Source organism: Sphaeramia orbicularis, chromosome 6, assembly GCF_902148855.1.
Source record: "Sphaeramia orbicularis chromosome 6, fSphaOr1.1, whole genome shotgun sequence".
Taxonomy (NCBI): Eukaryota; Metazoa; Chordata; class Actinopteri; order Kurtiformes; family Apogonidae; genus Sphaeramia; species Sphaeramia orbicularis.
Genome location: NC_043962.1, coordinates 35,209,669 through 35,495,592, shown reverse-complemented (window position 1 = coordinate 35,495,592; position 285,924 = coordinate 35,209,669). Strand labels below are relative to the sequence as shown.

General features: G+C 37.3%; 21 protein-coding genes across 29 annotated transcripts; 7 read left to right on the top strand and 14 right to left on the bottom strand.

Moving 5' to 3' along the window:
- Positions 1 to 2,461: 2,461 nt before the first annotated feature.
- On the top strand, positions 2,462 to 3,585 carry fibina (fin bud initiation factor a). Its single transcript, XM_030137015.1, has one exon. The coding sequence runs from the start codon at positions 2,549 to 2,551 to the stop codon at positions 3,194 to 3,196; it is 648 nt and encodes a 215-aa protein (XP_029992875.1). The 5' UTR covers positions 2,462 to 2,548; the 3' UTR covers positions 3,197 to 3,585.
- A 4,686-nt stretch (positions 3,586 to 8,271) lies between these two features.
- Positions 8,272 to 10,575, bottom strand: tmem276a (transmembrane protein 276a). Its single transcript, XM_030137014.1, has 4 exons — positions 10,173 to 10,575; positions 9,570 to 9,683; positions 9,286 to 9,423; positions 8,272 to 9,124 (listed from the first exon to the last, which is right to left on the bottom strand). Exons 1-4 carry the CDS (start codon positions 10,573 to 10,575, stop codon positions 8,877 to 8,879), a joined length of 903 nt encoding a protein of 300 aa, XP_029992874.1. The 3' UTR covers positions 8,272 to 8,876.
- A 1,463-nt stretch (positions 10,576 to 12,038) lies between these two features.
- Positions 12,039 to 15,386, top strand: spi1a (Spi-1 proto-oncogene a). The gene is made up of 5 exons (XM_030135714.1): positions 12,039 to 12,190; positions 12,398 to 12,488; positions 13,503 to 13,690; positions 14,450 to 14,615; positions 14,709 to 15,386. The coding sequence occupies exons 1-5, from the start codon at positions 12,167 to 12,169 to the stop codon at positions 15,017 to 15,019; spliced, it is 780 nt and encodes a 259-aa protein (XP_029991574.1). The 5' UTR covers positions 12,039 to 12,166; the 3' UTR covers positions 15,020 to 15,386.
- Positions 15,387 to 16,881: 1,495 nt separating this feature from the next.
- On the top strand, positions 16,882 to 25,442 carry LOC115420432 (protein regulator of cytokinesis 1-like). The gene is made up of 14 exons (XM_030135668.1): positions 16,882 to 17,034; positions 17,383 to 17,515; positions 17,594 to 17,716; positions 17,799 to 18,035; positions 18,110 to 18,280; positions 18,427 to 18,576; positions 18,706 to 18,853; positions 18,940 to 19,076; positions 19,354 to 19,449; positions 21,325 to 21,471; positions 21,553 to 21,663; positions 21,760 to 21,867; positions 23,250 to 23,423; positions 24,937 to 25,442. The coding sequence occupies exons 1-14, from the start codon at positions 17,024 to 17,026 to the stop codon at positions 25,006 to 25,008; spliced, it is 1,818 nt and encodes a 605-aa protein (XP_029991528.1). The 5' UTR covers positions 16,882 to 17,023; the 3' UTR covers positions 25,009 to 25,442.
- Positions 24,704 to 31,223, bottom strand: LOC115420433 (ubiquitin-associated protein 1-like). The gene is made up of 6 exons (XM_030135669.1): positions 31,061 to 31,223; positions 30,844 to 30,982; positions 28,165 to 28,791; positions 27,277 to 27,447; positions 25,776 to 25,877; positions 24,704 to 25,698 (listed from the first exon to the last, which is right to left on the bottom strand). The coding sequence occupies exons 2-6, from the start codon at positions 30,967 to 30,969 to the stop codon at positions 25,564 to 25,566; spliced, it is 1,161 nt and encodes a 386-aa protein (XP_029991529.1). The 5' UTR covers positions 30,970 to 30,982; positions 31,061 to 31,223; the 3' UTR covers positions 24,704 to 25,563.
- A 484-nt stretch (positions 31,224 to 31,707) lies between these two features.
- Positions 31,708 to 43,481, bottom strand: clpxb (caseinolytic mitochondrial matrix peptidase chaperone subunit Xb). 2 transcript variants are annotated; one of them, XM_030135666.1, is made up of 15 exons: positions 43,217 to 43,481; positions 42,634 to 42,712; positions 40,978 to 41,138; positions 40,758 to 40,872; positions 40,279 to 40,433; positions 40,005 to 40,164; positions 39,279 to 39,320; positions 38,454 to 38,630; positions 38,189 to 38,353; positions 35,894 to 35,982; positions 35,572 to 35,736; positions 35,192 to 35,491; positions 34,975 to 35,067; positions 34,463 to 34,569; positions 31,708 to 33,210 (listed from the first exon to the last, which is right to left on the bottom strand). In XM_030135666.1, the coding sequence occupies exons 2-15, from the start codon at positions 42,686 to 42,688 to the stop codon at positions 33,120 to 33,122; spliced, it is 1,875 nt and encodes a 624-aa protein (XP_029991526.1). In that variant the 5' UTR covers positions 42,689 to 42,712; positions 43,217 to 43,481; the 3' UTR covers positions 31,708 to 33,119. The 2 variants fall into 2 exon arrangements, with proteins under 2 accessions (XP_029991526.1, XP_029991527.1); XM_030135667.1 differs by lacking the exon at positions 39,279 to 39,320.
- A 2,143-nt stretch (positions 43,482 to 45,624) lies between these two features.
- LOC115420444 (gliomedin-like) lies at positions 45,625 to 61,091 on the bottom strand. 3 transcript variants are annotated; one of them, XM_030135682.1, is made up of 25 exons: positions 60,651 to 61,091; positions 59,955 to 60,006; positions 59,851 to 59,868; positions 58,486 to 58,548; positions 56,731 to 56,826; positions 55,052 to 55,168; positions 54,034 to 54,117; positions 53,821 to 53,910; positions 53,651 to 53,743; positions 52,767 to 52,853; positions 52,596 to 52,685; positions 51,491 to 51,580; positions 51,320 to 51,403; positions 49,923 to 49,985; positions 49,674 to 49,760; positions 49,487 to 49,573; positions 49,321 to 49,401; positions 48,930 to 48,998; positions 48,757 to 48,837; positions 48,460 to 48,543; positions 48,272 to 48,352; positions 47,710 to 47,775; positions 46,656 to 46,781; positions 46,399 to 46,549; positions 45,625 to 46,321 (listed from the first exon to the last, which is right to left on the bottom strand). In XM_030135682.1, the coding sequence occupies exons 1-25, from the start codon at positions 60,975 to 60,977 to the stop codon at positions 45,859 to 45,861; spliced, it is 2,730 nt and encodes a 909-aa protein (XP_029991542.1). In that variant the 5' UTR covers positions 60,978 to 61,091; the 3' UTR covers positions 45,625 to 45,858. The 3 variants fall into 3 exon arrangements, with proteins under 3 accessions (XP_029991542.1, XP_029991543.1, XP_029991544.1); XM_030135683.1 differs by having other exon boundaries at positions 51,320 to 51,397; XM_030135684.1 differs by lacking the exon at positions 51,320 to 51,403.
- Positions 61,092 to 66,945: 5,854 nt separating this feature from the next.
- cyp19a1b (cytochrome P450, family 19, subfamily A, polypeptide 1b) lies at positions 66,946 to 77,374 on the top strand. The gene is made up of 9 exons (XM_030136546.1): positions 66,946 to 67,108; positions 69,068 to 69,218; positions 71,471 to 71,625; positions 71,716 to 71,892; positions 73,889 to 74,003; positions 74,087 to 74,201; positions 74,291 to 74,453; positions 75,219 to 75,460; positions 75,543 to 77,374. Exons 1-9 carry the CDS (start codon positions 66,973 to 66,975, stop codon positions 75,825 to 75,827), a joined length of 1,539 nt encoding a protein of 512 aa, XP_029992406.1. The 5' UTR covers positions 66,946 to 66,972; the 3' UTR covers positions 75,828 to 77,374.
- Positions 77,375 to 78,480: 1,106 nt separating this feature from the next.
- ap4e1 (adaptor related protein complex 4 subunit epsilon 1) lies at positions 78,481 to 91,582 on the bottom strand. Its single transcript, XM_030136545.1, has 21 exons — positions 91,270 to 91,582; positions 89,926 to 89,997; positions 89,684 to 89,807; positions 89,509 to 89,582; positions 89,307 to 89,428; positions 89,043 to 89,202; positions 88,400 to 88,566; positions 88,214 to 88,287; positions 88,008 to 88,130; positions 87,817 to 87,926; positions 87,595 to 87,734; positions 86,862 to 86,974; positions 86,638 to 86,756; positions 85,707 to 86,009; positions 84,557 to 84,668; positions 84,337 to 84,475; positions 83,991 to 84,246; positions 82,180 to 82,683; positions 81,906 to 82,096; positions 81,656 to 81,816; positions 78,481 to 79,369 (listed from the first exon to the last, which is right to left on the bottom strand). Exons 1-21 carry the CDS (start codon positions 91,408 to 91,410, stop codon positions 79,209 to 79,211), a joined length of 3,366 nt encoding a protein of 1,121 aa, XP_029992405.1. The 5' UTR covers positions 91,411 to 91,582; the 3' UTR covers positions 78,481 to 79,208.
- Positions 91,583 to 93,059: 1,477 nt separating this feature from the next.
- gnb5a (guanine nucleotide binding protein (G protein), beta 5a) lies at positions 93,060 to 100,491 on the bottom strand. The gene is made up of 11 exons (XM_030136976.1): positions 100,244 to 100,491; positions 98,565 to 98,701; positions 98,198 to 98,239; positions 96,924 to 97,000; positions 96,697 to 96,829; positions 95,665 to 95,808; positions 95,473 to 95,564; positions 94,687 to 94,735; positions 94,478 to 94,574; positions 94,233 to 94,399; positions 93,060 to 94,139 (listed from the first exon to the last, which is right to left on the bottom strand). Exons 1-11 carry the CDS (start codon positions 100,377 to 100,379, stop codon positions 94,128 to 94,130), a joined length of 1,086 nt encoding a protein of 361 aa, XP_029992836.1. The 5' UTR covers positions 100,380 to 100,491; the 3' UTR covers positions 93,060 to 94,127.
- Positions 100,492 to 103,289: 2,798 nt separating this feature from the next.
- myo5c (myosin VC) lies at positions 103,290 to 124,442 on the bottom strand. The gene is made up of 40 exons (XM_030137576.1): positions 124,319 to 124,442; positions 123,972 to 124,082; positions 123,701 to 123,872; positions 123,468 to 123,612; positions 122,268 to 122,424; positions 121,937 to 122,080; positions 121,773 to 121,854; positions 121,492 to 121,599; positions 121,306 to 121,412; positions 120,944 to 121,209; positions 120,775 to 120,856; positions 120,535 to 120,675; positions 120,322 to 120,444; positions 120,089 to 120,172; positions 119,442 to 119,573; positions 119,191 to 119,288; positions 118,593 to 118,679; positions 118,395 to 118,506; positions 117,217 to 117,428; positions 116,959 to 117,124; positions 116,716 to 116,862; positions 116,475 to 116,639; positions 116,286 to 116,379; positions 115,332 to 115,395; positions 114,983 to 115,257; positions 114,002 to 114,065; positions 113,832 to 113,912; positions 113,547 to 113,727; positions 113,359 to 113,452; positions 112,454 to 112,517; positions 112,212 to 112,380; positions 111,726 to 111,810; positions 111,549 to 111,647; positions 111,208 to 111,362; positions 110,259 to 110,348; positions 110,007 to 110,157; positions 108,441 to 108,726; positions 108,194 to 108,368; positions 103,891 to 103,971; positions 103,290 to 103,801 (listed from the first exon to the last, which is right to left on the bottom strand). Exons 1-40 carry the CDS (start codon positions 124,343 to 124,345, stop codon positions 103,649 to 103,651), a joined length of 5,229 nt encoding a protein of 1,742 aa, XP_029993436.1. The 5' UTR covers positions 124,346 to 124,442; the 3' UTR covers positions 103,290 to 103,648.
- A 667-nt stretch (positions 124,443 to 125,109) lies between these two features.
- Positions 125,110 to 144,451, bottom strand: LOC115421537 (unconventional myosin-Va-like). Its single transcript, XM_030137461.1, has 40 exons — positions 144,318 to 144,451; positions 142,082 to 142,192; positions 140,943 to 141,114; positions 140,546 to 140,690; positions 140,285 to 140,441; positions 140,059 to 140,202; positions 139,397 to 139,478; positions 139,125 to 139,232; positions 138,917 to 139,023; positions 138,508 to 138,773; positions 138,341 to 138,422; positions 138,113 to 138,253; positions 137,870 to 137,995; positions 137,301 to 137,384; positions 136,920 to 137,036; positions 136,653 to 136,750; positions 136,471 to 136,557; positions 136,228 to 136,336; positions 135,919 to 136,130; positions 135,673 to 135,829; positions 134,353 to 134,592; positions 133,936 to 134,184; positions 133,102 to 133,195; positions 132,877 to 133,019; positions 132,669 to 132,782; positions 132,334 to 132,468; positions 132,164 to 132,220; positions 131,855 to 132,082; positions 131,677 to 131,744; positions 131,511 to 131,585; positions 131,231 to 131,429; positions 130,725 to 130,818; positions 130,485 to 130,628; positions 130,234 to 130,388; positions 130,056 to 130,145; positions 128,839 to 128,989; positions 128,456 to 128,738; positions 126,679 to 126,853; positions 126,131 to 126,211; positions 125,110 to 126,039 (listed from the first exon to the last, which is right to left on the bottom strand). Exons 1-40 carry the CDS (start codon positions 144,342 to 144,344, stop codon positions 125,887 to 125,889), a joined length of 5,460 nt encoding a protein of 1,819 aa, XP_029993321.1. The 5' UTR covers positions 144,345 to 144,451; the 3' UTR covers positions 125,110 to 125,886.
- Positions 144,452 to 146,095: 1,644 nt separating this feature from the next.
- LOC115421375 (cAMP-regulated phosphoprotein 19-like) lies at positions 146,096 to 148,132 on the bottom strand. The gene is made up of 3 exons (XM_030137256.1): positions 147,954 to 148,132; positions 147,331 to 147,453; positions 146,096 to 147,246 (listed from the first exon to the last, which is right to left on the bottom strand). The coding sequence occupies exons 1-3, from the start codon at positions 147,996 to 147,998 to the stop codon at positions 147,079 to 147,081; spliced, it is 336 nt and encodes a 111-aa protein (XP_029993116.1). The 5' UTR covers positions 147,999 to 148,132; the 3' UTR covers positions 146,096 to 147,078.
- An 813-nt stretch (positions 148,133 to 148,945) lies between these two features.
- On the bottom strand, positions 148,946 to 150,916 carry rsl24d1 (ribosomal L24 domain containing 1). Its single transcript, XM_030137498.1, has 6 exons — positions 150,774 to 150,916; positions 150,015 to 150,128; positions 149,862 to 149,934; positions 149,703 to 149,766; positions 149,503 to 149,588; positions 148,946 to 149,348 (listed from the first exon to the last, which is right to left on the bottom strand). Exons 1-6 carry the CDS (start codon positions 150,852 to 150,854, stop codon positions 149,272 to 149,274), a joined length of 495 nt encoding a protein of 164 aa, XP_029993358.1. The 5' UTR covers positions 150,855 to 150,916; the 3' UTR covers positions 148,946 to 149,271.
- Positions 150,917 to 152,540: 1,624 nt separating this feature from the next.
- Positions 152,541 to 168,331, bottom strand: LOC115421087 (protogenin B-like). The gene is made up of 19 exons (XM_030136798.1): positions 168,256 to 168,331; positions 167,216 to 167,515; positions 164,041 to 164,185; positions 163,812 to 163,945; positions 163,410 to 163,706; positions 163,133 to 163,292; positions 162,798 to 163,045; positions 162,031 to 162,195; positions 161,468 to 161,773; positions 160,221 to 160,406; positions 157,931 to 158,026; positions 157,632 to 157,818; positions 157,380 to 157,507; positions 157,067 to 157,237; positions 155,997 to 156,179; positions 155,596 to 155,719; positions 155,349 to 155,487; positions 155,108 to 155,215; positions 152,541 to 154,770 (listed from the first exon to the last, which is right to left on the bottom strand). The coding sequence occupies exons 1-19, from the start codon at positions 168,320 to 168,322 to the stop codon at positions 154,357 to 154,359; spliced, it is 3,558 nt and encodes a 1,185-aa protein (XP_029992658.1). The 5' UTR covers positions 168,323 to 168,331; the 3' UTR covers positions 152,541 to 154,356.
- A 4,996-nt stretch (positions 168,332 to 173,327) lies between these two features.
- Positions 173,328 to 192,009, bottom strand: rfx7b (regulatory factor X7b). Its single transcript, XM_030135931.1, is given in 11 exon segments — positions 173,328 to 179,291; positions 179,294 to 179,549; positions 180,286 to 180,581; positions 181,125 to 181,332; positions 181,423 to 181,507; positions 182,187 to 182,303; positions 184,422 to 184,544; positions 184,637 to 184,675; positions 185,091 to 185,176; positions 186,921 to 186,954; positions 191,613 to 192,009. Coding segments are annotated over 11 exon segments (4,533 nt in total). The 5' UTR covers positions 191,741 to 192,009; the 3' UTR covers positions 173,328 to 176,130.
- An 11,719-nt stretch (positions 192,010 to 203,728) lies between these two features.
- LOC115421147 (transcription factor 12-like) lies at positions 203,729 to 221,459 on the top strand. Of its 5 annotated transcripts, none has more exons than XR_003935639.1 (13): positions 203,734 to 204,174; positions 206,479 to 206,578; positions 208,807 to 208,946; positions 209,036 to 209,159; positions 210,449 to 210,519; positions 210,886 to 211,143; positions 212,065 to 212,241; positions 213,014 to 213,131; positions 213,842 to 213,995; positions 216,853 to 217,082; positions 219,593 to 219,747; positions 220,406 to 220,825; positions 220,894 to 221,459. XR_003935639.1 is itself a non-coding variant. In XM_030136873.1 (13 exons), the coding sequence occupies exons 1-12, from the start codon at positions 204,106 to 204,108 to the stop codon at positions 219,733 to 219,735; spliced, it is 1,497 nt and encodes a 498-aa protein (XP_029992733.1). In that variant the 5' UTR covers positions 203,741 to 204,105; the 3' UTR covers positions 219,736 to 219,747; positions 220,406 to 220,887. The 5 variants fall into 5 exon arrangements, 3 of the variants coding, with proteins under 3 accessions (XP_029992732.1, XP_029992731.1, XP_029992733.1); XR_003935638.1 differs by having other exon boundaries at positions 220,406 to 220,831; XM_030136873.1 differs by lacking the exon at positions 220,894 to 221,459 and having other exon boundaries at positions 203,741 to 204,174; positions 210,886 to 210,982; positions 211,070 to 211,143; positions 220,406 to 220,887.
- A 1,382-nt stretch (positions 221,460 to 222,841) lies between these two features.
- On the top strand, positions 222,842 to 242,334 carry LOC115421003 (cingulin-like protein 1). 2 transcript variants are annotated; one of them, XM_030136655.1, is made up of 19 exons: positions 222,842 to 222,942; positions 226,975 to 227,937; positions 228,038 to 228,105; positions 231,296 to 231,401; positions 231,498 to 231,593; positions 231,696 to 231,844; positions 234,227 to 234,368; positions 234,464 to 234,676; positions 234,762 to 234,968; positions 236,073 to 236,177; positions 236,346 to 236,498; positions 237,067 to 237,237; positions 237,462 to 237,614; positions 238,405 to 238,494; positions 240,863 to 240,946; positions 241,053 to 241,177; positions 241,377 to 241,485; positions 241,586 to 241,749; positions 241,865 to 242,334. In XM_030136655.1, exons 2-19 carry the CDS (start codon positions 227,017 to 227,019, stop codon positions 241,932 to 241,934), a joined length of 3,126 nt encoding a protein of 1,041 aa, XP_029992515.1. In that variant the 5' UTR covers positions 222,842 to 222,942; positions 226,975 to 227,016; the 3' UTR covers positions 241,935 to 242,334. The 2 variants fall into 2 exon arrangements, with proteins under 2 accessions (XP_029992515.1, XP_029992514.1); XM_030136654.1 differs by having other exon boundaries at positions 228,011 to 228,105.
- Positions 242,335 to 242,461: 127 nt separating this feature from the next.
- Positions 242,462 to 248,039, top strand: aqp9a (aquaporin 9a). Its single transcript, XM_030136656.1, has 6 exons — positions 242,462 to 242,701; positions 243,119 to 243,245; positions 244,282 to 244,419; positions 244,536 to 244,654; positions 245,639 to 245,856; positions 247,433 to 248,039. Exons 1-6 carry the CDS (start codon positions 242,600 to 242,602, stop codon positions 247,638 to 247,640), a joined length of 912 nt encoding a protein of 303 aa, XP_029992516.1. The 5' UTR covers positions 242,462 to 242,599; the 3' UTR covers positions 247,641 to 248,039.
- A 9,599-nt stretch (positions 248,040 to 257,638) lies between these two features.
- LOC115420446 (disintegrin and metalloproteinase domain-containing protein 10-like) lies at positions 257,639 to 275,344 on the bottom strand. The gene is made up of 16 exons (XM_030135686.1): positions 275,176 to 275,344; positions 272,219 to 272,369; positions 270,780 to 270,898; positions 269,533 to 269,691; positions 268,886 to 268,986; positions 267,094 to 267,243; positions 265,646 to 265,738; positions 265,382 to 265,565; positions 264,306 to 264,469; positions 264,019 to 264,202; positions 263,212 to 263,362; positions 262,919 to 263,102; positions 262,700 to 262,808; positions 261,981 to 262,201; positions 261,764 to 261,890; positions 257,639 to 260,539 (listed from the first exon to the last, which is right to left on the bottom strand). Exons 1-16 carry the CDS (start codon positions 275,240 to 275,242, stop codon positions 260,322 to 260,324), a joined length of 2,382 nt encoding a protein of 793 aa, XP_029991546.1. The 5' UTR covers positions 275,243 to 275,344; the 3' UTR covers positions 257,639 to 260,321.
- Positions 275,345 to 275,494: 150 nt separating this feature from the next.
- Positions 275,495 to 285,456, bottom strand: fan1 (FANCD2 and FANCI associated nuclease 1). The gene is made up of 13 exons (XM_030135685.1): positions 283,999 to 285,456; positions 283,774 to 283,914; positions 281,811 to 282,012; positions 281,490 to 281,723; positions 281,263 to 281,394; positions 281,079 to 281,187; positions 278,913 to 279,032; positions 278,650 to 278,814; positions 278,411 to 278,573; positions 278,230 to 278,333; positions 277,954 to 278,148; positions 276,918 to 277,046; positions 275,495 to 276,816 (listed from the first exon to the last, which is right to left on the bottom strand). Exons 1-13 carry the CDS (start codon positions 285,164 to 285,166, stop codon positions 276,679 to 276,681), a joined length of 3,000 nt encoding a protein of 999 aa, XP_029991545.1. The 5' UTR covers positions 285,167 to 285,456; the 3' UTR covers positions 275,495 to 276,678.
- Positions 285,457 to 285,924: the final 468 nt, after the last annotated feature.

Here is a 285,924-nt window from a genome sequence, read left to right as displayed (position 1 = left end):
ATGGATGGATGGATGGATGGATGGATGGATGGATGGATGGATAGATAGATAGATAGATAGATAGATAGATAGATAGATAGATAGATAGATAGATAGATAGATAGATAGATAGATAGATAGATAGATAGATAGATAGATAGATAGATAGATAGATAGATAGATAGATAGATAGATAGATAGATAGATAGATAGATAGATAGATAGATAGATAGATAGATGCTATTTGTTTCATTTATGTATTTTAATGTTGATCATTAAAAACTATTTAAAACCAGCAAAAATTTTCAATCATTACAACGAGAGGAAACACAACAGGATGTAACTTCAGCTGCTGATTAGTCATTTATATGCACAAATACTAAAATGACGTCTATAACAACTCTGTATTCGGTGATGTGAGTACTGTGTCTGCAAGGTAATAATCACTGAAGTAATCAGTGGAGTAAAACCTGTGTGTTTTCTATAGTTTTACCAGGATTAGAATGAGAAATGTTCTACTTAAAAAAAAAAAAAAAAATCCCTCTTCAACAGTAAAACTCTAAAACATAACTTGGACAAATGTAGTAATTACTGGCAAAAATGGACATCTATCCCAGAAGATGTGAACACCTTGTTTTTTTCATGAGAAATACACATATATGTCAACATCTGTGTGTTTTACTATCAACATGTGTAAATATGCATTCCAGGAAAATGTGCACAAATGTTTATGAAAATGATGGATGTAATTATGTCAGCAGGTGTAAGGGACATGATCTGATGCAACGTGAGAATATATGTGAATGATCTGATGTGGACTGAAACAGGACAATACCCAAACTAACTCAACCCTCTTATTATGATGGGATAACATTGTGACTCATTGACCCACTTTTTTATTGTTGTACTTTAAGTTTTTGATACTGCCCTGTCTGTGCTTGTTGACTTCTCTTGTTTCGTATGTCTTTACTTTTTTGTTTTACACTGTAACAAGTTTCTGTAGTTTTCACAGCATTGTTACTGTATAATGACCAAATGCTTACTGTAGAACCTGTATACAGTATGTTGCTGTAGATCTGCAAAGCATCATGGGCAAAATTAATTGGCGGGTGAATTGTACAGTAAATTATATTTTACTGTAAATCAAAATACAGTAATTTTTAGCGGGATTTTTTTTTTAACTGCCCTCTTTGGGTCATACTCCGTGTTCAACACTGAATATCCAGAGGAGGCAGCCACATCACTGGAATTTCTCCAGAGGTAAGCGTGTATTTGTTCTTAATATTCTTCACTAGGGATGGGAGCAAGTATTTGTTATGTGACCACCTACTCCACAAGTCAAATACTACTCAAAATGTATCCGGTTTTCACAGATTTTCACCGTTCAAACTTTAAAATGTTCAGCTTCTTCAGGACATTACTGCTTGTATTTATATTTTTAAACTTTTTTAAAATATTCAGCTTTTTATAACAAAAAGTTTTAATGGTTTCTTATGGAGAAATCAGCACTTCTTTTAATACCTGATGGCAGCGCCTGCGGCCAATCAAACTTGAAGCACTTTTTGCACTGACTAAGGGTTTTTCCTTCAAGTCTAAATTCTTGCTTATGTTGTACGTCGCTTTGGACAAAAGCATCTGCTAAATGAAATTGTAAAGTTGTAGAAATCTTCAACAAGCCACACTTTCAACTTTTTCAGCTGTATTTTCAACCTTTCTTTTCAGCTCAAAGTGAATTTTAACCACCTAAAACAAAGCCTACCTAAATAAATCAATACTGGTTCAAGAGTGCGCTAAATGAAGGATATTCCCATTTTTTACATCGCCATCAGACAGCCCATTCCTTTGCCATAACATTTTCTCAACTGTATTACTTCAAAAAATCCAAACTATCACCTCAAACAGCAGTTCTTTATTTTTACTCACCATGCAAAAGATAGAAAAGCAAGAATGGCTTTTATTGGTTCCATGAGAAATGTAAGTCTAAAATTTATGTGCTTATCACATACAAAAAGTTGAGTGCTTGTTTTTGTTTTGGAGTATTCAGTAAAATACCCCAAATTCCCATTTCACAGTAGTCCACTATTTCCTGTGATACATCACCATATTAAAGTACTGTAATAGCAATCACAGTACTGTAATAGCAATTACAGTACTGTGATTGGTACTGTAATGACAATTACAGTATTTTACAGGTACTGTAATTTAATATACAGTAAGTATGCTGTAGAATGTAATACAGCAACTTACTTGCTAATTGCTGCCAGCAAGTTACTGTACATTCACAGTGTCCTTGTTACAGTGTACTGTCTGTTTGTTATAAAACGTAAAATCTGTTAAAAAAAATTAAAGTATATAAAAAAAACTCTCTAAAACAGGAGGAGGGGGTGAACTCCAAACCCAGCTGAGTTGTATTTGTGGGCTCTGTCAGTGTGGGGTTGAGGGGACACCAGGGGCCCCTCCGTCTGGAATAGGCAGACTCTGCGCCTTTTAGGTGACGGGGGGACTGTAACATGAGTCGGGATGAAAACTGTGCGCCGGATCCGACTGCCAGTGCAGATGCTTTTGGCCAATGACAGAGAGGAGGTGCATGATGGATCCCGTCCCACTGCTGCTCATCATACTCACCTCTTTGCCCCTGTGCTCGGCAGTCTACACCGGGCCCCTACAACCGGAGATCACCAACGGCACTTTCCATCACTTCTTTGTCCCGGATGGGGATTACGAGGAGACAGAAGACCCGGAGAAGTGCCAGATGCTGTTTAAATTCTCCGACGTGTATCCATGTGGGGCCACGGAGGATGAGGACTCTGTGGTGCGGGAGGACTTTGTTATCACCAAGCTGCAGGCGGAGGACACGGCGCGCCTTTTGGAGAGCATCGGCCGGACCGTGGCGCACGACCTGGACGGAGAGGACAGCTACGGGAAGTTCCTCCAGAGGGAAATCTCCCAGATCAGTGAGGCTTTTTCAAGCGTGGACAAATCTCTGCTGGAGTTGGAGGTGAAGTTTAAGCAAAGTCAGGAAACTGAACTGAGAGAGGAGCAACAGCTGAACGGTTATGTGGTCAAACAAGTGAGTGATATTAGGGACACGCTGAGGGAAACCACGGACATCTCTGTGGGACTTAAAGATAAGCATGAGCTGCTGTCTCTCATCATCCGCAGTCATGGCACCAGACTGAGCCGCCTGAAAACGGAGTATCTGAATGTGGGATCCTAGTGGAGTTATGGATGTATGTGTGAGACTGACCGGACCATCCAGTTCAACAAACCACTGAAAGTTCATTGTGGCTTACAAATATCCTCCCTAAGTATCTTGAATATATTAGACCTTTGGTTATCCTCTTTCCTTGGATCTGTTTGACTAAAGGGAGCTCTAGCAGAAACATCAACACATTCCTCTGAGTCAGAAGGGGAAAAAGAAATGTGAACATAAATTATGTCTGCATGGAGCCCTCTGTCTGTGCCACCTCAGAGGAAATGTTTTATAAAAGCAAAAACTGGATTTATTGCTTTGTAAATCAGTGAAACTGCCATCTTCCTGTTAAAGTATGTTTTAAATTATGTATGTTTATAGTTGCAGGTCATTAAATAAATCTTGGATATTCATTACATCTATTTTTCCTATTTCTTTCAAGTACCAGTCATAATTTCTCATCCTGTCATCATCATTAAGACTACGTTTTTAAGCATTTTAGGTCCTCTTTTCCTTTCTTTTGCATTATCTTCAGATGTCATACAGTGGTTTGTTGTAAAACCTACACCCTTTGAGGCATGAGGTTTGCATAAACAGTAAAAACCTTTGAAACTTGAACTTTTGATTGTCAGCCATGGAAAGTGATCCTCCCCCTTGTTGTGTCTTTACGTCATCGTGCTTGTCGTTGGTACTACAAGTGGCAAACTCCACTGTCCCTTCAAGTGGCCATGGTTAATTGGCGTCTGAAGTCTGTCACTGCCTCCCACTTCCATCTGGAAGTCATCCCCTCAAGTATGAAAAATGTTTGTCCAACTGCAGCCACTGTCGTCATGTTCCTTTCTTTTGTCCATCAAAATCTTTCAAAGTTCATTTCTGATTGAAAGAGTTTTTTTGTAAAATTCTCAGCAGTGCAAGATGATATTATACTGGAAATAAGACCTGTAAATGCTGTGTAGTCTGTTTAAATCTTCTCCAGGCCTCTATTTGTGTGTCAGCATTAAACAACTTATTTCAGAAACACTGTTTATGGGACAAAAGTTGTTTTGGATTCCTGAACGGCATTAACTCTGCCCTGCGGGCCCACACATACACAATGATCTACTGTCAGACTGTTTTAATTTGCCGTGCCTTGACTTTAATATTGTGAATAGCTTTAGTAGTATCTGCTGTTTTTTTCCATACTACTACTGTTTAAAATGCTCTTGTTCTATCCAGCATCTGCAACAACCACAGAGTAACTGCCATAAGTGTGCCCAGTTTTTACAGAGATAATGTCTGTGCAGATGTGAAGGAGCCAGATGGGCTGCCATGGGCGCAACTGGGTGTGATTTCCTCTGTCTGGTTTTCCTCACCGTCCAGCTTCCCCTGAGGGACCCCATTTTAAAAACAGCTCTCTGTAGCAGAGCACAGTGTGGGCCAGCCCCGTCAAAAACCATAGCTGCAGCAGCTCCATATGCAGAGAAATTCTATATGTCTGTATGGCTCTTAATTTCCAGGGGCGCTGAACAGGGCTTGCAAGATTTGATTTAAAAATTTGGTTAAAATCTCTGCTGAGTGTAAAGCTTGAGCAGCTCATAAAGCTCCCAAAAGTGATTCCCCCGACTCACTTAAATTGTCTATATAAGCTCAGATCCTTCATGGTATCTTCTGTGGATTGATTTCAAGTACCTGACGCTTCAGGGGCCGAGAGGCCTGAACATGCCACTAGAAGAATGCATTCTCTCCACTGACTTATTCTAAGGACAAACAAAGAAAGGTCAGGAATGCAGAGCAGAGTTGACCTGAGAACACACTGATCCCTCGCTGTGCTGAGCACAAAACCCCAAAACCAAATGCCTCTGCAGCAGACATATTATTATTAGAAAGATGAAACCAGCTAGAAGACCACAACTGCTACTATATTGTTATTATCATTGCAATAAATTTTACTACCACCACTAGTGTAGAGCTATAACCATCAGTCAGATACACACAACGCCAGTAAAGCTTTTTTTAGTTTAGGGAAAAAGACAGAGGCTGAGCATAGTTTGTTGGCTAAATTTGCTGAAGGAGACTGTTCAGAAAGTTGAATAGAGAAAAGACTCTTACTTTAAGATTTATTATGTGTAATGTCTTGATTTAAGAAGAATCAAATGAAATAACTATTTTATAAGTAAACAGTTTCCTGCCAAAAAACAGAACATGTTCTACAAATGCACAAATACTGATCTGCTGACCAACACTATGACGTTTGCAAATACCAAACATGGTTAACAAACTAATGTGTTTTTGTTTTTCAAATACAAAAAATACCTATCACACAAATACACAACATATTTGAAAAAAAAAAAATCATCTTTCAGAAACAAATACAAGGACAAATAAAATGCAGGACTTTTGGCACAATCTTTCCATCATACTAATGCTGACAACTTCCTCCCAAACCCTGAGTAAGTCTCCTCTCATAACAGCATGCGGTGTTATGAGTCAAATTAAAAGCACCAGTGGTGAGTTGAATTCTGCCAAAATCTGCTCTGCCAGATAATGGACGCCCTTCATATTTATTTTCAGACATTATAAGGATCAAATTATCTTACCCACATTATAACAGCCCCAAATATAATGGGGATAACATCATTTAAGATTTCATGTCAAAAATAATATTTGTGAGTAAATTGTCTCCACAAATACACAATTACATTTCATTTGCAACACTAATGCATTAGTTTGTTAGTCATGTTTTACATTTACAAACCACACTGTTTTCTATTGATTCACAAAACAGAAAATGCAGTGTTTAAAAAAATGTTGTGTTAGTTTGTAAGGTTTCATCAGAAGATTAGTTCCATTTTAAATGTTAATCTCACAAAATTCCAACAAATAAATGCAAATGTTGACATTATGGATGGAGGGAAAATGAGGAACGCTGATACAGCTGTTGTTACATGTCACTTTGCAGATATAATGCAAAACATACATGAACTTCATAAAATTTAGTGTTCACTTCCAGCTAACTAGGACCATATGGAGTAATTGGACCACCTACAACATTAAAATCCTGTTAGGGACTGTGACCGCATGTGACATATTGGATTTTCTCCTGATTAAACACACACTGTACAGGTGTTTAGTGTCAGAAGTACCACAAAGAGTTCAGCAATGATGGTAGAAGTACTCAAGTCCTAGTAAGTCAGTAAAAGTACCAGTTCAGCAAAGTGAAATATATTGATAAAATATCTACACAAGATAAAGCCTTCTTATAAAAAGAAATAGGAGCAAGCAGAAAAAATGTTAAAGTATTGAAGTTTAAGTACTACTTGGTGGATACATTATTATATTATTTCATAATTAAGTGTGAGGCCTCATTCTTGTGTTTGTACGTTGCTGTTGTTTCTGCCAGAACTGGACTTGGTTTGACCTGCTCTCCAGTTCTATAAGTAGATACACCAGATAAATACAAGAGCTCATCAAATAATTAATGGGAGAAGAAAGAAGAAAAATGAAGTTCTGGCACACACCTGTTTTTAGTTTTTGACCTGTTTTCTCTAATCATTGATTTTTGGGAGATTCTGGACCAACTGAACCTTTCTTGAAATGAAACCATGTGAGAAATTTGAGAGAAAAAAATAAACTTGTACCCATCTGAAATGTGAGTCAACTACATGCTGGTTTATGAAAGATGTTAGCATACCAAACGGCTGGAAACCACTGGTTTAATCGATAATAATGTGTTGTGTGTTATGCTATGTTATGTTATCCATTGTGTAAAATTTTCAATTTAAAGGTAATTAAAGCTGTGGAGTAGAACTATAAGGTAGCAGAAAATTGAAGTAGTAGTATTAACTGAAGTATGTACAAGCATTATTATTATTGTTGTTGTTGTTTTTATGTATTTTTTTGTATGAATGCATTTAGTTACTTTCCACCATTGATTCAATGCAACCAGCCATATAATAAATGGTTCTTCACACTGTGTCAGTGCATTTTTCTGCGCAATTTACAGACAAGTGTGAAATTCCAGCTGTGTCAAATACATTTACTCATTTATCTTATACTATAAGTTACTATTATACAGCTTTTGTAGTATCTCACACAACCCAACTTAAAATACCTCAACCTATCACTTCAGTTCACAGTGTTTCCTACTCCTTCAGTTTGTGTAAGTCCTCCTACAAGTGACTATTTTAATGTAAAGATAGTATGAGTCAATTACTGCTGTACATTACTCAAACAAGTGTATTTTATTATTTGGTTCAGAAATTACTCTAAGTATTTATCAGAGAGTGCGAATGATGTGCTATTATAAAATTGAATTTCCTGCTTTTGTAAAATAAAGCTTTTTAAAAATTATTTTATGAACCTATCTTACTTACATTAACATTGTCTCTGCATAGTTTGAAACAACGGTGTAGATTCTTTTGAGACTACAACTGCATATAACTGAATGGACATTTTAAATATATTTGAACAAAAAAAAAAAAGTCAGGATATGATTTACATGTCAGAGGCAAAAGTATTTCCTCTAAATAATGCAAGAAAGTAATTTGATCTCAAGTGGCATGTAGGCATTTCATCAATGAAAAACAACTCTCTAATGTAATTAAAAATTATAAGGTTGTAAATGTATCAGTTGAGATCAGTTTGTGATACTGCCTTTAACATAATGATATATTTTGTAATTTATTCTAAAGTATCATTGGAAAGATTTACTCTGACATGCGACTCTGTCCTTGGATTATGTGAATGGTCTAATTTGTGTAAGTTTTGTGTCTCACTTTGAACATTTTAAAGGAGAAATGGCTGAAGAAACACAGACAGAAAATAACATTCTATATCATAATACTGGAAGGGCTCAGAACATAAAGAATGACTGACCAAACCATTTTTATGTCACTACTCATAAAATATAGAATAACATCTTTTCCCAAAAGTCAACTCTCCCGAGCATAAAAACTACCACATCTAGAACCTGTGGTTCCCCACGGGTCACATACTAACAGTGTACTATATTGTACAAGCTCTCTGCCTGCGGACACAGTGAACATATGTTTTATCATCACAGGGAAAAAAGACAACAGAGATTGAAAGGATTTTTGTTGGATGTGTAACACATGGAAGAATAGTTTTGCATGGCTGTTTTATTTTTCAAAAATATTTCAATGGGTAAGACCTCGAGAACAACAAAACATTTCCCTCAAACACAGTTTGGTCATAATGCTCATGTTTTTTCTTAAATAAACACAAATGCATCTGCATACATACGATTCAAAAAGTACATGTACATATTTGATCTGAATGGGTACATAATGATACACAGTTGCCCTTTGAAATGTGACAGTACACATCCATGGTTTCATCTTCAATACAGAATTCAGATTGTGCTATTGATCTTCTGCCAGTGCCTCTTTTTCTCTTTTTTTCAAACTAGCAGGTTTTACAGGAAGAAAATTTGTATAACTATTCTCCTCTTGATGAGCAGGCAATAACACTGAACAGTTCATTCGTAAAGAGGGACAGAAAAAAGCACCAGAGGAACTGAAATCATCTTCAGTCAAATGTCACCTCCTTTCATTTTCATGTGAGCCACAGCCAGTGTCTTGTGCTTTCTCTGTGCCAAGCTGTGTGAAGGCTCTCTCTGCCGAGTCCCTGGGTAAAACTGTGCTTGGAACAGGGCTCGTCACCGTTTCAGAATGAGACAGGTGTCTGTTAGATGTGCGGTGGCCTGTCACACACAGCCATTCTCCTGCCTGGGCTTGTGCGCCACAGGGGTGTGTGGAGGGTAGAGGGATGGGGCAAGTGTGCACAGGAAGCCAGCAAGCAACGTGAGGCCCAGTCCACCCCATGCACAAAACATGGACCAGCCGTAACCATGACTGATGTCTTCTGGTATTCCAAACATGTAGCGAGGATAGCGGGATAGTTCAAAGTTGATCCCAGCCACACATGTGCAAAGCGAGATTATGCAGCATGTCCCTGAAAAAAAAAAAAAAAAAAAAACACAAGTCAGACCCAACCTAATTTCATCTCCTCTGATGCATCATTACACAGGCTGCATCCACTTGTTTCTCATTCACAAAGACCTTACTGCCCCTCTGTGGTGAGTTTAGGTAGTGCTTTTTATGTAAAACACTTACCTCCCATGAGAAAGAGAAGTCCAGCGACATACTGCATCAGATCATGCTCCTTACAGCATCCCAGCACCCCAATGATCCAGCCGAAAAGGATGATGGATATGGCCATGCCTACGAAACTGGCAGTCATCCTCTGGAGGTCTGCAAAGCGCACAGGAGAGGCTGACAGTGTTGTTTGGTGCCATGCCAAGTTGCACAACATTCAATCTAGGAAGATTACATGAATAAAAAAAAGGTGTGTTGTTTTTTTTTTTTTGGGGGGGGGGGGGGGGGGGGGGACGACTCACGGAGCGCATGCCACTCATCCTGCCGTATTGTCTTCGTCAGATTGATTGGCAGATTTCTGGGGAGCACAGATGATGAGTAGTAGTATTTTATTGGCGTGCAGCGCGGAACCAATCCTGTGGATGTAAACAACACAAAGATGTCACATAAGCACTGAAATTAAACGAACAGGGTATCACAAAGCTCTCTGCTGCTCCCCTCCCCTCTCCTCCCAAAAAGCACCCAACCCCCCTCCTCCTCTCCTCCTCCTCCTCTCCATCACCACCCACCCACCCATCCACCCACACCATTGTGGAGTAGCTTATTGTACGCATATCGAGGCTTCTGTTACTACACTTGCCCTTTTGTGCTGGAAAAACACAGCACGTCGAATGTATTGTAACTGTACTCCGTGTTACACTGCGTAGGCCTTGAAGGTCTGTGCGCAGCAGCATCACCTTGGATAGCGCATTCGTGCGAAGTATTGCATGATAGCTCCTCACACACGCGCGCTCGCGCAAGCACGCACATATAGAGACGCGCACAGACACAATACTGTCAACACAAATGTCCAATAGAGCGCATGAGGGTACAGTGAAACAAAAGCATTAGCCTGCAAACCAAACCTTTGAAGATCGAATCCTCCATCTCCAAGTCAAACCCCTGCCGATGACACTTTCTCCACAGTCCGGTGATGGTGGAGTTAAACTGCCGACTGCAGAGGGACTCCATGGCCGGGGCAGGAGGCAAGAAGTGCCGCTTAGCCCGCAGCAGCATCTCGCCGCTGACACTGGAGCCTTTCCTCTCCACATTTTTCTCCTTTGGCAACATGCGTAATGGAAGGTTGTTGTTGGAGATGTAAATGTATCCAGGGTCGTTTCTTTTGTTGGAATAATTCTTGCAGCGTTCCCGGTGCCTCCTGGCGTCAGTCTCGTACCAGTTGTCAGTGCTGATCGCTATCGCTATCAGCCCTAAAGCACAAAATGCCAAAAAGAGACCTGCTACGGTTAAAGTCCTCATAGCAGCCATGTTCCATGCGTATCTGCCGTGATATTTCCACGGGACAGCAGGATTCCGCTCCTGGCTGGTGCTGTCAGTGTCTGAGGTGGCAAGGAAATTCAGCAATACGTGCAAATTTTAAATGGAGATAAATCCCCACAGTCTTCATTTCTCTGATGTGTCAAGCATTGCCGAAAAGAGGCATGTTCGGAGGCAGAGGATAAATACATTTGGGCCTCGCTGAGCTATTTTGGTTGTCTCCTCTCTGCCTCTGAACTCAGTCTAGCCTAGATACTGGTCACTCCAACATTTCCATCCAGTAGATGGAGACAGAGCAAACAACATGTCATCTCCTCTGATGCACCTACAGAAAATCGTGGTAAAAACACAATCACACAAAGTTCCTCCACTCAGTTTTTGTGTATTTAGTGGGTCATCAGTGCAGCTATTGTCTGCAGGCTTCAGTTATGAGACTCCATAAGGGCAGATCACAATAAACCCCAGAAAGGGCCTCATTTTCTCTGTTTGTGGACAGGAAACGGTTTCATCACATCCAGCAGATGTTCTCTGGTAATTTTCCATCCCAACATTGGCCAAACAAATCACAATATAAATATATCTTGCAATAGTGGTTGGTTCATTGTATCACTTACAGATAAATGCGATAAACATATAGACGTTGTTGTAAGTATAAGACAGGATTTAAGAAGGGGTCATGACTGTTTATTAGAACTGTCAAAAGTGTTACTGTCACAAGTAAATAACACAACTAAATATTTTATAGGGACAAAGTGGCTCCTGTCAGGTTTTCACGGTTTCATTCTCATGGTCAGTACTTCCCCAAATGAAACCATGATGCCAAACAAAAAGAGGAACAAGCCCTAATCCATACTTCACTTTTGGTTTCATCTCCTCTGTGCAGTAACTCTTAAAAATTCCTATGAATACATCTTTGCTGGGTGTTTGTTTTGTTTGATAAATGGCAGATTTAATATGTGAAAGTCAACGTTCCTCTTCTAACAGTCTGTGCACCAAAGAAGAGATAAAATATGTAAAATATCCTTTACAACACAAATGTGAGAGGTAACACGTAATTGATTTTTTAATGATCTGACTTTTCCAGAATTGGCTTTAGAAGTTTATCATGCTCCTTAAAATCATCCACAGTGAATCAAATATAATATTGTTGTGGGTGTATTGTGTAATTTAATAAAGCTTTTTGATGATAAACAGAATTTTAAAATATATATATATATATATGTATATGTACATATATATATATATATATATATATATATATATATATATATATATATATATATATATATATATATATATATATACTGTGATCACTTCACTTGGAAAGAAAAAGTACAAATAATAGGCTTACGTGCGCATCTGTTTATCTCACACATTACACTTGGCCATCAGGAACTAACTGATCATATAAATTCGACATTAGGATGTCATTAATGTAGACTGTTAGGGTCCAGTTTACAGCTCACTTTCAGTTCCTACTTGTCTGGTGAAGTCAGCGACATTGCATGTCTCTCGGTTAAGCAATAAATAATTCACATTCATCACCAGCTTTAGGAACAGAGATTCATGCTGCCTTGTTTACATGATGGATGGATATATTGTATCTGTAAGTACTAATACTACTGTTCTGTCACATATTCAACTTTTACAAAACAGAGCTGGAAATGTGAACATAGCTTTTTACAGTGAGAGGATATTTTACTGTTGGGTTTCTATGGTTTGTACTTCTGATGTTAATAGTATTGCATTATCTGTTGGCTATGTTTTACATTTTTAACTTCTTTGTGACAAATCCTATTTTTCACTTCTGAAGGTCTCAGAGGAAATTGTTCCAAATGAGCCAGAGAATTACAGACCACCAGCAGAACTGTACCCTTACCTTAATGTCGGAGATATTTATGACGGTGAGTACACTCAAATTAACTGTACTTTTTTAAAAACTTACTTTTGTTTTAACCTCTATTTTACCAGGGACATTTTCTTTTCACAATGTCACAATGTCAGACAAGTGCCAGGAAGGGAAGGGAGGAGTAAAAACCAACAATATACAATAATCAACAAACAAAACAAAGGCTCAAAAAGGGGTCAAACAGTTGCACCAGTCTTTTCTCTAAAGGCGCACCTTCACATCTTTTGTTCATCTACTTGTTAGACATTTAATATAACTCGAGTGTAAATGTCCGACACTTCCTCCACATACTCCTTTATTATGGGAAGTTCTTCATTTTATCAAACTAGAGAGAATGAGGTACATGTTGAACAACATCCTAAGATAATTTCATAAAGTGTTCTTATAAAGGAAAGTTGGACATAACAGATATCTCTGAATGATTAAAAAATAATAATAATCATGCCCAGCAGAATGACTGACAACTTTGCCATGTGTCTGTTTTTTTTTTTGTTTTTTTTTTACTGTACTTTATAATTGTGTAAAATGAAAGATTTTATTTTAGGTTTGGTTTTTGAGTTGTAATATTTATTCTGTTTCATGTGATTCGACCTTATTGACCAAATAAGGTAGAATCACTGCTCATTCGTTGGAACTCAGGAAAACTACCATAAACATATTCAGGAAGAAAAAGGAGCAAAATATTTGTGATAGTCATAAAAGATGACCATAAGTAGAGATAAATAATGTACTGATGTAATTAAAATATCCTCAAATATCCTTTAAAGCAGAGACTGAGATAAATATATTGAGTCTAAATGTTTTTTGTAACAGCATCATGGGCAGTAGCATGTCTCATGTCAATTCAGTCACCTGTTGATAATTATAGGAATCTGTTACCAAAAACTTTAAGTGTATCCCTGTTTCTGCTTTTAGCATCCAATGTTTTTAAGGATATTTTTAATGCTACCTGTAAATGTAAACATAAATGTGTAATTTTACCTTTGCCCCAACATTTTTCACTTTTCAGAGCACAGATGGACCTCGTATCATTCTGACCGGGCCCCCACATCAGATTTTGAGAACTCACCAGTCAATCATCTGACAGAGCTTCAGTCTGTGTCACCTCAACAGCTGATACCACCCTACCGTTACAACAGTGACTCTTTGCCCCTTCACCTGGACCCCCCACTCGGATCCCTCTCTGTGTCTCCACAAGTAAGTGAAGGGATGCAAAATTATTATGTAACATCCCTCTGGAGTAAAGGTTATTGGTCCAAGTAGATCACAAAATGTTAAGCATAAAGATATAGTCACAATTACACTCTAGGACAGAGAAATACTTAATATAACTGTGATATGAGTCGTTGTTTTTTCTCGTATAACTCTGTACTGTGGTTTACAGTCTGTTCATTATATTTCCCCTGAATGAAATTATGGTTAGTCACTGCAACCTTTACAACAATGAGAAGCTGGGGCATAAAAATATGAAATTTGATTTTAATGTTGATAGATTCAAGCTTGGTCTTAACCAATTAATCTGGCCTTTATTATCTTAATTACATGTTCAGACTTTAACCCATGAAAATTCACTTTTATGATAACAGACAAAAATATTCACATTTAATGTATTGCCTTTTCTTATTCTGCTGACTGAATAAATGAAATGGTATGAAAAGTGAATACTTTATACTCAAGAAAACATCAGGCTTTGGCTCAATTGTATCCATCAATGAAGATTTTCTATCTTTACAAACACAGCACATGATGTTGAGAGCTGGGGATATTTTTTTTGACGCCATATGTTCATACTGAACATTAAATTCTATTTTTCTATTTTGGCAGACCTACTTCCCCTTTTATTACAATGGCTGTGTTTAAATGAAAATGTCAAACAGTGAATAATCTCCAACAAAAAAAATACTGATACTGACACTATTTGATCGTGAACTATTACATATTGAATATTTCTCCTAGATCCCGTACTATCCCCCATCCCTGTGCTTCCCATACCAGCCCTCTGCCTCGCCTGCCCATTATTATTCTGAAGAAGAGCAAAGAGGAATGAGTCCCCCTTTGGAGGTATCAGAAGGGGAGGATGAATTTGAACACCACAACCACTCCACCTTAAAGAGGGACACTAGTGAGTATTTGCAAAGCGAATTTGATCTTACTGGTATTAAAACCTAAAGTGATGACTGCCAAAACAGCTTTAATGTGACATTTTGTAATCTAGGTAACAAGAAGAAAATCCGCTTGTACCAGTTCCTCCTGGACTTGCTCCAAAACGGTGACATGAGTGACAGTATCTGGTGGGTGGACCAGGACAAAGGCATTTTCCAGTTCTCCACAAAACACAAAGAAGCTCTGGCCAGCCACTGGGGTATTCAGAAGGGAAACCGCAAGAAAATGACGTACCAAAAAATGGCTCGAGCTTTGAGGAACTATGGTAAAACAGGAGAGATTAAAAAAATAAAGAAGAAACTTACCTACCAGTTCAGTGAGGAGGTGCTGAGGAACCTTTATATACGTCAATATCCTCACTGAGGTTGAAACAAAGGCTGTCTTTATGCTGAAAAGCACTGACTTAGGCCAAACTATATTTTGCCTGTATATTTGCAATTTCATTTCTACCAAGTTTTTCTCTTATTTATTTGTAACACCAATTTCTTTATTTCATCTGCAGGCTTTTGTATGAATACTTACTTTTTTTTTTTTTTAGCAATTCAAGTATTTCAAAAGCAATACAGTCAACGAAACCTTGAATTCTTCACTGGTTCCTAAGCAATGCTGTTTTTCATCCTAATTTCCAATTACATGTATCAGGCCAAATCTGTACTTTCATTTTTCATCTCATTTGCATTTTTATTCATTCAGTGTTTTACAAAATAAAGAATAAACCTGTTTGCCACAACCTGAAGTTGCCTTGACACATTGCCTGTAACAACATGTATTGTGCTGTAGGCACTGATGTTGGTGTTAATTACTCATTATGGATTGATACCTGGTATCAAACAATGCTAAATTACTAAATAGTATCTAAGTGAAATAGTACTGAAGCTCAGTACCTAGTCCTGTAAACAGTTTATACAAGGGTTGGACAAAATAATGGAAACAGCTAACATTGTGTCATCATAGAAGGTGTTTCCATTATTTTGTCCAACTCCTGTATGCACAGGGTTGTAATGTTAAAGTGAGGCCAAACCAGAGAATCTCTGCACTTATGGGGAAAATGGAAAAGGACAAACCTACCAGTGGTAGGTGGAAATTGTGAAGAGAGCTATAGATGTGCAGAATTTGTGCTACAGGTCAGATTTTTTATGGACAACACATTCTAATAGATAGATTAACTTTATTTATCCCAATAACTAGGAAGAAAGGAAGAGGATGACCCAGACCAGATTCATCTGGAAATATACACAGATGCTGGACTGGTTGTTTTATAATACACATTTAAGTCATCAACAATTAAAAATTGTCAAAAGTCTCTGTTATAAAAAGTAGAACTCAACAATAGACCTATAAAATAGCATGCTGTTTAACTGTTAAAAAAGCAGTGACCCATTCATACTCAGAAATACACTGAAAGTATTTACTTATTAGTGTGTCACCTATTCACCCCTTTCAAGGATAGACTGTAAAAGTGCTATTAGTGAATCTGCACTGATAACACAACACTGGAAGCTGGTAATGACAGACCATAATTGCAAAATCTCCATTCTCATAAAACTGAGAAAAAGGACAGATTAGTGGCAAAATTCAACACATTCTCACAAAGGGAGACTAAAGGTATAAATAGGCCTATGTGCAGAATTTGTGCTGCAGGCCAATGGACAATCATATATGAATGACATTTCCCTACGAGGCACCTAACTCAACAGAACACCTTACATGAATGCAAATGAAAATGATGTGATCAGATCTTGAAGTACATAAAGAAACTGGATAGATAGTGTAACTACACAAAAACCCAGTATAGTCGTTGTCTGCCCTTTCTTTGGAAACACAATGATATCCTGTGGTGCTAATATTAAAAAAAAAATCACTAGTCAACTCACACCAGTGTTTATAAATAATAATTTTGGTACTGCATTCCTGATAAACAAAAACAGAAAGGCTATTTCTTTGAAGGGAGATAATCTGTTGCTCCTTTATGTGATTAAAATCAATTAAGTTACCTCGAATAATCAGCAATAAATACATATTTTGATACTGTTCTGTTGGTAATTATTTTACTTTGTAAACATTTGCATGATTTAATCGTTAAAATAATTTAATTTAAGTAGTATTTTTAGTCAGGCAGTGTGTGTCAGCGGAGGACGGCCCCTCTAAATACTCCAAGATTGCGTCACACCAATCAGCCAATCAGAGCCCAGATGGTGTTTCGGTGCAAATTTCAAACGTTGGCCAACGCAGGAGTTGACAAACGTACGGACAGACGCACAACGGCAGCCGCACTGATATTAGCTGTTTGTTTTTTTGTTTTTGAAGTCGACTTTTCGCGTTAAGGGAAATTGTTATTTTAAAACTTCAGTTTTCTGAGGTCGCAACATGAGAGGGAGGTTGGTAACTTTTTTCTTTCAGTTTTTGTGGCGTAATTATTTACTCTTTAAACTTGCTAATCAGCTAGCAGATCTACACCTGGGCTACTGAATAAACTGGCTTTATGTTGGCTTGTATCGCGGTCTTCGTGCCTCATATTGAGTAATATAGGATTTGTTAGAATTAAAGTTTACCCGTTAAATGGTATGATATGTCGTAACATATATTTGTCGACAGCTAGCTATCTTGACCTATTTGCCACCGTTAATGTTTTTTAGCTTCCTGCTAGCTTAGTGAATGGTTTTGCTAATGAACTGGTTTGGCCGGTAACATTCAGCTGACCAACACGAGCATTTCTCCTCTTTCAGCGAAGTCCATGCAGCAGAATCTGTTGCCTACCTTAACAGAGCAATGGTTAGGCTGCAGGAAATTTGGGACGAGATTGGGATCCTAGAGGAGCAGCGTCTGGAAAGAACCAACGAGGTCCACAAGCACATCAAAGTGAGTTTCACAGTAGCTGCTTGAGAATACTGAGTTTGAACTTCTAGACAGAGTTTAAAAAGTTTTATTTGCTTGCAGGGTTTGCTGGATTTAATGATTGCTGAGGAAGAAGCACATAAACCCAGACTAGTAAAAAGCATTGAGTCCTGCCGCAAAGAACTTAGTGATCTATGCAGTGAACTTCAGCTGCCCCCCTTTGAGGTACAGTTGCATTTATGTTATATGTAGTGTTTTTACTATGGCTGGAAATCTGCTCATACATTTAAACTGACTTTCCCTGAAGGATGAGGAAGATGGTTGCACCATGCTGCAGATGGAGAAGAACTATCGCACAAAACTAGAAGTCATGAAGGAGCATAAGAGGCAAAGATTGGAGGAGCTTAAACGGCTGACAGCTAAAGACTGCGAGCTGTGTGACATTATGTGCACCACACCTTTTTCCATCAACAAGAACTCCCTCCCATCACTGACGCAGCTGGAAGCATACCGTGCCTACCTTGACGAGCTGACAAAAGAGAAGGTATTTCTTAATTTCCCTCTGTCCTGATTAGTTTCTGTTTATTTGTGTTGTAACCTGTCACCTGTCATTTTCAGGAGCGTCGCCATCTCGAATTTGTGAGCTTGAAAAAGGAGATTGCATTATGCATGAATGATTTGGAGCAGCAACCAGAGACCAGTTTTGAAACAGATGTGATGTGTGAGGACGATGAAGCATTTTGTCTGTCAAATGACAACATGGATGCTCTTAAACTGCTCCTTGGCCAGGTGATTTATTTATTTATTTATTTTTTAAATTTTTTACATTTGTATTTAAATATTTAGTAAGAAGAGGCTACATTAACAGTGTATATTTTATTTTATGTTGACAGTGCATTTTGCCATAATGGTATTAATGGATGTGTCTCTTTCAGTTAAAAGAACGCAAGAATGAGATTCAACTCCACTGTTCTGCTCTACGCACTAAGATACAACAATTGTGGGAAAGACTTCAGGTTCCTCAAGAGGAAAGGGAAGGATTCTCTGAGCATATGGTCAAGTCAAAAAAGAAAAACATTGAAGCAGTAAGGGAGTCATTAAGTTAATCTTGAACAGCACAAGTACTGATTGCACAAAATCTATTGGTATGTTTTTCCCATAACCTGTAATCCATCCATGACAAAGATGTAATGATGTGTGTTCACTGTATTCAGCTTCAGATTGAGTTCCAGCGACTGGAGGTTTTGAAAATTCAGAGCATGAAAAGTGTAACTGAGGCCATCAGAGCTGAGATTGCCCTCCTTTGGGAGAGATGCTTCTATAGTCAAGAGCAGTGCCAGGCTTTTGTTCCATATCATGAAGGTTAGTAGCAGTTTTTGTTTCATTTATCATTTGCTGTTGGTAATGATTTAAAAAGAGTGGATCTTAACACATGTATCTTGTTACAGATAATTTCACTGAAGAGCTTCTCAACCTCCATGAGGCTGAAGTTAAAGCCTTAAAAAAGTACTATGAGGATCATAAAGAGCTCTTTGATGGAGTCACGAAATGGCAGGAGAACTGGTCCTTGTACTTGGAACTTGACGTGAGTATAAATATACTGGTCTTGGTGCAGTTTTAGGCCAGTAACTATTAATTTTCATAGCCAGTTTTTTTTTTTTACTGTTACTTGCTTGGTCTGTGTATCAGAAAATGGTGGGGAAAATTATAACTGTTTCATAGGCATAAAGAAAAGGGAAAACAAAGGACTTTGAAATTACCCACAGATTATCACAGACTATCAAAACAGATGGTAATTAATTTCACCGATCAAATAAGTGCAAAATCATTGCAGTTCTAATAGTAGATGCTTCTCATCACAGAAAAAGGCAAATGATCCAGGAAGGTTCAACAACAGAGGTGGAAATCTTCTGAAAGAGGAGAAACAAAGAAGTGACCTGCAGAAAAGTTTGCCTAAGGTAAGGAAATTATTAAAAATGATTGTTTAAGAAATGCTTTGCTAAGTCAAACCAGACCTGCTGTCATGAGAAGTCCTGAACATACACACCTCATCATCAAAATTTTAAGACCAGTTGAAAAATTACATGAATCTACATTTTGCACTGTTGGATCTTAAGAAGGTTCTAAGTAGAGTTTCAAAATGCATAAAGAAGAAATGGGAGTGAGACAAAAAAAAACTGTGTAGGCAATTTATTGAAAACAACAATTAAACTGAAATAGGCTCTTCATCAGCCGATCAAAAGTTTAAGACCACAGCCTTTAACTGTCAAAATCTGCACAAAAGTGTGGATTCAATGTCATTTTGTGTCAAGTATTCATACTCATGACCTCCTGATGGCAAAAAGCAAAAAAAACTTTCTCTCTTTGAATGTGGTCAGATTGTTGAGCTGCATAAGCAAGGCTTCTGGGAACACGCCATCGCTGCTGAGGTTGGACGCAGTAAGACAGTCATTCTGAATTCCATAAAAGATCCTGAGGGTTATGGAGCAAAAAAGTCAAGTGGTAGACCCAAAAAAATTTCACTGGCACTGAGCCGGAGGATCTGATTGGCTGTCCGTCAACACGGAACGATCCTCGACCCAAATGAAGGCAGTTACTGGTGCCGACTGCAGCCCAATAGCCATCAAATGGCATCTGCCAGAGAAGGGCTTTAAGAACAAAAAACATCTTCAAAGGCCTTGTCTCCTTCAACACTGCAAAATTACCCGTTTGGACTTTGCAAGAGAGTACCAAGCATTAGACATTGAAAGGTGAAAGAAAGTTTTACACTCTGATGAGGAAAAAATGTAACCTTGACGGTCCTGATGGCTTCAATGTTACTGGCATGACAAGGAGATCCCACTGGAGATGTTTTCTAGGCAGTGGCACTGTGGAGGGGGCATTGCCATAATGATCTGGGGTGTTTTTTCCTTCAGTGGAACAATGGAGCTTCAGGTTGGGCAGGGGTGTCAAACAGCGGCTGGCTATGTGGAGATGTTGTAGGGAGCATTCCTCATGACTGAGGGTCCTCATCTGTGTGGTAGTGACTGGGTTTAAAAACAGGACAATGCTGCAGTTCACAATGCCCGCCTGACAAAGGACTTCTAACAGAGGACGAACGTCACTCTTTTGGACCATCCCGCATGTTCCCCTTATCTAAATCCAATTGAGAACATCTGGGGATGGATGGAAAGGGAAGTTTACAAAAATGGACATCAGTTCCAGACAGTGGATTCAAAATGACTGTCTAACTGCGTCCAACTTCAGCAGTGATGGCGCGTTGCCAAAGGCCTTGTTTATGCAGCTCAATAATCCAACTACGTTCAAAGAGATTTTTTTTTTTTTTCCTTTGCCATCAGGAGGTCATGACAGAGTGAATACCTGACAGAAAATGACATTGAATCCACATTTTTACACAGATTTTGGCTTTTCAAGGCTGTGGTCTCAAACTTTGATTGGCTGATGAACAGCCTATTTCAGTTTGTTTTCAATAAGTTGCTTACTCAGAATTTTTTGTCTCACTCCCATTTCTTCTTTTTGCATTTTGAAACTCTACTTGGGACCTTCTTAAGATCCAACGGTGCAAAATGTAAATCCATGCAAGTTTTCAACTGGTCTTAAAATTCTGATCAGGAGTGTATTAAGAAGAGAAGCCTGTTGATGATTGAGGTAGTGTTGCATTATCTTGCTTAGCCAACAGATGGGGCTAAACTACTTATTCTGTATTCTCTCATTCCACATACCCCAGATTTTTAAGTAAGATATTATAGAAAGATGACAGCTGTAAAACAATAGTTGACTGGCTGAACAGTTACCATTACAACCATGCAAAAACATCCTCCTGTTTGTTCCAGCTGGAGAAGATTCTCAAGGCCCAAATTGATTTGTGGGAGCAGGAGCAGGGCAAGGAGTTCCTTGTGGGTGGACAGAAATTCATGGAGTATGTTCAGAAGCAGTGGGATGAGCACCAGTCTGAAAAAGAGAAGGAGAAACTGGAGAGGGTACTTGTAATCAAAGCAAAATGTTGAATTTTGTTGTTAAAGTTGTTTGCCATTATTGACATAATAATTTCCCTGAAATAGCAACTGAAGAAAACTAAGCAGACTCAGGAGGACATGTTGTATGGAACGACTGTTAGGACACCATCCAAGAGGCGGATGGCAGGGAATCCCACACCAGTCAAACTCAGAAAGGTAAAATGCTGCTGTGGTTTTATCAAAGTCATTGTCTAGAATCTTACTGTGGCTGTGTACGTGAATAATGAGGAGCTATTTGTGTCCCACTTGTAGCTCAATGGAACCTCAACCATGTCCACACCCACCAGCTTCCTCAGCTCTGGCTTCGGTGGAACCATGTGTCAGTCATCATTCCAGAAACCGCCTCTGTCCACTACCAAGGTGTGTTCACTGTCACCTAACTGGTCTGAATGTTGTCTACATGACATCATATTAACAATAAATCTAAAGTTTCAGACATAATGTACCACAACCACAGTGGTGAATGATGTCTGGGCTCACTTTCAGACTACTGTGGTCTGGTTGGCTTTAGCTTTTAATTCTTTACAACTGAATAAGATTTGCAAAGTTACCAGCACTGCGTATTTCAGTACTACAAAGCCTGACATAGAGGTGGACATGTTTATTTCAATGACTACAATTTTTTTCCTGAAAGAAAATATGTACGTAAGGTTTTTAATTATCACTCATCTATGTGGAACCACTGCAGCTTTGTATTCCTGAGTGCAGGGTGCAGCAGTAACAGGTCATCAATATTCATTTTGGTGCTTTGATACAGCTTGAGTGCACAGCGTGCAGATGGTGCGGCTGTTTACAAAACATTAACATTCATCTGTGTGGATGCACAAATGGTTGTTAATATGTAAGCCTTTTAGTGACTTTGAGTGAGTTCAAAGTTGCAGCAGAAGTATCTGACTTTAGGAAGACATAAAGACGGCTTAGAAATGAAGCATCGATGGTGTGGAAGGCTGCATATTACTTAAGAGGCAAGGCAACACTGTTGTACAAGTCACTGTCTTTTTTTTTTTTTTTTTTTTTAATTTAATGGTTATTATCTTTCATTCTACACAGTCTAAAGCAGGGGTGTCAAACTCATTTTAGTTCAGGGGCCCTGCACAGCCCAAAATGATCTGAAGTTGGCTGGACAAGTAAAATAAAAACAGTAAAAAGTAAAAGTACATTATGACAATGTTTACATCTACAGTTTCCTTAAAAATATGAATAGCATAAACAACCTGAAATTTCTTTAGAGAAATAAGTGCAATTTTAACAATATTATACCTCATCTTATTACTTACACATGTATATTACAACTTGCCGATTACAGTTAATCTACAAATACATTTAGTAACAGGCATTTCTCTTAACATATTTCAAGTTGTTCCTATTTGTTCAGGTTATACACATTTTTTGTGAAAGGACAGTTTGCAAATGTAAACATTTTCATCTAATTTTACTTTCACACTAAAACAAAAAGAAAAATTGGGGTTGTCACTATTTATAGGTTATAATCTTATTTTATCTTATCTTGTCCAACCCACTTGAGATTAAATTGTTTTGCATGTGACCCCTAAACTAAAATGAGTTTAACATCTTTGATTGTTAATATCTTGAAAGGAATTTTTGCATTTCACAAATTCAACACAGCGGCCGCACTGGACCCTTTGGGGGGCTAGTTTTGGCCCACAGGCCGCATGTTTTACACCTGTGTTCTGAAGTCAAAAGAAAGCTTTGAAACACTCATAATTTTTGTTCTGTGGTAGGGTTTTGGCATTCGAACCCCTGGACAAGGACGGACTCCCCGTGTACTAGATCGAAACAAGGAAAACATCTCCCATCTTAGAAACACTCCAACAAGTGGCACATTAAGGTCTCAGGATACTCAAGATCACACCTTCACCATAAACTCTATCGCTGGCTCCTATTCGGAATTTGCGGTAAATGCGTCTTCACATCTGTTTAGTCTTTCATCACCAAGAATCCACTGAAGAACAGTTTGATGAAGGAAAATGCAATTCTCCAGTGATATTCTTCCACAATCATCCCAAACAGAGCAGTTTGTTGGTTTGTACAATTAATGAAAATCTGATGCTCGTCAAATTTTACTGTCATTAGTCTGTGCCCCATTTGGTGTCACTGCTGATGTAAAACCATATTTTTATACTACCCTTTTAAAATACTGGACTGGTGTGTAGTAACGCAAGCATTTTCAGAGACAAAGCTTTGTTAAACAATTTTAGATGAATCATGAAAGGACACAATAATTGCCGTCATGTTGACAGTGCAAATTTAGCTGTGTATTAATGGTTAGAATATCAAGAACAGGGTTCCCGCAGGGTTTTAAAAAGTCTGGAACTCACAAATCTGCGTTTAATACCTTAAAAGTCTTTAAGAGGTATTAAATTTGACATGGTAGGTCTTAAGTTATGTTACCATAAACTTGTTTACTGTATTGTTTAAATGTGAAAGTAACATTAGTCGACTCAGTTCCAACCCAACAATGTATATTGAAACTAGAAGCACTCGGAGAGCACAGACCTCCGCCAAGGCTGATCAGTGCCCGCCCCCCCATGCCAAGGAGGTTATGTTTTTGCCAGGGTTTGTTTGTCTGTCTGTCTGTTTGTCTGTCCGTTAGTGTGCAACATAACTCAAAAAGTTATGGACAGATTTTGATGAAATTTTCTGGTCTGCCCCACCCCCCACCACCCCACCACCCCCGTGGGCCCCCCCACCCCCGATCACCACCAAAATTTAATAATTTCTTCCTTATCCCATTTCCAACAAACCCTGAAAATTTCATCAAAGTCTGTCCATAACTTTTTGAGTTATGTTGCACACTAACGGACAGACAGACAGACAAACAAACCCTGGCAAAAACATAACCTCCTTGGCGGAGGTAATTAGGAGCTAATTATCGCTAATTTTGGAGCCCCCGGTGAGAAATGACGCAGAACGGTGGGAATCGAGGCACTGGAGTAAATGCATTTCCCTGAATTCTAGGAGTCACAAATTTTTGCCAGTATGGCCACGAAATGGGCGTTAAACTTTATTCTAAGTAGTCTTAAATGTAACTTGTAGAAACGCTGAAGAAGTAAATGTGTATTTTATAAGAATGTTACCAAACAGTACAGCTTTTGCACATCATAGAAGCTGAATTTAATAAAATTAAATATGTTTAGAAATGGTTAATGGGTATTAAAATGCATTGAGACCACTGTGAGATACATCGACCATATTTATTAAAATCAGTGCACTACTCCCAGATGGTGAAAAAGAACCAATCTTCAACTATAAACACTTCTCACATTTTAAACAATCACTATAACTTTACAAAGTGAATACAAAGCATTTCAGATATACATACTCACACAACCTGTATTAATTCTGTCATAAATCTGATGACAATGATGATAAAGTACACAGATACTGAGTTTTCATTCTTGTTCACAGAGGGACCTCACGAAGGCTTCTAAGTCGAACGTGAAGACGGGAATTATGAACTCCACCGTCCAGAATCACTGATGGTTCAATGGAGCTGCTTCAGCACTGGGGGTCATCCAGCTCAGCGGTGGTCTGGTCTAGTACTGATGTCACTGAACAAGAAGCTTCTAATGTAAACGTCCTCACAAAAACTATATTGTATATATTTATGAAAAGTGAACATTCTGAGACTCAAGCAGTTTTAAACTTTATTTCAGGATTCTAGTGCCGAGTCTGTATGTGTGTGTTTGTAATATGGCTGCTGTGGCTGTTGTATTTTTATTTTTTGCATTACAGCTTTTTCATATGAAACAATATTCAGCACTACTTGATTTCAGTACTGTAGCGTTAAGCCAGTGCACTATAAATTTGCTCCTCCAGCTGGGATGACAGCTACATTTTCTCTTGATCTAATTATTTTGAGGGCTTTTTTTCTCTTTTTTTCTTTTTTAAATCAAGCTGTAAATAAACATTCTGGAAAACGTTAACTGTTAATTGACTCGTGTCTTTTTTTTTTTCTAATTTGTATAACATATTGTGGCTTCATATTGGAGCATAACAGGTTTTGTGACAAAAAAAGTGAAGTGGGTGTTGAATTCAAGCCATGCGTGTCATAAGTTCTTCTAGTGCTTTCTCACGGTGATTTTCATGAACAAGCAACACTTCTTTGATTGCACTTTGCTGGAATCCCATCTCATTAAACTGAGCCAGCAGCCGTAGGAACTCAGCCGCCTGAAATCAGATTTCGAGGGAACATTAGTAACACAAAACAGGCTCAAAACTCTGACGCTGCTGCTGTCTTGAATTACCTTGGTCTCACAGTTCTGGAACATCTCCAAAGCCTCTTCCACCTGCCCTTCATCGTAACCCAGCTGAACCAGACGCTCACAGGCAACCAGGTACTTCAGGATCTGTCAATAAGAGCAGACATGGTACATCTGACTTACAATGAATGGACTTGCATCATTAATCCATAAAGATTCAAACATCCACCATCAAACAAAATCATCTATTGATCTAAAATGTTTAATAACTGTTGATCCATTAATCCTATCAATACATGTAAATAATTAAAGTAAAATGCAGTTCATTATCCTCTCATAGTCATCAGATATGACCCATTTGGATGTTCAGTGGGTCCGTAGTGAACGTAGCAACAGTCATTTTCTGCAACTTTGATTCACCAGTAAAACCCATGGAGTTGGATTAATAGCAGTGGATGGACACACTTGATTTATATTCAGTTATTGAAATATTTGCTGAAAAAAGTTCCCTTCAGTTTTTTTCTTTCTGATATAATAATCATCAACTTTAATCTGAGCTTTTATGAACATCTACATGATCAATAAATATAGGGAAGTACCTGAGTTTCACTGAAAAAAACACAAAATGCAAAGGATAATATAATAAATGGTGATAAATAATTTAAGAAAGGTTAAATAGAGAGAAAAATTCATTTGGGAACTGCCACAGAAGTAGTGCTGGGTCTTTATGGATTAAGCATCAGGACTTCAGAGGGTACTTTATAAGGAGTTCATTTCCATGCACTGTTAGAAAAGGAGCACTACATGATGGGTCTTACTAGGGAAAACAGGATTTACCTGGCAATAAATGTAAATCATTATTGATATGTGTGTGTTCTCCTAGACATGGTAGACAGTTTTAATAATCTGATTTTAACAAGGTTCTTTGAGATTCTGTTTTGTTTTTTTTTCTTTTTATGGTCATTTAACCATATATAAACCCGTGTAACACCACTATAGCATACTTACATATTGTCATAGCCTAGCATGTCCTATAAAAGACAATACACACGACTTGACTGTGTCTTAACAGTTCAGGTTATACAAATATTTTACACAAGTAAACCAGGCAAACCGAAAAAATGGAAAACACGTCTCAGTCTTATTGATTCCTCATCTCTGTATGTGGAGTTTTCTCACTGAAACAATTTGTGTCAGTTTGGTGGAGGCTGAATTTTGAAATGTTTTCCAGTACATTCTTTATACCCAGTATGGACATAAGGAACAATTACCAGATTTTGTATTACATTAACATTAATCTGTAAAATGCGAGCTTTTTTTTAACCTTTAAACTTAACATGTGATTGACATAATTGTATTTATAATTTTTTAAGCTGAAGTAACTTAAAGAATTGTAGTGTTTTCCCCTGGAGGTTTCTGTTGGGTGTCTGTAAATTGGCTTAAGAGTCTGGTTTTGACCAGCTCTATACATAAAGTGTCATGAGATAACTTTTGTTATGATTTGTCACTATATTAATAAAATGTGATTGATTGAAGTATTCTCTACCTTCTCTGGGCTTCTGTAGCCGGTCTTTTGCAGGGCTAAAATAGCTGTGCGTAACGGGTAGCCCTTCTCAGTGATGGTTTCAAGCAGCTCCCTCTCCTCCTGGGTCAGAGCTGACAGAAGCTCTGCTGCCGAGTCGAAGAAAACTCCATGAGAACCATTGGTCCTCATGACCTGGTCAGAAAACAGGATAAGTCATTGTAAATATTACCTGTGGAACGTCAATATTTAAATACTCTGTAAGTAAAACTGTGATTTTATACAATTATACCTCTGCTGCACTTGTCTTAGAGGTAAATGCTTGTTATCACTTGTCATTGGTTTCTTGTCATACATTTGGACAGATTTAGTTACTTTCAGGTGACCATTTTTCAGCCCCTGTCAGTTCAGTATATCCCTAAATGTGCTGATTTTGAATCTTTGTGATGAACTTCAGGATCAAGTGTTCATTTATGGGTTGAAAGGACTCTCCTTGTTCTTAAACTAAATAAAGTCTTTAAAACCCATTTTAAATTAACTCTTAAATGCTTTGTGACAAACATAAAAACAGGACTGATTTCTGACATCTAATATATTATGGTTCTGAAAGGACAGTGTGTATACATATCCTCCTGAAGAAAAAAAATTCTGTTTCCAATCAAGGCAATCATTTAATTATTTATAAAAGCCAAAGCTTTTATTTTCCTGGGTCTCATATGAAGATCTGAATGTGATGCATTGCTGTAGATTAAATTACACAACAGTAGGTTATATTAAATAGGTCAAATGGTAAAACACAGAAAGGAACTGTTTTACTGCATATTATTTTTCATATTTTAACTATGCCAGTACTTAAGTACAGACTCTGAATACTTAATCCACTAGTGAATATTGCACAGATGGAAAGCTGACCTTCTGCCTGCGGTGTTTCACAGCAGGCCCTGCAGAGGAGGGCCTCTGCCGCAGTAGTCTGGATGGAGAGCGAACAGCAGGTGGTGTGTTTTGGGAGTATTTTCTGCCCACAGAACCCAGGGAGCGGTTCCTCTTCTTGCAGTTCTTCTGCAGTGGGGGGGCCTGCTGTGTCCTCTGCTGCTCCAGTGCTTGCAGAGGCTGTCTGCTGTCTTGAAGACAGGGTAAGGAGTTTCTGTGTCCTCTGAGACACTGAGGTGAGTCCTGCTTACAGCAGTGAGCTGAGGAACCATAGTGCATGTCTTTAACTCTGGATATGGGGTCTCTGGGTGAAGCAGTCCAGGGCCGCTCCACATCCTTAACGGGGGACACTGCATCTTCATTATCCTCGTAGTAACCATCGTCATCCTCTGAGTCAGATATGATGAACTTGACAGAGCGATGGTGCATCCAGGCATCTGCAGAGGTCAGGCTGTGACTGCGGGGCCGCAACCTGGGGTCAGCGCTCCTGGAGCTGCCTCTGCGGGGGTCCTGAGGACTGCTGAACATTAGCCAGTACGGAGGACAAGAAGGGGCCTGAGAAACTGGCTGGTGCCCAGTTAAAATCCATTTCTCCAGGTTGAATACGTACTGCAAAAAATAAAAACAAAAGGTTTGAGATAGTGAGGAAAAACTTCCTTATTCAATTTAAGGGGTGTCAAACATACGGCCCACCGGCCAAAAGCAGCCCACCAAAGGTTCCAATCCCCTAGGATGACTTTATGAAATGCAAAAATTACCCTGAAGATGTTAACAATCACAGATTACACAATCATTTTAGTTCAGGTTCCACATACAGACCATTTTGACCAGTAAAATACTATCATAACAACCTATAAATAATGACAACTCCAAATTTTTCTCTTTGTTTTAGTGGAAAAAAAGGAAAATTACATGAAAATGTTTACAAACTATACTTTCACAAACAAATATGAATATCCTGAACAACATGAAATGCTTTAACAGAAGTGCAATTTTAACAATATTCAGCCTGTTATTAAATATTTTGTGTCTTTGTAGATCCACTTTGATCTGTAATTTTTAATGCACATATGTAAATGATAAACTGAGGCATAATATTGTTAAAATTGCACTTATTTTCAGATTGTTCTTGTAATTCACATTTTTAAAGACTAGTTTATAGATCTAAACATTTTCATAATGTAACTTTACTTTTTTCACTCTAAAATATAACACAGAGGAATTTGTAGATGACATTATTTATAGGTTATTATGTTATTTTACTGGTCCAGCCCCCTGGATATCACATTGGGCTGAATGGGGCCCCTGAATTAAAATGAGTTTGCCACCCCTGATGGAGAGGTTTAAAGGTCAGTGCAGCTGTTACCGGACCTGTTATTGTAGATATAAAATGTAAAAATTATAATCTAGAATAACAACATTTTAAACTGAATATGTTCATTGAAATGTGTCCTGACAATCAGCTGCTATACTTAAATATTTAAGTAAAATGGACCCAGATGCTGCTCCTCATGGTATAAAATAGGAGACTACTGGTTTTACCCAATACATATGATTGAGTAAAACAGTTGTGTGAATTCTGGAAGTTATTAACATTTCCAAATAAAATACTCTCACACTGAACATTTATTCGACAAATAAATGTAGTGTTTTTCTGGCTCAAATCATGCAACAAAAACAAGCCTATGTTCATTTTCTGTATTCTTATCTATTACTGTAGTCATAAAGAAATCAGCATTTGGTAGAATGAATGATTCCATTTTCCTTTTCATTCAGACTCAAATCTGGAAATGTGAATCTCTTAATTTTTTTCCAGACCTGGACATTTTTTCAATAAATTAACTGAAGAATAACGAATAATACCCAGGTGTAAAACATACGGCCCAGGGGGCAAATCTGGCCCACCAAAGAGTCCAATCTGGCCCGTAAGATGAATTTGTGAAATGCAAAAATTACACTGAAGATATTAACAATCAATAGTGTAAAAATCATTTTATTTCATGTTCTATACATACACATATAAACCAATTACATCTCAATTGGGTCAGACCAGAAAAAACCTGTCATGTTAACCTATAAATAATGACAACTGCAGATTTTTATCTTTGCTTTAGTGTAAAAAAGTAAAATTACATGAAAATGTTTACATTAACAAACTATTCTTTTACAAAAAAATGTGAATAACCTGAGGAAATATGAACAATGTGAAATGTTTTGAGAAAAGTAAATGCAATTTTATCAATATTATGTGTATTTGTAATTGTAATGTAAGTTGTAATGCACGTGTAAATGATAAACTGATAAACTGATGCAGAATATTGTTAAAACTGCACTTGTTTTTCTTAAGATATTTCAAGTTGTTCATGTTATTCAGATTTTTAAAGAAAACGATGTAGATATAAACATTATCATAATGTAATTTTACTTTTTTCACTGGTGTTATTTTACTTGTCCGGCCCATTTGAGATCATATTAGGGTAAATGTGGCCCCTGAACTAAAATGAGTTTGACACCCCTGGAATTATAAGTCATAAAAACTTACTGAATGCAAGCTGCATAACAAAGAAACATGTAATATCTATAAACTGTGGAGTCAAACTAATCACTGCTAATGAACAGATGGAAAAAAATAAAATGTGGCTGTTTATTTGTATGTGTGACCTCGGTTTCTTGTAGAATCTGCTTGCAGTCCGGTATGATGATTCCTGGATCTGTGACCAGCTGCACTTCCTCCTGCAGTGCACCCAGTGGAGTCTGAAACGGGACGTCCTCCAGTGTGTTCATCATCGCAACAAATAATCTGCAACAGAGAAAAGATGCTGAGATTTCCAGTTTCCAGCCCAATATTTTGTTTCCATTTAGCTGCTCGGTCACTTACGCCTGTCAGGTCGTCTTCTCCAGGTCTGCAGTTTCGTGAGGGACTGACAGGTGTGTGGAGTAAAGTACAGACATCATTATCGTATCGTACGTGACAAATCTTCTCATCACTAAGCCTCTGACATCATCTGTGGAGTTGTTTACCAATAATACCTCAGACATCTTTTGCAATCTTAACACCACACATATAAAAACATAAATAGTAAATATAAAAAAACCACAATAAATGTCTACATATAATAATAAAACAATTCAAAAATCCATTAATGCTGTTTTCCCTTTTTTTCATATTTTACAGTGAATACATAATCAGTATAATATATTGGATAATTTTCCACAGGTTTGTATAACCATCATAACTGCAGAAGCATCTTTTTCATTCAAAGTTAAAGCCTCATTTCAGACTGTGTGACTTTCACAGTGGACATGAAGGAGGATTAGGGAAATGCTGAGGTATTGGGAAACAACGGCACAATGCTTTCCACAGATTAGCTGATGATTACATAAAGGTGACAGTGTATTAATTTCTTGTTGCACTGATTCCTCAAGTTAAATGTCTCACCCACACTGGCCATTTACTAGATACTGATTTTGGTAAAGACAGTAACTTTTGTGTTGTTTTAGAGGCAATAAAGGATTAGAATTCTGTACAGAGATATACATTTTATTTATATATTTTAAACAATTACAATAAACTGATTCACAAACTTGAGGGTTTTACAAGTTCTGTAACAGACCTCTGAAAACAGAAGAAGAAAAGAAGCAGGTTTGAAAATTTACTGAAAGAAAAGGAAACTTAAAGCAAAAGGAGAACAGATCTGGTTTAATCTCATTTTGTAGCACAAACAGCATTTTGAGGGTACAGCAGCGTGGTTCAGTTAAGAGAGCATTTAGGTAAAGGCTTGATTACAGACGTGTGAATTCAGGTACCATTTAGTAACATGTTACTACATCACTAAAGGTGAGGCAAGTTTCCAATGCTGGGGAACATACAAAGAAAATAAAAATACCCGAGGGTGGTATCTCCCTAAACAGACATAGAGCGGCAGTCATCTCACTGAAACAAGATTATCCATCTGACACTGATCTGAATCTGCACATCCAACACCTGCTTCGATTCAGTCATGATCGTTGGGATGTAAGTAACGAAACAAAACTCCAAAAGGTACAGTATTTTATTAACACTTAAAAGTCACTTTTCTAACCTGTTAATCCTGCTTTGTGAAGAAGCCATTTGACCGACTCCTGTGATTGAGGTTTGATGGTAAACACATATACATTCCCTAAAGATTGGGCTGGAAGGAGCAAAACACTGAAAAAATAACCATTGTGGCTGTTTTAAAAAGGACACTATTTATTTTACCTGCTCTGTTTAGTGTGCTGGTGCATTACGCTTCACAACATGTTCTCCTAATTAAAGTCGTGTCATACAAACTGCTTACAAATGCTACCCAAGCAGTGTAGCTCAACATTTACAGCCCATTTTTCATGTGGACACCATTATTACAATGGTGATAAAGAAGAAAACATCAAAATATTGATGTGCTCATGGAATATCATGCCCTTATGATATAAGGCATTAATTGACTTGGTAACATCACGTCATCATATCTACACTTTCTCAACTTCCCCCGTTTTCAAGTGTACAGTATGATCCCATTATGTTCTTTGCTTCCCTCACTGCCAGAGCCCATCACCACAAAAAGAGCAAACAAAAAAGTCTAGCTACAAATCTTTTTATGAATAAAATTGCATTATCTTTATATAGATAAAATGTTAACAATCCCCAGAGATTGAATATTTTAGAAAGGTCCACCTTGCGAGTGCACCGCTAGAAAATTAACATCAGATGCACAGGACCAAAGGTTGTTACACTCTCATAACTTGTTCAATAAAAAAAAAACACTCTTGAGTGACATCCAGGAGCCTTCATTACCTTAACTACATTTGCCACAGCTTATCTGTCAGGGGTTAGAATGAAAACCCAGAGATGCTGTCACGATAATCCAATGATTTCAGACAGTACTGCTCTCAGGACTTTGTGAAATGAGTGACAAGATTCAGTTGTTAGCAGCGTCCGCCTGCCGTGGCCAGTTCTCCTCTTCGATGCCTGAGTCGTATTCCTCCTCTGCAGACTCCTTGGCTGGAGCTCTGAAAAGCAAATGGACACCACAGCTCAGGTTTCACAGCAAACATCAGACACTCAAGGCTTCACGTTTATTCATCTGGGTCTGACTTCAGGACACGATATTTATGTCTGTTATTAGTCACCATGTTATATTGGGCTTATTGTAGAGGCAAATCCTTTCTGTGTTGTGGATGATGGGACACGACAGACGACACAGTGACACATCATCACTTGCCTTCTTTCATAACGCGTGTGTCATTGGGAGGGAGGGTTTAGTGACTAAGTTTGTCAAGCAAGAATCCAAGTGAACAATGGCATGTTAAGCAGTGTGTATGAAACTGTCTGTCTTATTTTCGGAAGAGACAAGTGTCAAGGGAAGAGGACATTGTGATATGGCCAAAACCTATTACATAATAGAGTAATACGTTTTTGCCCTCTGTACGGGACAGGAGTTTCACGGGTTTATTTAGAGGGGAAAAAAGGAACGGAAAAATATATATATATAAAAATATATAATATAGCTGATAAAATGTTTTCACTTGTGACAATTATTTAACGCAAAAAAGCAGAAACTTTTACTATGCTGTGTGTCAGGAGCATAAATCCCTATCAAGTAACTGCTTATTGCTCTTAATTACTAGGCCTATAACGGTACACAAAATTTTCGGTTCGGTACGTTTTCGGTTTTGAAAGCCACGGTTCGGTTTTTTTCGGTTTGGTACGGGAAGAAAGAAAACCCCCTCAAATGTCTGTCATGCATTTATGAATTTTTGAGCATTCTTCCACAAATTTTTGGAGACAATAGAATATAGAAAAACAGGAATAATATAATTCTGCTGCTATAAATCAAATAGAAAATAAAATATTACTAAATGTATTTTAAACATTAGTATTGCACTTTTCCCTGAAAGGGAGTTTTGAACAAACAACAAAAATCAAATCACAGTTCTGTCAGTTCACATTCTGCATAAAAATAACAAAAAAATTCCATATGAAGTGCAACATTAAGAAGAGGGCAGTACAGCAGATAACCCTGTTCTGAGGGGTCAACGTAACTGAAGCATCCAAATCATTCATGGAAGGACCAAAGAAAATGATAAAAAAAAAAAAAAAAATTACAACACACTTGTTTTTCTGTCTGATGTTGTTCCAGATGTGCTGTTAACCATTATCCACAATGAGATAGAAAATCAGATAAAATTCCCATCATTCTTCCCATCTGTCACATGGAACAATCATCTGGCTGACATGGAGTCTTGACACTTTGGTGCTCACCTGATGTATCTGGGCTCTGATTTTCCATGGACAACATCTTTGTTCAGCTCAACAGCCATGATGTCTGAGTGAGGCACCTCGAACATGGGCTCCAGTAGAAGTTTTTCCTGTACAACATAGAAGATATAGTCATTGTATTAATTATTATGTTCTATATATGAACAACAGATATATAAACAAAATGTTCTTATTTTTAATATGAGCACAGATTCTGTTTATTGTATATTTTTCATTTTATATCCTCACATTCTCTCTTGTAAATAACTCTATGCTCTATACATTTTGTAATTAACATCACAAATCTTGCTTTTTCTTTTTTACTCATGCATTTTTAATTAGTATTATTATTATTATGTGCATGTGAATACTTTTTCTCATCTCTTCTATCTGATGGCACCTACATACCAGAACAAAGGCCTTATATTGTGAAAACTACACCTTGCAGTAAAACCGATTCTTATAACAATTCTTTTTCTTAATAAAATGAAATATTTGACAGCAAATTCACATACCATAATAGATCTGAGGCCACGAGCACCAGTTTTTCTCTCCAGGGCCATCCTAGCTATGGCCCTCAAGGCATCTTGAGTCATATTGAGTTCACACTGAAAGAAAAAATACAAATACATCTAAAAATCTATTTGGTGTTGCTGAAACATGATATATGTACATTTGATGGAAATAAGTTCTGTGTGTATTCTTCTGAAGTCTACAAATCAGAGTACATACTTTGTCCATGCTGAACAGCGCCTGGTACTGAGGCACCACAGCATTACGTGGTTCAGTCAAGATTCGGACTAGCGTGTCTTCATCCAGACTGTGCAGAGGAACGACGACAGGAAGACGACCCACAAACTCTGGGATCATTCCAAACTCAATCAGGTCTCTGGCTTCAACGTGTTTCAGAAGCCGGTCTTTCTCCTCAATCTCTGCCACCGTGTCAGTCTCTCCGCTGGTGTTTGCCAGGTCTGCAGCAGCCGCTGCACGTCGCCCTTTGCCCAGGTTAGAGGGTGTTCCAAAACCCAAATACTGAAGAATCATGAAACAAGTTAGAAGCAGGAATGATAAGAGACTGTGATCATGTGCACATAATCTGTGTTAAAAATCACCTTTTCATTCTTTCTTCTGCTGATGATTCTGTCCAGTCCATTGAAGGCACCAGATGCAACAAAGAGGATATTTGTGGTGTCTACTTGCACTGTTTCTCCTCTGAGTTTCCTGGAGTTTTTCTCAGGAACGTTGACAATTGTCCCCTCCAAGAGTTTAAGCAGCCCCTAAGAGAGACACAATCGGTCAAACATTCTGGGACAAAAGAACAAATGCAGCTGGATACAGGTGACACCTACAGCTGTGTGTTTTCACATCAGAATCTGTCAGTGTAATGCCTGTAAAACAAATGGTTAAGAGTTTCATCCAAGGTCAAACACGTACCTGTTGGACTCCTTCTCCTCCTACATCCCTCAGCTGATGAATTCCAGGCACACTGCCAATCTTATCCACTTCATCCAGAAACACAATGCCTGTGCAAGAAGCAAAGGAACAAGAACAGCAACAGATTAAATTTGGCTACTGACCATTATCTGAAACGGTCTGTGTCAGGAAAAAGCTGTAGTGTGTAAATATGCAAAACTGGTTAAAAAGTGTCAGAGCAATAATAACGATTTTAGACTAACAAGGATTAATCCACTGTTTATTTCTACCAATACAAGTCTGGAACTGTTTTTTTACTTTTCTGCTGCTTTCAGTAATCTGGTCGTGCCATAAACACATTCCTAAAGAAAATTAAGTCAGGACATAATTCATTCTGAAAATTCAAACAACCAAATAATACTATAATTTATGTTAAAGAAAGGTTTTCCACACTTTCAACACAATTTGACACACTTTAGATAACTACTGTTGTTTCACTGTTTATTTGCATGGTAACTTGGACCATTTTCACTATTGTGTGGTTTTACCAATACTAAACTTAAAGGTGCTGGAGACTTTCGTGACGAATTTTTCATCAAAACTGTAAAACCTCAGCCATAGCCGAAGTATCACGAATCTGTAAGTCTTTCTTTGATTACTCACCTGAATCTCTTGCATTACGGTAAACAATTTCGAAGTGCCACCCACCATAAACAAACCGTGTGTTTACAAATGAGCCGGGAGGTCACTCGGGCATCTTCGGAATTTTGTCGCGATGTGCACTGTGGGAAACGGAGGTTCGCGCAGCCACCTGATAGCGGCAGCACGACCATATAGCATAATATGGATGAAACAAACACGCAGAAATGGCTGGAGGAATATACATAGAAGGAAGAAAGTTCCTGCCATTTCCGATCGTGTCTGTTCTAGCTGCCGCTGTCAGGTGGCTGCGCGAGCCTTCGCTTCCCACAATGCACGTCGCGACAAAATTCCAAAGATGCCCGAGTGACCTCCCGGCTCGTTTGTAAACACACGGTTTGTTTATGGTGGATGGCACTTTGAAATTGTTCACCGTAATGTAAGAGATTCAGGTGAGTAATCACAGAAAGATTTACAGATTCGTGATACTTAGGCTATGACTGAGGTTTTACAGATTTGATGAAAAATTGGTCACGAAAGTCTCCAGCACCTTTAAGTCATTACATTCAGACAGACATACTCGAGCCATTCAAAGATAACTAATGTATTGTGTTTACAACTGTACAATGTTATTTCTGACAGCTTTATCTTTTTACAAAATCAACTTAACATAATCCTCAGTTTTAGCCACTTACCAGTTCATATTTTGTCAATATAAATGTTTGCAAAATGTTTGTTATATTATGTAAATATTTGTATAGATAACATGAAAAAATCTATGGCATAACGATGGTGATAACTGGCATTCATTGTTAGGCTTTTCACAATCAAAACATAATGGCCTTTCATGCAATAATTGGGGCTAAATGCAATCATTTTGCATAATCGTGATAATCATCCCCATTCACAGGTATAAAAAGTTTTAAGGAAATTAACAGAAATGTCAATCCATCTCTAATTCCACTGTTTTAGATTTGATTTTTAAGTTATTGCACTTATTTCATCTTTAATACTTATACTTCAAACATCAGTAAAGTCTTTATAGTTTTCGGTAATTGTCCTTACATAATAAAGCTATGTTAAAACTGTCCACTGCTGTTTTTTTTATACAAGGCTTAGAAGACAAATAGAAAAGCAATTTGTATTTATACTTTCAATCAATGCCAGTAAATGTTTTCTTATGAATATCTATCCATCTATCTATCAATCAATCTATCCAATATAATTAATGCCAGACTTTTACAATAATGGTGGCATGAAATTAACAGGTAAAAGTAAATTATTTGTTTGTATAACAATTACATAATTTTTCATCCACATTCATAATTGACGCACCCTTATTTGTGGTAATTATTACCTCCGCCAGGAGGTATTGTGATCGCTTTGCTTTGTCTGTTTGCGTGTTTGTTTGTTGGCAAGATAACTCAAAAAGTTATGGGCGGATTTTCATGAAATTTTCGGGAAATGTTGACTCAGGCACAAGGAAGAAATGATTAAATTTTGGTGGTGATCGGGGGAAGGGGGGGCAGATCTGTCTTGGCGGAGTTCTGCGCTCTCCAAGTGCTTTTCTTGTTGACATTGCACTTCGCATTCTTGTATTAGTCAATAAACCAGATATGCAACATGCATGTTCAACCTGGAGGCTCCTCTACTGTTACATTCAGTCTGTCTGCCCACCTTGTTGAGCCTTTTCCACTGAGTAGTTTGCATCTTGCAGCAGTTTAGCGATAACTGACTCGATGTCTTCTCCCACATATCCAGCTTGAGTTAGTGTTGTGCAATCACAAATAGCAAATGGGACATCCAGACATCGTGCCAGCGTCTGCGCCAACAGTGTTTTTCCTGAAACAAATGAGAACAACCAGGATAAAGTCAGCCACAACAGATCTAATCAAATAAAGTCCTATCAGATGTAATAAACACATTTGGACAGAACACTTACCAGAACCAGTTGGGCCCAGAAGTATGATGTTACTTTTCTCCAGTTTAATGTCAGCATGTGTGGAGTCCAGAACCTCGCCACCCCTCCTCTCCTGAGGTGCCTGCTGGCTCGCCTGCTGTTGCATGGATGCTCCCAGTGCATTTCCATGAGGACTGATCCCTGCGATCTGCAGAAGCTCTGAAACAGCAAACCACCTGCACAGTTAGCTTTGTCACTGATAAGGAAGAACAGCAGGGTGTGAATTCAACAATGCGACTTGGAGAAGTAACTGTGTACTTTAATATGAGTCACTAGGTCTGAATTCTGTGGCTTCACAATGATGGTGTATTTGTCAAAATTTCCAGGGGGAAGGGAGTAAACAGTCCAGCCTAAAAATAGGCCTGACTTAATCAGTAGCAATGAGGAGAGCTGGACTACATATGCATGTGGGTCAGTGGGGCATCGTGTCCTGTTGTCTGTTTACACAAGGATTTCAAATTTATAATTTACTTCCTGAGTTTGTCTGGCTCACCTCAACAAGTGGTGAAGAAAATAACCAAGCACTGATATAGAAATGGTGTGTTTCTTTAAATATACTCTGCACCATCTGGTATCCATCACAAGCTTTATCCGATTAATGAGCCTTTGTAATTTACAAGCATCGCTATAATACTGTAATAAAACTATTTCTGGGACATTTAAACAAGGTGTCACTGACAAACCACAGTAGTCTGTACATTTTGGCATTTGTGCAACTTTAAGAAAAGTCAGAAAATACTGTTTACATCTTGTGACGTCAAAGGTCACCACTTATAAAGGAAACAGTGAGGAGAACCAATCACTTACTTGTGAATCTGTATTCATCCTCTCGTCTTCTCATCTCTAGCTCTACAGGAAGAGGATGAAATTACTCAAATCAATATAATCATTACCTTTATTATATTATCAATACAGTCCTGCAAAAAACTATAGACAACTGTGTGAGATCATTATTGAACAAATGCCAAATAATACAGATTATTTAAGACCAGGTATGATTCAAGGCTACAGCTGAAATCTCAATGCTCAGTTGATTATGTTTTGCTGAACAGATGGCTCTTGATTCTGGAAACCTCTACTCAACCATAAATGACTTTGTAAAACAGACTTAATGTTCCAGTCACTCTTACTCTAAATCCTGCATTTTCAGGCCGTTTTATTTTAAAAATTGTCCAAGATATAAATATATATTTAAAAAGCATAAAAATATGTTTATGACTCCACTGCAAACATTATACACACAGAGTACAGTCTAATTCTTAACTGACATGACTGTAAATGGTACATCTAAGTTTGACTAAATCACTGGATTGCAAAACTGATACAGCCGTTGAAGTTACACATTACCACACGAACCTGTCTCTTTATTTTCTCTGCTGTACAGTATAACTTGTCATTGCTCTTGTTTGGGTTAACTTTAGACAAAGTGGAAACTGATTAACCCAAATGACTGATGGGAATCAAATTATACCCTTAAAGTAATTACAATAAATCTCATCATTAGAGACTGAAGTCACTTGATGTAAAACTGACCTCGCGGTGTTAAAGAGGGCTGTTTCTCCACCTCCACCTGCTGTCGGCTGCCAGCAGGGATGTTGTTATAGATGCGCTTGTAGTGATTGTACACTGCAACTGCTAACACCTTCTTTGCATACGACTGTCCAACAACATACTTGTCGAGGTAAGCATATATCTGAAACAAAAACATTCAAGTTAAACTTAACAAAAGACAAACATATGACAAAATCACCAAATGTAAGAAGGACATTTAATATCATATTGGGACAGCTGTGTTTTTTGTTCTCACCTTCTTAGGGGGAGGGGGAGGTTTCTGTGCAAATGCCAGTTTCACAGCCTCTGCAGCTGATTCTGGCTCTTTGTTTAGCCCCTTCTTAGAGTCAGTTTCAGACAGAACCACAAAAAAGTGATGGCACTTTTCACATTTGACAAATCGTGTTGATGCTGTTGGGAAAAAATAAGACATAATAATTAAATATTTGAATTACAATAAATATACAGTTTTAATAGATTAATTACAAAACAAGTTTGCCGTTCACTTCTGGGCATTCAGGTCTGAAAGATATCCTTCTAGATCATTTTAATGGTATCACATATTTAGTGTCTTATGGGGTAGACAAACTCTCCTTGTGTTCCAATCTAATTTTCTGATTTGTGAGAGATCTGTTCTTTAACTCAGACACTTATTATTTCACTTAACCAGCACTCTTCATGTTCAGTTTCTATTACTACAACCCCAGTCAATGTTACCTTTTTATGTATACTCACATACAAATGTCTCTACATGTGTACAGGGATCTCCACATTTAGGGCAGCGGAGTTGGCTTCCTCCTTTGCCAGATCCTCCAGATCCAGAGAGTCTCTTCCCCTCACTGATGCTTTTCTGTATAAATACAATAAGTCAGCACTTGTTAAACTACAACCCTAAAATTCAAGTCACTGAAGGATACAACAAGGGTAAATCAAGCTTTACCACAAAAGAGATTACCTTTCCACCATCACTGCCACTGTCCTTTGTCGTCCCATCTTTAGAGGCATAGCAAATAGCTGTTTCTGAAAACGACCTCACCCGCACCCGAGGAATTAAATGGGCTTCTCGAGATCCCTGACGACTCAGGGAATACAACTGAATGCGGGAGCATGACAATCCTGTAAAAATAACAGCAAATACCATGACCTTTTGAACTCTGTAAAAAAACACTGTAATTTATGACAGGGTTAAACCAAGGTCACTACTCTGGTTGACAAATAAAGCAATTCAAGAGTCTCTAAAAAACTAACAGAATCAGTTCATATGATGACCTCCTTCAGTTCTTGGTCACAAATGTTAGTGAAGCAAATATCTGAGTTTAACTATTAATTGAACAAAAAAAATCAGAAGATATCACCATGAGCTTTTAGAAATGAATTGTTTTTAATCAATAGTTAAGGATATTAATTATTAAATGGTAACTACTACAAATCCTAGATTAACAGATAGTGAAAATGTTGTTAGTTAGACATTATTAGTTTCTAACAGATCAGAGAAAAAAGCAAAAACAAAACAATTTTATAATCAGAGCAAACAGTCTGTGGTAAACAATACGCCTGTTCATATTATTCTCCATAATATATTCTGTCAATTCCTAATCATACTTGGTACAAGAAAATATTTTCTCTCCTTGTGTTTGTCTACTTGGCATGAATGCAGGCATAAATTTGTATGAAGGCCACATAAACAAATGTGGAGAACAGGATATGGCCTTCAACCAGCCATGGAAAAATGAGAAGCTCAGACCTAGAAGATGGCCTACTTGTGTCGCATGGACTTGTCTGATATGAGGAGGCTGACACAGACCAGAAAATAAGGCGGTATAACAAAGTCCAGTCCTCAAAACAAACACCACTTACAATTATTATTTTGAAGGCTGAATTCATTTATATTTGTTGTGCCATTTCAACCAGTTGTGCTTTTAAATCTTTTAATCAAAAGTTTTGTATTGAAGTGTTAATTTGTGACGTTTTATACATTTCCTATTTTTACAAGCTTATGTAAAAACTTAAATGGCTTTACCTAAAAGAAGAAAATACTCAAATATGAATAAGCAACTGGTGTGTGTTCAGTTTGTAATTCAGCTAGGACCACTTTTAACTAAATAATGACATGCATATAGTGTTACATATTCTTATTTTGATATGCAATTGAATAAATTTGGTGATGGAGTTTTGGTGTTACCACACAGCTCTGGTATATAATGTGGGCGTGGGGCGTTTGTTTCGCGTGGTGTTATGTATCGTTTAGCTGTTATATAATTTGTTTCCAAACCTAGCTGACTGCTATGCAGTTTACAGACAGCCTGTGTCAAAAAATAGCTCAGCCAAATGAGACATAATCTGTTTTTTAGCATTATAGTTGTCGTAGTGTTTACATTGTAAAACTACAAATGTACTAGTTTATAACTGCAATTTAGAATAAACATATATATTATGTTAACTAATGTAACGACCCAGTAAACGCAATTTCCACCTGCTGCTGACACTACATTACTGTCAAAACAAACACCGGTGATCTAGGTTAAGTGAAGACCTACTTTACGAACCAAAGCACAATGTCATGTAACCTAGCTTTAGCCAGCTGGCAAGGAATCCACTTTTCCTTTCTTACCTCTGTTGGCAGTATTTAGCAACAACCTGGCAGCCGAGGTGCATGTGCAGGACATCACTTCTTCTTTTGGCTCAAAATCCTGAAAAAACAAACAAACAAACAAAAAAAACCTGAACGAAGTGTACTGGGTCAACAGAATCTAAAGCTAAATGGGGCAGGCCGGTTAGAGCTAAATATCTCGTAACTCCAACGTCACTGTTAGCTTTAGCAGAACAGGACATTTACTGCTGCTGTCAACAGCCCATGACAGCTCAGACGAGTATGGTCTGAGAAATAACGGAGATACTGCGGCTGAAGACCCCTGGCCAACTAGCCCCAACCATAAACGACAAGCTAGGTGAGGTAAATATGCTACTGTTAGCTAACTAGGCTTAGGCCCAAACCAGAGCCACCTAGCGTTACAGTCAGTGAAAATGACAAACCTGACAGGACAGGCTAATGGTATACGGTGGTTAATCTGAGTGGTTTAACCTTGCAGCACTGCAAACTACAATTAGCATTAATTAGCTAAGTTGCTAGATAAATGCATGGTTGAGGTCTGGCAAACTAGGATAAATGTAAGCAAATGGTTAATGTTACTCACTGGGCACGGTGAAACCAGTCCTCTCTTGACAGCCCCCCTTTTAAAACACTAAATATGCTAAGTCACTGCAGCAGCTAACGCTCTTTTCCTTCAGTATGATAGGTCAGTGTGTCATACTACTGTCACAGTGCCTCTACCATAAATTATGAAATGTTGGGTCGTCCAGGCCGCTTTTTCCCAGGTGGGACACGACCTGAAGTGATATAACGCCTGGTGTTATGAAGTAGGTCGGTTAAACCAACAGCTAGCCAACTAGCCCCCCTCCGGGTACAGTGGCTAACACCGTTGATCTCAACAATGTGAGCGGGGAAAGTAAAATGGAGGCCTGTGCTGTACTTTAGGCATTCACACCCATCCAGGTGTATGGAGATCTGAGCTCATCCCACTGAGGAACCGGTATGACTGCTGGTGCGTTTACGTGATCATCGTACTCTGCACTATCGACAGCACATGGTGCGTTACAGTCAGTTCGGCTAAAAAAAAACAGATCCACGAAATTCCTTCATTTAAATAACAGTGTAAAAAAAGTTTGGTGGAAGTGGACGTACTGATTTTTTATTCACTTAATGTAGAAAAAGTGAAAAAAGGAGAGGCTCTAAATTGTGGTCTGACACATTAGGAAGGCGGCAATAATGTAAATTAGAAATAATCGATTTTACTCTAATGCACCAAAACCAGATAGTGTTAAATAACCCAAAAATGTAAAAAAAAAAAAAGTACGAATTTGCATTAAAAAGTAGTTAATGAAAACAAAAAACTAAACTGAAAAAAAGAAAAATGAATACTCATGTAAAAAGCAGATATTAGACAAAACTCAAAAAAGTTTGTTGTACAATAATGAAGTATTTCTTTGTTGCATCTCACTTGTCCCATTAAACACTGAATATCAAATTTAGAAACAGTATTTACATGTTAGTGTTAAATGACTTTTACATGTTACATTTTTTTAAATATATATTTTGTATCATTCTAGATTTAAAACAAGAATTACAAATTACTACACATCTCTTGTGTTATGCTTGTTCTTCTTTAATCCAGAAAATAAGGAATAATGATAATATTTTTAAGATTTCGGAGTAAACCCAGTCAAGTACCATTTTTGGTACATTGTACTTTGTCAGTAACATAATTTTTGCTGATTTTGTAATTAGTTTTATTTGGCATAACTATTTTTCTGCCCTAGCTTTGCTGTAGTCCAACTTTTTCCAATGTTGTATAGTTGGTAGTTTGCAAAATAGCTTCCCTTTGAAAAAAAAAAGGGTTTGATTGTAACACCAAAGAGGGGACCTTTCTGTATGAAGTTTGCATGGGTTCTCTTTGGATACATCGGCTTTGTCCCACCATCCAAATTAGTTCATCTAAATCTAATCCATGGATGTGAATGTGAGAGCGATAGCTAGTTTGTGTCTACATGTCAGCCCTGTGATGAACTTGTGCCATGTTGAAACTCATAAAACAAAACATAAACATCATAAATGTCTTTAAGACCTCATTCCTACTAACCCAGTACCTTTTACCTTTGAGCGCAGCCACATGACTTAAAGCCCCAGATTTCAGCCTATGTCTTTCTCTCTGACTTCTATCTGATTTTTCTCTCTCTTTCATTGGTCAGGTGTACTAAACATAAAAGAGCCAGCTAAGCACCATTATCTAGACATTGAACTGTCTGTTTCAAAGTGTGCCATTAAGGTGACAGGCAAAGCTTCCTCAACCCTTAAAGACTTTGTACTGTTATTGTAGCCACTTTCAAATGGATTGTTCCTTACGTTGAACTTTTCCTAAGTGATTCATCACTATTTATACAAATATTATCATTTTTCAGGGATTTTCATAAAGGCTTAGAGTAAATTCAGGTTATTATATCAGAGGCAACTGAATAAAAAAAAAAAACAGTAGTGAATGTTGAATGTCTACAATTGCTGTGATTTGTCAAACTATATGGGTTTTATTGGTGACTCAATATTGAAGAATATGACATATTTTCCTTTACACTATGAGGGCTCTGAACATCCAAATGGGTCATACCTGATGCCACTGTAAAGCTGAGGAACTGCACTTCACCGGAATTATGTAAATGTATTGATAGGATTAGTGCTCCAAAAGTTATCAAACATTTTAGATCAGCAGATACTTTGGGTCACCAGTAGCTGTTTAGAGCTTCAAGGGTTAAACAAAACCTGCATGAGGACTTTTTTTTAAAGCTGGTTTCCAACAAACTAAAGTCACAATATTACTAGAAGGTTCAGCCTCTGCCCTCAGGGCTTTGACTAAATGAATTGCACATGTAAAGTCTACAGTCTTCAATAGAAGGACTTATGCTGTATATCAAATGTAACCCTGACTATACTTTGGAAAATAATCTGTAAATATAAATATTTGGAGGCCAATCATGTAACATCCATTCAGTCTTGTCTTTGGTGAAACATTTATTAATAACAATGTTTTATTACATGAATCCAAACAGCCTTGAACTTCCATTACATGAGGAAACATATAATACTTTTATTTTTGTCCAAAACAAATATCTCTAATAATCACCCATTACATAAAAGCTGCATAAATAAAACATGTCAACCTGTATAAAAATGAGCTAACTGTAAAAACTTTACACAAAACCAACTTTACAAGGTTTGTTATTATTTTCAGCCATGTTTGAGTTTGACTTTGCATGTTTTCACGTTGCGGTTGTCCCACATATACAAACGCTTCTTGTTGGGGTAATAAGACAACATGGCCAAGGTACCGTTAGCTGCCCGTAAGTCAAAAGTTACATCAAGAACACTTTCCTTCTGTAAGTCAAAGGTGTATGTTACCCTTCTGTCTCTGGCATCTGTGACAAAAAGCACCCCACATACAATAAAAGCATTGCCTGCTTTCGCTGTAGGATAAGCAACGTCGATGAGAGACACCACAGAGAAGGTCTGATGGTTCAGCTTTGCAACCATCATTTTATCATCTGTGTCTAAAGCGAAGATGACCCACAGTCCATTTTCATCCACTGCAAACTTAAAGTAGGTCTTGGAGTTGTGGAAAAGATAAGCAAGGTTATGATATCTGCTGTTTTCCATGATCAGGGTTCTTGCCCTCCTCTTGTTCAGGTTCAATCTGTACAATCACAACATTAATGAGGGTCAGTTATGGCCACAAAGACTAACTCATAGGAAACCTTATGTCACACTTACTTTATGAGTTTGTTTGTTCCTGCGTTGTGAAAATAGAAGTTTCCTTCATAAACAACATGACCACATCCCTGGAAAAACCCCTGGAGATCTATGATTTTATAAGTTGACGTCTGAAATTCTGAAATGTTCTTGTACTCCATCAATACTCGACCTAAAGAAACATTACAGTGTTAGTTTGTAAAAAAAAAAAAAAAAAAAAAAAGAAGAAAAAATCTTCAAAAATCTCTGTGAGAAAATGTAAAGTGGTGTTAAGTAACCTGAAAAATGCTCAGCCATCCAGAATCGACCGTCATCCAGCTGGGAGGCATCTGACATCCAGGCACCAAAAGTGGCTGGCATTTCAGTGACTTTGTCTGAGCATTTTATGTTTTTAATACTGCACTCTAGATAAAAAAAAAAAACAGATATATGTAGTATTCAGGATAGATAGATAGATAGATACTTCTCTTAATCCTGACTGACAGACAGGGAAACAGAGAAGGCTTAAGGTAATCAGAGTTTGGTCGTGTACATTAACATTTAACTTTGATAGAGTTAGTGTCCGTTCTTTAGATTTTGATCAAATGCATTGATCTATGGGGGTATTTAAAGAATACATTGAGTTTTCTGATAAGCATCAGCCCTGCCCTGTACACCTGAGATTTTTATCCTGACTTAGAACTAAAAAACAAGGTTTTGAGCCTGAGTGCCATGGTTTAATCATTAGACATTTATGTTTTAAGAAATAACTTGGTTCAGAACTGTACTTCTGGAAAGATTCTGAAATCCAATGGAAGGATGGATGGGAAAATAACATAATTAAACTGTAAAACACCAAATACCAGTCCTACACCTCAGTATAATAGAACTATACTTGAACTTTACTTATGTGTCTTCATTTTAAGATGGTCACCAATGCATTTTTGTCCTCTGTAGGGGACAAAAGTTTCATAGTTTTACTTTAAAAAATTCAAATGCCATTGCAAAAGACATTGCATTCAAAAAAATAATTGACATAAAAAGTAAATGTATCAGAAAAACTGTTGCATTATGCAGTTTCCAATCAAGACATTTCTTCATTGTAAAAAAGGAAAAACTTTCATTTTCTTGGGTCTCAGGATATTATGGACAGACGGACGGACGGACGGACGGACGGACGGACGGACGGACGGACGGACGGACGGACGGACGGACAGACAGACAGACAGACAGACAGACAGACAGACAGACAGACAGATAGATAGATAGATAGATAGATAGATAGATAGATAGATAGATAGATAGATAGATAGATAGATAGATAGATAGATAGATAGATAGATAGATATTCACCAGTTCTTGTTCCTCTTTCATCATTTGTCACATTCTGCTTGTTTTTCTGGTGTGGAAATGAAGAGTCTAAAGCAACCATGAAAAAAAAAAGGTAAATACTTTTAACATCAACACATTTATTTAAACATGTTTTCATAAACAAGATTAATCAAAACCACTCTAAATGTTCCATAATTCATTAAATATTTTAGTAAAATCAATCTTATATCTGGGTAATAAGGCTGATTCAACAAAAAGAGTTACTATTCAAGCTAAACTTACATGAAACCTGGGAATACTGGGAATGTGTAATGCAATTTGTTTTAATTTTAAATATTTATTTTAATGCTGTTCGTATTTAGCTTTTTAATACCCCAGAAAAGATTGTGCAAACAAGATAAAACACAACAGGATGCAGCTGTCGATCAGTTGCTTATATGCACAAGCATTAAATGAAACCAAATATCCAAAATGAATAGAATGTGTTTTTTATTAAGATTAAATTAAAATAAATTACAACTCTGTATTCAGTAATGTCCTGAGTAATGGCTCTGCAAGTACCTACAATGCAATGTGTTCTTACCACTTTTCATAAATGCATTGATGAAGTTTTCCGTGATATTGAAGGCATCACTCTCTTCAGTCTCTTCAGGTGAAAAGGAAGCTGTAAAATAAAATAAGGTACACTTTATATTGCATCATCACATACTGTATAGCAGAGATTGAAACTCTTCTTTTAACATCTGTACAAAGCAAAACATTATTACTCACATGTTAAAATTGCATTTGGAGACTCTGTAACGTCCTCTGTATCATTCAGTTTGTCTCCGTCATTGTGTGTGAAGAAATCAGAGACTAAAAAAAATGAAAATGTGAACAGATTTTCAACAGTATTCAGTTGTTTAGCAGATTTTATATGTGTATCGTTACATTTCCCAGTCAGAAATGATTCAGTTTAAAGAATATTGAATTAAAAAACATCTTAATTTCAGTTTAAGGATGATGAATTGGAAAAAAGACCATATTTATGCTAAACCTCTGGAAACAAACTTGCACATGTGTTCATACCACTTTTCAGGAAAGTTTGGATAAACTTTCCACTGATGTTAAAGGCTTCACTCTTTTCATTCCATTCAGGGTAAAGTGGGGCTGCAAAATAAAACAAGACATGATCAGTAACAAAAGAGAAAAAGGTTTTAATGTTTGTAAAATTCACAATATTATTAAAAACAATTACTCACATGTTAAAAACTGATCTGGAGCCTCTGTAACATCCAGTCTGTCTTGGTCGGGGTCTTGTTTTAATGACACTGACAGAGGAAAATGTTTTTAAGAAAAATCAGTTTAAGTTGTTTGTCACTAATAAAGATACACAAAACTGTTTATCATATACAAAACACTTAAAGATATGACTTTAAAGTGACAATTAAAGTCAATAATATTTAATTTTCAGACATACATTTTAGGACATTTAATAAGCAAGATGAATATAAACTGCAGCAGCTTTTCATCATTAAATATTAATTGACTAAAGCTTATATTAGCATAATAAGCATGATGGCTCAGGAGACATTAAAGCATTATGTAAGTGGTCGATTATAGAAACAAACAGCACACACAATACATTCTTACCACTTTTCATAAATGTATGAATAAAGTTTTCAATGATATTGTAGATATCACTATTTTGAGTCAGTTCAAGGGAAAGTGAGGCTGTGAAATAAAACAAGATGAACTTAATAAAAAGACAGACAGATGTTTTAACCTAAAATATATATAAAACAATATTATTACTCACGTGTTAAAATTTCACTCGGGGTCTCTGTAACTTCGTCTGTATCACTCAGTCTGTTTCTACCATCATCTGGTTTTAATAACAGAAACTCTAAAAATATAGAAAGAATTGGGTTTAAGATGTTTGTGAAACTGCTTGACAGTAATGTCTGTAAAATGTTGGGGTTTTTGATTTTTTTTTTTTTTCTTACCAGGACTTGTATTTGTGTCTATAAGTTTCTCTGAGTCAGTGCCTTTTAAAACCTCCATGGTGTCTTCTGTTGGATGTTGTGATGATTCTGTAAAGAGGAAGGTGTAGTTTTAAACAAAAGGCATAAACATTAACACTGTATGAACACATTAACACTGTACAGAACCAAAAATATTCATTGTTGAGAACTTAATTTAGCAATTTCACTTTGATCTGTGTAACTAAGCTTGAATTCATTAAATATTCTCACCAGTTGTTGTCCACAATTTAGTTGAATGTTGTTTTTTGCTGCTTCGGACAGAATACGAAGAGTCTAAAGTAACAAAGAAAAATGATCACACACAATTTTTCTCATATTTAGTAGTAAGAGATAGCAGTTGTAGCCTGTTACTTTGGAGTTTCAGTTCACTACAATTTATTATAACCTTAAACGTCAACTTCAACATTGCAATAATGTTCAATGTAAAAGTTTGATAGTTTATAAGCGTTAAAGCAGCGTGTGACTTTCATCACATTTTTTTTTTTAAATTCATAAAACCGCAGTGATAGCCTAATTATCACTAATCCATTAGACTTTCCATGCTTACACACCTGAATCAGTTCCCTCATGGTGAACAACTTTGAAAATGACTCCATCATAAACACAGTCCACTTGTTTACATAACAAACTGAAACGTCACTGGAGCCTTTTCAGAAATTTTGTTGTGAAATGCATGGTGGGAAGTGAAAATGGTTTCTCACAGATTCGTCAAGAAAACGATTCAGATCGTAAAATTCTCCAGTCCACCAGGGTTGTTTTAAATAATGACTATAGTCATTGTAAAGGCAACATTTGGGTTCAGCACTCAAGAAGAGACAGTGAAATTGTTGGTGTGTGGAATTCCCATTCCCACAATGCACTTCGCGACACAATTTCTGAAAAGGCCTGAGTGACGTTTTGGATTGTTCTGTAAACAAGTGGACTGTGTTTATGATGGAGTCATCTTTGAAGTTGTTCACCGTGGGGGAAGTGATTCGGATGTGTTGTAGATTAGTTGTAGATTAAAATAACACATGATTTAAGGTTTTATTTCTTAACAGTTTTCTTTTCTATACAATAAAAATATGACCATTGGGCAGCAAAATGTCACTGAGAAATAATTTGCAAAGTTAATCAAATGTGCTCTCAAAAGTGACTCCATTTTCTCACATTTGCAAAATATTTCCCAAAACTGTATTTGGATTAACACATCCCTGGATATCACAGGTGTTACTAAATCTTTATGCAACATTTACTTGAATTTGCTTGAACAATTTTAGATAATTTTATGCATTTATCAACTAAAGTCAGATTTTTAAATGTTGAATATAAACTGTAGTGAAATGAAAATATTCCCATTGACACCAGTGATGTAAAATGTGTACAATAAATCAGTTTTCTTACTTTTTCATTTTCAACAATATTATAATATTTTGATTTTCCCTACTCAAATTGCTTGAAATTTAATCAATAAATGGTTTAAACATGTTTAATTCACCACAACATTCATCAAAATGTTGTCTAATTTATTACGTAAGCAAAATTTTGATTTATTTGCTAAGCATTAATTCACTCTAGTCCCACAGTAAGAGAATACATTTACATACAATCAAACACACACATCCTACCTGGGAGTAATATGATTGGTGTCTCTGTGGTTTTCTCAGTTGTGGCATCATTTAATGTGTTTTCTGGTTGAAACGTTACTGACTCCAGAGAAGTTGTATAAAAATATTGGTTTTAACACATAATCCATGTCTGTTAAAAATAACATCCTGTGACTGTAAATGACTTTGTACCAGTTTTCATAAAGATGCCCAGACGTCGCCCGGACTGGGTCACATTCTCAACACCTCTGGTGTCTTCAGTTTGATGCTTTGTTGGTGATTCTATCAAAAAGAAAAGATGTTAGGAATGTGTAACGAGCAGCCTGTAATTTGGACACAAAAGACTAAACAGGATGTGGTTGTTTTACACATTAATGAAAAACAACATGTCCTACAATTTAAGTGGTGTCCCTGGTGTGTTTTCTGTGAAGGTGTTGTGACTGTTGACTGGATGGAAAGATGATGAGTCTTGAGTTTTTCAAAAGCATTGGATTATGACAGATTATGAGGAAACCCTGAAATAATCCAATTAAAAAACAAAAAAAAAAGATAAAAATCTGCACATATTTAAGATGATTTCAGCATATTTTGGTCATGGAAAGGAAATGAGTGATACCTGAGTAATAATGACTGTAAGGAGGAAGAAAATGTAGTCCTTGAAACTGTTAATTACTACAAATGAATCGTTTAGGATCTGAGGTAGGATTTATTATTTCACTTATGATTATGTGTTACTTCACATTTTAAGGGAGTGAAATTCACCCATCTATATTTCAATTAGAAGTCTATAGCACTGCTATAGACTTAAATTCTGTCAGTTTAGGAGATATTGAGGCCTTAGTTTAAGATCAGGAACAGAAAAAAAACATTTACATTCAAGTGTAACCTGATCAACATTAGACAAATATAATAATCTGATATTTTTGGCACGTCAGATAATATGTCATTGAGCCAAAATGCCATCATGTACAAAAATGGATTAAGTCAAATCTTTTACACAGATGAAGTAGTTCATGAGGTCCCATTCTTACATCTTATCATTAATATTGAGTACAATTAAGGGACTGGGGAGTAAAAAATAATAAATAAATAAATAAATAAATAAATAAATAAATAAATATACATATATATATATATATATATATATATATATATATATATATATATATATATATATATATATATACATATATATATAATTTTTTGTTTGTTTTTTGTTTGTTTTGTTTGTTTTCTTTTTTTTTTCTTTTTCTTTTTTTTTTTGCAAAATCTTCTTGACACTAAAATAGTTTCTTACCAAATTCTCTGTATTTTTCTGTAGGATTCTCTGAGCTGGTAGCGTTTAAGAAATCTCTGACATCATGTCCTGGACTTTGTGTTGGTGGCTCTGAAGAAAGAAAAATAACACTGAATATGAGGATATAGTGTAGTGACACTATAAAATACAAATGAAACATGTATTTCATACCTGACAGGAAGTTAAATGAAGATTCTGTAATGTTGTTCATGTGACTGAGAGTGTCAGAGTTGTGGTCTGAACGAGGTGAGATTAACTCTGTCAACAAAAATAAACAAAACCACAAAGGATTTAAAGGGGTGGTATGTACTTTTTGTACTAGCTGATTTTTTAGAAATGACATAAATAATCATTAGAGCGCTCTGAAGTTCTGCTAAAGGTGTCAGTACATTGGATTGTGGAAAGATGAATGGAATCTATTCACACCAACAGAGCAGTGGATTTATGTGACCACTAGAGGCAGTAGTGAGTCACTCTGCTGGCCTCTCACAATGAGAAAAACTAAGCTCATGGGGTCTTTGACTAAAGCATCAGAAAATGATGAGATGGAATAGAAAAAAAATAGGACCAAGGATCCTGTAGTCTAACAGCATATTTAAAGACATTAATTGACATTTGTTTGACCTTTCAAGGCCACTCAAGGTCAAAGGTCATGGCACCAAATGAAAGCCCATATGTGACTTCCTATCTATTGCCAATAGTAATTATATTAATATCTTCATCTGTTTTGAAGTTGTAGCAGTTTGCAAAGGTTTCCCATTATAATGACATTTTTAGAAGAAGAGGAAAACTTGATGCCATAAAACAGATATGTGTAAACAATGAGATTTATATTTTATTCACTGAGTGATAGTGAGCTGAAATCAAATATTAAGTTTTTTTTTTTTTTTTTTTTACATCTTTTCTGAGATGTATTAATAATCTACATCATTTTGATCAAGCTCAGAAAAAAGTGTTACTGCAAAATATAGGATTTAAGTTTTAACAGATAACTTGCAGATGATGGTTTCAGGGTAAGTTAATATATAAGTGAATATATTCAGTAAGTTTCCTACCTGTTGATACTTCAGTAGATGTCTCTGTAACTTTTTCAATCATGAGCTCATTCCATTTGTCATCACTGTTGTCTGTATGAGATGACACTGTCGCTACAAAATATATATTTGAGTATTATTAAAAGTAGCTTCATATTAGAGACTTTCTGTTGCTCGGTACAGTTACTTACCAGTTTCTACACTAAGAACTGGAGGTTTCTCAGACTGAGTAACATTCAAGACACCTCTGGGGTCGACGAATGAATGGACTGACCGTTGATCTAAAGACAAAAATGACATTCAACTAGATGACATTGTACAGACACATAATATTACTTTCTTTAAGTTGATGATCAGCTTCATTCATGTATTTTTGTGGAATATTTACAGAAATTATTTCCTACCAGTCGTGTTACTCTGGGAGCTGTTAGTGTTTTTTGCTTTAGTTCCATTGAAGATCTCTTCACCCAAAGGAGGAGGAGATGAAACTAAAAGAGTGGATAAAGATTAGGAATTACCCTTAGTGATTCATCTTTGTTTAAAATCATCAGCAGTTAATCAAAAATATCAATAGATACCTGAATGCATGCGTAAAATCAAACTAAAAGGCTAAAACTAAAAAGTGTGTTGTAAGTTATACTTCCTCCAACTCCTTTTTGAATAGATGAATGAAGTCATATTTTGTTTTCATGTACAGTCGCAGAAAAAATTATTAGTCCATTAAAAGTCATCAAAAACAATGGTTATGCAATCCAGTACTAACTCCTGTGTGTATCATGTGACTAAAACAGACAGAAAAGAAAACATGGAATGTAAAAGCACTGTTTTTGGCAGTACAATACCATAACTATTAATGTAAGAACTGAAGTGATTTTGGTTATTATCAAGAAAACTGGGGAAAATGGATAGATATCAGCTTTTGAAATTTAACTCTTATGATATATATATATAACTCTATTTTTGTTGTTATCATTATATTTGTCCAAACAAATGTATCTTTAGTTGTACCAGGAATTACAATGAACAAGAAACTGAAGAAAACAAGGGTGGTCTAATATTTTTTTTCCGCGACTGTATATGTATACATTTTTCATGTTTTCTTGTAATATGTTTTCTTTCTAAGGGCTAAAGTAGGATTACTTTTGTTTGTTGCATATTCAAAATAAACTAAACTGAAAGATGTGGGTTTCAGAGCAAGAACGATTAACCCTTCTTTTATAAAACTGACATTTTCCAGCCACCTGTCATCATCAGTCTAAATCTTTTTTTTGACAGGTTTCAGTGTCACATCTGTAGAGTCTGTGCAACTATTAAGAGACTAACTATTAAGTTAATTATTAAGAGAAATGATAAACACACTCTTTTCATCTCTGAAGTCATTCTGCTCTTGTGTGTGTAATGTAATGTGAGAGATGTTCTTACCCATCAGTGTGTCAGTTTGACAGATGTGTTTTCTCATCTCGGTTCTTGTTCCTGAGGGGTAACAACCAGGACCAGGAGGGCCAGCTGGGCCAGGAGGACCACGAGGACCAGGAGGACCTTTAAGTAAACACAAATAAAAATACTGCTCATTAGAAAGAAAACAGGAAAGAGAAGAAAGTCTGTCAACCTTTGTAAATAATAATTATCATCTTCCCACTGCCCTCCTGTAACTATAAGTACAATAAACATGCAAAATCTTATTTATTGTAAAATCCTGTGTAACATGTAATTCTGTTACTATACTGACATTAATTTGTTATACACTGTAAAAAAAAAAAAAAAAAAAAAAGCCATTGTTTTTACGAAAAAACAAAAAACAAAACAAAACTTACAGCTATGGTTACCAGAACATTACTGTAAAAGTAAGTAAGAGTAACATGTATATTCAACACTTACTTCAACACTGCATATTTAACCTTGTATTTCAATGATATTTACATTTTTAAAATGTTAACTTTACTTTTTTTTTATTACTTTTTATTTAAAAAAAAAAAAAAAGGATGACATTAGGCTGTTATTCCAACATCATGGTCATGCAATTTAACCAGAACCACATTGTTTTTTGACATACAAATCTGGTTTTGTAAACATACTCATCCTGTAAAACCTACAGCTATATTTGATTTAACTGTTAACACAAAAATCTTTTCAAATAAACAACTTTGCATTGTATTTTCACTTATATGTTGCAATTTTACAACTTCTTGGTGTCAATTCTATGGTCATTTTTTTATAGTGTAGTGCATTTGTCGTATGTAACAGCACAAATTTAGAAAACATTCCTGCACTTTGTTTTGTATCTTGCATTCCTATGTGACAGGTTTCCATGAACAAGAATAAAATAACTGAACTGAAAACTGTTAATTCACTATTACCTTATAACTACTTACAATAACTTACTTATTATTGGTATCTTGTAATTTGCTAATTATTTACATATTATACTACACTGTTGCCTATAATGTTGGAATAATTTTGTTGTCTTTATGGACAACAGTGTATTGATTTTGTAATACACAAGTGAGGCAAATTATACTCAAAATACTCTAAATCCATGTAGTTTAATGTGTTGATTCCATTACTGCAGACACATTTGATAATGAAACAAACTGTGAGAAAAGGTCATAGTTTTGAAGAGTCTCACAGAATCTCAAATAAAGAGAAGTCACGCAATATTTTGACAAGTAAAGCTGTAATATTGCTTAATAAACAAAGAGGATTTGTTGACAGTGGTGATGATAAATGTCAGAAAGTCACTAATATTATTAATGTGTCCTCCATAGACCACGAATACCTACTAAAAATTTATAAATGTGTGTGTGTGTATTTATTTATTTATTCATTGTCATTTTTGTGAATTTAATTTAAGGGCCAATTTTTGTTAAGTTTTGTCCCTGTGTTGTTAAAGGAGATTTAAAAAAAGCATTTTTATTCTTAACACTCTCCATGCTGCTGCCACTAGAAGGAGATAAAGCTGTAGTAAAAAGACCAGGAAATATCCCATAATTTTTCACTCTGAAACTGCAAGCTGAATCCAGCCTTGACAGTTTCTGTGTCATGTTTCCTCCCTGTTAATCACATTATTCATATCAGGTTAAAGTAAAGCGTTCATCTCTTACCCTCAATGAAAATGTCGTCGTAGGTTTCACCTTTCAGGACTCGGAGGGGCCCGGGGTCTCCTTTAGGTCCAGGTTCTCCCTTTTCACCAGGGCGTCCTTTACAATGAGAAGGTGCATCATTAGTGCAGACTATCAACCTTTTAATAGATTATCTACGGTAACACATTTCTGTAAATATTAATTACTTTCTCTAAGCACTAAATGTAAATGTGTGCCACCAGTAAGAGGAGCTAAAGACACACAGAAATATACAATAGTTCATATTTAGCAGAGGTGTCAAAAGTATTCACATTCATTCCTCTGGTAGAAGTGTAGATCCTAGGGTTTAAAAAGACTTCAGCAGAAGTTGAAGTATCAACTCAAGCTTTTTACTCAGTAAAAGTACGAATGTAATGGTTTCAAAACTACTTAAAGTATAAAAGTAAATGTAAGGGGAAAAAATGTCATTAGGACCAAAGCTTAGGCAGTGCCACAGGGGCCTATAGTGCGCTACCCCACCTCCCCAAAAAACATGTTTCTAAAGGCCATAATGACTATAATGTTATATTCAAATGTGAATGTTGAAACATTTGGGATGCACTAGTCTACCTGTTTCAGCCACATGTACGCCCTTTGAAAATGAAGGCATTTTAGTCCAATTCAAATGTATTAAAGAACCATATATGTGCACTACTGAGCATTAGCATGTGTTTCATGGAGTAGAAGATATGATGACTAGTTGAATATAAGTATTGGAATGGTGCAAAAAGTCAGGAGTGATGGATCACATACAAACCAATAGGGTGTCAGAATGATATATGTTTATACTTCTCATCCAACCACAATCAAATTCACTCTGTCCGGATGGCACATTTATCTGGATTTTTTTTTTTTTTTTTAATGATGACAAGCCAGAATGAAAACAAACCAAAATGAAATAGGAGTAACAAGGTTATTTTTAAAATGTAAGAAGTAGAAAGTACAGATAAGTGTGTGAAAATATAAGCAGAAGTAAAAAAAAAAAAAAAAAGTTGGCTGAAAAATAATTACTCCATTAAAGTATAGATATTCAAAATTTCTACATAAGTAAAGTAACAAAGTATTTGTACTTCGTTACTTGCCACCTCTGACATTTAGTACATATACAGTACCACAGCTGCAAAAACTGTAAATTATATGCACATACTAGAACTACTATCTTTACATTTACAGTTTTTTTAGAGGGGTAGATAGATGGCTTATTGTCATTACTGTAACTGTAGGTGTAGATTTGCATTGATAATTTTATATCTGTTTATCCTTGATGATGTACATAGTATTCACAGTAATTAATTCAACCTGTTATGTTTTATTATAAGTTTTATTGTTATTTTATTTTCATATTTTGTATTTTGCAATTCAGGAGATGCATCATTATTTGTTTGTTCTGTAACACTGTAAATAAAGTTACAAAACACAACCAAATAGTCAACTTTTTTTTTATACCACTGTGTGAATGAGTGTTTGACAGTCTTTCATGAATGGCAGCTGTATTCTCCTACAGACAGACAGTGAGTGGGATGCCCATATTATATAACTATGACTGAACAATGAATATCTGTGTGAAACTGAATGACTTGTGTCTTTGAGTTTGTCTTCAACACTTCTACACAGTGAAATAAACACATACCAGCAGTAAAGGAGATGCAGGCTGATTCAGTCTATTCTAAACGGCTGTGGGAACTGGTTATCAAATGTTTAAGACACTCACACAAACAAAGATCAATCAGCCCTCACCTTTTCGTCCTCGTCTCCCCTCAGGCCCAGGTGGTCCTGGAAAACCAGCTTCACCAGGCCGACCTGATAGGCAAGCATATTTAAGGTGTGGTGGCAAATTCGGCACAGTTAACCCATAAAGACACAGTGCTACTTTAGTGGCAGTTCCAAAATCTTTTTTCCTCTATATTTAACTTTTCCTAAGTGATTTATCACCATTTATTATAATATTATCCTCTGTATTTTGCGTTTTTTCAGTAAACATCAGGAATTTTCCTATGTTTAATTTACTGATCATGTAGATGTTCATAAAAGCTCAGATTAAAGTTAGGGGTTATTACATCAAAAAGAGAGAAGACTGAAGAAAAAGTTACTTTTTCAGCAAATATATCATTAAACCAAGTGTGGCCATCCATTGTCATTGATCAAACTCCATGGGTTTTCCTGGTGAATCAATGTTGTAGAAGACTACGGAGCCTCTGAACGTCCAAATGGGTCATATCTGATGACCATGAGAAGATGACAAACTGCATTTTACACCAATTATTTACATGGATTGATAAGATTAGTAGATCAACGGATATTAACCCTTTCATGCATAGTGGTCACTACAGTGGACAGCTGTACTCTTGTATATTCATGGATTTTGTTCTAGTTTCATATCAGCCAACACACTGAACACTTATGCATCACCCCATACACTGCAATTGATAACATTACTGTAACTTTGCTGTTCTGGACAAACCTGATCTAACATGTTTAAGTGCTTGTTATTGTTATTAGACTATAATTAACAACAAAAAGTTTTTTGTTTTTTTTTTAGGCATGTTATGTCCATGAAGTGAGCGATGACTAGTATTAGAGTACACTACAAACAAAAAGTTAAGGATATTTGTTTTTTGTTTTGTTTTGTTTTGTTTTGTTTTGTTTTTTGTTTTTGTTTTTGGCATATTATCTCCATGAAGTGAGTAATAACTAGTATTAGAGTATGTTAAAATGTGAGAAAACATCAGATTAGTAGCATTAAAAAGCTTTTTCTTCATAGTTTTCACACAGTATATCAGTAAATACATGCTTCTTTGCTTCAAAAATTAAACACATGGTGTCCAGCTGAATGGACATTTTTGCAACTCCACGAAAAATAGCTTCATTAAAAAAAACTTCAATTCCATTGTTTTTTTAATGCCTAAAGAGGAATAAAAACACTCAGGAAAAAAAAAAAATCGTCTTTAAGGTTCTCATAATTCATGCATAAAAGGGTTAAAGTTTACATCAGATGGTTTTGATCATCAGTGATTGTGTGGGTCTTTATGGGTTAATATCAGCAGGAGATCAAGCAAGACAGATATAGGAAATTATGGAGGTTATTTCAATATATGCTTTTACCTGGAGGTCCTGGTGGGCCTGAAAAATAAAAAAAAAAATCACAAATTAAATCCAGTATAATGAAAGCACAGCATCTTGAATTAGAGAACATTTATGACAGATACCTGGTAAACAGATTCCTCTGGAGTTATTACACAGCTCTACAAATGTCTTGATCTGAAATAGCGAAAAACAGAAAAACAGCAACAAGTCAGTACTGAATCTAAAAAACCTGCTCAAATGTGATGGGAAACAAATTAAGATGAAGTATTTAGGTCATTTCATCACATGGAAATAATAATCTGTTGTCTCAGTGTTGAACAATAAAAACACCTGTTAATTCAAGATATATAGTGTACACATACATACAATTCCTCCACTTTACTTTCATGTTATTTCCTTTTACAGGTGAATGTAGCTGTCACGAATGTGCTGTTGTATGTTAGAAACACAAGTAGCACCCTCTAAAGAAAAGCCATTTCCCAAAAGGAGGCGATTACAGTGAAGGGAGGAGCAGTCAATGGTCACACTCTGCTGCATCGGAGTATTTTGGAGGAAACACTGAATGGAAAACCAGACCTCTTCCTAATCTCTGCAACAGACCACTGGATTCTTTACATCACATACACATGGTTTTTATCCCAAAAGGGAAATGAGAGGAAAGGTTTCTATTAAAAATGACGGCAAACAGCTGCTGTTTACCCCCAGTTGTCTCTCATAATTACAGCTGATAAAAAATCCTTTTACAGTGAGTCAATGACAGTGCCGATGTTAAAAATGGTACAAAAAGAGCCCACATGTGCTCAGATTTGCTTCCTTACGGGGACTGAGGTGTATGTCACCAGCATCAGCATATCCTCATCTTTGTCAGGGCTTTGTGGTGCTTCTTCTGTGGTCCCACTCCTTCTGCTGCGGTGGAGTTTTTTTATCCTTTCGGCCTCTTCGGGGTCCAAGGTCAGGAGTCCTTTCTGCAGACTGCAGCTCTGGGACAGCTCCTGCATCTGGGCGTCCAACCTGCCCAGCTCCTGTGCCAGCTCTTTGTGCTTCAGCAGTAGGAATATGAGTCCTGCTGAGGCCACGAGCAGCAGCACACATATCCCCACCACCAATGCTTTCAGCTCAACAGAAGCTCCAGTCCTCTCCTTCATGTTTCCAGGTCGTGCACTGCAGACTGATCTGGGCGCTGAAGTTCACAAGCACATACAGCACATTTCTGAACACCTGCCAACATATGAGACGTCAGAGGGAAACTACACTTGGGCTGTTGGTGAGAAATAAACATGTCAAAATCTGTCTGTAGCAACCACATGATGTGTTGCGTAACAGCACACATCTGAGAAACAGTTAAATTGTGTAGGCCTGCTGATTTAGAAGCAGCAATTGGACATGTTTCCAGAAAGGCATGTCCTTCAGACAGTGTAGTACTTCTTATCAGTCTGGTATTTCAATATTGTCACCAGTAAAGTCCTACACAAAATTACATGGAAGTGGAACAAATAAGTTGTGAACAAGAGGGACATTATTTCGATATACAAAAGAGCTTTCATGGTGCTTTTAGTGAAACAGTGTGGGGATGTGCATGTGCTGAAAACCTCTTTTCATAAAAAGGCCTCTTCATCTTTTTTTTTTTAATGAACTTATTTCGCATTTCCAGTATTTCCAAACATAGAATCTGAACTTGTGTAGGTGTATGAATAACATTATCATGCTTTCAATTCCCAAAAAAGTTTATATATTCTCTTCTATAATGAGAAAAGCCAGATTTTCCTTTTTTTTTCTTCCTTTTTTTTTTTTTTTTTTTTTTTTTTTTTACATTTTGCACTCATTCATCTTTTATTTTCAGATAACAACCCACCATGAAAGAACTGCCCAACTAAATGTTAACCCTCAACAACCTAAACAGCCAGTGATCAAAAACATCTACTGATGTGAAATGTTTAATAACTTTTGAACCACTAATCCTATCAATACATTGAAATATTTCAATTAAAATTCAGATTCTCAGCTTTTCAGCAACATCAGATATGACTGATTTGGACGTTCAGAGGCTCTGTAGTAGAAATGGAAACATCATCATCTTCTGTAACACAGATTCATCAGTAAAACTCATGTCATTTGGCAAATGACTGGTTGTAGACACTGGTTTTTATGTTCACTTTGTGATATATTTTGTTTTAAAAAAGTCCCTTTTTCCACAGTTGTTTGGTTCTGACATATATGTATGATACAGTGAAGTTTAATGTTTTACTCTGAGGTTTAATGCAAATCTACATTAAATTAAATATAAATGCATAGGGGAAAAAAATCAAAGGATACTATTACATTAAGGGCAACAAATGTTTAAATACAGAGCAAAATTAATTTGGAAGTTGCCACAAAAATAGTTCTAAGTCTTTAAGGGTTAAGACTATAAAACGAAAAGGAATTGTGTCCCTCCTTTTCGAGCAGCGGAGTAAATCCCTGCTCCTTTTTACTTGGGTCAGTCTGACCCAGCTAATTAATATCCTCCTGAAAAGCCTCTACAGTTAAGGAATTGGACAGTGGGGTTTCTTTCTGCTGAACAAAACTAAATGTGAAGTAAACCCATCTAATAAAAGATGCTGAGAACAACCAGTGAAAGGCCCCCAGTTTTATCATTCTTATGAAAATTAAAGCTTTTTTCCTTCTTTTTTAAGCCTGTTTTGTGGTTCAGATGTGTACTTCTGTCCAGCCTGTACAATGCTTTGCTGTGCAATGGCACTTGTAACCACAGAGAGGTAGTGTTTCTAAGCAACCTGGAAAGTGAAGGCTTAAGCAAGGATTTATAAACATGCTGTGACTTATTTGGCCAAAGTAAGTTCATCATCTGTTAAACCAGCGGCGGAAGTTCTGATCTCTTCAAACTGCACCTTTTTGGAGGAAAAAAGTGAGTCAGATATTTTTTTATCATTTATTAATGAGGACTTTAAAATGGTAATATTACACTTAAGAAGTTACTTAACTGTAATGTATGTCTAAACATGTATATATGCTTACGTTTTACTCACAAAGGAAAGAAATCCATATTACTCTAAACAACTTAGACACACACAGACTTTCATCTCTCACCTGTTGATCCTGATACTCAACCATCAGTTCAAACTATAAGTTCAAAGGTGGAAAGTTATCACATTAATTCGTAGATTAATAAAATGCACTATTTTAGTTCAGTCTGTCATTTAAAATGTTTTAATGGTTGGATAATGGACATAATGTCTTTCTTGAAACTGGAAAAGATCACAGTTTCTCTCAGAGGATCAACTGAGAAAATTTCACATTACATGGAAGCCTTTCCTCACTTACTTTGACAAAACATCTATAGAAAACATAACAGAATAGAATAGTAATAGTACTCGTAATTAAGTGACTGTGGACCATTGTGGGTGGTTTGCTTTTTTTTTTTTTTTTTTTTTTTTTTTAGTTTAAGTTTTTGTTTGTGGACATGCTTATACCTGTGCTGAGAGAGAATGGGTCCTAATAAAAAGATTATTAAAAAAAAAAAAAAAAAAAAAGGTTTTAACGGAAGATTGAAAAGTGAACTTAAACCAAACCAAACCAAACCAAACCAAACCAAACCAAACCAAACCAAACCAAACCAAACCACAGTGGTGTTGTTTCTATACTGTTGCCCATAAAGTTGGAATAATGTTATTTTCAGACACATCCCTCAATTCATTCCTATTCATACACATCAGTAATCACAATCTATCTGGTCCAGTGATTACATACTGAGTCCCAGTTACACTTTATCTATTAAGAATAAATCACATTGTCACAGTCATTTCACGAAATGAGATCAAAATATTTTATTGCAAGTTTATGGGCAATTGTGTATTTTGTATTGAGGCAAAAATGGCAAAGGCTTTGTATTTACCTACGGACCAACAGATAAGAGGAGGGGTATGTGGAGGTTTTTCACCATCCACAGCATAAGTAATAGGTAATAAAATGACACCACTGTGTTTTAAAATGAGAACAGATGCCATCACTTGGTTTTCCACTGTTTATAACAGAAGAGACTTTTACTGTTTGTCTACTAAACAGACAAGAGAGCATCTGACGTGACACACAGAGAAAATGTTCAAGGATACTCAGTGTTTTGATGTTCCTCTACTGCTCTAGAAAAGGATGTATGATAATTGTGGATAAAAACTTGGGGAAAAGGGAGCATTTGAAGAGGAAGTCCAAGGACTCTTATGTTTTGATGTTAAATGCAATGATGAGAGAGCAGGGGTTTGCAGCTGTGGAGATAAATAGCCACGGTAAAAGATAACAAATAAGTCGAGGTCAGAGTAAGCTGGTGCATCAAACAGGTCACATCAGGTGATACAAATAAAAAAAAAAAAAAAGGATGCATATTCAATTGAACAAAGTAGTTTTATGACATTATATTCACTCAATATTTAAAAATTACAATAAAAAAATGGGACTGTATTAACCTTATTTTATTTACTTTTACCTTTATATAAATTGCTGAGACTAAACATTTGACCTTGTATAATGATGTACCAGTAAACATAAAAGTAGGCAAAATGAAGTTGATTATCATCATCAAAAGAAAGTTGATACTCAAATAAAAGTATACCACTATATCTAGACACCTGTCTTTTATCATCCACTTGTATCATAGTTTGAGTATGATTTTATTATATTTTATGGCCTAAATAGTCACTGGCGACCAAAAGAATCTACTGAAATGTTTAAAAAAAAAAATTTAATAACTATTCAGCCACTGATCCTACCAATACATGTAAATAATTCAGGTAAAATACTGTTACTCAGCTCTTAATCATCATCAGATATGAGCCATTTGTACGTTCAGAAGCCCTGTAGGGAACATGAAAACACTGTCATTCTCTGTAACGTTGATTCACCAATAACAATGATGTAGTTTGACAAATGTCATTGGAGATGTTCGTTTTTGTGATCAGTTAATGATGTATTTTGCCTAAATAGTCACTTTTTCTTCAGTTTTCGTAATTTTTTTTTTTTTTTATAAAATAGCCTTTGAATTTACAGAGTTTTTATGAACATGTACATGATCATTAAAGGGAAAATACCAGATTTTAACTGAAAAATCCAAAATGCCCAGGATAATATTATAGTAAAGACTGATAAGTCACTTAGGAATGGTTGATGTGGGGAAAAAAATAATTAGGAATTCACCCCAAAAATAGTTCTAATTCTGTAAATTAATCAGCTGAGTAAGACAATGGGTGTATGTTGGTATTGGTATAACAAAAATGAAAAAAAAAAAAAAAAAGCTAAAATAAATAAATAAAAAGTACATTTTTAAAGAAGTCACACAAATATTATAATAATATATCTGCAATAAAATGTTGTACAGTCCAAATGTGGTGAATAAGATCTAGATTGACCAGTATATCCTCCATCCTCCGTATTTGCACCACAGCCCCAGTATTCCATCACATTAAATATTTGTAAAGGATGGGTTGCACCACTAACACGAGGGATAAGAAGAGTAGCCTACGATACTGTCCGATTTAGGAGCAGATTTACTAAAAAGCGCAAAGTAGGAGAAGGAGGCCAAAGAATAGTGGCCGGTTTTGCTGGTATTCAACTAAAAAAGCTCCAGTTCATGTGCACAAATGCAGTTCATTTCAGTTCAGTCTAACCAAGCGCAGTGAAAGTTAGCGCAGTGCCAGATTGCGCATCTAGGCGCACCTGATGGGATTCGGGATCCATCAACAGACGCATCTTGTTGCTGTAATGTGACAAATATGTTTTTGTTTTTAAAGGGGCAGTGCATATTAACCCTTTCATGCATGAATTATGAGAACATTAATCAAGATTTTTTTCTATATTCCTCTTTGGGCATTAAAAAAACAATGCGATTATTATTTTTTTTTTTTTTTTTCATGAACCTATTTTTCATGGAGTTGCAAAAATATCCACTCAACTGGACACCGTGTGTTTAATTTTTGAAGCAAAGAAACATGTATTTATTGATATACTGTGTGAAAACTATGAAATAAAAACATTAAATGCTGCTAATTTGATGTTTTCTCACATTTCAACATACACTACAAACAAAAAGTTATGTGTGTGAATTGAATTGAAACACATTTTTTTAATGACCAGACATAGTTTTATTTACAAATGGCAAAAATGACACAAAAAAAAGACAAAAAAACGAAAACAAAAACAAAAAACAAAACAAAACAAAACAAAACAAAAAACAAATATCCTTAACTTTTTGTTCGTAGTGTACTCTAATACTAGTCATCGCTCACTTCATGGACATAACATGCCTAAAAAAAAAAACAAAAAACTTGTGTTGTTAATTACAGGCTAATAACAATAACAAGGAACTGATTTACACTCGAACATGTTAGATCAGGTTTATCAAGAACAGCAAAGTTACAGTAATGTTTTCAATGTCAGTGTATGGGACGGTGCACAAGTGTCCACTGGGTTGGCTGATATGGAACTAAAACAAAAAAATCCATGAATGTACAAGAGAACAGCTGGAGAATAACTGTCCACTGAAGTGACCACTATGCATGAAAGGGTTAATAAACACAATATGTGTCAATACGCAGGATTATAATCAAGGCTAGTTTCCATCTTTAGTCCCTACATGACGCACTTGTTTATCTGCTCTCACACCATAAACTGTCAATGCAAACAAATTAACTCTATTAACAAATGATTAACAGTGTAAACATGACTGTTATTTGTTTTATTGTTGGCACTGACTGTTGGTTTGCATTTTATGTAATTCTACTGGTTGCACAAAAATTCCCTTCTTGAAGATAATGAAGATTTCTTGAACCTGAACTCGGTTTAAAAAGTCCTTTTTCCAGTGTGTCCTCTGTGCGTAACCACCTCAGCCATGCCATGCGTCAAATGTTGAAGATATGCGTTAAATAATGGCGCAATTCGCAGTTAAATTTACAGTCACATGATTAAATTATGTTCCACGACACATGTAAATACTCCTCCCCAAAATGTGTCGTCTGCAAAGGAAACAAATACGTATTAATCCAAAGTATAAGGTGAGTCCACGCCTTTCCAAGGCTAAGGGAAGAACAAGGAAAAAGAGAAAAGATTATTTTTGCAGTTCCCAGACGCTGGCCAGGTGTGGTCTGAGCAGGTGCAGTCATGGAGGAGTTGGTACCACCACTCACCATCGGTCCCATGGTTGTCGACACAACGTTTGAAATCACCGTCCTCCTGGTTCTGCTGCTGCTGCTTCTGCTGCAAACCTGGATGCAAACAAAACGCTCAAATATTCCAGGTAGGACACTTCAGAAGTCTGCATAAACTGACTGTAGTGGACAGGTGACTGAGGTGGAAGTAAAATAAAAGGAAACATGACAACCCTTAGCTCCTTATAACGGTTGAGCACTTAAATATGTTGCACATGAACTGACCTGACTTATTTAATGAAGGAAATACAGTGTGCAAATTACAGAAACAAAAAAATAACACTGCAAAAATCTAAATCTTACCAAGTGTATTTTTCTCATTTGTAGTCAAAATATCTCATCACACTTAAAATAAGACATAATCACCTAAAAAGTAACTTTTCAGAGAGATATAAGAACTTATTTTTAGACAATAGATCTTCAAGAAATCTTACACTGGTCTACAAGGAAAATGCTTCCAGAATAAAAGTAATGAAATTTTACCACATGAGAGTCACTGATAAAGAAAAATCAAGTCAAAAATACCGGTTGGCTGAACTTTCCAAGATACAGCCTTGGGTCAAAATGTGAAATTCAAGAATTAACGAGAGAATGGGTTTGACTCAAAAGGAATATTTGTCTCAGAGCTACAAGATCTACTTCAAAACACTGTCTGCACATTAGAATACATTCACTTTACAGGTTCTATTTAGTGGAAGATTTATAAAACTATTATATAAATGTACATAAACCAATATATATGTGTAATAACACTTAATCATATACCTTGAAAACATCAACAAACCGGCACTTTTGTCATTTATTTTCCAATTAATCTTATTAAAATACGTAACATTTAGCACATTTAATCTCTGAAGCAAATCATTTCTAAAAAAAATTGTAGACCAGTGTTATCAAGGTAATTTTCACTTGTTCCATTGGCAGATTTTTTGCTTGATTCAAGATTTTTATTTTTTTGCTCGATTCAAGCAACAAAAAAAAATCTGCCAATGAAACTGAAAACTTACTCTTTAAGTGATTTTGTCTTATTTTAAATGTGATGAGATATTTTGACTAGAAATTAGAAAAATACACTTGGTAAGATTTTGATTTTTGCAGTGAAGACACCAATAAAAGAGAGAAGCAGAGTGCAAGTTGGTATACATGAGATGAGGGATAGGTTTTTGATGTGTGTATTACGTAATCTCCTTCATTTTTGTATATGTGTGAAAATCAGAGTTGTTTTTGTAAGATGATATTGGAGGAAGTTCTCATGACCCAGATCTGATGAAATGCTCCAGTTAAACCTTTGTCTGGGGTTACTGTTATGATTATGACTCACAATTAATGTTTACAATATTCTTCAAGTCATGGTGAAAGAGCATGAAAGTCCAAGTGGGAAGGTAATTTAGACTGCTTTAAATCCTTACATTTAATAGTCAAGTTAAAGGAATTAGAGAGACAGTAAACGTTGCACATGTGCTGTTTAACAGTGTGAGTCTAAAAGTACAGGCTGATTCTACAAGCATGATCAGAAATAAAATCCAAAAACCCTAAATGATCGGTTACAGGGAGTTAAGAGCAAAGAATGTGAGAGAACTATGCACACAGGGAGACAATAGACAATGTGGTGGGGAATGTAGGAGAGACATTTAATATATTTGGGTTAGCAAAAAACAGGTGTATCACATCAGGAAGGAGACAACTACCAGGTAAGATGGAGAACAACCAGAAAAACAGAACAAAATTATAAACAAGAAAAGCACTCGGAGAGTACAGACCTCCGCCAAGACAGATCTGCCCCCCCCCCACCCCCCACCCCTGATCACCACCAAAATTTAATCCTTTCTTCCTTGTGCCAGTATCAACATTTCCTGAAAATTTCATGAAAATCCATCCATAACTTTTTGAGTTATCTTCTATCAAACAAACAAACATGCGCACAAACACACAAAGATAAATGATCACAATACCTCCTGGCGGAAGTAACAAAACACACATACCAGTATCACTGTAGTGCGCATTATGCTTTTTTTTTTTAACAATGAGAGATCATTGTGTGTCTGCAGGTCCATCTTTCATGGCAGGAATTGGCCCAGTTCTCTCATACACCCGGTTCATCTGGATGGGCATTGGCACAGCATGCAACTTCTATAACACCAAGTATGGCAGCATTGTCCGGGTCTGGATTAACAACGAGGAAACACTGATTATTAGCAAGTAAGTCCCAGTGTTGGAATGGGCCCGTGAGTACTTAAGCGCTCCTTAAGTACAATGTTTGAGTGTTTTCATTTTGTGCAAATTTATTTCTCTATATCTAAAGGTAAGTTGTTGTATCTTACTACTGTCTGTGTCAGATGTTTTTAGATTCTGGGTTTTCATCCTCTTTCTGTCCACTGAAAATCTCTAAACATGTTCCTTTTCAATGTTTGTAGGTTTATGGATGACATGCTCCTACTATATGGGATGAGATAAAAGTTCTTCTTAGTTTTTTCAATTTTAGTTTGGGTGATTTCATTCAAATCACCAGATTAATTTCCTGTTTCGTTATTCTTTGTCAGTTTATTAGTCAGTTTGTTAGTTTGTTGGATTGAATGGATTCTATTTGATTCTAGTCTATTTGATCTTCGTTCTTCTGCAGCTATGCTGAGATTGTTCCATTAATTGACTCCTTAAATGAATTAACCCATAAAGACCCAAATATCCACCATCAAACAAAACCATCTCCTGATATAAACTGTTTAATACACGTTGATCCACTAATTCTGTCAATACATGCAAAGAATTGGTGTAAAATGCAGTTTGTCGTCTTTTCATGGTCATCAAATATGACCCATTTGGACAATCAGGGGCTCCGTAGTTACCGTGGAAACACTGTTATTTTCTGCAACATTGATTCACTTGTAAAACCCATAGAGTTTGATAAATGACAGTGGATGGAGACACTTGATTTATGTTCACTTAATGATATATTTAATGAAAAACTCACTTTTTCTTCAGTTTTCTTTGTTTCTGTAATAGTAACCTTCAACTTTAATCTGAGTTTTATAAACATCTATGTGATCAGTAAATTAAATAAAGGAAAATACATGATTTTCACTGAAAAACCACAAAGTAAAGATGATAATATTACAATAAATGGTGATAAATTACTTAAGAAAGGTTAAATATGGAGGAAAAATTCATTTGGGAACTGACGCAGAAGAAACACTGGGTCTTTATGGGTTAAACTCTTCCTTTAATCCTGTTCGATTTGTTGGAAAATGTATTGTCACACAGCTATAATTTGATCTTTTTTTCTGGGCTTGTTAAAAGTTGAGTATACAGAGATGCTGCAAACATATGATGTTCCTACACTATCGAGTATCACGGATTCCTCTACATCACAGGTGTCAAACATGCGGCCCGGGGGCCAAATCTGGCCTGCCAAAGGTTCCATTCCGGCCCGCGGGATGAAAGTGCAAAATTATCCTGAACAGTCCAGGTTGTCAAAAATTATTTTGGTTCAGGTTCCACAAACAGACCAATGTGATCTACAGTAAAAACAACAACACGATAACCCATAAATAATGACAAGTACGAATTTTCTTTGTGAAAAATTATGTGGAAAAAATTTAAGTGAAAGAAAATAAATAACATTACACTGAAAATATTTACATTTACAAAACTATTCTTTCACAATAAAATGTAAATAAATACATAAATAAAAACAAAGACGAACAACCTGAAATGTGCAATTTTAACAATATTCTGCCTGTTCCTAAATGTTTGGTGCATTTATGGATCCACTGTGATCTGTAGTTGTGTTAATAATAACAGATGGAATATTGTAGAAATTGTTCAAATTTTAGTTCAAAACTCCAAAATTTTAACAATATTCTGCCTGTTACCAAATGTTTATGTAACACTGTGTGTAATGCACATGTATAAATAATAAGTCGAGGCATAACATTGTTAAAATTGCACTAATTTTTCAAATGAAATGTCTTTTTTTTTAGGTTATTCACACCTTTTTTGTTAAATGTAAATATTTTAATAATTTAATTGGGGTTTTTTTGTACTAAAACAAAAAGAAAAACTTTAATGTGTCATTATTTATAGGTTAAGTCATTATTTTACTGGTCTGGCACACTTGAGATCAAATTGGGCTAAATATGGCCCCTGAACCAACATGAGTTTGACAGCCCTGCTCTACATTGAATTACACAAGAGTCTATAAAGTACTTCAGTGAGATCAGCCTGAAACAGTAAAATGAAACATACACATTAATGCAGAAGTAATGTGAATCAAAAACATGCTTTACTATATGATAACTCCTTTACTTTTTATACATTAAGTACATTTTGCTGATACTTTTTAAGTTTTGAGCGTAGTATTTTCAGTATGATGTTAGAACTTTTACTTTAGTGAACTATCTGAATACTCCTTCCACTGCTGAAAACAGAGGATGTCATTGTCTGGCCTCTTGTAGGTCATCTGTAGTTTATCATGTCCTGAAGAGTTCCAACTACACTGCCAGATTTGGGAGCAAACAAGGTCTTGAGTGTATTGGGATGGAAGGGAAGGGAATCATTTTCAACAGCAATGTACCACTCTGGAGGAAAGTGAGGACGTACTTTTATAAAGGTGGGTAAATACTTCAGTCAGAGTTCTGTCTTGGCTTGTTTGACCTCTGCACACTTACTTTCATTCACTGTTTCCTGGATGTTTTGTCAGCTCTGACGGGCCCCGGCCTCCAGAGGACGGCAGCTGTCTGTGTGAGCTCCACTGCCAAACACCTGGACGATCTGCAGGAGCTGACCAGCCCGTCCGGACATGTGGACACTCTCAATCTACTGAGAGCCATAGTGGTGGACATCTCCAACAAGCTGTTCCTCAGGGTGCCTCTGAATGGTCAGCTGCATGTTCACTGTCCACGCACATGTGTTCGTTACTGCATAATCGTCTGTAGAGGAAATACCAGCAACATTTGACTCTAATAGTGCATCTGTAAAGACTTAAAAAAGAATCTGTAGTATTTCAGCAGCTTAGGTTCAAGATTTTAATATGTAAAACTTAAAATGGGTTTCAATTTCAGGAAGATTTTTTACACTAAACCTTTTTTTTGTCATCTAAATGGGGCAGAGAAGGCTGGAGAAGCAGCTTGTGACCAAAAGGTTGCCAGTTCAGTTCCCCAGACCAAGGTTCTAATAGTTTTGGATTTTTCATTATAGTTTAGTTTTATTTAGTTTGGACTTTTTTTTTCCTCTAATTCAGTTAGTTTTAATTAGTTTTTAGAGCAGGTTTGCTAGTTTTTATTAGTTTTCATTTTTTTTCTAAATGCTTAGTTTTAGTTTAGTTTTAGGTTTTTTTCTCTTTTCTCTTCTTCTCCGTTGTATTCACATAAATCCCAGACAGGACTCTGCTGCTTTCTCTCAACTTTAGTCTCCATGTTTCCAGCTAGAGTGGGAACCAGAAGACGACTGGAAACCACAAGTGACAGACCCTTAAATGTCATATGGTGCCAGCAGATGAAATTGCTAGAGCGAAATAAATCACTTTCGTATCAATCCAACATTGACAAAGACGAAAACAAAGGGAATTTTATCCATAATTTTTATCTGTTTTAGTTAGTTTTGTAAGCACACAATACAGTTTCAGTTAGTTATCATTTTTTTCTTTTAATTATAGTTTTTATTTATTTCAGTTAACAAAAATGTTTTTTTCAATTGTAGTTTTCGTCATTTCGCCCGGGACCAGCTGAGAAATTGATAGCTGGTGTGCCCTTGAGCAAGGCACTTAACACCTCACATAGCAACCCACTGCCTGTAGTCTATAGTCCAGTGTTTTTCAACTATGGAGTCGGGACCCCACGTGAGGTCGCCTGGAATTTCTAGTACTTGATTAAAAAAAAAAAAAAATTGCTAATAAAAAAAATATATGGTGAGTTGACAGAGACAATCACAATACATAAAAGACATGACAAATTGTGAAGCTGAAACTGAAGCACTGTGGTACTGTTTATCTTTCAAATGCTCATTGTGGTCGGTTTCAGATGCTGCAGCTCTTTCATAATTCATAGTTTGAGTTCTTGTTTGTTCAGTATTAATTGTCAGTCTTGTAAATCCAAGCTGGACTGACTGTACATATCCTGACCAAGGAAAATCAAATTCTCACTTTGTGCAGTAATCTCCACCTGGCTTTTCTGCCTCCATCCATAATAATATTCATTATATAGACTAAATGTCATCTAAAATTAACGTTTATTTGCAACATAGTATAGCAAACTATTACATGATCAAAAACAAATTAACTTTAGAAAAAAAAAAATTTCTCTGTTTTGAATGTCTGGAGTTGCCAGAAATTTGACATGTTAAAATGGGGTCACAAGCCAAAAAAAATTGGGAAGCACTGCTGTAGTATGTGGTGTGTTGATTCATGTTCAGCCAGTGGTTAAAAGCAGAGTCAATTTCAATGTGTGTTGCATGTCCACATTTACAATATACTGGCAAATAAAGCAATTATTCTTGAGTATTTATTTATTTATTTATTGGTATTATGAAACAATAAACAATAATACAAAAGGAAAAAATCACACACAAATATTAGGGAGGATAAAAAATAAATGAATACATAAAATGAAAGTGTATCGGCAAATAGATAAATAGACAGGTCGTCCATTCCAAAGATAAAAGTCTGTATAACATGAAATAACAGTGTGTAGCAGTTAAGGTTTTTTGAAATGCACTTGAATGTGACAATCTTTTTGCAAATAACGCAAAAGAACTGTTGAAATGTTGCAAACACTGAACAAAAATGAAGTGTTGTGAGTATAATTTATGACCCTTTTCCTGAAACATGCAGTGATTCTTTCTCCTTCTCTTTTCCTTTTCTTTTTTTTCCAACTCAGAAAAAGAATTACTGATGAAGATTAATCACTACTTTGAGACCTGGCAGACGGTTCTAATTAAGCCTGATATTTTCTTCAAGATCGGATGGCTCTACAACAAGCACAAGAGAGCGGCGTAAGATCCTCACATATGACAGTAATCCAACGGTGACTTTTTTTGTTTTCCATTGTAACCTTTGACTTTCTTTGGTCGTGTAGTCAGGAGCTACAAGATGTGATGGGAAGTCTTCTAGAAATGAAGAGAAACATGATCAATGAATCGGACAAACTGGATGAAGATCTTGACTTTGCAACTGAGCTCATATTCGCTCAGGTCTGTCTGCTTCTGTTACCTGTCTACATGTATCTAAAGTATGATATTCCAACAGTTTCCTCATCATCTTTATCTGTTGTTTTTTTTAGAATCATGGAGAACTTTCAGCAGAAAATGTGCAGCAGTGTGTGCTGGAGATGGTGATCGCAGGACCTGACACACTTTCCATTAGTCTATTTTTCATGCTCATTCTGCTGAAACAAAACCCTGAAGTAGAGCAGAGGCTAGTGGAGGAGATGAACACAACTTTAGGTAAATGCTAACCTCAGTCTGTTTTTTAGCCTGCCCCCCAAAGGAGAGGCAAGGGATATTGGTTTTGGTTTGGTTTGGTTTGTTTGTTTGTTTGTTAACATTCTAGCAGCAAAACTATTAGTTGAATTCATACCAAATTTGGTTTATAGATTGCCAATAACACAGAACAGATCTCATTACATTTTGGGAAAAGTAGGTCAAAGTTAATTTTTTCAATGAATTTTTAAAATCTTTTTTTTTCTATTTACTTATAATGGGTGAAATTTCAAATGTCTGCATCAGCAATACGATTGGTTGAATTCATACCAAATTGGGTTTATAGATTGCCAGTGATCCAGAATAGGTGTGATTACATTTTGGGAAATGTAGGTCAAAGTTAAAATGTTTAATGAATTTTTAAAATCTTTTTTTTTTGTCCCACTTATAATGGGCAAAATTTCATGTGTTTATAAAAACATCAATTTTGTTTACATTTACTTCAAACTTGGCACATATATAGAGGCAACTTATACATCAGCACATGCATGGACATGATGACATCAGCTGGATCAATGCCAAAATAAGCTACAATACATGGAAGGGGTAGGATTTTTTGTGCCTGGCATCATTTGTTTTTTTTGTATTTCAAATATCAACATTTAAAACCAAAACAAGGAAAAGCATATAAAAAGAAAATACTTATTTGAAAATGAGGAAAAGGTTTCACCAAAGTAACAAAACTAAAGGTACTTTAAGAACCTGTGTTTGTCTGCTTTCTGTTTTCAGGAGGAAAGGGGGCAGAGAGTGTTGATTTTCAGAGTCTGAACCTGTTGGAGAAGTTCATTAATGAGTCACTGAGGTTTCATCCTGTGGTTGATTTCACAATGAGGAAAGCTCTGGAAGACGACAACATCGAAGGCACAGAAATAAAGAAGGGAACCAACATCATTCTTAACATCGGTCTGATGCATAAGACTGAATTCTTCTCAAAGCCAGATGAGTTCAGTCTGAGTAACTTTGACAAAACAGTGAGTTCATCAAATGTCATCAAAGTTTAAATACAGCTGAACATTTAGGAAGGTCAGTCGTTGGCTCCTCTCTATTTTCCAGGTGCCGAGCCGTTTTTTCCAGCCCTTCGGCTGTGGACCTCGGTCGTGCGTGGGCAAACACATCGCCATGGTAATGATGAAGGCCATCTTGGTTACTCTGTTGACACGCTACACAGTGTGTCCTCGTCAAGGCTGCACCATCAGCAGCATCAGGCAGACCAACGACCTGTCGCAGCAGCCGGTGGAGGACGAGCACAGTCTGTCCATGCGCTTCATCCCTCGCACAACACAAGCTCAACAACACACAACACAACCTGCACTGAGACATATTCAACCAAACAACTGAGTAGTGTCCAGGAGGATGTTTCTATCTGCAGTTATGAAGGATGAGACCTGCTGAGATAATGACTTTGGGGTCATCACATTTGAGTATTAGTTTGGTACTCGTACTACTTTGGTTTTACTGACCTGGAACTAAAACAGTGTGGAGTTTTGAGTAGTGCTGTAGAATGATTACAATGTTTAATTAGATTAATCACAGGATTGCAGTGGATTAATTTTGATTAATCACAACTAAATATCATTCATTTTTAATCTATATTAATCGCATTTCATTTTGCATGAGCAAACAGACTCAAGAATGAAGGGAATATATGTATGCACTTGACGTGTTTGCCACAAGCTGGGCGACACATTAGCTGAAGTGTTCGCAGAATCCCCGACTAACGTATGCTTCGTGTTAATGTGGTATTTTAAGCTGGAAGTGCTTCAGTGAAAAGAAAACTCCTTGTGTATAATACTTCATGTCAGTCGACTGCTCTGTCTTGGTTTTTTCGTCCTCATATTTCCATCCAGAGGGCCAATGTGCTGTTTAGTGTCTTGCATCTTTATGGGTTGGTTCTGCTGCCTGTCACTACCAGATCAACCGCCCATTTCTGCATGTGAGGCATTAACTCTTCTTGGACAAACTGCCCCAAATGTGTTGGCAGAGACGTTCAGAGTCATTCTGCGCTGCAGATGGGTTAAGTGCGTTAAAATTTTTATCAGATTAATCATGATGATGGATTAATCCGCATTAACGCGTTAATTTTGACAGCCTTAGTTTTGAGACAAACCTTGTTCGTGTGCAGCTTGCACCTTGTACAAGCATAATAACCTGTCATATGTGTGTGTTTACAAATGATCAGTTATTTAATACTTTTTAAAACCTTTTAATGTGAGACTGATCTTTGGACAAACCATCTTTCTCTAAGTCAAATAATAGATTTTTAAAAATGATATTTGATATAGAAATACGGTCGCTGTGAGTTTAGGTAAATCTACATTTTACATTTATTTTCAAAGTAAAAAAGTGTTGTGGTTCAGTTGTAGGTTTAATACACTGTCGCCCATAAAGTTGGAATAAAATATTTTTAATCTTCTTGTAATCTGATTGTAACAATGTGATTTATTCTTGATAGATAAAGTGAAATTGGGACCCAGTATGTAATCATTGATCAAAGGCGATTACTGATGTTTACAAATAAGAATAAAAAGAGGAATATTATGGGTAAGAGCGTACTTTATAATCAGAAATATGGACTTATAACAGCTTGTACTGAAAAAAGAAAAGATGGATAAACCAAAATATATGAACACTGAAGACCTCACACATTCATGTATTATTTCATAATGTCATTATTTTCTACAATGCCTAAGGCCTAAACACTGCACTAAAGCATTTGAAGACATTTTATGTAGACATAATACTGTAAGAAAAGCTCAGCATGTAGGAGTATTTTGTTTCTGAGTCTGATAATGAATTAAAATGTTTGTATATAGTTTTTGTGTACAAAATGCCCTCCTTTTCTTTCTGTTAAGCACAAGTAGCCACTGAATAAAAAAACAGAGTGAAGAACATGTTCATTGACAAGGTGTTGGTTTTATTCATAAGTTAGCAGTCTCTAGTGAGAGGCACTCGATGAAACAATCATTTTTCTTTGTACCACAGGCACAAATCAAAGTTGCTGCCTCAGTGTTAGAACATAAGGCGCTGGGTTAAAGTGAAGTTTTATGGATGTCATAAGCTTCACGCTGTGCTTCCACTCAGGGCACAGGCAATGGAGAAAAAAAACACTTCCTTCAAGTTGAAAGAAACAAAACAGGCTCTGACAAGTTGGACAAACTGAAAACCAAATCTGGCACAGCGCTATTAAACAGTACATGAAGCACAATGATTTACCTTTCTTTAAATGAAATTAATAAAAATATTTTCTGTAAGAATATAAATCCAATAAATATGTTTGTTCAATACTGCATTGATACAAAAATATAGTAATTGAAAAACACTAAAATTCCACCTCCGACCAAACTGACCAACCAAAAACATGAGTGCATAGATAATCATATTACACAGAAGCAGCACCTGTAGTACATGAAATAAAGTCTGCATGACAATGATAAATGGACATCTCAGAGAAACACCTTCAATGCTTTGTTTAAGACATGTATAAAGACATGTATAAAGAGAAAATATTCCCATCACAGATAAAAGTGGAGTTAAGTGGTGGTGGAGTTAGATTAATGTTAGCATAATGTGATCCTTGCAACAATACTTGCAGAAAAACAGTTTCTCATCCCTATCTGTAAATGCTTGTTCTTGTTCAAATAAAAGGTAAAGTAGCTAAAATGGTGCAAAAATGAACTTATTGCTTCATGTCTTTGAGCAGGTGCTGGGTGGTACCGTAATAGCACTACAAAACTAGAAGCACTCGGAGAGCGCAGACCTCCGCCAAGGCTGATCAGTGCCCCCCCACCCCCGATCACCACCAAAATTTAATCATTTCTTCCTTATCCCATTTCCAACAAACCCTGAAAATTTCATCCAAATCTGTCCATAACTTTTTGAGTTATGTTGCACACTAACGGACAGACAAACAAACAAACAAAAAGACAAACAAACAAACAAACAAACCCTGGCAAAAACATAACCTCCTTGGCGGAGGTAATAAATTTTAAAAAAATCTACCAAATGTGTGAAATCAGACACAAATGAACCAATGCAAGTCACACACTGGGTACACAATGTTAAATTATGTTTGCTTGTAATATCAACTGATCATCAATTTGGATGATTTAAAGAAAACAAACGTAAGATGGGATCAGTTGATAATTTTAAGATGTTAACCCTTGTCTAAACATTTAACTCAAAATGGGGTTTGCTGTCACGGCAGTGCTTCAGTGAAAAAGAGAACCAAAAAAACTACAGTAGATGAGGATGACGGTGGTCTAGTTGTGTCAGTGGAGGTGTTGTAGTGGAACACACATGACTATTAACTGGAACAAAATGTGTAGATTCATGTTTTTCTGCTCTCAGATTAAATCATACAAAGTATTAAATTCATCAAAATGCAAAGCTCCAAAAGTCATAATTCCATTTCATTCCTTTAAGACATATTTGTTTAAGTTATTCTGAAATATCAAACTTCCACAGAACCATACAACCTTTAGGCCCTGAGGTTATTACCACACCATTACGCATAGTAAACTGTAAACCTTCAAAATGTCTGAACAATTTGACTTAAAAATCAACAATATATGGACATAAAACCAAATCCTGCAAAGTAAAACGTGATGAAGGACTGCTCTGTTGCCTTCTCTACTCTGCCCACCACTATCCATGTCTTCTTCTGCAGTGCTTGAGTCAGTCAGGTCGTTGTGGAGCAGGTGGAGGTGTTGTATGTGGGTATCAGTGCTCCTGTAAAGCCCTCTGACAGTGGTATAACAGGCAATCAGGCAGGTCAGGAACTGGAGAGCGCAGCCACACAGCCAGCGTGCCGGCGTGCACACGACAGTGCATCAGACATGGCTGATCCTGGACCAGCTGGCATGCCACGATACCTTCCACACCTGTGAAGACAGTTACTACAGTTACCCCACAGCACACCACTAGGGCTCTGCAGTCAGTTTTATGTATGATTCATATGAATTTTAGGTATTTTATTCTAGAATTTGACCTGACAAATGTGAACAAAATTAAAATGAATGGTATTTAAATCCTTTCAAATCTGAAAGCATTCGTAGTTAATAAAATTTCTTTTAGATAATTTTGATAAACCTATTAAATTATTTATATTTTACCTTTGGTATCACTTAGTTACTGTTAGTCATAAATACAGCATAAATAACCGATGAAGACCTAAAAACCTACCAGCGACCAAAGGCATTTCATCTAAAATGTTTTAAAACTTCTGAATCCTGTCATTACATTTAAATAAATTAAGGTAAAATGCAGTTTCGCAGATTCTCAGCAACATCAGATACAACATATTTGGACATTCAGAAGCTCCATAGTGAATGTGGAAACACCACCATCTTCTGCAACATTGACTCACCAATAAAACCCATGTAATTAACAAATGACAGTGATTGTAGACATTTATTTTTATGCTCAGTTCATGTATAATATATACAGGGTTCATACACATTTTTCGAAGGTCAAATTCAAGCACTTTTCAAGCACTTTCAAGGATCTTTTTCAAAATCGCTTATCGCTGGGGTAAAATACATATCCACAGGGATACATATACTCATAATTAATTTTGTCACTTTTTATCACAATGTAGACCGTATTATGCTAAAAAACATCTAAAATTATATTTCATAATAGCAAAAAGTTTTATTAATTTACAGAGAACACAAAGTTTTATCCAAAAAAGGGGAAGCCACTTGGCATTCTTCAGACACACTCGCACCGAGACAAAAATTAGATAACAATTTACCTTTAGTCGACCTGAGAACACCTAGTAATTTTCTTTTTTGACATAAAGTTCTATTTTTCAAATTGTATCACCTCTCTGTAAGTAACTTTGGCTTGAGCTAATATTAAAAATAAATAAATCACATAATTGCAAGTGCTTTCAAGCATTTAAACTGAAATTCAAGCACTTTTCAGACTTTGAAAATGCAACATTGAAATTCAAGCATTTTCAAGAATTTCAAGCACCCATACGAACCCTGTATATAACATGTTTAACTGAAAAAAATCACTCTTTCTCCATTTTGATACGATAACCTTTGAATTTACTCTGAGCTTTTATCAACATCTACATGATCAGTAAATTACATATAAAAAAATAACTAATTTTCACTGCTAAATGCAAAGGATAATATTATAATAAAAGGTGCTAAATAACTTAAGACTATATGTAGAGGAAAAATTAATGTAGACGTTGCCACAAAAATATTTCTAGGCCTTTAAGAGGTACTCAACATTCGCCATGATCAAAAAATGAAGGGAAACCTTATCGTAAAGTAATTGAAATATCATGTGTCTGAATTGGTGAGATTAAATTAGGGGTAAATTATGAGGATACTGGATTCTTTTATTCAAACAACTGGAGAATTGGAGAAGGGTGTTTTTGAAGCAACTCTTCCATTATTTTAGGATTATAGTGACATTTTATACAATATGTGTGCTTCAGCTGCAACACTAGAGTCACTGAATTATTTATTACCATGCACTGATAGGATTTATTATCGGTTATATAAAGTTGGGTGGTCCTACCTAAGCTGTGACACACTCTAGATTTCATTTATTTATGAGACTCTTTGTGATCATTTATTTCATGTGACCTTTTAAAACAAGCTCCTATACAACACAATGTCACAGGTCCTGGCTGTTTTTACTGAGGTGTTAAAATCCAGCTTTATTTATTGAGGACCTGCAGTCGGGAAAATCTTAACTTGTTTCATTTTTATCCTCAAAGCATATATTCTATTGCTTAATTTATTATTAATGGTTTTATTGTTTTACCAACTTGGCATCTGTTGTTTTTACCACCTTTGTGAAACCTTAAATTATTCCTTAGGTTTTCCAGTTTATTGAATTGCCTTTCTATTGTTGTCATCCGTTTGTTCAAGTTGTGTGAATACACTGTAAATGTGGCTTATAGTTGAATATACTCTGAGATGAGATTAAATTCTGAGGTGAAAAGCTAATGCATAAACATATTTGGCAGAACAAGGTCAACTTCAATGTATATTTTAACACTTTGTCCGCATCATGCAGACTCCGTTGTACAAATATAGAGCAGCTCATGAACATCAAAAGTATGCTTGTGTAATGATTACTTATTCATTTCCAGATTAATGGCACAACGGAGTCACAGCATGAATAAATAAATGTGCATTCACCTATGATTTCCACAACATGAAGCTGAAGTTTCTTCTTCAGGACATTCAGCGTGGTTGTAAGAGGGTCTTGGTCATCATTGATCAGCGTCAGGTTCTGTTTCGTGTCCTGAGAAAAAGCCAACCACATCGACCCGTACTCTTCTGTTGACAATGTCAGCGGTCTGAGCGAACACACAAAAAGAAAATAAGTTAAAGTTCAAGGTTTAAGTTCTCATTCTCTTGTACACTAGCAAAGCAGAAAACACTTCACCTGATGAAGGTGGTTAGTGGGAGTTTGTGTGAGAATTGAATTGTCTGAGGAGTTCCACCGGGCAGCTGGTAGGACAGCATCCCGAGAACTTCCACATGAACTGAAGGCCTCTTCACAGTCACAGAATAGTGACACACTGCTACACTGTGGCTTCTCACCTCCTCTACTGGACTGTCAGTTATTAAAGATAGCTACAAAATAAAGGACAGCCATTAGTGCGATGGAATAATTACAATAATGTACAGCATCATTAATTTATGACACAATAATTTACCTTCAGTTCCCCAGAGTCAACCTGAAGCTGCATCTGCTGAAGGGCAGAGTCAGAGGAGTTGAAAATGAAAATGACTAACTGTAAAGAGTCCTCTTTCTGTACATGACAGGCTGACAGATTCACACTTTGGTTAGAGCACAGAGGAGTGATTTCTGAGTGGGAGAGTCCAGAGAGTTCTGTGGGAAGATGTGAACTGAGACACAAATCTTTAGGTTTGTCTGGTTCTTCATTATTGTGGATGAGAGAGGGGTTATTTTCCTTTACATCAGTTAACTCTTCGTGACAGTTTCCATTGGTAGTATCGAGGCTCTGAGATGCTTGAGGAGTCTGGTTGGTTGGTTCGGAAACGAGGTTTGAGTCCAATAGGCTGTTACAAAGTAAGTTATCTACAGGGCTGGGTGTGGAGCCAAGGGAGGTGGGTGTTTTCTCACTGGCACCTGAGGACGAGGCCCGACCTTGGGCTTTTCTTCTGAATCTCTGTGGTGTTGGGTCAGATTTTCCCATCTATTGGAAGACAAAATTTAAGTTGGAAAAACACACACAGGTTAATCTGTTTCAAAATTTAACTGCAGAAATGTCTTCAGTGGCCAATATTTTAACCAGTACAAATCTAGATTAATATCACTTTTCTAAAATTAAGCAGCAACTGAGCTTTCACAAAATACTGACACTGTTTACACCTGGTTTGGAAAAGCAGGTGGATGACCAATACACACCTGTGTCTATTACATCTCCAGTTGAACACTAGCTCTGAGATTTCTGGTAGAAGGACAAATGCATCAAACAAGCAAGAATAATTCATTTTTGTTAACTGCCACAACAGCATTGCTCTGATATTAGGGTTTATTTCCGCCATGACATTTTGAACACTGTTGTACAGAAGAGGGTTAGAACCACTGGAAAAAAAAACAATTAAGGTCCAATATATTTTTTTATTATTATTCTAAGAAAAAAGTCAGAATTCTAACTTTAATATCAGAATTCTGACATTTTTCTCAGAATTCTGACTGTTTTAAATTTTTTTTTATTATTGTTGTTCTAAGATTAAAGTCAGAATTCTGAGGAAAAAAAGTCTGAATTCTGACTTTAATCTCAGAATAATTACTTTAAAAATATATTAAAAAATATATTGGACCTTAATCTTTTTTTTTCCAGTGGCCCTAATCCTCTTCCTCACTGTTGCTCTTCAAAAGACTTGAAGAACTTGTTTTGCTTGACTTTGTTTTAAAGAAAAACAATAGTGCTTGAAATATCATGGCTACACTCATGTGCAGATGTTTTTCTAGTTTCACTCCTGTACACTGATTATTCGACACCCAGCAAGATAATTCATAAAGGAAATATGTGTGTGGTGGTGCTCTATTTCAACAAGGGGAGAGGGCACAGTCCAAAGGCTGTGTTGTGAGTCATGTCCTGCCTGATATATTTTCTGATTTATTTTGTGTGGTTTAGCTAAGAAAACAAAACTGTTTCAAGGACTAGCTCACATACATGGGCCATTCAAACTACTGTGATTTGCAGATGATAAGTCTAGGTACATTGTCACCAATACATTGGAACCTGCACTGATGACATATTTTAATTTCTATTGGTTGGATTCTTGTCACAGATGCAACAAGACACCTTTACGCCACAAAAGATATATGATCAAACGCACCCCTCCTCTTAGTTGATGCTGAAGCTTGTATTTGGTGGCATCCACTTGTGATGTGATCGCCCATGTCATATTATGAAACCTCATGTAAACAGGGTCCCTGTGTCTTTTCTTTATGTAGTGCAGCCCTGACTCAAACAGATGCAGCTTAACTCACCAGACACACAGAACTTTGGGAACCGAGGCCGACAAACAGGGAAGACGCCAGCTGCTGTTTGTCTTGCTCGAGTTCAGGGGTCACTGTGGGAGTGGGCGTCTGGCTTTGAGTGCTGTCAGCCTCTGCCTGTTGGCTGGGTGAACGGAGTGGACTGGGAACCTCCACCTGAGCAGTTTCCTCAACAGGTTCCCTCTGTGCTAAATACCCCTCCCTCCCCCAGACCCTCTTCACTCCATCCAGCTTTAAGGTTGTAGAGCTGAAACAACAACAAAATACCCAGTGTGTCCAAAACAGCCACACTTAAATATGCACCTGCCAGTAAAAGCAGCATGTTGTCTTAACGTACCCTCCTTTATGTGAGAGGTCGGTGCTATCTCCTGACAGACCAGAGCTCATGGACATCAGCGTAGGTGACTGCCTGTCAGCGATGCTGCAGGATGACATGCTGATGGGCAGGGAAAGGCTGTATGGCTCAAGGCTCAGAGCTGAAACAAACAGCAGTCAGAACAAATCAAAACATGTTCGTGCCAGATGTGCCACAGCATGACTACATTTAAACATTTTACCTTTTGCTTGAGCCAGCTCCTCTTGGCGCTGATGTGGAGGCTTGTATGGAGCAGCACCAGCAGCCAACGCCTCTGACACAAATCCATCCAGAAATGACAGAGAGGAATCCACCTGGAAACCCACACAGTTACAGGTTTAAACTCTGCTTTAGGGTAGAGAAGAAAGAATTGGGAAAAGTACAGCGGGACATATCTAATCTTTAATCTGTGGGGTTTTTTTCATTGAAACTGGACTTTTGTTTGTCTTTTGAGAATGGCTGCTTCTGTCCAATAGGTGTTACTTTATCTAAAATTACATGTACATTTTTGTTTCTGGTATTTATGTCTGAATGCATTTTGCAGTTACATGCATCATTATTCAGTGTTACATTGCAGACTAATGAGTGGATTTTACACCAAATCATAATGGAAACAATGTCATTGGATGCTTGTTGTGTAAAGTGTGCTGTTAGTGTCACCACCTTATATTTGAAAATATTTTTTTACCTTTTATACTTATGACCACTTACAAATTTTAAACACACACCGTGTGTATAAAAGATTTATAGTATGTTTTATATAACTTTAATAAAAGTGACAAAAATTTCAACTCTTGAGGGTCTGTGCGAACTTCAATCTGTAATCACCAGTTGTGGCTTTATTAACCGTTACTTTGTCACAAAAGACAGCATCAAAACTGAACACAATTACTACATTAAACAGTTATCAAGCAGGAGATGTTTCTATTCAGTATACTGTTTGTCAGGTCAATTCTGTGTTGAGCCCCACCCATCAGATAACTGCAGACATGCTACAACATCTTCTCTTTAGGTTGAAATAATGATCCCCATTATTTAAACCTGATACTGCCATTATTCAAAACAAATCTGATTCATTGACGACAAGCAAAAGCATGTTTTATTATCCCAGCAATCAGATAATTAGAGGTTACTGCGCTAACGAAGAAATATTAAGTTACATCATCTACTGCGGTTTTTAAAAAAATTATTTTTACAACAATTATAGATGACAAGTCTCAACAGCAGCAGGTATTTGAAAATAAATTAATTATGTTATTAAATATTTTGTTGTTATTAGTTTATCATCTCATTTCACTCAAAATACATTGTTAAACATAATGACTGATACGTGGCCCTGGCTTCAGTTTTACCTCCAGAGGCATCAGTCCGGCATCTCGTGGCAACACCCTGCCTCGCAGCTCAGAGTCTTGGCTCAGGTGCTGCAGCTCCTGTGCCCTCTGTCTCAGCACCGTGTCCATGGAGCTACTGTGTGTTTCATAAATGTCCTGGGCCACAGAGATAGCGACCCCTCCTTCACAGAGCTTTGTCATGGCCATGAGGACCCAGCTCTTGGTTTCACTGCTCGTGTGCTTCAGGTCCAGCAGCTTAGACAGAAGTGTCATAACTGTGGCTGGTTCAAGTTCTGCACTCAAATGGGAATATTCACCAAGGACCTGTTCAAGTAAGAGAAGGAGAGAGACTTCAGTGACTTAAACATACCAAGCAGAGATGGACATTAATGTGGAATGATGCTTTAAAGTCAGGTAAAGACGGTACACTGTTGTCATACATGCGGAGAGGAAGTTTTCATCCTACTTAAAGTTATTATGTGCAACATTTCTGCATCTAAAAATGACTAAGCCACTATCAGAGACTTGTGTACTGTATCAAATAACTTTCAAAAACAGAAGAATCTGCAATTTTACTGAATTTATTGACATATTTCATTTAGGCACCTGTTAAAAGCATCATATCCTCTTCATGACGTGAATATGTGTCACTAAGCATAACAGGACACAAGGTTATTGTTTTGACTGAGAGACACCTAGTGGAAGAAATTACATTCTGGATTCAGGCAATCAGTTGTTTTAAACTCTCTTAATGCAACTGCCAAATCACACTTCAGTCTTTAGTCAGAGCTGCCTGAGAGTTTCTCCATGATCTGATACTGTTTCTCAGTGAGTCTTTAAAAAATCTATATTTTTCACTTTTTTTTACTTTTATAATTTACTGTTGCAGTGGCTAAATTCTTGATGAAACCTCTTTTTCTTTTTGTTAGAAAACCAAGGCAAAAGTGCTCACCCAGCTGATGACTTGAAGGAAGCGCTGGGGCAGTTTGTTGGGTTCACTTTGAAGCAGAGAAACATATGAATCTACAGCAAAGAGCCGTAACTTCCTGTCCTCCTCATCGCTGTCAAACCCTAGGCCATTAGTGACAAATCAACATTCACACAATCAATATTAGTATCACATTGCTGAACTGATCTCGACTATCACAGCACAGGAGGAGTGTTTGGTTGTCTCACCCTCAGAAAGCAGCTTAAGGAAACTGTTTGGGATGTCAGGCTGCATCATGTCTCCACCCAGTGAAAACACTGTGTTCATGGTCTCAATGAACCATTCATTGTCAGGAGCATATGTATAATTTGTTATAGGAAAAAAAAAAAAACACTGAAATGACAGAGTATAAAAATATAACATCATGATAATTCATCAATGAATGTGACTGATGAAAACCCAAAACAAATATACATGTTGTCATTAATTTAATATACTTTGTACATCTCCAGTGGCTTTAGTGCAAAAACACGGAAGTCAAATATCTGCTACTTTAATTTTGCTTTTAGTCGTTTTATTTATTCCTACACATTTGACTCTTCAGTCGTGCTGTTTGTCCTTGTTTGTGAAGCATTTTGTAATGATAGTTTTGAGAGGTACAAGATAAGTTATAATTACTGTATTTTGAAAGATAACATTTGCAGTAGGATCTGGATTTAGCATTAAGATGTAGGGGATGAGTTTCTTGAATCAACAAAACAAAAAGAGTCTACTTTGGATTTTATAAGTGGCTGATATATATGCATTATACATCTACAATAATATATTACATATCATACCTTTATTATTCTGTTTCTAGTATAAAAGAACATTAAGCAACATATGACCCCTGCAGCTATATTTGTACTTTGGCCCCAAAACGAAGGAACCAACCACTCAATTATGTCACCAGGACAGATTTTAAACACTTCAAAAGGATATTTTTCTGCCAGTTCTGCCACCTTTCCAACCAAGTCAATAGTTGTGTAGTCATCTTTGCTGATGCGCAAAAAATCCAGCATCTTCTCAACAATGACTGTGACATTTTGGCCGTTAGTGATCCGAAAGAGCAACTCCAGTGTCTTTAAGGAAGAAGACAAACCCACATATCACCATGAATCATCAACAACACTGAAATCCAGAATACACCAGAATCTGCCTCACCTCACGCTTGATGATGAGATCAGGGTGATCCAGACATTCTATGATGGTCATTTGATGCTGCAGGGCCAGTTTAGGATCCTGCTGGACCACGTATGTGAGGGCCTTTAAGCCTACATTGAAACCAAATAAATAAAACAATTTAGATATGAAACCTTATTTGTCCACAGACTTTTATATCAATTGAATCTTACCTAGATATTTGAGGTTAATCTTCGGTGACAGAACAAAATTTCCAATACACTTTGCAGCCTTCTCCAATAGTTCAGATTTAGGCTGAATTGTGTAAATGCATTTCACACACTCATATAATATGGCTGAAAAAGATAAATACACAGTGTACATAAAAAGGCTTTTCAAAGGAGGACAGTTCCTAAATGTAATTTTACAGTGAACATACCATAGGTGATATTATGGTTCATCTCTGCTCTTCTTAACGACTCATCGAGGACTTCATACATGATTTCACTTGTGCTGTCAAATGAAAAGCAGTCTCTAACAAATCTATTTTCAATCTGGATAGAAAGTAAAGCCACATGATACAATGAGATGCACCTTATCAGGGGCCCAAACAAATAATAATTACCTCTGGTCATTTTTCCCAAGTAATGACAGTATTCTGAGAAGCTGAATCTGCAGCCAGGGAGCAGGAACACTGTGATAGTTAAAGTCCATGGGCAGTTTTCCTCCAACCACCTGCTTCAATATGGTGACAAAACTCGCCGTCAGGTCTTTATAGCCTTCTGAATTCTCCTGCAAAACAAGAAAATCACGTGACTGGACTTCATTATACCAACTTTTGTGCCAACGCTAATGTTGACATCTTTACAATCAACAACTCAGTTCAACTTAATTTATATAGCACCTCTGAGAATATATATATATATATATATATATATATATATATATATATATATATATATATATATATACAGTATATATATATATATATATATATATATATATATATATATATATATATATATATATATATATAATATAACACAGAAATAATATATTCAATTTCACAAAACAAAAAATTGCAACAATATATAATATGATGTTGAAAGATGACAGAACTAAATGAAATAAATTAAATTATACAACATAGGGAAAAATGAGAAGAAAAAAATTATAGAATAAAATAGATCAAATACTTAACAATAACATTACAACAAATTCACAATAATTTTTTTTTCTTTCCCACAGCATTAAGAAAAATAAATTACCTTGATCAGCTGTAAGTAAATGTGTAGCGAGGCTGTCATAACACCAGGATCCTTGTCACACAAAGCTTTGCGAAACTTGTTGTGGATGTGCTGAACTTGATTTGGTGCTATCAGGTAGAATTTGTACAGGGCCAAAACAGCTTTTCGTCGTATTATTTCTCTACAAAAATGTCACAAGCAACTACTATAAATGCGAACACTCAAACAGTGTTTTTCTCATAATCAGGATAAATAAATAAACATGTAGATAGACTTGTTACTTACTTTGGATGATTGAGTTTGTCCTCAACTAGAGGAAGGATTGCAGGGATCATGTCTTTGGGAAACATCTGACTGACAACAGTCAGAGCCATACACACCTCAATAAGGTTAGTACTCTGAAGATCCTGTAAATACACAACACATCAACGCTGATTCTACTTAATTAGATTCAAAATGGAAAATACAGTAAAAAGCTTAAACAGACCTTCAGTACAGTGTTGACAAGGAGAAGCAGTAGCTCATGACTTTCATTCAGAAACAGTGACACAGCCAGATAACCTGAAAAGTAACACACTAGTTAATTTTTGAACAAGGAAGGTGTATGAAATGACACTAAAGAGCTTATTAAAGATTTTCAGACAGTTATAAAAAAAACATACCAACTCTTTTATCCAAAACACTGCCTTGTTGAGCCAGTTTGATGGCATGAATATAGCTGAATGAAGCCTCATAGCCCAGCATTTCACAGTAGATTGCTCTCACCATCAGCTCCTTCATCTGCCTCTGAAACAGATCATGACACAAGGAACGCACCAAGCACATATCAGTACATGTAAGTATCACTGTGCCTGTTTAATTAGACTGATTCTTTTACAAAACCAATGTAACAGGGGAACTGTACCATGGAGGTGTTTGGGGAAGACACTTGATCTTTGATTGATGTTAGCTCACGTTGTATAAGTTTCTCTTCTTCCTGAAGAGAAAACAACATAAAAGAAAATTAAACAGAATCACTGTATGTGGGGAAATGTCATTCTCTGCTAGAACTAAAATTGTGCATTTTAGAATGAAGAAAAATTGATGTATATTGAACTGAAATGAAAATTAAACTGAAAAAACTACAATTACTATAGTCTCTGAACACTATGTAAAGTAACTGCATTCCTCTGTTCCTCTAGATTGTAAAGATAAACAATGTGCATTTTCCTTAGCTAATTTTGAGACAATTAATTCCCTCCCTGTTCAGTGAATCCCACATATCTTCAAATGTGTGGGTTTTGAATGATTGTGATAAGCAGGGATAAAGTTTTGTTTTAAGAGGTGGGTTTGCAATTCTCCTCCTGAAGCAGAAAAAAATAATTTTTCTCATCATGAAAGCTGTGTGCTGTCCTGAGAATACACATACAGTCGTGGAAAAAAATATTAGACCACCCTCTGTTTTCTTCAATTTCTTGTTCATTTTAATGCCTGGTACAACTATAGGCACATTTGTTTGGACAAATATAATGATAACAACAAAAATAGCTCATAAGAGTTTAATTTAAGAGCTGATATCTGGTCATTTTCCATGTTTTCTTGATAATAACCAAAATCACTTACGTTCTTACATCAATAGCTATGGCATTGTACTGCCAAAAACAGTGCTTTTAGGCATTCCATGTTTTCTTTTCTGTCTGTTTTAGTCACATGATACACACAGGAGTTAGTACTTGACTGCATAACCTTTTTTTTTTTTATGACTTTTGATGTTCTAATAATTTTTTCTGCGACTGTAGTTCTCACAGGGCAGCACATCGAATAGCATAAATTTATAGAGTAAATAATCCAACAGGTCAAAAAGCAGTTCAATGGCATCAACCTTATACATGCACAGCAGTAAAACGCCTTCTGCAAAATGGCTATTTTTATTATTCATACATTTCGCTGATTATAATGCCTTACATTTGCTTAAGTAAGGTTTTAGGAACAGATCCTTTACTTCAAACGGAGTATTTTCACTCTATGTTATTAGTTCTTAGGAAAATGGTCTGAATACTTCTAAAATAGGTTGTACGTCCATCACAAAGCAGTAGAGGCAGCAAGTGAACTGTAATATTATATATGTTTTTTCAAACGGTACTTGAACATAGCCTTTGACAGTTAGCTTAGTCTGCTTAGCAAGCTAACTAACGTTGAAGCATATTAACAACTCCCGCTACAAGGCTAATTTTATTTTGCTAGTCCACGTTTTATAGGAAATGCTTACATGTTTGGACGTTAACTCCGTGATTCCTCTAATGAGGTTTCCCAGTTTCGAGGTGGAGGACAGTTTTGCGGATCCAGGCTGAGAGTCTAAAGACAGGAGGCTCGGCAGAGCTGTCAGTGTTTTCTCCACAACATCACTCATTTTGGCAGCGAAAGGTGGGCCTGGCCGCTGGCAGCTCAGTCACAAACTACAGCTATTAAATCATCTGTCCATTCTACTAAGACTTTCCGACACTAAACAATGCGTTACGAATTACACACTTAAAAACAGTAGTGAAGGTAAAATGCAAGGCAATATTTCGGCCATTGTTTTGATTCAGCAGTGTCGTTGCGTCACTTCCGGAAGGTTTGATCACTTCCGGGAGTATTTGTGGAAGGTTATTTAAAAATTTGTAGTGTTCATCCTTCTGTAGTAAATATACTCCTGATCAAAATTTTAAGACCAGTTGAAAAACTGCATGAATTTACATTTTGCACTGTTGGATCTTAAGGAGGTTCTAAGTAGAGTTTCAAAATGCAAAAAGAAGAAATGGTAGTGAGACCAAAAAAAATTTTGTAAGCAGTTTATTGAAAACAACAGTTAAACTGAAATAGACTGTTCATCAGCCGATCAAAAGTTTAAGACCATAGCCTTTAAAAGCCAAAATCTGTGCAAAAATGTGGATTCAATGTCATTTTCTGTTAGGTATTAACACTGTCATGACCTCCTGATGTTAAAGGCAAAAAAGCTTTCTCTCGTTGAACGTGGTCAGATTGTTGAGCTGCATAAGCAAGGCCTCTGGCAACACGTCATCACTGCTGAGGTTGGACACAGTAAGACAGTCATTTTGAATCCACTGTCTGAACCTCAGGAGCAATGGCGCATTACAAGAGGCCTTACTTATGCAGTTCGACAATTTGACCAAGTTCAAAGAGAGAGAGCTTTTTTGCCTTTGCCATCAGGAGGTCATGACAGAGTGAATATTTGATAGAAAATGACGTTGAATCCACATTTTTGCATAGATTTTGGCTTTTAAAGGCTGTGGTCTTAAACTTTTGATCTGTTGATGACCAGCCTATTTCAGTTTAATTGTTGTTTTCAATAAATTGCAATAATTTTTTTTTTTTGTCTCACTCCCATTTCTTCTTTTTGCATTTTGGAACTCTACTCTCACTACTTAGAAACTTCTTAAGGTCCAACAGTGCAAAATGGAGATTCATGCAATTTTTCAACTGGTCTTAAAATTTTGATTAGGTGTGTAAGTCACAGTCAGTCTGCCACATATAATGACAAAGGGTAGAAGAACTGTATAAAGTTGATAAGTAAAGCTCTTCAATTCTTAAACCTGAAATAAACAAATGTTAGCTTACTGAGGCTAGTGTTCACTACATCTGTCAAAATGCATCTTTATGGATGATGTAGAATAAAGGTTGTGTGACGTATTCGTGCACGTGTTGTGTCAGCTCTTTACCTATGCTGCCCAGTTCCAGTGGAAGATAAAAGTAATATTTTGTCAGCAAACAGCTGAACACTAAATGAAGCAAGGTGGTGTAAACAGTATTGAAGGCACATTAAAACATGATATACTGAAGGTAAAATGATGGAAAAATTGTACTAATCACTGCATTTGAGTTAAATAAATACATTTACCCTTTCAACCAAAACTGGTACTGAACTAAAGAAAGAAGCTAAAATGAATGGACATAAAGGTTGGTTTTAAGGGACTCTGATAATGGCTTTTAACACTATGCAAACAAGTAACTTATTTCATTGTCGGGTTGATGGTAATGAAGATAATGAAGAAACAGTCATGATATTCAAAACTCAGTTTATTATGTTTGTAATATCTTGATAAACAGTGTCCTGTATAACTGTACACTAAACTACAATAAAATAATTACATTAAATATGAAATTACAGCCATTGGACAACTGCACGAAAAGGAGTACATTCTAAGAATTCAAACATGTTTTATATGTTGGTATTTATATATCTAGTGGGGGACCACAGGGTCAGGGTGTCTGCAGTGACTGAATGTGCACATCGAGCAGTAAATGGCTTTAACAGCTGGGAAAACTAACATATATGAGAGGTAAACCAAACTTTGAGATCATGGGATGGATAGTCGCCATCATCTATTTTAGGTTTACCCTTAAATGTGCTTTTACACTGGAGTAATATTGGCAGGTGAGTTGCTTTTAAGAACAGGAAAAGGCTTATTTGGGCGCAGGGTGTCAAACATACATTTGCTTCACATCTCAGTCTTTAATAAATCAGATATTTGTATCTTTAATCCTAAATTGTGTGCAAAAGATTCTCCATATCAGACATTAAACTACCTCTAATATTGACATATTATGCTAGAACAGCATTTCAAACACACAAGCCACATCCTCTCATCAGTTTCCCTCTCTTTTTTTCAATAAGTACATCAAACTAAATCAAGTTGTGGACCTCTGTTCTCTTTCTTTTAGCAATTATTTTCTACAGACTGCATACCTGCATTCTTCTTTTCCCAAAACATAAATAAACAAATAATTTCCTTCAAGTGGGAACATACAATACATCAATTTATTGTGTCACTTCTATCCTAGACGGATGCTATTCACTACCAGTGTTATTTTCTGTAATATACATTTTACATCATAAGTACTTCTGTGCAATTTCTTTCAGTTATATTCAAATACAAGCGTGCCATTTGGTTTAATTACTGTCTAAAATACATCTACCCTGGCCGTGGGACTGCAGTATATATACAATGCTATTGATATGCCCTATGTACAACCAGAAACTGAGTCTCTATCTCTGTGATTGTACTCTAGCAAACTGAAATGGTGGTGTGTCTTCAAATAGGTCTGTCCACCTGTAACTCTGTGTCCTTAAGCCCAAATCTGAAAATAAGAAAGAGCAGATTTTACCCAACAGAAACGCAAACATCACTGTAGATTCAAATATTTTTAGATCAGAGAACAGATGGCTCTTACCCGCAGAGTGTGGTCCCAGGAGCCTGTGCAGAAAGCGGTCCCATCAGGGGACACTCGCAGTGTGCTGACACGGTTCTCATGTCCAAACAGAATCGAAACCCGTGTTCCTTTGAGAACATCCCAAACATTTATGGTGTAGTCATTGTAGCCACCAAACAGTAGCCTCCCTAGAAGTGGAAAGCGTGTCAAATGAAAACTCTTTCATATAAACAGTTGAAAGTTCGGGTGAGCAAACCGTTTCTTACCACTGAGAGAGAAATCAACACTGGAGACCCCAAATATGATGCTCTCTTTGGAATAAATAGCCACTTCTCTGTCTGCTCTTAAGTCATAGAGCCGACACTGTAACAAGAAAAAATATGTGAAGTTTCAGGAGATTTCAAAGTATGTTTCAAGAGTAAGTAAAATCAGAGCAGTTTAAGATCAAATCAGTAAAAAACATCTGCCTACGTACTGTAGCATCATCTGAGCCAGATGCAAATGCATCGCCACTTGGGTAATATCTGTTGGAAAAAGACAAGAAGCCACAGTTAGGAACAATATAACATTAACTTTTGACTTCTGGTATGAAATATTTCTATTATTGGAATGCAGTGTTTTGCAATGTTGCAATATTCTAACAAGGAAAGTGTAGTACAACCAATAGACATACCTGGAGATTTGGTGTTATAACTAAACTGAAGTCTAGATGCTTTAATCACTGCAATATAATTGTTACAGATATACAGTGGAGGAGAATCCCAGCTCCATAAAATAAAAGTCCTGCCATGTATTTGTTCCAACCATTCACTGAACCAGCCCATTTTGATGATCACAACTCCTCATCCAGGTACATGGGATAATTAGTGGAATCACCCGTGTTAAGTGAACACGTAGAACCAATACATGGCAGGATTTTTACTTTATGGAGCTGGGATTCTCCACCACTGCAGATATGACCCCAACTAAAAATAACTAAGACCCAAACAGCAACAGATATAACAAAACAAAACAAAAAAAAATCACTGGGCAAAGAGCCAAAGATGTATTAAAATTAGAGACGCAACATTAACAGTATGAGAAAAAAAAAAGAGAATAATCTATCATCACTGTGGTTCACAAAATTTACTCTGTGAATGGTTTAAATATATTATTTACATAAAAATATACATTAAAAATATACAAATAAATATAGACATCGGCGCTTTAAGTGCAGACACCTCATAACATTAAATGAAGGCAGTTGTAAACAGTCACCCACCGGACACTGTTTATGTCTGATTCATGAGTTTCAAAGGACTGAATACACTGTCCTGAACGCATGTCCCACACATTGGCCTTCTTATCACAGCCCTGCAAGAACAAACAACACAGCATGGCAAAATGCTTTAAATAATTCAATACAGCTAAAGTGGTGAGAAAGTCAAAGCTGAGAAGGAGGCGGTGTCCTCACCCCCGAAACAAATGTGTTCCCAGTCTCAGAGGGGGCCAGGTCCAGACAGAGCACGTCAGCGGCGTGTCCATGGAAACTCTGCAACAGCTGCCCGCTCTCAACATCCCACAAAGCACATGTTCCATCACCACTGGACGTCAGGATCTTTAACACAAGAAGAGGAAATGGTTCCCCTTAAGTCCAGTAAAAGTCAATACTGCTATAAATGGACTGAATCATGTGACCAGGGCATCAAAGTGGCTGCTGGGAATTATTAACAAAGTGGGGGAGCAGCTTTTATTGGAATAAAGGAAGAAGTGATTCCTCATTAAATAATAAGGCACAGATACAATTATTTGTACCTATTTTAAAGGAGTGATATTTTGCTTTTTAAATGGAATTATGCTTTTTAAAATATTTCCCTGTGGTCTATATAAACTGTAAATGCTCTGCTTGGGTCTAAATTCTTCATTAATTAAACTCCACAGGCCCATCTTCAACCCTATTTCTGAGTAATGTTGACCATACTGCTCTGTCCCGGTCAGCCACTAACACAACCAACAACTGAACATTTTAGGTAATCGGCTCAAAGTTTGGGCATATTTTCAGTATGGACTACAACCACTGCTGCTGATAAACAGTTATGGCATATTCAGAGAAATGTTCGTCTGAAGTTTTGACCTTATATGTGCAAATGTCATGACGTAACTAGTTATAGATGCAACAAATTAAGAAGGAATTAAAACAGGTTGTAGAAATCCACTCGATTTTTGCTGGAATGAATATAAAGTTAGCTTTGCAGCAAATGGATGGTTCAAATTCTAACTTTTTGTATTATTAGGGTCCCCAAATACACAAATAAATGTACCAAAGACTAATAAAAGTGGGTTTAGCAAAATATGATCCATTTAAGTCAAAGAAGAAAAACATATAAGCCTATGAATACTGTATTAATAATTATATATCTATAAATGTTAACTGTGATGCTTCAGAGTTCAGGTGACATTATTCTTTAAACATATTAATACAGAATATGTAAATAAATAATCTCACCTGCATATCTGAGTTGGTGAAGCTGCAGGCAGACAGATAGTTTGTGTGCATGGCCACTGACTTCTTCTTCGCAGCCAGGTTCTCATTTTTGTCCAAGGACAGAGGATACACTGAGCACTTGTTATCCAGGCCACTGTGTCAGAGGACAAAGGCAGTTTACAAAAAAATCTGATAATAGAACAGAAGGTAAAACACATTTATCTTATCAAATGTTGTACGATACACACCCACAAGCTACAGCACAGCCGGACGGGGCGTAGGCACACGCCATCACCCAGGTGCAAGGCATTGTCACAGCATGCTCCTAAAACATCAAAGAAAATGCATGAAACACACTGAGATGAAGCTAATTCATTAGACATAATACGAGGAGAACAGCAAGCTTTAGGGTGTTAAATAATAAACACTGTATGATAGATGAAACAGTGCTGCAGGTCATTTTTGTGATCAGACTTAATTTTCATGAACTGTTCCTTGAAAATCATTTAATCAGGATTTGTGTTCTGATGTGGCAATCACTCTAGTGACAGGCTAATTAACAGGATGACAATTAATCTGGTTCCTTAAACAGCACCATGAGATTTTGAGGCACTGGCCTGCAATTATTTTGTGACACTGGTAACAAAACATGAATTCAGGCACATCGGTATGAAAAGTAGCACAGATTGTGGCAGCGTGAGTGTAGCTACTCTTGAACAATGTTAATACTTCAGACGAAAAAGAAAATGAGTGCTTTCCAGACAGATCTACATAACTGAAACAACTGCAATAGTAATACATATTGAAGTTATGCAGTATTGTGCATTTTGTTATTTCTATTAAATTGTTGGATTTTATCCAATGCAAAAAGATGCCTGCCCCTATCTATAATCTGACAGATCTGTCAGTAAGTATGGAATTAGTTACAAACATTACTACATTTTACCTTTTCTGAATTGATAAAGAATACTCTTAGTCTAAGTTATATGTTACTATTATTATTTATACTCCTAAATAACACCATTCACAGAGATGGAAGAGGTCTTCAGATCCTGTTTGATGTAAAAGTAGAAATGCTACATGAGTAGAAATTCAGTAACTTAAATAAAATCTTTAATATCACAAACACTCAATATGCAGAACATTCCTTTGTAAACTGACATAATAGAATCCTCTATTATTCTCTTTTTATAACAAAGAAATGAAATTTTGGATCAACTTCAGATACATATACTATAATAGATACTTATTGGTAGATTAACACACAGTATAGCATAGAAACATGAGGGGTTTTTTATATAAAAAATAAGAAACTGTTAAATGAGGAACAAGTGTCAAAAAACACAATATTTCCGTTTGAAATAGGTATGATAGAGAATAAAACACTACAAAATGTAAATACCTTTCTGTCACTGAATCACCGTTCACATTCTACCACCGTTTTTCATTTTGTATTATAATAAATGTATGAAAAATGTGTTTCATTTAGCTTTTCTTATGGAGAGTAGAAAAATGAAGTCACCTTGTTGGTGGTGAAGGCATCCCATACTATCACTTTTCCATCCTGCACCGAGAGATTAGAACATATCACACAGAAAAAACAATCAGTGACATTCATGACACAATTTTCTCTAATATTGATATAATAATCCTCAACTTTACTCTGAGCTTTTATGAAGATCTACATGATTAGTAAATTAAATGTTTGAAAATATCAGATTTTCACTGAAAAAACAAAACATACAGAACATAATATCACAATAAACGGTGATAAACCACTTAAAGACAGCGAAATATAGAGAAAAATTCCTTTTGGAACAGCCACAAATGTCACACTGGGTCCTTCTGGGTTATGGCAGAAAAGAAGGACGTAACAGGATGTGTCTGACCTGTGAGGAACTGACGATCCTCCTCTTGTCCTTACACCAGTCCATGCACAGAACTTTGTTTCCATGTCCTTTCAGAGTTCTCCTGGTCTTCATCACAAACTGGCCAAGCCCCTCCACCTTCTCTGCCACCTGATGTACTGCACGCGCGCGCGCACACACACACACACACACACACACACACACACACACACACACACACACACACACACACACACACAGGTTTACATTAATTTACTCTTCCATGCTACACCCCTGGGTTATTATTCCACAGAGCAGTGAGGATTAAACTACAGCAGGCCTACGTATATGGAGGAATACAGTTGCAGAAAAAATTATTAGACCATCAAAAGTCATCAAAAACAATAGTTATGCAATCCAGTACTAACTCCTGTGTGTCTTGTGACTAAAACAGACAGAAAAGAAAACATGGAATGCCTAAAAGCACTGTTTTTGTCAGTACAATGCCATAGCTACTGATTTAAGAACTGAAGTGATTTTGGTTATTATCAAGAAAACATGGAAAATGGCTAGATATCAGCTCTGAAATTAACCCTTTCATACATACTGGTCACTTCAGTGGACAGGTATTCTACAGCTGTTCTCTTGTATATTTATAGGTTTTGTTGTTTTAGTTCCATATCAGCCGACACAGTGGACACTCATGCACCATCCCATAATACACTGACATTCATACCATTACTGTAACTTTATGTTCTTGATAAACCTGATCTGCAGTAACATGACTGAGGGTAAATCAAATGCTAGTTGTTATTAGACTGTAATTAACAGTTTTCTAAAAACAAAAAGTTTTTAATTTTTTTTTTTTTTTAAATATTATCTCCATGAAGTGAGTAAGAAATAGTATTAGAATATGATAAAAGGTGAGAAAACATCAGATTACCTTCATCAAAAATGCTTTTGTTTCATAGTTTTCACACTTTCTGATATTGCATTTTACATACATGTTTCTTTACTTCAAAAATTAAACACATGGTGTCCAAATGAGTGGATATTTTTGTAACTCTGTGAAAAATAAGTTAATTAAAAAAAAAATTCAATGTCATTGTTTTGGTCATGCCTAAAGAGGAATAAAAACACTTAAGAAAAAAATCTTAACTAAGGTTCTCATAATTCATGCATCAAAGGGTTAAACTCTTATGAGCTATTTTTGTTGTTATTATTATATTTGTCCAAACAAATGTACCTTTAGTTGTACCAGGCATTACAATGAACAAGAACTGAAGAAAACAAGCGTGATCTAACATTTTTTTTTCTCGCGACTGTACACTGAAGTGATCCCATTTTTTAGTCTGAATAGTGCTCAGAATGCTTGTAGAATCTGATCCAATACAAACAATGTGATCTTTAACGCTCTGAGTGTTTTCTTTACAGCTGAGACGCGATTGGACAGCCTTACTACATAGAGATGAGGATGGAAGGATGGATAGATGGAGGGATGGATGGATGCACTGGGCTGTAAAATGGAGAAGGAAACAAACAACCATGAAATCGAAGCCAAATCAGGTCAATAAACGTGTTTCTGCAAAGCCAAACCGGAGTAAAATCGGCGCCGTTTCCCCTCAGACATGAGCCCACTCGGTACAGTGGGTATTCTGTGTTATTTGTCCTGTGACAGTGGACGCGCAGGGGTGAACCAAGGCCTCTCCATTTTCACTCACACTCGACATCGTGCAGCTTCGCTCTTTCCTCCTCCAGCTTCGACTTGAGCGTCTCCGACTCCGTTTTGAGGTGGGCCAGGGTCTCGTTCAGCTGTACCTCCTGTGTCGCCATTTCAGGAATTAGAGGGGATCTCATATATTTCCTTTGTGCAGGCAGCAATCGGCAGCGAAAAGGCTTAAAGCGGAGCTAACAGCTGATGCTGCTGTCATGACGTCACAGGAGAAGATGCTCCTCCAGGTTCAGAGGAGGAGGGTCCAGCATCCGCATCCTGATGAGGAAGAGGAGGGGGAGGGGAGGGGGAGGAGGCTGCAGCACGGCCTCATACACACCAATGAATAACACTGGGTTACACTACATATCGGTCTTTAATGGTAAAATGAGTGACTATTTCATTAACTGTTTATGTTTAGGAGCTAATTTTGTGATTTTTTTTTTTTTTTTTTTTGTAAATTAAAATTATATTTAAATTGTTGCAGTGCCGCCTAGTGGACATAAAGAGAAACATACATATATTGTCGGTTTTTTGTTCCATAATTTTAATTAACCCTTTCTTGCATGAATTATGAGAACCTAATCAAGATTTTTTTTTCCTAAGTGTTTTTATTCCTCTTTAGGCGTGAAAAAAAAAAATGCGATTGAACATTTTGTTATGAACCTATTTTTCACGGAGTTGCAAAAATGTCCCCCCAGCTGGACACCACACGTTTAATTTTTGAAGCAAAGAAACATGTATTTACTGATATACTGTGTGAAAACTATGAACGATTTTTTTATTAAAAATGCTGCTAATCTGATGTTTTCAGATGTCATATTTTAACATACTCTAATACTAGTTATTAATCACTTTATGGAGATTATACGCAAAAAATTAACTTTCAGTTTAAAAAAACCTGTTAAATACAGTCTAATAATAATAACAAGCAATTAACTTACACTAAAACATGTTAGTGAAGATGAGGTTTATCAAGAACAGTAAAGTTACAGTAATGGTATGAGTGTCAGTGTGTGAGATGATCCACTGTGTTGACTGATATGGAACTAAAACAATAAAATCCATGAATATACAAAAGAACAGCTGTAGAATAACTGTCCACTGTAGTGACCACTATGCATGAAAGGGTTCATCAAGATTTTTTTTTTTCCCTGAGTGTTTTTATTCCTCTTTAGGCATTAAAAAACAATGCAATTGGAGATTTAAAAAAAAAAAAAAAACATTTATGAACCTATTTTTCATGGAGTTGCAAAAATGTCCACTCAGCTGGACACCATGTGTTTAATTTTTGAAGCAAAGAAACATGTATTTACTGATATACTGTGTGAAAACATTTTTAATACTGCTAATCTGATGTTTTGTCACATTTGAACCTCCTCCAATACTAGTTATTACTCACTTCATGGAGATAATATGCAAAAAAAAAAAAAAACACCTTTTTGTTTAAAAAAAAAAAAAAAAAAAGCTGTTAATTACAGTCTAATAACAATATCAAGCAATTTTTTTTACACTTAAACATATCACTGCAGATTAGGTTTATAAAGAACAGCAAATTTACAATAACAGTATGAATTGCAGTGTATAGGATGATGCATAAGTGTCCACTGTGTTTGCTGATATGGAACTAAAACAGCAAAATTAATGAATATACAAAAGAACAGCTGCAGAATAGCTGCCCACTGTAGTGACCACTATGCATGAAAGGGTTAAAGTGTCAGTATGTGATATCCAGTGACATTTAGTGGTGAATCAACTGTATACTCCTCCTCTCACCCTTCCCTACAATGGCTGCAAAAAATATTAAAGTTAATGATAGGCTACATTCACACCAAAGGTTTTAATGCTCAGTACTTTTTTTTTCTGATATCGGATTTAACACTAGTAATTTTTCATGTTTGTATTATTGTATTGTAATATATGCCATTACAGGTTTGTACTACACATATTTATTGTTTTAACCCATAAAGACCCAGTGGTACCTCTGTGGCAGTTCACAAATTATTTTTTCTCTATGTTTAACCTTTCTTAAATGATTTATCACAATTTATTGTAATATTTATCCTCATTAGTTTGAGGGGTTTTTTTTCAGTGTAAATCAGGTATTTCCCTATATTCAATTCAGTGATCATGTAGATCTTTATTACAACTCAGAGTAAATTCAAAGATTATTATATCAAAAGCAGAGAAAACTGAAGAAAAAGTGACTTTTCAGTAAAATCTATCATTAACTGAACATAAAGCAAGTGTGTCCATCCACTGTCATTGATTCAACTCCATGGACTTTACTGGTGAATCAGTGTTGTAGAAGATGACAGTGTTGCCACGGTAACTACAGAGTCTCTGAATGTCCAAATGGGTCATATCTGATGACCATGAAAAGACGACAAACTGCATTTTACGCCAATTATTTACATGTATTGATAGAATTAGTGGCTCAGCAGATATTGAACAGTCTAAATCAGAAGTTGGTTTTGGTCACCAGTAGCTGTTTGGGCCTATATGAGTTAAAGTACCTTCATGTGTTTTGTATTTATGAGTCTCAAACACATTTAAACTAAAAGCAGTTTTATTCAGTATAGATAGTACACTTTTGCCTATAAAGTTAGAATAATTTTGTTTTCAGACACATTGTTCTTTTTATTCTTATTTATACACATCAGTCATCACCTTTGATCTGGTGTAATGATTACATACTGAGTCCCAGTTATACTTTATCTATCAAGAATAAATCACATTAGTTGAAAAAAATATAGCACAATTTATTTTCATTTTTAAAAAATTTAATAGCATTTATGTTTACTTTAATTAATAATAATAATAATAATGGATTGGATTTATATAGCGCCTTTCTAGACACCCAAAGCGCTTTACATTATTGACTCATTATTCATTCACTCTCACATTCTCCCTCTGGTGGTGGTAAACTACATCTGTAGCCACAGTTGCCCTGGGGCAGACTGACAGAAGCATGGCTGCCATTTTGCACCTACGGCCCCTCCGACCACCACCAAACATTCATACACCAGGCAAGGAGGGGGAAGTGTCTTGCCCAAGGACACAACGGACTGACTAGGACAGAGCGGGATTCGAACCGCCAACCCTTCGGTTATTGGACGAACCGCTCTACCAACTGAGCCATGGCCGCCCCAAATTACAGTATAAACATATTATAAGTGAATGACTTAAAATGATTAAATCTCATTCAATCAACACCATTAAAATTTTCACATTTTAATCAGTATTTAAATATTACTATTTGTGAGTGAAAACATAAAACAAAATAAATAAAGTCTTCATATCCTAGTAGTGTGGAGAACATGTGACCTCAGTATTTTTTACAAGAGAAAGTATATGTGCAGTGTTATGTATATGGTGAGACACACTGAACTATAAAATAAGCACAGGTCAAAGGTCAGATCCTTGTTAAAAAGCCCAGATGGAGGCTGTTTGGGACCTGCAGCAGCTCCAGGGCCTGTGAAGACGAGCGGAAAGGAAATGTGACCTGGAAACGATAATCTGCATCCAGCATCAGCTGTGTGGATCCTTCACGATCATGGAGTAACGACTGAAACAAAGAGCAAATGAATGATTGACTTGAGGAAGCAGAACACATTTTTAAACGCCAAAGGTCAAGGATGAGTAAACAGAGCTCACCTGAACTTTACGGACAAATGACGACGAGACCCTTTTCTCAAAATCATCAATAGGAGTGTATGAGTTTAGAATCTTGACAATCTGCAAAATGAAGTGTAAAGATGTTTCACACTTCAATACACTTTTCTTACAGTTTTTTTAATATTCAGTGAAACAGCACTTTTACTGTACTTGAGTACAAGTTAGAGGTATTTCACTTCAGCGTTTACATTTCCTGCAGCTTTATACTCCTGCTCTATTACTTCTCAGACACAAATATATGTTTTAATCCACTACATTTGTCTGAGCGCTGAAGTTTGTTTTCAGATTAGTTTTCATCTTCTACCTGTCCAGTAAAATCCATGGATTTAAAATGTGCTGATTTCAATGTTGTGATGAAGAGAAGGATGAAGTGTTTCTTGGATGGTTTCATGGTTTGAGAAAAACTATTCTTTTTTAAGATAAACTCTTTAAAAACCTTCTTTGTCAAAAAGTTGAAAACTGGCCTGTTTTTCTGACTTCTTTTTGTCTGATATGATGCACTGCTGTACTTTATAGAGGAGTAAAAATTAAGTAAATTTTAAAACCTCTTCAGAAGTATAATGTAACATATATTAATGCAGCAGTAAAATTAATCCAAAACATCAAATATAAAAATAAAACACTAACAAGGACGATTTACTACGCAGTGACCACTTTTACTGCTCACACTTGTTGTTAATTTTAATGATTATACTTCCATACTTCAACAAATGTAGGTTTTCAATTCCCCCCACATACAATAACTGGATCAAAACAGTATGGGACATTTATCAAATGGATCAGATTACTTACATCCTAAGGCTGTAAAAACCTACTTTTATTAAGCGTTGGAGTCCTGTCATGCCATTACTAATGCAATGAAACCAAATAACCAAATTTCATACACATCGTACTTATTGTTCTATGTTGCTGATGAAACTGTTTATACTGGTATCTAAACCTACCTTATTGTGTGACTGTTAAGTCAGAAGTGTATATTTTATTTACACCTTACTACATCAAGTATAGGATAAATATAAAGACAAACACAGATGGAAAAAAACTAAAAAAGACAGAAAATAACAATATGGAAGTTTGTTTATGGAAGTGAGGGCCCGCCCTCCGATGGACTCACCACCCATCGAGGGAATCATAGGGGCCGGGTGCAGTGTGGATTGGGTGACAGTCGAAGGCAGGGAGCCCGACAACCCGATCCCCGGACACGGAGTCTAGCTCTTGGGACATGGAATGTCACTTCGCTGGGGGGGAAGGAGCCAGAGCTTGTGAGGGAGGTTGAGAGATACCGTCTAGATATAGTCGGGCTCACCTCCACACATAGCTTGGGCTCTGGAACCCAACCCCTTGAAAGGGGCTGGACTCTCCACTTCTCTGGCGTTGCCCGTGGTGAGAGGCGGCGGGCTGGTGTGGGCTTACTCATAGCCCCTCAGCTCAGCCGCCGTGTGTTGGAGTTCACCCCGGTGAACGAGAGGGTCACGTCCCTACGCCTTCGGGTTGGGGACAGGTGCCTCACTGTTGTTCCGGCCTACGGGCCAAACAGCAGTGCAGAGTACCCGGCCTTCTTGGAGTCTCTGGGAGGGGTGCTGGATGGTGCTCCGACTGGGGACTCCATTGTTCGCCTGGGTGACTTCAATGCCCACGTGGGCAACGACAGTGAGACCTGGAGGGGGGTGATGGGGAGGAACGGCCTCCCTGATCTGAACCCAAGTGGTGTTCTGTTACTGGACTTCTGTGCTAGTCACAGTTTGTCCATAACAAACACCATGTTCCAACACAGGGATGTCCATAAGTGCACTTGGCACCAGGACACCCTAGGCCGGAGGTCGATGATCGACTTCATTGTCGTATCATCAGACCTCCGGCCACGTGTTTGGACACTCGGGTGAAGAGAGGGGCAGAGCTGTCAACCGATCACCACCTGGTGGTGAGTTGGATCCGCTGGCGAAGGAGGAAACCGGACCGACTCGGCAGGCCCAAACGTGTTGTGAGGGTCTGTTGGGAACGTCTGGCAGAGCCCGATGTCAGTGCGGTCTTCAACTCCCACCTCCGGGAGAGCTTCTCCCAGATCCTGGGGGAGGCTGGGGACATTGAGTCCGAGTGGACCATGTTCTCCACCTCCATTGTTGAAGCGGCTGCTCGGAGCTGTGGTCACAAGGTCTCCGGTGCCTGTCGTGGCGGCAATCCCCGAACCCGGTGGTGGACCCCGGAAGTAAGGGATGCCGTCAAGCTGAAGGAGTCTTATCGGGCCTTGTTGGCCCGTGGGACTCCCGAGGCAGCTGATGGGTACTGGAAGGCCAAGCGTGCTGCAGCTCAGGCGGTTGTGGAGGCAAAAACTCGGGTCTGGGTGGAGTTTGGGGAGGCCATGGAGGAGGACTATCGGTCGGCCTCGAGGAAATTCTGGCAAACCATCCGGCGCCTCAGGAGGGGAAAGCAGTGCGCCACCAACACTGTTTACAGTGGAAGTGGGGAGCTGCTGACCTCGACTGGGGATGTTGTCGGGCGGTGGAAGGAATACTTCGAGGATCTCTTCAATCCCACTGCCACTTCTTCCATAGAAGAAGCAGAGGCTGAGGTCTCAGAGGTGGACTCGTCCATCACCCAAGCTGAAGTCACCGAGGTGGTTGGCAAGCTCCTCGGTGGCAGGGCACCGGGGGTGGATGAGATTCGCCCTGAGTACCTTAAGTCTCTGGATGTGCAGGGACTGTCTTGGTTGACACGTCTCTGTAACATCACGTGGCGGTCGGGGACAGTACCTCTGGATTGGCAGACCGGGGTGGTGGTTCCCCTTTTTAAGAAAGGGGACCAGAGGATGTGCTCCAACTATAGGGGGATCACACTCCTCAGCCTCCCGGGGAAAGTCTATTCCAGGGTACTGGAGAGGAGGATCCGACCGATAGTCGAACCTCAGATCCAGGAGGAACAATGCGGTTTTCGTCCTGGTCGTGGAACGCTGGACCAGCTCTATACTCTCCATCGGGTGCTCGAGGGTTCATGGGAGTTCGCCCAACCAGTCCACATGTGTTTTGTGGATCTGGAGAAGGCGTCCGACCGTGTCCCTCGTGGTATCTTGTGGGGGGTGCTTCGGGAGTATGGGGTCCGGGGCTCTTTGCTAAGGGCAGTCCGGTCCTTGTATGACCGAAGCAGGAGCCTGGTTCGCATTGCCGGCAGTAAGTCAGACCTGTTCCAGGTGCATGTTGGACTCCGGCAGGGCTGCCCTTTGTCACCGGTTCTGTTCATAATTTTTATGGACAGAATTTCTAGGCGCAGCCAAGGGCCGGAGGGGGTCCGGTTTGGGGACCACAGGATTTCATCTCTGCTTTTTGCAGATGACGTTGTCCTGTTGGCCTCATCGAACCTGGACCTTCAGCGTGCACTGGGGCAGTTTGCAGCCGAGTGTGAAGCGAGCGGGATGAGGATCAGCACCTCCAAATCCAAAGCCATGGTTCTCGACCGGAAAAAGGTGGTTTGCCCTCTCTGGGTCGGTGGGGAGTCTTTGCCCCAAGTGGAGGAGTTTAAGTATCTCGGGGTCTTGTTCACGAGTGAGGGAAGGATGGAGCGTGAGATTGACAGATGGATCGGTGCAGCATCTGCAGTGATGCAGTCACTGTACCGGTCGGTTGTGGTGAAGAAGGAGCTGAGCTGAGAGGCGAAGCTCTCGATTTACTGGTCAATCTACGTTCCTACCCTCACCTATGGTCATGAGCTTTGGGTCATGACCGAAAGGACAACATCCCGGATACAAGCGGTCGAAATGAGTTTCCTCCGTCGGGTGGCTGGGCGCACCCTTAGGGATAGGGTGAGGAGCTCAGTCACCAGGGAGGAGCTCGGAGTAGAGCCGCTGCTCCTCCACGTCGAGAGGGGCCAGCTGAGGTGGCTCGGGCATCTGTTTCGGATGCCTCCTGGACGCCTCCCTGGGGAGGTGTTCCGGGCATGTCCCACCGGGAGGAGACCTCGGGGAAGACCCAGGACACGTTGGAGAGACTATGTCTCTCAGCTGGCCTGGGAACGCCTCGGGATCCCCCCGGAAGAGCTGGAGGAGGTGTCTGGGGAGAGGGAAGTCTGGGCATCCCTGCTTAGACTGTTACCCCCGCGACCCGGCCCCGGATAAGCGGAAGAGAATGGATGGATGGATGGATGGATGGAAGTGTTTATATTGTACTGTTTTAGATGAAGTAGGTTTGCATTGGTAGTGGAGTGTTTTATTAATATTTTAACCGAAGTAAATGATCTGAATACATCTTCCACTGCCGTCAAACAGTATGTGATATTGCTCTGGATGAATTACCTGAACAGGGTTAAGTTCAGTGCATTTCTCTGTGATTTCTTTGGCGTCGTCTTCCGTGGATTTGTTGACTTGCAGGAGCCAGGCAGCCTGAGATAAAGGCCTCAGAGTGTCCATAGAATTAGAGTTCTGGAGCTCCTTCTCCTTCAGCCACTCCTCCAGATAACTGATGTTACATCTATAAGAACAAACTCATTAATACATCTAACTGTAGCCAATTCAGACGTCATTAATGAGTGCAGACATGTACCTGATCTGCATCCCCTTCCTACAGGAGCACATGTCTTTGCGGAGCATCATGTTATTGAGTGTCGTCGCACCCACTAAGTAGAACATCTGTTTAATGGCCTGTTGGATGAGGTCGGGCTCCATGCCGTGCTGCATCATGATGGAGTGGAAGATGCTGAGCTGCTGAAGGATGGAGGAGATGGTGTAGGTCTCTGAGTCCTCATAGATGCTGTTGGAGCGCTTCCTGAAACCTGTCGGCTTCATGCTAGAGATGCCCTGTAAACTCTCATGCTCCAACATACCGGGCACTGTTGGTCCAGACAACAAATACATGCATTTAACCCTTAGGGAACCACCAAGATATGTTTGCACATTTTTGTCATTTTTCTTTTTTGATTTGGTGAAAATTATTACTGTTTTACAGCTAATGGCATGAATTTCAGCAAGAATGTTTCTTTTTTGACATATTTTTTTGATCTAATGTAAATTACTCTTACAGGTTTAATATAAACTACTGACACTTTTCGCACTTTCCTCTGGAGACCCTTGAGCCAAAAATGAACAGGCAAAAAAAGACTAAAGTAAAATCATTAAATATCAGTATTTTTTATGGTTTTTTATGCATAAACCTCTCAAATCACTTCAGTTCTGCTCAAAACTACCAAATGTCCAGTAATTTTCAAGAATTTAACCCTTGTATTACCCTTGAAATTCAATCATAAATTTACTTCTTAACTAACATATTTATTACTGAATTATTCTCTTTTTTGTAATAAACAGCCTGTAGTGAACCCAATATAAGTTACCTTTTCTCCACATTTTGTTACACATTATTATACACTGTAGTGGTTACTACTGAGTATATAAGTTTTGTGGCTGCATTTTGCATAAATTGATGGTCTTTTTGGGGAAACCTGTCAAAACACCACTGGGGTAGTCGACTGACTTGTGTGTTTAATTTAGCTTAATTGTTATAATGTGTATTGATGAAGAGATTTTCACATTAGGCCTTGTATTATTGCCCTCTCAGCATAAAAAAATAGAGCCTACATTTTGTAATAAGCCATAGGAGTATGTAATAATGTAGCACAAAATGCAGGGAAATTTATTATACATTCATTCAAACTGTGTGTTAAAAATACGGCAGATAATGTAGGTATTATTATGGAATAAGATGAATATTTCCCACATTTTGGTGATTTTTTTATATAATAATGTAATTTTTATGTTACTGTAAAAAGTATTAAGGGTCAAAATCTGATCATAATGAATCATGTAAAAGGTGTTGAAATGTGCTGTTCCATTTACTTGGAATTATTCATAAAATGACCTAAAACTGAAGTGGCCTCATTAGACACTTACATGCAGAAATGTCTGGCTGTAGATGTTTTACCTGAATTTCAGATTTACATGGATAACTTTCTGATGGAAACTTGTTGATTATTTGCTGTTTAATGATTTTGTATATAATTTACATCACATGTGTGTATGCATGTTCGACTGCAACACTGTCTGACCCTGTACACTGTGCTGCAGTTCTTCCTGGTTAGGTAAAGGTTAAATAAAAATAAGAACAAAAATGAAATACCAATTGCAGGACTAAGAGCCTTTTCCATGACTGATATAAACTGGTGGTAGATGTGAATGGCCAAGTCACTGATGATCTGTCTGTGTTCAGACAAATCAAAGTTCTGCAAACAGTTCTTCATCTGACGAGGAGTATTTTGTTTCATGAACTCCTTGATGTGAAGACACAACACAAGAACATTTTAAAATACATTTGAGATTAATATTATTAACCAAACAAGGTAGGTCTGGGTTAAATTCAGTAAACTGATACCTCCTCCCCACTGTACTGCTTCAGACAGTTGAGCAGCAGGTACGTGTTGGAGAGCCAGAAAGAAAGTAACTCCAGGTCCTTATGGTGAGTCTGAAACAGGAAAATGTAGCTCTGTGTCATTTAAGTAACTTAACAACATATTTATGAATATTATGTGGTCAATGTTTCATTAGCTGACTTTTTTGTGCAAACTATAAAATAAAAATACCTTAAATATCTTGAAGTAAGTGATAACACTTTACTTTAATCTTCATTTTAATACCATATAGGGATGAGAATAATCTGGAATCTATTAATACTGTAGCGGCTATTTGTCATCAAAATGAAATCAACTTAAAGGTGACTGAACTTAAGACTTTAACATAACTCAAATAACCACTAGATGCACCATGGGTTTGTGGTTTTCGCATTCAGAAATACAATGTTCATATCATAGATGTAGTTCAAGTGGTTTAATTTCAAGATTTTGCTGGCAAACAACAATTAAGGTCTTTTGTGCTGTCTCTCCTGCTCATCCTGTCTGACTGTCTGATCGTCTGGTAAAAAAACATAGGCCCACCCAGGTGCATGCTGGTCTAACTTTGTGCTCCATATTTATACCCAGGTGCCCACGGTCTAAACCAATAAGAAAACACAAAACAAAAACGTGCTAAATACCAAAGAATGAAAACAATAACCATAAAAATAAAAAATATATATTCTAAATATTAAACAAACAAAAAATAAACAATTAACAAAAAAATACTAAGTTAGTAAACAAAGGTAAATTAACTTTAAACAAAAAACTAAACCGACAAATAGCTCCTACAAATACTATCACCTACTTACAATTACACTGCGCTTATTAGTATAAAGAATAGCAAGGGCATTTAATTGCTAAAAATTCAACTAAGTCTACTCTGAGCTGATCAAGTCTAAAGATATAATGTAATCTTTCAGTTCATCTCACCATTATGACTTTTTTGATGGCGCTGATGGTTGCATTCATCAGAGACTTCAGCTTAGTTTCATCGTTGAGGTAGTCAGCGTGACGGATGCACATCAACAGGATGTAAGATGGTAGACCAGGGATCATGTTGACAACAACGCCTTTGGGCTTCAGGTCTGTGGGTAAGTTTAGTTTAGAGTTTAGTGTTATTAATTCATGAGTCTGCTTTTTCTACTGTAACATGCAGATGGAATTTCCCCTTGTGGGACAAATAAAGGCATATCTTATCTTATCTTATCTTAGATGATGCACTGAAGAGGAAAAAGGAATTAATATTAGCTTATAGACTGTAAAACAAATACCCAGGATGATGTTCTGAATGAGTTTGGATTCATCATCTCTTTTGTACTCCAACATGCCCAGATAATCTTTAGGGATGTTTGGTAAAGGCGTTTGCTTTGCTGTGTGAAAAAACAAAGATGAAGAAGTTGACATGAAGAAGTTATTTTATGTGAAAGTCAGATGTACAAGGAACAAACCTCTCTGTGATGTCTCCAGACTCTTTATCTGACTCTGAAGTTTCTTTATTAGTCTGTCTTTTTTGTCAAGCTGCTCTTCAAAATCCTGCAGGAAAAGTGAGATTTGTAACAAACATTGAATGAAGATAGTTTTTCTACAGCCACCTGGTGGACAATAGTGGTACTGCAGTAGCAAAAAAAAAAAAAAAAAAAAAAGTTTATAATTTTCACTTTTTTCAATAAGCACTGAAAGTACTATGAAATATATATGATGGCATTTATTTATGGCAGTGTTTATGTTTAAACAGCTATTAAAGTAATTGAATATAAGTTTCTTTACTTAAATCACTGTTCCTCACATGGAACATACCTACTATTTGAATACTTAAGGGGGATTTGTAGTTAACAAAGATCATAAACTTAGTCTTTTGTGTTGATCAGAGTTATGGTTAAATGTTAAAATAAATGATTAAATAACTGCTCTACAGATTTAACATGTAAACTCACTATATTCTCTGCTGTTAACCGTGAAGCCTCATGTCTCAGTCTGATCTTGGCTTCATTCTCCATCATCTGAACTTTCTTCAGGTGATTGTTGTCCTCTTCAAGCTCTTCTATTCTGGCCTGAAGCTGCTCCTTCACCTCCTCCAGTTCTTCAGCTCTCTCTTCAAAATGTCTAAAGATGACACACATCTCATCATCAGAACAAATCAAGGTGGAAAAAATACACTCCAAATTACAGATTTTACCTGCGCTGTGAATTCTCTTCTTGAATTTTCTTTTGAAGAACATTAGTGATCTCCTCAGTTTTTTCTGCCAGATGACATGGACAAAAATACAGATAAAGCCCACCTTAGTTTCATAGGGGCTAGGTTTTAATTCTGAAATACTATAGGAAGTTACTGTCTTCATACTATTTGGACCTACAACCTGTACTGAACTGGGAGAAAAATGTGCTTAAATATGCTCCTTCTGCTTTGAATCCGTTATAAAACTACATGAATTGTACTGAAGTGGTATCATTCATGCATCTTAAGTAGACTTACATTATTGAAAATCTGGCAACTGATGTTCTTTCAATCATTATTTGCTGAATATGACACATACATTTTGATATTATTTTTGTTTTATTGTCATGTAAATTGTTATAAATATGTTTCTAATCCTGTCTAAAACCTTAACGTAACTTTAATTACACTGCTGCTGCTTGTAACCAGGGTGTTGTTATTAAAGGCATTTTTAGCCTCAGTGAGACCTGGTTATTTATGTTATACATATTTGCAACGTACTCCTATCTTACAGTAGCTTCATTATTGCCAGTAATTTATAACTTATAATAATAACTTACACTGCTGCACTGGACATGTTGTATACATCTTCTATTAATGCTTGTACTATTATTTATGTATTACATAAAAACACATATTATTAATACTTACATTTATGTGTGAATTAGCTTTTTTTGTAGTATTAACACATCATTTTTTCACTATATTGATGCTGTTATCCCAGTTTCTTGCTAATGCATTTAATTTTAATATTGTTCTTACTTGTTACTGTTGAAATACAGTACATTTCCCAGTGCAGTGTTAATAAAAGGATTATCTGTTATCTAAAAAAAATTTAATAAAAACACATGAACATTCAGACATACCCGCTAATTCTGTGGCCTTTTCTTCAACATGAACCTCAAGTTCTTGCTTCTGTCTCTGCAGCTCTGAAACCTGCAGCTTCAGCTCTGGTATCACCTGTGGAAAGAGGAGGAACCACAATATCCAGACATTTTTATTCATCCAAAGTAGAAAAGATGTGTTATATGTTATCAAAATGGCAGCAACGCACTGAGTTCTCACTGCTGAGCCTGGACACCTCTTGGCGAATATTCTCATTGATGTTACTTTTCTCCTGGAACAGGTTTTGTAACTTGCTGTTCTCATTTTGAAGATGTTCCACTTTTAGTTTCATTCCTTCCACTTGAGTCTCGAAGCTTTCCTTTTGCTCCTTCTGGTGGTTTTCTAGTATCCTGTCGACAAGGATGGAATTACATCAAACAGGATAAACAGTCAGGTCTGCATCACAAACACAGACTGAAAACTAATGATATCAAAGACTGTAATAAAAATAGACCTGCTGGCTTTTTGCAGGCCATCAAGAGCTGTCAGCACATCTTCAATCTCATAAATCTTCTCAGAGTCATTTGGAGTTAATCTTCAGAAAAGTAACAAGAAAGGTTGAATGTTTCATCAAGAAAGATTACGTATAAGTAAATATATAGATGAAAACATAAATGTAGATACCCTGAAAGAACCTCTTCTTCAACAACATCATCAAGGAGTTGTCTTGTAAAATCAGCCATTTTAGCTGCAGACAAACAGCAACACTTCATTATACAACACTTTTCTAAAACAAGCTTTGGATGACTCTTACAAATAGAAACCAACTGCATATCATCAAAAAAAAAAAAAAAAGTGTAGTAAAATTACAGGTATAGCGTCACATGATCTCCCACAGCTTTACAAAGTGAGGTCTTTAAAGAAGCATCAGTCAGTCTTGGCTGAACCTGAACTGAATTTGTGTTGCTTCCATCCAATTGCAGACTGCAAAACGCAGAACAAATAAACTGAAGAATTCATTTGTCCCTGCTGATATCAGCTTTTTTAATGATTCAATGTGATATTTATGTTATTTATTACTTTGTTGGTTCTGCATGTTAGTCGCACTTTATGTGATTCTTTTGACTGTACATAATTTGCCCCAGTTGGGGATAATAAAGATTTGTTCAACTTGAACAAGGTTACAAATTACTTTACATACCAGTAGAAAAAACCACTTGCATCATAAAATCAATTTGCATTAAAAATCTCAGAAATTTGGAAAAAAAAAATAGAGAGTAAATATAAAGAAATACTAATAAAACAAACAATAAAATCAAAATAGTTGTTTGTGAATAGGTCAGTCTCTATAAATACTATTACATAGTCACATGCACATAAGACAAATGACAAAGTCTGTATCATTAAAATGTAGCTTAAAATTAAATTGTCATGTCTCTATGTATTATGGTTTCTTTAAGTGACTGCAGTTACTATATTTCATGTCTGTTCCTTTATAACTTTGTGATTTTAACCTTTTATTTTGGTTTTTAATGTGACCCAGTAACATCTGTCCAAGGTCCACGGATGAAAAACATTCTTTTGCTTAACTCTGACACATTTACAACAATGTTTATTAACGTGCACAATAAACCATTGGCATGAAAAATTAAATAAATAAAATACCTCTTGCTTGCTCTGACTGCTCTTTAATCTTTCGGTCCAGGTTGTTTTTCTGAGTTTGCAGATTGCTGACTTCTTTGCGTAGCTCTGGAATAATCTTGACGTGTTTGCTGAGCTGGATGACCTGTTCCTGCAGGTCAGCGTTCACCTGACTCCCCTCCTCCATCTTTCTCTGTAGACCGACTCGTTCCTCTTTCAGTCGCTTTATTTCTTCTTTCAGAGCCTCCACCTCTTTGTCATGGTCCTGCCTCTGGATTTCAATGCTGTTCTCTGCAATTCTGTCAAGAATCATCTTGTGAACTATCTGAATGAATGAAATACTCCTCCAGATTTTATTACTGATGTTGCTTACTTTCTTAGCCTTGCTTCATTTTCTTTGTCTTCCAGAAGATTTCTCTTTATTTGATCGAAGCTCTCTGAAAGACCATAAAGTCAGTCATATATTTAGTACATGTACACAGAGCAGTCATAACATTATGACCACTGACAGGCAAAGTGGTATTAAATTGAATTATCTCATTACAATGGGACCTGTCAGTGGCTGGGATATACTGGCCCTCAATGACAATGTGTTAGAAACAGCAAAATGAGCAAAAGTAAAGATCTGAGCATCTTTGCCATGGGAGAAATTGTGGGTCAGAGCGTCTCCCAATCGTGTTGTTTATTCCCAGTGTAAAGTGGTTAGTGCCGACCAAAATTATCTAAAGAACAACAACCACATCTCAACCAATCAGGGATCTATGGGAGCAGAACATTATTACCACCTGTCTAATATTGTGTTGGTTCACCTTTTTCCACAAAACCAGCTCTGACCCCAGGACTAGACTCCACCAGACCTCTGAAGGTGTGCTGTGGTATCTGGACCAAGACATTAACAGCAGAACCCTGAAGTCCTGGAAGTAGAGACGTGGACTTCCATGGATTGGATTTATTTATCCAACACCTTCCACAGATGATCAATTGTCCTGAGATTAGGATGTCCTTCTTTAGTCCATGTGTGGTTGGTGCTAACCACTGCAGACCAGGAACATCCTATAAGACCTGCAGTTGTGGAGATGCTCTGACCCAGTCATCACTGATACAATAAGGACCTGGTCAAAGTCACTCTGTTCCTTACGCTGATCATTTTGTTTCTTCCAACACATCAGCTTCCAGGACTAAATATTCACTTACTGTCTAATATATCCAACCCAGTGAAAGGCACTGTTGTATTGAAATAATCAGTATTATTAATACTTGTCAGAGATATAATGTTATGGCTGATTGTTGTAGGTGTAGCATACCCCAAGGTCTAGACCCTTGTTACCTTTGGCCTTTTTGGAAGAAGCTTCATATGTTTCCTCCATCTTCTGTTTGTCAAGGGTTAGTGCATCTATTTGTGTTTGAAGCTGAGCTAAAGCCTTATATGAAACAAAGAACTCAAATTATTTCAGGAAACAAACAGATACAAAACTCTAACTTGAACTATACCATATTGTTTATCATTAAAACTGACCAGACTAGTATCCTCTTTTACTTTCTTCTCTCGTGCTTCTAGAGATGCATTCTGGTTGGTCGATTTTTCCAGCTGCGTCTCCAGACTGTGAAGCCGATCGACGGTTTGCGAATGCGAGTTGGCCAAGCTTGTGAGTCGCTCCATCAGACCACGGTTTTCTTTGTTCTGTGAGTTTACACAGATGAATTCATATCACCTAACATAAAGATGATACCTGCAATAACTTTCAAAGCATATTTACCTGCTCATCTATTTTCTTCCTGAGCTGTTGAACTCTGTAGGAGAGCTGAACGTTCAGCACCAGCCGACGCATGGTCTGAAACCTCCTGCGAGCGAGCCACGCTCTGGCATACTTCTGCAGGACCAAGGCTTTGTGCTCTTCCTGCATCTGAAGTAAACAAAGAAACAGCAGGGCATTAATCAGATATGACACTGTAGTTTTATGACACCAAAGGATTAAGCTGTCATTTCTTTAGGTGCAGACCTTCTTGTACTGTTTACGAGCCATCCAACCTCGTGTGAAGGCCTGGATGGTGACGGAGGCCAGACGGACCAACTGGTAAATCTGTCTCATGCGATATCCTTTCCAGCGTCTTTGAATCACGACTGCTGCCCAGCCCTGCTTCAGCATCGCAGGGCTCACTGCTTTACTGAAGTTTTACAAACAAAACAAGTATATTTAACTCAAAATCCCTATAGATGAGGATTCAGGACAAGAGCAGAGTTTGTGAACAGCTCTAACCGGATGCTCCTCTTCCCGCGGATGTACTGCTGGAGGATGATGGCCGCCTCTCTCATCTGCAGGTACTTCCTCCTCTGGCTCCAACCGCGAACATGTTTCTGGATGGTTATGCAGGCTCCTCGCAGTCGGTCCAGACGAAGCTTCTCTAGATAAGCTACCTGACCCGCTCGGAAAAAGATCTTGGTTCGTCCAAACTTGTACTGGTTGGAGTCCTGGAGGTCAAACGACAAAAAAGACAGTGTAACCCTGACTTCTAAATTGTCTCTGCTTATACAAAACATGCATCTTTTTGCTCTTTTATTAATTTATTTTGTCTCATCATCCCTTTTATGAAGTCATGGTATTTCTTGTGTGTAATTTTGAAAGTCTAGTGAGTATGTTTTAGGGGTATCTCTATAGAAACTGAATATAATGTTCAGAATTATGTTTTCTTTTGGGTGTAATCACATAAAAATAAGAACTGTTCTGTTTTTGTTCCCTTAGTTGTTTATATCTCCAGAAGGAGCAGGTCACCTGTACTACAGTAGCTCAGAACAAACCCCTTCTTTCTCTGTTTTAAAGAGAGTTGCATATGTCATTAAAGTGGTCCACAGAAGATAAGGGAGGTATTCAAACAATGGCAATCTGCAACTTCACTGCAAGATATTATTAAATATTACACAGTGAACCTTGAATATTTAGGATGCTTCAAATAAACCCAGTGGGTGTTCTGCTTCTTCCTGCAAAACATTATTTGTTACAGTTTGTCTAAGACTTTTTACGTTTGTCCTTGTGTTTTTGTTTATACCTGGGGCTACCATTTGATGCTTTGTTGTTTTAACTGTGAGTATTATTTGAGGAAGGGAGAAGGAAGTAGTTCTGGGTACTGCTGGTAAATGTGCAACCATCTTATGGTTTATTTTGTTACATGTTTTACTCCGTGGATATTTGAGTTGGCAAGAGGTAAGCTGAATGTATCTCTAACTCTCTATCTCTATCTCTGATGTATCAAATAAAGTGAACTGAGCAGGTATTTAGTGTTTAGTTTGTTGTCTTATAACAGGAGTTCCACAGTGGCTGGTCAAATAGACAAAAGGATCACTACACCACTGTTGTTTTGGGTCTTGTTTAAACTGTATAAAGCAATACTAATGAACCAAAATCATGAAATTGTAAGGCAGTATAATAAAGAGAGTTACCTGGATCAACCTTTGCAGCACATTCTTGCAGGTCTGTTTCTTGTCACTGACGCCTGTCTCCTGATGGGTCATTAGGACACTGTAACGACTGTAAAACTCAATGTACGTCCACCTGGAAACACAAAGTGCACACCTTAAGTACATAGAGGTGAGAGCATTGTAATGTGGATAATCTGGAGCTTGATAACAGAGAATCACCTTGATGGGTAGCTCTGTGCGCTGATATGAATAGTTTCAAGGACTCCGCAGGCTCGCAGCTGCTGCACTACCCTCCTGGAGTCGTATCTCAAAACACAAGCAAATACACACTTCAGCCAAAAAACATGTACATATGATTCTGCTGAGCACTAGTGGTAGTATTATACTTAAGAATAACTCTGAGGCACATGTACTAAAGTATCTACTACTATTATTATTATCCCTTTCATACTTCTACTCCACTACATTTGCAAGTAAATAAACTTCAATAAATACATTTTTCTCTGAGGTCATGACAAAATCGAGTTTTTAGAGATATGTGGTCCAACATGACAAACACATGATAAAAATACAGAATATAATGAACTGGTCACATAAAATAAGTACCCAACAGTATATAAAAGTAGGTAAAATGAGCTCATTCTTAAACGTCTGCAGTATTAAAATGCATTACATACATTAACAGAACAGCAACAGGAACCAAAAAGTGTCATAGGTATGTTAAGAATAGTAAAACACTGACAGGGACCATTTTACAGCTCAATGAAAATAAGGTTCAGCATGCATTAAAACATTCAATCACAGTTTTAATACTCACTCAAATGGCAGCTTTTCATCATTTGGCTTAATGCAGCGCACATAGTGAGGGGTGGTAGCGTTTAATGTTTCCATCAGTAAAGAGAGAGAGCTGCGGAACTACATTTAACCAGAAACTTAATTAACAGCAAAAATAGTCAAGTACATATTTCAGTCCCAGTGATATCCTGTTCAAATCTTTAAACATTGTGTATGAAAATATGAGAAAGGAGTTCAATCTGCATCAGGTAGAAACAGAGTAAATATTTTCACCTTATCTCCCACAGACGTTCTCAACTGTTTATTGGCCGGTTTAACTCCAGGTCGAGCAGGCTTTACTTTCACAGCTTTACCGGTCACAGTGGGCTGCTCCTCGTCTTGGAAAAAGTTGGCCAGAAATGGAAACTGAAGGGAGAAATTCATTAGAAAAAAACCCCCAAAAGAGCAAAAGTAGCTATGAAATTTTACATATGAAAAATAGGACTGCACAATTCATTGAGTCACAATCACAATATGTTGTATGGAGTTATATAGTCACAAAAAAGCTGTAATTTGAGAATCAAGATTTGGGACATTTATGTGATCAAATAGGAGAAATCAAGACAAAATAACACACACACATTTTTAGTGCATATTGATATTCTGAATTTAGTAACCCTGTGCAGAGTGCAGCACTGTGCAATTCTAACAAGGAAAATAAAAGTCACATTTTTAAGTTATTCTATATTTTAATCCTAGTTTAAATTTGTATGTTTAGGTTATTTCTTAATAGGTAATATGTGCATTTTCTTTGATAACAAAAGCAAATCAAATCTAAATCACAAATCATGCATTGTCCACAGAAATCCCAATATGACTGTTTCACTAATTTGTGCAGCCCTGGTAAAAAAAAAAAAAAAGTCAAAATCAGGATCTGGTACCTTACTGTCTCTCATAATGTCAACCAGTTCTTCATAGAGAGCATCTCTGTTCTTCTCAAGAAAACCTCTGCACTGATAGACCACCTGGTGACACAGATGAGTACAGTTATTTAAAAAAAAAAAAAAAAAAAAAAGAAAGAAAGAAACACCAAAAAACATTCATTTGGACCAGTTAGAGTAACGGTCATTTGTAGGATTTGTAGTGTACTATGCAGATGAAGAGTCTCCAGCACCTTGTCTGCAAAGTGTTGAATCACAAAAGCCTCATTTGACAGCCTGGGCTTTTCAAACAGTGGACTAGTGTGTAGGTAGTTGTAGAGTTTTTGCAGCCAGCTTTGGTCAGTGCCTTGAGGAAACTGTAAAATAAACAAGTTCACTGTAATGTTTCAGGGGCACAGAAACCATACAAACACAAAAAATCTAATGAAGTGGAAGACAAACATTACCAAACATTCTTCATCAAGCAGGTCAAGGATCCCCATCTTAGCTTCGATCAGATCAATGACCGGCTGGTTGTCATAGAAATCTATCAGCGTCCATGGGATGTCCTCCTTCATGTACTCCTCCTGCTCCAGCTTAAACACATGCTGATTAAAAATAATAAAGGAAAAAAGAATAACTTAGTGAGTTGATAAAAACGTGTACACTGACATTATGTTGTGACTCCAGAGGATGTTGACATTTACCAGGTTAAACTGCTGTTGAAGCTTTTCATTTGCATAGTTGATACAAAACTGTTCGAAGCTGTTGATCTCAAATGTTTCAAAGCTGAGGATAAAGATATTTTATGGAGTAAAAAAAGCAACTGGGAAACCCCAAATGAATCAAAAGAAGAGGTATGACTGTATCTGTTACCCATAAATGTCCAGAACACCTATGAAAGCGTGCTGTTTTCCTGGGACTTTAAGTGCCATGTTGATACTGTTTATGATACAGTCAAACAGATGAGCATAGATCTGCTTGGCGAGGGCGTCTCTTGCATTTACTGCACGTTTTCTGGGCAATGGCTTCACCACCGTCTCAGCTACCAGAACAATCCGCCGATGGCACAACCAGCGCACCAGACCCTCAGCGCTGACATCCAGCAACTCGCAGAACACGGCCAGGTGTGGATCACTGGGCTGGAGAACACACAAATACAGTTTAGTTTTTATTCAGGTTAATATTTAAGCATCTAATGATGATTATGAAAAGCAGTTTTGAAAGTTAAAACTCACAGAAACTAATGATTTTTCATCTCCTGAGTTTCTGATTTCCACATTTCCTAAATGCAGAATGGCTGCTAACACTTTGAAAACATCTGATTGAAAGTCCTCCTTCAACCCTGGAAAATTAAAGATGTAAATTTAGAATCTGAATACATGTTAAATAAATAAATATATAACAGCTGAGATGCTCTTTACCCAGAAGAGAAAAGGTCTGGCGAGTCTCTTCCATGTCTTTCCTATCATCTACACCTTCAATACTGATGTTACCACCTATAGAGGTATACTGGAACTTATCTGCACTCACTGCACACAAACAAATAGAATAGAATAGAATAGAATAGAACAGAACAGTCTTTATTGTTACTAAATATGTTATTATGTGCACATACTGTAAAATAATCCCACAATAAACATGTGTGTGAAGGTTTATAAGCACAGTTAGATTAATCCGATTGCACACAACAGCAAACACTCACACAGTCGTAGGTTTTTAAACTCAGGCAGGTGAGCGCAGGAACACATCTGGTAGAAAATGTGATAATTCCGCTCATTATCTGCCTGAAAGAGAAGGAAAATAAATACCGAATGGATCGCATATAAAAGATGTAACTCTGAAAAAGATCGTCAGCCCACACACTACCTGAAAAACAACTCTGGATTTCTCCAAGAGGTACGTTCTCATGTTCGCTCCGATGATGCGGTACCTCCTGTCAAAGCCGATCTCAGTGTATTTCCCAAAACGACTGCTGTTGTCATTCCTGGTTGTCTTCGCATTTCCTATTGCCTGAGAGAAAATCATCTCAAGTAACCTGTTCACTCACCCTCAAGCTTTTTTTTATTCAATGCAAATGTTGATACTTCCTATTCTAACCTCATTTCAGTGTAAATATTATCTATGTGTTTCTTTAGAGCAAGTCTGTGAACATTTGTGACATGGTCCTCTTTATGCTTCAGTTCTTGTAAAATCATACCTCTGTTATTGGATTAGACGCCAGGACTTTGTCTTCAACTCGGGTCTTACTGCCAGATTTGCTTACAACAGCAAAGTACCTCATAGCAAATCGAGCAGACACTGTTTTACCGGCTCCGGATTCACCACTGACAATGATGGACTGGTTCTTGTGATTTCTGTGGAAGAAAAGAATACTAACACCTTCATAACAACACTGTGTATACAATCAGGCTGAACAGCTGATCAAAATGTTAGCCAGATTGTAATATTTCAGAGGAAAACATGCTTGTTTGATTCAGGCCCCATTAAAGAAATACAAATCTGTGAAAATGCTAAATTTACCATTTCCACTACAGTGACAGATAACCAGGGTTATTATAGTTAAAAAATATTAAAATAAAAATAGCAGTGAAAAATGAGCTTAACTGACATAAAAGTAAAAATGGCAGTGTATTAAAACATTAATATTAAGTTAAAAATTATAATGACCAATGCACCTCAAAATTGAATTAAAGGGTAAAATCAGCTTTTATTGTTTTGTTTTTTTTCTTTCAGTAGTGTTATTGGTTCATTAATGGTGTTGCTCAACAAGTAGGTTTGTACATTATTTTTGATGCCATGAAATCTGACATTCCAGCCGTTATTCCTCCGTAAATGAAGGATTTCCACCTTATACATAAACACTAAAATTAATTAAAACAAATCCTCAAATCAAAAATTACAAAAATAAAAATACTAATATACAAATACTTTTTTCCACTTGTAAAACTAACTATAAGTAAACTGAAAAATTATGGGAAGGAATGCTTCTAGGACCCAAAAAAAGAGTTTGTTCGAGGACCTGAAGGGATTCATAAAGTAGATGACAAACAGGAAGAAAACTCCAAGCCACTCTCTTCAAGCATTAAAATGCCTTTATTCTCACAGCATGGTCACATATACACCTTATGCATGACCATGCCATGGAAAGTAAAGGCATTTTAATGCTTAAAAGAGAGTGCCTTGGAGTTTTCTTCGTGTTTGTCATATAAATAAACTGAATTTAAAGTGCAAAAAAGATTAAATAAAAATAAAAACTAATGAAAATTTCAAAACTTAAATAAGTCTCTACCTAGTATTTAATTCACCTGTCACAGTAAATGCAATGAGATATCTTATTGTATATTGTTTAGACATGATATTCTTTGTTTTTTTAATTTAATTTTACTTTTTTATTTACCTGGCCATCTGTTTGTAAGCCTCCTCTGCCACCGCAAATATATGAGGGTCCATATCTCCCATGTTCTGGCCTGAGTATGCATGAATGATTGCATCTCCATAGATAGGAAGCTGTTTGTATGGATTTACAGCCACTAGTATAATACCTGAAAATGAGGAAACAGGGCATGAACATGGAGTGCAGACTGCTGACAGTGAATATGACTGAAGAATCAGTGACTTCTTTCGCTGTACCACAGTAGGTGTAGATGATTCTGGACTCCACGAAGCGCACTTTGAGATTGTGCAGGACTGCAGGTTCGTGGAGGTAGCTGAGGGCAGTGAGGTCATTCTCTCCCACCAGGATGTCTGGGTTGCGAAGAGGAGGGAGTTGTGGTGATGAAGGGTCGACTGGGTGGAGGAGCTCCTGTCACAGCAGCAGGTTATGTAAAAAAAAAAAAAACAGGTCAGCTGCTGCCTGTCACCATCATAAATCCATTACTCCTGTGTGTGAGGTTTTACTTACTGTTCCATCTTCGAGAAGAAGCTCAAGAACATTATCTCCTGGATGAAAGTCTTTTTTTATTTCAGCAGATTTCCAAACATTTTCTGCATCTGGAATCCACACTCTGTTGTACTAAGAGAGTAAAAGGAAAACATTACACTTTGTTTAATATATACACTTCTATTATTAAACACTCCCATCACTCTTATGGTTATATTTCCCATCATCTTTGTAAAACATTCACACTCAGGACTCATAGATCTCCTTCATCCATAACCTGTTATCAGCTCTGACAGTTTCCATATGTTTGACTGAAGAAGAGAAGTAAACTTTTAGCTTTATTGTGATATAAACAGGCTTTTCCTTACCTCTGTGTACAGTTCCAGCAAAGCCATGTTGGTGCATTATAGTTGTGACTTGTCTGTTTGTTTGCCACCTGCTATATGACTGTATTTACCAGGTTACCAACGACTTTCCTCTCTTTCTTCCACAACTTTCACAACTAAGCAGTCAAGAAAGACGTGTTACCACAGCACTTCCGGTAACAATTTTCAAAATAAATCCAACGATAATAGTAGGATAGGATAATGTAGAACAAATCTTTGTGAAAATAGACTGTTTTGTTAAGGAATGTCTGCCTAATCAGACTCAAAGTATTTTGCATTATGATACCGGTTTTAAGGTTTTTATTAACTGTCAGTACTACTGTGATAATAATGAGCTTTTATGAAAATGCTTTTATTTTGAAAGTAAAGTCCCTAATACCGAATGCCTCGTTCTGGTTGGTTGTCGCGTGCGCTCGAGCCGCTCACCTGTCTCGGACTTTGCCTGCTGACTCCGCCCTCCCGTCTTGTGACACAGAGGGTGCGCTCGTTTAATCAAGGATTCTGACAACAAAAGAAACCGGATGCAAACCTCAGCCAACTCACCCTATGGCTGCAGCTTCACCACAAGTGTATTACTAAAAATGATAAAAAAAAAAAAAAAAAAAAAAAGTAAATGTTTCACTATATTGTCTCCTTCACACATTTTCAACATAGTGGCAGTACAAGCATGATAAAGTTACTAATACAGGAAATACTTGAACACATTCCTAGTGTGAACAGAGAGTAGAACAAAAGGTTAATAATTCATGAATTTATAGGCATTTTCATTTAAGTATTTGCAAAGGTTAAGTTTAATTGAACATTAACAGAAAAAATAAGCATGAAGACATAAATATCAAAGAATTGATTAAATGGTTAAACACTTACAGCTGTATATAGAGAACATTAGTGTGTCTTAGTGTCAACAGTAGAAATACCTCTGCAAATCTGCAATAACCTTGACCTGCAAAAATTGTAACATGACAGCACTTGTTTAGTATATTTCAACTTACTAAAAACAGTTTGTTGCCCCAAAACATTCTTGAAAATCATATTTTCTTTTGTCGTGGCTTATAATAAATAAGGCACAGAAATAACAATGATTCAAAGTCATCAAAAATATAAATTAGTGTTAGTGATGCAGCAAACTAAACGTTTTTTTCCTGGTTGTCAATAATTAAAAATGTGTCTGTGAAAATGCTACATGTAATCCAGTCACCAGGGTATTTTTTATATCCTTATAATCATTGCACTTCTGTTGTTACAGGTTAGATTTCCTTGCATGGCTATTATAAAACCCATGTCCAAGAAAGCATAGATGAACACCTTGATTTCACAAAATATAATTTATATCTGTATCAGCAATGCATCCACTGACACAAATCAATATATTATGTTGAAAATCCTTTTTTCTTTTCATACATTTATCATCCACTACTGATGAGGGTCAAACAGTAGCTTAAATACATCCCAACTGTTTATTGCGGTTGATCCTGAAAACATAACTGGTACACATTCCTCAGGTGTTTTTACTCAGACTTTAGAGAACTAGGTGTGTCCTGATCTCTGGCCTAGATGCGGGAGAGAAAACCCAGATTAAGACTAGCAGGGATCTGAATGGTTTCCAGAGCCACAGAGGAGGCAGTGAAGGGGAGGGTGACGCTGAAAATCTTCTTGGTGTCCATCATCAGGGCGAATGACTGGACTCTGTCTTTTAAGATGTCCTGATAATTAGAAATACACAGCATTAGTCAAAAGAAGCATGTTTGAACAGCAGTATACTCTTAATAGAAACTAAAAATCTAAGATACTCACTTTAATAGTGTCAATGAAAGTAGTTGGCACTCGTTCTTCAAACTCAATCACTGGGGTGTATAATGTCAATACCTTAATAATCTGAAAAATATATATATCAGAATGCTTTATTAATCCAAGGAGGAAATTACTGAGAGTTAAAGTCACTCCATTTCAAGTATAATAAAAAAAGCAGGAAAAAAATATCAATAAAACGGAAAAAGATAAATATATACATATAAACCTCTAAATAGACAAAACATATATAGAGCTCTGAATATCTATCTATCTATCTATCTATCTATCTATCTATCTATCTATCTATCTATCTATCTATCTATCTATCTATCTATCTATCTATCTATCTATCTATCTATCTATCTATCTATCTACCAAATATACATATTAAAATACTTTAGTAAGACATAGAACAGCAATTTGTACAACATGTACTAGACAATATATTATCAATATGATAATTAAAGAAATATACAAAAATATATACAATAAAGGTGTAGAAGAGCATTATGTGTTCGGTTATAGTAGGTTTAATGCCACTGATGCTGGACCTGTGCTGTGGTGAGGGCAGTGCACATGTTGCAGATGGCCTGGGCGTCAGCCTCGGTCTTCTTTTTAATCTGCAGGAGCTGAGCCGCCTGAACCAGCGGCTCCAGAGTCTCTTTGGCTCCACAGTCTGCCAACTCCCTCTCAGAGAGCCACTCCTCCAGCTGCCAAACATTGTACCTGCAGCCAGAGCAGTAAAGAAAAATCATTCTACACACACCCAACTAACCATCTCCTCTGAGGACACACAAATATCCTGAAGCTTAGAAATAATAGTAGCTTTATAAAGGAAAATGCTTACAGTTGTGGCCAAAAAACTTCGTAGTGATTTATTTGCCAATAAAAAAAACGTGAAACATTAAATTCTTGTAATTTTTCTTCAACGTACCTTAGAAACACATGGAAAGAAAACCAAAACAAATGAATCAGCAAAGTCTACAAAGGTAAAATCTGTGTCATTGATAAAACCTTTGGCTACAACTGTATTAGAATGGTGAATTGAGAGGTTTATAGATATCTTTAACTTTTTCACAATTCAACACATTTCATTCCTTTATGTTAGTTCAATAAGACCAAGCACTTCACTTGGATGATGTGCATTTGAGAAAAATAAAAGAGGAAATTTCAGCTTTTAATAATTTTATCACAAACCCAGAGAGTCAGAACTTCACAAACACCACAGTCACAACCTGCAAATGTCTGAAAATTGATGTCATGACTTTAGAAACCTCTGGGTGGCTGTCGATTTGGGGGGGGGGGGGGGGGGGGTGTTCAGGAGAGAACATCTGACAGTACCATGATCTTCTGTACAAATGAGGATACAGATATTAACACCATGGAACCACACATTGAAAGGAAACCTTCTGGAGATGAGATGAAACAGATCCCCAGACAAAAACTGACAAACTGGTAAAAAGTCTAGAGGTAATTGGCACAAAAATATCTCCATCCACAGAATAAAGAGAACGCTGTATCACCAGCAACTGAAGGAAGACATCACTGACATTACAAACAACACTAAAACTCTTTTAGGAGGAATGTTCTCTAAAACAAAAATGCAACTGTTCTGACATGATGACCCTTATGAATAGAAAAGGAGTGAAGCATGTAATCCAAAAAACACGTGGGTAAACATGCATAGATCATCAGCTTTAACAAAACTGATGTCATCATGAAGAAGACGAATAATGGGGATAATTTGAAACAAAACTGAACAGGAATGCTATAATGCTGACTCTTGAACAGTATACACAAATGTTTTTTTTATCTGTTTTTATGCTGGTGGGAAAGTGCAATCTCTTAAACTGACATATATTTCATTGTGTGTATACATTTCTCTGTTATTTATCCTGATATTTTTATGGATATTTGCTCTCTTAACGGTATTTTATGAATTGTTTATGGCTTCTACTCTTGGCATTGCCATTTTACTGGGACCTGAGTAACTCATTTCATTTCTACCATGTACCATGTACTTATATATAACAATAAAGCGTCCTTGAATCCTTAAGCACAGATCAAAATTGTAATAACCTGACTTACAGCCATTAAAGTAAACAGTGGCCTTTTCAAAGCTCATTTAATCCTACGGAACATTTCTGGGCTGAACTGAAAAAGTTGGTTGTGAATGTAATATATTAAAGTTGAAATTCTGTTTATTTTGTCCTTCGTTGTCCAGTATTCCCTTTATGATAAAAGTGAAAACAGGGTTAAGACTGTGAATTGAAAATACACTCTTCCATTGCGTTAAATACAGTAACAACAGATGAATCTTAGTCGTACCTGATCTGCAGGCCTTTACTCCAGGAGCACATGTCTTTACGCAGCAACAGGTGGTTGAGCGTGACGGCACAGATGATGTAAAACTGCTGCCTGACCACCTGCTTTATGACCCCCAGGTCCATCCCATGTTGATTCATTGTAGTGTGGAAGAAGCTGAGACGCTGCAGGAGAGCATCCACCGTAACAGCCTCGTTCACAGAGGAACTTCTGCTTCTCTTTCTCAGGCCTGTCGGTTTGGATCCTAGAACGCTCTGGATGGTCTCGTGCTCCAACATGCTCACCACTGCATGCATGAAATAATAACAAAATGCATCACATCATGATGTGATACTGATATTATCTAACTATGGAGATTTAAAGAGGGGATGGATTTATGTCCTGACCAATGATGGGCTGCAGGATGTCCTCCATGCATTTAATGAGCTGACGGTAAATTTGGATGGCCAGATCACCGAAAACCCCCTGGTACTCCGACAGTTCAAAGTTGGTCAAGCAGTGCTCATTCTGCTTGGGAGTGTTGCACGTCACAAACACCTAAACATAACATATATAGACATGTCTAGTTAGTTAATCATCAGTTAATCAGTCATAACTTCTCCATTTACAATTGGAAGAAGTGGACAAGTTGGTGTACTAATAAAAGGTAAATGTGAATAAGTGCAATGGAGACAGATTTAGCAAATAATCTGTTTCAACTATGTTTATGTAGGAGATTGCAGTATTCATTCAGTGAATTCCATAAACAAGCAGAAAGACAGTATTATTAAATGGGAAATAGCATCTGAGTATGAAATGCTGCACAAACAAATGTTAGTCAAAAGCTGTGGAAGACTGAATAAAAAGCTATATGATCCAGACCTGTGGTTTGTTTCGGGCACAAAAGCTGTCAGGTAGCTTCAGTTCTTTGTCAGAAAACCTACAGTATATTTATGTATCAACAGTTTAAGTAGAATGCTGTTGTAAGACATAATATCTACATTTAACTGGTAAACATTTAACCCTTTAAGACATACTTACCATTTTTGTGACGACTTCCAAATGAGTTTTTCTCTAGATTAAACCTTTTCCTAAGCGATTATTTTATCCTCTACATTTTTCAGTGAAAAGCAGGTGTTTTCTTGTATTTCATTTACAGACAATGTAAATATTTATAACGGCTCAGGATAAATTCAAAGGTTATTTTAGCAAAACTGAGAAAACTGAAGAAAACGTGAGGTTTTTCAGCAAAATATATCACTGAATGTGCATAAAACCATTTGTATACAGTTTCTGCCATTTGTCAAACCACATGGGTTTTATTGGTGAACCTATGTTGCAGTAGAAGCTGATGTTTCTATGTTCACTACGAAGTCTCTCAAAATCCAAAAACGACTAATCTTACGCCACAGAATAGCTAAGAAACTGCATTTTTCCTGAATTACTCAAATGTATTGATAGGATTAGACATTAAAAATTTATTAAAGATTGTAGATCAGTAGATGGTTTTGGTCACCAGTGGCTATTTAGGTCTTTGAGGGTTATACTATAATAATGATGATGATGATGATGATGATGAAGAACCAGCTGGATAGAAACATGTATGGAGCCTTATGAGTTTTACCTCTTCTCCACTGTACTGCTTCAGACAGTGCATTAACCGACATGTGTTTGCCAACCAGAAGGACACCACTTCAAAATCATTTCCTCGTCTCTGTAGAAACAGAGCAATTTTTAACAATTTAATATCAAACAGACACTCCAGTCACTGTACTTTTACAGATTCAACACATATACTGCACCTTAATGACCCCTTTGATGCTGCTGATGGTGGAATTTAGGAGCGTGCTGACTCTCTGATCATCATTAATATTGTCAGCATATCGCAGACACATGAAGATAATGTAGGCTGGAAGCCCAGGAATGAGGCTGACTGCAACACCACGGGGCTTCAGATCTGAGAAGAATAAAACAAATCCTAGTATGTTTTCCCAATTTAAACACTGTCATGCAATTCCATTAAAGAAAAAAATTCTGAGTTTTTTTTCCATACCTACGACCAAGTTCTTGAGCAGTTTACTCTCGTCACCCTGCTTGTACTCCAACATGCCCTGGTACTCTTTCTCTTTACGGGTGATATTTATGGCTCTCATCGGAGCGTTCATATTGGATGAGTTATTCTTTTGCTGAGAACTCACTATAAATAATAAGGACCAGTTTAAGTATTTAGAGGATAAATACTGTGCACCATTTTGTAAATATGATAGCTGAACAGTTTCATTCATACCATTACCTTCATATTCCTCAAGCTTTTTCATATAAAGTCTAAGTTGTTTTTTCAGCTTGCGTATGGTTTTATCTTGTTTCTCTTGTAGCTCCATGAGTTCCTGAAATGATGCAAACATGAAAGATTAGTGTGAGATCCAACAAAGATTTTTTTGTACAATAGTGTTTTACAAGTGTTTTCCAGCCAAGTCTGTTTCACTGGGAAAACCATAAAATATCTTACTTCTTTTTTTAATCCAATGATTTCTTAAAAATACCGTATATTATTAATATTTGATGCAGTAACACAATATCACCTGTAGGATCATAACTTCATTTGAAAAACCAACCTCTCTTTAAAAATATAGAAAGTGGTGGACTGTAAAAAAGTACTCCAACATATCCAGTAAAAAATATTAGTACTCCTGTGATAGATCCAGTAGTCTACTAAGACATCTAAATATTTATTTCTTTAACTGATAATAGTCAGAGTGATAGGTCCCGTAGGTCTGAACAGGCTGTAAGTTGACCCACCAGGTTCTCGCTGGTGAGTCGTGTGATCTCATGCTGCAGGCTTGCGTCAATCCGTGCATCTTCAGGCAGGAGGAGGCTCTGGGCCAACAGCTTCTGCTGCTGCTCTTTTTCCTTCTTAAACTTGGACACCTGTTCCTGCAGCGTCTTAGTTTCCTCACTGTGAATACGTGCCTGCTCCCGCATCTGGCACTCCAGAAGCCTAGAGGATGGAACCATTATATTCAACTCAATACAACACTCCTTGAATGTAATAATCACCTACACAGGATTACTTCATTACCTATTGGTCTCTTTTAAGCCTTCATAAGCCAACCACAGCTCTCCATCTTCATTCAGTGTGTGGATGTCAGTGGACCTGCAGAAAAGCATCAGAGAATGAAAGATGAAACATAACCTCTGACGGAGTTAAGTTCATTTAAACTTAAGCTGGAGCCAATTGTTTTTACCTGTCAGCATCTTGAATTGTGGGAATCTCAGTAAGATCTAAATTCACACCTTCTCCCAGAGCAGAGTCCTTAAGACACCAGTTAGACAGAGATACAATATTTCTATTTCTAATTCAACACAAAATGATGTATAATAAATGTAACTGATGTAATTAACAATGATCTAATTCGCTCCCACCTTATATTTAAGAGCCTCCTGGCGGACCATATGTGATCTGAGAAGAAGGACTTCCTCTTTCCTCATCTCCAGTTCATCGTTGGAAGAGTTGAGCTGTTCCAGAAGTATCTGGTACGGCAGCGATCCCGGAGCAGGAGGCACCAGATCCTTGCTCTCTTCAGTCAGAGATTTTCTCAGCTCGTTCAGATCCTGCTTCAGCTTCTTGTTTTCAGATTCCAGTTCTTGCCGCTGAATTTAATCATGAATAACATTAAGAAATCAAACAGTGACAAGATGCAGTTTTATTCACCTAAATACATTATCATATACCTTCAGTGTTTCCAAATCTAGTTCTGCTCTGCCAACATTTTTCTGCTCCTCCGCCTCCTTTAGAAAAATAAGTTTTAGTCATATAGTCATAAATATCAGCAAAACTGAATAATGGTTTATTATGATTATTCTCATTTTTATTTCATCACAAACAGAAGTGGTGTACATACTTTTGCTTTTTCCTGTTGGGCTTCTTCTTTCTTATCAATTTGCTGCCAAAGTGACTTTTTTTCCTGCTCTAGTTCTTTTATTCTCCTCTGGAGCTTCAGAAGGACTGGTAGGTCAACTGTGGACTGATCCTCATCCTAACCAAAAGTCAACAAAAGTACAGGTTTGATCAGTTTCCTCACAACCCAATGACGAAGCTTTATTGACAGGATTATTTAACAAATAAGACCAATGAAATCACTTTAATTTTATAATAATAATAATAACAATAATAATAATAATGATAATAAAAGCAGCACTTATTGAAGACCATCTTCTCAGTATTGAAGAGCATTACCTCTGTGTGTGTAGAGCTGTCCTCTCCATCTGTAGACCCTAAACTAAGACTGAAATCTGATGAGTTACTGCTGTAGTTGGAGTCTGTCCTCTTGTGACCAGATTTGCTTGGACTCTGAATGGGAAAATGTTAGACGTCATAAAAAGAAAGACATAGCTATGTCCAAATCTACATTATCACCTTAAAATGAAGAAATAAGGTTTCTCACAATGTTGAGGTCCATCTCCTCCTTCAGATCTCTATGTCGCTCTTCCAGAGAAAGGTGTTCACTTAGTAGACTTTGGTAACGGGAACGCTCCTCATTTAAGTCTTTCTCCAGCTGTTTAGTCTTTACAACATTGGTTTTAATCTCTGAAATAATTACATTGAGAAATAAATAAATACTTTTCTTTTCCATTTTTATTGAAGTACTGTGAATTTTGAGGTATTCTACCTGTTAACTGTTGGGTTTGTTCCAGGATTAGTTTATTCAGTTCATCCTTCTCATTGTTCAACAAGCTGTTCTTCATATTCAGCTCCTCTACCATCTAAAAGTGAGATGAGAGAAAAAAAAACAAAACTTTGGTCCATGCCATTATTGTCTTTCAGCTGATAAGCTACAAATCACTGTGTGCAACTTAAAACATTGTAAACTAAATTATTAAACTGATGGAAACTTATAATCTAAATGTGGAAGAGGTATTCTTGACTCAGTATCCCACAGCACCCTCCACCACCCATACAATATTGCCCATAAAGTCGTAATAAAATATTTTTACCTCTTCTCATGAAATGATTGTGACAATGTGATTTATTCTTGATAGATAAAGTGTAACTGGGACTCAGTATGACTATTACTGATGTGTATAAAAAAGGAATGAAAGAGGAACGAGTCTGAAAAGAAAATTATGGGCAACAGTGTATAAATAAATTATAACTCCAATGCACATGCATCTTAATAAACCAGAAAATTACAGTAGCACACAGCCTCTAGTAAAAGCAGAAGAAAACTGCCCATGAGCATAAATAAAGAAACAAATTATTTTGCAAAAAAGTAGGAGGGAAATTAATAAACTAAACTTGGACAGTTAAGTTTTGGAAACAAGATTATGGGAATGTGTCATGTAAACTCAACAGGAAGATTTACATTAAATATAATATAAGGTACATATGTTTTTCCACCAATGCTAACATACATGTAATTTAAGAAATAGGATAAAGTCAAAGGAACCACTAAAGCCAACAGGCCATGAAGTCAGATTTAGATGAAAAGTAGGGAGTGGCCAACCTCTTGTGTTGTCTCCCGGTAGACCTTTGCCTCCTTTTCCAGTTCATCTTTCTCTCTTCGGGTGGTGTCCAGCTCCTGGCGAAGGAAGGTGAGCTGCTCCAGCAGTGAGGGTACCGACTCTGCTTTAGCTTTGGCCTCCTGCTCTGACCTTCGCAGGTTTTCAATCTCTCTGCTCAGTCGTTCTCTCTCCACACCCTGGGTCTTCTCCACAACATTCAGCCTCTCACTGAGCTCTCTGTTTTCCTTATGCTGCGGGGGCAGACACACACATGCTGTGCATGTGATGCAACAACTCCCAATAACCTCATGTTCTTCTGTCTACAGTTTTATGTGTGTGTTTGTGTCTGTAAATAACATCTATTTGTAGAACATTTACCTGTCACAGATACACTTGTATACCTTTTTGACTGAACTCACCTGCTCATTTATCTTATGCTGCAACTGCATAATTTTGTTTTCCATGCCAAAGTTAAGCTTCTTGAAGTGCTCCACAGAGCGTGCCTCCACTTTAAGTTTCTTTAATTCCCTCTTGGCTTTCATGCGACGTACACAGCTCTGCAGGAGGACAATGGCAGCCACGGTACGTTTATAATGCTGCCTTGCCAGCCAGCCCTTTACCCACTTCTGAATGACAACAGCCTTTTGCTCATACACCATCTGTTAAAACAAGATCAAATATGTGATGAGGGACTTGACAGACAAATAAGACTGAAATTACAAAAATCTAGACCTAGAATCTATATTCTTTCTTCAAGATGGTGCTACTACTTTTTATTAATACAAGAATACACAGCCTAGCTAAAAAGTCCCACATGCTAATCTGTTGTGAGATCGACTATAGCTTAGATTAGGGCCTACATTTACCATAACATTGTTTCAATAAGCTCATGCAATATCACATGTTATTTTTTGGACACATACGTTGCTGAACCTAACTGTGACCAAATGAAGTAACTCCAGATAATAACACTGCTCCCATAAGCTTGTGCTGTAGGCACAAGGCATGATGGGTAATTATTCATTCCCTTCTCCTCTCACCCTGATGTACCCATCACTCTGGAATAGGGTCCATCTGGACTCATCAGACCACATGTCCTTTTTCCATTGAAACACAGTCTAATATTTATGCTCTCTCACCTTAAACGACCTGATGGTTGTTTAAGAAATAAGAAGCTACTCACATCATCAGTTAAGGTTAGTTGAAACATAACTGAAACATATTATTACCTACAGTAATTATACAATGGAGGACTATTTTTGGCAAGGCTGTGCAATAATATAAGATTATTATATATAACTGTTTTCAGAGAACAGTACATTAGCTGTTAATACTATGTCATATTTTTAAACATTAGCAAATAGAAGGAGTCATGCTTTAATTGCTGTCCTGTGTTTGAGAGTAAAAAGAGTTAATAGGAACTAACAACAGTCCACCCTTTCCCAACTATATCAACTGTGTGAATGAGACCAGCATATTCAGTTACGGTGTGACTACTGACAAGCAATAAATGCTAAAAAACTGCACATTATGTGCTGTTATCAAAACACTTCCTGACCTCAACATTGTTACTATAGAAACTTGTCACATCTGTACTTCCTCCAGAGCTAGGAAATTTTCCACATTACATTTTAGACAAACAGCCGTCTCCATTGTGTTTCATAGTACATTCAGCTTTGAGAATAATAACATTCAACAGTCAACGGAGAATTGAGAAATTATTTTCAGTGTTGCTTTACCTTATAAAACTGCTGTCGAGCCATATATGCTCTGAAGAGGCACTGGAGGGTGATAGCAGCAGAACGTTGTTTCTGGTAGCGTCTCCTTGTTGCCCACATTCGTACATTGCGTTGAATGACAACAGCCGCTCTGGTTTGCCTCAGGAACTTCACATAACTGACAAAAAAAATAATCAGTAATATGGCAGATATATTCAGCCTCCAAATCCCCATTTCATTCTGATGTTGTTGAGCTCCACTACTGACCAGCGTGCCTGGTGACCACGCACATGCTTCTGAATGATGATGGCTGCTTCCCTCATCCTCAGGTACTTTTTACGGGCTAGCCAACAGCGGATAGTTTTCTGAATGCGAACACAGGCCAAACGTAGCTTGTCAGAGCGTAGCTTCTCCAAGTAAGCCACCTGGCCAGCTCTGAAGAAGATCTTGTTTTTACCAAACTGATACTGATTCTGGTCCTAGAAACACAAAACAGAAAAAAGAATATGTGGCATATGATATTTAAGGAATCAGACAAGGGCTGTTGCTTTGCTCCACTACACATTTCAGACATACCTTAATACATTTCTCTAGGAGATTTTTGCAAGTCAGTTTCCTATCAGGAAGCACATCTTTTTGTTTCATGAGGACCCGATAACGAACAAAAAATTCTTGATAGGTCCATCTGCATCAATAAAACATAAACATAAATATGTAAATATATCTTTTATATGTCAACAGTTTGTTTTATAAACAATTATTTGTACAAAATGCCAATGTCCCTATGTTCTTTATCAGAACTTGTTATAGATAAGCTACCTAGATGGAAAACCTGCTGCTGAGATCCGGACTGTTTCAAGGATGCCACAAGCTCGTAGCTGCTGAACTGCCCTAACAGGGGCCAAGCTTTATAAAACAAAACATACAAAGACCTGTTACCAAATGTTCATCTGTAAATACTGAAATAACCATTAAACATACTAATAATATCTTCCTCTTACGTGAATTGAGCCTTATGGTCATTTGGCTTGATGCAGCGTACATAGTGAGGAGTTGTAGCATTAAGTGTGTCCATCAGCAAATGTAAAGACTGACGAAACTGTAAGAAGAGAGGAAAGAGACAAAAAATTCTTAAATAGTAAGAACAGAAATGCAGGCTTTGTGCTTAAACATCAGTGCATGTATCATATATAGATCAGTTAGCTAAATGTGATGTTGTGTTGATCTTTTCCAAAAACAGCAAACACCACTAACTCTAATATTCTCACCTGCAGTCCAACAGTTTTTTTTGTATCCTTCTGACCAGCTCGTCCAGGGCTAGACTTCTTGTTGGTAGAGCTTGGTGCCTTCTCATCATCTTCAAACAACCTCAGTGACATTTCAAACTAAGACGATAAGAGAAAGAAAAAACATGTTTTTAGTGAACAGCAGATGGCAGTGTTTTCAATCTATATCCAGAGGCATGTGTCATTTCCTCCAATAGTAAAGGTTGAACAATTCTAGGGTGTGTGCCCAGCAAATTACAACACAAATTATGCTGAACAGTTATTTGCTTTTACTCACAGAGGTATTTCTTCCTCCTGTGCAGAAGGGCTGACTAACATGACGGGGCTGCAAAATGAGAATATAAAAACAAATGGAAATTTTACCTGGCTCTTTTTCAACACGTTTATCTGCTCCTCATTGACCGTGTCCTTGTTTTTCTCCAAGAAGCCCACACACTGGTACTCCACCTAGACATAAAGAATCAGGTCAATTTTTTTTTTAGGCTAAAAGAGTAAAGGTCATCCTCTAAAATATGAAGTAGACATATTAATGCTGCTTTAATAGAAAGAATAATTATTTTGGCCAAAAGTGTAGAATTTTGACTTAGCAGACAAAATAATTACAACTTTAAACTTTGCTCTCTTGGTGTTTTTTATTGGAAAATGTAAGTCATCCAAGCATCCGTTCCTTTTCCACACTGCTTGTTCTGTTCAGAGGAGGAAGAGTTGGAAACTGTCCCAGCACTCACTGAATAAAACGGTGGTTCATACCCTGTAAAGCCTGCGAGTCTGAAACAGGGCTATTACATACAGATGTATAAAGACATTTAGATACATTGTGTTTCCAAATTGCCTAATATGTTTTAACTGTGTAAGGAAATTGAAACCTCATGTAGACAAACACACAACATGCCAACTCCACAAATGAGACATAGATCTCAGCAGTTAAGTACCTTGTCTGCAAAGTGGTGGATGATGAAAGCTCTGTTTGATAACCTGGGTTTATCAAAGTGTGCATTCCGCTTAAGGAGGGTATTGTATAACTTCTGGGCCCATGTGTCATCAGAGCCTTTGGGCATCTATGGAAAAGGGAAGAGCTGACACATCAGTTAGTCATGGTCTTACTCATAACCTCTAAACATGGCATGAACTTGGACATTCCTCCAGTGGAAAGTAGCTGAACAAAACTTTTTTACTTTGCACTCCTCATCCAGAAGGTCAAGGACACCCAACTTGGCTTCAATGAGATTGATACATGGCTGGTTGTCATAGAAGTCGATCAATGTCCAAGGAATCTGCTCTTTCATGTACTCCTCTTGCTCTAGCTTGAAGACATGCTGGAGCGAGCACAAGTTTAAAATGATTTACTGTGTGCATATGGTCTGACTAGAAAATGAGGATCTTAAGCAATGAAAGAGACATACCAAGTTGAACTGTTGTTGAAGCTTCTCATTGGCATAGTTGATGCAAAACTGTTCAAAGCTGTTCACATCAAATGTTTCAAACCTGAAGAAAATGCAAGTTTGACTTTAATCATCAGTTCTCAGTGGAACATTAATATAAAAATAACAACCTGCTTGTGAAAACCTACCCATAAATGTCAAGTACACCAATGAACGAGTGTTGTCTCACTGAAGATTTTAGCGCATTGTTAACACGGCCCACAATCCAACTAAAGAGTCTGGCATAGATGTGTTTGGCGAGGGCGTCTCGGCCATTGACTGCATTTATTTTGGGGACAGGCTTGACGTAGGTCTCTGTGGTCGTCTTGAGCTTCCTGTGGCATAACCAGTGCGCCATTTCCTCACAGGGCACCCCCATCAGCTCACAAAATACCAGCAGATGGGCATTGTCTGGCTGGTAATAAATTAGTGTTAAAACATCTTACACTGGATAAAAAAATCTCACACCATTAACACAATTCTAACAAAACACTAAACAATTGTAAATATCACACAATACTGACTATATAACTGTGTTCAGATGTATTATGAAATTACCATGATGCTGCTTTTGTCTGCTGACTGTTCTTTTACTTCCACATTGCTAAGATGAAGAAGAGCTGCTAGAATTTGATAAATTGCCATTTGATCACCTTCATTGATTCCTGCAATGACAACATAAATAACCACCGATCATGTTAGACAGAGTACTGTATATCAAAAATGTTAATCCATACTTAATTGAATTGTTACTTCTACAACTCACCAAGCAATGAGAAAGCCTTCCGGGTATTGTTCATCTCTTTGGCATCATCTACTCCATCAATGACTGGACTTTGACCTTGGTTTGTATAATGGAAGTCATCTGCACAACCTTAACGATTAATAAGCAAGACAATAATTATAAAAGATACTCAATATTTTACAGACTACCTCTTAGAAATATCTTTTAAACAAATGTCATCAATTACTGATATTCTCTTCAGAATTACTTCCAAATTCTGCTCACAGACAAGACAAATGGTATTAGGGACATACCTAACCTGAAGGCTTTGAACTCAGACAAATGGGAAGATGCACACAACTGGTAGAATATATGGTAGTTCCTTTCTCCATGAGCCTACAAATAATGCAGACAAATGTTTATCACAATTTTGTTTGTATGCATAAAGTCTGTATGCATAGCATAGCCACAAACATGCAAAATGAAATGCTTAATCAATTGTGCTGAGAGGCAGTAGAGGACAGATGCTCAGCAGAACTTTTCTTTGGGTCATAGGTTAGATTAGTTAATGTGTGGATCTTTCGTTGTTTTATATTCAGTTTCAGAGGGTGTAGGATATATACAATGCATTTTTACAGCCACCGAATCAAAAATAATATTCACAAGGCAAAAATCAGACAAAAAGGTCCATGCACCATCATTGTGATTCTAATTTCAGCATGCCTAGTGAAGATTTCTGTGAGATGAAAACAGTTCTAAAATTTGAATTCTTGGGGGTACTAGTGAAGTGTGCAGTTATTAAATACATGTTAAATTACATATTTATGGCCATATTTGACATTTGAACAAAAATAAAAAATCCAGACCATACCATCCATCCACCACAAAACATACTAAAAACCACATTCATACACTAACAAAGATAGACCTACTGATAGAAAGAAAAGCACATAAAATACATACAGGTTATACGCACCTGAAACACAACTCTAGACTTTTCCAGTAAGTATGTCCTCATGTTAGCTCCAATTATACAGTGCTTCTTGTCAAACCCAATCTCAATATACTTTCCAAAGCGGCTGCTGTTGTCATTTCTTGTTGTCTTGGCATTCCCAAGGGCCTGATTAAAACACACATTTGGTTGTTAGTATCCTTTGTCGTTTTATATTCAAGTCTTATTTTTCTGTAGTCATACATGTTACCTCCATGATGGGGCTGGAAGCCAGCACTTTCTCCTCAACATTGGCCTCACCAGAGGAACAGCTGACAGTGGCAAAGTAACGCATGGCATATTTAGCAGAGACAGTTTTACCAGCTCCCGACTCACCGCTCACTATGATAGACTGGTTCCTTTCATCTCTGAAGATAAATATATGATAATGTAGAGACAAAACATATAAGCAAAGACTAAAATTACACTTCATTCAGAAGGAAAATCAAATTAGTTTCAATGTGTCAAAAACCTGGCCATTTGTTTGTATGCTTCCTCTGCTACTGCAAATATATGAGGGTCCATGTCCCCCATATTCTGCCCCCTGTATGCATGGATGATATCCTCTTCATAGATGGGTAGGCTCTCATAAGGGTTGATAGCAACTAAGACAATGCCTGGACAACAAAAGAAGAAACAAAATTTCAATGTTGGGTGGGTTAGTGGGTTTAATATGATGAAGAGCAAAGAACCATTTCCTGTATTAATTTCATAGTCATATATAATACATATATTAGCGTATGTTCCTTTAAGAGCAGCAAAAGCCACAATAATCAGCATATTGTAGATTATGTCATTTTATTCAGTGAACCAGGCTCCAAAGTCTACACTGACGGTGATAGTGTGTCAAAGGAGAAGAGGCTCATTACCGCAATATGTGTAAATCAACTTGGAGTCCACAAAGCGCACTTTGAGATTGTGTAGGACTGCAGGTTCATGGAGGTAGCTGAGAGCTGTGAGATCATTTTCTCCCACCAGGATGTTTGGGTTTCTTAGTGGTGGCAGGTGGTTGGTCTGAGTGTCTATTTTATGTTCCACCTCCTAGAAAAAAAAAAAAAGTTAGTCAATTACCTACTTAGATGGTAGTTGCCAGCCGTATGTCTTGATCTGTATGTTTGACGTTTAATACATTCGGATCCAAACTAACAAACAACCTAACCACAGCAGCATTAGACCAGAAACTCTGGTGTTCTCTGAGATAAAAATATTTTTTTGTTTTGTCCGAGTCTGGTAACTTTGAAGTGTGCAATGTAATAGCTTCAGGTCTTCATCAGAAAAGGCTGTCTCACAACAAGTAAAGCAGTGAAAAATATTCTAAATACACCATACACTTCAGTTGAACTATTTTTTGGTGGCTAAAAGGTTCTTTTGCTGTTGCCCTCATTTACAGCAATACATTACTTTGCTCTTATACTGTCTCTTTTGCCTTTCCTAAACTCTATCATCTACTGTACTCAATACACTGGCCATGGATATTTATCTTATACAACTCAAACTAACCTTTCCAGCATATCAATAATTTCAGTTTTTTAAAAAGGGACATGACTGCAAGGACATACAGAGGGAAAAGCCACAAAACAAGCAAATGTAGATCAGCTGGGAGACCTAATGCTAAATCTACTTTGCTTGCTCAAGTTCACTCATGATAATACCTCAGCCTCATTTCCATACCTGAATGCAGTGCATGTCCAAACTTGACATCACAGCTGCAGGTAGTAACAGCACTCGCTCTATGAAAAATTTTCAACAACGCTATTTTCACATTTTCACCAAAACACCTCTAGGCCTCTGGTGTTCAAGTTTTTGCAGGGCTGCCAATGTACATGTAGGGTTGTCTTGCATGGTGCATTGCATTTACTAAAACAGCAACATATTAGACTCCATTACATGTGTAAGACAAATGTGTGCATAACTCTATGACATAATGCATTAATTTCTACCTCAGCGCTCCAATCTCTCTGTGTGTGACTATCTGAGTGTGTTTGTTTTTGGCATTTGACTGTCTCACCGTGCCATCTTCCAGCTGCAGAGACAAGGTGCTGTCCCCAGGAGTGTAGTCTTTGATAAGCTCTGCTGACTTCCACACTTCGGCTGCATCTGGGATCCATACACGGGCATACTGATGGACACAAAAGAAACTGGGTCAGAGTTATTCATCCACTGCGGTTAGTTTCACAGTCCCTTAGAAAGTATACTAAAAGAACAGTGACATGTACAGTGGTGCTGTGAACTCTTCCCAATTTTCTATTTTCCACAGAAATACTAATTAAAGCTAATGCATGATCACTTTATCAGTTGGCCACTTTAGTCCTATCACAGAAATTGGCAGATATGCAAACATATAACATATATGCTTATTTTCTTAACACATGTTATAAACTGTGTTATATACTATTGATGTCAGACTCATTTTGTGAAATATTCTGCCTCTATAACACATCTTTGTCACCACTGTTCAATAGCCACACTTGAGGGGTCACCGTAGAAAATACATATAGAATATGCTAGATATAATTGTCTGGGTTTTTTTTACCCCTAATATCAATAACAATAACAGCCCCACAAATTGAGTGGTGGTCAAGTTTTACATAAAACATTATAAAATTTTCAGAAATTCTCCTAAAGAAATAAAGACAGCTATTTGTTTATTGTGGAAAACTGTGTGATGTTATATTTGTGTGTGATAAAAGTATATGAACCCATGTCTTGAATAACTCCTGTGTCCCCCTTTTCAGCAAGAGCTTAATAAAGGGTCAACATGTAGATCTACTGCCCTGGACATTGATTTGGAGAGATTTTAACCCATTTATACTTATAGAACTGTTTCAATCCAGGGATGATATATGACCTTTTTACATTAACTTATTGCTTCAGGGTCTTCTACAGCATTTCTATAATTTTGAAAAAATAACTTTAACTTAATCATTCTAACACATTCAAACTCTCCTGCGATAAACAGTACTTGGTAGAATGACTTGATTGTTGACCTGTTTTTCTTGCTGTATGATCCACTTTCTGTTGAGTTTCACTTCATGGATGGATACCTTAAAATTTTCTGGTAAAAATCAAATTTATGGTTCAATCGATGATGACAAGCCATGAAACTGCCATGTTTTACAGCTGAGATAAGGCTCTTATGTAGGAATGCAGTGAGTGTAACACTTATCATTTAAGCCAAAAAGTTCTACTTTGGTCTCATTTATCCAAAGAACTTATTTCTAGTGACTTTCTGGTGTCTCCATATGATGTTAAGCAAACTGCAAATGTGCTGCAATGTTCTTTATGCAGAGTACTGGCCTCTTCCTTACATCTCTCCTATGTTTACCATAGTTATTCACTGACGGAGAGCTGATGTAGAATGTCATAAGTCATAGTAAGACAAGTAAGAAAGGTCTTTCATTCCTAGAGGTTACCCATGGGTTGATTGTGAGGTCTTGGACTATAACACATCTTGCTCTTGTTGTGAACTTTGTTGGATTAGGTAACAAATGGTGTTAAATCTTCTCCATTTGTCTGACAGTTGACTGTACAAATCTGTTACCCTTCCCAGCCTGGTGAACATCAACAATTCTTCCTTTTCATAGGTCTTCTTTGTTGGAGCAATGACATGCTTCCACAAATCTGTGTTGTCAAGATCAGACTTTTACAGTCAAGACCAGGATTTGTCTTCAAAGGTTTGGCCTCACATACACACATCAGATTACCATCCCAGGCACTAAAATAACACTGATATCCTTCAGTAGAATAAATAATCCTAGAGGTGCACATATTTTTTGCCACATATAAAATATTTTAGGTTGGATAATTTTGCATGTTATCTTCATGAATACTGTTTAATGCTGGATTCCCTTTGCCTAGTTTTAGGATCATGTTTTGAACCACATTTATTCGGAAAAAAGAAAGTTATGAAATGTTTGCAAAGTACCACTGTACCTCAGGAAAGTGACCATATAACTAGCTACTTGGAGTCACTTGACAGCGGTCATGCATATAAATCAGATGGATATGGACTGATTTAGGTGGCAGAAATAGGTTTAAAAAGCGTTAAAAGAAGACTAAACTCCTAACTTGCAGAGTACAAAATATGTGAGGTAAATACTAATCATCTGGAGCTACTTGCGCATCCTTCTCGACAGGTAAACTTATTCAAGGCTAACTGTTGAACTAAGCTAACATTAAAGGTGATGCATAAAAAACCACTGAATGAGCGACCGACACAGTTTAATTCAATCCAGGTTGCCTACCTTGGAGTAAAGTTCAGAAGCAGCCATGTCTTCCAACCCTTAAAAAGTTTCTCTGAGAACAGGCTAAATCATTTTGCTGACTCTCAGGGCAGGCAGATCGGACCACACTAAGTTTCCAGCTCCGGTCCTGGACCCGGTGCTGCTCAGCGCGAGGGTTCAACAACTGTCAGTCCGCCGCGCGCACATCTCCCGTCTCCCTCTCCTGCTTCTCTGGTGCCTCCCAGTGGGCAGCGCGAGTAAGAGCAGAAGCCGTACATTTAGGTCTAACCCTAAATGTACGATATCAAATGTCACAAAATAATTTAACATTCAAAATAATTAACATATATAATTCATAGATCCAGTATTAATCTTTTTTGATAGTCTGCAAACTTTGATTTTATTTCAAAAAACACATTATTACTTCACTTCCGGTGTACACAGGAAGTCACAAATGCACTTTAACAAACTTCAACTTTACACCTAGGAAGAAAAAAACAAAACAAAGGTACTTGAGCTTCCCTGAAATCCCTTATCTTTAACAACATCACCATGAAATTACCATTTTTGTCTGGGTTATGTTAATTTTGTGTAGCACAGTTGTGCTTTTTATCTCAAGGACTTGGATGAAAGATTCATTTTTACTTCTCAACATTTCACTTTTTGTGGTGTTTTTCCTTTGTTTGCATTATCCTCCCGGTCTTTTAGACAAAATGTGAAATACCATTATCTTCTATGAAAGTACAGCTAAATAAAATCCATAAAAACTCTTGCATTAGTTGCAAAATGTTTTGTCACAAAATTGAAAACAAGGCTGGTACAAATATACGGTATGATCATTTTCTAGAATGCAATATTAATCCACAAACATATTTCGCAGTAAAATACTGTCAGGCACCACTTCTCACTTATTGCTGTTAGTTTTCATAATGCATTTTTCTGATATTACTTGCTTAAATTTGGTAAAGTTTTGAGTGCAGTCTTTTTACCCAAGTATTTTAGCTTTGTGGTATTGCTACTTCTACTACAAAAAACAATCTGAATGCGTCTTCAACTAATGACTGTATTTTATTAATCTCATTTGGAAAATAATTCTGACAATTGCAGAGTAAGCCAAACACACAGTATGAAGGCCAGTTATCTCAAAATGCAGACCATGAAGAACATCAACAGACTGCTTAATCATTGCAATTCATGTGTCATTTTCCTATACACTCTTGATTTTTCCTGAGTGGTAATACTTATACACAGTAGATATACATTTATAAAATCTGAACACCTGTATTACATCTTGTTTCTTTTAGTACATTTTGTTCTTTCCTTTCTAAACAGCTACAAAAACCTTAGTGTGATGCATATTTCAAACTGTAGATGCCTTACCAGTATATGCTGTAAGAACGACACATAAGCTCAATTATCAATAAATATATTAATTGATCATTTCATGTATATATTTTACTGACCACTTTTGATGAATATTCTCTTATTGCAGTTAAATATTTCGACACTGTACTGAATACTGCCAAAAGATAGCAAGTTTTTTTGTTTTAGTATTTCATGTCTTTTATTTATTTTACTTCTATCTTACTGCCTTTATCACCTACAGCTGAAATAGTTTTAGGTCTGTTCTTTTATCGTCTCTATTACTGTAACGGGTTATCACTTTAACTCTTCCCTTTATCTCTTTTACCTATTATCCTACCTATATAGGGATTATATTGCCCCCAAAAACATTGAGAAAAATGTTTAGTAACATTTTATAGAAAGAAAACGCAAAACACAGTGAAAGATTGTACTTATAAGATATTATGCAAAACTATTTTATTTACAAAACAAATGGCACAGTGTGACTGCACAGCAAATGCACGTGCACACTCCAAACATGTCCAGGGAACTTACTTCCATAAAACCCTAAATGATTCCAGTCAGACAGTGACAGACATTTCAGGCAAGATCCACAACTAAGATTCTCACCAAGGGAGCAAATATTGCTCAAGAGGAACAACAGTTCATTACTTTTAAGGCCATTTTAGAGGTCAGAATGAGATGGAGATCAGCAGCAAACTGTGAAGACTAATGTCACTAAAATTACTTAAAATATAACTGGCTACAAGTGTGTGTGATTGAATCTTGCGTTGGTTGAAAGCTCAGATCTTTACAGAGAAATAAAAGGGTACAAATAAAAAAAGAGCAAATTACTGTTTTCACTATTTAAACAGACATGCCTCCATATTTTCAGATGTCCATAAATCTAGCGCTCAGAACCGTTTCAAAATGAAAGAAATATCCCAAAAATCACACTTCTACATCACACACAAACATCAAGACAAACTTCAATTATATTTTCTTTTTATGGTCAAAATTTATATATTTTTTCTCTCTTTATAATTATCAGGAATAAGGTTATATTGTGAAAACAATTCTGTATTCAGCTACTGTTGACAATGGACCTACCATGTAGTAGAATGGAGGCATATATCCTTAAAAGTGAAAATGTTCTGCCAAAGTAAGAAAACACTAATATCCATTCAGGTGTCTGAATGTGATACCATGTTCAGCCAGTCTTTTTTCTAAGATCTTGAGAAACATTTTCAGCTACAGTTTTGCTCGACATAACTGGCAATTCAGTGCCAGAACCAATTTGTCTCAAGTACTTGGCTTTGTGCATAACTTGTTCTTACAGACTACATAAAAAGGGTGAAAAATAAACGTCAAACATGTAAACGGTGTTAGGTATGGCAGGGGAGTTGGAATGGTAACAAAATAGTAAACATGAAACCCATTAACCGGCCAGTTTGCTGGCAACAATTGTCTTTCTTTGAGGCAGGTCCTGAGGTGTTGGGATGTGCCCTCCTGTGATCTCCGTCTTCTCCGCTGGGGCTGACGGCAGCTGCTTGTTCTTCATTTTTGCCTTGGCCATGTTGTAGTCACCCGAGTCAAAATACTTTTGCTGAACAAACAAGAAGACAAAATGAAAATTAAAAAGATGCTCTGCTTAAATGAACGGTTTACTGGGCAAAGGTTGGAAACATACCCCTTTCTGCAGTCTTTTCCTGAGAAAGTCTGATCCTCCAGGCTTGGCTCCAAGGTTTGGATACCTGGCCTTCAGTTTAGCTTCCTCTGCTTTCTCTGGACTGATTACTTTGTCCTCTACTTCCTGTTCATAGAACACAGAATGGATGTCATTCACTCCGCCTAGCAGGTTTGGTGGTGAAACTACTGTGCACGCAAGACTTAACATGTAATATAACTGGAACAACATGTACATTATGACAGCGGTAGTCACTGGCAACACAAGACATTACTACTTTTTCTTAAATGTTTCAGCGCCGCCATGGGGGAAACTCCAGCTGACGTTACTGTTTGCACTAGTAATAATTTCACCATAAACTTCACGTTAAGCTACTGGATTAACCGATATTGACTGATACATCAGTCCAAACACACAAGATACAACTCTCTGCATGTTAGTTCCCCGGCAACACAGGCTTCTTTTGCCCCGTAGTAGCTAATTAGCTAATTACTTGGCGGTAGCATCGTTGGTAGCAGGCAGAGTAGCTACAGGCTAACTAGCTAGCTGCTAACCGCCTAGTAATTTTCTGACTCGTGTTTCGAAATTGGTTTATTAAAATTGCAGTTAGGCTCATTGTTGTTTACCTGCTGCTCTTCTGAGTTCATTGTGTCTTCAGCCTCCTCGGACATAGCTGTTTGGATTCCTGCTGTGCTTACGAAACTGTGGATGCCACCGTCCTACCAGCACCTGGGAGATAAATAGCAGTGACAGCAGCAGAAACAGCTAGGCGGGCGAACAGCAGCGGCAGCCTGAGCCTGCCCTGTCATGCAGCCTGTCCAGCAACAGGCCGGAGAGTCGATGCCAGAGACACGGATGGAAGAAACTACAGCCTGGAGGCTTTTCTACCGACCTGACTGACACCATCTGAAATCCTTTACCCTTTATCGTATCAACAGTCTCCCCACGAGGTATATGTATACAATTAATTCGATTAAAAAAAGGAACACAGAAATAAGAGGGAATAAGTTAATAAGAGAAATAAGTTAAAGACATAGTAAAAAAAAAAAAACTTCATAAGTTCCTGTTTTCACAGCTCTATTTTGGTTCATTTGTTTTAAGATTTTTTTTTTTTTTTTTTTAAACGCAAGTTGTTTTTTTTTTATTATTATTAAATGTACATTTATAAATATTTTGCCATGAATAAACATTTCACTTGTCTTTTCACAAACTAAATTTTCTATTCTTCCAGCACAAAAAAAAAAAAATGCACCTTCAAACAGTAGTTTCAGGATATTTTGATTTTTCATTTTCATTGTTTCTAGCTTGGTATTAGAATAATACATGTTGACTGTATGACTTGTCCTGGCATTATAACAATAAAGGCACTACCAAGTGTAATACCTGTCCCATTACTGTATATGCCTGTAGAAAAAGTATTCCAATACATGATAGGCTTTAGTATTATATTATTTAGTACTATATTGTACAAAGTAATATAGAACATGTCATATAATAATAAAACACTTTGTGGAGTGTATGTATCAGTTGCTTGTTTTGTCATGTAACAGATGCAGTACCGAACAATACAATGACAGTTTTCTCCTTAAAAAGAGCAAGAGGAAAAAAAGAGGCATACGGTTATTTAAGCGTTTATTTTTTTGTTGGTGTTGAGTATGTGTATTACTGTAATACATTAGGTTTTGCAACAAAATAGATAAACACTATGGAACCACAAATTAAGTGAAAAAAAAAAACAAAAAGTAAAAGAATGAAAGAAAAAGGTGTTTTTTCTGTTGGTTTGGAGGCAGATCTTTGTGAGGCCAACATTTCCAACCATTGGGCAGCACAAAGTAAAACTGAAAGTTTTACATTTTTAATCTGCCCAATTTACCAAAACAGAGTGCAGTATATAACAAAGTCCAATCCTTGAGATTTATCTCAAATCAAAGCCTATATTAAAAATCAAATGTCCTCATCACCCATGTCGATATCTTCTTGTAACTTTTGCACCATTTTGTCTTCCATCTGTTTGGCTTTTCCTGCAAAAAAAAAACAAATGAAAATTTAGAGCAATGCAGAACATGCTTTGATTCCAATTAACTGTATCAGATGTATGAATGAGTTTATTACATTCAGCATGATTAAATGATTCTCCCTTATACCTTGACAAATGAGCAATTCAATAACTCTTACCTGCATGTGGTGCTTTGATGAGGTGAATATTTTTCTTGACTTCCTGGATAGCCTCTTCCTTCTCCAACACTTTGCCCTTCTTCAATCTTAAAAGTAAAGACAATATGAGGAGTTAATTAACATTGGTACCAGTCCCGTAAGCCTTGGTGAATAAATGGTATAAAAGACTGAAATGCCTCAGTGGGGGAAAAACTTTGTACCTGTTCATGATAAATTTGGCTTGTCGTTTCCGTTTTATTTCTTCCACCCTCTTCATTGCTTCCACTGTAGGAATGTTAAAACACATATGATTATCTTGTTCAAATATTTGTCATCATCATCACATTGGAATAATTGTGAAAAGTCAATCAATATATTACCTGTCTTGTCCCACAGCTCCCTGTTATATTTAACAGGGATATTTCTGCGCTTCTCAAACTCCAAAGAGTTATCCTGCATGATGGAAAATTTATTAAGTGACAAAACAACAAATTAAGGAAAGAGACATATTTTACAATAAACTATATACTCACCACTGTCAACTCCTTTCCCGACGCTTTCCTGAAAGCTTTGGTCCATCTGGTTTTTCTTGGGTTACGCTTCTTTTTGAAGTTCTTATGGCATTTTGATCTGCAAAATCTGAATGACTATATTTAAGAAAAATGAAAGAACAGATAAACATTAAGATTGTGGCTGTGTTTGCTAACATCAGACAATTTTAATAAACACAAGCCTCCCTTTTAGATAGTTTTCCTCCAATTCAAGCACTGCCAGTAAATCTAAAAGCAAGTAAATATGTGGCTTTGTGCATGCACATGGTTATTAGAGTGAGCCAGATTAAACTTTATAATCTTTACAGAATTTAATAGACAGTTAAGTACTTAACTGTAAAATTAAACTATGGAAAAAAAAAAATCTATTCTACTTCAAGCTCCTGTACGTTTCATAATGCACCGTTAGGGGGCGCTGCAGCTACTTCTTTAGCTCAAAACGATGCTTATTCAGGCCCAGTTAAATGCCAGGGCCTCCCATCTGTTTCACTGACCATTACTTGACACGAGGCAGCCACTACTGTAGATTATGACAATGTACGTTAACTGAGTTTTCTTTGACTCTACATTATTCTCCCTTGAGTTTTATTGCTGTCTGTTTGTCTGTTACTGACGCTTATCTTCATCCACGTGAGTGGATCCAACACGTTATTAGCCAGCAAGCTAACAGACCAAGGCTAACAGTCAAAATGAGCTACAGCTAAAGATAGAGGATTATTAACAATAAAAACACTTTCATACCTTACAGTCGTTACGTACAAACATCACCCCATGCCCGGGGTACACTGGTCCCGAGCAGAAATAACACTTTTCGATGCGCATCTTCACAGCAGATGTGCTGCGTGCGCCGTCTAACAAAAACAAGACCGAGCCCTGTCTTCTTCTTCCTGTTTGACAGCGGCGACAGAAGCGCCTGCTGGGGGGTCGGCTGCCCCCTGGTGGACCCTCTGTTACACTGACCCGGATACAAGCGCACATTTTCTGAAGGAAATCTAATCCGTGTGTTTACCTCTTGCCGGATTTGTGGACTTGTGGCTGGGTGCGATGTAAAAGCAAGTAATAGGACTAAAGAAGGACTGTTTATAAGTAAAGTACTGCATATATTTGGGTTCAAGTTATGTTGTTCTACATTGCATTTGTATGTGCAAGGTATTTATTTCAAAAAATGTTTTGTGAAACAGTACAACAGGAAAGAGAAAAGAAAAAAAAAACAAGTGTCAGCTGAAATATTGACACTGTTTTTCAAAACCTAAATGGACAAATCACATAAGATTAATAGCAGAATTTGTAGTTTGCATGAACAATTTTGAAAAGGTTAATGTAATGTGTGACAGGGTTTAGTCCTAAATTCTTCATGTATGTATAAAAACATCTTACCATTAGAAATCCATTTTTCAGATAAATGTCAGGTTCTTATCTTTAACAGAAAGATAAACTTGATTCTCTGGGGTGTCAAACTCATTTTAGTTTGGGGGTCACATACAGTCCATTTTAATCTCAAATGGGCCAAACTAGTAAATAATAACCTAAATAAATAATGACTTGATTGTTAAAATCTTAAGCGTAATTTTTGCACTTTGTAAATTCATCCCACAGACCAGATTGGACCCTCTGGTGGGCTGGTTTTGGCACACAGGCCATATGCTAAACATACCTCACTCCAAAATGACTGCATAAACTCACAATGAAAACATTACTATGTTCCTTTTTTGCAAAAACACATCCCAATAAAACCTAAATCTGACGAAATTTTATTAAAATGGGAATGAGAGTTAATGAAATATAATTTTGATTTTCCTTTTCTATCATCATCAAATGGACATTTCTACAAAATATATGTCTCCACTTTGATTTGTTAGGTTTCTAAATTTGTTATGACTATGCTGAAAAGAAGATAAATCACTGCTTATGTTGAAGAACGGTACATTTGTTGTATTTACTATGTATAGTCTATTTTATTTTACATCCACATGCCATTTCACTGTGCAATTAACTCACTTCTGTCTGGGGTTAAAATGCTGGTCATAAATATATTTACACCACCTCAGTCTATCTATCTATCTATCTATCTATCTATCTATCTATCTATCTATCTATCTATCTATCTATCTATCTATCTATCTATCTATCTATCTATCTATCTATCTATCTATCTATCTATCTATCTATCTATCTATCTATCTATCCATCCATCCATCCATCCATCCATCCATCCATCCATCCATCCATCCATCTCAGTCTTTTAAGACAAAATAGGTTGTTTAAATCTCATCTTTTTGTATTTACCTTATTAATATAGTTCTTTCTTTTTAGATTGTACAATGTTTTGTTAATGGTGTGAAGAGTTTTGAAAGAAAAAACATTACATATTAATAAAAACTGATAACCACAAAAAGACACAGTAAAACATCACATATTTCTCCAGTAGGAATTTTATTTTTTATTTGTGATCATCCTGAGAGTATCAAAAAGTCTGTTGCAACATTTCAACTCCTAAAATAATTTGTACTGTTGCATACATTGCATTAAAGGGTGTTTTTGGTATTCAAAAGCAAAATATCAGAAAATCATAAGTTAAATAATAACAGTCAAGTCTACATCCTAAATCTATATTTGGCACCTGAATTAAGTCAGCAAAATCACCTGTGGAATCAAATCAGGCTTTACACAGACAGCTTAAACTTGAGACAAATCCTATAATTTAGAAAAATGCCACATTGAAAAAGGGGAAATTTTTGGTTCACATCATACTAAAAATTTAAAAAAAAAAAAAAATCTAATTTTAAGTTTTCATTGTAACCTAAGCATCATTCAGGTGAAATATGATGGTGACAACATACAGTAGGACAGCTTATGATATCTCAAGCTTTAAGAATTCAACTATGTAAAAATGCCTTTCTAGTCATCAAAACCATTGAAAATCATATCACATTTAAATGAGAACAATGTTTTTAAATGAAAACCAAAGAAAATCACTAATTAACAGAGACTTAGTTTCTTTGGTTAGGATTATTTGTATTACAAAGGTCTAAAAATTGATTATGTTGCTGTTCACACATAGGGTTTTGATTTTGATAGTCAGAATCCTTCATTGTCACACCTGGACAGGAAATACAATGGAGAGATAAAGAATTCTTCCCCACACAGAAAATCTGGTGAACAGCGACAGATGATCCTCTGAGCAAAGAATCAAAATATCATCGCCTATCACTGGCATTGGATCTTTGGATTCGTGTCAATAATTTGCACCTTGTTGTATAAAGAAGCAACTGAATATAAAGCCGTACCCATCTGAGGAAGCAGACAACTCTTTGGATAATAGCATCGGCATCACCGCTGTATTTAGCAATGGTCTAGAAGGCAAAGGGAGCACATGCCAGAAAGACCTGTGCTAAAGCTTTCACCAGAATAAAGCATTAAGAAAATTTACACTGAGTAAAGCACCTAAACCACCATTCTTAGGGAAAATTTACATCAATATTTTGGCAAACGTACACTCACTATATTTTTGGCTGCCATAGAATATCTTTGTATTATCAAAACTCTTTGGGTACAATTCTTCCTGTCTTTGGATCTCATCATTTATAGTATGCAAAGCCCTTTCAACTTTAAGGCCATGTTAAAGCTTTTGGTTCAGTGCACTTAAAAAGCCAAACAATATTGTATAATAAAGCTCAAATGGTTTGACAAAATCTAATGCACTTGTTTTTTCACAACATACACCATTCAACGACAAATAATGTCAAATGAAAGCTCTTTCAACCATGAAAATAAAAGCTCAAGAGAATTTAAAAATGAAGGTCTCTAGATAATAACGCCCAACAGAGGTAACAAGACGTGGCAATGAAGTGTTTGCACCTTGTCCCCTGAGTCTGAGATAATACTGCACAATACGTGGTACAAAGGAGGTAGTAATGTATATACAGGAACAGAACACTGAGGTAGATAATCAGTCAAAAGTCAAAAGGGCTCAATTATACCCTCTGCTCCAGTGGAAAAAATTAAATACAATGAAAATGTATCGCAGTACATTTCGAACATTCTTTTAAACATTCATCGTAGGTGAGCTTTGGTTTTGGACAGACAATGCCAAACACAGACAAACAGGTAGAAAGTTTAAAAAATGGAAATAAAATGTTATAACAAACATTCATACAAAATCCTGAGGTAGATCCGAAGCCAGTGCACATTCCCTCCATCGCAGCAGCTGTGCTCCCTGATCCTTTGTGCCTCAGGAAATGATAGGGAGGCTCAACTCGGGAAGCAAACAAGGAAATAGCGACATAACTCCGGTAGCTGGGGAGCACATCCAGGCCAGGCGATGTCAGGACCCGACCGCTTGGGAGGAGTGTCGGGCCGGATGAGAGCCCTCTGAGCTGCAGCAGATCTCAGAGGCATCAGTGACGGAGTGATGGGGGGGGTGTCTCGGCGTCTCCTCGTTTTGTACTTCAAAGGACTGCTTCAGTTCGGCAACGGTGGTGATGTCGTCCGGTCCAAACGATTCGGGTCTGGAGCTTCGGCCGGTGGAGGGGCTGCTCATTTCTTCGTTGCTCTCTTCGTTGGAGTAGTGTCCAGAGTCTCCGGTCTCTTGGCTGCCTTCGCTACTGTGGGAGCTCTCTGCGTGAAGTGGGCCGTAGATGATCTCCCGGGATGAAGGCGGCAGTGGTGCTGAACCTAAACGCTCCTCGTACCTCAGAACAGTTTTGCCAGCTTCATACAAGCTCGCTCTATTCTCAAGCTATAGAAATAAAACAATTAGAATGAAAATTAGCCTAAAAGAGAAACCAAGCTTTAAGATTAAAACAGACTTCACTGTGTATTGACCATATAACCTGGAGAGCTGCTACATTAGGATGATATACAAACATCTAAATGACCCTTGTTTTGACAGGGGATTGTAAAATGCAGATGTTATGGCAAGTTGTAATGTTTTTTGGGGTTTTTTTGTAAGTTTTGTTCTTGTACTGAAAATGTTTTGTAACTTCTGGTGTATAGCTATCAATTGTTAAACCACACAAAAGAAGCTTTAAATATAAAAAAAACAATTGAGCACAAATTTGGCTCACACCACTTACATCGCTTGCAGCTGAATTTTTCTTCTCCCTCCCGAAGAGCAGCCACTTCTTGCTTTGATTCTTGCTGTTGACTGGACCGTTGCTATTTATAACCATATTAGATCCACCCTAGAACAAAACAAATGCACAGATTTTCAGAGGTTTGTCATTGAACTGTGACAAATGCATTTCTGTGATTTTTTTTCTAGCGTCTTCTCCTTTATCTTCTTTCTTTATCTGAGCTTTATCCCGATTGTCTCACCTTGGCATCTATGAAGACATCATTCATCATGGGAATAAGGGCCTCGGCGTTTTCCACATGGCGTTCACTAGGCAGAGACAGACCAGATCGTGGACCTTCACTGTCTCCCACAGTGATGACTTTGTGACTGGAAGATTTTCTATTTGACCCACAAGGATAACAAAGTAGAGAAACAGTTAGAGAAATTGTAATTCCTGCTCTGTAATTATCAACATCCTTTATTATTTGAAATAGTTATAATCAATACCTTGGTCTGCCCTTATTGATGAGTATCATAGCACACATAATAATACAGGCCAAAGCAATGCTAACACCGACGATGATCCCTGTCATGGACTTCTGGTCTATGTGGTAGAGGCCGTCAGAGAACACTGGAACATTAACAGAAAAAGGGTTTCAGATGAGTAATTGTTACACATTGGCAACACACATTAACAGACATTTTAGAAATAAATGCGAGAATGTCCACCCTAGAATGTAATGTACTTGAAAAGTCGTACATATTCCTACATGTAGCTATAAACAAAACGTAGCTCAAAACCATGTTACTGATCTATCATTTATGTGACCTCAGAGAAACCATTTTTCACCAGTTTTCACTCAAACAAAATAGATAAATAAGATTTTGGGTGAATCTCCTTCATTAACCTGTTGTGTCTGGGAAGCTGTCGGAGTGCCGAGGGTTCTTGCTCCGGTAGCCATTTCCACGCTTCAGTGCCAGCTCTACAGGGCTGGAAAAAGGTCCGTCCCCCACCTGGTTGGAGGCAGAGATCTTCACCAGGTACACGTTACCTGGTTCCAGCTTTTCTAGAAGGGCCATTGTATGGCTTCCTGTAAACACAAGACAGCAAAGATAAGAAATGGAGAAAAGTATAACACATATATTTTACTCAGCTGTTATAAATGTGACTGAAGTGAGGACACACACAAGTCACTAGAACTTTACTTAGAGATCAGGTCATGTGTGGTCAGTGAAACTAAACCAAAATCAAAATGTAAAGTATGTTGAAAATGACTGCTGTAAAAAGGAGTAAAGCTTTTTGTTTAAACTTGGAATCTATAGTTCTTCCAATGTACATAACCTATTAAGTATTACTTCATGTTTTTAATATGATGTTGTCATTGCAATCATACAGTATGCCCTTCATTAAGACGATCATATTATTATATTATCATTATTATTATTGCAGATTTGAACAACTTAAAATTAAGACAATTTAAGACCATTACGAAATAAAATTTAAGATCTGTTTCTCTTCCTAAACCACATCTTGTTGAAGTGGTTCTTACTCTTATTAGATTAGATTAATATTAACAGTTATTAAAGGTATTTAGTATTTATCAGAGACAGCAACAGAGTGACAGAAAAGGTCAGAAAAATGGGATGAAATGCAGTACCTCAACCTGGACCAGGAACTGAATCTGGCCTCAGCCTATACAGTACCTCCACTTAACTTAATATTATCTAGTTTGCATTAGTGTTTATTGATTCCAATTTTTTTCCTACAGTTTTATCAACACAATTTTTCCCCCCCAAAAAAAATTAAAAGCAAGACTTAAGTTAAAGTTACAAAAGAAATATTAACTTCATCAGCCAGTGTTTAAGTAAAAATCATGCTTAAGACATTTCAAGGCCTAGAAGTCAGATTATTGGATCTTTAATACTTTTAAGAGAAGCACAAAAATCATATATGAATGCTTAAGTACAAATTACTCACCCTCCCTCTGCAGAATTTGCCACTGTCCAGCCAACCAGGATGTCTGAGAAGCATACATGATGGTGTAGTGTGTAATGACCGCATTGGGCTCTGTCGGCTCCCTCCAGGACACCAACACAGTATCATCCTCAATCAGAGTCACTCTCACTCCTGCAGGTGGTTGGCTAGGCACTATAGACAGAGCAATAACATTCACACTCAGGAAAGTACTGAAGTATTCAGTATCTTACTTTCCTAACATTATGACAACAACAAAAACACAGAAAACTAAAGCAATTAATGACAAACTTAAGTTCCAGTGATGTTCAATTACCTGCGGGCATGGTGTGATGGTAAACAACAGAACTCCACGGACTCGACATCTGGTCCACATGAAGACGAACCACAAACTCATAACGAGTGTTTGGATTCAGATTCTGAACCATTACACTCTGTTTATTTCTGTGGAAAAACAACAGCCTTAAAACACATACCGCAACATAAACCTGAATGACAAAAGTAGATTCAAAGGCAGGCTGCTTTAGTTCTAAGGTGAAACGCTGCCAATATGGGGTTCTTGGCTTACGTTTGTATGTAACGAATAGCAGACGCGTTGTGTGTGCCCACGGGTGTACAGCGGACTGTATAGCTAACAGCTTTTCCAGAAGTGAACGCAGGACGGCTCCAACGCAGGGACACTGAAGATGAATTGTGGGCCAAGACGGTCACGTGATCTGGAGGTGGAGGCGCTGCTGCCAGTTGGTCTCTAGCCGCTGATTGATGTAAACAACACAAACGTTCTCATTACATTCATCAAATTTAAGTTCAAAGTATTCCATTTGTGCTGCAACACTTCTGAAACAAATAACAGAGTAAAGTACTTACACACACATCCAGGAGTACTGATTGTTCGGTCTGTTTGATAACCATCTCCAGCTTGACTGACGGCCAGGATCTTCACATGGTACTTTCTTCTTGGATCTACAATGTAAACAGTCAATTTTCAACCATATCACTACAACTAAAATAAGCTTGTTTGACCCAATAATGCAGTTGCATATTTTATACATGATTCATTTTTCAAAGCAAAAATATTGGTATTAATGCAAAAAAACAGAAAGATAATCAAAGTACCAAAACTGATTGTTAGCAGAACAGCATGTTCTCAACAAAAAGGCAAAGCAGTATTAACAATTAGTTAAGGGGGGAAAATTTGTGGGTCATCACTGGCAATCCCTTTTGCGTGGACAATACAATGTCTCCTGAGTCACCTCTCATTTATCATGCCATGTCAGGTGTGAGGAGCATGAGAAAAATCAACCAGCACCCCAGGCCAGTTAAAACAGCAACATGATCAATAAACTGTATGAAATTAGCATAAAATGTTACATCAGTTTCTTTTTTGAAAGAAGCCATAAACACTATTTCAGCACTGACATCTCTAATATAGCAAAAGCAAAGCACTAACTTTGAAAAGGAAAACAAAGGTGCAAGAGGTGAAGTGGAATCTGGTTTTGGTTTTGTTCTGTGCACTTAAAACCACAGCAATGACAGGGCAAACAAAAACCTGGCTAGAAGGAATCATAAAGATCAGGGAGGTCTGGGGATAAGAAGATAAAAACAATATGTCACCAAATCTTGTGTTTTAACCTTAAAAGCTACCAGTGTCTTGGCTCCTAAATCAGGACGTTTTTAGGGAGTGTTAAGATTTGTTTTATACCTCAAGTGTGAAAGGTCAGCTTATGGGTATTGACCAGTAATTGCTGTGTGTCTAGGCCTGTTGTGGGGGCTGGGCCGGGGGCAACGTTCAGCTGCTGGGATCCTAGGCCCAGGGGACTGGGGGGGTTTGACTGGGGTCACCAGGTCAGGCCAAGATAGAACAGGAGGAATCTGGGTGCAGGACTGTGGGATAGGGGCTGGGCCCCTTTTGTTTCCCTTTCTTCTACTGCTCTTGTGTTATAGCCTTCAAACTTCAAAACACTGAGATCAGTCACATTGCGGAATATGGAAGTTATTATAGTTATGTTTTATGGTTTCAATAATAACTACCAGGGCACTGGGTTTTCATTTCAGTATAGTTTAGTTTTTTGAATGACAGTCGTTTTTCTTTGTGGAAATGAGAAGTTTGTGTTATGAGGAGTAATCTTTAATTTAGAGAAGCTCAAACAATAGTATGACATCAAATATGATTTACAAAGCCATGATCTATTAAAGATCCCACCTAGTGCCAATCTGTACATTGTGCAAATAGTTTTAATTTCACTCTTGTACACCATAAACCATTAACACTGGGAAAGTAAGCTGATTTTAAAGGAATTTTGTCTGTTTACTATTTACTGCATTATTCATTGTACTTTTTATTAAATTTTCATGGTTTTAAAATTATTATTAATAAGACAATGATAACCATGATACTGAATTGGTTACGTTGTCATTAAAACCAATATAAATCCAAACTGAATGCTGTTACCGTTCTAAAAATATTCATTGTAGAAAAGTTTTGAACTATCTAATGTGATAGTTTATCTCACAAGGTTTGGGTTTATAGGGAATCAAACAGCTGTTCTAAGACAATCACATCAGTCCAAATTATATTACGAACCCTTGTTCTTAAGTGGCCCTGGTTTCTATCGCATATGGATCACTATTGTTTATTTACATAGACAGCATGGTCGACCATTGGGGGCAGGGTCCTGGTCTAAGACTGCTGTCTCACGGTCAGAGGTCAATGGCTCTGTCCAGCTCTGGCCAATCCCAGAGGTATTTGTTGTGTGCTCCAGTGTCCAGCTGAAGGGGGGTAGCAGGCAGGGTCTTACAGGGCAGGTCTGACAGTGGACATAACACAATGGCCAATGGTAATTATGCAAGCTGCGAGATGGGAAAGGGTGGTGGGAGGGACATCTGGACCCTGACCTCTAACCCGGGAGCCTGATCTAACACAATACCATGGCCAGACTGGAGAGAGCTTCTGGTTAGACAAGAGAGGTCAGTCCATATTGATCAGGACAGGGGGTAAATGCAAATGCAGCACACAACTGCCCACTGAATAATTAAATTGGGAAATCCAAAAAAAAAAGCAATTTTGGTCAGAATGGTCCATCTTTGTTATCTTCACAGGCATAGAAACAAACCCAGTAAAATTCTGTTTGAGTACAGGAAAACTGCATCTGCTCACCAAGGCCACTGATGGTATAGGTGTAGGTTTGAGCCTGTAGCTGGATGGTGGGCTGCTCTGGTTGGCCTTCCTCATGATAACAAATTCTGTAACCTTGGACAGCCACAGCATCTGAGGGAGTTTGCCAGCGTGCCATAATGGAAGTGCAGTTGAGAGGCTCCAACTGAAGAACAGGGGCTGAAGGCACTACAGGGTCAAAGACAGCAAGCATTAGATCAGCACATACTCATATTTACTTGATTACAAAGCATAAAAGTAGAATCACAAAGGATCTGTGGCTGTGTCTTATCATGCTTTTAATGCTTTAAAATTTGTACTTGATAAGCATGTCTTCTGCAATTTGTCTGCTTGTCCTGTCATGTTGCATTGGTGTATTGGTTGCTGCATTTATGTTTTGTACAGTCCTTTAAGAAATGTAATTTAAACATTCATATAGGGACATTTAGGGATTGCGAATTAGCTTAGGCTACAAATACTTTGACGTGTGGCTTCAATTTATGTTGCATACATGTCCCTGAGTAAATACAGCTTACATAAATAAATGCTTCTTTGCACAAGGCAAGACAGCAGGAAGCTCAGCAAAGACAAACAAAAGATTAAATATAATATGGCTTGTTGAAGATTTATAATTTTAACTGTAGTTTGGAAGAAATGGCTTCAGACATTGGTTTTCGTAATAACACTTGAATTGAATGACTAAAATGTATCACTGTGCTTGGTATGTATTGTTTAAACATGTAACTTTTGAAAACAAGAAATCCAGCTTTTGGTGGACAAACAGCCTCCCCCACCACACCAGGCCATGAAAAGAGGCTATTCTTTACCCCACATAGATGCCTGAGGCCCTCTCTTTATGACCCGTGACTGAGGCCACTCTAACATCACTGACAGCGAAGGGCAAAGGTTCCTGGGTAACCAACACAAAGACTGTGGGACAATGCTACAAGAGCAAACTCTACTCATGTGTTCACCACTCTGCATGAGCTCTAGAGAGCCTCCTGGTATTTTAAAAACAACACAAAAATGACTGAATGGCATAACTGCCACTTTGAGATGACCATGCAGTATCCAACTGATGATGCTCATAATTGACCTCAAGAGTCATTTAAACACAAACAAAAAAATAAGTAAACTAGACCAAAAAATAAGGTAAACTTCTACTTTCAAAAATGACTTGTCATAACTATGCCAATGATTCAGCACATGACTGCAAACTCTATTTCCTGGTCAGCATTTTGCAGGTTTACCTTTGTTGCTGGAGATTTTAGGTGTTCGGTGGGAGGTCCAAGCTGAAGGCTCACACCAGCCCACACGAGTGGCTGCAGCCATGCGGAGCAGGTAGATGCTGTCAGGCTGCAGGCCCTCCAGGAGGTATTCAGTACTGTTCTGAGGTAGTTCCACTGAGGTGACTGTGTTGTCTGCAGCTGTACGGTATGAGAGTCTGTATGCAGACACCCGCCCACGGCTCACCTTGGCAGGTAGTGGCTGCCAGCTCACCTGGATGTCTGTTGAGCTGTGGCTGGTCAGAGTTAGCTCTGGGGTGCGGAGAGGCACTGTAGAAATGGATAACACAAATATAGTTAACATCCATGTAGCGACAGCTTTCACATGCTCATTAAAGGGCTATGGTCACATTACATATCTTATTCACTAATAAACATAAAGAAGACATTGTTAACAAAAGCATGCCCATCCCCCTTATCTCTTCTTGAAAAGTGCTCTGTACACACATCACTTGCATGCATGTTAGCTTAACTACCAGAGTGATTTATTGCGAGGAATGCTGAGATTCTCAGTGCTCTGTGCTTACCATCCTCCAGGGTATGTTGACTGACTTGGTCAGACATACGACTGGCTCCCATTGGCATATAAGCCACAATGTAAAAGCTGTAGTTTCGAGCTGGCTCAAGGTCATCAATAATGTAGCTGGTCGTGTCATTTCCAATAACAACTTGGTATTCTTCGTTGTTAAGACCTGACAGATAGCAGATAATAAACACGGGGTTAAGTTGGAACTTAGCTTCAAAGGTTTCGATTCAAAAAACAGGAAACTTGTGCATCAAAGAAAGTACAACCTAAACAGTCAGTGTGTTTTGATATGCTTGATGCTTTGAGTTAGTGACTAGGCTGCCTTTAGACTCTTACAGTACAGCAAACACAATTAAACATCTAAAGCCGGTTTACAACTACGACAGACTTGTCTTTACAGATTTACTATAGTTTAAATGCTATAGCTCAATATGTTCTAATATTAATGATTGCAAAACTTTGAGGATTTTACAAAAGCTACTATGTCCCTTTAAATGCCGGGAGAATGAGCTGCAGAGTGGACAAAGAGCTGGCTAAGCCTGTTGTTATTTGAGTGAAGTTGCCATTCTAGGTCTTCCTTGACCTCTGCTCTGTGCAGGAACAACAGATGGCCTTCACCGAGGAAAGATAATCACGTGTGAGAGGAAGATCGGTTGGTGTTGTCATTTTGCAGTCTTTTTACACCTATCCAGTTCTGAACCTTTTCAGTTTGAATAACAGGAAAAACACTCAACCATATTCAAACTTGTTTATTAATCTAAATTTTACCTTCAGCCTTCATATAGTGGACTGAATAAGCAATGACTTTGTCCGCATTGTAGAGTGGTCTCTCCCAGGCAAGTAAGATGGCTGAACTTGAGATGGTCTCAGCATGGACATTTCTTGGTGCACTGGGCCTGTCCTCGGACATGACAACAATAAGGCGAGCCAAAGACAGCACAGAACCCTGTTCACTCTCTGCCATGCACTGATAGATGGCATCATCCTCAGGAATGATCTGGGTTATAACCAATTTACTGTGAAATAAGAATAAATATCAGTATGAACCACAGCGATAGCAGTTTCACTCAGGTAAAGGTGAAGTTATGCCAATTTGTCTGTACCTGTTGTACATCTTGATCCTGCCATTTAAATGAACCTCTTCGCCGTTTTTCAGCCAACTGATGCGGGGTGGAGGAACACCCTTTGCCTGGCACATAAACCGTGCTGTGCCCGCTCTTGGACGGGTCTGACTTTCAGGCCTCTCAACAATGGATGGCGGCACTGTAACATGAGACAAAAAAATGACAAGAACACAGTTTTAGAAATTTTAGAGGCAGCAAAAAGAAGATTGGGTCATATACAGTACAACTACAGTACTTATAAAAGTAAAGACTTTACCCAGAACTGTGAGGTTTGCTGCAGCGATGGTGTAATTACGGGTTCCAGGGGTGGTGGCCCTGCAGAGGTAGATTCCACTATGCTTGGAATTGACATCGGTGATCACCAGGTTCCCATTCCCCAGCACTTTAGCATTGTAGACATCGATAGGTTTACTGTCAGCACGACTCCAGGAGATGATGGGCCAAGGATTACCTGTAGCCATACACTCCAACACAACAGTTTGGTGGAGGGAAACCGTGATATTCTGAGGTCCAGCAATGATCCTGGGCCTCTGACGGGGTTTGGGGCCCGCACCTTTACAGGAAAAAGAAAGTAACATAGATATATTCAGTGTTCTCTATATAACATTAATGCATCTTAATGAGTCTTTCTAAAATCCACTCAATGCAGTCTTTGTACCTTGATTGACTGTCAGTGTTGCCTCTCTACTCTCCAAACGGTTACCAATGTTGGTTGCCACACATCGATACTGTCCGGCATCTTCCAGTTGTACATTGTGAATCTGAAGGACTCCATTTGGCAAAACTGTGATTCTAGGAACACAAGAAAATACAGTTATGGTTAATATGGAGTGCTTTAGGATGGCAATAGCTTTTGACAACATGATCTTTAAGGCTACAATACATACCTGTCTGTCTCTAATGGTAATGTGCTTTGGTTTAACTCCCAGGTGATGGTGGCAGGAGGGTTGGAGGTGACAGCACAGGAGAATCGTGCCACTGAGCCCTCAGTCACCATCATAGGCACAGGATGTATTTGAAACTCTGAGATACCTGGGAAAAAACAGATGATTTAAACCACGGCCTCATGTAAAAATACTACACTCAACAAAAACATACTCCGTTATTATGGAATTTATGGGCATTTCTACTAGTAGTTTTCTGTTGAATTAAATGTTTTATTACACGATTTTCATAGGGGTATTCAGGTGTGTGCTTCATATTTTAAATATAGCATTTACTCTCAGCTTGAACACCATTCATTATGGATGCAAAGCTCTGACTGTGATGGATGTTAACTGATTGTCTGAAAGGAATTGATCTCTGTGATTTTGCCTTTGTGCAGATGAGCTATCAGGCTCCAGACTGACCAGCTGGCCCAGTCGATGGATCAATTGAAGAATGACACTGAATGATGCATTGTTATAGATAAAAACTAATTAATTTCACTTGCACTGCATAAGGAGGACTACCACAATTACAATGACTAGGATCATTCCAAAGACAGTGGTGAAAAATAAAAGTAAACCTATTAATTCCAGAAATTATGCATGTCAAACTACACACATGAAAGATATGCACTGTGACCATTTCATGTTAAACATATTTTACAGTTAAGAAAATGTTCCACTTGGATATTGCCTTTCGAGACAGATTAAGTGAATGTATGCTTCCTTTATGGGGACTAAAACTGCTGTGCAAATTTTCCTGAGTCATGTTATTCATATGTATCCAATGCATCTTTCAGTAATCACCACAAAAGCAACCCCCAATCTGCATTTATCTCCAGAACAATCTATAAGTTATGACCAATGACCTTCATTCATTAAGGTGATAACTCTCTCCCTTCCCCCTCATTTACAGAAAAGAAGTCAATACCATGTTAAAGAAAATCAATACCCAGATCTCCCACTGAAACTTCACATTTAAAGCCAGGGTTTTTGGGCATCCAAATGAAAGGGCAATCCCTTCATTTAAGACTTGATCTCATCAATATTACAGAAATAAACTAGTAACTCCACTTAAGTGAATCAAGGGATTACTTTAAACTGGGACCAGAAATGTTACTGATTTATGGCCTGTTTTTGTTTTATTCCTGTGGAATAGGAGGAGGTTTTATTTCAGGCATAGCACATGCCAACAAAATCAGCTTATGGAGATGCCTGCATTAGCCACCAGGTGTGTCCACAAAGAACATGGCTGACTGCTGTGCATCATCCTCATCCTCATCAGCCTGGGAAGAAGTTCAAAACAATATGCTCTTGACTTTCTTCACAGAGAAAAAACAGAGCATCCTTATTCTTGCTGAATTAAGTGGTGTAGATGGTGGGTGTGGCTACGCAGGCTGATCCACTAATATGACCACCTCTTTTATAAGGAAGAAATCAATGTCTAGGTCAAACAGCACAAAGGTTTCTCCAAAGAGGTCAGAGTTCGCCTCAACCCCCTGTCCATTCAATTTTAGCCTAAACTAGGAGCCAGATCGAAGTCAGTTTTTGTACTATTTATGCCCAAAGGGAAGCCTATGATTCTCTTGCAGATTACATCCTGTATAAAATGATGCATAGGTATAAAATCATCACTTTAAACCATATATAAAAATACATTTCAAATCCTCATTGTGAAGACACTGTGCATACAGTGCGTGTGATATATCTATAAATCCAAATAGTACTCAAACAAATAAGCCACATGGAAAACAGATACATTGATGCTGTAAACATGTTTTGAAAGGCTTCAGACTATTTTCTGTTGAATATTAGGTCCATTCACTCAGATGACAAACTGGTCTATCTTTAACAAAAGGCCTCTGGTTGACAGGGCAACAGGGGGACTGATGCAGTGAAAGGGATTGTGGGCTCGGAGAAAGAACAGCAGGCTGGCCAGACCCAAGCAGGCCTGTGACATCACAAAGCCTTTCCCTGCTGACCTCTGACCCCCAGGACCCCTGGACAGAAGGGGAGCACAGAGGAGGCCCATCCTCCACTACCCGCCTACTGTTGACCAAAACCTTTAACCCTTTCACTGACAAAGGCTGGACGCTAAGCCAAACTTGACTTTTTGGGTTGTAATCTTGCTTTACAAACCAAAGACTGTTGTGGAAAATTCAGTTTCACAACTTTCAGACAGCTGAGTGAAAACAATCACAATTATTGACTGTTCTTCCTGAGTAAACAAGTTGTCCTGTTTTTTAACTTTATATTTATAAAAATATTACACTGTGTTATACTAAGTTATATCTTCCGTACCAAGCTAGGCATAGTTGAGCATTACAGAAAACTTTCTTCTTCAGTGTAAGTGTCAAAATCAGGATATTTTAGAGGAACACACTAGTTTCCATGACACTGGTCATGGGATATCCTTTTTAAGACCTGTGAAAAGTGTCTATGGTACACCATACCTATTGAATGGACACAGCTGTCCTGTCCACTGATACATGGACAAACAAATGCTGTGAAAACCTAGCCTTTTCTTCTGGTGCGGTCAGGGGCACTCCAAACAAAGGCTAAAAGGCAAATGGCCTTTCAGAGATTCCTCTGTGTAGCAGACCATTCAGCAACTACACAGGGCCACAGTCTGCTATGACAATACTATTCCACCACCATGTGAGGAGAGGAAGCTAATTTCCTTAATTTTTCAAGTTTCTAGCAGTGTTTCATGAGCACTTTAATAAGAGAACAAGTGGTACTTATAGCAAAAGATGGTAAAGACAGTAAACTCAGGGCTCTGTATTTATGGGATATTTATTAGCTTCTTGATTGACTCTCCATCTAGCTGTAACTGTCTCATAAAATGATCCTATAACTGGACTGACAGCTTTAAACTCAAATATGGCCAGGTCAGAACAACTTTCAATGACACGGACACACACACTTGAGAGGTTTTCCTTCAGTAAAAAAAAGAGTGGGGTGGGATACATCTGCTTCCCATCTCCAGGTTAATAACCCATGAACTTGCCATTCTGATACCTGCATGTTGACACCACAGTGTGAAGTGAAAATCGCCCACAACTTTAAGCTGCGTGAGTCCCATCATTCCAAAAATATCAGCAGTAGCCTTTTTCAGTCTATGCTTTATACTTACTTGCGATAGTCAGACGTGATCTTTGGCTTAGGATAGCTCCATATTTGTTTTGGGAGAGGCACTGGTAGAATCCTTCATCTGAATCCTCCGTGGTATACTTTATCTTTGGTATGTATAAGGAGCCGTTTGGCAGAAACTGTATGTGCTCACTTTCTGTCAAGCGAACTCCATTCTTTAACCACTTGATGATGACTGGAGGCTGCCCATGAGCCTGACAGTCCAAGATAGCAGGATCCTTTGGCAGTACAGTCACATCACTGGGCTCTGTGATAAAAGACAACTCACTGAAACACAGAACACCTAAGGGAAGAGAAAAGAAACATTAGAGAACAAGACAGAGTTGTGAGTGTGCATTATAGCTAATCAGACCATATGCATCATGTACTAGAGAAATATATTCAGAATACTTCATTAATATTCCCAGAAGTGATTTAAAAGCTGAAGACACTGTTATTTAGACAAGCTTTTAGTTAACTGGGGTGGCTTGGTTATGTTAGTTTAATGTGATGTAACTTAATGTTGACTTATTTCAATTGCCTTGTTTTTATTTTACACCACTTTTATTTAAAGCACTTTGTGACTATCTGTGAAAAGTACAACAGAAATAAAGTTTACTTAATACTCACTTACAAATTGGTTTTCTGGGCATTTTGTGATATTAAAGTCAATATCTTGACAGAATTGTTATAGTAATAGCTTATTTATCACTAGGCTACCTTAGGTGCAGGTGAAAAAAAAAAAGGAAATATCTAATTTTTGCTGTTAGAGCCATCAATATTACACATAATAGAGCATACATTAGTAACACAGAAATAGTGAAAGGAGAGATGGATACCTACCACTTTGTAAATTAAACCAGAGTGTATTAGTGTAATATTTGACTCAATAAGTTGTCTTTTCATTATATTTATTGTTTTTCAGCTAAGCTAACTAACGTAAATGCAGTTCCGTCCATTCAGTGTGTCCGCGGACCGGAACGCAGGTCAACAGTTCCAAGTACGAAACAAACACACAGACAGAAATGACAAAAACATACTTACCTGATAAAGGAAGAAACAAAACAAAGAGCAGCCATAGCCGGCAGACTTTCATCTTGAACTTCGCCATTTATCCGATATGTTTTCTCATTTTCCCCCCCTCAGCTACCCTCCTCTGTGCTGCATGCAGTCCGCAGCTCCCCTCAGACACATCTGACCGCAGAGCAGGACCAACGGCCGGACACGGGCACTGGGCCCTGACACACGCATGCGCACAGGGCAGATGGGGGGAGAGAGAGGCAAGGATGGATCGAAGTGGGGTTCAGGGACCCCAGGGGCCGTGGGGAGGAAGGAAACACTGAACCCTGATTTTATTTTCACTTCACTGATTACACCTACAGGATGATGTAATGATCAGAGACTGTGTAGATCTATCAAACCTGTGTCTGAAGCTCAAAACTAGAACCAGATGATGTTTGTGTGGCCATATGTTATGTAAGTGAACCATCTTTACATTTGCAGCACCTGGAAGTTATTGAACATCCTCTCTGACCCATATTCTGTGTTTGTGTTTACACTGTGTTCGGTGTCTTTCTACACTGCATCTGATAATCTTCATGATAAATCTCATTTCTATAGCACCCTTCAAAACCTCTGACAAATAAAAAATGCAAAATAAAGGGGCAATTCTTCAGGAATGAAAAAACAAAACAATGTTGCTTCAGATGCTTTAAAATTATACAAATACTAGTCTGTAAAGTTGTACACTGTTTTTCTCTTAAGGATCTAAAAAAGCATTTACTGACACTTGTCTGGACTTTTCTTTATAAATTATCTGCCTCTGAGATTAAAAGTACTAAATCTTACATACTTCAATAAGATTACTTGAGAAACAAATGACAAAAGGGCAGGTCAGCTGATGTTTTAATGTATATCATAAAGTGTTATTAAACATGTATATTGGTTTGTGTTAGGCTATACAATAGACTTATAAATCTTCCACTAGAAAGAACCTAATATGTGAATGTATTGTAATGTACAGATAGTGTTTTGAAGTAGATCTGGTAGCTCTGAGACAAATATTCCTTTTGAGTAAAAACCCCTCTCTTATTAATTCTCAGAATTTCGAATTTTGACACAAGACTGTATCTTGGAAACTACAGCCAACCAGCATTTTTAGCATTCATTATTAGTGAGTCAAACTTGGTAAAGTTTCATTACTTTTATTCTGGAGGCATTTTACATGCATACCAACATAATCTAAAATGTATAATCACTTCTGAACCATTACTCTTATCAATACGTTCAAATAGTTCAGGTAAAATTCAATTTATTTTCATTATATATGACCCATTTGGATATTCAGAGACACTACTGTGAACATGGAAAAACCATCAGCTTTCACAAGATTGATTCATCCTTAAAACTGACATGGTTTGACAAATGACAGTGGTTGTAGATGTTTGTTTATGTGTTCAGTTGATAATATATTTTGCTGAAAAATACACTTCTTAATTTTTCTCTGTTTTGGTATAACAACCTGTGATGTTACTCTGAGCTGTTATGAACATCTATATGATCAGTAAATTAAATATTGAAAAATGGCAGATTTTCACTGAAAAATGCAAAATGTAGAGGATAATATATAATAAACGGCGATAAATCACTTGGGGTAGGTTAAATGTAGAGAAAAATTCATTCATTCAAAAAATATCCAGGTCTTCAGGAGTTATTAGCTTGTTATGATTATTCGGTAAATCTGACATCAAACAGTTAAAGCACAATCACCCTTTGTTTTAAACTCAGAAATGTAAAACTTTTTAACATTTGAGTGGTTAATTTTTTGCATATCATTTTCCAGGCCACACCACTTCTCTGTTGTGTCACTCTGTCCTGGAAGAAAAATAATTTGTTGTTCCTACTTTTTCTTTTTAAAGGGTTTAAATGTGTAGTTCTTCCTAATCAGTAACTAGTTACAAGCAGGAGTGTTACAGTTTAACACATTATAAGACCATTTTGCATTTTTGCTGTGCATTACTCCTCAATGACTGGACCTTTTGCTGCTCAACAACTTCAGAGCTGAAAGTCCACCTGATTTGACTGCTATCATAGCACTGAATGGAAAGTCGGTCAAACAAATAATAAAGCTGAAATATATTAAAATCAAACTTAAAATACATCAGTTCATCCCTGCATACAGTCTATGTGACTGTTTTTACCTGAAAATGATCAGTAGTTAACCATTGATTTCAGGTGTTACAACTGAGATCTATTTTGTGTTTGTCAGATATCTGAGACAAACAAATAAGGCAAACAAAATGAATGATCAGTTTGTAATGGTTATTGGTAAAAAAAAAAAAAAAAAAGGTCACATTGAACAGCATCTGCTCGTACCACACACTCTGGTAATTATGAAGAGATATTGATGGCTGCAAGTCAGCTGCTTAATGAATTCAGATATTGATTTGGTGACCGTGCCTTTTGACAATGACCCTCCTCTCCCCCAGCCCTCATTCAGCAGCCATACAATGGGCTCCAGCTGTGAGATCAGTTATGCTGTATCAGCAAAACACCCGTCTATTGGTGCAGGTAAATGAGGTCTTCACACTGAAGCTGGGAAAAATGTTGTGCCTTCCAAGATATATGCAGAACTACTCTTGATTTCCAGAAACATTTATATGTGTGTATGTTTGCATAAAGATTTTGAGGGATTAACCAGACAAAGAAGCACCTCCAGACTTCAATATCCAATCAAATGAGGAGAGCCAAGTGTAATTATGTATTGATTGGAGCTAACTATTGATTTAATCATCTCAAACCTTATAGTTAGAATTTAAGACTCAAAACCAATGGCCATTTTAATGATATCTTGTAGTGTTTACTCAATGGGATCATCCTAATAATTATTTTATATTTAGGGGAAACATGTTCTTGATGTCAGCAATCTATAGTTTTTATAATGTGTTTAAGGACACAAATGTGTTCTTTTACAAATTGAGTGTAAAATGTTGATACACTTAGCCTACTCAGGTGCATCAGTTGACAAAGATTATAAAATGCAAATATTTTGTATCATAAATAACACCTCCTACTGTGAAAACAGTTGATGAGATGTTTATTTCATCTAAGCAGAGGAGCTGCATGTTATGCTGTTTCCTTGTATCTTCAGTTGTGATTTTTGTGCTCTATTGTTTACAAGGGGGAAATATCCTCTTTTGCAAAATCTGCCGACTCACATTACCAAATGTTGTGGTGTAGGGGTGGAGGTGACCAGTGCTGGGCTCCACATGGCTTAAGGTTTGGCTGTTTGACCATGATCAATAAGGGTTAAGGTCATTAACATGTATGAATATCAGAGGCCCTGGGAAAGCCGAGCAGGGGACCAACGTACTGAATTCTGATTGGCTGAAGGTTGTCTCTAGGAGAGGCCACTGCCCCACTGACCTCAGGGGTCATTTGAAGAGTCGACGACCTCTAACCTCCTGCCATGACGGTGATGGAAAGGTTTTATATTCACGTACAATCAGCTGCTAAAATATTAAAAGTGTATGGTGATGAACCAAACGCAAATAAACAAACAGTTCACAAGGATCAATACCATTATGTCATAGGCTGAGGATGGTCCAACCAGAACAGACTGTCAATGTATTCCTAAAATCTGCAACAAATCCACAATATAACAAATACCCAAATGCTTGGCTGTTGAGCTATAATGACAAGATAAATCCATAATTATAACAAAATCTTGTGATGTACCCCTCACACATTTTCATTTATTGTTTTAGTTTACTACTGCTACTTCACAACTTTAAGGATTAACAGAAAAAAAAAGAGTCAATTTTGTTGTTTTGTTGTCAGATGCTAAAAAGCTAATAAAATTAAAAGGAAATCATATAATTGACTTGGAAAAAATCATTTATTACATAATAGACAGTACAGGTCAGACAACCTGCATATTTGTCTTAAAATTGTTTTGTGTTATAAATCTCTTTGTGTTGTAAATGTTTAATAATCACATGTGTTATTATTCGGCACACTTAGATTCTTCATGCATTCTGCTTAAGGCTTCAGTCATTTCACCTGATTGTTTCATTTTTGCTGTTGTGAAGCTCCTTGTAACTTTGTTTTGAAGAGTGTTATACAAACAAAATGAAATATTATTAGAACATTTCAGATACACAAGGGTCTGATCAAGTGGTAACACTCAGACAAATTCTGTGTTCAACAGTGTCTGTCATGTAATCAGAGTAACTTGTATGCATGTATTATACATATTTGAGTAGGTATTTATATGCACTTTAACATTATGTATAACAAAATTTGGGAAGATGTAATTTTTTAGTGAAAAATGTCAAATTACGACTTGGCAACACATGGACATGAAATAGACATCTATTTTTTAAGCTTTTGCACAAACATTCAAAACATGCAGTTCTCATCAGAAATTGATATCAAATAGGACAAAACCTTTTAGATATTATGTTCAACTATGCTGAAAATAAATTATGGAGGAAAAATATTGAAAAGTCTGTTTTATTGACATGAGAATGTGTTAACACGTGGACGACTCTTTACCATTGTATGCATCACTCAAAATGTTGACTTATTTTTTAAAACAAGCCAGATATAACCACAATGCTTTAATGTATTTAATCGCACACAAATGTGACCAGTGTGACTTCACAGAATTCACTGAGAATTTTAATTTCTCAAAGTAATAGACAGTCTTTTGCATGTCTTTTCATTAATTTAATGCAGCCTAGCAGAAGGTTCAGAACTTCTCCTGTAGTGTGTGATATTTAAAAAGGATAATAGTTCAATAAAAAAAAGAGATCTTTAGCTAAAAAATGAGCCCACTTGATAAATGTGTGCAAATATAGTTTTTCATGTTGATGTTCACTTTTGCTTGATCGGACCCACAAATATCTGAACACAATATAATATGGGAGCTACAATCAATACTTTGGTTTAGAAATAATTTAAGAATAAAACAGTAAAGGACCAATTGTGATAAAGCAAGCAGCAGAAAATACCTATTATAGAAAGGAATGTTTCAAGTGAGTAGAAATTCCTAGTCTTCATTTTATTTGCTGCAGAAAAGATGAGGATCATTAGCAATGAAACACACAAGAACATTCTTTAAAAAAGTTTATTGGCTTTTAAAACCACTTTAAAAATCTCACCAGTGAGTACTTTCCATTGAAAAAAGAAACAACGCGTTTGCAATATTAACAAGCTACTGTACATTAAGCAGTACACCAGACAACATCACAGAGGAGGGTTTTTTTTCTAGTTGTAGAAATGGACAAGATAGTCAAACAGAGTTGGTTCTGGGTCAGTCAAAGGTAAAGAATCAGAGTCACTGCTTGATGGAGCTCCTGTACTCATACGAGGTGCATTTCCTTCATTCAAATTCTAATATCAGTGCCTTGTTGTTAAAGAAAAAGTTAAGAGAAAATGTTAAATTTCTTCACAAATGCATTTTGCAAAATAAGAAAATGTAAAAATCGACAACAGTCAACGGAACAGTCATTAACGTAACATTAAGAACATTAACTTAGTAAACAGCACACAATAAAAGAAATGTAACTCATGAAACTAGCACTGCCAGTCTGGTTAACAGAACCTGCCCAAATCACAGAAGACAGTGGTTACCAAGAATACAAAGTACAACAGAAGTCATCACACATGCGTGCGTACAATCATTTATCAACAGAATGAGCATGTAGGTTTTAAAAGGTTATTTAACTTTTTTCCCTCAATGCTTTATATTCTCATGTATGAGAATGAGTAAGAAATGTGTATCTCACTGAGATTAATGCACATTTTGCTACAAGACAATTAGTCATTTTCTGACAATTCAGTTAATTTCCTTACTCACCTTGTCATAAAAAACTTTTTTTTTTCTTTTTTTTTTGCGGGCATCCATCGTTACATTTGTCCATAAAGATGTGTCAAAGCCATGTGTCATAAAAATTTAGTGCAATAATGTGAACCTCCAAAGTTTGTTGAAACATGAGTTAATTGATTTTTCCAGTGTCTGCTGAAAGGCTTTGAGCACAATGTCTGTCACAGAGATGTTTGCAACCAGCTAACAGTATCACAACTTTTTTCTCAATATACCATGCTATTGATCCTGCTCAAAGCACACATCACTTCTGCAACTGCAGAGACCTATTATCTTTGTATAGAAAAAAAGAAACAAAATAAAATCAGCAAGCGAGACCAGACAGCATTACTTTTACGACACATTGAGCCAAAATGTAACACACAACATACAGTATCTTGCGACTATAGATCTGTTAAGCTTTTTTTTTCTTTTAAATGGCACATACTTAGCTAGAATAATGGCCATAATATAGTGTCTTGATACATCAAATCTCTATGTATCTATCCTATTTACAGATGGAGCTTAAACATGACTTATACAACATTGACAATAGCCAAAACTCAAGCAAGCATCCTACTGTATCACATAGCCTACCTGGCTAGCAGTGATGGTTTCAACATGCTTTCAGGTCCATGGTTACCTATAAATCATAGGACAGTGACCATTTCACAAATTTACATACTGTACATAAGATTTACGCAATTTAATCCTTTACCTCAAATGCAATAAAACTCTTTTATATCTCGTAGGCAGCCCATTTCCCGTTGTTGTTAATGTTTACTAGGAGTGTCACTAGGTGTAATAATCTCATGTTATTCAAACAAATCATCTTTGGTATGGAAATAAGGCTGGATCTCTGCAACACATCAGAACTCCATTTCCTCTTGATCTCAAGATGACATCAAAACATATACGTCACCCTATAGCCTTCTCCATACCATTGATAGTTTTATCCAAGCTGGGAGTATAGCATGCCAAAAAAAATCTCATGACTTAAAGTGTGCCTGCCATGGTTTCTATGAAATGACAGCATATCAAATTCCTTTAAATCCATTACTTATAAGGGCACACACAGTGTAGTCGTTAGCCTATACAATACACAACTATACTGTAACACTGCAAAATAAAGACAATAAGAAAGAGTACTGAAAAAAATCAGAGTAACAGCTGCCTTGATATGATGAAGCTCTGGATGGTTCCGAAGATATCTTAACATTATACTATATACAGACTCTCTAAAGATGGCATAAGGCCTTGGACTTTGGGAATAAGGCAGCCAGTTGTTGATTCCTTTTAATGTATAGTCCACAAAGCGGCCTGAATTCCCATCTTCTGCCTACTGATTCATCTACTCCCTTTAGAAGATATTAAACAGTACAAGAAGTATAGGCTTTAAGAAAATTTCACTCTTGGACAATGCTCAGATGTGAATCAGTATTCAACTGATTTGGTATATGATAAAGTATAAAGATTATGTCATAAATTCAGCACCTGGCAGCATATGATGCTACCCTTTTAATATTCAGATATGGCAGGCAAATGTACTACAGCTATTATGTGCATATACTACAATCCCAATATTGTCTCCATTTGGTTGAACTTGTACTGCACACAAGGAAAAATGTACATAACGGCATATGTTTTTGGTGAAGTCTTTGTGCCAATTTTTCTATCCAACTAACTTTCATTAAATGTTCATTAAATATAAATATTGCATTATTGATTGGTTACAACATGGAAGATAAGGGTTTTAAATGTTCATACCATACATGCCTGCTGCCACCAAGTATTCACACTTTACTTTAAGTGCTTACATTTCTGATTTCAGATGAGGGATAAAAAGTGGTTAAAAGTGGAGAATATGGGTGAAAAAGCAGAGAAGTAACTAAATGTCAGTAGGAGAGATTTTCTGGTTAGCCTGGCACTTTTAACAGAACGAATGGCAAAGTCCAGACAAATCCCAACAAACTATAGTTTAAAAACAGATACACTACATATGCACCAAACAAACAACATAAAACAAAAATCATACAGAATTAAAGATAACATCAGCCCAGCATCTCTACTGTAGTAGGCTGGTCTTTGCTTTCTAGCCAGTCAAAACCAGAGTTCACAGTATCACTGCATATCTGCTGAAAAAGCGGGTCGTTCTTCAATTCTTCCAGTGTAGAGTCTTCATATTGTTCCTGCTGCTGATTTGGGTCAAACAGCAGGTTGGTATCCAACGTGTTAAGGTCAGTGATGCTACTGGACAGATCTGAGGTCAGTCTGATGTCATTTGAGAAGTCAGATGCCACGGCATTGAGCTCTGAAGCTACCTGACCCACCAACTGAGAGCTGGGGTTGAGACCATCATCCCCCAACAGGTCCTTGACAGTGTTGTTGAAATCCAGCTGTTGTTGCTCATCCTCCACCTCCTGCTGCTGTGTGCTCTGAAGGAGGAGTTGAGGTTGTGTCTGCACAGGATTCTCCTGAAGCTGCGGTGGTGGCGGTGGCGGCTGCGGCTGCTGCTGCTGCTGGTCTTGCTCACCAGTGCCTGCTTGTGCTTGGCTCTCCCCAGCGGAGAAACTCACCTGTTCTCCACTCCCAGTGGTGAGGTAGCCGTGCTGCTGGAGCTCGAAGGCAGCAGGGCTGGAGCTGACGGGCAGCTGAGTCTGGTGGGTAGCTCCTCCAGCAAAGGCAGGAGTGGTCTCCAAGATCTGTGTCAGGTTCATCCGAGCCGTGTAGTTAGAGGGAAGGTTATTTATGCCTAAGCCACGGACAGAATCATCCCCATCAGCTTCCATCTTGCTGAGAAGAACGTTGGTGATTTTGGCTGTGTTATTTTGACCCTGCACCGGCAGCATCTCGCTCTGCATCATGATGTTTAGTGGAACAGACTGGCTACGCTGGACCATGCTATGAACAGAGCTGACTGTTTGGCTGTTGGACAGGATGCTAAGCACCTCAGACGTGATGGGAGAGTTAAAGGGTGAGACAACAGCTCGTGCGGTGGTTGTGGTGTTTGTGGTGGTGGTTGGAGGGCCAGTGTTACCACTGAAGTTTCTCTGACGTACTGCAGGACTAACACTGCGGCAACGGAAAGTACTGGATGCAGAGGAGGTTGATGCCTTATTGTCCAGAGGTGCAGGGACAGCAAAACTCTCCTGTTTGGTTGGAGTAGTTACACCAGCCACCGCCACTTGCTGCTGCTGCTGTTGTTGCTGTTGCTGCTGTTGTTGTGTTGGTTGTTGTTGTTGCTGCTGCTGCTGCTGCACAGGTGAAATGGGGGTCAAACGGCCAAAGTGAGCAGCATCCTGTCTTGTCTGTGCCTGAAATGACTGGCCAGGGATAGCAAAGGCATGTGGTTTACGGAACTGGTCATCTACAAGGTCTTGGTAGCTGGGTAGAATGCCAATGCTATGGTTATTCAAAGGCCCCCCGCTGTTGTTGCTGTTATAGCGGTTATTGATCCACTCCAGTTTGGCCTTGTCAGGGTGCGTTGCCATGGGTCTTTGCATGGGCTTCACAGGACTACTGGACACAATACTGGCATCATGATAAGCTGTTATGCTTGAGTTAATGGGAGTGAAAGCAAAAGGATTCCTACACTCCACTGGACTCGGGGGCACGCTACTGCTGCAATTGGACAGTGGTGTACTAATAGGGGTGTGGCGACCCAACGCTCCATCTACAGGGGTGATGGGAGCCATACGGGAGCAGGGGCTCTCTCTTGTCAAGCTGTGCCCCAGTGTCATCTCAGAGGTGGGGGTGGGCGTCGGAGTTGGCGTCGGGGTTGGAGTGGGGGTCTGGACGGGAGTAGTACTACTGTGGGCAGAGTGGTAAAAGGTAGTGCCTGTCTGATGAGTGTTGAGGATCGAGGCTTGATTGCTGGCTGTCTGTCCTTGTAGAGACACATCAACACAGCTACCAAACAGGCCTTTCAGCTTCATCTGCTCCTCCATTTGGACCAGCTCCTCCACAATACTGTCCTGGGTCATGTCATCATCATTAAATGGAAAGTAGTCCATGTTAGACTGGGATCCTGCAAAGTCAACCATCTCCTGTGCGAGAGTGAGCTGGCTTGAGGCCTCGGCGGGTTGAGTTATAATGGAAAGTTGGTCAGTAGGGGCTTGTTTGTGTTCTGCTGGTATCTGCTGAGCAAATGCCTGCTTCCGAAGCTCATCAAGCTGTCCCTCCTCCCATATTGTGCTCTTTAAGTCACTCATCACAGAGGCTTCATGTGCTCCTGAGTTGGATGGTATGGCACGAGGGTCCCCAGTAATCTGCTGCAGCAAAGCCTGATCAGCTGTGTTGTTTCCAGCTGCTCCAGTGCTGGTGTCAGTGCTAAGCGAATGCTCTTCATGTTTCACCACCAAGGCCTGGGGTTTGACAACAGTCTGGGAGCCCTCAGTGTGTGTAATGGGTGAGTCGGACAGTGCAAGAATCTGTGTGGGCCCTATGGAGGTGTGTTTCACAGTCACTTTACAGGGGGCACTCTCTGGTCTCGCAGGGGTTCCCGGCCTGGGGATCCTCTTCACTGCAGCACTGACTCCAGGTTTGGGATTGTCAACTACAGCCAGTGGCTGCTGGGAAATGAAGACCCTCTTTACAGGAATCACATGGGACTCTACTCCAGGGCCTGTGCGCTTCCTGGGGCTCTTGCCATCGGGGCAGGCATCTTTCAGTGTGGGGGTAACAGCAGAGGAGCCATTGGCTGACGTGTTGCCATTGGAGTTCTGATTATCAACAGTCAAGTACAAAGTACTGTCATGGCAGTTACTGTTATTGCTGTCCTGAGTCCCAGCTACAGCTACAGAGGTGGGAGAGGAGGTGGGGTCACTTTTTATCCTTGCCCCTTTGTCTGGTCCCGGAGAACACTTCACCAGGAAGCTTGGCTCACTGGCAGCCCTGAACTTAGCCACTCTCTCCTCTTTGACAGAACTTTTGTCTGTGCCAGAGGCAGGGGTGTCATTTCCAGCTTCCGATACCACTTTGGTGTCAATGGAGAGAGTGGGAGTGGATGCTGGGGCACTGGGTCTGATTGCAGGAGACTGTGGTGCAGCTGAGCTCCCCTGTGACTGCTGGGAATCTTCTGAAGGGGCAATAGTGTTCACACCCGCTGAAGCGGGTCGCACTGTCGTGCTGCTGCTGCTTGGAGCGAGAGCGATAGCCGTCATCTTCACCACATTGACCGAGCTGACGTGAGGAGTGGGCATCACAGTTTTATGGGGCTGTTGGTGATGAGCAGGGTGGGGGGTGAGCGCAGTGTGATCGCACTGGTGGCAGAGGGCTTGGGCAGGATTTGAGCGTACCGTGTACCGTGTCGGGCCAGACGGTCACCCACAGGACTGGCTGAGATGTTCTGGGGAGTTTTGGGTGACTGTTTAAGCGACTGAGTAACAACTTGAAAGTTCACAGGCAGCACTTTGCCCTCTGCCGTCCCAACAGGACTGGGCGAAGTCATTAACTGCCTATTTCTTTGTACCTGTGGGAGGAACAAAAATCACAATTACTTCAAGACAAACTCAAAAATATAACTCAACAATGGCTATTATATTTTTAACTTATTCATTACTTGATTTTATTTGATCTTATTTTATTAGTTTCTAGCCCTTTAGTTTGATTTAATTTAGTTTTGTTCGTTTGTTTTTTTTCATTTTAAGGCAAATGGATTTTGTTTAGTTTCCCTGAACACTGAAAAAACTAGAATGAAGTATACTCACAAAGTTAAATATTTTATTTATCCAGCAAAACCATGTAAACCTTGAAGTAACAAGACTATCACTCTACTTATTGTAGATACTATTTGCTAACAAACACAGTGCAAACCAAAGTGGGGAAATGAAACAAAGGTGATTTCATTTCATTTTTGTTCTTGTTGTATTGAGTATGGCATAGTATTTCATAGTTTTGACTGAAAGAGAGGCAACAATTATTTAATCAACCAATTAGCTGTGAACTACTAAATTACTTTCAGTTCCTTAAAATTTGCCCTCCTTGACTTTAAACTGAATCTCTTTGGCCTGTGGACTAAACTAGACCTTTGACATTGTCATCTGAGAAACAATGGTCAACATTTTCTGAAATTTTACAGACCTATTGACTAACTGCAAACTAATTTGAGTTAAAGAAATAACTGAATTAAAGAATTTTCACTCTTAGTTTTAAAGACTTACATTATTTATAATAAGTCTTATCTGAACACATCTATTTTTCCATACCGTCACTGGGCTGGGGACAGCTGCTACTACGATGCCAATGGTGGGCTGCGGGGAAAGCAGAGCGGGGCTGCCACAAGGGATTGTGGGCCCGGGGGTACTGGCCTCCGTCCTCTTGACCTGGGCCTCGCTGGGCAGAGGTGAGTGAAGCTTCTGCTCCTGCTGCTTCTTCTGGATCTTACGCTGCAGTTGCTGCTTTGCATCGACAGAGGGAGAGGGCAGGGTCTTCACCTGGGGCTGGAAAGAGTTCGCTTCGGCGGTGGGCACAAATGCAGATGCTGGAGTTGGTGTCTTCATTCCTGGAAACAGAGGAACAGTTCAGCATAATGGACACGCAGAATGACCGAGCCATTACAGCAGAAATTAAAAATTTCAGTAGCTCTGGACATGGATGCCCTCGCATAGCATTTAAAACTTTAAAATACTCATAATACATACAACTTCAAATCAGAAAAAGAGACATGGAAAACACACATAGAAAGAATTTTTTTTTCTTTTTTTTACAATTTACTTGGACATAGTATTTTGTCCAGTATTAAGACCAAGTATTTAATGTTGCATCTGGTTAGCTTCATCGAATTCATAAATTTACACCCACAACTCAAACCTGCAGCATAGTCCAAAACACTTCTAGGACATTTAGGGCTTGTAATGGTTTAAAAGATTGAGCATAATATGATTTGACACAGCTAATATGGACAGACAAAATCACTGAAAGGTTTAAAAATCTGTCAACCAAAAATAAATCAGGCTACAATCATAATTTAACAGTTGCTTATCATGTCTTGAAACCACAACAGTGCAATGTTTCCAATAAGGATTGGTTCCCTGCAGCTCTTTACCTGTGGGTGTTCCTGTCATAACAGTAAGTGCAGCCATGGACTTTGTACCGATGTAGTGGCTATTGAGAAGGAAGCGAGCCAGATCCTCTACGTTGTCAAACTGACGACTCAGGACCTTTTGCGCCCACTCACACACCAATCCACACGCTGCAGATCGCATTTCATCTTCAGCGCTTGGCGACTGGCCTGTTGGCTCCATCAGTTCACACTGCAACCAGAGCAGCTCAGAGGTGAGCATCCCACAAGTCAAACAACAAGTTTCATGTTTGCAAGTATTGTTTTTTATAATGAAACTCACCCCATCACCAGACTTCTGCAGATCCAGGTTGGGTAAGGATGGCATGTGAACAAAAGCTTTCTTCCTCAACCCACTATAGCAATATGTAAGACAGGGTTAAGGTTTCCAAAACACCAGTATTTTGGTCACAGAGTGGTTAGTGTCATTAGGCTGAATCAAGCTAAACCCTATGTCTCATCTATTCTTCATATTTTCCTTCTCTGGAATGTTGACCAGCCATAAATAGTCCATTACAAAAAAGCACTTTCCGAAGCCAAACAGCCTCACAGCTCTTTGCCAAGGGTCCCCTCCTATATGCTTTCAGCCAAGAGTATTCAGGACAACATTATAACACACATCTGCAACAGAACAATGTATTTAGTGCACAAAAAAACAACTACATACTGCGTGACAAGTAGCTGGTTGTGCATAATGCCATTCATAGGATTTACCACTTTAACAATGTTAGGTTTTAGTCGGAGGTAGACCAAGTCACAGCAGACCGTCCACTGTGCTGAGAATGTTACAATGAAATCACACAGCGAGCAACACAAGCAGTAAATCACCAGTTCCAGTTATTTGCTGTGGAGAATTTGGACCTGTTGAAGATCTTACTGGGATCAAAACAATGATGTAAATTTGTGGCTGGAGTTATGGAGCAGGTATTAGTCTCTTTACTGATGCAGTGCCTATTAACACCCATAAACAAATCAGCTGCCTCAAAAGATGCTGTTTACAGACACATTTAGGAAGGTTTTGTTGAGAGGTTCATCAGTAAAGGATATTTGGATTTTCCCCTCATGCCCAGTCGACGTGCCTTCATGTTTGGAAAGACATTTTTCATTATCTTCCCAAAGTCTGCAGCACTCAGTGGATTGTAGCCGAGATTGTCACAATAGCTCCTGCAAGAGAAAAGATTACATGAGGTGAGGTAAAACATATACAAACATGGGAATTACATGGTGTTAAGTAATCAGATTACAAAATGAATGCAATTCTAATCAGCTACAGTACAAATACAATTAAATAACAGTTAATTAACAGGGAGTTTATACAAGTTGAGGATGGTTTACAAGGTGTGGTCTGTACGTCTAGAGAGGCTGCATTTATCATTCATTTGACATCAGGGTCAAAGTAGAAACCCTGTTTTTTATTCACACTTCTCATCTGCCAATTAAATCTGTGCATATTGTACAAATCCAGTGGTTCATGAACCTTTTCAGGTCAAGATCCCAAAGAAATATCAATCTGATGTGTTCTCATGACCCAAATTTAGAAATAGGAACTTACAGGCAGCAACACATCTTCAACAACTAACAGACAATTTAAAAAAAAAAAAAAAAAAAGGAAAAAAGCAATAAACTAGCTGATGTACACAAACACATGGTATGAGGATATGCATTTTATGTTGTATTTGTCTTTATTTAGATTAGATATGGATCACTTTTTCCTACAGTGTGGAGGAAGTCTTAGTCAGCCTGGTTTTTAAGTCCTACAAATTGTGATTTCAGTCTGACTGAGTCTAACTCCACCCACTGTATGATTCTGAAAACAGCTAAAAAGTCATGAAGGGGCTGAGACAGAAGTGTTTAGTGTCTGAATGTCCAGGTGTGGATGTGAGACAGGAGTTGCTCAGGAACATCTGGATCACAGACTATCAAAAGACGCTCATACACAACCATATGAGGCTCTGAAAGGGTTACGGGTATTTTCATGCAATTAATTTGCATGCAAATGCTTTTTTTCTGTCTAAGTTAAAATTATTTTCAGACAGGACACAAATGTTTGAATTTGAAAAAAACCTGACATCGTATGTATTTTATAACTAGGATGATTTTGAGCTTCACAGTGCAAAGAAAGACATCCACAACTATATGCTTGACATCATTTGAAACAACGCAGCTGAATTGTTGATTTCTAGTCACACGTAGTTTAGTACAAAAGATAAAAATGATAATTACACGAAGAACAAGCTGTGGAGCAGGATTGACAAAACTAGTCTATATATAGAATAGTGAGAACTTGCTGTAACATGAGCGTCATATGAATCAAACAGACCCACCGTCACAGAGTATAAGCCTCCTACATACAAGTGATGTTGAATCAGTTACTATGACACTACTACATTAAAATCTCTTACTGAACAAGTGTTGCAAGTATTGCAAACTCACATCATCACCAGCAGTGGCTTTTCCATTAGACATCTGTGCAAACTTTTACCAATATTTACTAAATGTCGAAAAAAAAGAGAAGTGCGTAATGTCGAATTTTCCATTAAATCACAAACGCAATGATTTGTTTACTTATTATCACAAGATGATACGAGAAGTCATTCCATGAACATGGCGACGAACATAAATATCGTGCTGATTTACAGATATATTCATTATTATTATCATATATTACCCCTCTATCCTGTACAAAAGTAAAAAATGATTTGGTTTCCTGGTGTGTCCACACATATCGCGCCATGTTTCTTTTAAAACTCTTCTTCAGTCGTTGTAATGTCCGTCAACATATGTTTATTTGTTTTTATATTCACACAGTTGCTGAAAAAGGTCTTTCCTTTAGAGTTTTGCATGATATACCAATTGTGCTGCACCCGAAAAACCACCTCTTGCCAGCGCAAAAACTTTTAATCGAAAAACAAGAGCTGAAGAGTCGAAATTGTTGGTTTTCCATTAGGTAAATTTTTATGCGCAAGTTATATTCCTGCAATGTGAGGGTCAATGGAAAAGCGACTAGTGTTAATATTTTTGATGCAAAATAATCATTTGCGAATATTTCACAGTTTCATGTCATGTTTTCGTTGCACTGCAAGTGTGTCAAAGCTTTTAGTCTGAGTTGGTGAAAAGGCTCAAAAAGATTTTCAAACATGAAATTTTGAGTCAATCACTTTTCACCAAAATTAAAACAAATGCAGATTTGTCATTTTTTACGTGCATTATCAGCAGCACTGATGCATTTAATTCAACAAGTCATCCTCTTCTGACCCCACAGTGAAGTCCATCCACACTTACTTGTATTCATCATACACCTCTTGCTTTGGGAGGGATGTCTCTGGGTGCTCTTCTAGGTGATTCCGTATCCAGTTGAATGCATACATCTGTTGAGTACGGCTTGACGACATGGAACTCTGATCACTGTGACAGTGCGGAAAGAGAAACACAAGTGGGTTAAACCGTGTCCTCGATTGAGACCCATCATTTTCTTGTTAAAACAGAAACTTTAATACCATAATCCAGGAGTGGAGGACCCCCTCTCATTCTCAGTCCAAATGGGCAGAATTTGGGGGTTGGGGTGATGAATAGATATGGGGAAACAAATGAAACACAGACAGCTAGGTATAGCACAAATCTACAGATATCAGTGCTTTCCTTCATCAACCATACAGCTGAAAAACCAATGAGTGATACAAGGCAAAAAACGGACTAATAAGAAAGAAGAAATATCCAAATATATCAACAATTATATGTAATTTTGAGGATCTACAAGCCTAAATTGTGTCTGTGTCAAAAATGTGGATAGCGACTGTATTTTTTTCTTTTTTCCTGAGAAGCAATGAGACAACAGTGCCAAAAATGTAATGACAGCCACAAAAAAAGCAGCCGCATGCGTGCAAGATGAGCAGCTAAGTGAAAAACAAGAGTATGTTTATGTTTCCTTGAGAAATAGCCGAAGATCAATACCTTTTATCATTGCCACTGCTGGGACCAGAAGGCAACTTAAGGTAGAGGTAGAGTTTTTCGATGTCTGTAAACTTCTCAACATCTTGCTGTAAAGAAAAAATATACAAGAGGACAAATTAATGAAGAGTCAAAAAGCCTTGCACTGGACAGAAAAGTGACAATAGAAGGCAGGGACTTAAGTGTGCAGAGTTTCATGAAGCAACTGTCTTATTTCAGGGCTTATTGTTGTTAAATGAATGAAAGAAAAAAGACAAAGAATTTAGAGCCAATTATAAGATCTTATGCGGGCGTGACAGCTGGATACAACCTGCCTATTATTGACTCGAACCCGGCTGTTCTGACAGCTTTCTAAGAATGGATTCATCTTACCTCTTCCTTTTCTATTTGCCTCTTTGTTGCTAGGGAACCAATACTTGAATGAATGAGGTGAGAGCTGTCAGCCAATGAGCAGCGAATGAAAACACTATTTACTACACTCCATCGCTACAAGTATACATTGATTTTTTTTCTCGCTCGATCATACTCCTAAATGTTTTCCAGACTGGCCTCTTTAAGACAGTCCTTGATCTCTTCAACATAATTAGATTTTCATTTACTAAATCATAAATCATCAGCATAAAACCTCCTGTCAAAACAAGGACTAAACAGGTGTTCGATGTAAAACAGGAAACATGTGCAGAACACCTCTTTAACCACTTGTATCTAATGCTAAAAGATTTAGTCTGAATGGTCGCTATGTCTTTATGGGTCATACATTATTATCTTGAATCTATACATGCAAAAAACAACCCAGATGTAACATTGTCACTGGCAAAAGTATATTTTTTTCCAGATGTTTTTAGCAATTTCACGCCATCATTATGTAGATAGTCAAATATCAGGGCGGTCTGGCACATAAAAACAAATATAAACCTAAAATACTCCCAAGACAGATGGGATCAGGTAATATATATTTTAAACAAATTATTAAAAGGTTTTACTGTAGATATTACATAGTAACATGGGTGCACTGCTTAATACTGTTTTGCAAAAAGGTAATGAATGGTCGTGTCATTTACAGGAAAATGACATTCTTAACTGAAAAACGTACTATATTGACAATGTATTCAATGAATATATGAGACAGAGTATTGAATTCATATGAAGTTCTATTAAACCTCATTATTGTAAACGTCCCTGCTATTTTATCTCAACATTATAAGCACATATTTACGTACACTGATGTGTTCTTATTACTTTGCTTATATTTTGACACAGTCCAGATACAACAGTGTTTTAAATTAGAATAAAACAGACTAAAAAACACTGTCAATGTTCAGACATAAGTGATGCAAAACGATGGATGATTATATTTCATCCAGAGCTGCCTAAATCTGCCAAACGCCAGACACATTAGCTGACATTTAAATGCAGAATCTAATAGTTTTTTTTAGGATGATAAAAATAGGCAAAGCTTTATATTGCAGCTTTGATGTCACTGACATGACTTTGCTGTTGAATAAAAGGTGTGAAACGCTTTGTCTCAGACAAATTCACATCAACATGTGCAGGAACTGAGCACTGAGATCTAATATCTGCTTGGAGATGCACTGATATGACTAATTAATTATAAGTCACCTTAAAACATTATGTGTGCAGAGATAAATTCATCCATTATATAATGCATGTGTATTTACAGGTTTCACTATCACAGAATCCTTTATTATCATGCATATTTTACTGCTGTCATGATAAAACTCATTTTTATGTCTTTATCATTAATGGATTCTAACCATTCAGAGTAAAGTAGTTGAGGTAAGATCACTAACAAACTCTGATGTGGATACTCACCAATATACTGTCCACTTTTGATTGTACGGATTTGCTACAAAAAAAGAACAAAAGCACATGTGAGTGATTGAGAAAAACACCAAAATACACATATTCTTAATTTTCATGTGGTTATTTTCACATAGTTCCTGAGTCCTGGTGAACTGTGTTCCATGGAAAATCTAATTATTTGAAAATGACTTTGAAGAATCCCAAATTCTGATTATTTTCTAACAAACTGTCTTTTTCCCCCTGATGTTAAGTCATCTCTCTACCTCATATACCCACATCTGTGTTTCTGTTGGAGACAATAGAGATTTGTCTACTATCAGTGTCTTTATCATTTTAATAAACATTACAACACATGTGACACTCAGTACTTCACTGCAGTGTTCAGATTAAATTTAGATTTCAGAAAATGGAAACTCATCATCATTATGCATCATTAGTGACAGGTTTCATGTGCTGCTATGATTTGTACGTCTTTATAACGTCACATAGTAGAACTTTGCAAACGGGACAATAGTAAGTGCAATGTCTACATTTTACGAAATACAGAATATACTTAATACTGATTTTTAGAGGAAAAAAACAGCCATACACAGCATATTTTAAGGATAATCAGACTTAATCCAAATTTGTGTAAATCAGGTTTGTAACTAATGAGTTTTCTCACTGTTGATTCATCTGCCTATTATGTTATTCTTTATTCAATCACTTGTTTTGTGCGTAAATGCTTCTTGACTCTCAATTTCTTTGTATGCTATGACCTGACAACACCTAAAAACAGTAGATTTTCTTAGACTTAACAATAGAGGGTCAAATTCTCACATTAAAGAGGCAAATGAACAGTGGCTGCAATTATATCACACTAGTTGTCAAGGACTGGAATTATTATTTCTGAAAATAGTCAAAGTTCTCTGATCCCAGCGTCTTAAAATAGAATATTTTCTTTACTCCTCCTCAATGTGTTTGTGTTGTGGACTAAACCACACATTTGAGGACTTTTACACCTTTTTCATTTGACATATTAGAGACAAAACAAATAAATGATTAATCTAGAAAATAATCAAAAGGTCAACAGACAATGAAAATAATCACTGGCTTAAAAGCTGTAGAGAAGGATGAGTGATATGGCCAAAAATATCAGTCAATATCTATAGTGATGATGATATGTACACTAAAAGATCGGTTCATTTGAGTCCTAAGTGAAAGCTTAAGAAACCAGGTATTTTTTGTGGTTTTTAATTATTTTTTAAGGTTAGAACACAGCAAACTTGAGCAGCACAGCATTTAATAAATGTAGTCAAATCACTAAAAACAACTGATAATAACATCTTTGCAATAAGCAGGAGTAAAATTAAGGAAAAGAACACTGTCATATTTTATTTGAAGTGCAGGTGGAGGGCTTAATTATATGTAGAATTAATTAATCAATCATTTCTTAGTTTTTGTGTTCTTAAAAGACTGAAAAATCAAGATCATTGACATGAGTGCCTCTTCTGGTTGGCAAAATTCATATTGGAACTTTTTTCTGTAATAACATTTCTCTAGTTGTTGCCTATGAATGGTGCTTTATTCTTTAAATTATCATTTTGTTAAACAAATAATGCATCATGACACCTCCACAAGTGCTACCTGCTTGTTATTGTTCTGACGCTGCGCAAATACAGCAGCCAGTATTTTGGAGTCATACTCTGTCTTGAAATCATGTAGGAAGAAAACTGAGAAAAAAAAAAATCTACTACATTTTGTATCTATAACATCCAGCCTGATACTGTACCTCACAATATTAACAAAATAGACCCAAAGACAGCAACAGAAAATTTAACAAAGACAATAAATGTGTTATGGAAGATAAATGATATTAATTGACTGTATTCCAGCTATGTTCACTAAAGAAAGAGCTAAAAATTAAATAAAGAGTATTACAGAATATGACTGAAGAAATACATTGAGAATTGATGTATTACAACAAGCAAAATGGATTAACTCTGGAACATAAAAGATCTACAGAGGATTAACCTGACCTAACCTGATTAACCTTTGTGATTTAGGCATTTTTGTATTATTCAGGAAAATAACAATTGGATTAACGTAATATATTGCACAACCCTAAATCAAAATAATTTCTGTGATATACCATTTTATCACGGATTTGTATCACCCAGTCTTACTTGGAACTGGAATTTTGATTTAGAACATGCCTGTTTGATTATTATCACCTATATGTAATGTATTTAACCTTATAATCATCACACAGTAATGAGTGCAGACATAGATCAGGGGTGTCAAACTCATTTTAGTTCAGGGGCCGTATACAGCCCAATATTATCTCAAGTGGGTCAGACCAGTAAAATAGTAACAGGGAAAAACTGAAATTACATATGAAAATATTTACATCAGCAAAGAATCCTTTTAAAAATGTAAATGACATGAACAACCTGGAATTTCTAAGGAAAAATAAGTGCAATTTCAACAATATTATGCCTCAGTTTATCATTTACACCAGTGCAATACAATTTACCGATTGCACTGGATTTACAAAGGGATAAAACATTTAGTAATAGGCATAATATTGTTTCTATTTAAGACATTTCAGGTTGTTCATAATGGTTCAGGTTATTCACATTTTTGAAAAGATGGTTTGGAAATTTATGGGTTTTTTCCCTCTATAACACAGGTGTCAAACATGCAGCCAAGGGGCCAAAACCGGCCCACCAAAGGGTCCAATCCGGCTCCTGGGATTAATTTGTTAAATGCAAAAGTTATGGTGAAATTACACTGAAGATATTAAAAATCAAGGATATTAAAAGAATTGTAGGTAAATTCAATGTAAAATGGGTCAGACCAGTAAAATACTATCATAATAACCTATAAATAAAGAAAACTGCAAATTTTTCTCTGTTTCAGTTTTTAAAAAGTTAAAATTACACAAAAACGTTTACATTTACAGACTAGCCTTTTACAAAAAAAAAAAAAAGGGAACAACCTGAAATATCTCAACAGTACTCTAATTTTACCAATATTCTGCTTGTTACTAGATCCACTGTGATCTGTAAGTTATAATGCACATGTATAAATTATAAACTAAGGTGTAATATTGTTAAAATTGTGCTTATTTTTAAAAAGAATTTTCAGGTTCATATTTGTTCATGTTATGTTCCAGTACTGTTCATAGATGTAAACATTTTCATTACGGAATTTGAGTTCTTTTCACTCAAAAACATACAGCAAACTTTGGAGCTGACATTATTTATAAGTTGTTATCCAAGTATTTATATTATTTTACTGGTCTGGCCCACTATAAAATATTCGGCTGTATGTGGCCCCTGAATTGAAATGAGTTTGACACCCCTGCTCTATAACAAAGCAAAAAATTGTTATGTGATTATTTATAGTTATTATGATCATATTTTACTGGACCCACTTAAAATTGAATTGGTCTGTATGTGGCCCCTGAACTAAAACGAATTTTACACTGTTGATTGCTAATATCATAAGTGTATTTTTTTTTTTTTTTTTGCATTTCACAAATTCATCCAAAGGGCCTGGATTGGACGTTTTGGGGGGGGGGGGGGGGGACCGTATGTTTGACACCCCTGATAACAGATGATAAAATGTCACAGTGGCTGAGCTGTGATGTGAACAACAGTCTGAAAATACAGACATGGAAAACCCAAATCATAATCAGACAGTGTTTTGGGGCTTTGACACATATATTCCCCCCCCCTGTTATTAACCCTTTCATGCATACTGGTCACTCCAGTGGACAGTTATTCTCCAGCTGTTCTCTTGTATATTCATGGATTTTATTGTTTTAGTTCCATATCAGCCAACACAGTGGACACTCACGCATCATCTCATACACTGTAATTCATACCATTACTGTAACTTTGTGTTCTTAATAAACCTGATCTGCATTAACATGTTTGAGTGTAAATCAGTTGCTAATTGTTATTACTCTGTAATTAACTGTTTTCCTAAACAAAAAGTTTTTTTTTTTTTTTTTTTTTTGCATATTATCTCCATGGAGTGAGTAATAACTAGCATTAGAGTATGTTACCATGTGACAAAACATCAGATTAGATGCATGAAAAATACTACATCACTTTCTGATATTGTTTCTTTGCTTCAAAAATTAAACGCATGGTGTCCAGCTGAGTGGACATTTTTTGGAACTCCATAAAAAAATAGGTTCATTAAAAAAATTTCAACCACATTGTTTTTTTCAAGCCTAAACAGGAATAAAAACACTCAGGAAAATAATGTTGACAAAGGTTCTCATAATTCATACATAAAAGGGTTAAATCGGTGTGTGTGTGTGTGTGTGTCTGTGTGTCTGTGTGTGTGTGTGATGTGACACCTGTCATCATGAGCATCACATCAGCACCACCGGTGGGTTTGGTGTCATCTGTAACATGGCCTCCTATGGCTCCATGCTAATCATTAAGCTGCTACTGCCTCCACTAAAGCCGACGTTAAAATGGTGTAAATGCGCAAACGGCTAAATGAAGGTGTAGCTTTCCTGTCTGCTGTTGCATTTGGGTGAAATATCCACGGCTGGTGTGGGAGCAGCCGTGTTATTTTGCAGCCGCTTTGTGCAGCACACTGCCTCCCTGCCACTCCACGGCTAGATACGCTAATTACGAGGAGGCTAGAGCTAGCGAAAAGGACAGTGTGGCTCGTGCCGTGGGTCATCTGCATCCTTACCAAATGGAGTTCTTTATTTTGAACTGTAACGCGTTAGCCTCGGGCCCCTGGAGTCCTGGCACCAGCGCTGGAAGAGAGCCTAATCCCGAGGCAGGCTTCTGACCAGGTTGTTGTTGATCATCAGCCATCACGATGGAGGGGTGGTGGGGGAGCTTTAACAAGTAGGCCTCATCCCCGGCTGTGCGCTGCACCGGACCCACCGCTGCTGGAGCGGCTCAGTCAGCTAGGACAGCCCGCTGAATCCACCACGGAGCATGGCTACGAACGCTGTGAGCTGACCCGGGAAAAACACAAAACAACACCCCCCCAAATAAAAAAAAAAAAAACAACAACACTCGGGCATACAAAAGGCATTTCGCAGAGGTCTCTCCGCTGCCGCAAATAGCACGCCTGCAGCAGCCAGCAGCAGCTACAGACGAGCTGCCTGCGTCAAGGTGCACGCAGGTAGCACGCGCCACACCGGAAGTACAGCTGGATTTCCACTACACAATAAAAACACACAGATACGGCTCAGTGGGAGTTTGTCATTAATTTGTTTCATATGCGTGTATCCCACCAATTTTTTTTTTGTTTGTTTTTTGTTCTTTTTTTTCTTCTTAATTTATTTTGACTACTACTGTTGTAGGAGCGATTTGTCTATTTAGTTTTTGTTCAGTTAATTTACTTTTTTGTTTAGTAATTTAGTATATTTTGTTAATTGTTTATTTTTTGTTTGCTTTTTGTTTGTTTAACCCTTTGATGCATGAATTAAGAGGACCTTAGTCAAGATTTTTTGCCTGAGTGTTTTCCTCTTTAGGCATGAAAAAAACAATATAATTGAAATTTTTTTATGAACCTGTTTTTTTATGGAGTTAGAAAAATGTCCACTCATCTGGACACCATGCAACAAACATGTGTTTAAAATGCAATATCAGATAACACTGTGACTCATTGACCCACATATTTATCGTTGTACTTTAATTTTTGATACTACCCTGTCTGTGCTTGTTGACGTCTTTTGTTTTGTATGTCTTTCCTTTTTGTTTTATCTGTTCGTTAAAAAATGTAAAACCTGCTAAAAATAAAGTATAAATAAAAGCAATATCAGAGTGGTATACTGTGAAAACTATGACTTTTTTTTATGCAGCTAGTTTGATGTTTTCTCACATTTTTGCAAACTCTAATACTAGTTATTACACACTTCATGGAGATAATATGAAAAAAAAACTTTTTGTTTAAGAAAACTGTTAATTACAGTCTAATAACTATTTACACTCAAACATGTTAGTGCAGATCAGGTTTATCAAGAACAGCAAAGTTACAGTAATGGTATGAATTGCAGTGTATGGGATGGTGCATAAGTGTCCACTATGTTGGCTGATATAGAAATAAAACAACAAAACCCGTGAATATACAAGAGAACAGCTGTAGAATAACTGTCCACTATAGTGACTGCTATGCATGAAAGGGTTGATATTTGGAATATGTTTTTTGATTTTCATGGTTATTGCTTTAGTTTTATAGTATTTAGCACCTTCTTTGTTTTGTGTTTTCTTATTGGTTTAGACTGTGGGCACCTGGGTTTAAATGGGCAGCACTAAGGCAGCTCAGCATGCACCTGGGTGGGCCTATGGTTTTTTACCAGACAACCAGTCAGTCATTCACAGACAATCAGTCAGACAGGATAAGCAGGAGAGACAGAACAAAAGGCCTTGGTTGCTGTTTGCCTGCAAAATCCAGGAAATAAACCACTTGAAATACATCTGTGGTATGGACATTGTATTTTTGACTGCGCAAACCACAAACCCATGGTGCATCCAGTGGTTATTTGAGTTATGTTAAAGTCTTAAGTTCAGTCACTTTTAAGTTGATTTAATTTTGATGACAAATAGCTGCTACAACTATTATTATTATTACTTTTATTTTTGGGATGTTCTTTGTATTTATATGGGTACAAACAGGGGTGGGGGGTGGGGGGGGATTTGGGGGATAACAACTTGTGTAATTAATGCCTTTCGGTCCATTGTCAAATATACTTATAAAATGATAAATGAAATTGCAAAAAAATAAATAAATAAATAACTTGCAGGTCAACACTCACACGAACATACTGATAAAAAAAAACAAAAAAAAAACGCGCATATGAGGACCAAAGATTCAAGATTCAAAGCATTTGTGGTTATATGGACACTGAGGAAACATGTTCCCTTTACAATGAAATTCTTGCTTTGCTGTCAACAGAATGTCAAAGATTATAAAACCAAGTGGAACCCATGAACATCCACTGGTGACCAAAAGCATCCACTGATCTAAAATATTTGGTAAGTGTTGATCTACTAATCCTATTAATACATGTAAATATTTGTTGTAAAATGCAGTTCGTCATCTTTTCATGGTCATCAGATATGACCCATTTGGATGTTCAGAGGCTCTGTAGTTACAGTGGAAACACTGTCATCTTCTACAACATTGATTCACCAGTAAAATCCATGGAGTTGGATCAATGACAGTGGATGGAGATAAAGGGTTTATATTCAGTTATTGATAGATTTGCGGAAAAAGTCAATTTTTATTCAGTTTTCTCTGTTTTGATATAATAACCTTTGAATTTACTCTGAGTTTTCACGAACATCTACATGGAAAATGCATGATTTACTCTGAAAAATGGAAAATACAGAGGATAATATAACAATAAATGATGATATATCACTTAAGAAAGGTTAAATAGAGAGTAAAAATCATTTACATTGGAAATTGACACAAAAGTAACAGTGGGTCTGTATGGGATAAATACATGAAAAAAAAAAAAAAAAAAGGAACAAAACAGATCACGGGAGTCAAACTCATTTTAATTCAGGAGCCACATTCAGCCCAATTCGATCTGAAGTGGGCAAGACCAGTAAAATACTAAAATAATAGCATAATGGTATAATACAAATTATGATGAGAGCTCCAATTTTTTCTCTGTATTGTCATACAAATTAGGAAAATTTAATTTGGAAAATGTTTACATTCCCAAACTGTCCTTGTGAATAACCTGAACAATGTGAAATTTCTTGACAAAAATACATGCAATTTTAACAATATTTTACCTCTACTTATCATTTATACATGTGCATTACAACTTACAGATCACAGTGGATCTCAAAAGACATTCACACTTTATAACAGGCATAATATTGTTAAAATTTTGGAGACCAAAGTTTGGATCTAAAACACTCTTGATTGTTAGTATTGTCAGTGTAATTTTTTCACTTTGTAAATTCATCCCATGAAACATAGTGGACCCTCTGGTGGGTGAGTTTTAGCCCATGTGCCATATTTTTGACAGCCCTGAGATAGATGAAACAGTACAATGTAGATGTCCCACAGTGATGTGTGTGTAACATGAAATATGCAAGTGGCTTTAGAAACAAGAAATAAGTAAAAGTAAGAACACTATAAACTATTATCTGGATGGAGGAAAATCTAAGAAAAACCAAGTTCCAAGAATAGCCCCTAAAATAGCCCTAAGAATAGGAAGTTTACTATAATCTACTACAAGAGGAAAACTTTAAGACAGTCAACCCAAGAGACCTCAAGATGTTATTCTAAATACTGACCTTTATCTTTTTTAATAGTCTGCACATATTTCCTATTTTTTCTTGTTGCATTTTAATAAAGAGACCAGTAAATACATGCCAATGTAAGTAATAAATATAGGCCCATGAGGTCTCTGCCAAAACAACATAACCAAAAGTGGCCAAGACTTTTTCACAGTGTACACATTTACTCAAGTTAAATACAATTTTGAGGCACTTAACTTGAATATTTCAATTTTTTTTGTGTATTTTCCTTCTCTACTTACGTCCTGAGGCAAATATTGTACCTTCCAGCCCACTACCTGCATTATAAAAAAAAACCTCAGGCACTGATTAGTTGCTAAATACTCCTTTCACATCATTCATATCAGACTAATTATGTGGATGAAAAACTGTGATGTAATATTTTATGTCATTCCTAATTAGTGCTGCCCACTGGTGGGCCACAGAGGTATTAGTACTCCCAGATTGTCGACTGAAAGAACTCTTTATTTGTAATTTGCATTGACAGGAACTTTTTCTTTCTTTCTTTCTTTTTTTTTTTTCTTTTTTTTTTTTTTTTTTACACCAAAATGTATTCAATAACTTCCCAACTTCTTAACATTTGGATCCTCTGACACACAGTGATTCTCTTTTAGAAGTGAAAAATAGAAATGTACAAGCTCTTAACAATGAGAAGAAATGTGACCCTGAATATATTTACAGAATGAAGTTACTGTTTGTCATACCCATCAGTGTCATAGCACATGTTTGCTGCAAATGTTTTTTTTTTTTTTTGTCTCACTCTAGCGTTATGAAAACTGGAAAATAAAAGGTGATTTTTTTTTTTTTTTTTTTCAAATTTATCTGGGAAGGTGCTCTTCAGAAAGTCTTCTAACAGTTGTCTTGTAGCAATACGAAGTGAGCAGTGGGTAATGAATGTTATTGATCTCCTATAATAAGCAGATAACACCTTAGTTATTTGCTGCAATTGCTGTAAATTTTTAAAATCTAGCAATAATAATAATAATACATCGGTTTTATATAGCGCTTTTCTAAGTACTCAAAGATGCAACATGTACTATTTTCAAATGTGGTTTTATAGCTTTTACTTTTGGTATGTTAAGTATGTTTTAATGCTGATACTTTTGTTCATTTAGTTTAGTAATGTTTTGCTGATCTTTTTTACCTTATGGGACTGCTACTTTCATTTCAGTTAAAGTTGTTTTTTCTGTTAAAACTGAATGAATAAACAGTCTATCTTAACAGGTTTTATATTTTAAAGAAGTAAAACATGAAACAAAACATGACGATAACAACTGTAGAAGTTACCACAGTTTTACAATGCTAAAATAAGGTTAACAAAAAAAAAAAAAAAAAAACTCAAAGCAATCAAAATCAAACCAGGAAAATTTCTTGAGTGTCGCAGCAAAATAACTAAAAGCAGACCTTCAGAATTCTTAAGTACTTCTTCTTTTTCTTCTTCTTCCTCTTCTTATCATTATTATAATTTTTATTATTATTATTGTTATTATTATTAGTAGTAGTAGTAGAAGTAGTAGTAGTAGTAATCATTCATCTATTTAAACCCAAACCCTAAACCCAAATTTGGCTTTCGCTATAAACAAACTAAATTAAAATAAAGTATTATTTTGTGTGTTTTTTGTCCTTCTTGATCAGGGGTCTCAAACATGTGGCCCAGGGGCCAAATGTGGCCAAAGCTTCCAATGTGGCTCTTGGGATGAATTTTCAAAGAGCAAAAATTTCAGAGTCAAAGCTGTGGAACTCATTTTAGTTCAGGTTCTACATACAGACCAATATGATCTACAATACAAACCTCCAGAAAATAATGACTCCATATTTTCTTCTTGCTTTGATGTGAGAAAAATAATCTTACATTATGCTTATAAAGTGTACAAACTTCACATTTTTTTTCTTTGTTTTAGTGCAAAAAATAACATTAAATTATGGAAATTTTTATATTAACAAACTATCCTGTAACAATAAAATGTGAATAACCTGAACAAATATGAATAATCTGAAATGTCTAAAGAAAATTAAGCACAATTTTAACTATTTTCTGCCTGTTACTCGGTGTTTGGTGTCTTTGTAGATCCGATCCATAATGCACATGTAGAAATGATAAGCTGAGACATAATATTGTTAAAATTGCATTAAATTTTCTTATGCTTTTTTATTTCAATTTCATTTTGTCAGGTTTTTTTTTTTTTTTTTTTTTTGATAGTTTATGAATCTAAGTATTTTCATAATTTAATTGTTTGTTGTTTTTTTTTCACTAAAACAAAGACAAAAAATTGGAGTTGTCATTATCAATAGGTTATTATGTTATTATTTTACTGGTCCGGCCCACTGGAGATCAAATCGGGCTGGATGTGGCACCTGAAAGAAAAGGAGTTTGAGACCCCTGTTCTGATAGATAAATTGTTTTGATGTGGTTTTACTGTGGAGGTCCACACCGGGCCTACTCGTTGACTTTCTGCTGTTTTGACTCTGGTTTTCAGCTGCAGTTCCGCTGTCAGCCGGTAGGGGCGCTGCTGCAGGAAGCTGGCTGATCAGATAGTGACAATGACGGGTAAACAGCCAGGATGATATCACTCCAACATGTAAACTGCTCATCTACCAGAACGTGTATTCAGCTCAGTTTTCACCTGCACGTTTCTGTCGAGTGACTTTGTGATCAGAATCTCGGTTTGAGGCCAATTAACGACAACGTGGCTGCAGACACACTGGATTTTTCTCTTGCTCATCACACCTCTTACTATTTTTTCCTTCCGCTGTAATCTGAGACAGTTGGCAGAAAAAATAACCCGACAGGATGTGTTGGATTCAGACAGTCTGTACCTGATATAAATATAACTTTAACCTACATCACAACAATAAAGCTAATATTTTTGCATATTTTTTTTTTTTTTACACATATATCTAATAAATTAAATCATAAATGCTGCTATATTCGTTATAAATACAAATAAACAATAAAAATGGCCCCTTGGTCAAAATAAAAAGGCGAAAATGGAAAAGAATGAAGTCACCAGGTCAGGAAAAACAAGACCTAAATAAATTCTTCCATCTTGACTTATTTAATATCGCCATCTGTTGATGAAAATGGGTAATGTTACTCCACCGCTCCGTTATGAAACATCACACAGGAATGGGAATGGCATGTCCAAGTGCACTGTCCTCTTTAATACCTCTTGAATAAGAACAGGAACACAGGGTCATTGAAATTTGTTCCAACTTGGTGTCGTTTTGTTTGCAGGAGCTGAACTTATGCGATCCAATATTATCCCGATAAATGAAGCCAGTCCTATGTCTGTATTTTTATTATTTTTTATTATAGTGATATGATATAATGATATGTTCCACAGCTGATATTTCAGAGGCTCAGATCAACCAGGGCCCCTGATATTACCCAATATCAGGGTTTAACTGGTGAACTGTGCTGAGATATGAATACTCCAATAAAACTGAGGTGACACTATTTTGGTATAGAGTAATTAGATCTATACAAAAATGGCATAAATTTAATTATAGCAGACAAATAATGCAGATGTTATTGGATTTACTCTAGACATGGAATTCAATCTATATTTATACAGTTTGCTGGTTCACAAAAGGTTAGTTGAGATATGTGTGTAAATATTTAAGTGTCTATATGTTGTTTCTTTTTCATTCTTATTTTTGCAGTGAATGAAAATGCATGCGATGTGATTAAACAGTTGAACACTGAGATGTTTTCAGGGCTTGTGCTTAAAAGAGTTTCTGGTTTGTGGAGACATGAGCAGGGGAACATGTGAGGAGACACATAAAGAGTCAAAATTGTTAATACTACATATCTGTATAATATATATAAGTCATTTAATTTTTTTTTTGCCTACCTGCTTTGCTTCTGTGTACATGAATAATCTTTAGTTACCTCCGCCAAGGAGGTTATGTTTTTGCCAGGGTTTGTTTGTTTGTTTGTCTGTTTGTTTGTTTGTCTGTCCATTAGTGTGCAACATAACTCAAAAAGTTATGGACAGATTTGGATGAAATTTTCAGGGTTTGTTGGAAATGGGATAAGGAAGAAATGATTAAATTTTGGTGGTGATCGGGGGGGGGGGGGCACTGATCAGCCTTGGCGGAGGTCTGCGCTCTCCGAGTGCTTCTAGTTGAATTCTGTACTAATCAAACATTCATCATCAGTGGCCAACGTAAGTATTAAGGATTCAATTTTTTTTTTTTTTTTTCTTTTTTCGTAAATGAGAATAAAACAGAAGCATTGTAATCTAAAGTTGCAGCTGTATGGTAAGTGCTTGTGTGGAAAATACTGAGATGTCAAATGTAATATTTTGGAAATTGAGTCTAAAATTGGAAAACAATCTCATGTATATACTTCATGCATAAGGTGAAACTGTGATCAGAACTAAATGATCTATTGCTGTTTTTACATTTAATGAATCAGACTTAAATGCTTTAACTGCTATTGTGGATCTGCTCTTCTGTTCTTCTTCCATGTTGTATCAGGCGCATCCATCAAACCTTGTCATTCGTTGACTTGTTAACAACACCGGAGGTGTGGAACAGTGACACTTCCTCTAAATCTCAAGAAAATGTTGTTTCCTTGTTAGTCATTGTTTTCTCACTCTATTTTTGACCTTCGGTTGCTGGCTGTTCTCGACTGATTTATTTTACTGTCAATCTCCTGTCACTTCTGATTTGGCTTGGAAGGTCTCATCTTAGCAGTCTTTGCCCTTGCTCATTCCTTCAGATGTAAAGGTTTCCATGAATGTCCTTCCATATTTGATGTCATTTTCATTGCCGTATCATTCAACACTTACATCTAAAAATCCTGTTGGTGTAGATTTGTTGGCCTAAACATTCACTGTGCAAAATATTTCATTTCAGAGTAATGTTAAGCCTGTCTATTACCCATAATTCCACTAATCTTAGAGGCTGGAGTTTCATGGTATACGTCAAATCGAGCAGGTCACTCACTAAACTGGCACTGACCTAAAGCCGATGTGTTCAGTGTTAAGGTGCTGTGAATGTGGGACAGCGAGGTCACTGTGGTGCAGAGGTCGATGAGTCTGGCTCTCACGTGTTGCCGTGGCCGCTCCAATCCTCTTACAACCCCCACTTCTTGAAGCACTCAGGCCAGACTTTGAGATCAGCTTGTTGTGTCCAGGTCTTATCCCAAAGATATCCTCAGTACATGGTCACGCCAGCAGGTATCAAACACCACATCCAAACCTTTTACTTCTGCATACAGCCGGCCTGTTTGCCTCTGGGAAGCTCCAACTAATGCATCCTCCAAGGGAAATGTGATAGGGACATCATTTACAGAAACTTTGTGGAGCATTAAAACATGTTTTAAAACGATTTAATTATCCAGCACTTTAGGAACTCTTACAGGAATAGTATCTCCAGGCCGCCAGGCCCTCAACAAGTCTTAAATGCCATTTTATGAGCCAGTTGTCTGAGGTCTCAGTTACCATAAACATTTTATGATTAAATTTTTTCATCTTTTGATGTTTTTTGTGTGTCAAGTCCATATTTCTCATTCAGTTTTTAAGCTTGAAACTTTTTTTTTTTTTTTTTTTTTTTTTTTTAGCTTTAAACTTTATGTTTAACATCATATAAAAATTTATACTTCAAATATACAGTAAACCTCTGCATTGGACCTTTTCACCTTTGTATTTATATAATGCTTGAATAAGAACATGATGATCTGGTTAATACATATAAAATTATCTTTAAATGGTCTTTTATCAAATTTAACATCTAATACCTATAGACACCATGGCCTCAAAGAGCAATAGTTAGTATTACAGCTAACTGTATCATCACCTTCCTAAAATAATTTCCAAAATCTTGTTTTTTTCCCCCTTTTTTTCAATAAAAATTACTTTTTGGCCCAAATCATCAAATTCTCAATTTCTGGTTAAGTTTTTTGTTTGCTAAAAAACCTGAAAACAAAAAAGGACAATGGCAATTATTTTAGGAAGGTGATGATATGATAAACAAGCATTTTTAGTTGATGATGCCCCATATCTGATGGCATTAATTCACAAAACTGTTGTTCAGATAAAGGAGTGAAATAGCCCCCTCTGTCTCTACATATAAGACATAGTTTATCCTTCAAATGCTATTTTCAAATAAAAAATGAAAAAAGCAAACTCAGGTGGGACCAAAATATCTTTCCTGTTGGTTCATCAGTATCAGGGTAAAATATGGGAGTCCCTGTCTTTGACGTCACTTACACCAACCTGTCCCAGGCCGGGCTGTTATAGCACATTATATACTGTTTTTTTTTTTTTCTTCTTTTTTTTTGGCGTCCCATGGCAGAGCGGATGGGAAATTCTGATGTCATCAGCCTTGGCACAGCGGGACGGAGGAGCATGCAGGCCCTCAGGGTGCCACGATTGGTGCCCATGTGTTTGTGCCCCGTAGATGGTGAAATAGATGGTGTGGCGCTGCCTGCCTGCGCTGCACCTGCGTCCCAGCATGCTGATTGATCAGTTTGGTCATGTGGAATGTCACCATCTGCTCCCCAGTCCCACTCACCCCTTCTTGTGTGAATGCCAATCACTGGCAGGAAGATAGTTATTTAAGCCATGTCAAATCAGGCGCATGACGATGAGCAATATGCCAACAACACTTGAAATGTGTTTTACAGGCATAATATGCACAACAGTATATCTTACAGTTAAAGGAAATCCATGATTTAAAGCTACAGAGACATGTATGTGTCCTTTTTTGATGACCACCAGTATTTTTTCACAATCAAAATTTTTTTTCTATTTTTTAAAATATTTTTTATATATCTGAAACTACTTGTGTATCACATTAATGGTGCTAATTGCATGCCCATGTATGTTTTTATTTGTTTACTTTTTTGATTGTTTTTTATTTCTCAGGCACCACTCCTCCTGTATTTTTCCTCCGTACCCTTCAGTTGCTCTTTTTTTGGCCCCTTAATGGCCAACAACGTATCAGGGGGCCATCAGGAATGACATTCTTCATTGTACAGCATCATAACCAATGACATTTCAACCATGGGAAAATAAAGATATGCAAATTTGAACTCATTAACATTTGCATTACCTGTTTGAATAATCACACTCCTGACAAGTCTGCAATTAACTAAGATTGATGCAAAGTTCAGGGTTAGGGGACTGTATATATTTGCTCTTGGATCATTTACTGTTGATGTATGCGTATGTGTGTACGCTTACTATCTCAGATAGGAAAACTGATTTCTGTCAAAGGGAAAGGTCATTCAGTGGACACTAATGTTCCTGCATTTTTGGTTAAAAAGCATCTAATGTATTTTTTCTGAAGACACCTGCATTAGTGCTATTTCCTGTTTTTACAACAAACAAGCAAATCAAAGATATGAAATCCATAAATGGTTGTTGATGACTGATGACTGACCTCTTAACCCAGATAACACTAACGTGGATGAGGATTAGTTTTCAAGGAGGTATTGACCGCACACCTGACCTTCACACAGTTGGAAACCTGGTTCATGGATGTTTGCATCATATCTCTACACTTGTCTTATTATTTAGGAATTGTTTGTCACACTCTTCCTTCTTATAATATCAAAAACAGCTGTCACAAATGTTCCAAATACCTGCTCTTTTTTACATATCACATGTTTTTTACTCACTTCATGAATGCTTTGGAAACAGTAAATAGAATTACACTTTATGCAAATCAAGTCTGATTCTACGTAGTGCCCTGTGGCTTGAATATAAACACTGGCACACACACACGACATTGTGTTAATGAAGACTTTACTGCTGTCTCAGTGGGAATTATATGATTGGATTCTTGTGAGGTCTCTCTAGGACAAAAAGCCGTGCAGGGATAGCATGTCTTACTGCAGGTCTCGGCATCACATCATTTAGAGCGCTGTTTCTCTACTGAGCCTTATTCAAAATTTACAGAGTTGGGCATAAAATTAAATTAGCTCTACTTTTAAGTTTGTTATTTTTCAGAAGATATTTCTTGATTGTGACAACTTCAGGCAGTTGACGTCCTAATGAGCATTAATGAAAAACAGTATCATCAATCAAGTCAGTCATCAATCTTAACTGTGACTGTTTGTTTGCATTGGCAGCGCAGTGTAGGTCAGCATGGATTTGAGCTCAGGGCACCAGACAGTGGATTTTACCTCAAAGAGGAAGTCTGACTGTATACATGAGCGCTTCACCCAGACAGGCTAATGTATAAATAACCTTTAACCCAGCCACTGGAGGAGCTGGCCACGCCACACGTGCCTACAACCTAAGACTTTGGTTCTATTTGTAAATTTAGGTCAGACAGGGTGTGGTATCCTCTGTTTACTGGAAACCTCTAATGTACCTGTCCTACAGGAGATAATCTTCATGATGTCACTCGTGCTCTCTGGTCCTGAGGAGGGATTTCTGGGCCTGTTTATGTACTGTGTGATTTTACAGTAAGAGAAAATATTATCCTGGCTGAGCAACAAAAGTTAAACATTAAAAAGGATTTTTTCTGTCTTTGCTGAGGTCAAGGTGAGGGTGTTCAGACAAGTGTGGGTGGGGAATTCCCTGGTTATATTTCAATCACATTTGATCTTTTTCATTTTGACAAAGAGGATCATTAAAAAAACACATTTTGCTGTAATGTGATTTTCTGAATTGCAAGGCTGAGATGTTCCCTTAAATAAAAGATGCCCTTATTAAGCAGGACCAGGGATGTTCTACAGTAATAGTATCAACCCGTGGCCACCCCTCTCTGCTGCGTGGAATGGTCCAGCCCTGATTTGCATAAGTTGTCTGTGGGTAGCTGCATGACCAGCAGGGGTAGGTTAGGGGAAGGAGTGCATGTGGACTATATACACATGAGTAGAGACACAGAGAGAGGATCTGACTGTGGACTGTATTGTGAGCCTGGAGTCTTGCACTGAACCAGACAGAGTTATGTACCGAGCTCATCCTGTCTCTGGCACAGGCAACAACTCATTGATGTATTGCTACAACATGAAACCAGTGAGTACATTTCTTGAGTTTTATTTTACTAAAGGAAATGTGTAAATGTGTCAGTGTCAGTGTGTTTGATGGTGATACAACTTAATTTCTGTTGCACTGTTGACCTGTCAGATCATCTGTTGGTTAGTGGGTGTTATAATACATTAGTAGTTTCTAGTTAATCTGTTCACAGAGGGTGAACAACGTGTCCTCTAACAGATGTGATTCAGATATTTGCCTCTGTGAGAAATTAATTTGCATATGCAATCTGGTTCAAAGTTACCAGTGTTTAGACTTAACATCTCACTAATTTGGATATCCATTAGTGAGAAGACAGAGATTTTTATTAAATTTATTTTTTTGCTTTTTTAAACTGAGAACAGAAGATTTGTTGAGCTATACACCAGTTTAATCTGACTGATGTGTGTGTTTGTGAATGAGATACAGTAGGATGTGTTTTGCATGTGTAGTGGCTATACTTTGATTTTTGCTACAAAGTTGTGTATATGATGGGAAAGTTATTAATTTAAGAACTGAGATTTAAATAACAAAAATCATCACAAGCTGTTTTTTGGTCACTTTTTCTCTCTGATTATGCATATTATCTTTGGTCTAAAATGTTATAATTCAAATCCCTTGACTCCACAAACCATGAAAATTCACAAATCACCAAACTGACCATGCATAACACGTACAATAATGTTATGATCAGAGATGACCAGCACCGTCACCCCTCACTCACTTGTGGTTTGGTGTTGACAAACTCCTGTTAAAATGCATTGGTGAGACTCATGCTTCCTGTTAGCTGAGCACCATGTAGTCAAACCTAGCAGCAGAAAACATCTTGACATGAAGCAGATTGCTGCTATTTCTATTTGATTTAACCCTGCTATGTTGGAGCAGTCCCTCCACCACTGCAGCCATTATCAAAGGCAGCTTTGATCTCTGTGAGACTAACCATATCCAGACATCGTGGATCACAGAGGCAGAAAATTGGTTGCATGTGGCTGCAGTTGGCCATGGTGGAACACAGCATAGGGCCTGAATAGCAAGTTGATATTTCACTCATCTAGCATGATAATGTTATGTAGTGTTTAAGCCTTGTTGTTTTCTGCACAAGTTTACTTTAAGATTAAAATAACCTTTAAAAATGGTTCTGTTATAATGCAACAAATACAAGATTCTGCCATTAAGCAAACACTAAGGATAGGTTTGATAGTTTATCTTTCTCCCTTAGTTGTGGTCTTTATTGCTGAAAAAAAGTCCCTTATCATTTGTGATGCCATGATTGATGGTTCCTAAATCAATGCTATGTTAAAAGAGGATGCCATGGTGACGGCTCCTCTCCAGTGGGGGCCAGAGAGGGCGTGCTGGGGCGGGGGTGTGACCATTATTAACGGGTCGCCTGCTATGCTGATGGTAAGGAGGACAATTGGCTTTATCCTCCGCCATATGCTGCCCATGGCGGCTCAGACGGGCCCAGTGTCGGCAGGGGCTCCTCTGTTTGGCCTAGCCCACAATCACCATGGGACTCATGCCAGCCAGGGTCACGGCTGTGTGTTAGTGTGTGTGTGAGCTCGTGAGCGTGTGTCTTTGTGTGTGTGCGTGTACTAAGCCTGTGAGTGTGCTTGCACGAGCGTACTCAAGAGAGTCTTTAATAGCCTGCTTTACAGAACTTGTCGTCCGGGTAACTGACACCCCATTGATGCTGCGCAGGGAGGTTTATTTTCATTTCCTGGGGCACATCAAAGCAGTCGAGGGAGGTGCAGGTGCAGCCCAGACCTCTTGGTGTGTTTGAGTGAGTGAGCATGTGTTAGTGTGTTTTGTGTGCATATGTGCAGTTTGTCGTCCCACACTTCAACATTTAAAGGACAAAATACATCAGCTCCAGGTTTCATTCTTAGATCTGTTTACAGTACAACATTTCTCCCACAAACTGTGACCCACAGAGGAATCATCAGGGTGAGACTTCTATCTGCAGATAAAGCATGAGTAGGCCTGTAATTCAATTTTATTTCAGAGGGAATTGTGTCTTCTGAAGCCAGCCGAACCTGATCATGATTAGGGCAGGGATTTCTCATGGTGAATAGTTCCTAAATCCGGATGAGGAGGTGCATGGATCTGCAGCTTATGGATTATCGCAATAGCTCTAAGTGTGCATCAGCTCTCTGCTTTGTTTTCATAATACTGTTGCTTCAGCTCACACTCACAGTATTCATGAATGCGGTTTGAGTGATGAAGACACGGAAAATCATGACCACAAGTGCTGTTTAACGGTTCAGAGATATTTCCCAACAAAATCTTTAACAGGAGTCTTGTTTTTAGGTTTATGGGCAGTCTCCCACCAATGACGACATCAACCAGAACTCATCTTCACATCCATCTACCAAAGCCCCCAGCAATGTGTTCGCCAGCACGTTCTTTGGTGAGCTCAGGCAATCTGAAATGATTATCAATCACAGAATGACAGTTACTGCAGCTGCAATATTTTTCTCATTGTCATCCTTATAGTATGGGACACATGCAGGTTTGCAAAAACAGCAAACAAGGTCAAGTTTCATTAAATCACTTTAACTCATTGATGCTCCAGTGTGTTGCTTTATGTGGTTAGACTGTGTTTTTACATGGACAGCGGTGAAATGAACCAGGTCTGCTCTGTTCATTTAATTCATCTACAGAAGCATGAAAATTAGGGCTCAACCAACTATTGACAGGGACAATTTTCCATTCAGATATTTGGGTGCTTCTATGAAACCTGGTTCATTTTGGTATCTGGCACTTTGCCAGCTTTTTGGACCCAGTAATAAAAGAGAAATTTAGACATATTTCCCCCCAGGATGTTCCTAATGATGACCTCAGATAAATGCAAAAAAAATTAAACTCTTGCTCTGAGCCATCCCAAAATTAATGAATTTTTAATAAAATATTGGGGCTAAAAATAGGACCAAAATTGGGACATGAAAAACTACCTAGGTGTCAGTGCATTTGATCTGGAAAACATTGCTTGAAATACTCTTACATATTACTATAAAGACACTGCATTAATTTTGACAATCCTAGTGGTTTTTCTAATCCAGACATGCATTTTTTTTCATGAATCGGCAGTCTCATTCCAGGTTTTGTGTGTAACCCATCATGTCCAGTGGCATTACATGCGGAACCTGCCCATTTAAACACATTTAAATCATGAGTGATTTTGCAATAGCGGTCATTTTTGTGAAACACTCTGCCTTGCATAATTAGTTTGATTCCCAAAATGTACCTATGAGAGAATAAGAATATATTTGAAAAAATAGTAGCATGTAATTTTTGTGTCCTTTTTACTGTGTTACATGTGGATTTTTGTATAAAAATAATATAAAAATGTGTTTTATTTGAAAAATAGTTTCTCTTTTATCTCTCTAAATATTTATTTTTAAAATAGACTCAAAGTGCTTCCAAACTTGCTTCATAACATTAGCCTACATCTTGTTTGAATTTTTAGCCCCCATGTCCTGTTTTTAGTGACTACTTTCATAGAAGGACCCATTTAGCATTTCTAAAATCTCTATCATTTTGTCCAGTGTCTGATTAAATGAATTAATTTAATAGTGTGCTACCTCAGTCCTGATGCAGGTGCCTTTCTCTGCATGTAGACACCATTTGATTAGGTGTATGTAATGAATAATAACATTAAAACAAGAAAAGAACATTTATCTATTTGCTTACCACCTTTTATAAAACCCTGAATTTGGTGGTGAAAGCCTAAAATAAATATTGTTGAAAATTGTCAGTTCTATTACAGTTACAGTTGTGTCAAGGTGTCACAACAAAGTTACTCTAAACCTTGACAATAGACTTTTTTCCACAAATCTTTAATTACTGATAATTGGCTCAAACTCTTATAGGACCACACTGATCCACCCTTAGTGAAGACAACAGTGCTGCCATCTAAACAACATTGACTACAGAGCATAAGAAAGAATTAATATCCAGAAAACAAATACAATAGGCAAGAGAAACACAAAGTGGTTTACTGAGTAAAAAGGGAAAAGGACAAGAATCAAAACTAAAAGCATTTGAAACAGGTGATTAATAACAAACAAGCAAAAGCATATCACCTTCCTATTATTACTGATTAATAATTACCCAAGTAATTTTTTTTTTTTTTTTTTTTTTCCAAAAATGACTTTTTTGCCTAAATCATCAAATATTCAATTTCTGGTTAAGTTTTTTGTGTTTCTTCAAAAAAAAAAAAATGACCAGGCTTTTTCCATATCTTCACCTCTAAGAAGGGGAAGATATGGAAAAAAGCTACTTTCAATTCAAGGCATGGCATAAAAACAAAATGTTATTTGTATTTTATGTCCTTGTCACGCATTGTCCCATCTTTACAAAGCTTATGGGATACTTATGGGATATCAGGTAAATTCAGATCATGTATTTACATTATTAAACAGGAACAGGAGTGTTTTTCATCAGGATTGATTAAACTGTCAACTGCTAATGTGGAAAGTAAGAATAAGGAATGAAAGTTGTTTTATTCCTGCGTCTTGTAAACACTGGGTTCATATTTTGCGATAGGACTGTTTCCATAGAGACCACTGTGATGCTCCATGTGCTGCTTGAGATGCTGTCCCAGTTCAGGCTATAACATATCGTTATCCATTTTAGAGGGGACGAACAATTCGCCCGACATCTGGAACGCGGTAAATGGGCTGAACCAGCAGGGCTATGAAGGTGCACTGGGAGCAGCCACAACCCTCCAAACACAGCCGGGGTCCTACAGCAACCTGCAGCCACACAGTCACCTGGTGAGATTTACATCCAGGACCCGGCACGCTGACAGTGAAACACCGTAGGACCCCTGTAGGGTTAACTGTGTGTTTTGTTTATTGTTCAGAACTACTCGCCACATTCTGTGATGGCTGCAGACATGAACAGGGGACTCCCACCCATGTCCTCTTTCCACCGCAACAATACGGCGGCACGCACGCCATCCATCAACACCTCAGAGAGCTCCACAGGTGAGGAGAGGGAGGATGATACATAAGTAAACAGAATTACAATAGTATGTGTCAGGGGGACAAGGAGAAACAATAATACTAAATAAATGGGGTTTTCTGATTATTGTTATATTAAAAAAGCAAATAGAAATCAAAAAGTAGAATAATGCTGATTTCTTTGTTCTTCCTTGTACAGTACTTAATACATTTCATTGTGTGTTTAATATATTCCACATTATCATACATGACTACTTTTCTATCATTCAATTCAAGCCATCAGATAAACCTAAAGTCCCTTTCATTCATAAAGCACTTTCAAAATCAACAAGTTTACGACATCTGCATATTTTCAACACCAGTGTCATGCATAAATATGACAAAAACAAAGCATTGCAGAACACATAGGGGTGTAAATACACACTGGAGACTCAAGATTTGATTCACTTATTATTATGTCTGAGTCTTGATACATTTCCTACCTGTAGCACAGTCACATTTTTATTCACTAAATGGGTAAAAATATTGGGGATTGTACTTGTATGACCCATTCCTGGTGATTAGACATATTATGCTAAAAATATTCATTTTGGTTGTACTCAGCAATTATCACAGTAAATGTAAAATAGCACTTTTTAGTTTTGATATGTTTAGTTAGATGGCTAATTTTTCTTCCAGAGAAACAGATTACTGATGGCCTCAAATGATTATTTATAGTCAGAAATCTAGAGGTAAAACATTTAAAACAATTATTATGAATAAAAATGTCCATGTTGAGTAAAACTAAGTAAAAACAATTTTTTTTATTTAGTGAAAAGAATTTTGCAAGTGTTTTAGATAGACATTAAAGAAGGAAAAAGTTTATAACAATGATGTGTAACATAACATACCTACAGAACATCAAAGTAGCTTAACAATTATTAATAAATCCAAAGCTGTATGTATACGCTATATAGAAAGTACACTGTTGCCCATAAAGTTGGAATAAAATATTTCTACTTGTCATGAAATGGTTGTGACAATGTGATGTATTCTTGACAGATAAAGTGTAAATGCACTCAGTATGTAATCGTTACACTTGGTCAAAGGTGATTACTGATGTGTATGAATAAGAATAAAAAGAGGAATGTGTCTGAAAACAAAATTATTCCAACTTTATGGGAAACGGTGTAAATACCCACAGACTTGTATCTCATACTTTAGTTGTTTGTACAAATAAATACATTTTTAAAGGCACCAGTCAGGCCACTTCTTAATTGAGCTCAAGTTTGACTGTTTATTGTAATATTTTCTAATGAATGTTTTCTTTTCAGTCTCAGGAAGTCATGGAAATGTTTCAGGAGGGTCCCAGACCGGCGACACCTTGGGCAAAGCTCTGGCTTCTGTAAGTATGCACCAGCTCAGTCCCATTAACCAGCTCATCTGTGTTCAAAGAGCTAAACCACGGCATTAAAAAAGCAATGACAGCCCCAGAGGTGTAATGCAAAAGGGAAATAGTTGTTCTTCCCTGGCAGTAACAGGCTAGTGCATATTAACAGAAGGTTACTCTCGTGCTGCTGGACTTTTTATTGGCTCCTGACTAGTAAAATGACCAGAATTGATGAGTTTAGTTCAGGTTATGAGCCTGTGCCAAAGGCTGTATCAGCAACTGTAAACCCCTACGCACAAATGACAAGTTGTGCTTTTAAAATGATTCATGTTCTCTGCCCGCTCCTCCCCCTCCCCCTCTTCTCTCCACGTCTGCTGGTAGATTTATTCCCCTGATCACACCAGCAGCAGCTTCCCCTCCAGCTCGTCCACCCCGGTCAGGTCTCCGTCCCCGATGGCAAACGCGGCTGAACCTGCAGGTGAACTGGGCTGTGGGTCAAAACACATGTATACTTTTATACGTCTCAATCAGTCCCCTCATGGTTTCTTTTTTTTTTTCCTCTCAGGTACAAACACGTGGCCTCAGAATTCAGTCCAGGCTCCAGTTTCACCACATTATGAGTCTTCACTTATATCACTGGTAAACACCTTCTTCACAAGTTAATTTCAAGTAGAGATAAATGAATGAATGTTGAGAGACTAATGAACCCACTGTAGCAAACAAAAAAAAAACTGTAGTAACTTGATAATAACACATGCAGAATATGTTCAAAAGCTACTGATAGAATACACAGAAAAAGGTAGATTATTTTCATCATGAGTCTATCCATAGTTTTCTCAATTAACTAATGGTTAAGTTGATCAAAAATCAAGTCAGTCTCAAGGAAATATAATATGACGTCAATACCCTTTAATGAAGAATTATATTATACAAGATATAACCAAGAAAGTAACATAGTGTTATCACATGTTTATGAAGCAAACACTAAAATTTTTATATGATATTACTACTAGCACCATTAAATCTTCTACTACTACTGCTACTACTATTAGTACTACTGGCAGTAATAATAATAATAATAATAATAATAATAATAATAATATCTTACACTGTAAATTCAGTGGAAAGTAGTATAATTTATATGTTATTTATTTTAAAATATATTCAAGATTATTATTATTACTATTAATATTGCTGTAGTTGTTAATTAAATGTAATGTTTTAGTAAATGCCAACTATACAGAAAATGGCATTTATAAAATGTATTGTATTAAATTATTATTGTAAGATCATCTTTTAAAAACGTGACCTTTAGCTCTTGTAGTTTTTAATAAGCAAACAAACAGTATTAGTGCTGTACAGAAGCACACAGTTATTCTATTTCTGTGTGATTCTAGTATTATTTTAACCCTAATGTAACTGGATTCTAACAGGGCGACAGTAAAATGTGACATCATCATATCGTGGCTCATCCTCTTAATCCTGTTTCTTGACTGCTGTTGCTGCAATGATTCTGAAAACTTGCCATTTAATTCATTTTGTTTCCTGGTTTCGGTTCAGTCTCAGGTGGAAGACCGTCTGGACCGTCTGGACGATGTGATCCACGTCCTCAGGAACCATGCGGTGGGCCCCACGGCTGCCCTGCCCACAGACATCCACGGCCTGTTGAACCAGACCCACCACGGCCACCCCGGCTCAGCCAGCACTCTGCCGCTCACCTGTCACACTCCAACCATGGTTAACAAACATTACTTTGAAGTATTTAAGGAAACACAGGGTGGCAATTATGGATGTTGAGTGTGAATATCTACAGAGCTGCCGTGTGTGTGTGTGTGTGTACAGTGCACAGTATCCAGTTTCAGGAATTTCCCACTGACTATGTCTGCATGTTTTCCCCATGTAAAGGTTGTTGTCCTTGAAATAGGAAGCTGAACACAATGGAAGCACGTTGCCTTTTCATGACGTGTCAGTCTGCTGTGGAAAATGTACTGTATGTGTGGACTAATTCCACTGTGGGATGACGGGGGGACGCCTGCTTCGCCTCATACACTCCCTTTCGAGCCGACCAGGGGATTTTATCCCAGCTGGAGTGGAAGTATATAGAGGGGAAAGGGGTTTTTAGTCTAATCCTTTGGGGGAGGGGGTATTAAATTCTCACTTTTATTTTTCCAAATGATGTGTCGGTCAGGAGTGAATCATTCCTGAAGAGAATTAGGGGTATGTTTAGGGAGTATATAGTAGTTTTAAGGGGAGGATTAAGATTGTCTGAGATTAAATTAATTCTGTAGAGCGAGATCCACCCAGGGTTAGAAATAAGAGGGCAGATGTTGGTTTTCTGACTTATTTGTCATCAGATGGATCTACGAGTTATGAGTTTGAGCCAGGTCAGACTTCTTAGAAAGATTTATGGAGCCACGGCATCGTTCACACCCAACACAGAGTGACTTCTTGTTCTCTAACACATGACTATTGCTCTTATCTCATCTTTTCTTCTTTGTGTGTCGTAAAGGTTGATGCTGTCACTATGAACCATAACCAGTCAGCCTTCCAGAGCCACACACAAAATGGACACCCGTACCCGGCCAGACAGAGGCTAATACTGCAACACATGCAGGGAGGAAACAGAGGCAAGTCATTTATGGCATTTACATACTGTAAGTTAAAGTCATTGTTTCCAAACTCCTTTAGCTTGATTCTATGTCTAAAACTATGCCATGGAATGCAATAAAGTCAAAACTTTTTACATTGTTTGACTAAAATAATAATTTTAACAGTTCCTTTTAACACTGTAATAAACAATGTTGAGAGCAGAACAGTGACATAGAATAGAATAGAATAGAATAGAATAGAATAGAATAGAATAGAATAGAATAGAATAATCATTTTCATTGTGTTATGATTTTTTATTGTTTTTTTCTGGTGTCTTACATATGTTTTGTCTTTTATTTTATTTAAACCACCTTCAAGTAAATGTTGCAGATGTATAAAAAAGGCATGAAAGGATATGCACTATACTGTTTACACTAGATCACTTCCTGTCCAATGAAATCCATTTCATCTGTCTTTATTTGAAGATCCCTGCTTTATCCCTCTGGCAAAATGTCAATGTTTCTAAGGAATGTGTTGTATTTTCTCTATAATGTCCATGTCCGATGTCTTAGTTTTAGCAGACCACATTTCAACCAATTTGTTTTTTTTGCCAGAAGTAGGATTTTAAAGACTTAGATCCTTTTGGATAATATCTTCAGGTTTTCTTCTGATGAGACATAATCCAAAAATACCTTGAAATTTTGCAATTAATTTTCCATAATAATTAATTTTCTTTTCACTTTTTAAGGTGGAATGGGAGTCCAAGGTAATCTGGACCTGAAGGTGGAAGGAGGAGAAAGGGAGGACATGATGCACACGAATCACAGCCACAGCTCAGACAGCCAGAGATCAGACGAGGAGAGCGAACACAAAACTCCAGGGGAGAACAGCGCACAGAACAGGTAAACACTTACCTCTGAGGATTAAAAACACAACACTTAACCTGTTTAGTGTGGAAAAGCATGTATACAGTATATTTGACATTTACAGGGAGGTTTTAATCTGATTACTCTAAAGATTTCCAGATAAGTCTTATTCTTGAGTCTTAATTTTAAAATAATGTCAGATGTCCCGCTGTGAGAAACAGATGCGTCCAGATGAGCCTCTTTACTCTGTCTCCTGATTCTTCTTTATGCTGCATTAACTCTCCCTGAATGGACTGAAAAGAGAAATAAGAGTCACTGTACATGACGAAAACAGCACTGATGGAAAGACACCAAAAAATTGCAACCAAATGGGGTCAAATAAATCTTATGTTTTGTCTGAGGTGAAGAGGTGAAGAACAGCGGGAATAAAGAACATTTATTTCTGATAGAAAGTGAAGAATAGCAAATTAAGTATATTTTGAGTCAAAGCTGGAGAATGATAAAGATTCATTTATTTCTTCTGGTCATCAGCTGCTATAGAAAAATAGCAAAAATCATTTATATATACTGATTTATATTATTTTCAATCTCTCTCTATATATGATTGTTACTGTATTTGTATGATTTATAGATATACTTATATAGTTTTGAAATGTTTGTTGTTTTTGTTAAAACATCAGATTAAGAGCGTGTCTTCTGTTGACTATGGAGGTCACTCCAGGCCAAACCTTGACATGACGTCACCTCTGAGAGCTGAGCGCCTGTTTTCCTCTTAATAAGCTTCATAATCTTGTTGAGTGATATTGATCTTGACATATGTGGATGACCTCCAGCCATGCTTGTTTTTTATTTTGTTTTTTTCTTTTTCTTCAGTCTAAATAAGACTGTGGTAGACACAAAAACACAAATGTTAAAATTTGAGGTGAAGTGCATCATCATACATTTAATGATTTAACACCAGTTATTGTAGTCTAATCCTTGATGTCTTGCATTTTTCAGTGACAAGCAGGTTTTTTTTTTGCAATATTCAATTTACTGATCATTTAGATGCCCATGAAACCTCAGAGTAAATTCACAGGTTATTATATCAGAACAGAAAAAAACTGAAGAAAAAGTGTCTTTTTTCAGGTATATATATCAACTGAACATGAAAACAAGCATCTACAACCACTGCCATTTGTCAAACTACATGAGTTTTATTGGTGAATCAATTATTATAGAGGACAATATTGTTCCCATATTTTCTATTGAGCCACTGAACATCCAAAAAAGACTGAGAAGCTTGATTTTACTTGAATTAATAGAAATATTGATAAGATCAATGGTTCAATATTATTAATCATTTTAGACTAGTAGATGCTTTTGGTTACCAGTGTTTGTTTAGGTCTTTGAAGGTTAACCAATTTATCCTTTTAGATTTTTTTAATCTGTGTAAAAAAATATGGAAAAAATTGATTAAATAATATGTAAAGAACATCCAGAAAGCGTAAAAACAGATTCATCCACAGGTTGACCAACTGTGACCATTAGATCCACCAGTTATTTTGGTTACTTTTGATACTACCCTTACTCAGATGGCGCAAAATGGCTTGGATGCTGCACCTATTTATTATAATGTTATGAAAACCCTGCATTAACTATTTGCTAGTGTTGTACTCTAAACTCCTGTAAATTCTTGAATTCATCCAAACTCTGTAATGAAGGCTGATGTTGAAACACATTACAGTATAGCTGTTTTCACAGGTCTAACTTAACCATGGAGTGACAATATTACAGATTATGTTTGGAAGTGAGTACCTTGGTATTATTTATTGTTTCCTGAGGACATTCAAGTTTTATTTTACATAGGAATGACCCAAGAAGAGTATTAAAAAATAGTAAAAAAACAAAACAAAACCAACAACAACAACAAATATTTAAGACAACATAAACAACCTGTAACAAAACGATCAAACACAAATAGCAAATAGTGTTCATCTTCAGGTTGTAGATTGTTTCACTTCAGTGGAGCATTAAAATGTTAAATCCTGTTTCCAACTCTCTGTATTAAACCTTTCATGCATGAATTATGAGAACCTTAGTGAAGATTTTTTTCCTGAGTGTTTTTATTCCTCTTTAGGCATTAAAAAAACAATGCAATTGAATTTTTTTATGAAGCTATTTTTCATGGAGTTGCAAAAGTGTTCACTAAGCTGAACACCATGTATTTAATTTTTGAAGCAACGAAACATGTATTTACTGATATACTGTGTGAAAACTATGAAACAAAAAACATTCTAATGCTGCTAATCTGATGTTTTCTCACATTTTAGCATACTCTAATACTGGCTATTACTCACTTCATGGAGATAATATGCAAAAAAAAAAAAAATTTTTTTTTGTTAATTACAGTCTAATAACAATAACAAGCAACTGATTTACACTCAAACACGTTAGATCAGATTTATCAAGAACAGCAAAGTTACAGTAATGTTATCAATTGCAGTGTATGGGATGATGCATAAGCGTCCAATGTGTTGGCTGATATGAAATTAAAACAACAACATCCATGAATATACAAGAGAACAGCTTTCCACTGTAGTGACCACTATGCATGAAAGGGTTAATGTGATATTGAAGGACAAAATCATTTTGGGATTATGGACAGTGCATATCTTTATTTAAACTGGCTTCTAAGTCCCCCATAGTTTGCCAAATAGTGGTTTGTAAAATAATAATATATGGTAAAATGCAGCAAACATGAGGAATATTCAGACTCAGTGACGTGATCTCCATTCAGTGTCCACCAGAGGGCAGAGAAATCCAGACTATAACTCATTCCAGCTTCTACCTTTACCCTCTTGAATCACTCTCCTCCACTGTGTTTATGCATTTCCTTGTGTGGATGTTGCAGTATCCATGAGGATGAGGACCTGAGTCCGGAGCAGAAAGCCGAACGTGAGCGAGACAGGAGGATGGCCAACAACGCTCGTGAACGTCTGCGTGTGCGGGACATCAACGAGGCCTTCAAGGAGCTGGGTCACATGTGTCAGCTGCACCTGAAGAGTGAGAAGCCGCAGACCAAACTGCTGGTGCTGCATCAGGCTGTGGCTGTGATACTGAGCCTGGAACAGCAAGTCAGAGGTCAGTGGGTTCAGGAGGAGGCGTCACTATTAGAAGATTAGTGTTTAATAGGAAATGAAAACTGAAAACACTGTATATTGAGGTACAAATACTCATAGTAATCTAGAATATTGTCATGCAGAAAGGGCTTTAATATGGTTAATGATGAAAGCATGTCCTTTAATATCACCTGTTACCTGAAAACTGCAATATATCATGAGCTCAGAAATATTATGCATGTAATACTTACCTGAAAATGTAATGAACTTAACTTAAATGTAACAAAACACTCATGTAATAGGTTGACCAACAATGTAAGAAAATGTCTTGACTGATATAATTTTTACCACTCTCAGCACCTTCTTATTAATGTTAATGTGTAGAAATGTAAAAACTATCATATGCTTTTTTTTTAATTAATGTCAATTGAGCTAATATAGAAAATATACAATACTCTTAGTACTGGAAACTGTTGGCTTTACATAGAATTTATTTATTTTATTAGCTGTTATCAAAGAAAATAACCTTATAGTCCAATCAGTTTTTAAGAAATACAGTCCAGGTAGACCACACCATGGATTTTGGCATCAGAATACAATATAAAATTAACAGATCTTAAGTCGTTACCAATGGGAAATTTAAAAAAAGCTGATTTGTTGTTGCCTAAATACTTTCCATTATTTCCATGACGTCATCATAACATGACAAAAATTACAGAATTATATTACATTACTGTTCAGGTTGCATTATTTGGGTTAATAACACTGGTCAAAATGCTTTCAGTAGTACTTTATCAACTTAACAAATTTTTGTCACTAATAAAGAAAAATCCAATCCAAAGTGCAAGTTAGCGATAGTTTATAAGATACAGTATTGGGTTAAAATGTGAAGTTTTATGAATTAATGGGAGAATATGTATTATCCAAAATGACAAAATCTACAAACTAGAGGGCACAGTACAGATTTGTTCTAGTATGAGATTTATGATTCTATTATTTAAAAGCAAATAAACTAGGATGCACCGACTGCAAAGCTCTTTGCTAATACTGATATTAATATCAAAAATTACATTTTGGCAGAAAACTAACGCCAATACCAGTATTAGTGTGCTTTCAGATACATTCCTCTTTTTATTCCTATTTATACACATCATTAATCATCTCTGACCTTGTGCAATGATTACATACTGAGTCTCAGTTACACTTTATCTATCAAGAATAAATCACATTGTCACAATCATTTCATGAGAAGAGATAAAAAAATATTTTATTACAACTTTATGGGTAACAGTATACATGCAATACCACATTAGTTAGAAGAACATTAACTAAGTAGCACTTTTGTCATTTGTTATTTTGTTCAAAAAATCATGGGAAAGAATGCTTCTAGGACCCAAAAAAGAGTTTGTTTGAGGTGCTCTTTGGAAAAGGGATTCATAAAGTAGATAAACAGGAAGAAAACGCCAAGACACTCTCTTTAAGCCAGTGGTTTTCAACCTTGGGGTTGGGACCCCACATGGGGTTGCCTGAAATTCAAATGAGGTCGCCTGAAATTTCTAGTAATTGGTAAAAAGTAAAAACTTACTAATAAAAAATACACGGTGAGTTGAGAGAGACAATCACAATCCATAAAAGACATGACAAACTGTGAAGCTGAAACTGAAGCACTGTGGTACTGTTTATCTTTCATTTCGTTCATTGTGGCCGGTTCAAGATACTGCAGCTCTTTCATAATTCATAGTTTGAGTTATTGTTTGTTCAGTGTTAATTTACAGCCTTGTAAATCCAAACTGGACTGACTGTACATATCCTGACAAAGGAAAATAAAATTCTCCTTTTGTGCAGTGATCTCAACTCGGCTTTTATGCCTCCGTCCATAATAATATAGATTACATAGACTAAATGTCATCTAAAATTAACATTTATGTGCAGCATAGTATAGCAAACTGTTACATGATCAAAAACAAATTATTTTTGCAAAAAAAAAAAAAAAAAAATCTCCGTTTTGGATGTCTGGGGTCGCCAGAAATTAGTGATGTTAAAATGGGGCCATGAGCCAAAAAAGGTTGGGAACCACTGCTTCAAGCATTAAAATGCCTTTATTCTCACTGCATGGTCATGTGTAGACCGTAAAAAATACTTCAATGCGTTTCAGCTTCAAGCCTTCATCAGGAAGTTAAAAAATAATAATAATAAATTGTTATCTAGTGCTTTATTTTCCATCAAGACATGTTGTTTCTGAAGCAAATCATTTTCCAAAAGTAGTAGACCAGTGTTACCACTATTCAATAAGCCCAACTGCAAATTTCATTGTCAGGTGTTTGACAAATAATGGCATAACTGAGTGCATTATTTTTTTATTTGTTGTAGTAAATGTGAGAGAAAAGTCAGGTGGAAATAACAGGGTATTTTGGGCAGGTTTCCTTGTCTGTTTGACACAAGGGATGGAAATGAATTACATCCATGTACTATGACACGGGTCGGTTTCTTTATTTAGTCCACTTCTAAGTCATTGTTCACTGAAACCCACAGAGAGGAACCTGAACCCGAAGGCAGCATGTCTGCGGAGGAGAGAGGAAGAGAAGGCGTCTGCGGTCATGACGGATCCACAGTCCATGCATCTGGCCTTTCATCCTGGTCTGACAGACCCAGGGAACCCCATGGGCCACATCTGAGCATCTGCTGAGGTCAACAACAAATATTTAACAGCTTCCGTTAATATACTGTAGTGAAAACATGCATGAGTCACAGCAGAATTTAACCCATAAAGACCCAGCGCTACTTTTGTGGCAGTTTCCAAATTAATTTTCCTCTCTATTTAACCTATCTTAAGTGATTGATCACCATTCATCATGATATTGTCCTCTCCATTTTGCATTTTTCTAGTGAAAATCTGATATTTTCCTATATTTATTTTACTGATCATGTACTTTAGTCATCATGCTAAGACTACATTTGAGGCTTATTATACCAAAAACAGAGAAAAACTGAACATAAACCAAGTGTTCCCATTCACTGTCATTTATTCAACTCCATGGGTTTTACTGGTGAATCAGTTGACAGTGTTTTCACGTTCAGTATGGAGCCTCTGAACATCCAAATGGGTCATATCTGATGACCATGAAAAGATGACAAACTGTATTTTACACTAATTATTTAAGTGGATTGATAGGATTAGTGGCTCTAAGGTTATTAAACATTTTAATTCAGTAGATGCTTGTGGTCACTTATGTATATTGTATATTTGGGTTTTTATAGGTTAAAACACTGCTGAGAGGAAGACTACATTTGGGTGAAAATGTATGGATTCTTTTTTTCTGATATGTTTGTATCTGTGGTGTGCAGATGTTGAATGAGCATCATCTGAGGAGCATCCGACTGTTTCTGATGTCCAGCGTTTCCTCTGATTCGGACCACAGCAGAGACTCAGACTTCTCTGTTTGCAAAGTGGGATGCAGTTGAACAATCATCCCCTGACTTCCCAAATGGACTTTGAACATTGTGCCTAAACGTACTCGTTACAGACAAATGCATTGTAAGCTGCAAATGTTTTGTACATGTTTTGTATATTTACTGTTTATATTTCTGTTTGAGTATATCTGAAGGGACCCATTAGATAACAGGTGCCGTCTGCAGTTGGATTTCGGATGAGACCAATGTATTTCTGACTGGTTTTTACAGTGTATCTGAGCTCAGAGGACTCATATTCCCACATTTGTGTGTTCAGAAAACAAATTTGATTTGTCCAGTGGTGTGTGTGTGTGTGTGTGTGTGTGTGTGTGTGTGTGTGTGTGTGTGTGTGTGTGTGTGTGTGTGTGAGTTGTGTGTGTGAGTTATGTGTGTGTGAGTATTTGCAGGAGTTTGACCATTCTGTGAATGAACAGATCTCCAAGAATGTTCTTTATTGTGTGAGAATCATATATATTAAGTTCTGTCATTTGTATATTTGTGTTATAGCATTGTTGGTTAACAAGATTACACTTAATGAAACTGAGTCTCTTCTTCTCAGTGTAATTATGGCTCTTCAGATGTAGTCGAAACTCTCTGATGGCTCTTTGAGTTTTAATAGAACATTGCATTTTTTTTCTAAATTATGTAAGTTATCTTTTATACAAATATTGTGGATTCAATAATGTCTGTATTTGATTTTCTCACTATGATTTTACACAGAAGACATTTTTGTGCAGTTGTACTAGACGTAGCCACGTTTCATGCTCTGAGCAATATTCAGAATAAGTAATGTCTTGTTTGCGTATCACACTGCTGAACAAAAACTAAGTAATCAAAAATAATCTGAAATACTCCTATCATAACATGTACAGTATGTGTACAGTTTGAAGTAGCCCACAGGCATGTGTCAAAAATAATAATGTAGCAATAAATGTCTTTTTACAAATAATGCGACCATGTGTTTTTTTGTTGTTTTTTTTTTTTTTTTTTTTATAATTTATTATATGAGGGTAGACAAATGAGTTGTACTATCATATTACTGGTCTGCATGCAAAAAATACCAAATTTGAGTCAGTAATAAAGACTAAAATGAAGTCCAAGTTTTCAAGATGTAGTGTGGACTCTGTGCACAGCCCCACTACTTCCTGAACCCCAGGTGAGTCCTTTATTTCCTGTCTTTCATTATTGGACACACTGATTAATCCAGGTGTGCCTAATTAATCAGCAGTCACAACAGGGAGCAGCAGGCACACCTGGATTAATCAGTGTGTCCAATAATGAAAGACAGGAAATAAGGAATCCACCTGAAGTTCAGGAAGTAGTGGGGCTGTGCGTAGAGCCCATTGAGTCAAAATGTGAAATTCTGTGAATTAATGAGGGAATGGGTTTTACTCTAAAGGAATATTCTTCTCTGGATCTACTTCAAAACACTGCCTACACAGCATTGTATTAATTACACTATATAAACCTATGTATATACAGTACTGTGCAGAAGTCTCCGGCAACCTTTAGCCTTGCTTTTGCAGAGTTGTATCTTTTTTTCTGTCTTGAAGTTTTCTTAAATGATCTAATGTTATATTACACACACAGATGGTCCCATATGACTTCTACAATATTCATGTTTTTATGAAATGCATGACCACACATATTCATTTCTCAGTTGTATATAGTAAAATATGCGCAACTGGAATATATAGAAAATATGCTAACAGTATTAAAAACAAAAATGTATATATATTGAGTGTATAAAGAAGTTTTTTTTTAAACTGCCATTTATAAACCTAACCTCTAAATGACGAGAAAGTTAGAATAGAATAGAATAGAATAGAATAGAATAGAATCTTTATTGTCAATTGTCAATTGGATGCAATTGTGCAAAAATACAAGAAAGTCTTAAAATAAATAATACTGATAATGCTCAAACTATAACCCCAAATAATAAACATTTTATTTCTCTGAGGATATTTTTCATAGCTTCAAATTGTTTTTCATCTTCATCTTCATCTTCATCTTCATCTTCATCCTCTCTTTTTTTGCCATGTTACAGATAAAACAATAGCTAATGATACGTTACATACTCCCAAACACTAAAAGATCCAATTATTAACACCTTTACTTGTCATTCAGGGGTCCATTGAAATAAAGTACAAACCCTTAACTCCCCCTTTTTACAACTTGGGCGTGGTCCATTCTCTAACTGCACTCGACTGAAAACCACTGTGGAGAAACATCAAGTCACAGTGCACAAAGTAGGAACTGCTGTCATTGCGATAAGGTCATAAAGATTTATTAAAGCATTTTGCAGCAAAGTTTGAATATCTGACACAGAGCGGGCCGTGAACGCCTCACGGTGCGGGACGGTGTGAAGAGGAGGAGGAGGAGGAGGAGGAGGAAGGCTGTGCTCAGACTAGACTCAGACTGGACACACAGCGGTAAGTGTCAGCTCACATCGACCCCTTTTTATCCTAAATAACCAGACTTACACTAATGTTGTGACTCTTATGTGTGGTTTTAACTTTACTGTAAACTACTTTAAGGACCCTTCATTTTCTGGTATTTTTAGTTTGTCAGATCTGCTCCAGTTTTATGACATGGTCTGTTTGATGAATGTTCCTTAACTGGTCCTGAACCATTTCCCTCTGCAGCTCATATCATATCATATATGTACATTTTTCTTTTTTCTTTTTTTTCTTTTTTTTTTTTTTTTTTTTATCTACAAGTGCAGTGTTTCTTTGTCTAAACCCAGGTTGAAGTAACCGGATAAACGCAGATCCGCATTAAACAAACTCTTCCTGTGTGATAAACTGACAAACTGGACTGACATTTATGGATTTCAAAAGCGTCATACTGAAAAAAGAAATGTTTTAGAAGGTTTTTAGTTGGACTTGGATCATATGAATTAGTTATTATCTTTAAATCGTGTGTCGTTTTAAGAGATATTGTTTAGAAATCAAACGCACCCTTAGAAAAGTCCAATGAAAAGTTGAAGTAAAGTTTTCTACCTCAGGTTGTTATGGATTATAGCAGCCAGTAAATGTTTGCTGCAACATTGGAATTGTTACTATCTAAAATCTATTGATTAAGAATTAAATTAGAATTAAAATTATCTTTATTTGTCATTGTGCACAGCATAATGAAATTGAAGGGACACTCCTACTGGGCAATATATTACTAGAAAATGCATGCATAAATAATCATAAAATACTAAAATACAACAGAGAATAATACTAATCATAGAGAATGGTTGAATATACAGTGAATCTATTTGCATGGACAATATTGTATGGTACAGGGATCGGCAACCTTTACGACCTAAAGAGCCATTTTTGTCTCAAAAAAAAAAAAAAAAAAAAAGGAAACCTGACTGGAGCCATGAAAAAATATTTAAAACCCATCTACATTTTACCATGAGGTGGCTGCTCTGCTTTGATACTTTGCTGTTTAACTTTGTATTTCTATTACAATAATGCAATGTCTGGTGCATTTTTTAAATTATACAGTGACAAGAATGAAAACAGTCAAGATTTGTACAGTTTTTTAAAATGATGGACACTATTTCCAACACATAATTTGGTTGTGTTATACATAAAAAGCTCAAATTTCATGTATAGTGGCTTATTTACAACCTGCGAACAAATACAAACTGAGCATCTTGTATTGAATTTGGCAAGAAAATAATCCATTTTGGGTTTTTTTTTGCTGTCAAAATGATTTTATTCCATGTGAAGTCTGCGCATTTTTGCAGATGGACAAAGTTAGAATAGATTCAGGCCTATAACAGTGTTAAAAAGTAATGACTCATTAAGTTCATTTCAAAATGTTGCTTGTGTTTTTTGACCAGAGGAGCCGTAGAGAGATGCTAAAGAGCCATATGTGGCCCCAGAGCCACAGGTTGCCCACCCCTGGTATAGTATATACCAGTACTTACATACCTATACATACTGCACAGCATACTGATAACACTGGTACTAGTAAAACTCCTCCAGAATAAAAGTAGTGAGATTTTACTAAGTTTCAGTTACTAATAAAGAAAAATTAAGTCCAAATGCTGGTTGGCTGTAGTTTCCTAGATACAGTCTTGGGTCAAAATGTGAAATTCTGAGAATTAATGAGAAAATGGATTTTATTTAATATGAATGTTTGTTTCAGAGCTACCAGATCTACTCCAAAACACTGTCTGAACATTAGAATACATCCACTTTATGGGTTATTTCTTGTAGGAGATTTCTAAAGCTATGGTATAAATGTACATAAACCTATAAAACATCATCATATTAATCGAAAACATCAGGTAACCAGCACTTTTGTCATTTGTTTCCCGATCATTTTATGAAAGAAAGTAAAATTTATCACATTTAATTTTTGGGGCTGATCATTTATAAAACATTATAGTCCAGTGTAACTGACAAGAGTTCTGTTTCCAGCTGAAGTGATCTATGTGTGTGGTTTCTATGTTAAATAATATGCTTTTATTAATGAACTATCATATCAAAACTTTCTCTAATTAATGAATTTTAACATCTTTATCTACACGTTTTCACTGTTATTAATGGAATCATTAGTTGTAGTCCATTAGATGCAGTCCTCAGTGTTCTGTTATTGGTCTAACGTTTTCCTCAAGTGTCAAACCATGAAGTGGATGACGACACCACGGAGACCTCATCCAGTTGCAGGCGTCATGCAGTTGGCTCAGCTTCGTCTGTACAATAGTTCACTGTTATTAGCACACAGAAGGAGCTGTCTTCATTTCACAGCAATATCAGGCTCTTGTCAGTGTCATTTATTCTCTTTATGTTTTCACTGCTGTGTGAGGAGCTTTGTGTTGTGTAAACACCTCCTGCAGCTCGACCAACCTGATGCATTGGTTTTCACCTTCCCATGATGCACTAGTGTCCTTCACCAAGCCTCAGGGATATGGATGGAAAAATCCACCTGGATTTCTTTCGGTGCTAGGGACACAAATTCACATGTTTAGTCTGTTTTGATTTCTGTCTGGACAACCTTGAAATGGTTTTCTTCATCAACACTATAAGATAAGACAGTGCTTTATTAGTCAGGTTTTTTTTTTTTTTTACTTATCATGAGAAAAATGACAATGCTACATCAGCAAAGATGAAGAAAAATGTCATTAGTAAAAAATATTTTTTAAATGAAAAAGAACAGAGATAAAACCTTCAAAATAGTTAAATATGGAAGATAAGAGCAATGATGTGAGTGAATTTAAAACTGTAAACACTGAAAACGATACTTCACACAAAAATTGTCCAAATACACAAGAAATATTAATAGAAGATATGTAGTAGTATAGAAAGCTAATGCATGAAAAAGCTATTGGATAATGGGAGTACAATGTAAATAACAACAAAAATTACTACACTGTATACGTCTAATATCAGGAAATAACAAAATAATTCTTATATATAGATATTTAACAGAAAATCTTTCCGGTAGACGGACTAATCTCAGTATTGTTATTTAGACATTTTTCATATCATTCCAAAAGAAAAAAAAAAACAATCTAATTTGCTTAATTAAACATATTACCCAGCATGGCTATAGTTACATTTACTTTTATGCATTTGGCAGACGCTTTTTTCCAAAGTGACTTACAGGGGAAAACCAATCCAATCAATCAATCAAATTTTATTTATATAGTGCCAAATCACAACAAAAGTTACATATAGAGTTGGTCAAAACCAGACTCTAAGCCAATTCACAGAAAAGTTCTGTACCATTTTAAGGTACACCATTATATAAAACCTGACAGCTTTTATATATATTTATATATGTATTAAAAGTATTGACAAAAATGCAAATTGATGGAGAACATCACCTGTGCATGCATGTTTTTCTCATTGTTGTTTGAACTGAAGTATAGTCAGATTTTTACATTTCTATGTATAAATTGTAAATTTATAAGGATGTTTTGTATATTTCTTAGGTGATTTCTTTTGAAAAGGTAGTCTTTTCCTCCTAATTTCTCTGGTTCATACAGGTCACGTACAATTTTCTTTTTTATTTTCTAGAGGGAGACATTAACACATGAAGTCCTGGATAACTTCAAATTTATTTTATTATGTTTTTCTCACTATTTTCCTTGTTTAAACTGAAATATAATTTGATTTTCATATTTCTATGTATATCCTATATATTTATAAGGATATTTTGTATCTTTCTAAGTATATTATGTATATTTCTAAGCTGAATTCTTTTCTAAAAGGTCATTTTTTCCTCCTAATTTCTCAGGTTCATCCAGGTCTAGTGCAGTCTTCTTCCTTATTTACAAGATTGAGACATTAACACATGAATTAATGAATAATTTGAAGTGTCATTCATTATCAAGCATTTCTTCAACAAGAAGACATTCATTTGAAATTGATAATACCATGCACTGTGAGACTGTCATATTTTCTGTTACATTCCTATTGTTTAGCTCATTTTTACCTGTCTGTTTTTTATTATAGCTGCTAAACTGCCCTGTTCAGGATCTCATCGATTCATCCACAATGGAGTCTCACCGACTGAGCGGATCTCCAGACGTCCGGATACAGAGGAGCTTTGTTCAGCCTCAGAGCCCTAGAAGCAGCCAGGACGGCCTGTTTGGAGTCAGGGTGCAGGTCCAGGGCATTAAAGGTCAGCCCTATGTGGTTCTGAACAGTTCGGGCCAAGAGAACCACAGGGACATTTCCGTCATCACTCACCAGGCGGGGTACAACCCGGGTATGGTGAGGACGTCTGTGGATGAAAGACCAGCTCTGAGACGCCCCCCTCAGTCTGAGACACAGCGAACTGCAGCCTCCTCTGTGTTCCATTATCAGAAACACCCAGAGATTCTGAGACCTTACGACCCTGAGAGTAACAACCTCAATGTACTCGTTCCTTCACAAACAGCCTCCATCCAGGCTCCATCCAGTCCCAGAATCCCTCTGCCGGCTGAAGGCTCGGGGGAAAACCCAGCTCAGGCGTCCCCTTCAGGTGGACAAATCACAGCAAAGTCCCCAAACTCCGTGGTCACAGACCCCTTCTTATCAGTGGGGACGCTCATAAACCAGTTCAACAGCAGCCAGAGGAAAGGCCGGTGGGGGCCCAGGAGACGACTGGACCCGGAGGAGTGTCGGAGGTCACGCAGCGTGGACAGCAGCCGGACCTCCGACTCCTCCTCCTCCTCTTCATCCAGCAGAGCATCATCTCTAAAAGGTACCAGAGGTGAGACCCCCGGTGGGATTTATCCTCCTGGGTCAGCCAGGGCTCGACTGCTCAGCGGAGAAGCCACGTTGGTAAAGAAGACGGAGGAGAACAAGACGAATGCACTGGTCAAAGAAAATGGAAAAGAGGTGATTTCTCCACAGGCAGCGAAACTACTTCACAGAACTTTGTCCAGATCGTGTAGTGACCAAACAGATGAGTCTGATGAAAGAGACACTCAGGTAAAGAGATGCACTAAAGGAAGGTATGTCAGTGTAAAGGCTGTATTTATTGGCTGTTATGTTCTCTAACCAGGTCACTCCTGATCTTCTGAAAGGACAGCAAGAACTCTCAGTAGACCCGACTGAAGACACAGCAAAACAAATACTGTTCTGTTACCTCAAGGACGGGTAAGCATCTCACACACAGCACTTTAAGCCAGCAGAACACTAACAATAAGGCTGAAGAAGTACTGTATTTCATTACTGTCAATTCAACAATAATGAAATACAGTGTTGAGATTTGTCACAGATGATAGTTATGACACAAACCACTGCCTGTCCTTGAACCAAGAAGAGATAAACATTTGCTTTTATTTATTTATGAAGCCGTTTTACTTAAGCTCCCTCCCTCCCTAGACCTAATCTCCTGGAACACTGGTAACCATAATGACCCTGCATACTCCCACATACTGTGAATCTGTTTCATCAACCCTTTAACATATCCTCATTAATAGTATTTGCTAATTTTATGGATTTTAATTGCTCTTGTTATTAACTGCTTTTACTTTTTAATGTTCTCTACTATAACTTTTTCCTTATATAAGTCTTTTACCTTATTTCAGCGCTGTACAACTGTGGTAACTTTTGCGATTGATATTACCATGTCTTCTTTCTCATTTCTGTCTGTATTTTTATGTACATTGGCTGAAAATGAAGGTTCCATCAATGTGATTTCAGAAGGTTTAAATAAATGCATGAACTGACAATCATAAAAAACATACAGCCAAAAACCCAAGATGTTATAGTGTTAAACTAACTGAATGTCACGTTCCACTGTTACAATGAACGTATGCGTGGTAGACTTTACATCATTAAGTATTGAACTGAAGAGAAATTGTAGGTGCTTATAATTAATTTGTTCATTATTCTACATGAATCATATTCATTTATTACTGCAGACCTACTGCCCATTGTGATCCACTTTGTGAGTGCTTTGTGTATTTGACTGTAGAAACACGAAACCACACTCCTATCCATCCAGTTATGTGTATGTTTCATTACATGTAAAAGTTGCATTTTCTGAGTGAATAAACATCTAAACATTGTCAGTAGTTTACAAAACCAATGAAGATGGAAGTCATGTAGCAACGTAATTAATGCACATTACATTTTTGTGTTTTTCTTGTTGAATTAAACTATTAAGATGTTGTAAGACGGATAATGTACAGTAGTACTCAAAAATAGCCACTGGAGTTCTTTTATTTTTGATACTTTCAGGACATTGTGATGCTAATGAAGCTCTATATTTACTAATCACCTTCTTTTACTTTTATTTCTACACTGTTTATTATAACTTGACTGTAATTAGCCACTAAACAAAAGTGTAATCAGCCTCAACTCAAAAACATACAGTGCCGTGATGTTAATATATGCACACCAGTGTTTCTCAAACTGTGGGGCGGGCCCCCCGGGGGGGTTGTGAAGGCTTGCCAGGAGGGGCATGGGATCACTCCTGGGTGTTTTTTTTTTCTTCAGGTTAGAACATGTAGCAGGTGGAACTAATGTTTTAGCGCTGGAGCACCCTGGACTCATTTTAAGGACGTACAACAGACAAATCTACTGTCATGGTGATCTGTCACTTGACTAGACAAAGAGTTTAGGTTCGGAGAATGGACAAGGATTGGATTGGAAAAGAAAAATCTACAAACTGTGTGTTTGTACTGTTTGCACTTTAATGTTTTAAGATGTGCAATGGAAACAGGCTCATTGCAGCCACTGATATTATTAAAATGTTCATCTTTGTTACCAAAATTAGTTTGTTGTTCTAAAAAAAAGGAAGTTTATTGTCATAATTGTAAGATAATTGCGTATTTCCTATTTTATTTAGAAAAATATTGTCTCAGGGAGCAGTCTTCTTGAGTTTATTTGTATTATTCAAGCAAAAATCTAAGTTATTTTTAATTTGCACAACAAATTCAAGGAAAAGTAAAAAGTATTGTTACAATATTGATGTTTCTTTCAATAAAAGTAATAATTGCACCACTGTTATAATGTTGTTGGGGTTAAGGGGGGCCTGGAGATTTTACATCCTCCAAAGGGGGGTCTGACAGAAAAGATTGAGAACCACTGATATATATGTTGATGATAAATTATTTTTTCCATAATAAATTTTGTATTTGTGTTATGACATTATGTGTAACCACTTAAGTTCATTCATCTTTGTCAAATATTGCATAACCCTGTCTTTATGCTGTGTGTCCTACCGGCACCTTTTAGTGATTAGTTCATGGATGTGGTCATGTAGAGTCAGATAAGAGGCTGCAGCTCCAGCTGTGTGTGCTCAAACATGAAGAATTCAGGAATGCAGATCATGAACCTCCACTCTGCTGATAAGAAAAAAAAAAAAAAAGCCTTCTCACGGAAAGATCTATCTGTACCTATTCAGTACCTACAGTATCTATTCTTTTTGTTCAAGCAGCATGGATCAAATTAAAACTAAAACACATTGATGTCAAGGTTTTACTGGCAAAAATATAGTTCTACTATATAAGTCCAGTATAATTATACTTACACTATCAGTGCCATAAGCGAGTTTATGAAAAGGGTACTTCTATGAAACTGGGTTCATTTTGGTATCTTGCACTTTGCCAGCTTTTTAGACCCAATAATAATGAAAGAGAAATTTAGACATATTCCCCCCAGGATGTACCTAATGATGACCTCAGATAAATGCAGAAAAATTATACTCTTGCTCTGAGCCATCCCAAATTTAATGAATTTTTAATAGAATATTGGAGCCAAAAATAGGACCAAAATTAGGACATGAAATGCTACCTAGGTGTCAGTGCATTTTATCCTGAAAACCTCGCTTGAAATGGTCCTATATAAATAAAGATGTTGTGTTAAATTTGACAGTCCTAGTGTTTTTCCTGACATGCAGGTTTTTCATAAATTGACAGTCTCATGCCAGGTTTCATGAGTAACCCATTGTGTCCACTTGGATCACGTGCGGAACCGGCCCATTTAAACACATATAAAGTGATTTTGCAACAGCAGACATTTTTGCATAGTTAGATTCCCAAAATGTACCTCTGAGAGAATAAAAAGATATTCGAAAAAATAGTAGCACGTAATTTTCATGTCCTTTTTACAGTGTTGCATGCAGATTTTGTATAAAAATAATATAAAAATGTGTTTTATCTGAAAAATAGTTTCTCTTTTATCTCAGTGAATATTTATTTTTAGAATAGATCCAAAGTGCTTCCAAACTTGCTTCATAACATTAGTCTACATCTGGTTTGAATTTTTAGCCCCTCTGTCCTGTTTTTAGGCACCAGTTTCATAGAAGCACCCAAATAGTATTTTTTTTGCTTCTCAGGACAACTGATGATGACTCGACCACTCAGAGGAAAGTTGACCTGCTCCTTGAAAGGATCAACAAACTCAAGTGGAGGACAGCGGAGAACATGGAGGAGGAGGAAAAAGTGAGCTCTGGAGAGGAGGTGTTTGACACTGGCTGTTCAGTGTGTGTGATATATCGTCTCTGAAAGGACTCACACTACCATGTTTTTCATATGTAGAATTATGAGGCTGGGGTGACGTTGTTGCAGGACCAACAGGCAGCACTGGAGCTGGAAGTGTTCGAGTTGAAGAAAAAACTGGAAGTAGAGATACAGGTAGTGTGAAGTCACATCCTGCTGATTCACCTCCAAACCATTCTTTCCCTCCCTGTTCTGTGACTGATGATGACTCTTTCTGTTGTTGCATTGTTATTATAGAATGAAAAGACTTTGGCCAAAGCCGTTGAGAAGTCCAGGACTGAGAAAAAGAAACTGCAGGATGAGTTGGCTCAAAGTCAGGCTGAACTGTCCAAACTCAGAGACAGACTGACTGAACTCCAGGCACAACTTCAGACTACCAAACAGGAGTAAGGACCTGTCCTTTTAGTCATTCAGCAAAGTTTACAATAAAAGTTGAGTGGATACAGTATGTTTCAATCTTATCCACTGACGAGGAGTGTAAAATGGAAACTTGTCTTCACCAAATGTTATGTTCGAAGGGGAAAAGTGGAACTGAGTATCCAGGGCCCCAGAGGAGGAGGGCCCCTTGAGGAGTGTCAGTGTCATAACTAAATCAAAATTAGACGAATAAATTGGTGGAGAGCGTGAACTTTGAACCTTTGTAATGTTGAGGCTCTCTGAGGCCCCACTCACTCCCTACTTTCCCAGTAATTTTAGCACTATATTATACCAAAGGCTTTACCAGCCACTCAGAGACTAAAAGCATCTATGGATCTTGAACTTTTTAACCACACATCGATCAATACATTTAAATAATTCAGGTAAAATGCAGTTTCTTAGCGTTTCAGCAGAATCAGATATGACCCATTTAAGCTTTCAGAGGGTCCATAGTGAACATGGAAACACCATCATCTTCTGTAACACTGATTAACCAGTTTGACAAATGGCTGCTGTTGTATTCTCATTTAACAATGTTTAGCTGAAAAAGTGACTTATTCTTCAGTTTTCTCCGTTTTGATATAATACCCTTTAAATTTCCTCTGAGCTTTGATGAACATCCACACAACCAGTAAATTAAATATAAAAAAATACCAAATTTTCCTTGAACGCACCTTGGTTCTTTCTTAGTACTCCAGTTTTCCTCCCACCATCCAAAGATATGCCCTTAATTCAGTTAACTTGTCAATGTAAATCACCCTTAGGTGTGAATGTGAGTGAATGGTTGTCTTTATATGTCAGCCCTTCAAGAAAGTGGTGACATATCTAGAGTGTACCCTGCCTTTACATGTTGGTAGCCGAGCTAGGTCACCTCCATGACCCTCACAAGGACTAAGCGGCTCAGAGAAAGGAAGGAAGGAAGGAAGGATGAATGTATGTTTATGGGTCTAATCAAGCGGTAACACGTGGACACATTTTGTGTTCAACAGTCTCTGTCATGTAAGCGGAGTAACTTATATGCATGTATTATACATATCTGAGTAGGTATTTATAAGCATTTTAACATTATGCAAAACAAAATTTGGGGAGATAAAATTTTAGGTGAAAAATGTCAAATTACTGCTCAACACGTGGACTTGAAACGGACATAAATTTTTTAAGCTTCATGCAAACATGAAAAACATGCGGTTCTCGACAGAAATTAATATCAAGTAGGACAAGACCTTTTAGATATTATGTTCAACTATGCTGAAAATGAATTCTGCAGAAAAATATTGAAAAGTCTTACACATGGACGAGCTGCCATAGTAACACGTGGACGACTCTTTACCATTGTATGCGTCACCCAAAATGTTAACTTATATTTTAAAACAAGCCACATATAATCACAATGCTTTATTTAATGTATTTAATACTAACACAGTGTTATTTATAATCTGTGGTGGTCCATACTATATAGGTAACTTACAAATAAAGAATTATTTCTCTGTAATAGTTCACAGATAGTCTTTTTAAATGTGACAGTTTGAATACATTTTCAAATTTTTTAGATAGAATTTTTTGCATCAAATTTGAGCTATATTTTTATGTCTGAGGCATGGCTATGGTGTAAAAAGTACAATTGATAAAAATTGTTGTAGCTTTTTTTCTACAAGTGGTATTTTAAAAAAGATAAGAGTTCCATAAAATAGAGATCTTTAGCTAAAAAATGAGCCCACTGGATAAATGATGTGTGGAAATTTACTCTTTCATGTTCATGTTCACTTTCGCTTGATTGGACCTATATATGTGTAGATGTATGCATGTATGGATAATATTATAATTAATGGTGATTAGTCACTTAGGAATGGTTAAATTGGGGGGAAAATTAATTTCAAAGTCTCCATAAGAATAGCTCTAGGCCTTTAAGGGTTAAAACACTGAGCTTGCAGCAGTCCTCAGAAGGCTGTAATTTTAGATGCACCATCACTCTCTCCTTTTTCAGAGGAGAATAATTCCAAATTGAATTTCATGGTGATTCGTGTTATTGGCTCGACTCTCTGAAAAACATTCTCAAAAGATGCATTAAAAACATGGATGCAGAAGGACAGGCCCACTGAGACTGCCCGTGTATGAGGCCCACAGTTTTGTACTCGTCTTTCTTTACTAATCCTCTGTTCGTGCTCTTAACTCATCCGGCTGTACTCTAATATCTGATCCTATCAAAGTCATTCAACTGAAAACAGTCAAATGTGCAGATATCTTATTTTGTTATCCACGCTGGCTTTGTAAAACTTTTCAAACCCGTCAGGAGGCTCTGTTCTTTGAGATGAAATGTGGTTTGGTTATTTTAGTTTTCTGTATGTTTTCAGGCTGAGCCAAATGAGGGCAGAAAGAGAAAGATCCAAGACACAGATGAAAGACCTTGAACAGCAGCTTTCTGAGATGCACGATGAGCTGGACCAGGCCAAGAAGGCGGAGATGATAAATACTGAAAAAGAAGCACTTCTGAAGGTAAGTGAACACATGTGAAGGAGAATCGAGTCATAAATCAACAGCAGCTGTAACAGTGGACCAGAGTGGATGTACTGGGTGGATGTCTGTGTCAGGGTATGGCGCAGCTGCGTGCAGACTTCCAGGTGATGCTGCAGATGAAGGAGGAGCAGGAGGAGGTGCTGCATCACAAGGAGAGGGAGCTGAGTGCCCTGAAGGAAGCACTGAAAGAGGAGGTGGAGACCCACGATAAGTACATGTCTGCACTGAAAGAAGAATATGAGCAAGAGATCGAGAAGTTCCTCAGGGATTTAGAGTTTGCCAAAGAGGTAAAAACAAACACCTCGGATTAAAGTTTATCTCCCAGTTTTCCCTCTTGAGTCCATCATTTGTTATTTCCATGTTTTCATCCAGAGTAATATGGTTCTGGGCCATGAGAAGGCTCTAGCACAGGAGGAGAGAGGTGCAGTGAAGGTGCAACTGAAGGAGCTGACTCAGGATAGAGATCAGCTGAGAGGGAAGGCGCAGGAGCTGAACAACAAGGTGGATCAGCTGAGTCAGGCCATCCAGGACTCCAAATCCAGAGAGAGGCAACTGGAGCAGAGAGTAAAGCAGCTGGAGGTGGGGAGGAACACATGAAATACAAACACAATACTTCATTTTTACATATTTTATTTGTTGCTTGGTTTTTAAAGGGGCCATAAGTAGTATGCCCCCCCCCCCCCCTCCCCGATGGGCACCAAAATGTAATCATTTGTTCTTGTGCCAGTATCAACATTTCCTGAAAATTTCATGAAACTCCATCAATAACTTGTTGAATTATCTTGCTAACAGACAGACACACAGACCCCAATGAAAACATAACCTCCGCCATTACACTTGGCGGAGGTAATTAACTGACTATATTTATACTGATTATATTTATACTGATTATATTTATTTTATATGTCCACTAGAGAGAGTAGTGAGTCACTCTCCCACAGTGAGGAAAACTAATACTAAGGGTGATAAGATTGTATGAGAACCATCAAGAAACAACTTTTAGAGTCAAAGGAAAGCGACAAAATGATAACAGCTACAAGCACTTTTGTTTTCGCCACTGGACACACATTTCAATGAAAAGAATGGAGTTCGATACTGAAATTACAGCACTTCTTCGACATGGAGGAGTTTGATTATGAGGCTTTTGAAGATATAAAGTTATTATATGATGTCATTATCTTTGATGTTTGTTGATCCACAGTTCAGACTAAACTGTGACAGTTCTGACCTTGTTTGTTCGATTCCAAACAGATCTTTAATGCAGCTATTGACAACACTAACCTTGCAGAAAACAGATGATTTGTGGTTTTACTGTGGCTGTTTTCTGTCTAAACAACAGAGCTAAGCTATCTGAGCTATAATGTAAACTATCAGTTGATGAAGCACATGAAGTAAATAAGTTATTGTGACTGACTGTCAGAATAACCTGCTGTGAGTTTTTGCTTGAAGAAAAAAAAACTTGAAGATACCCTAATACAGATGTGTGCAAACAATGAGCTTTATATTTTATTCAGCGTTTTGATACAATCTGTGGATACAAGGCATTGATTCATAGGTGGTTTTGGTAGTCCTAAGTGTGTTCTGGTACATGACAATATCAGTACTATATATAGGCCCTGTGAGCTGACTGGTGAGGTGTGTCATTTTCTGTTCATTCTTGATGTTTGTTAACTTGTTCTACAGAGGGAAAAGTTACAGGCGGAGGAAATGTTGAAGGATGTGAGGAGGAATGAGGAGGAGATGTGCCAGTCTAACCAGTCACTTCTCACTCGCTTGGAGGATACGCAGGTGAAGTCGCTGTTAGAAAAACACTGCTGTAGTTACAGAGGAATGTAATATAAACACTTTAAGTCGGTGCTTGTTTTTCATGTGTACCCTCCCAAATACTTAAATGCCATGAACTAAAACGATTCCCCAAACTGCTCTCCTTCTATTCCCACTGTTTTCTTCTCCCAGAGTAAGTTGACCAAACTCAACCATGAGCACAGGGACCTGAAAGAGAAGCTTAAAGAGGAAAGGAAACAAAGAGAGGAGCTGTGGAAAACAAAAGCTGAACTGGAGGATGAGAGGCGACTGCAGGACAGGACTGTGGAGCAACTACAGAGGAAGGTAAAAGAGGTCACCATGGACTGTTTATTAGGTCCTCTGGGTGAATTCAGTGTTTCTGTTGAGTTACAACACTTTACCGATCTGTTATCTCAGCTCTGAAGTCAGGAGAAGCTGCTTTAACTGTTCATACATATATACATAAACATATATTTTTAATAGACCAGATCTCTGTACACATCTGCTCATTGTATAAAACTCTAATTTGTACTCTGTTCATATTATTATAAATCCTCACTGTAAATAATATATACATAAACATATATTTTAATAGACCAGAACTCTACACATCTACCCAGTTATTCATATTTATCTCATATTATTGTTAACCTGTTATTGTCCTGGTCTCTAGTTGAATATTTGTTTAGATTAGGTGTATGTTTAAGTGTGTTTGGGTTTATGTTGAAATTGTACGTCGTGAGCTAAGAAAAATGGAAACCAAATTCCTTGTATGTGTTCCCACACTTGGCCAATAAAGCTGATTCTGATTCAGTTTTTTGGGGTTTCTTTCAGACAGATTACATGCATGTCGGTGTACTCACTATTTTTGTTTTTTTTTTTTTTTGGTCAGATGAATAGCATCATGGAGGAGTGTGAGGCGTCTACAGATGTGCTTCAGAACCAGGTCGATGAGGCCAAAGAGAGGAGTCAGAGGGAGTTGGCCGAACTTCGGAGGCAGCTGCAGGAAAAGGGAACAGAGCTGGAGAAATCCCGACTTGCAGCCAAAAAACTGCAGGAAGAGGTGTGGCACACTTTGTTTCTATGACTCTATGATTCATCTGTCAGTGGTGTTAAAACATCTTAGTCACCAATAAAATAAAAAACACACTGACAAAAGATAAGATGTTAAGTGTAAATTAACTAATGGATATTATTTTGAGCGTATTTCATCTGTTTTAAGTCTTTGTTTATAATGTTCTGGCCTCTAGCTGACAGGAGATGTTGCGTTATCTGTTCTGTGTTCAGCTGCTTCCTCTGGAGGAGGATCTGCGGAGGTGTTGGAGGGAGCACCAGGAGGCCCAGCTGAGGGGCCGGCAGCTGGAGCAGAAAGTGCAGGAGCTGGAGGAGAAGAACGGCGCCATGGTGGACGACAGAGAACGACAGGTCAAACTCATGGAGGTAAATGTCCCCTGAAAATATGGAGATCATCTTCATGCTCAACAAATGGGAAATTTGTATAGATAGATACTGATAGATTTGTTTCAACACTGCAGGATATTGACCAGACATTATATTTACATCAGTAATTCATTCAGTAAATCATGACAGTTTATGACAAATCAATATAGCAAAATAACAGAAAATAACATCAGTGTTTGCATCAACTATCGGCCAAAATGTCCTTTTAAATATATTAGGAGAATTTTACTGTGGGTGCATGCTTTACGTTAAAGTGAGGATCAGTGGTGAAATTGTACACATTAGTACAGTACGTATTCACCTTATCACATGGTGGGAGTGTTTACCTGTTCAGACGCCTGTATTTGTACTCACCTTTTCCTGTGAACTATGAGGGCTCTGAAAAGTCATGACAACATCTCACACTTCAGTGATGTTTGTTTTAGTGATGACAAAACACCAGTGTTGACTCGGTGACCAAAGAACCTTGTGTTTACTGTGGAGGTTATCAGACCTGTCTGGGAACTTTCAGAAATCTTCTGTCACATTTTAATCTCCTTCAGTGCGCTCCACTCAGCAGTCTTTTTATTTTTACATTAATTTTCCTGATGTTTATTCATATATTATTACCCAACAGCTCTTTTTCTTTTTCTGATCTGATTCACTGGTGTACTCACAACCTCAAGGCCTACATTCAGTATGTGCTCTGTTGTGGTAAATATGGTTCTGTAATAGAATATAAATCATCTTGGTTTGACATGTTTTTTTTTATTTTTACCTCTTCTCTCAGGGTCGTATCAGTCAGTTAGAAGAAGATCTTAATGATGAGCGCAGCAGTGCTGATCGCTTGATGGAACGACTGGACAAAGTCAAAGAACAGGCAGGTTTTCTCTCACTCTGTCTCCTGCTGCATTTTTTTCACCACAGTGTCTTTTGTTTTGCATAAATTTCCGCAACTGTGAAGGAACAATCTATCAGTGATAGAATTATGCTTCATCACAAGTTCAAAGACCCCACCCTACATCTGTTTTTATCATAAACAGATGTCGACTGAGGACTCAGATTTCCCTTCAGAGGCTTTAAGCTGCTGATTGCTTTGTTTTGTTTTGGCTGTTATAGTGTCCAATACGACTAAACCCTTTTGAGTCCATATATTTCTTCATCTTTCATGTCATTGCATTTTTTAATCTCTGATGTTATTACGAGAGCCTCATCTCTCATAAAGCGCCAGTAAAGTAGGCCACCATTCACTGTACCAAAGTGGTGCACACTAATTGAGACTAAACAGTGGTTTGGGTGCTTTTCAAAGAATAAAAACAGCGAACTATTGTGAGGGGCTTTTCAGAGCCCCTTCTCTGGGCCTCTGGATCTGATTAGAGAATAGAGCCGTCAGACCAGACAGCATTTCCTCTGGGTTTAAGAGATAATCTGGCAATTTTAATTCAACTTTAACGTACAGTTGATGAATATACGTTCAGTTAGTATGTGAGGGAGTAGATAAAACTTAAAAGTCTAAATGTTGATATAAATAGTTCCTCATGCAAGAATATTTTTGTGTTATGTTAATTTTGTTTGGTTAGCTTTTACATCAGAACCAGCCGTCGCTCGAGTCTCTGTTAATGATCTGTGTAAATGCAATGAATGCCACGTGTGTGTAATGGAGTATGTGTTCATGAGACTGTAAATGAATGAATACCTTGATAATACCATATAAGGCTCTGCTTCCTGCCCCGTATGCCAGCAAGGGTTCATTCATAGAAATGTAAGTGAAGAGTAAAAGGAAGAACAATCACTGCAGATCTTTAAGTCAGTCAGAAATAATAATAATAATAATAATAATAATAATAATAATAATAATAATAATAATAATAATAATAATAATAATAATAATAATAATACACAAACCGTACACAAAACAGAGGTGATTTACACATTTTGCCCTTGCAGTCAGTATTTTACCATGTCCCATCAGCAGCCTTTTGGCAGATCCTTTTAAAATGTTAAATTTTGGGATCAAACATCACAGTCAAAGAAGTAAAGGATTTTATGCAATCAATATGTAATGGATATGTGGTTCTGCATGTATGTATGAGAGAGTGCATGACATAATGTGAGAGGCAAAAGAGATTCATTCTTTAATGAGGCAACCGTGGAAGTCCATCTTTTAGTATTTAGAGCATTTGGGGCCTATGATTTGTCAGATAGGCTTAACAGTGAAAGAAAAACTGCATTAACCTTCCATGGCCAGAAACATCTGCAGGTATGGAAGCGACACAGACAGTGAACACTCGCATTTCTCCTAATGTGCCATACTCTCCTTTTAAACAACAGCGATGAGTGCCAAACACCACAAAAAGACTGTAGCCTATAAACCTAGAGTTAAGATATGAGGACAGGATGAACTGCATTAAAATGGTCGAGTGTGTTCATTCAAGACCTGCACGCATCATTTATATTGCACTGTCATTCACCTTCTGCATCTGCCCCTGGAGCGCTTTTACGCACGGCACATGCACATACACAACAGACAGAGTGACTGTTGTATACACATGAATTTATTTGAATTATTTTGTTGTTATTAAAAAAATATTGTCTTACCATTATGGAGACAAAATACACCAAACTGCTCTGTTCGCAGTTGGTTCGGGCCTCTGTCCAGGAATCTTTAGAATCAGATCAGGACATCCCTAAGAACTTGCCTACTAATGTTCCTTATTGTCCTACATTTTGATTTAACATCTTTCACAATAAAACCTCACAGGGATGGAAAATGAGCTTGATTTATGATCAAAATATAGATCAACATTTGAGGGACCCCCACAAATTTTTGACTTGGTTGCTTTCATGGGAACCATGTCCTCCCTCTGTGAGCTCCCTCTGGCTCCCACATGATTCCAACACTGGTGTTGAAATCCAAATTCACCATAAACAGTTTATTTAGCTCAAAAGCAATGCAACAGGTCTGACTTACTTGGAAATTTTATTTGTGCCTAAAAAAACCAAGGGCCTTTTCACAGCTGAAGGGTCAAACCAAGTTTCAGGTTTGTGTTACATTGTGTTATAATCTCTGTACTAATTCTTTGTTTCACACTGCAATTTTGATATGAAAGTGGCCCAAGGCTGCAGGGAACTGTTGTTGAATAGAACTGATGAGAATCACTTGTTGAAGGACAAATGTGTTTACATGTGCAGTTCTTGCAGGAGGCATGTTTCATAAGCCTTTTTACGTGTGTTTTTCTGTGTGACAGATGGATCAGTCGAGGACGGAGCTGCTGCAGGAGAGAGCGGTCAGGCAGGACCTGGAGTGTGACAAGATGAGCCTGGAGAGACAGGCACTGACCCCTCCCTGAACCCCCTCCCCCACCCACCTCCTCTTACTGCAATCTAGTGTTTTCCACTGTAAACCTCCTCATTTATGACGTGTCTGTTGTGTTTCAGAATAAAGACCTGAAGAGCAGAGTGAGTCATCTGGAGGGATCCCAGAGGACCAACCAGGACTCGCTGGTCTCTAAACTTAACAGTCGGATCCTGGAACTGGAGGAGAGGCTCCAGGGAGAAGAGAGGTGAGCATCTGTGAAGTAAAACATGACTTTGGGGATTATCAAACACAGAATACACACGGCATATGTGTGTGTACTAGATGGTCTCTGTCCTGAACCCACTCATATCACTTTCCCTGTGGTTGTAAGAGTGAGAGTAGGAAGGTGTTGAGTTACAGGAAGCTGCAGCAGCGATGTGATCTCTTGGTTCTTTTGCTCTCAGAGACAACAACAACCTGCAACAAACAAACCGCAAGCTTGAACGCAAGGTGAAGGAGATGAAGATGCAGGCGGATGAGGAGCACATCAACCTGCAGACGGAGAGAGACCAGGTACGGATCTTTACTCATAACACCACCGGAAAGTTATCGACTAGTCACGATCAGACGACTTGACTCATGAGTCAATATCTCATTTCTGTGAACTCTGCAGCTGACTCAGAGACTGAAGACGGCAAAGAGGCAGATGGATGAGGCGGAGGAGGAGATCGAGCGTCTGGAACACTCGAAAAAGAAGCTTCAGAGAGAGTTGGACGAGCAGATCGAGGCCAATGAGCAGCTTCATGGCCAACTCAGCGCACTGAGAAATGAGATGAGGTGACCGCTCACCTTCTGACATTCAGTTTGTGCATCATTCTACATTAGTCCATTCAAAACAATTTGCTTTTTTTTGCTAAATTACATCTTTTTTTGTTTTTTTTTCTATTAACAGGCGTAAGAAGAAGCCCTCTGCTCTTATTAAGGATGATGTGAATGATGCGGATGACTTTGGCTCTGAGTGATGTGTGCTGTGAACAAAACACAGTCTGTCATTTGTAAATTTTTTGATGATATGTTGGACTTAATATGGTTTATCTTTGACTCCATAATTCAACATAACTATCATAAACTCAGGTGTGATTTTATCTTGTTTCTACTTATGATGAGGTTGGCACTTTGCCAAGGGTGACCCCTAGTGGCAATATTTATAACTGCATTATCTAAAAAACTGACACTACAACAGATTTATTTACCTGCTCAGATTAATTTTGGGATATTTTTTGCAATAAATTATTGCAGTGTTGTGTGAACTAATGTGGTGCAAACTGTGAATCTAATAAATAAGTTAATATAAAAAAAAAAAAGTGTTCTCAACATGTTTGTACACATCCAAAAAGTCTTCTAACTTAAAATAAGTGCAGCTGTTTTTTCTCAAAATAAGTCTCTTTCATTAAAGTAAATCCAGTCCAAACACAAATCAGACTTGTCAATCATCTTGTTGTGTGTTTGTGAAAGTGTTTTCATGCGGCTGAGTAGGAAAGTTGTGGTTGTACACATGGATCAATGGTCTGCGCTGAATGGCTGCGTTCTGCCAGAGGTGGAGATTGGACATGAGCGCTGTGATCTGCTCCAGTCGTTCTCACAGCAGGACATCTGGCAGTTTTAACTATAGTTTGACCAGTGATACATGGAAACAAAACACAAGAGAAGTATGAGGCAACACTGTGCTCTCAAACATGGAATATTCAAGGAATTCCTGGCAGAATTCCTGGGAACATTTGTCTTGGTTGTAAGTAACATCTTCTATATGAACTGTTTGTGTTTCTTTTTGAATAATTGTGTAAAATCATACAAAATGGTGTTTTGTAATAGATATTTGCATTAATATTGATTTAACACTTTTTTCAGATGTTTTTCCAAAGGTTTTTGACTTCTAAGATCATGTTCATGTCTGTCGCTTAGAAATGTACAGATTTAGTCCTTTAAGATGTTCAATTAAGCCTTATATTCCATTATATGTATAGTTGTAAAAATGATAAATATACAAAATACACTAGTCTGTTGTTAATTTACCACCTATTCTTGAATTCTAAGTTCATTCAACCTGTTGAGGCCCACACTGTTCAGAGATGTCCAAGGTCTTTTCAGACATTAAAGAGAGCTTACAGTCATTTAAAATCTGTTTTTTTTTTTTCTTCTTTATTAGTTATTTGGCTGTGGCTCCGTAGCTCAGACTGTCCTGAGTCGAAACACCCTCGGGGAGCCTCTTACCGTCCACATCGGCTTCTCTGTGGGGCTGATGATGGCATCTTACGTGGCCGGTGGAGTGTCAGGTAAAAACAAATGGACATATTAATAAGTGCTTTTGCGCCAAACTAAAGTTGAACTGATTTCACATCCTGTCAGCTGTGTTTTATATGGAGATCTGGATTTAATGTAAATGCAATACACTTGAACTAATAATTACTTGTGCATACTGCTGAGATCACTTTCCCACTCTATTTGATAATGGAATCCTATCAAATCAACTGAAAATATGGTCCAGCTTTAACAATGCAGTAGTTAATGTTAGTGTGTGTGTTCTGCTCCTTTGACACTGTATAATCTACTGTTTAGTGTTACAGTCTTTATGATGCAAAATAATTCATGGTTAATACTAACGACCTGTGCCAGAACACATAAAACAGTCTATTGTAAAGTATGTATTGTAATGAAAGCGCTAACAATGTTCCTCATGAGGCTGGAGTCTTGTAATAATCAAACTTTATGCCCTCCTGTCGAGCCATGTGCCACCTCAGTATCAGCAGGAACGTGCCAGCTCTCTGTCCAGATTCAATGAATGTGCACTGACCATTGATTTCTCAGTGCTAGTGCACAGCCTTTCTGGGGTCATACATAACCCTGGGCACTAAATGTCCTGCAAACTCCATTGATCATAGGCTACGTTCATCTGTCTATGGCAGAGACAAAGACTGCTTGCCTCATCTGAGCAGAAGCTAACTCAGATTCTGCATCAGACGGAGCAAATGGGTTTCACATGGACAGATCACAGACTGCTCTGTAATCTGTTTTTTAACCTTTAAACACTGGCAGAATACATCTGGCCTTTTTTAATAAGTTAAAAAAAAGGAACTGAATCACTCTGCCCATTGTTTTTTTGACTTATGTGGTGAATTTCTAATATGTGCCATTATTCTGTGTGTCTGCTCCTGAACATACATAACAAAACCCCTCACCCCCTGGGGGCTGCTCCCCTTCTGCTGCTCCCTCGTAAATGTGACGGCCCTGCTAATGATGGAGAGGATATCATGCCAGTCGACCCCACCCCTCGCAACCTTTTTCACTCCCTGCTTTGTCTTCCGATCCCAGGGGGGCATGTGAACCCTGCTGTGTCTCTGGCCATGGTGATTCTGGGCAAACTGAAGATCTGGAAGTTTCCATTTTATGTCATCGCCCAGTTTCTTGGTGCTTTTGCCGGGGCAGCTGCAGTCTTTGGATTATACTACGGTGACTAAACCTGACATCTCAGTCGTCACAGAGGAAACATCTCAGACACATGCTCATCAGTGAAAGGAATAGTGATTACATGCTACTTAAAGCTCTTTTATTCTGCATTCCCACAGATGCATTCATGGACTTCACCAGTGGGATTCTGTCAGTGACAGGAATCAATGCAACAGGTCACATTTTCGCCTCATATCCTGCGAGACACCTGTCAGTTCTTGGTGGCTTCATCGACCAGGTGAGGTCTGGTCCCCATTGTGACATAATGACCCCCTGTTCCCCATCTACTCTGCATTGGCGCTTCCACTCAGGCTCTAAATACTGTGCAGTATTTTCTAGGAAATGTGACTAATGCAGAATTGATTGCCCCATTTAGTCTGAGAACACCCCCTCTTTTGCTGAGTTTTGGGTCTAATGACCCACTTCCTGGTGTTCACTGGAGGTCACTTCTATACTTTACGTAATTTCTAGCCAGTTTAGTTAGTGCAGTGACCGAAAAATAACACATTTACCTATTTAAAGCTCATCGGGTGAATCACTGAGATGGGTTTAAATGGTGTGAGTATGTGAAATGGTTCAGTTCAGGTCACTAAGAACATAAACAGGCACAATACGTTCAGAGAAAAGAAGCAATGCTATTTATTATAAAAGATAGTGATGCCAGTATTACCACAAGTGTTGCTGAATTCATACAACAGCAGCATGATAATGATTTTCACGGAGAATCATTCAGTCGATACATAGAAATGTGTATATTTTCTAATAAAACATGGAGTTTTGTTTTATACAAATGTCATTTGCATCAGAAGTCAAGTTTATTGTAGTCCAGTACTACAAAGTATGTCTCAAAAACAAAAACATAAATTACATATAAGACAGAAAAATCCATGTTATTAAAAGTGAGGTCAGACAGATGAGTAAATGCACACCTGTATGTGAACAAGCACATACAAAAAAAAAAAAAAACAACAGATGGAACTGAACACACCATTTATTTCCACATTCAGGCAACCCAAAGCCTGTGGATGTTTACTCTGAGGTAGGTTTGTTAAAGTGGACCTGCAGGTATCTAAGCAGGAGCTGTCTCATGTAGGTGTTTTAATGCAGTAAAAAAATATATGAGGCATAAATACTTGTGCTTTAAGGAATAATATCCAGAACACGCAGTGACCCAGGTACATTTTCAGTTCTCCGTGTTGATGCGTGCCCTCTGCTCATCCAGGTGGTGGGGACGGGGATGCTGGTGCTGTGTATCCTTGCGATCATCGATGGTGGAAACATTGGAGCTCCTAAAGGTGTGGAGCCTCTGGCCATCGGTCTGATCATCATGGCCATCGGTGTGTCCATGGGACTGAACTGTGGTTACCCCCTGAACCCTGCTCGAGACCTGGGACCCCGACTGTTCACAGCTGTGGCAGGATGGGGTATGGAGGTCTTCAGGTAACTGGACAAACCAGGACCACAGATGAGGAGTTGGGTTGTTACATATGAAGGCTCCAGCCAGTGATTTATGGTCATTGTTGATTAGTGTGAGACTCAGTAACTGTAAAATACTGATTATGCAAGAAGACATAATCAGATGTTCTGTTTGGTCCACAGCATAAAGGCATTTGGCTGTAATAGACCAGTGTAGAGCCCAGAATATACGGAAATTTAATAGTAAAATCAGTGATGTAACTCCAATCAAAAACTGTAGGTGTTGATTTGATTTTTTTAATAGTTGGCAAAATGTCCTGCTCTGGAATAGAATAGAATACAATACAATACAATATAACTCTCTAGGAAATTATGCACAAGACAGAATTAGCACACATATAAGAAAAAAAGGAAAGAAAAAAAAAAAGAAAATCATAATAACAATAGCTATAGAAACAGTTGTGAACTAGGAAATTGCACAAAAATAATGAATAGAATAGAATAGAATAGAATAGAATAGAATAGAATAGAATAGAATAGAATAGAATAGAATAGAACCCTCTCGGAAATTATGTACAAGACAGAATTAGCACACATAAAAGAAAAAAAAGAAAGACAATAAAGAAAATCATGGTAACAACAATAGCTATAGAGACAGTTGTGAACTAGGAAATTGCACAAGAATAATGAACAGAATAGAATAGAATAGAATAGAATAGAATAGAATAGAATAGAATAGAATAGAATAGAATAGAATAGAATAGAATAGAATAGAATAGACTTTTCTCGGTTCTACTGATACAAACTTCACAAGGCTTAAATGCAGGCACATGTTTCTGTCACATGCATTTACAACACAGTTACTGAGTTCACATCAAGAAAATACATGTAATAATGCAATAATGCTCCAACTTTTGCCACAGATTCATTTAAGAAGGTTTAAAATACATCAGGGAAATCCTGCTTGTCTGTTTTCAGTCCATCCAAATTAAATCCCTGGTTGAAATTTCTTCTAAAGTATGACATCAATATGATCCATTGTGTTATATAACATCACATGCATCAGATGAAGTCAATGTTTGTGAATGATGCAGCCATGACACCAGTGACCCCAGCGTTAGAGGAGTTCACAACTAAGACTACAATTAATGGTGAAAAAATTATTTTACTAACAGAAATGAAAATTAAAGACAATTTTCAAAGACACATGAACTATAAAACTACAGTAAACAATGCAAAATGAACTAATAAAATAGACTTGCATGTAAAATGAGCCTTATTTTCCACCAGTATTCATGGTTAATTGCTTTGGGGCATGTTTTTTTGTATTTTTTTCTACTTATATAAAGCAAAGTCTTACTCATAATATATGACAAACTGAAGCTAACTGTAAAACTGACTAAAAGGCAAGTAATACCTGATAATAAAAGTCAAAGTAAGACTAAAACTACACTAGAATCAAACCGACCTGAGCAACAAATACTAATAAAATGTAATGAAAATTTGCAGATAATCGTAACTCTCTGACCGGCAGCGGCCTCTCCTTCAGCTCTGATTTTCACTCTTTCTTCTCTGATATATCTTGCTCGGCTGCTCACAGCACTGCAGACTACTGGTGGTGGATCCCTGTGGCGGGGCCCATGGTGGGGGGTGTGGTCGCAGCCGTGATTTACTACCTGCTCATCGAGCTGCACCACCACCGCGATGAGCCAGAGAAGCCCCACGAGGAGGAGGAAGAGGAAGAGGAAGACGAGGAGGACGAGGACAGCAGCCTGAAGGACAAATATGAGATGATCACCATGAGCTAAAAGAACAAGAGACATTAACCTCCGGGACTGACTTGTACATGATCACACTCAGCTGTTTTACTGTCAATCAACCTGAAGAACCACCAGCAACAGGTTTCCTCTGTCAGTGCGCTCTTTTTGCAAACTCATAGGCTGTAGACTGACGTTATGTTCTGCAGAGACACTGCTGCGACCACTAGAAAACTCAAGGGTTAAAAAAGGAAGTCCAATAGAAAAGCTGCAGGTAGTCTCACAAAATTAGCAGCAAGATTTGTTTGGTGTGGGCTGTGTGTAGAAATACAGAAAACAAGCAAAACATACAATCATCTCTATGAAATAACCCTGGTTTAGTTTAATGCTGGACTGTCTTTCCTGCAGCTGCACTTTCATTCTTGGTTTCATAAAAGCATGAAAATCTCAGTCCTTTGTGTTTCACATGGGTAACTGCACCGTTAACTGCATATATGTGTTGTAAATACTGTTTTGTAAATATTAGAGATGAAAACACCCTTCCTTTTGCATTTGCTCAACTGAAAACAGTAGGAATGAGCGTAACAGTAACACTTTACAACATTAATTAGCATTAGTTAATACAGAAATAAGCATTAAGTAACAGTAATCAGTAGCATCCAGGTGGCTTTTTTTTACATTAAATAATTGTCTTGATTGGAAACAGCATGATGTAACAGTTTTTGTGGTACTTTTTTTTCCACAGAATGTCCTTTACATTGGACAGCATTTTTTATTTATTTGTTTGTTTATCATTATTATTATTATTATTATTATTATTATTATTATTATTATTATTATTATTATTATTATTATTCCTTTTTTTTAATTTATTTTTTTAAGTACACCTATGCATGCAAAATGTTTTTTTCTGGGTCCCAAGAGGATGTACTTTTATTAATATTAGTTAATCCAATAACCAAAATAAACTAATGTAATTAGGAATCAGTTATTTGTGATGTTTATATTAACTATGGTATTCATTTATACATTATTTAGCAGTTTAAAAATGCTACTTATATAGTCAATACTGGATGCAGTTGTAAATGTACATAATGCTTATTACTGCATTAACTAATGTTAATTAATGTACTCCCATTGTAAAGTGTTACTGAGTAATAGTTTTACATGCATGCTTTTCTGTTGTTAGGATCATTCTTTCTGTACTTTAGGTGATTATTATTTATAGACACTAATAATGTGCTTTGGTTCTAATTTGTAATTATTATTCTCTTATTTTGCAAAACAAAAAGGTCCTGTGTTTTGTTCATTATTTATCACTTTAACTCTACATTAAAGTTTCTACAAATATCAATTTCTTAAGTTTCAAGTTTCTAGTTTATTTAGGTTTTATTTTCATTGAATTAAAAATTATTGAAGTCGAAGTGATTTAAAAAGACATAGATATACTATATACACATAGGCTTGGGACATGTGCATGACAGATGTAGAGTTTCTAAGGTTAAACATTAAAGACAGGATAAATATAGTGAAAAACTAGAGAATAAAGTAAGTTTTGGTCTGGATGTTTCTTAAGTTTTTTCCACTTTCAAAGACGTCATTACTGAGCCTGTATCATCTGTTTTATTAACTGAAACCGGCATTTTTAGCTTTATATAACAAAACACACTGTAATAACAATGCATATGTACCTTTACCTTTATATATCCTCATCTATCACTGTGTGGGCTTTAATTGTCTGTTTGACAAAGCGAGAGATGATGAAAACAAACGGCATAAATCTTTCCTGTAAAAATCAAAAGCAGACATTTGTATCAGTCTGAGATTGAACGCCTTTAAAAAATAATTGGATGAGCACTGACACAAGTGATGGATGATGGAATCAGATGTTACTGGTACACAGGAAAGTAATACCTCACAGTATCAGCGCAGAATAAAAGAATACTTCATTTATGAGCATGAACCTCTACTTTTAATGTCATGTATATCAAAGATGATCTGAGTGGCACTGGGGAGTCAGGTTTTAACTCGACCATACGCTTCAGGAGGTAACTACTGTCACTGAGCTGAAGAAATAGGAATCGAATTAATGAGTGAAACCTTCAGGGAACCACGAAGACTCCTCACAGCTGCAGGTCAGTAATCACATGTGGCAGCCAGTTGAATTAAAAAAAAACAGTCTGAGATACCTTCGGAAATAAATGAAAACTAGATTTAGATACAGATCAGCACTTAAATATTCCTGTCAACCAGGAGAGAGGCTGAAAATGTTTAAATATTCAGCACGAGGAGCTGAAGCGTAATGATCACACTACTGCTCATGTGAGTTTGTTTGTGTGCATATGGTGACCAGAGGGAGATGGGCTTGTACAGACACACTGGTCACTCAATAGTGATCCATGTGTGCTGTCATGTGTTTGACGATGCACAACTTGTCAAATATAAACAACAAACAGGTCTGGTTTTCTGAGAAGTAAGTTTTTGAAAAAAATCTGTAAATGAGTTCAATATGAGGAATGTTTCTGTAAAGCAGCTGCTCATCCTTTACAACTGGATCAAAGAGCGCCATCCCTCTGTTTACAGATTAGAGCTTTTAAAACATTTTTATCCAGTGAAAACTACGTGTCTGCCAGTGCATGACAGTCTGTTTCTGACACTGTTTTGATAAAAAAGATCATCAAAATAATGAGAATTTTTTTTTCATGATATTGGGATACTTGGTTTAACCCATGAAGGCCCAGTGCTACAGTTATAGCAGTTCCCAAATGCATTTTTCTCTCTTTTTAATTAAAAAAAAAAAAATCATTCATCACCATTTATTATGATATTATCCTTTGTATTTTCCTATATCTAATTTATTGATCAAGTAGATGGTCATAAAAGCTCCGATTAAAGTTGAGGGTTATTATATCAGAAACAGAGAAAACTGAAGAAAAGGTGACTTTTTTCAGCAAATCTATCATTAACTGAACATAAACCAAGTGTCTCCATCCACCGTCATGTATCAAACTCCGTGGGTTTTACTGGTGAATTATTGTTGTAGAAGATGATGGTGTTTCCACTGATGAAGTAAAGTGGGATGTTGCAATCTCTAATGTTCTCATTTTAAACAAGACATGATGTATGACCACCTGTTGTGTAACATGTCAACATGTCAGGCTTGTTTGTTTCCTTCTCTGTCCAAAACCAACATGTCAGGGCTTTTCCATCTACCCTCTTTAAAAGGAATACATCACTGACCTCACTGTCCAAGTATCCCATTTACTGTTAAAGGTAAAATGTGTACATGGGTGGAGTTTGGGATTGACCACTTACAAGGTGACCTAACATGGAAACGACTGAATGGTTATAAGCTCTGTAACTTCACTGCTGAGGCAGAGAGCAGAAACCAAGACTATGGACGAGTGTGGTCTGTTGTCTCAATAGTCTTACATATTTAACAATATACTTGCTTTAACCCCGATTCAGTGACTTCTGTGTTCATTCTAAATTACTTTCCAGAGTGCTTTCCTCCATGACATCATGTCCAAATGGGTCATATCTGATGACCATGAAAAGATGACAAACTGCATTTTACATTAATTATTTACATGTATTGATAGGATTAGTGGATCAACAGATATTAAACATTTTTTATTTTATTTCATTTTATTCATTTATATATATATATATATATATATATATATATATATATATATATATATATATATATATATATATATATATATATATATGTTTGTTTGTTTGTTCTTTTTTCTTTTTATTTTCTTTTTATTTATTTATTTATTTATTTATTTATTTATTTATTTATTTATTTAGACTTTTTGGTTCACTGGTGGATGTTTGGGTTTTATGGGTTAAATAATGATAGGTACTATTTTCAGTTTTCAGTCACTGTCTCGTTATTTCACATCAGCGTTACTGGGCTTCCACATACATATGTCAGTGATGTTAAAGTGTTGCATTATGGGTTTAATGAGCTGAAACCCTGCCTTTGTAGACTCATAGTTCCCACAGGACAGCGTTACTACAAACATATGATAAATATTATTTTATTTCAGAGGCCATATACATACAGCCCAATATGATCTCAAGTGGATGTCTGGGTTTAGTAAAACTGTACACAGTAATACTGAATGACCAGGCCTGAACATATGGATTTTTTCTTTTGTTGATGACACAAACATATTCCAAGATGACAATAACAGGATTCATCAGGATCAAACTGAGACAGACTTGTTTGAGAAGAATGAGACGTCATGTTCACTTATGGAAATGGGGTCCAGACCTGAACCCCAAGAGAGAATCTTTGAGATGTAATGGAGAGCACTTCCAACTCAGCCATCATCAATAAAAACCTCAGTGGAAAATTCATCAAGTCCAGACAAAAAAAAAAGCTGTGACTTAAAAAACACCACAGCAAACGTGTTGAATGATCAAAGCTCAAGGCGGTCCAATGAAATATTGTGAGACTTTTTGTTGCTTGGATAGTGGATGGAGTAATGATATGTGAATTCATTTTCTGGAGGAGTTTCTACATGTTGACCTCAGCAAAGCAACATGAAATGCAGAGAAGGCATCATTTGTACAAGACTTAACACAGAACCTATGAAAAGTTTCCAGAAGATAAAAAATATGTAACAAGAGGCCATGATGTAAGAGATGTAGAAAGATGAAAACTATGTACTGCATTAAAAAAAGAATATAAAGTGACCTGCAGAGACAGTGTTTCGGTGAATGGCTTAACAGAAATGTAGATATAGGGCAGTTTTTGAAGATTATGTCCCAAGAAGACATCAGATTTTTCTTTGGGGTCTCAAGCTGAAAAACTCAGGGAATCACTGCTGTTGGTAAAACCCAGTGATGCATATTTGTCCTCTGTAGTGGACAAGGGTTTTATTTAAATTTAGATTTATTAAAAAAAAACAAAAAAAAAACGAACAAACTGATATTTCCACTGCAAAGAATATTCCATAAAAAATAAATAAATAATTCATCTGAAATCTTGCATCATGCTGTTTTCACATCCAAGACAATTATTTAATCCAAAAAAAGCAAACATTTTTACCTTCCTATGTCTCAGGAGGTTTAAACCCAATAGGAAGTTAAAACGAGCTCAACTTTTTCAGCATAAGATGTTGAGGTCAACCGATATGTGTGTTCATAAGGCCGATGCCAATTTTGAAAATTTGGTCTGCCGATAGCTGATATTTACAACAGATTTTTGAGACTGATTTTTTTTTAAAGCACATTGACCATAAAATACAAATGAAACACTCAGATAATTAAGATTTTTATGCAGCAATATAGATTAAATTATTAATACACGTACATATAGTATCCTTTCAACATTTATTGAACTTCAAGTGCTGCCCACACAGGTGCCTCATCAAATATCTTATAATTTTTTTTTTTTACTACGGATCGAAAATCGGCTTTCAAAAAAAAAAAAACAAAAAAATTAAAAATTAAGGCCGATAGCCGATATTGAAAAAAATTGATACATTGGTCCGATATATCAGCTGGCCAGTATATCAGTCTACCTCTAATAAGATGCATATTTGATATTAAATATATTTGATAGTAAAACACTGCACATTAAGTTTTCACACTTTTACTTAAGTAAAGTTTTTAACCCTTTCATGCATAGTGGTCACTACAGTGGACAGTTATTCTACAGCTGTTTTCTTGTATAATCATGGGTCTTGTTGTTTTAGTTCCATATCAGCCAACACAGCGGACACATATGCACCATCCCATACACTGACATTCACACCACTACTGTAACTTTGCTGTTCTTGATAAACCTGATCTGCAGTAACATGTTTCAGTGTAAATGAATTGCTAATTGTTATTAGACTGTATTAACAGTTTTATTCAACAAAAAGGTTTCTTTTTTTCATATCGTCTCCATGAAGTGAGTAATAACTGGAGTATGTTCAAATGTGAGGAAAACATCAGATTAGCTGCATTCAAAATGTTTTTATTTCATAGTTTTCACACAGTGTAACACTTTTTGATGATGGGTTTTAAATACATGGTTCTTTGTTTCAAAAATTAGACACATGGTGTCCAGCTGAGTGGACATATTTGTAACTCCATGAAAAATAGGTTCATAAAAAAAAATACTTCAATCGTATTGTTTTTTTATTTTATTTTCATGCCTAAAGAGGAATAAAATCACTGAAGAAAAAAATGTTGACAAAGGTTCTCATAATTAATGCATGAATTATAAAATGTGAATTTCTTTCTTCTTTTTTGTATTGCACTTCCGGAGATGCACAATGAAAATAATTTTAAAATAATCAAAAAATAAACATAATAATAATAATTCATGCGACAGTTTTTAATGCAGAACTTTGACTTGTAGTTCCATTCACCAGCTAATCACACACTGAATGGGGGTCCCAGTGACTATTATCTGACACTAAACAATGAAGTAGGAGTGATTTCTTTGGCCCTAGTGTATTTCCATTCTTTGTTTCTCGGTCTCCTGGATCAGCTGCTCAATGGGGAGAGGGTTGACTGCCACTCCGTGCGGTCTGGGTGACACTCAGGAGGCCGGTGCTGGTTTTACAATCATGCTTTGTCACTGTGAGTCCAGACAAAAGGTGCATCTTATGGGCCCCTGACGTCAGCTCCTCGCCTCGGCCTCCTTCCTCTGGACTGTTTCAGCGTGACATCAGCATGAGAGGGAAAATGGAATCTGACACGGCAAAAGATAAACACATCAAAACACAACTCGCCGTTGCACTACCCACAAAGTATTGAACTCTTGTTGTAGATGACTGTTCTCGTTCATGTCACAGTCGGTCACTGCAGCAGAGGATCCACATAGAAAATCAATGTCGGGCTATGCACATTTCATCGCATGTGCAGTTGTGTGTCCAGGATCTGACTTAAACGTTCCTATAGTGGTTACATCATAAAATACACCCGTGAGGAGAAAAATAATCAATGAGGACGTGCAGTGCGTGATAGTTTCTTATAAACACATGGCAGAAAAGAATCACAGACATCTGAGTTTTAAGTCAGTTTTGCAATTTGTTTTTTTCCTGGTCAGTATCTTTATTAAGTTTTTCATGTAACAAAAACAAAAAACAAAAAAAAACAACAACAACCCACACACAAAAGAATTAATACAAATATAAAGCAAGAGGCTGGAGAGGCATGAATGGAAAGTTATGCCATGTGTAACAAAAATAAAATACAGTTTCTGTCCCTTCACATATACAACATGTCATTATGAACAGTCAAATATACATAGACACAAACCAGCATAGACAAGCACATAAACATACAAACAGTGCTGTCATTTTAGTAATTTTAACATAAAACAAACAGAACAGACAATAATTGGTGTTTGATTTCCAGTGTGGTTGGTGATTGCTAAGGTTGTATTGGTGGAAACAACAGAGGTGAGGGGTCATTTCAGGATGATGATGATGATGATGATGATGATGATGATGATGATGATGATGGTGGTGGTGGTGGTGGTGGTGGTGGTGGTGAGTTGGCTCATCTGGTTCCAGCAGCAGCTGCTCCCTCTGCTGTGGATGGACTTCAACTGCATTTAGCAAAAACAAAGCTCAGTCTGAAGTATTTCTAATGAACTGGATTTTCATTCAACAGATCTCTTCTTCAGGTTTGCATTGTTTGACTTTTTGCTTTAATCATTTTTTATTTTGCACTTTAGGGAGAACTTGGAGGGAAAAACACTCTAGCACTAATAAGAGGATTTGGCAGTTCAACTCAGGCAAGTCTGACACCATATTTGTGCCTTTTAGTTAAAAATATCCTTCTCTGCACCTTAACATAGACACATTGTCTCGGGAAAACAGGGGGAATTTTACAAAAACAGAAACTGGTTCTTTAAAATAAGACTCAAATTATTCAGAATCTGACTGATTACAACATCAAGACTAAATAGAACATAAATGTTTTAGTGAAACTTCACCAACTTTTAGTCACTAATAAAGAAAAAATAAGTTTAAAATGCTGGTTGGCTGTAGTTTCTAACATACAGTCTTGGGCTAAAATGCAAAATTTTGATTAACCCATAAAGACCCAAACATCCACTAGTGTCCAATACTATCTACTGATGTAAAATGTTTAATAACTTATGATTAACTGATTCTATCAGTCCATGTAAATAACTGGTGTAAAATACAGTTTGTTATCTTTTCATGGTCATCAGATATGACCCATTTGGACGTTCAGAGGCTCCACACTGAACATGGAAACACTGTCATCTTCTACAACATTGATAAAACCCATGGAGTTTGATAAATGACAGTTTATATTCAGTTATTTATATCTGAAAAAGTCACTTTTTCATCAGTTTTCTTTGTTTTTGATATAACCCTCAAATTTATTCTGAGCTTTTATGAACATCTACATGATCAGTGAATTAAATAGAGGAAAATGCATGATTATGACTGAAAAAACACAAAGTGAGGAAGATAATATTACAATAAATGGTGATAAATCACTGAAGAAAGGTTAAATATAGAGAAATAATAATTGGGGAACTATAATCAAAGTAGCACTGGATCTTTATGGGTTAATTTAATTTAAAAAAAAAAAAAGGGTTTTACTCAAAATTAATATTTGTCTCAGAGCTATTAGATCTACTTCAAAACTTTGTCTACACATTATAATACATTCACTTTAGTGGTTCTTTCTAGTGGAAGATTTATAAATCTATTCTATAAATGTACATAAACCAACATATATGTGTAATACCACATTATCATATGCATGAAAAACATCAGCTAAACAGCCCTTTTGTCATTTGTTTTCCAATTCATCTTATTAAAGTATGTACGATTTGACACATTTAATCTCTGAGGCACATAATTTCTAAAAATAAATAAATAAATAAAATAATAATAATAATGATAATAAATTGTAAACCAGTGTAATATGATAAATTAGAAAAGAGCAAAGAAAACACACAGCTTACAGTTGAAAGCACCAGTGCAGTCAATATTAGGTAACTACAGGCATCAAGAATCAAACAGCTGGACAATTATGATGATATGGACAAAGACAGACCCCACAGTGTGGTTTAAGACCTGCAAAAGACATCAGCTTGAGAAGGACATTAGAAAACTGAAATGGGTGGTTTACAGTTCAAATACATAAAGGTATCACTGCCCACTGCACTTAGTTAAAGATAAAAGCTTGGAACCTTTCAGTCAACTTTCAGGTCACAAAAAATTACAATGAAATCAAACTAAAAACAGTGAATATAATTTGGTTAACATATGCACTGATGCCTACAAGGCTAGAGCAAACATCTGGTGTCATGAATATATAATAAACAGCAAAATTCTAAAAGTCAACATCAAGCAAAAATGGGAGAAAGAGTCAAGTCTGGAGGTATAAACTGGAATAAACTCCAGATCTAAAAGATCTGTGTTACTGTGAAGTTAAAATTCATGCATCAGGGTTTACAGGGACAGGATATTTGCTGGAGGAGTTGTGGTAAATCTATGGTGGACCATTTTCGTATATTCTGGGCTTTTCCTTTGATTGAACCATACGGAAATAAGGAACACATTTAGAATGAGAATAGATTGTTCCTTTATTGTATTATTTCTTAGGGAAATTCATCAAAAGCCATCACCAGGAAGTGGCAACAAACAACACCTCCATCAAATAACTGGACTGCAATTATCAGTGAAATACACAATATGGAGAAATACTGGAAGAAATGACCGATATACAAGATGACTTAAACTCCATAGTTGCATATAAAAAGTAACCCATTACACACATTAAAAATTCTGTGTAAAACCATCACGTTTTACACAGAAAGGCAGTTGTGACCTTTTTTCACTAGTTAACACAAACCCACACACTTCAGTCTCAGTTAATATTCAATATTTATTCACCGAAGCAGGTTTTTAGTCATAGACCAGCTTCAAGCATCAACAGGAATAAAACTGTAAAATAGAGGATGCAGATGCTGAGTGAAGCCTTAACTGATTTCAGAAAAAACGGTGAAAAATGACTGGAAAAAAACAAGGAAAACACACATTACAGACAGTAAACAGGGGTCTATTTTATTTTGAACGAGTCTTTTAATTAATGCATTTCAAGTACTCCAAAAATTACATCTCTTTGCACAATACAATTTGAAATTTTTTTTTTTAGTAAAAATGTTCAAAGTGAACAAAAATTTCTGATACTGTATAAAACACAGTGAACATTAAAATCAGACAGTAGTATTACTTTTTAATCTTGTGTTCTTTCGGCCTACATCACCTACAACATTTCAACTCAATTTGGACATTTCAGTGCACGTTTATCTAAAAACTTTACCAAGACTACGAAATTAAAAAGAAAGTAAATTTACAGGCATTATTCTTCTGCTCTTCTACCCAAACCATGCCACAGGATAACGAAGACAAAAATGAGAATGTAACATTAACTCCATCACACTGAATTGTTTTTACCATTGATGATGGTGGAGAAAAGTATCATAAGCAAACTCCAGTTCAGCTAGCACATATAGGAACATAAATAACTTAGAAGAGAGGAAAGTTTGTCACATATGAACATCTTTGAACAACTGGAATTAGAATACAAAAAAATGAACAAATGTATCAAAATGTAATTCTCATTTTCAAATGAAATGCAAATTTTCGAAGTACTGTACAAGTTTACACGGAAATTGTCTAGGCTTTTACAGGCGCAATCGGGCCTAGAGGATGAAATTTAAAAAGAGCTCCATTTGTACAGACATAAGAAGTAAAGTAGAACAACCTGCCCAATTCATCTCAAATTCGTCTGACTTGATCTGTAACTGTGAAAGAATTAGTGTTACGTCCCCTCCAGAGCACATGTGTGGTTGCTGTCAGGACAAATGCACTCAGAGTTTAGCTGTGATTAGTACTGCATGCATTTAAAACATAAAGCCAAAGTAAAATAAAGTCAGAGCACAAATACTAGAATCGCAAAACCCGCTGCTTCATTGTCTGTGTGCAACAAAGCATTAGTGTTCTGTGATCTCATTCCCACATGACTAGATTTCCTCAGTAAGTGTTAGTTTGTTATCCTTTCCCAACCCCTCCCCATCGCACTGCGAAGGGGTAAGAAAACACCTGAGGTCGAACATTTCCACAACACATCACTCTTGTCAAATTCTGACTTCCATTCATTTAAAGTGGCCCCAAAACCTCCTGTGCACAAGAAAAATAAAATAAAATAAAATCAGCTTGATAAAGTCGTATGGCACGCTGATGTAAACTTCCACTGAAGCCTGCACTCATGAGCTCTTAAGGGGATTTAGTCCATGAAGAAAAGTGACGGAGGAGTTAGCTGCAGGTGAATTCTACAAATCAAACAGCGTCTCTTCTCCTGTCAAACTAGTGTACTCTACGGAATGTGTTGGTGAAAACCGGTAACAATACTGCTGCGTTCCACTGCCGCTCCTTCCAGACCAACATTAATAGCTGTCAAAGTAAATTGTGTTGAGTGACGTACAAATATTACAGACCTTGGTCAATTAATAGTCACATTTAATAAATGTGTCTGCATGCCCACATTGAAAAGTTCTTAGATTCACTATCTGAAGAATAATAGAATGATTTTATCTTTTTTTTTTTTCTTTTTACATCCACACCGGAGTCGTTTTTAAATTTATTTCCACACTCATGTAAACTAACTCTGTAACATGATACACTCTCACTTCTAAACTAAGCCACAGCAGCCTTCACTTTCCCTCGTCTTCATATCCGAACAGCTTCAGTTAGTGGTTATTCATTCTTCATTATCAAAAACAAAAATTAAGAAAGACAATAAAAGGTGTACCAAACTAGGTGATAGTTTTCCCTTTCTGTTCCCACGGTTCAATGCCTCATCTAGCTTGTTACACAATATGAGCAAAACATGATGTTAGCAAGACAAAGAAAAAAAAAAAAGGACCATGAACAAAGAAGGCCGTAAATGTGGGATATGGTGACCTTGTTGAAATCTAGCAATCTAGCAAAAGTGAAAGAGATCCACCTGACTGGACGACTGCAAAGGGGACTCGGCGATCAAATCCTCAACAGCTACGTCCAAGGAACTCATCACAACCATCACTCCTTCATTTATGTGTTAAGAGTCCTGAGAGCACTAACCGAAAAATAAAAGAAAAAAAGTGAAGAATTACACATTTACAGTAGAAGAAATAGTTTTTCACTTATAATACACTAAATATGTACAATCACATGCAGAGGACTGTCTGCACGAGACACCAGAGCCTGTGTCTTTTGCCATTTGAATGTGTGTAAATCACAAAAGTGCCGCAAATCCCCGCTGAGTGTCTCTCATTCCTGGCTAGAATGGCGAAAAGAAAAGCACGGAACAATTCACCAGCAGCCACGGGCGTGTCACTCAAGAAGACGTTGCAATAAAACGAAAAAACACATCACAAAATGTACTAAAGCTACACATGATTCCTTAACTCCTTGGCACTCCTTAGAAAAGAAAAAAAGGTGGAAAAAGATGCTAGATCGCACTGCATTGGAAATGGCTGATGGTCGAGTCCACTCCACAAAGAGCCAAGTTGCTAGATAGTGTTTTCTCTTTTCATGTGTCTGTTTTGTCTGTCGATGAAGGATATGATGATGACTAACAACCATGTCAGGCTTTTCTTTGGATGGAGTGACGCTTTTGTTTCCCACTGTAGGCACAAGGAGGAGCCAAGGCATTGGGGGGTGGGAGGTGGGGTGCGGGGTCTCAGCGTCTCATCTGGCCCATTTGATAGTTCTCTCTGGGCTGACGGTGGTGCCTCTGCGGCTGCGCCTGTCGCTGCGGCTGCCTCTGCTGTTGTCGTTGGCCGCCGTGGCCGCCATGGCCGCCGTGGCCACCGTGACCGCTGTGGCCGTGCTGGTGCTGAGACTGGTGCTGCACCTGGGAGTTGGCATGCTGCTGCGCTCGCCTCCTCTTCAAAGTGCCTGTCGTGAGAAAGACCAATAAATGAGCCAGACTGTTGAACGTCTTTATTCCAAATACAACTGAATTTGATAACGGTAAAACCTATGAGTGTTCTAAACCAGATGACTATGATGTAGAGGATTTACAGCTGGATAGTTAAAGTGTGTATGCGGCCTGTGCACAGTATTACAGTCAGAGATGGACTCAGAACTTCCATTGTCAACTATACAATGACACACTATGTTCAGCAGGGGTGTAACGGTACAGAAAAATTTCGGTTTGGTATGTTTTCAGTTCAGGGGTCTTTGGTTCAATACATTTTCGGTACAGAGTAACTATTGAAAACTGAAAGTGAAATTTTACATGCTTTGAATGTTCGACCCTGCTTCTGTGCCTGTTATACTTTCTGTTGTCATGTTAGACTGAGGCCCTTATCGGCACCCCAGCCTCAGAATAAAGTGCTTGTTTTTTTGGTTTTTTTTGCAGCAGCAGTGGCGCCACTGCAAAATGTATATAGGGGAAACACTGCACATGGGTTCTGCTTGCAGCCCCTGCTTCCTGACTGCGTTCTTCACAAAGGCTACACGTATTTGTTCGGTACACCTCCGTATTGTATCGAAGGCCCCAAACTGCTACGGTTCAGTACAAACAAGTGCACTGTTACACCCCTAATGTTCAGTTTCTTTTCATTTATACTGTGAACCTGAGGCCTTCGTCCACACATACACATCTTGGCCAATCAGAAGCCTGAAAAAAAACACTATACATGGCTCCGGTACAACATTCTGATAGTTTTGTTCATTAGTACAGTACAGTAACAGCATATATTTATGTGAATGCATATAAAGTCATGTTATTAAAGTCAGAATCAGCACTATTTTGGTCAAATCTGCCATTGTACAAAATCACATCACATCTAAAGGAGATAAACAACCATAATCTGTCACATACTAGAAACTTAATTTTTCTATCTACATAGCAACATTTCCCACTGTGTTTCTAAACATTTTCACCTAAGAAGTTCAGACTTTTCAATGGTTATAATTCTAAACATAAATGCAAATAATAAATATATGATTAAAAGAATTCAAGATGATTTTGATATGTGGTGTAAGACCAAAGATAGACCTGTAAAAGAACTCCATTCACTGTGCCAAATAAATTACAATATAAGACTGAATTTCCAGCACGTGTAAGACAATAGTGGTTGATAGTGATATGATTTAGTAAATATTTCAACTCACCTGGAAGTGGTTTAGGTGGGGGGAGTTTGGGGTTACTGCTTGGTGTGTGAACACTGCAGATCTTGATGAAACCAGCCATGAGCATGATGAGAGCGATACCCATCAGTAGTACTGCCCACCAGTGGGCCTAGACGTAAGAACAGCCATAAACCCACCATTAATACATATTGTACATTAATAGGTAAATGTTATTTGAACTTCAGGGGTCAATACATACCACAATCCACTCGGCTATATTTTCATAAAGCTCTGGGTTAAAGATGGCCTTCTTCAGCCTGGCAAGAGGTCCATCTGCGTCCACCAGGCGGCACTTCATGAACACGTCACAGTAGCCCTTGAAGTCATTGCAGGGTGAGCCAGCCGGAAGGGTGGTCACCTTCTTATTGAAGAACCGAGCCAAGCGCTCGGACCCTGTACTGCTGCATGTGTTCGGATTCACTGCAGAGATGAATTGGTCAGTCAACTAGGGGCTCTACTGGTACCACACACTTACACTTAAAGCAATTTAAGACCTTTGCAGGGTTGTTTTTAAACCACATTTAAGAGTTTTAGACAAAAATACTGAAGTGAAGACCTCATTTACAATAAATTCTACAAAAAACACAAGTATTAGATAATAAAAACAATACTTCAAACAGAGAAAGCGGTGCAGTGCAGATAAAGGTTATATGTAAGAATATGGTTATTAGACTGACTGCAACTACTTTTCAGTAAAAATACAGAATGAGGTTTAGTGATGGGTGTGAAGGACTTTTCATGCAGAAGATGCTTGTGAGATTTTAAAAGCCTGTGGTAAAGACAACCTTGCAAATATTTGACTGTTTTTTATTTATCACTTACAAATTTTGGACATTTCATATTTTTAAGGACTCGCAGAGATTGGTCAACACAACACAAGGACAGAATGTGAAGGTATACAAAGAGGTAATGACTCACTCTTGTCCATGCAGCACACGTGGCACAGCTCAGTCTCATCCTTGCCATCTTGGCTGGCGCAGGTACACGCCTCGAGTCCATACTTTTCACAGATGGACCCAGAGCAGCCCTGCCGAGGAGGAGGCGGATAAGGACAGGCGAGATCAGACACTGACTGTTATGATTATAAAGTTGCTATAACAACCAGCTCCTCCAGGTGGGAAGTCTTGAGCCACTCACCCCGTTGAGGCAGACTTGAGTTTCTCCGTGGCAGGCGGTGAAGTTGGCTTTGGGCTCGGATGTGGGGCACTGAGCGCTGACTCCATTACACATGCCCTGGTGAGCACATTCCGATTCCTCTCTGCACTTGTCGTTACGACTCTTGTATGTGCACTCGGCGGTGCAACAGGGACCCTGACTGGGACTAGTGAGAAAAAGATGAGAAGGTCAGGATTTATGGCATATTCCTCCCACAAAACATTAAAATGGTCAGAAAAACACAACCTGAGGAATAATTCAGTATCCACATCTACCTGCAGACTTTATTGGACTTCAATTTGCACTTCTTGTTATCGGGCTGGTTGGCGTCGTAGCAGCACTGGTCCTTGCACTGGTCACTGTAACCACAGTCACACTCCTCTCCAGGCTCCACCAGACCATTCCCACAGATGGGCTGCCCAGACTCTGTTTGAGGAAGTAAAGCACTCAAAAATAAACACGGTGTCTGATGCCCAAAAACTGGAGCATTTTGATTTATCCAAGGATTTAGGGCTGGGAAATAAAATAATCCCAAAACTAAACTATAAAATCTACATTGTTTTGTGTAGGAAAACAAGTGGCTACCAAGTCCTCATGGTGCATTCCTGTACATCTTAAAACCCACAAATATATGCTCTGGCTCCAATAGTTAAGTATATATTATTAGTTTCCTTTGTTTAAAAATACAGGTCTACGTCTGCCATTACATGTTAATATTCTATAGAGTAGATAATGAACCATCTTATTACAGGTATTACCAGGGTACTCTTCCAACTGGGTCCATTATCAAATAAAACACCATGATCATATTGGTACTAATACTAATCAAAGGGGTAAACAATACTGCGAGTCAGATTTTTTGCCATCTCGCCTAGCCCTTCTTTAATTTCTCACATAATGGATGATTTAGACACCAACAAAAATATCAGTAGTAAAAATTACAAACAGCTAGAGAAAGAAATCAGTCACAATCAAAGCAAACAAATTGAGACATTAAAGTAATGTCAATGCAATATTTCAGTTTCAATCTTCCTTTCAAAATGAGCCAATTAGGAGAAACCAACAGAAATAAGAAAACTTACCAACAAAGCAGTTGCTTCTTTTCTTCTCCAGCACCTGGCTGATGTTACGCACACTACAGATGGAGAACTTATTATTGTTGAGTTTGTCGCCCGATGTAGCTCGTGCATACATGATATAATTGCCCTTCTCCTTCTTGTCTTGGCTCTTGGATTCTCCTGGCGTGCACTCAGATCCAGAGTCATGCTGAGAGAAAAGAGAAATGAGAAAATCACAGGTTAAAAGAAGAAAGGACAACTTGCATGAGGCTAATAAATTCCTTCTCGCCGTGTATAAATGTGTGACTCACCGGGGAGCCAAAGTTGTGTCCTACTTCATGTGCAAAAGTGATATGGGAGACTTTTGGAGGTACGTGGGAGGCATAGTTCTGTACAGTTATTATTCCTGTGTTGAGAGACTTCTTCTTGCCATCTGAATACAGCTTACTTTTCTCGCAAATTCCACCGGAGCTCCCTGGAAAGAAAAAACATGTTTGAACAACCTTCTTCCATCTGACGATAAAGACTATCAAGAGGCAGACTGTGATTAACCCAGAGTAAAGTGTTAAATTAATGCACAAGTTAATGCCAAGTTTTTCTTACAGAATATGAGGCCAATTCTTTATCGTATTTTCAGTGTGTGTTAAAATTAAATTTCTCTGCTGTCATGTGGCGAAAACACACAACCTCCCAAAATTAATACGGGATTGTGACAGTGCAATGTAGCTGGTCAATAAAGCATAGTCAGTGTGGCACATCGATAATAAACTGCAGCCAATTTCTGACTGGAGGCATAATGAAAGCCTTTGATAATCATCTATGGCAAATCACAACTGCATCATTTCAGCACTTTGACTTGAAGTAAACTTTATTTCTCTAACATATAAAAGCAAGACCATCAAGAATAATAATTATGTGCCAACGACACATAACAGTATTTCTTGTGCAGTATTGGTTTAAACAAGTACAATGATTTTAATGGCTTGCATCAGTTTGTAAGGATTAAATGCATTAACAGCCTTAAAAATACGACCAACAACTGTATAAAAGGAGTTTGTGAAAAATATCTGTTGAATATTATGGTTGCTAGCAAAAAAGTAATCGCAACAAAATGGATGACTGACAAATTACCCACATTAGAAGATTGGACAGAACTTGTTAAAGAAATTTCCCAGATGGAGAAACTCACATTTGCATTCAGACTAGAACATGACAAATTTGAGGAATGCTGGAAACCATGGATAGACTTTATGTGCATGTGAATGTAAAACCCATAAATTCCCTGTTAAAAAATCAAATAAAAACTTTAATTCAAAAAAAAAAAAAAAAAAAAAAATAGGACTAACACTTGCTGTTTTGTCTGCCTGTTGTCAGTGTGTCTTCATACCTGAAGGGGCTCCCACCCAGGCCAACCCCAAAACTCCATCATCAAAGTCTCTGTCAGTGAAAACGTAAGCCAAGCAGTAGTCGTCATGGTTCTGTTCCGAGTTCAGCTCCAGAAACTTCTCCACTCCAATATTAGCAAAGCGGAATGGGTTGGATCTGTCTTTCTCATCATTGGTAGTGTTGATCTACACAGCAGAATGAGAATACGTTCAGTGGGAACAGAGTGACCACAGCTGATATGTAAAAACACCGCTGCATGACTCACCCTGATCCTTTTCACCATGAAGCTGATGTTGCGAATGCCCATGAAGTCTGTTCCCTGATAGATGGCGTCGATGGCCTTGACGTGACTGGAGATCTAAGAGAAAGATATAAACAGACATGTTCAACTGCAAATGCCAAAACAGAATGATACTGTTGATTAAAATCACATCTTACTGTCAGATCTAGTTCATACTGTGTAACTACAGCATGAAAATACTAATTATTGGGTGCATTTATAAGTGGAGGGGAATGAGAGCAATGAAAAATCTAGTAACTATAACCCTTTGAACAACCAGTCAGTAAAGATACTCTGTCTACCACTGTATTACAATCTTAAAAGGAGCGATATTTTGCTTTTCTAAATAGAATTATGCATTTTAAAACATTTCCCTGTAGTCTACATAAACTGTAAATGCTATGCTTGGGTCTGAATTCTTCATTAATTAAACTTCAACCCTATTTCTGAGTAATGACACCAGAAAGGTCGTTTTGAGTGCTGGCCCTTTCAATGCACGAGCCACTCTTCAACCCCCCCACCCACCCACCCACACACACAGAGGTTGTTGGCTGTGCTGCTCTGTCCAGTGCTGCTGACAAACAATTATGGCATACTATTAGAAATGTTTGTCGGAAGTCTTGACCTTATATGTGCAAATGTAGTGACGTAACTAGTTATAGACTTAACAAATTAAGCAGGAATTAAAACAGGTTGTAGAAATCCACTCAATTTTTGCCAAAATGTATATAAAGATAGCTTTGCAGCACCTGAAGGGTTCAAATTCAAACTTTTTGAACTATTAGGGTCCCCAAATACACAAATAAATGTACCAAAGACTAATAAAAGTGGGTTTAGCAAAATATGACTCCTTTAAAGATATTATTTTGTTTGTTGTGTCCTTCATGATGTCAATGTACAATTCAGCAATAATTAATGACCCCTGCAGTTATTTCCAGATAAAAACATTATCCTCTCAGAGCAGTGGGATATCTTCTCTCTTTTTCAAAGTACCAGAGTAATCTTAGTAGTTTATTTTTCTAATTTGCTGTGTAAAAACACTTGGGACTAACTATTATATAAGTGCAGAAAACTGTGTATAAATGGCTCAACCAGCGTTACACCTGTATGGAAAAATCTGAACGCATAAGTCTACAAACTTCTACTAAATTCTGAGGACAATTAATGTAACTTTAATGTGGGCACATTATTTACATGATTACAGTACATAAATAGAAACTTGATTTTAATTTCACCATTTTTTTCTCTTTAAAAAAAGAAACAAAGAACAGTGTTACTGTTAACCAGAACGTATTTGTCTTGCTCTTAACATCGTTATGACTCATTTTCTGCTCTGAAAATGAGGCGTTATTCTTTAGGTACCCATTAGCCTTGTCTCTTGTGTAAAGGTCTGTGTGCATCGACAGCAAAAGGTGGTTGTGAATGTGTAGTACCTGAGCAATGACAGCCTCTCTGGTTTTGTAGTACTTGTAGAAGAGGTGGTCAGTCTGAATGAAGAGCTGGCAGGTGTTTTTCTCTGCCTGAGCCATTCTCTTCTTCCTCAGCAGCACTGCGTCATTCGAGTCGGCCTCGGTGTGGAGCTCCTGGAGTGAGAGGAAAAAAGAGACAGAGGGCAGGAAAGAGATGGTTAAATAAAACATATATATGCATTTTCAAACAAACTGGCTGAATAAGCGATGTCTGGTATTTTTAGGCTGGCGTTTTTCAGCCGCAGTATGTTCATGAATGACAGTTCTGCTGTGGAAAATGCACTGTACAAGAATAAATAAATAAACACACAGTAGGGGCAAATATAGAAATGTATTGGTATTTTATGAATATAGTTTTAACCTACTGTAAGCATCACCACTTAACAGAAACCTATGAAATCAGTAAAAGCTACTCAATGAAAAGACATACATTTTCCTACATAAAATGGCGGGTTGGTGCAACATAAACATCTCTGAATTCAGCTCTCTTTCCCAGCCTGGCTCAGAAACTCATGATGCATTTGTCATGAGTTTGCCTATTGCAATCCTCTGTTTATGGGTCTTCCATACAAAACAATCCCCAGACAACATCTTATCCTGAGCTCAGCTGCACAGAAAGAGAAAAACAAAACAGGCCACATAACTCCAGTGCTCAGAAACCTTCAGTGGTGATCTGTTGTTTTCAGTTTACAATTCAAAATCCTCCTCTTGGTTTACAAAGCACTTGCTGGTCTGGCTCCACAGTGCATCACAGACATGCTGTCAGTTTACCATCGCAGCAGGGGGGGAAACCTCCTCCATGCGCCAAGAGCTTTTTTTCAAAGTCTACTGAGATGGCTCTCAGCATCTTGAAGAATGGAACAGTTTGCTTGCTGATCTCAGACTTACTCCAACTCCGTCTTCTTATAAATGCCAAGCTAAAAACTTTCCTTTTCAGTTTGGCACACACTTTGGGTTTATATGCATGTCTACTTACTTGTATGTGTGCACAGATGTACAAGTTTTTGCCTTTTTTGGAATGAAAAAAATTGTCTCCGGTGAAAATATCATGATGTAAGAATTTCTCAGGTACATGTAAAAAATTTTTTTAGGAATGTTGTTTGCAGCCGACAGCTTTCTTTTCTTCTTTCTTTCTTTTATTTATTTATTTATTTATTTTTTTAAATAAACCTATGAAACTCTTTTCCCCAAAGTAGACAAAAAACTCACAGCTGGGTCTCTGGGGGTTAAAGTATATTTTAGTTTCAATGTGTTGTTATGGATTATGTTAAAGATTTTGAGCGACTTTTCAGTTAAACAGACAACTAAACAGCCAAACGACGAGCCTCATGTTTTATACCTAGTGTGAAACTTACACTTTACACCAAATTACATCATATCAAACCTTTGGTCCCAATTCTTGATGAACACTCCCCATAGCAGGCTGGATAACTGTACCCTTTTGATAAAGAACTAGTGGCCGTTTTATGTCGTACTGAGCAGTAAATATTGCTGAGAAAAAGATTCAAGCAACAATCACAGTATATATTAAGGTTTCTCCTTAACTGAGATGAACTACTAATTAATGATACTTGCATTAATTAGGCTGAGGTTGGCTATTCTCACCAGTCAATATAAACTGAAATTGCCCACAGAGACTTTAAAATGGACAATAATTGGTTTGTTTAACCCTTGCTCTGAAGGGAATGTGATGTCTTTTCCAAAGCCTCAGTTTTAAAAGACACTGTGAAGTGGTATTGTGTGTGGTGAAGTTCACCTTGGGTGGCTCCCCTACAGCAGAGGCCTGATACTTCTTCATCCTTTCAAACACTGAGCTATCAGCACAGCCTCCCTCTGGACCGTACTTGTGCGGGTAGACTGAGTGAGAGACAGACACAACACTGTTAGGATTATGGGAGACAATGTTAGCTGCTTAACCCCCTGAGTCACTCTATTTCTAGCTCTATTCATGATCAGCTAATGGATGTACTTACACGCCACTTGAGCCAAGCTTTGCTGTGTGAGCTGTTACTTCACTGTTGCTCGCATTAGGGATTCCACTCACATTTCTATTTAATTTGCCCCTTAGCCACATACTATATGTACACAGATGATTTGAAATTAGGGGGTGCCAGTGTAGTGAAGTGTGCTTGGTGGTTACTATCAGTAGCACTGTTGTACAGACTGCTTAAATGAGTCAGTAGCCCGAGAGAAAGATCGTGTTACTCAGCTAATGAGCACCCCGGGTATCTCTGCTCCCTGGGGGAGAATCACACCAGCTTGCCTCCATCAGCTCAGCTGGCCTAACCTTGCACTTTCCCAATCACACATTTACATATACATGCATCTTATTACATGTACTCTATGATTACAATGAAATGGCCTGTCAAGGTATTTGTGTAGCTCAAGTTCCTGGCCACTCACGTATGTCGTCTTCGTGGTAGATGACGGAGTGGAAAGGCACATTCTTGCCCTCCATGTATCTGTCAGCGGGCTCCACGTAGTAGGTGCCATGGTAGCTCTGAATGAAGCCCTCAAACTTACCATCCACAATGGAGCCATGGGAGAGGGTACCTTTTTCACCTGGGTAAGCAGATTAAAGCATTATTGGCTTTAGGATGTAAGGTTTTTAACAGTTCAAAGTGTAAGATTTAGGGGCATCTAACTGAAGAAAGAAAGCAAAATATTCATAATTATGTAAATTATTACCCAAAATAACAAAACAGTCACCTAAAATTATTATATAGAAGCCACTTATCAGTGCCTTCAGGAAGCTGCATTGTCATAAACACGACAGTAAATTTATATTCCACAATCCAAAGTCCATCCAGTTTCTTATACATATCTGCATCTGGGTCACAGGTAAACAGAAGACAATGACAGAATGCACTGAGGGGAAGGTTGAACGCCCCCCCCCCCCCCCCCCCCCAATTAATGGTTATGACTGCAATGTTAAAACTTGGGGGGGTGGGGGGGGACTGGATTATATGTAAGTATTCTGTCACCTTTCTACAGTGGCCCAGAACTGTGGGTGCACAATACAATCATTTCACATCAGCAATGTGATGTGAATGTTGTGCTATAACCTTTTTCTGCTTCAGACCAAATGACAACTCACACAGTTCTCTCCATGACTAATTCACAAGAAAAAAAAAGTCTGATCAAATATAATTTATTCCAGTTAAAGATGTGTATTGTTCATATTATTATGATTGCCAAAATTGTGGCAACAAACATTTAAGTTAAAGAAAATTTGTTTTGCTCAGACACACGTTTTCAGAATATGTCCCTCTGTCACAATGACTGACAGAGTTATTTAAGTCATCTGGCATAAAATAATGTATTTTCCCTACAATGGAATACAGAATGCATTAAAAGCAGGTTGCAAAGCACAATTTTACATTTTTCCCAACATTCTGTTTCAATTTTATAGCATGTGGTGTTCATTGTTAAGATATTATCTTAATCTACTACTTTAGACCCGAGTTAATGTGGACTAAACAAACACTGGCCTTTCACATTTTAGTCGACACTGCAGGGGAAAGTGGAGGTATCCCAACACAATAGCAAGATTCCACTAAGTATTACACTGAACCTTGATGTTAACAAGGTTTGAAAAAACATTTTGCATATAATTATAGCTTTCACTTGAATGAGAAGAACAGTCTCACCATAGATTTCTCCAGAGTAGATATGGGAGGTATCGTATGGAATCTCTTCGCCTGAAAAATCCAGCTTCAAATCTTGAGCAAATAAGGTGGTATCTCTCTTCATACGTAAATTAAAATGCCTGGAAGACGGAAAAAATGAAACTGTAGGCAAAACAACTTGACTGAATGTGACGATACATGTTATAACACAGGATAGTAGTATCTCTACTCCAAAAGGGTTCCTTCAGTGATGCTCCAAAACTGTCTGATATAATTTATGTGACTGTGTTCTTATGGACTGGGGTGTGGATCTGAATTTGGCCTCTAGGAAGTAAGCAATATTCACCCAGCCTTTGAGGAAAAGGAAAAAGCAAATGAAAGAGGAAAAAAGGTGAAAGAAAGGGCATGGTTGGGAGAGGAAAAACATCTAAGCTGCTTTCTGTTGCAGAAGGAGAACTGCAGTCTTTATCTTGCAAGAGAAGGAGCAGAAAATTAGGACATCTTGAAAACAATGTTGTTTTTTGTTGATTGAACATATGGCAGGAAAACAAAGATGTTACAGTAAAACCTTCAGTCTCATGTAACACCTACACAGTACTCTTATTGTATGCTCAGATTGTGTGTAAGCTGCTGTTCCTCAGATCAGCACACAACAGCTTAATTAACAGCAAGAATACAGGCGACTTTGTAAAATGGAGATGTGAAAAGTATGGTCACATCATGGCATAAAAATCTGGTCTTATACATGTAATTATGACTCATGTAAAATGAAAGGGACAAGAAAACTCTATTTGTGGACACGTTACGAGAACATACTGGAAATTTCACACAAAAAAGGGGATTATGTCTGTAGCTTTGTCATAAAGTCAAAAAAAGAAGCGGATACATTTGTGAACAGACTTTTCCCTTCTGCTTGTTTGTGCAGCTCTTCATCATTCTCTTTTCTATTAAGAAGCATTGTTTGGAAAAAGCAGGCCCTGCTACAGTCAGAACGATAAACAGCTTCTGCCAAGCTCTCAGCCAGATGGTCTTGACTTTGTCATGGAGAGTGTAGACACTTTCTACCACAGCACTACCTCAAAATATTGGACAAAGATGCTCAAGTAAGGAATATTGACATCTACACAATGAGCTAACTACAATTCAAACAAACCCATTCACAGTTTCCCTTAACTTTGGTTCTGTGAGAAAATTAGAACATATCTATGCAAACACACTGAAACCATAGATACATGACAGAAAAAGCCAAGGATATCAATTTACATTTCACTGGACCAACTGTGACATTCCTGACCAAGACTATAAACTTTATCAAATTCACTCAGTCACAGGCTGCAAATCTCAGCTACAAATGATCTTTGCCCTTAAAAACAAGCCAACAGCTTACCAAATAAATAGAAGGGAAATGGTGAAAACACAAAAGGGGAGGCAGACAAAGATAGAACAAAAAGCTGACAAACCTTCCATGGGCGTGAAATTCTAAATGAAGGAACTTGTCTTCATGAGAGAGCGCCCTCTTGGCCCTCTGATGATTGCTGTGAATAAGCTCTGTGTCATACGACAGGCCTTCATAGTGACGGATGTACTTGTTCAGAGGATTCCTATAATGTCCTGTAAGTGAAAAAACGTACAATTACCATTATTACCACAAACATAGTTATGATATTCATTTCCCAACACACCAGTGTCCAAAATATTTCCTGTGAATGGCCAAACATTAATCTGGCCAAAAATAATCGATGATGATGTTATGTGACAGTACATTAAATACTGAGAATTTATAGGCAGTTAAGTAAATGTGAAATAAGTCAAAAGTCCCCCTAAACTTGCTCTAAAATAATTTTAATAATTCACAGAGATGGCTATCCATTAGAGCTGCAACCAATTAATCGACTCAAAGTGATCCAAAAAAATCATTCAACCACAATTCTCCTGAATCAAAGCTTTTCTCATTTCTCTGCTATTAAACATTGGTTCCACTGCTGTGTTTCACACGGAAGCGTATTGTGACGCACAAAGAAGCTTCAATTCAGGAAAACTGCAAGAAAACATCTATCTGCTTCTTTTTTGGTAGTAGAAAAATGAAAAACACCTTCTAACAGAGAGAACTTGCAACTCAAGGTGTTATTTTGATAAAAATAATTCAATAAAGAAAATTAACAGCACTGTGCTGTACAAAAAAACCCTTAGATTTGCATAATTTTTAAGCCACACAGAATTTACATTTTGTAGCCTTTACGTTTCAGATTTGACAGGACCTCAAATGCCATGAAGGACAAAAACAAAGAGAGCGTGGGCCAAACATGGCAGGTGGGCCCCAAAAGTGGGAGGCCCTATCCTGGCCCTGAGTGAAAATCCATGTCAGCAGTGATCCCATGAGAGTGAACACAAGCACTGTATATTAATCAAATCTGTACGTGTGTGGTGTGTGTATCAATATGACCAAAAGCAATATATACATGCATGAGCCTAGGTGCTAATTATGGAAAATATTGATTAAACACCTACATTAAAAAGCTCTGATAAAAATCTATCCACACAATAGACAAATGCACACTTGTTCTTGCTCATAAAACCTCTGAAATACAACAAAGCTGTATGATTGTAATAGTGGCACCGTTCTACTTCTTACATCGGGATTCTGAGAGTGAACCACTTGTTATATATTTTTTTTATTTTAACAATACATTTTGAGTAACTGACACCCTACTTTGAGCCTGTGTTTATCAGTTACATTTTGGAGTGAAACGCACAAGTGAAATACTTGTTGGGACTGATGGTTTAAGTGCCAAAAAAGTGGATGATCCAGCAGCAGACATTTGACAGGAAGCATGTAGAAATAACTGAAGCTGACAGCAAACTGTTTTAAAATTTAGCTAAACCTATTTAAGTGAAATGGATGGCAGATTTGGAGCCGTGCTCAACAACAGCCCCCAGCGTCACAGCATAATTATTTCGCCACCAGAAGTGTGGGTGGTGGGCTTGAAGGAAAAACATTCTCGAGCACCTCCACCCATTCCACCAACTGCTTCACACTCAAAGACAGTCACACATCTCTAGAAAAAGAAACTTCAATGGCTGAGAAGTTCACTGAACATTCTTGTCTGAGCTGCAAGATCGTATCCTTTTCCCTAAATTATAAGCTACAAGAGAGTATATTTGGTATACAGAACATGTATCTAATTAGTACTCTCTGGCAGGTAATTATGCCTGTCTAGTGAGCCATAAATGACAGGATTTCATGTAACTGTGTAACTAAGATGGGTTAGTACACCAGGCTTCAGCTACTTCTCCGTTCATGGGCATTATGAAATATTTAGGTGTTACCATTGAATTTTTCATTGAGGTGACTATGAGAAGTGAAGGCCATGACTACTCTGAAATACCTTAATTTTTCAAAGTAGACACCCATAACAAACATTTATATGAAGAAAGGCTGAGGTTAAAAGATACTGGCTAGATTTAATCTGGTGTAAATACAACATGGTTCAAAATATGTAGTGATTTGAGACGTTACTGGGAAAAAAATCATCTGAAACTGAGATTTTCTATCAAATAAACTAATAAATCTGACAGTTTAAGTTGGTCATTATATCTATTTAACTAAGAAAAAACATCATCACATATACAATAATCAAAAAACTAAGTATAAGCGGTGAAATAAAGTTTCTTAATTATTTTTTATTTATTAGCACAATGACATGAAAGTAGCAGGTGTATATACCATGGGTACAACATTAATCCATATGGTATTTCAGAAGGCTATGGTAGTTGAACTGAAAACAGAAAAGCAGAAAAATCGTTCTATTCCGGAAATATATCAGATAACGGGACAATTGTAAATTGTGTAAAATACAAAATAGCATTAAATATATGAAACCAGGAAACCCGGAACGATCTTTGACACAACACAAAATAAAATCATGTCACCAAACATGAAAACTTTTAACTTATTAATTGTTAACGCTGCCACTGTACACACATTGTGTCAGTCTTTACACTTATATTTTTCGACAATCTGGCAAGATTAGCGGCTTAAGTGTTAGCTAGCACAAAGCTAACAGTCCGTTAACCGAGTCGGCATCTCCATCTTCTCATAACAATGGCTGTCGGCGCTATTCGCACGATAACAACAAAACCGACACCAAGCTGACAATAAAAACGGTGACAGCCCGCACAAATAATTTAACAGTGTTGCTTTGTTTCAGTCATCCACACAAATCCAAGTCATCTTATATGTAACGTATCATTAGTTAGCCAGAAGTAAAACGGCAAAAAGGGTGCAGTCCTCTTCATAACAAGCAGGCCTTGCTGATCCTTTACGTTAGCTAACGGGCTACCAGCTTTTCAGCTCCTCTCAGCCGCTTCATGAATTTAACACAACTTATAGGATTTTCCCCAAAAATGCCTCACTCACCTTGGGTGTAGTTAAGTAAGTACACGAAGAGGAAAACTTTAAGAAGGAGCATATCTGACAAATCCATTGTTAGAGCATTGATACCGTTTTCACTTTATTGTCCTACTTAGATAGGCGCAGACGCCCTGTGTGTTTATTGCAGCTTCCTCTCATCGCCTCCTCTCTCTCCTGCGTCGTGACGTCAGACGCATGGATCCTGGCATCCCTTCCCCCATGATCCAGGGCTGCATACATAACATCACACCCAGTCATAGTCTGCTGTGCCTGGCTGTGATGTATGCAATGTCTACATTACCTGTGACCACCACAGACGCATAAGGAGGAGAAACATTTACCTTTAATATCTTACAGTTCAGAACAAAGCATCGCAGCAGTTATTACATTTTACACATTGACAAAATTCAGTGGCTGATCTTTTTGGTAACATTACATTTTCAAGATGAAATGTTTAATATTGAATTATTTCTCAACATGCTAAGTTAAAGCTTCTCAAACATGAGGGTTGTCTGCTTCTCTTTGTGGTCATAGATTCAGTGTATTTCAGTCTTGGAAACTTTTTTGGAATCAAAAAAGCACTGCAGTAATGTAATTTTGAGTAATTGCCTTTTTATTGTGATGAGCCATTTACACTCTTTTTAGTCAAAACAATTATTATTTTTCTGAAATAAAGCATCAACAGATTAATCAATGATGGAATAATTAAGTGCCATACTTTCTCAGTGTGTAGACCCAGAACAAAACTGGGAAACTCTAATGAAATATAGATTTGATCATTTTCAATAGTCAAAAGATACTGGCCAGTGTAAACCATCTGTAAACACAAGATTGTTAAAATTATGTAATTAAGTATCACTTGAGAAATCATTTGAAGTTGAAACAGACAATTGCTTAATCAAGAAAAGCACTGACAAATTAACCAGTAATCTATCATTATCTGCAGCATCTTTTATTTTAATTCTGTTTTCTCTTTTTTGAATCTTTTTGTAGTGTGGTTCATGTGCATATTTTTAATTGTATTATCACAGTAATTACTTGCATAACAAACTCGTAGAGCTGTCATGCAATTCATCTTCAGCCAAATAAATGTGTTTTCGTTGCTTGGCAACCAAAAATCATGAGAATAGTGTTGCCAAAAAAAGGGAAACACCATCAGTTTTATATGGTTGTTGGCTCCTGTCATGCATCAGCTTTGATTATCTGTCAGTGAGCTATTTCTGATTCTGCCAGCTCCACTGATGTGTGATCTCTCTCTCATAATGCCCTCATCTCTGTACTGGGAGCAGTGGATTCCTTAAAGGCAGATTTTTTTGCCTGAACGCTAACTGTTCTCAAACAGGATTACATTTGTGATACACAAAAAATGAATCCTCTTTGGAGATAAAGATTCACATCACTAGTAAGAAGGTCTGTGAACCACAATCACAATTTTCTGAGTCTGTCAGATGATGCTTCCATTATTTTGACCACACAATCTCATTTGCAGTCCATCTCTTCAGTGTGGGTTTATTCCAGACGAGCTCCTTTGGCTCCGGTAGCCGCCACGTGACACACCTCCACATCAGCCCCCAGTTTGTGCAGCTCATCCAGCCAGATCTGCTGCTTCTGGGACAGCCTGTCATTGGGTCCTTTTACTTCCACCAACTACAACAAGATGCCATATTTCATGCTGTTGTATCATTCAGATTTTGTACAAGGAAAACAACAAAAACATTTCATAGTAGGTTGAAAGGTTGTGGCCTCACCTTGTAGGTGTTGTTTGAGGTGTTCCACACCACTAGATCTGGCAAACCGCCACGACAGTGTCGGTAGTCTTTTGCCATCCTTGCTATAACCCCTGCTAAGAAGGGTCCTCTCAGGCAAGACACAAGAGACTGTAAAATTGTGGTGCATGAATGTGTTAATGTCACTGCTGTGATTGTACAAACATTAACATATGCAGACTATGAAAAAATATGCCACAGGTGTCAGCAAGTTAAATTAAGACATTTCTGAAAAGAATATGGCTTAGTTGTAAGTGTTGAGTCATTTACACTGGAGCCAGACTTTCACAATTCTCCTGATTCCAGCCAGCTTCATCCACTGATGGCTTTTCACAGTGATCTTATGTTTTTCTGCTTTCCATTGTGATTAATACTAGTACCATTTTTCAGAAGTTGCAGAGGGCTTTACTTTTTTTTTCCAACATCTTCTTCACTGCCTTCAACCAAACACTAAATGAAATCAAACATTAACTATCAACATTAACTAAAACTATTCTGGGTTTTCCCTACTATTATTAGTCTTAGGCACAGCACCAAACCATTTTTGGCACCACCTAAGCCAAAATCACTGCTGTTCCCCAATGGACTACTTTATCAAGATTTATTTTTAAACTTTTTGGGTGTTGGGTGGGCAGTTTTTATCTGCTCCAGTATTTTCGAAATCCCGTGGACACTTATGGTGGTAATAATAATCCGCCAAAATGATGTGAAATTATAGATTTTTTTAAATCAGAAAAATACACTATTTACCCCACCTGCGCATCTAAATCACAAATTCCAGAAAACACTAGAACCCACAAGTAACCTAAGCATTCTGAAAACCTAGGGAAGGCTAGTGCAACTTTATTAAGTAATATCAGCATTAGTATCACTATTTTAAGACCTAAAATTCAGATCGGACAAGGACCAATAAAATGCTTGAAAAATTATTCATCATTACATATCAAGGTAAATTCATATGGTTCACAGAGTAAGTAATGTGTACAAAACTAATAATTATATATAAGGATGTAGATACCTGTGCCTGCTGAAGAGAGGAGAATCTCTCCCAGTTGATCAATGAACACACTTTGCCCTCATGTGTTTTCCACACATCCTCCATCATGTTATGCAGAGTCTCCACGGAGGCTTCACTAAGCAGCTGTACCCGAGAATCTATGGCTTCTTTTCTGTTCTCATAGAAACAGTCGGTGTAAAGATCAAGAGGACACGTCTGTAAATGGAAACAAAGATGAGTTGAAAACATACAGATGAGAAAAGTCACAAAACAGTCATTTTAGCGGCCCTCTTATACCTGGTATGGATTTCGGAAAACATCTGGCACACCCTCCATAAAGATTAAGTCCCACAACAGCAGAGCAAATAATGTAGAAAATGTTGATCCCTCTCCATGAATCCCTGTTACATAAAAACAGCATATTATATTAAAATAAATAAAATAAAGGGTTTTCACACATGAAAGCAAAGCGGCTTACCTTGATCAAAACCTTGTTGGCGGTAATGTGCTAAAGACAGTTCTTCTACAGAGCATATCACAGTGGCATTAGCGTGTTCTGCCCCATTTCCATTTGCCGGTATGAGAAACAAAGATTTCCCCATACCCCCTTCATGAGGAAACAGCTGTCCCTGTATGGTCACCTGCAGACAAATGTTTCTTTTAGTTTATATACGCCTAACAATCCATAAAAAGACTCTCATACTACGCAAAACTCACATGTCTGACATCTTGGACGTGTATAGTGGGTAAGTCTCTGAGTTTCAGGCGATACTTCTTACAGCTAGCTGACTCTTTCATCCTAACAGCTCTCTGATGGAGGGAGAGTTTATGTCCTGTTCGCACCAAAGGGTCTGACAGTCCATCTCTGATAGCACATATCGCCTAGGAGTAATTACAACAGACCAGAACACAATGTCACATATGGAGACAAATGATGAGAAATGTGTGAGGAGCTGGGAGAATAAGAAACAGGTGCTGACTTGTTCATATTTTTTAAGATGCTGTTGAAGGTTTAGAGCCAGTCTGTCCCACCATCGTCCTCGGCTGTCTTGACAGTAAACAGGCTGCGATAGCAAGGCATGGAGCTCTTCTACAGCTTCCTGTGACACATACAAACATAACATCTTGGCAACTGTGGGAACATTGCACACATAATACACTCTTGAATTATTTGAAACCTATGTATGCATTTATGAAACCCAATATCAAAAATTAACTTCAATGGGACACAGTGTTCAAGTGTGAACAGTGTACAACGCCTTCTGTTGTTCAACTCTTGGTGCAGGTAAGGAAAAACTACTGTCCTGATTTTAATGGGAGAAAAAAATGGAAGGAGGGAAGAAAAAGGAGAGGGATCGATTTCAAAACATTCAGTTCAATAACTTATGGTTCTACAGAATACACACACACATACTATATACAGAAAACATACAAATGTAATCACTTCCTGCAAGCTTTTATCTTTAATGCTTTTCCTGTCTCTCATGTATTCCCTTCTAGCATAATGGACATTTCAGTATTTTATCATTTGTTGATAGTTCTTAGACTGAAGCTTGATGGAATTGTTGTTTAATTACGTGGTGATGCATGTACCCTGTCTAAAGGGGAGGGAACAATTGTTTAACCTCCTTAGATCCAGGACAGTATAAGTTTCTGCTTTTTTGTCTTGAGTGAAAACAGCATGACGCAACCATCTTTTCATTCATTCATTCATTCATTCATTTTCTGAACCCGCTTTATCCTCACTAGGGTCACGGGGGTCGCTTGGAGCCTATCCCAGCTACATAGGGGCAAAGGCGGGGTACACCCTGGACATGTCGCCAGTTCATCGCAGGGCTGACATATAGAGACAAACAATCACTCTCACGTTCACACCTATGGGCAATTTTAGATTAACCAATTAACCTATCAGTGCATGTCTTGGGATGGTGGGAGGAAGCCGGAGTACCCGGAGAGAACCCATGCGGACACGGGGAGAACATGCAAACTCCACACAGAAAGGTCCCACCCCCCGTCGACTGGTGTTGGAATCGAACCCAGGACCTTCTTGCTGTGAGGCATGAGTGCTAACCACTGCACCACCATGTCGCCATCTTTTCATTTAACATTTTTAATTTTTTTAATGAAAGTCCTTTGCAGTGGACAGTTTTGTTTTATAATAAAGCTGTGAAACTCATAGCTGAGTATCTGGAGGTTAACACTACACGTCTGTATTTGTGAGAGTGAAACCAGGAGAAATGTGAAAGTATTACTGAAGTAACATGGTGATGGTGGTTTTTTGGTTTCTCACATTTATGGAATATTATAACCTAATGGACATTTCATTTAATGATTTTGAGCATTTTGAGGGCTTTATGTAGCTTTCATATTGTCTCTGGAGGGAGAGGAATAGTTATTTTGTGCCTATTATAAGGCTGATGATTGAAAATGAAACGAAAAAGTCATTTGAACATGTAAGTGTCCGACTACCATTGTCTGGATGGGTTTACTACACATACTTAACATACAGCTGACAGAAAAATTACAGTGTCCCTGTTGTGTTCTTAATACTGATTAGTCTTACATAAGTGTCCTAATCTGTTATAGTCTTTGCATGTCTTGTAGTGTGATTGTTCTTTCTATCAAGAAGATTATGTTCTCATCGTTAGATGTCATCCTGTATGCTTAAATGTCATCCTGTGTGTGAACTGTTATCATTATCATATGTCTAATGCATGCGCCTGACGAAGTAACTTTTGAGTATATAAAAAGTCTTCCTTTGGGATGGTTGGCAGAGATGTCTCCTCAAACTGACTGTCCTTGGTTGCTGCCTGAGCTCATATCTATGCACAAATAAGGCCTGGAAAAAAACTAAGTGTGTCTTCTTGCACTTCAACTAAGAGTGGTGATCCCATATCCCAAATCCATACCTTCCTGAGACCTAGCAATGCATTTTTGTCCTCTGTAGGGGACAAAAGTATCTGTCCACTGCAAAGGACATTCCATTAAAAAATAAAAAATAATAATTTAAAAAATGCATCTGGAAAAAACTGTTATGGAGTTTCCAATCAAGACAATTGTTTAATGTAAAAAAGCCAAAATGTTCACTTTCCTGGGTGTCAGGAGGATATAATCCATAATCAAAAAGATGATCAACTGCAACCAACCTCATAGCGACGAAGCCTTTGTAAAATCTCCACCCCTCTGGACAGGATACGCATGTAGGCCCATCCTGTGGTGAAGCTGCGCAGAAATACAGGCAGCTCTTCCTGGTGACTAGCCATCACAAAGATACTGTTAACACCTCACAGTATTAACGGAATCAAATGAAAAGATTTATGTTGTCCTTACCTGAGGTCATGATTTTTCCTCAGTTCCTGCCAAACACTTTTGGCACCAGTGTAAAGTTCCAAGGCCTCTTCCCACTGACCTGCCTGCATAGCTGAGGCCACTTCCTGCAGGGCTCGCATGGCTGCCTCATAGCTACAGTAATGGAAGAAGCAAGAATTGAATAAGTTCTACTATATAATTTAGAATAATTAGAATAAATCAGTTTTACTGTTATGCAATTCTCTCACTTTATAAGGTCCTCTCTGTCCTGGAAAACCCTTGTTCTGCGCTGTACTGTATAATCTGGGAAGGCCAGACGTCCTGAGTTGACCAGCAGGATGGTATAAAGCTGACTTTGTCCACCAGCTGCCATGTCTTCCTCATCCATAGAATCCGTCAGAGAGAAGAGCAGGAGGATACGGGAAAAGACAGCTCGAGGACCACGATTCAGACGCACACATGATCCTGCAAGCTGCTTTGATCTTCAGTATTAGAAAAGACAGGAGTTAGGTCACAACTGCAGCAGCAGTACTTAAAATGAGAGAGAGTAAAAAAAAGAATCAGCACACCTCTTGAGGATGACAGCACCAATATTGTTTTGAGCAGGAGTCAGAGAGAAGAGGGACTTTTGTCTGCTTAGACGAAGAAGGCCGTCCACTAGCTGCTGTTTCTGAGTCCCAGAATTTCCCAGATGGAAGGTCTTAGCAAGTGTTTTAAGTTCAGGAGCAGGCAACAGGTCCAGAGCCTCTCCAAGGTCATTAAGATCATTCTCTGTGATGCACAAATAGAGAACAAACAGCACATAAACATCAGTAAACCTTTCAGTTTCCTTTATAGCTTCTCACTATGTTCACATGTCCATTATCTTTTTGTCCATATGCAGAGCTTTAAAATGACATCCTGCCTTTGTAAATAAAGAGTGGTTGCTGTTTCACTGTGGAATAACAGTACACCACAGAATGAATGTGTCTGGAGAGTGTTTCTGCAGCCACTACACAAACAATATAATGCTCTAATAGTGTCACTAATTAGAAGGTAATCCCCCCATTAGTTAAACCTGACCTGAAACCGCTCCAGGGTCATTTCAGGGCTGAAGTCTATCAAGCTGAGCACTGGGGGTATGTGTACAGTACATCATATCTCATCAGCTCCTTTTCATCTTTCCACAGTTTTCATACCATTCGTGGCTATTTTGGTATCAGTGAATACTAATAAGGGGAGCTTAAATATCAAAAAGTGAAGCATTTCTTTGCATTTTGAGTTGAAACAATAGCGGGAAATCTGTGAAAAATCTGAATATGCATCCTTCAATATACTATAAAATTCACTGCACGGCTAATGAAAAAGTCCCACAAGACATAATATTTAGTTGGACTGTCTTTAACTTTGATTACACAATACATTCCCGTGTCATTGTTTATGCTACACAATGCTTATGCAATGTCATCTAAATAAATGTTGCAACAAGCATTAGGTTTTGCAAAGATTTTGTGTTGATAATGAGAGTCAGACCACTGCATAAAATGTTCTGTCACATTCCAAAGACTCTCAGTGAATGATGTATCACACTCCCTGAAGCACTCTAACAATTTCCGCTACAAATGAATCCTTGTTTTGTCATCAGCAAAGAAAAAAAAAAAACACTGTGTTCAGACCTGGTTGTTCAATACATTCAGGTTCAGCTCATATTTGTAGAACCCTGAACCTAAACCTGACAAACTGAATCAAACCCAGATCATAACACTGCCCTCACTGGCTTGTACTCTAGACACTAGGCCTGATGGGTAATTATTTAATGTGCCTCTTTTCTCACCCTGTTGCATCCATTCCTTTGGAACAGAGTTAGTCTGGACTCATCAGACCACATGACCTTTCTCCACTGAAACACAGTCCAATCTTTATGCTCCCTACAAACTGATGGTTGTTTAAGAAATGAGAATCTATTCACTACATCAGTTAAAGAACTTGTTGCAGTTGAAACTTATTAATCACTACAATAATTATCCAATAGAAGGCTCTTTTCTCTTTGCTTAGTTAAATCCTGGGGGCACATCTTTTTGGGTGAGAAAACATACATCAACAAGTGGTGCCAGGCACAACAAACCCCACCCTTCGCACATATTGTAACTTATTATGGCATAGATCCAGCTGATGTCATCATGTCTAAGCATGTGCTGATGTCAGCATATCAATTGCCTCTATATATGTGCCAAGTTTGAAGTAAATTGAAACAAAATTGATGTTTTTATAGACCTTTGAAATTTCACCCATTATAAGTAAATGGGAGGAAAAAAAAAATTAAAAAATAAATAAAAAATTGAACTTTGACCTATTGTTCCCAAAATGTAATCATATCTATTCTGGGTCACTGGCAACCTATAAACCAAATTTGGTATGAACTCAACCAATAGTTTTGCTGCTAGAGTGTTAACAAACAAACAAACCGAACCAAAAACAATACTCCTTGCCTCCCCTTTGGGGGGCGGGGTAATAATGTCGCTTAACAAAACTATAACAGAGTACTTTATTTACCTGACTGGAGAAAACCACTTTGAACCAGCTCCTGGGCTACAGGGGCCAGATCACTGCATATCTCTTCATAATCCAGTTTATTTACCAGAAGCCACTTCAGCTTTCTCTGAAACAGCCTCACATACAGCTTCTGTCCCATGACTTTGAGAGAAATAAAACATGAAAAATGAGCATTTATATACTTTTTAATTAAAGTTAGATAGACTGACTGATATAACAGCATACCTGAAAGCTTTTCAAATGCATGTATGAGTGACATGTCATCCTGGTTGAACAATAATCTATCGTCTTCATTCTCTAGCACAGCCTGGAGTACCGTAAGGAAGTTACGGAGATAGTACGGCAGTCGTGGGGGATAAGAGCTCTCAACTGTCTGATCACTGGAGGTTTTCTCAAAGCCAGACTCTACTACATCAGCACTGAAAACTGCAGCACTGTTCTCAAATGTTTCTTGAGAAGTTGAAAGAGGGTCACATGAGTCGGTTGAGGGTGACTGAAATGCATCCTGCTCTACATCAGTTTTCTCATCTGGAGCTTCATTAGGAAAGACCTCATCCGCCTCGCTGTTGGATCCCTCATATTTTGCTTTCTTGCTGGACGCAGACACATCAGCAGCTAAAGCTGTTTCCTTTTTTCTTTTTGTTAGTTTAGTGGAAGCGTGAGACAGAGTTTTTGGTGTAAACAGGTTCTTCAGTGTCTTTGATTTGGATGTCAAGTCTTCAAGATCAGGTCCTTTTTCTGAAGATGACAGATCTGTTAATACTGGTGCAGTATCTGTGCTTGTTGTCAGATCAATGACAGTCCCATGTTCTTCCTTGTCCTCTGAGCTGAGACTGGGAAGGTTTTCTTTCTGTGAGTTGCTGAGTGTCTCACAAGGATCTCTAATGTCACCTGTCTTCTCAGATATTTTATGATATTTCCTGGACAGCTTGGAGGAGAGACTTCCCAGTTCAATTGTCCGGACTACTGTTTTACTCTGTATCTGCCGTGGTTCTTGCTGAAAACTCCTCTTTTGGAAATAAGGACTAGTTTTGGGTTCTTTGACATCTTCTGTCTTATGTAGGTCCTTATCTGGACACTTGGAGGGAGTCCTTCTGGGTGACACCTGGCTGCTTGGCACAACACTATTGCCTGCTGAGGTGGCACTGCTGTCTTCTCTCTCAAAGTTTTGACACTGCAGATCAATGTGCTCATTGATCCTGAATCTTGGTACAAGTAGGCCACACAGAGGACAGGCCAGCTTAGGAGGCGGCTGGCTGCTGCTGAAGAACGACGTGATAGGAGTTGAGGTGGCAGCTTTGGCACTAGTCCCAGCTTTAACACCGCCTTTCTTCTTACCACCAGACAAGGACAAACGTCGATTGTGTTTGTCTCTGTTGGCTCTCTCGGTCATTTTGAAGGAGGTAGCGATGTTGCTCGATAAAAACGATGTTTTCAGTAGCTTTCCTTTGCATTCTTTACATCGGCGAAAGTATAATCGAATGCTTTCTGGCTCTGTTTAGTTTACTAAAAACCTCATTCGCACAGAGATAAACACCTGCATTGTAACTGTTATACTTTATGCATACACACACTTTAGAATTACTTAAAAAGGCACTTTAAAAAGCAATTTCAGTGCATGAATTCACCCGCTAACATACCGGCTGTAGCTTGGTTTGCTAACAGACAACAACATCCCGCTACTCAGACCAGAGCAGCAGAGCACAGAGAATGTCAGGCTGGAATAATCGATCTCTGCAACATCGATGTTATTTTTAAGAATAACAAAAATACAATAGAAAAAAAATATAATAGAAAATAAAAAAGTAGGACGCAAACAAATAAACATAATCAGGTATAATTCAAGAACAGAGGCATCCCTGCCTATCTTCAAGAAGCTCCTGAAGACCCAGCTCTTCCGAGAGCACCTCCTATCCTAACACTTTCAAACATTCCATCTTAAATATTCTAATAAGGTTTTTCCCAGGATTATCACAGATTCTTCTAGGATTATTTCTGGACCTGCTGCGGTGGTCCTGCCTCTTCCCTGCCCTCATCATCACAACTCACTTATCCTCAACTGCCTCCATGTGTCTCCCCCTTCTCCCCCAGTCTCTATCTCTATCACTCTCTCTTTTTCTCTTTCTTTACTCTCTCTCTTATATCCCAACT

Excerpts from the sequence above, each read along its gene's own strand:
- fibina (XM_030137015.1), top strand. The coding sequence starts at position 2,549 with ATGACAGAGAGGAGGTGCATGATGGATCCCGTCCCACTGCTGCTCATC.
- tmem276a (XM_030137014.1), bottom strand. The coding sequence starts at position 10,575 with ATGGCTGCTATGAGGACTTTAACCGTAGCAGGTCTCTTTTTGGCATTT. Across the intron at positions 9,424-9,569 it reads GGATGAGTGGCATGCGCTCC|ACCTCCAGAGGATGACTGCC; the intron begins GTGAGTCGTCCC and ends TGCGCTTTGCAG. Across the intron at positions 9,125-9,285 it reads ACTTCTCTTTCTCATGGGAG|GGACATGCTGCATAATCTCG; the intron begins GTAAGTGTTTTA and ends TTTTTTTTTCAG.
- spi1a (XM_030135714.1), top strand. The coding sequence starts at position 12,167 with ATGATGGATGGATATATTGTATCT. Across the intron at positions 12,489-13,502 it reads TGTCGGAGATATTTATGACG|AGCACAGATGGACCTCGTAT; the intron begins GTGAGTACACTC and ends TTCACTTTTCAG. Across the intron at positions 13,691-14,449 it reads CCCTCTCTGTGTCTCCACAA|ATCCCGTACTATCCCCCATC; the intron begins GTAAGTGAAGGG and ends TATTTCTCCTAG.
- LOC115420432 (XM_030135668.1), top strand. Across the intron at positions 18,577-18,705 it reads AAAAGAAAAACATTGAAGCA|CTTCAGATTGAGTTCCAGCG; the intron begins GTAAGGGAGTCA and ends CACTGTATTCAG. Across the intron at positions 23,424-24,936 it reads GCTCCTATTCGGAATTTGCG|AGGGACCTCACGAAGGCTTC; the intron begins GTAAATGCGTCT and ends TCTTGTTCACAG.
- LOC115420433 (XM_030135669.1), bottom strand. The coding sequence starts at position 30,969 with ATGATGAACACACTGGAGGACGTCCCGTTTCAGACTCCACTGGGTGCA. Across the intron at positions 25,878-27,276 it reads GCTACAGAAGCCCAGAGAAG|ATCCTGAAGTACCTGGTTGC; the intron begins GTAGAGAATACT and ends TCTTATTGACAG. Across the intron at positions 25,699-25,775 it reads TCCAGAACTGTGAGACCAAG|GCGGCTGAGTTCCTACGGCT; the intron begins GTAATTCAAGAC and ends ATCTGATTTCAG.
- clpxb (XM_030135666.1), bottom strand. The coding sequence starts at position 42,688 with ATGTCCTGCACATGCACCTCGGCTGCCAGGTTGTTGCTAAATACTGCC. Across the intron at positions 40,165-40,278 it reads CTCCCCCTCCCCCTAAGAAG|ATATATGCTTACCTCGACAA; the intron begins GTGAGAACAAAA and ends TTTTTGTTTCAG. Across the intron at positions 35,983-38,188 it reads AGTGGAAAAGGCTCAACAAG|GCATTGTGTTTCTGGATGAA; the intron begins GTGGGCAGACAG and ends CTTCTTGCACAG.
- LOC115420444 (XM_030135682.1), bottom strand. The coding sequence starts at position 60,977 with ATGAAGGAGAGGACTGGAGCTTCTGTTGAGCTGAAAGCATTGGTGGTG. Across the intron at positions 53,744-53,820 it reads AGTTCTTAGTGTAGAAACTG|CGACAGTGTCATCTCATACA; the intron begins GTAAGTAACTGT and ends TATATTTTGTAG. Across the intron at positions 48,999-49,320 it reads TCATACATTTATGAAAAGTG|TGTCATTAAAACAAGACCCC; the intron begins GTAAGAATGTAT and ends TTCCTCTGTCAG.
- cyp19a1b (XM_030136546.1), top strand. The coding sequence starts at position 66,973 with ATGGAGGAGTTGGTACCACCACTCACCATCGGTCCCATGGTTGTCGAC. Across the intron at positions 71,626-71,715 it reads GAGGACGTACTTTTATAAAG|CTCTGACGGGCCCCGGCCTC; the intron begins GTGGGTAAATAC and ends ATGTTTTGTCAG. Across the intron at positions 74,202-74,290 it reads CTGAGCTCATATTCGCTCAG|AATCATGGAGAACTTTCAGC; the intron begins GTCTGTCTGCTT and ends TGTTTTTTTTAG.
- ap4e1 (XM_030136545.1), bottom strand. The coding sequence starts at position 91,410 with ATGAGTGATGTTGTGGAGAAAACACTGACAGCTCTGCCGAGCCTCCTG. Across the intron at positions 84,669-85,706 it reads CCGGACTGATGCCTCTGGAG|GTGGATTCCTCTCTGTCATT; the intron begins GTAAAACTGAAG and ends GTGGGTTTCCAG. Across the intron at positions 84,247-84,336 it reads GACCTCTCACATAAAGGAGG|CTCTACAACCTTAAAGCTGG; the intron begins GTACGTTAAGAC and ends TTGTTGTTTCAG.
- gnb5a (XM_030136976.1), bottom strand. The coding sequence starts at position 100,379 with ATGAGATCCCCTCTAATTCCTGAAATGGCGACACAGGAGGTACAGCTG. Across the intron at positions 95,809-96,696 it reads TCACCAACTCAGATATGCAG|ATCCTGACGTCCAGTGGTGA; the intron begins GTGAGATTATTT and ends CTTGTGTTAAAG. Across the intron at positions 95,565-95,664 it reads GGAACACATTTGTTTCGGGG|GGCTGTGATAAGAAGGCCAA; the intron begins GTGAGGACACCG and ends TTGTTCTTGCAG.
- myo5c (XM_030137576.1), bottom strand. The coding sequence starts at position 124,345 with ATGGCTTTGCTGGAACTGTACACAGAG. Across the intron at positions 117,125-117,216 it reads CGCGGGAAGAGGAGCATCCG|TAAAGCAGTGAGCCCTGCGA; the intron begins GTTAGAGCTGTT and ends GTAAAACTTCAG. Across the intron at positions 116,640-116,715 it reads GGAAGAAAATAGATGAGCAG|AACAAAGAAAACCGTGGTCT; the intron begins GTAAATATGCTT and ends GTAAACTCACAG.
- LOC115421537 (XM_030137461.1), bottom strand. The coding sequence starts at position 144,344 with ATGGCTGCTTCTGAACTTTACTCCAAG. Across the intron at positions 132,083-132,163 it reads TAGATTTGGAAACACTGAAG|CGGCAAGAACTGGAATCTGA; the intron begins GTATATGATAAT and ends GATTAAATTCAG. Across the intron at positions 126,040-126,130 it reads CTTTCATTGACACTATTAAA|GACATCTTAAAAGACAGAGT; the intron begins GTGAGTATCTTA and ends TCTAATTATCAG.
- LOC115421375 (XM_030137256.1), bottom strand. The coding sequence starts at position 147,998 with ATGTCCGAGGAGGCTGAAGACACAATGAACTCAGAAGAGCAGCAG. Across the intron at positions 147,454-147,953 it reads TGAACTCAGAAGAGCAGCAG|GAAGTAGAGGACAAAGTAAT; the intron begins GTAAACAACAAT and ends TTCTATGAACAG. Across the intron at positions 147,247-147,330 it reads GGAAAAGACTGCAGAAAGGG|CAAAAGTATTTTGACTCGGG; the intron begins GTATGTTTCCAA and ends TTGTTTGTTCAG.
- rsl24d1 (XM_030137498.1), bottom strand. The coding sequence starts at position 150,854 with ATGCGCATCGAAAAGTGTTATTTCTGCTCGGGACCAGTGTACCCCGGG. Across the intron at positions 149,767-149,861 it reads GGAGCTGTGGGACAAGACAG|TGGAAGCAATGAAGAGGGTG; the intron begins GTAATATATTGA and ends ACATTCCTACAG. Across the intron at positions 149,589-149,702 it reads GCCAAATTTATCATGAACAG|ATTGAAGAAGGGCAAAGTGT; the intron begins GTACAAAGTTTT and ends TTTACTTTTAAG.
- LOC115421087 (XM_030136798.1), bottom strand. The coding sequence starts at position 168,322 with ATGGCGAAGTTCAAGATGAAAGTCTGCCGGCTATGGCTGCTCTTTGTT. Across the intron at positions 164,186-167,215 it reads ATCACGTCTGACTATCGCAA|GTATCTCAGAGTTTCAAATA; the intron begins GTAAGTATAAAG and ends GTTTTTTCCCAG. Across the intron at positions 163,707-163,811 it reads AACACTGACAGTCAATCAAG|GTGCGGGCCCCAAACCCCGT; the intron begins GTACAAAGACTG and ends TTTCCTGTAAAG.
- LOC115421147 (XM_030136872.1), top strand. The coding sequence starts at position 204,106 with ATGTACCGAGCTCATCCTGTCTCTGGCACAGGCAACAACTCATTGATG. Across the intron at positions 209,160-210,448 it reads CACCTCAGAGAGCTCCACAG|TCTCAGGAAGTCATGGAAAT; the intron begins GTGAGGAGAGGG and ends TTTTCTTTTCAG. Across the intron at positions 213,132-213,841 it reads CATGCAGGGAGGAAACAGAG|GTGGAATGGGAGTCCAAGGT; the intron begins GCAAGTCATTTA and ends TCACTTTTTAAG.
- LOC115421003 (XM_030136654.1), top strand. The coding sequence starts at position 227,017 with ATGGAGTCTCACCGACTGAGCGGATCTCCAGACGTCCGGATACAGAGG. Across the intron at positions 236,178-236,345 it reads CTCGCTTGGAGGATACGCAG|AGTAAGTTGACCAAACTCAA; the intron begins GTGAAGTCGCTG and ends TTCTTCTCCCAG. Across the intron at positions 240,947-241,052 it reads AGATGAGCCTGGAGAGACAG|AATAAAGACCTGAAGAGCAG; the intron begins GCACTGACCCCT and ends GTTGTGTTTCAG.
- aqp9a (XM_030136656.1), top strand. The coding sequence starts at position 242,600 with ATGGAAACAAAACACAAGAGAAGTATGAGGCAACACTGTGCTCTCAAA. Across the intron at positions 242,702-243,118 it reads TGGGAACATTTGTCTTGGTT|TTATTTGGCTGTGGCTCCGT; the intron begins GTAAGTAACATC and ends CTTCTTTATTAG. Across the intron at positions 244,655-245,638 it reads TTGGTGGCTTCATCGACCAG|GTGGTGGGGACGGGGATGCT; the intron begins GTGAGGTCTGGT and ends CTGCTCATCCAG.
- LOC115420446 (XM_030135686.1), bottom strand. The coding sequence starts at position 275,242 with ATGGATTTGTCAGATATGCTCCTTCTTAAAGTTTTCCTCTTCGTGTAC. Across the intron at positions 265,739-267,093 it reads GAGAGGCTGTCATTGCTCAG|ATCTCCAGTCACGTCAAGGC; the intron begins GTACTACACATT and ends TCTTTCTCTTAG. Across the intron at positions 265,566-265,645 it reads TCATGGTGAAAAGGATCAGG|ATCAACACTACCAATGATGA; the intron begins GTGAGTCATGCA and ends TCTGCTGTGTAG.
- fan1 (XM_030135685.1), bottom strand. The coding sequence starts at position 285,166 with ATGACCGAGAGAGCCAACAGAGACAAACACAATCGACGTTTGTCCTTG. Across the intron at positions 281,395-281,489 it reads GACAGAGAGGACCTTATAAA|CTATGAGGCAGCCATGCGAG; the intron begins GTGAGAGAATTG and ends CCATTACTGTAG. Across the intron at positions 278,574-278,649 it reads ACGTCCAAGATGTCAGACAT|GTGACCATACAGGGACAGCT; the intron begins GTGAGTTTTGCG and ends ATTTGTCTGCAG.